This window comes from Lethenteron reissneri, chromosome 18 (genome assembly GCF_015708825.2).
Source record: "Lethenteron reissneri isolate LAM-NWPU_2019-01 chromosome 18, ASM1570882v1, whole genome shotgun sequence".
NCBI lineage: Eukaryota > Metazoa > Chordata > Hyperoartia > Petromyzontiformes > Petromyzontidae > Lethenteron > Lethenteron reissneri.
Genome location: NC_083796.1, coordinates 4,633,494 through 4,921,851, shown reverse-complemented (window position 1 = coordinate 4,921,851; position 288,358 = coordinate 4,633,494). Strand labels below are relative to the sequence as shown.

Here is a 288,358-nt window from a genome sequence, read left to right as displayed (position 1 = left end):
TCTCTTCATGCTTTTTGGTGTACGTTTAATCCTTTGGTCCATTTACATTGTCAGTGTCCATGCTTCTGATCCATATGTCGTAGCAGGTACTGATTGAGAAGTTTTTATTTATTGAGGCACGTTGGTAAGTTGCTTTTCCTTATTACGTTGAGTCAGAGTGGTAGGAGGAACACAACTGGAAAACACATTAGGGTATGTATGCCCATGGACTGGGATCAAATTAATGAAATAAAATGGGAACGAGAACAGGTTGGAGTGCTCTTGAAAAATGGAAGGGTCATAAACGATTTAGAATACCGTGTGAGTGTATCGAAGTGCACACGCATAATCACACTAAATGTGCGTCAGGTTGGCAGCTCTGCAGGTGGACCATGAGGGATGGTGTTCTTCCCCATGGCAGGTATGGGGGTGTTGATTACACAGGAACTTCCTGATATGGTGTTGAGTTTGGTCACATGACCAGGAAGTTACGATTTAACATTCTCTAAGCCACGAGGCAGGGTGTCAGCCATTTCACAGAGTACAAAATAGAGGCACAAATAGCGTCTCAATGAAGACAAGTGCATCCGTTCATTGTGGGACTTTAAGAAGCATTATCTGTAAATTTGTTTATAATACTGGGAATGCTGTTATGTTAGGATTTTCGTTATAATGCTGTTAAATTGTTGATAAATGAGGCGTAGATAACAACGAAGCCTGCCACTTGCATTATTGTGAATGTTACTTCTAATTGAATAAGTCGATTCAGACTTGTACCCATGTAAGAAGTATCTCATCCGCAGTTCAGTGTTATGTGCAGTGCTGTACATTTAGGCTGCAGTATGGTAATTACACGATGTGACCTTATTTATCACAGTAGCTTATTCTCTTGTGTAGCTATTCAGTGCTAATGTAGGTGACTGGTCCATCCAGGACCTATTGTTGAGTTTCATGTTATCTAAGACAATGTTATGATGATGTAGTGTTCATTCATTGTATTGATATTCCAAGTATTAACAGATGCTGTATTTTGTACTGTATTATTCCATCAGATTTATCTCGTTCAATTCATTAAATACGTCGGAGTCGGATGTTCACCCTGGCTCTGAAAGTTTATTGAATGCGAGGTTAACTACTCAGATAGTGGTGCAACGCAGTGCACAGCGAGGCCGAGAGAGATGGCGATGGCTTGGGGAGGCCTTCATCAAGCAGTGGATAAACCACAACATATATGAAATGCAATTAAATACTTTACCTTCTTGGTTCTTTCGGTAAAGTCACGTAGAAGGGAAGTAATAAAATAATAAAAATAAAACATAATAAAACAACAATTACTTCCCTTCTACGTGACTTTACCGAAAGAACCAAGAAGATGAATCCATGCAGTCACGAAAGCTTTAAATCGAAATAAATACTTTACAATAAGCCGTAACTATTGTTGCGAACTTGTAAACATTGGAGACAGAAACGACTATATTTGGCCTTTTAAATGAAGAAAATACAGTTCCTTTGATAACGTAAACACCGAGTTGGTTAAGGTTGCTGCCACCTGTGAAGTACAAAAAAAACTATTTCATTGAAAGAAGAATAACTACTCGTGCTGGAAGTTAGGAGAGCTCAGTTGCCTTGAGTGGCGTATTCTTACACAAACAGGGACATTGTATTAGCCCAATCTGACTGACAGATTTCCCAGGACAGCGACCTCAACCAGGATGATCCTTGGGGGTGGGACCCAGGACAGGTGGCCCTCCCAGAAGTTGATCCCTTTAACTGTGAGCAAACCGCGAACGGCCTTAAACACCTTATTAAGCAAAACCAATAATGCCAGGGCGCACACACATACACTACCTGGTAATTAAATTTGTGCCCAGTATGATCGTACAAGGCCAGGCCATAAAACAACAAACGACAACACACACATATATGGGCTGCCGGACTCGAGGTGCATCTTAAACCATCTCGGTTGGCACGGAAAAACACACAAAACGCAACGTTAGTCGAGCGTACGATGCAAAGTATTTTCTTTTTTTGCGATAGATAAAACAAAGCGACAACTCAACATAAAGTCCCTTTAAGCACAAAACACACACACACACAAAAAAACAAAATGGTGGTAACACAGGACCGGGGATTGTTGAGCACTCAAGCATTTTACATGGACCATTCATCACCTCCTTGAACCCTGAGGCCCACATAAATCCCGGGCAATCAACGGTGACCATCCGCCTGGTGAACCCACACACTAGGTATGTTGACCAACCATCCCCCTGCGCTTTATAGTTCCGTGCCATCCATCAGCAACACCCGATGCACTGCGCTGAAACCAAACTCTGCCTCCTCCTCCTGCCTCAACGCAGCAGGTAATTAATGATTTACCAATCACTAATGCGTTGAGGCTCTCGGTTGGCAGGCATGCTTCAGATCGCGGTGCGTCGGCGTATTAACGTGGCGGGGAGAGTTTAAAAAAAAAAGAGACATCAAATTAATATTCACAATCGCAGTATCAAGATCAAGCTCTCCCCCGCATCCCACCTCCGAGGAACAAATAAAACCCAGAACATATCGTGCTAAGAAAAATATATCATAATATACCAGAACTACGTGTGAATGTATCGTCTTGAGTGGTGCATTATTACAGGACTGATAACAAAGAACAGCACGCGTTTTTAATGTCCTGGAAAAACGTACAGATTTCAAAGGACAGCTACTTGAATAAGAGGGAAACCCAGTACAGGTGGCAAACCCTACCTGTCCTATCATGCAAATAAGAATTTGGCACATTACCAGGAGATAAATACACGTCGATTTGTTGTCTTGCATGGTGTATAATTATTGCGCAGATTGCACAAAACCGAGAGATTGAAAAGTCCTGGGGTGATTTACCAGGACTGCTACCTCATTTTTGTGCTTATGAATGGCCATTACCCAAAAGTAGCCTACTATATATTTTGTTTCCTTTTATGTCAGTGTTGTTGACAAAAGTGTTGAGGATGTTACGCTATCTGTGCTCGCGGGCCACTATCCTGGCGAAACCAGGACAGGTGGCAATCCTACTCTCTACAAACATTTAAACCCTCTGGCAAAACTACTTTTTTTTACCATCTGCCCATAAATACTAAGCGAGTTTCGAAAAATTATTGATCGTGCCACAGTAGCACTGCCGCCCGATCCCTGCATGCATTAAATATGCTCACGATCTGATGTCTCTTGCTGCTTCAATCTAAAGATCGGGCCTAGAGGGCATTTCCGAGTGTCTCGGCGATTTGATACACATGTCACAGTACTCGGCCAGCTAACTCTGATAGTCCAAGTGCAGGGAGAGAAGGCAGACCAGTGATCAGCGAAAGCAGTGTCCTCGGCATGAAAGAAGGAGTTTACGTGCGCAGAAGTTTAATGGTTTAATCTCAATGACCGATGGCCAATTAAAAAAAACCCAAAAGAACTGTACAAAAATAACTGGACTGTATACCCCAATCGTAGTTCTAAGAGTGCATTTAAATGAACCGCCCTCGTGGTCAATTGACGTGATCTGCACTGTAGAAATCTGGGTTTAAAAAACTAATTGATTTGCCATTGAGAGAAGTTCGAACATCCCCTTAGTGGCAATGTTGACCTGGCTAAGAAGTGTTGCTTAATCTGGGAACTGCTAAATACAAGTGGATTATTGTGTTTGTTGCATCTGTGTGTTTGTCAACAATGAAGGAAGATCTCAACAACTAAAACACACGTAAACATTTGCACAACAATTGCAAGGATAAAAGTTAAAATACGGCAGTTATACTGATTAAAAGTCATCACATTACAGCAACGCTACAGATTACTTAATAAGTGTGTTGTTAAAACCAGTCCTTCCGTTTCCTTTAAGTGGAAATAATTTTACATTTAATCAAATCTCTCCTGTATATATATTCAAATGTGTTGCGTGACTTTCTATGTTTCCAAATCTGAATTTCTCTATAACAGCATCAGTAGTGACCATCACGAATAGCGTATCCTCCCAATCATTATTGTCAAATATACTGTCGCTTATTCTTCCTTAAAACATATTCAATATTTATAAAAGACATTGCTCTGTCGATATACATCGGCAGTGTACATGTTTATTCTGTTCAGAAATAGCATACGTTTTTTGGAAGGATGTACACATTTTCTCCATCATATTGACTTTTCAAATCCGGTAACTTTTAGTTAAATGATGGGCACTTATTTCGACGAAAAAAACCTTTCAATAAAAACCCAGTAAGGGGCCATCCATTGAGTAGGTACTGCAAAAATCCGTCGAAACTTGACCCCTCCCTGTCCCTGTACGCACGCGTACTTTTTACCCCCCCACCTCTCCACCTGCTTACGTACGCCTGACGCCCCCCCCCCCCGAATCCTATAGAACGGCCGATATTTAATCCACGCAGAAACGATCAAGTATTAATAATATTAACATGTTTAAGCAAACAGATAGTCCACCGCCGGACTGTCTAACTCATTTGAAGGCCAATGTAGACAAATTATTATCGAGGCTTCAACCCCCCCCCCCCCCCACCGTTTCTTATGCGTACGTACATTGTCAGTAGACCCCCAATACGCAAGCATACGCATTTGGGTTAGCCCCCCCTCTCCCCTCCATGCGTACATACTAAATGGATGGCCCCTAAGATAATGAGACAAAACTGTTCATGTGTTTAAAAATAAATTCCAAAACGGTGTATTTCTTTATGAGGGTTGCCACTTCTGAGGTACAAAAAACAGGACCCATCACGGGAAGGTGAGAATACCTCACAATACCAGAAGAGGGGAGAACGACATGTAAATGCCATTGTCTTCGGTAATGTGTTATTACAGGGCTACTCGTGTCTTGGGAAGACTTGCAGATTATTTAGGACGGCTCCCTCACAAAGAGGATTATCCTGGGAATACCAGGAAACCCTACAAAGTACTTTGATATAATTTTTTTGAAGCGAAGAGTTGAAACGGTTGTCTTCTTCCTATTTTATACCTCTGATTTTATTTCATTTTAAACCTGTGCGATGCTGTGGACCCCCACCCAGTGAGTTCATCTTAACTTTGGGGCCCAGGAAGAGCATTGCGTTACTCAAACCCTTCGGGGAGCGAGCACTCGGCGGGCCAGCTTCAATTCGTGAGGCCTGGGCACAAGGCAAGGGTCTAATCTAGATGCAGGGAGGCCTGGTTAAATAATTAAGTGCCTATCCAAGAAAATCCCATGACACCCAGGTGCACACGAGCCATGGATGATCTACCTTGCGATCAATTCTTGCCAATAATCACCTTTCATGGCAAGGGCTTGCTTTTGGCCCCAGAGAATACCTCCGATGGGGCGAGCCAGTGGGGCTACTCAACCGGGTGACGTCAACACGCCACTTAGCCAGTCCTCTGTGCTCCACATTCGGCCCATCACTCGTGTTGGTGTTATGCAATTAGGGACAATACAATAGAATACAGCAGACATTTATTTAAATTTAAGTGGGATGACAGAAGAGATATGCGTGTCGGGACATGACAAATGTCAACAAAATAGTGATCGAGTGTGATTAGAGAATAAAGATTCAGACAAGATACAAAAGATGAGAGATTGATTTGCTTTTTAAGTTATATAACTGGTTAAATGTCGATTTAAAGCTTTCGTGACTGCAGGGATTCATCTTCTTGGTTCTTTCGGTAAAGTCACGTAGAAGGGAAATAATAAAATAATAAAAATAAAACATAAGAAAATAATTCTCACGACGTTTCGGCCACAACGCAATCAGCCGTCCTCTGTCTTTCCGACAGACCTGTTCTTCACCTGAGGGACGGCTGCTTGCGTTGTGGCCGAAACGTCGTGAGAATTATTTTATTATGTTGTATTTTTATTCTTTTATTATTTCCCTTCTACTTGACTTTATCGAAAGAACCAAGAAGATATATAACTGGTGTTTGTTATAAACTCAATTTCAGCTAATTTTAGATGAAACCACATTTTTTTGTATGAATCCGGAACTACTTGAGCTATTTAGGGCCGTACACTTTTGCTTAGTTTGCTTAAGCCTGGCGCTGCCACTGTTCACCACATTTAAAAACGACACTGTGCAATATCCTATAATTATTAAAACGAGAAGCATACATCACTTCAGATTCATTAATTGTCACCGGCCAAATGTATCGCTGTGCATTACCCATGGATATTTAAACCCCTGTGCCTGTGAAAATTGCTGGTGAAAATATTAGGATATAATATTTACCCGTAGCCCATAGCCACAGAAAGTGGCTGGCTTTACTCAGATTTGTTTGAAATTGCAAACCATGCACCCATTGTGAATATAAACGTTGAATTTAAATCATAACATTAGTGTAGCACCCTGGTGGCTGAACATAATGTATCTCAATAATAACCTGTCATGTTCTATTGAAAGTCATTAGAAGCTGAATATTTTATTCCAATCTGCATATCAATGAGCATACTCTACCTCATTATTGCTCGGAAATAAGGTTATTTATATTCAGTGTTTGACTTCAATTTAAAGACTGCAAACCCCTGCAGAGTTACTGTTTTAACTGTGCAACCTTAAAACCCCAACACAACAAACTTAAATAGTCCTGCATACAATTTCATTTCGAAATGATGCACATGAAGCCCAAGAACTGGCACATATTCTAATGTTTAAAATTTGCATTTTATTATGAACGCACACACCAACTCCGCAGAACTGTATTCTCCGATTGGTGTGTGCGCGCATGTGTGCAAAGTTGTGCCTTTAAGTGTGTTTAACAGGGGAAAAGCAACACTTTTCAGACCGGTTCGAATTATAATTATCCACAGAGCGCCTTGTCTACGCTGGGAAATGATGTCAGCGACGTAACTTAATTTGCGCCGTGCATCTGTGTGGAGAATATTGGGATCTGGTCGTTTGGTTTCACCCTTTCACCTACAAATCCCCTGAATACAAGGGGGGGGGGGGGGATAAATTGTGACAAGCTAGGTCAAGTGTAATTGTACTTCGCGAAGCCCTTGTGTTCCTCGCCATGAGGACATAGCCCATACACCTTGGGTAATTATCGTGCCAAAACAGCTTCCTAATTTCCTTTGTAGAAATTACCGAGGAGCAATTGTGCAGATGGTGGAATGGTCTTGGCACGCGCCCAGGTGTCTCACTTTCAAAGCATTTTCCAGCTTGGCAACGACTCCTGGAGGGGAGAGCCATTTTAGCTACCCAGTAAGAGGGCTTGTAAATAGATGGTGAGTTATCGTGTGTTATGTCACAGGGCGTAAACGCGAAACTGCAGCACTCTCCAAGTTGCGTGATCATTATATTGCAGTCCTTTATTTGCAAACAGAATACTGTGATGACGATGACATTGAAGATGATGACACCGACGATTGATTTATTCCTGCTTGTGGACAATAAATAGAGGAGGATAACTGATGGTGATGATGAATGATTGGCGATGATGGATGTTGATGGTGAAAAATGACGGTGGGTGATTGATTATGGGACAGATGATGGATAATTATACAGACCAAGTTGATGATGTTTAATACACACAATTGCATCACAACGCTGCTCCCACATCAATTCACAGTAATAACCTATTCTTGATTTCAGAACATATTCATGAAATTTCTAATATTATGTTTTATCTATTATACTGAACAGCATTCATACTGACATCAATTACGCATAAGCGGACATGATTATTTATCTATATTTCAACACAACACAGTATGTATTTTAAAGCCAGGCAAATATGTGGGCTTTTAAGAGGAATACATACGATTTGCCCAAAAATTCTGGTTATTTATTGGTGGAAATATGAATTTAAAGTGCGATTGTGGAAGACATGGTTTGTGTCGTTTCTTACTGCAAAAGCCTTCATCGTTGTTGAAGGATCTTCAAATACAATGCAATCCCCACATATCGATGAGCATGCATATCACACAGCATAAAACATTTGTGCAAACAATAACAATAAACACGGCAATCAATTTCGAATAAAGGGATGAGTGTATTCTTTTTTAATGACACAATATTTATCATCAACAGACAATATCTATCAACTGCTGGATGAAGGCCTCCACCTATTATCACCATTCCTCGTGGCATTGTAATGCCACAATCCATCTCACTGAGATAATCTTGTTGCTCCATCTACTCAGTGGTATCCCTTCTCAAGCATGTTTCCTTCTTTGGCTTCCTTTCCATCATCAGGCTCGTCGATTGGCCATTATCTAGCGATGTGTCTTGCCTAGGCCCACTTCGTTTTGCTGTCAATTTAATGGCTCTCCAATTTGCAATTATTATTTTACCCATGTGGTCCTTTCTTATTTCTATCAATTTTAATTTGAAGCAATGTATCTCTCAAGAACAATGATGGAGTAGCATTCAATGGATTAATGGACCTCATGTTAGAAGGACATCCACTTCGGAGTTAGGAGCAATGACGTCAGCTCGTGTGCAGGGTGCGACGTGGCTTGTTACATCACAGACTCCTGAGAGATGGTGGCACGTGGTGGGGGGGGGGGTCTTCATCCAGCAGCTGATTGACCATGGCTGATGATGATGACCAAAATAGAATAATCAGCCTTTGGCTATCATTGCTTTCACTCGTAATATATTAGCGCAAAGACCGATAACAACAGACCACTCACCAGACATGCTGCGCGTGCAAACGGACAGTTAGGAAGTGTGGCGAGGCCTCTGATTTGCAGGCCTCAAAGAGGATTTGGTTAGGGTCAGACAATGAAATTGATTGCAGGAGAAATTCAAACGTAAAAAGCGGGAAACGAGGGTTGACTGTAGGGGAGACGGTTGACAACCGGTTGGAGAAGGAGGACGGGGATTGGCTGAGGGAAATGGGGTGAGCGAACATTCGAGAAAGGAGGCTAGTGGAGATATTAAAGGGGATAAGCACAAGGGGAAGAGACGGTTGGAAAGAAGACGAAGTCCGGACCTGATGAATGGTGTTCGTGTCGACAATAAAGGCTATTAGTAAAGCAAGAACGTGTGTCGGTCGTCGTATGTTTATGTGCCGCTCGTGTTCGAATCACAACTATGAAAGCAGTAATCAACTGCGCTAATATTTTACTAAGGCAATAATGGCGGAGGCTTTCATCCAGCAGTGGATTGACCATGGTTGATGAAGATGGCAATAATGACAATGATTTTCGCCCTCTTGAAACTCCTATAAGGATGCAAAAACAATAATTTAAATAAATATAGCATTCTGAGACTTTAAAACAATAAAAAAAATTGCATTATTATTTGTTATGCATTATTACCTCATTAAGGCTCCTCATAAATATTTAAATTGCAGAGGATAATCCTAAGCAATCCTACTTTCATGTATGCTTAATTATAACCATTTTTTTTGGTCAAATCTGTTTCAAACACTTACATGCAACGTGCATTTTGCCAAATAATATATGACCTGGTACCTCACAAGCCATGTAAATGCCCCAATAGGTTGAATAACTATTCATGAACTAAACAAATGTGCATGGGCAGAGCAGACCGCATTTAAAAGTAGCGTAAACAGATTTGACCAAGTAAAAAAAAAATACTCCCAGAGCATGTTTATATTTAAGATAATGGAATGGTCTATGTACATCTGCCGTGCATGCATCATTGCTAAAAGTAACCTAATTTTAACAATCAGTTTATCAGCTACTCCAGCAAGCAGACATTTTGGTTAAATGCAATTAGAGGTCAGTACTCTTTCCTATGGCACAATCCTGGCTGTGTTAAAACCAGCGTTGGATTATAAACGATAAAAAGGTCAGAAGAGTGGCATGGAAGTCAGAGGAACATTGGTTCGAACCTGTGAAGACACTTGTGATCAACCGGAATTCTGAAGTATAGCGAGTTAAGAGTCTCAGCTAATTTAATGATGATTTTCCAGCCTTTTTCGATTTAAAGCTTTCGTGACTGCAGGGATTCATCTTCTTGGTTCTTTCGGTAAAGTATGTTCTCCACCTGAGGACGGCTGCTTGCGTTGTGGCCGAAACGTCGTGAGAATTATTTTATTATGTTTTATTTTTATTATTTTATTATACGTGACTTTACCGAAAGAACCAAGAAGATTTCCAGCCTTTAATACAATCTACCGATGGCCGAATGAAGGCCTCGACATGCTGTGTCAACCATGGAGGGTTGATTGACCATACTTCACCAGGGCAGTCAGTGCAGATTAGTAATTAGTGAAGGCACTGATGTTAGCCATGGCAAGGAGAATTTAACTTCGGGATAGGGGTTCAAAGCGTAATCTGGTAACGACTGTGTCAGCCAGGTCCATTTAATTTGGGAATGCAAAATTAGTTGATTGACATGTGATACAGCTCTTCGGTGGGGCATGTGCGAAAGTGCACTGACCCTAGAGCAGGTGAGAGGTTATTTGAGGGGCATCAGACGAAGTGGGTCTTTATCTAACACAAGGTGATACACTACTTTGCTAGATTCCTAAAATGATACATCTTTGTCTTATGACATGCCACTGATAGCAGAATTGGAATAAAATCGGAGAAAAAACTAAATCAAGAAATTAAACACAGAGGTGGTTAGTCGTGCTTTTTTTTTTACCATTACACTCTTGCTAAATGTTGTTATTTAAAATAAAGTATGCACTTTTAGTTTTATTTATGGAGCATTTTAATTTAAGATCAAATAATGTAATTACTAAACACATATTTCGAATGCCGCATACACAGTGACGGGAGCGTCTGGTAAGGGATTCTCGCTATTTTCTTGTTTACTTAACTAAAATCCTTAAAGTTCTTTGAAATGTTATGCGGCGTGTTATTTCATGCTGTGCATGAAAGCCAGACCCTAGTGATATCACAGCCCACCAGATCTGTCTCAGTCTTTAAACACTGCTCAGGAGAATGAAAGCTGAGCCAGGCAAGGTCTGAGCTGCAGGATTGAAGGCCAGGTCTGATTGTACAGCCATGCACACCGAGCGAAAAAAACCCTGTCTTCTGCGTCAGCCGCAATTGGGGGTGGCAGGGTCTGCCTACACCAGGGCATACAGTGTGATAAATATTGCTTGGAGGGACTGGGGATTGTGTATCGATTTTTTTCTGTACAAATCATCAGAACTTCCAGCTTTAAAACAACCGATAGTGCTTTACTTTTGACTCATCACCTTCACGTGCCCTTCTTGCTAGGGTCCCAAAGCTCGCTAACACGCATGGGACCAGATAATTTTTGCGTGTGATACTTTAGACTGCGACCGTTTTTTTTTTGTAATTTCTATGATTATGGGCTGAGAATGATTACAATTGACCTCCTTCTTGAGCATGAAACACAAAGGAAATGATGTATTGTGCTTTTACAGGTTGGAAATATAGGGATATTTCTGTAAGTTAGTCATTTATGTTTGACATTCTAATGGGATATAAAGATTAGTCAATGTCACTGACAATGGAACTTCTCTATGAGCAATGATTGTTGATGGGTGATCAATGACCTAGAAGAATGAAAGCCCTTTCAGAATATATGTCTAGTTGATATGTATTGTGTGTAAAAAATGATGCATAAGCAAATATGGTCACTAAACAAACAGCCATGCGTGTACTGAGAATATGCAGTTCAACCTCTGCCATTTTATATAAATCTCTCGCTGTATTCCATTTGCATTCATGTGGACATGATGTGCCAAGCTACACTGCACTGTGTAATCTCCAATGCTGATTCAACACAATATGTACATGTTAATGGCCTTATGAAAGCTCATCGGTTGAAATTTGTATATGCTGAAATGTGCATTTCCTGTCATTTTTTAAAATTCCCCACCACTTTATCACGCTTTAAAATATATATATACCGGGTTCCACCGCTGGCAATACTAGTTAACCAATAATGTGGTATGCTGGGGACTCATCTGGAAAAATCGCTTCTAAGTGTCGTTACCACGTGGAACCATGGGTTAGGGGAGAACCACGTTGACGATTTTAACACCGGAGCTATTTAACGCACACCACTTGCAAAGAAGGCGATTACAGCGCATAATCAATACTTTAAATATAGAGCACGAGCATATCCATACTTCACCACCAGCGCTCGTGACACTAATCGTGGCACATGACACCTACGATGATGACTTTCACCGCATACCGTACTGCGCTCCAGCTACAAGGATCCGTGTCCCTCAGCAGCATTTCTCTTGCTTGTGGGGGTAATGATTTGCTGTCTGCGACGGCGGTGCCTAAAGGGATGGTTCATCCCTTAGCTCCAGCGCCCTTGATCCAGGAAGAGAGCCTCTGCGTGCTTGCGTTTCCTGCGTGTGCGCGCACGGCTGGGAGACCCATCCAATTTACCATTTATCACACATCGTCTACCCCCCTTCCAACCTTCCAATTATCACCTCCGCCCTGAAGCCGCACTAACGCGACACGCCCAGCGCATTATTAAGCACGGGGCAATGGAAACCGAGGGAAGCATCTCCCAACACGCATGGCATGAGCGAAACTCGTTTCAGCACTTGCCAAAAAATGTGACAGTTAAAGTTATAATGTGCCAACAGTGTGCAATGTAATAGAAGTCAAATGAACAACAGAATATGCTGGGTTTCGCCATAGGTACTGTCGGTCTATGATGATATCATAACGAGTTTTTTTAGGCTATTATTTAAATTAATGGGGGCAGAAGAGTGGGGCAGTGGTTTGCATACTGTGCTATGAACCTGGTTCGATTCCCACGGCTGAAATTAGCGATGAGTGATATTGGAACTGCCCATCACCATCCTGAACTGATGAGCATGGTGATGTATGGTCAAACAACTTAATTCACTCACATGGTGTCAGAAGACCTTCATCATCCAGATATGTATTGACGACGTGCTATAAAGTTATTGTCATTGTTTTTGCACTCATGGATAACAGTGAATCATCCAAATTGCTGATATTTTTTTTATACATTAGTAAAAACCTGTACAATGGGCAGACTGGGAATGAATATCGAAGTGGTGTATTAGCTCTTCCTGGGACAGCTCCAACAGTCTAAATTCCTGATACTTCTTATTAAACTAAAACAAAATTAAATTTAGACTTAAAACTTTCGTGACTGCAGGAATTCATATTATTTGGTTCTTTCGGTAAAGTCACGTAGATAGAAAAATAATAATAAAAATAAAGCTGAATACAAATAATAAAATAAAAAACAAAAAAATACTAATGTAGACTGTAGTCTGGTTCTTAATCGGAGTGAGTGTACTGACATTCTATAAAAATACTGTTTTTAATCACCCAGGAATGTCTGTCCTTAACGCTCGTGACGTCACTTAACACGACCAGCCCCCCTCATTAATATTCATTAGCAGATGCGTCCTCACAATGGACACCCCCCCACCCCTCATTAATAATCATGAACAGCTGACGTCACTCCGTATTGGCTACCCCCTCCCCGTCATTAATAATCGTTAACAGTCTGACGTCAGAAAGGTGGAGCGGAAACTGAAATTTGCTTGCACTTCGCCACTATTATAAAGTAATCTACGCGTCACCTTATGTAACGTGCCAAAAACGGCTGTGTTTGTCTCCCGCACGCCACGTCACTCCACATGAGGCCCCCATCCCCTCGTAAATATCCACGTGCCGCTGCATTTCATTACTAACGCTGAGGAAGTTGGAGCGACTGTGGCTGCTTTTGTAATGCCAATTCCCCCATCTTTATAGAGAGTTAAGCGTGAAATTAATTCAACGCTGCATCGCACTGCATTTCCTGCCTTAATTTCCTTCTTCGCCACGTCTAACAAAAGGTAGGTGAACTTTACGCTTCCAAATTAGGCTGAAATATAATAATTAGCCAAGAATGTCTGTGTGTCCCGCGTGTGACGTCACTCCACGTCGGCCAGCCCCCCTCATTAATAATCATGAGCGGGTGACGTCACTCCACATGGACCCCCCCCCCCATCATTAATAATCATGAGCAGGTGACGTCACTTATCTAACAGCCCCCTCTCATTAATAATCATGAGGTGACGTCTTCCAAATGTACACCCCCACCATTAATATTAATTAGCAGGTGACGTCACTCCCCCCTCCTCGGCGTCAACTCACAACCCTCACTACAAAGGCAGAACCCTCACGTCACGTGATCTCCGTAACGCTGTTGAGACATAGAAGTAAAAAGGACGTCATGATGAACAAGGGATTATAACCTTGACTTAAAGCTTTCGTGACTGCAGGAAATCATATTCTTTGAGTCTTACGGGAAAGTCACATAGATAGGTTCAAAGAAAATAATATTTTTTTTTAAATACGACGTTTCGATCACAACACAAGTGAACGTCATCAGGAGAAAGCAAGCTTTCTCCCCCTTTTTTCCGCCTGATGACGATCGCTTGTGTTGTGATCGAAACGTCGTAGTTTTTTGTTATTTTGTGGTTATTTTCTTTGAACCTATCTACGTGATTTTACCAAAAGACCCAAAGAATAAGCGATTATAACCTTTAAATGAAATAAGTCTGTGTCACCGCGGCCTTACTAATTGCACACGAATTGATGCAATTAATATCACGTCGCGGTCTGCTTTTCGCTTGCAAGTTTCAGAAATACACCCGTCGTCCTTGGACGGGCAAAAGGCTAGTTATATTATAATTATAGACTGCCAGTTCACTTTTTTAGATTATTTTTATTCACTTTATTTTTTTCTATCTCCTTGACTTTACCGAAAGAACTATAGAATAGAACTATATATAGAAATGACATTAGCAGTTGTGCACAGACACAAACAGCAACAACAATTCAACACGTTCGTCAATTAACACTGTTCTAAAAGTAAAAAGTAAAAAAGAAAGCCGTGAAATTTCAGGCAATGCCCCATCTTCATAGCACAAATAAATATCTGTCTGCTATGAAGAGAGGTCTTTGGCAAAAAAAAAATTACCTGTTATATATGTGTTTCGTTCAGAGGCAGTGTTATTAACAAATGTATAGCGTTTATTGTTATTCGATTGTGTACATTTGACAAAGACTGTCACCGGATGTAAGATGAACTCTGTGGAATCATCCACAAGGCCATCATCATGTTCAGTTGTCATAACCTGAATCAGAGGTTGTTTTATGAATAGAAAATACAATTGCATGTACGAAAAATAAATGTCAAATCGTTGTTACATAGCTACATGGGGGAAATAGAAAGTTGTGAAACAATAGAGTAATGAGAGCAATGGTACAATGTGAAAGGTGGTTATGACTAAGGTAAGCCAATGGTTAAATATAATTAGGCATACAGAAAATGACGCATTGTTCTGTTGAGTTAACACCACATGTATTTAATGCGTATATTACGCACAGCACAGAATTATACGATGCAAAATGCAGCATTATGCCATACACCTGTGTGCCACTGGCAGGAGAAGCTGTATAAGATAGCATTATTTTTAAAAGTAAACAGGAGAGCATTAGTGGGCAAATTGTTTTAGGTAGACACTAGAAGTGGCACTCTTGAGCCGAGTTCAAGCATCAGCCCTGCATTTCTGCTGATAAATTAAATAAGTGGACATCGAGCCCTCGGAAGCCAGAAGAGCTTAAGCCAGACTTAAAGGACATTAACGTGAGGAATAATGTTTTTTGGCAGTCAGCACTCCTCATTTGATCTGCTAAAGTGCACCAAGCAATTACCGTGGGTTCTTTATTACTCCGAGTGAAAAAACATTTGTTCTACCTAATCCCTATGACTACATCTGCCGCCCAGTGGAATAGGGATAGAAGATTGACGAGGGAACTCAGGCACCATCTGGCTACGAAATTACAGTTTTCAAAAAAACCCAGAAGAGGCTGCCTTTGCCTACACTGCAACAAACCGGAGGATTGAGGCTCGGTAGCACAATGAAACTTGTTTTCATTAAATTATAACCCGTGCCACAATATGCACGATGAAATAGCATTCAAAGATTGCCAATCTCCTCTCATTCTATAAAATAGGCCATTATCCGCATACATCGTGAGGTGTTCAGTCGCACCTCACCAAATGCGACGAAATATTATTTATCCTTTACAAATGTATTGCCATTACTACTTTTAGGAGTCGTTTTCTGGTATTTAAAAGAAATCTACGTGGAAAACTCTGTCTGTTGATTGTCCATGAAATATAACATATGGAATATTCCACGTGCCTAATTTTTTTAGTTTACTTATTGAAGCAATAATTTTGTAAAGGTTACAGTGTTTACTCTGATCACAGTAAATGCAAAGATAAAAAGGGCCTTATCAAAAAAGGGATAAAGCAGAACATTAAGATCACGAGATAATTTATTCACTTTTAAATGGTCACCAAGGTGTTATTGACATGGTGAAAATCCAATAATGATCCATCTGCCACCTACTCACAAAAGGTAATGACAAACACATTACATCAACCAATCATCCACATTTACAAAATCAACGCCACAATTTTAAACGGTATTCCAAACAGATGGGTACAAATGTGTAAATATTTATTCTTATTTTTGAATACTGAAAAACAAAAAAAAGAAACGCTGTTGTCAAGCTAAAACAATTTAATTATTGGTTAACCTTTATTGCTGAGCAGAAGGGTCAAAGGTCAAAGCCCGGGAGACAGTGGCTGGTGGAAGGAAGAGCATGGAGGGGGCTGGGAGTGGAAAGAATGCGCGGCTAAAACGCAGTGACCTCGTTTGTGTCCATGGGGCTTTTGTACAAAATAAAATACTTTTAGGAAAGCCACTTACAGTTATGCAATGTGACGTGTTTTTTCATCACATCTTCATTATTTAATTAAGTATGGTGTTTGTTGTCATTACGAGGCTGTGTTATCAGGGGTGGCCAAACATCCCGAATATACGAGCCGCATACCAACATCTTTACGTGGCCAAGAGCCACAAGACACGCACACATGCACGACTTTACACGTGCATTCCATTGGGCCCTCAGAGCCCATCCACGTAAAAAAAAAATTACAATTCAAATAATTTCACGAGAAATTAAGTGTTCTTGCAGAGTATGCTGATACAGTATACATATCTGCATCCTGAGTAATGGAGAACTGATATATTCTGGTTCTGGGTGCCCCTGGCTGCTCCCGCTTCTGCACACATGCAATGTTTCCTGTTTCAAACGGATTTTTGTTGAAAAGTTAGAAATTATCTGCGTCTCTATTGAACTATATTTGAACTGCCTGGGAGAAATGTTTGCTTAAGTGTGTTGGTTTAACCATGTGACAACTCAAGACACCAGGATAGTCTCATTTGCCAGAGTGACGCAGTTGTTTCCAAGGTAAAGCGGTGCAGCTTCGTTTACCTTGATGATAATTTAAAATATTAACAAACATGTAGCTTATTACATGAGAACTGAATCATCTATTCCCAAATTCCATCCAATATTAATACCGATTTGCTAGCCAAACGCACGATATAAGATCTCAGCATTGTCTGTGGCAGTGCCAAGTGCTTAGCCAAGATACATTTGGTGCCCAATTAATGTTTTAAAAATTGAACTGCTGATCAAATACAAGGCACATGCCAGAAGATGAATGCACTCGAGCACAAGATTCCCCTCCTGTCCTGCATTGCTTTAACCACAGTGCAATATGGCAGAGCCGTGCAGACACACTACAAAGAAGATTACACGTATGTCATGGAGTTAGTGCATTAAATATCAAATTCCGTGTGATCTTTAATTGGTCCTTAAGCCCCGTCATCTGCTGTTTAAGGTGCTCGCTCGTCCTCTCATACGTTCTCCTTTACGTTCATTCGATTTCTTTTTTAAACGAAGCTTCTGCTGCTCTTGATCGTTGCCGCTACTGTGGTGGGGCAGTGAGTCCAAGTGCCGGGTTCGACACATGTTCGTCATTTGCATCTCCCTCTGTGATGTCGGTGTTCTGGGTTCTTGAATAATTCTATTTTTTTCAAATGGAGCTTTTTCTTTCGACTCCCACATAAAGGGGCACCAGAGCCCTCGTGCTGCTGGCAAACGCGCTGTGTGCAGCTTTCGACGTCGGAGTTTCCATCGCAGCAGGCGACCACCAACGGCTGGCAAGCCGACAAGACCTTCCCCAGGCAACTCTGTGTCAGCTGGAAGATTTCACCCTGCTTCCACAATGATTTTTGCTGCGGTTTGTACGCTCGAGAGAGTTTAATGGGCACCGCTGCAGAGTGCGCCTTAAAGCCGCCTTTGTTTAAAGGCTAGTGCACCGCTTATTTATTGGCAAATCCTGGAACTGAGAATATTTATCCTCAGCCACTGCCAAGTATTGGCTCACGGGTGTTAAAAGTAACGCAGGGCTTTGTAAATCTTGAAACACTAATAAATGGATTTCACAAGGCGCAAACCATGGGTTAATTGTGCAGCTGTTGTTTTAGATTGGCCATGACAAGAAATCTATGGCACAGGACAGCTTGTTATGTAGCATGGGCTTTCTGACCTTCACTGTACAGTATGGCATGAATCAATGTCACACACACTCTGCGCCGAAACTACCACCAACCATTTTACTACTATATAAAGCTATCAGAAAGAATAATATTGATTTTAGAATAAAGCGAGTACTATGTATTCGTTATATTAATTCGATCATAAAAAAGAATGACTGGAGTATATTTATTTCATTTCAAAACAGCTGTAAATGTCCGTTTGGCATAAATCTGCGTATATTTGTAGAATCGTGCATATAACTGAATGTGCCTATGAAAAGTATCGTGTGCGTCGAGTACAAATAAATCACAATCTCATTATCTATAATGACTTAGATCGGTGAATGAGATGTCCAGCTGTGGTTCTGGTTGTTGAAAACATATAAATAACGGCACGTGTACTTTATAGAGTACAGCACTGCAATTACAAAACGCGAGTGGATTTTATGTATGTACAGAGCACGTCTAGTAAACGTAGTGACGGCCGATGCAACAACTACGCTCAACATTTATTATGCTCAATAGGAAAAACTGCAGCGCAGGGCACAGGCACTTTCTTCCCCCGGGTTCATGAAACCCTTTGTTTCATTCTGAGCACTATCGCAACGTTTAATTAATTTTGTCACTTGGCTAGCTCCGTATTTTATTTTTTCTATAAACCTGGAAAGGTTTTAATCAAGACATTTTCAAACTCGTTCACACATCGCAAGTCGCACTTTGGTTCTCACCGATGCACAATTGCGCCACAGCAATGCTAATTAACTACCTGTACTGAACGTGCTACATCCAAGGGAAAACAAATATGACTTTAGGTCCATACAATTAAAAGGCTGTGGCATAAAAAAAAAACGTGTAGAATGTAATGGCATCTAAAAATAAAAGAACGTCAAAGGTGCTTAGGTCTCCGATGTGTTCTATGGGTTACAGTACATTGTGTTTTTCAGAAGGATGTTTGCTGCATGTGCTTGGAGCTTATTCGGGAACTGAGCTGAGTTCCTGAAAAAGCTGCCAGTGTGTGGAGCAGAACGTCGGACATTGTACCAAAAAACACGCGGTACAACCAGAAAACGCATCACAGCTACACAGCACAATCACAAGAACCTACGAGTTAGTTAAAAAATGTATTCGTATCTTTTATGTTTTTTTTTTTTTACCAGATAAGGCCCATTGGGCTATATCGCTCTTTTTCAGAAACGACCTGGCCACAAACGATAACTCAACTAAGTGGCTTACCATCGTGTGGAAATTGATAGCAGCCAAATACTCTGAACGCACGTTGATTCTATATGTGGAGGGAAAACCCGGAGGACCCGGAGAAAAATCCACGCGACCACGGGAGAACCTGCAAACTCCAAATATACAGCAGGCGTCAGGGTCATAATCGAACCCACGACTTCCTGTATACCAGGCGAGGCAATTAACATCTCGCCACATTAGTCGCTGCTATTGTAGATATATTTTTCAAAGCGAGTGCTGCTATTGCATCGAACCCACGACTTCCTGTATACCAGGCGAGGCAATTAACATCTCGCCACATTAGTCGCTGCTATTGTAGATATATTTTTCAAAGCGAGTGCTGCTATTGCATCGATGGTTTTCATTAGTGGGTCTTTCCTCAACAGATTTTGTTTTCATATACAATATATAAAAATATATAAGAACTGTCCAGCAAAATATGACATTCACCTTTAAAAAAACTTCTATAATCGCAAAGCGCGTGATGTAAAATGTGAACCCGAGGTATTTGCGGGTGTCATACATTCATTTTCACAACAATAAAAAAAAAACTCAACACATACTTCAAGGGACAATTGCATGAAACGTTGGCTATTATATATTTACTATTCATAAGGTAGTGTTATTGATGAACGTGTTGGTTGTGTTTTGTTATTTGTGCTTTTGCACCAATGCCAACACGGCAGCATCACCACGTAATTTGCTACGCTACTTTAGGACGTGCCCAATGCATATACCCTTTTCAATCATTCATCGAATAAACAAAAGATGGGAAAACTAATTTGGAGCAATGTTTCGTCATGAAATTTAAAACATACATTTTACTCCACTTCTTTGTCAGAGATGGCTGAAAGGTGGCCCCAATTATTTTGCCAACTGTTTTCCTCCTAGAATCCAGCGCCATACAACGAAGTCAACACATGATCAAGCATCACACCATATGCACACTCGCAGTAAACCCAATAGGCCAGGTACCGTGCATCTCCCCTAAAGTTTGCTTAACGTGGAAATAATTGGTTGGAATATTTGCATTCGTATTAAAAATATATCTGAACATCGATTGACAATAATCCAGAATTGCAGTCCCCCCCACGTGTTATGTCGGGGGAAATGCAAATTTTAAAATGTGTGTTACGTGGTTTTGCAAAACACCGTCACATTGCCTATTATGTGGTGTAAATGTTGCCAACACATTTGCTTTTATTACAAAAATCTTCAGTAATTTTCATAGCACATAACAGAAGAATTTGGAAGCAAAATCACATGTGAGATGTTGGAAACACATCTGGGACTCACTCAAATCTTGATGCAATGCACATCGCTAACGCCACGGCGAACACTTGACCTGACCATAAGATACGATCTTCACACTAACCAGTATGTGTAAAGTTTTATCGACTTAGCTGAAACTGCTTTCCAATTATCATTATTTAATCATGGACGATAGCTTTATGGACTGCCTGTATTGTACGAGAAGATTTTAAAATGTCTATGAACATGATATTTTAGGGAAAGAGGAGCTCATTGAGATTAATTACAGCCCAAGGTTTCTAGCTAATTTCCCCAAAGTCTAAATCGAGGGTCTTACACTGGGCAAATAAATTAAAACTAAATTTGCTTCTTCGATCTCGAAAGAGCTACCAACCACAGCATGTGTTTAATAGTTGTATTCGCTTAATCAATGAACAAGCACACACAAACACAAAACTGCCCCCAATTGGCATCCACACATAAATGGCTAATGGTCTTCATGGTAAAATATAGTGTATTTCCAAGCAGGAACTTGTCAGCTTTGTAATGAACACTGCCTTAATTTGCAACTGGTTTCAGTACGAATGGGCCAATAGTGTGAGATCTGCCAGCACTTTGCGCTGCTTGTGGCCGACACCTAAGGCTGAAGTCAGAATTACAAAAGAACACAAGGTCATTCTGCGATACAGGTCGTCCTCAAGGTAGGGTGGAATTGAAATTATTTTTTTTGAAAATTATGAACTAATACTTGTGACTTTACCGAAAGAACCAAGAAGATGAATCCCTGCAGTCACGAAAGCTTTAAATCGAAACTTGTACTGTAGTTTCGTATGAGTAATTGAAATTAGCCAAACCAGATATTGCCCCAATAGCGTTCGCATAACGTGAATGAAAAAAGTCTGTCACAATTTCCTTTGCACCTCGGGGCATACTTTGCCGTAGCTCTTCAAACACAAGACCTATCACACAGCAGCGTACACACTACACATCTGACCTGCAGTCAAGTGTGGATGGCAGATCTGGAAAATGTGATGTTCTGGCCCTGTGTAGGACTGGATATTGAGAATATGGCAACACTTGAATCATGAACAGCATTTTGTTTAATATGTAACATCATTTTTATAATTTCTTTGTTGTTTTGCTTATTATCTTTGCAGTTGCATCACATACACAATGCATCATATATATTGAATTAAACACGGCTGCATTTCGTCACGGAATATCTTCTCGGGCCCTACAGCACCCCCCAAGCCCCCAATCCCTCAGACCCCCTGGGTAGAGGAGGTCAGTATTCTTCAGAAGCTCAGCTCCGGCTGATTGTAAGCCCTGTCCTGGCATCATTCAGACATGGTCGAATCTTCTTTGTGTGGCACATTAGGAATGGATCACTCTTTTAAGTATGTCCTTGTGCAGCAAGGGAAGTAAAGTGTGGTTCTGTGAAAGTCCTGATATGCTGTGCAGTGCATCAATGCATGTGTGTACAGCAGCATGTGATGACTGAGTCGGGGCCTGTAGGTGGCTGGCAGGGTTAATGAATAACCGCACGTGTAAACCAGCCACATGGTTAATGGCGTCTCGGAAGAAGTGCTGTTGTAACACGTGCTGTTGCATTTTACAGGTAAAGGACCCAACGTTAAATGTGCTTGCCCTCGATTTGGAGCACCTGCCCACGTCCTTCATATCGAGTGTGCAACATTTGGCACCGCACGCAGCCAGCCGTGCTAATCGGAGGTACGCGGAAGGGACTACAAACTAAAGACATAAGGCATTTTTAAATAAATTATTTTCAATCTTTATTTAAAAGTGTAGCGCTCCAGTGGTTTCTTAATATTGGAAGGAAAAGGGTTCCAGACGGTCGCAGAAGCACACATGAAAGCACGCAATGCAGTGACCGTCTTTGTTTAATGGTTAGCCAAAAGCCGCTGCGAGGATGACCGGGAGTGTCCGTGACGGTGAATGCCCCTTGACGAAAAGAAGATCAGTCCACTATGGGAACCTCATTTGCCAGTAAAAATATGATAATTGTTTTTTTACCCTTCTATCTGGCAACAAAACTGACACCTTTTTACAAGGAGTCATGTTTGCATAGACCACAATACCTGCAGTCATAATGCAAACAAAAAGCATAACTCTGATAATGTGCACTGTCCTTGAAGTTGATTGGTCCACACCCGAGACAGCTTTCCTTAGAGCCTAGTCTCACATGGGTTGGAGCCAGATGACGCCAAAAGGCACACTTGGTGAAAAGACCCCAATGCCCTCACACTCTTTCCATCCCCTCCAAATGGTGAAATGCAAAACTCCTGCTCAATTAGTAAGTGTTGCAGAGTCAATCCCTCCAACGTGTGTGCACCTCACGCTCACTCCAGGGGGGGTGGGGGGTGGAAAGAAACGCCGGTGCATTTCACAACCTATGCTGCACATCAGTGCCCTGCTGTGTATGCCCCCCCTGCCGCGGTGGCATGTGTCATGAATCTGCTTAACCGCCCTCTCACGAGGCCACAACAATTCCAGCGGTAAACTGCATTGTCACTGCTTCAGTGACTGTACGCAGGTAGGAAAAAAAAAGTAAATGTTGGAAAAAAAATAAAACGCATTTAAACCGAACAGCCGGAGGAGGGGAATTGATATAACAGGCGAATGCTATTGCCGCACATTTTCCGGCGGTTAATTTACGCGGGCTTTATTTTCTCATAAACATATGATGAAAGGGGTAAATGTCATGGGGAAAATATTAAATGAATGACATTGTATGCTCAATAGCATTGTAAATGAAGGACTTTTATTTATTTTAGAGACTGTTAAGCTATTGTTTAAAATATGCACGTTTTTATTCATGGCATACATATAGTAACATGACCATAAGAGATGGCGATGGTTTGGGGAAGCCTTCATCCAGCAGTGGATAAAGCATGGCTGATGACAGTACATACTTTGGAAACATAAATAAAAGATGCTCAAAAAAATTACAAAAGTGCAGTTTATTGTCTGGACAATTATCCAGACCAATATATTCCACGTAAAAAATAAATCGCGAAACTATTTACATTTTTCTTCTTGGTTCTTTCGGTAAAGTCACGTAGAAGGGAAGTAATAAAATAATAAAAATAAAACATAATAAAATAATTCTCACGACGTTTCGGCCACAACGCAAGCAGCCGTCTTCAGGTGGAGAACAGGTCTGTCAAGTAGACAGAGTCTGAATAAAAACTATTTACATTTGTTTTATAGATAAATACATAAATAACTAAAGAAATGCACAATGTACAGGATTAAATATAAATACAGACTAAAATCTATCTTAACATTCAATAATGTGAGACTTCCACATGCAAAACAGAATTTGAGTTTATATCTTGTATGGTAATTGATTTATCAATATTATTTGGATATACGTACTATATTTGTAAGTGTATCATCACCGCCATCATATTACATCTCTAAGCCCATAATTACAAAGCTATTCACTCTGACCTTAGTCTCCCTCCAGGGTTATTGCCCAAAGACTGATTGATTCCTCAAATATCCGTGGACTAAACCTCACAGGAAGCAGTTCGTGGGGATGCCCCCACCAACAGAATAGCAAATAGTGACCTATGGTCAACCTGAATCAGTGAGTCATGTCATAAGTCAGCAGTGAGAGGTGGATGTTACGTGACAAATGAGGCCTTGTCATATTGCAAACAGCGATATTTTAGGCCATTGCCTCGGAAAGTATTTTACAGTTTAAAAGATCGGAGCATTTAAATGCCGGTTTAATTTCATTCCACATATCTGTGTATGTTTACAGAACAGCCACAATAAGAGGAGTGACATATGGCATGCCAACTCCTGACGGCAAGTGGGAAAGAACATAAATTCCGTTTTAAATGTCATCGTAATTATACCATGCCACGAGCGGTCAGGGACAGGGATTATAAATTGAGTGGCATGTTTGTGTCTGCGGATACTTAATTGTGTGTGTGTGTGCATTTATACGTGTTTGAACATATGTAAATTATTTGTGGCACACACACGTATGTATGATAGCCATATACGAGGCAATGTCCCAAACAGGGCTGGCCTCGGTTGAATTCAGTGTGGAGCTCGCAAGTTCTAGGCAGACTTGGCCAGTGCCCGTGAGTGTGTAAAGCATTCTTTAACTGCCAGGCAAGGCTGCTCTAGTTACGCATTGAAGCCCACACAGAGAAACCACGTGTCCAGGCAATATTTACTCGGCCATATAAAGGAAGCCAAGCACATGATCTCACCCTAAAGAGCTACTTGATCGACGAGGCACTGAATGACCAAAAAAAAGCCGGAATCGCTGCTGGCTATGGTTGGCAATAACGAAACAGGTGAAAATGAAGCTACATATTTGCCAAACATCTATGGAAAATATATATGTCAGCAGTAAATCAAAGAGATAGGTTAGGATACGAAGATAAAGGAAAATAACAGGGGTCGCTGATGCCGCAGTTAAAGCTAAATAAATCAACTTAAAATGGGCAGGTCACATCATACGATCATACGAGAGATGAGAGACAAAATTTATTATTGAAATACCAAATAAAAAAAAGGCAAGAGAAGCGACAGAAGAAGGCAGAAGAGATGGCAGTGAGTGTACTTCACAGAGTTTGAAGGCCATGGCTCGATAGGAATCACTAAGGAAAGGGGGGCCACGATGGCGAGATGTTAACTACCTTGCCTGGTATACAGGAAGTCGTGGGTTCGATCCCGACCCTGCCTCCTGCATATTTGGAGGTTGCATGTTCTCCCGGTAGATTTTGCTCCGGGTATTCCGGCTTCTGATAAAGGCGATATAACTCAGTGGGGCCTTACCTGATAAAATGAAGTTATGTAGGTAGTTTAGTCTTGGCAGAAGTCGTCTTGGCGACCACCCTCCAAGAGCAATGAGAAGTAAAATGTGTTGCGTGCAGAGCTTGAGCGTGACAAGCGATAGCAGCTGGGAGCAGTGGTTGTGATTAGGCAACATTGTTCCACTCAGGCAGCTCCAATTTTACTTCACATCCTCCATGTGGGAACGATAAGTTCATACATTGCCTATTAATCAGTTCAGCATTTTCCGGCTTATAAGAACAATAGCAGGACAATTGCAAGGCATATATCAAATATTTTTTTGGTGCTTAAATAGAGCTTATATGGACATCACCGCAAACCAAAACAATGATTTGCAGCGAACAATGAGCGTCTTGCGTGCCTCTATTAAACTTGGGTGAGATGAATGCTGGCCTGCACATGTGTTGTAAACGCAAACGTGTGTCAGTAAAGTTAGAACTTTCAAGAGAAATTCAAACAATTGGGGAAAATGTGACTGGCACAAATATAGATTGCTTGTTTCCAAACTGTGCTGGTGTGGAGCATAAACCTCAACAAATGTCGATAACATTGCCATACAATATATTATGCATATACTAGGTGACGTTTCAGGCAACGGCTCATCTTCATCTCTCTGCTGTGAAGAGGGTGTTAAGTTTCGACTTAAAGCTTTCGTGACTGCAGGGATTCATCTTCTTGGTTCTTTCGGTAAAGTCACGTAGAAGGGAAGTAATTAAATAATAAAAATAAAACATAATAAAATTTCGATTGAAAGCTTTCGTGACTGCAGGGATTCATCTTCTTGGTTCTTTCGGTAAAGTCACGTAGAAGGGAAGTAATAAAATAATAAAAATAAAACATAATAAAATTATTCTCACGACGTTTCGGCCACAACGCAAGTAGCCGTCCTGTCGCCTCGACAGACCTGGTTTTCACCTGAGGACGGCTACTTGCGTTGTGGACGAAACGTCGTGAGAATAATTTTATTGTTTTATTTTTATTATTTTATTACTTCCCTTCTACGTGACTTTACCGAAAAAACCAAGAAGAGGGTGTTATGTGTTTTGTTATTTGCACTTATTCGCCACCGTCAGTGCAGTATCACAACATTTTGTTAATGTGCAGCTGAAGCAAGTATTGCTGCAAGTTTGCTTTCTCCACACAAATGATCAGAATTAATTATAAGTTGGCAGACTATAATCGAAAAAGTTTAATTAAAAAAGCATATACTTTCAACATTTTTTGAGCTCCACTATTACTGACTCTGTGCTCTAGTCTTTTCAATGTAGTAATTACCAGAGGTGTGGACTCGAGTCATGTGACTTGGACTCGAGTCAGACTCGAGTCATGAATTTGATGACTTGAGACTCGACTTGGACTTGCATAACAATGACTTTGTCCCACCTCTGAGGTGTGGACTCGAGTCATGTGACTTGGACTCGAGTCAGACTCGAGTCATGAATTTGATGACTTGAGACTCGACTTGGACTTGCATAACAATGACTTTGTCCCACCTCTGAGGTGTGGACTCGAGTCATGTGACTTGGACTCGAGTCAGACTCGAGTCATGAATTTGATGACTTGAGACTCGACTTGGACTTGCATAACAATGACTTTGTCCCACCTCTGAGGTGTGGACTCGAGTCATGTGACTTGGACTCGAGTCAGACTCGAGTCATGAATTTGATGACTTGAGACTCGACTTGGACTTGCATAACAATGACTTTGTCCCACCTCTGAGGTGTGGACTCGAGTCATGTGACTTGGACTCGAGTCAGACTCGAGTCATGAATTTGATGACTTGAGACTCGACTTGGACTTGCATAACAATGACTTTGTCCCACCTCTGAGGTGTGGACTCGAGTCATGTGACTTGGACTCGAGTCAGACTCGAGTCATGAATTTGATGACTTCAGACTCGACTTGGACTTGCATAACAATGACTTTGTCCCACCTCTGAGGTGTGGACTCGAGTCATGTGACTTGGACTCGAGTCAGACTCGAGTCATGAATTTGATGACTTGAGACTCGACTTGGACTTGCATAACAATGACTTTGTCCCACCTGGTATTCTCATAATGACATTCATTTAATGTTAGACGAGTAATGCAGTCTAGACAGAATGAGGACATTCAAACTTTATAACAAAAAAATCCCCCCACTACACAATGTGTTAAACTCCATACGAGGTCCTGCGAATTAGAGAATTCAATCACTGGGGGAAAAAAAAATCACATTTCATGTTATAATTTAATGTTTTAAGTCCAGCATAAATTTACATATCATTTCCATATAAATGTCTCGAAGAAAATAAGCTAGAACTGCATAGTCCATACCATTTTATTATTTTCATTTGAGCATTGCATTAAATATTGCTTCACAAAGCCGACTAAAACTAGTTGTTTTGAGTTCATGTGGCTGGATGTATGTATGTTGAACATCTTTCTCAGCGTACGGAGCCAGCCGTGCTAATTGGAAGTGTGGAGGCCGGTTGATAGACACCATGTACACATTTATTTTATTACCATTGAGAAGCAATTGAGATATACACCTCCTTTGGAGAGACCTGGCATTTAGCCCTGCAGTTTCTTACTCACGCCACTGCTAATAGGGAAGGGCGGACACTGTTGGGTATTTGGCCTACTCTTCCGTCCTGACCGAAACGTCTTGGAAAAAGGTGGGAGCATTCACACGTTACCTCATCACATGTGACCGGCCAGTCGGCGAACTGTAGCGCACACCCATTTATATTGCTGGGATAAAAAAAAACACTTTTACGATTCTTTCCAACCGCCACGTCGGGAAATCAAACCAGCGACTACTCGATTACCACTGTAAGTCGAGCGGTGCTAAGCACACATTACACACCAAGTGCTTGCCACAAATGAACCACAATACATTGCTGACAGTCGTCAAGGAGCAGAAACCATCACGCTCGCAGCGGCATTTGGCTAGCCGTCGCGCGCCTTCAGGTGCGCTTCTGCAGCCGTCTGGAACGCTCTCGTTGTCCTTCCCCCGCACCTCCGATTAGCATGGTTGTCTACGTACGGTGCGAAAGAAGTTCAACATACATACATATACACATCAAGGCAGCATGCCATTACAATATACAATGCACAGTAGAGATATATCATCTGGATAAATCATAATAAAATCATCAATGGGCCTCTAATATATTATGCAACAATGTATTACTTGAATAATAGGGATTAAATTATTCATTTTTTAAATCAATTTTATGCTTGAGATGGATGCATTGATTTGTTTTATTAATAATTAATTCATAGTTCCCAATTGGTATGTGTTGTTTGTAACTGGTTCGTGTACGTGCTTGTCCATTGTACACACAACACAATGGCAACAATCGATTTGTGAATTGAATTGCGACCCCAAATCATGACAGGGCATTGAATCGCGTGTGCATGCCACGTGTCTCTGTGTGTGGTGGAGCGATAGTGTCAGCTCATTGCGCGACGAGCTCAGCGACCCAAGTTCGATTCCCGCTCACGACCAACATCGTTGTCGAATATCTAAACCAGTCCTGAGCCTCCACTAGGTCGACTCGGCGTTAAATAAGTACCTGGTGCATTGCTTAACCATCAGCCATGGGGAGGCAAAGGTGGCTGTGCGTGGTTGTTGGCCACCCACCCCCTCGTGCGCTTTACCAGCCTACAAAGGTCTTCTTGGTTCTTTCGGTAAAGTCACGTAGAAGGAAAATAATAAAATAATAAAAATAAAACATAATAAAATAATTCTCACGACGTTGTGGCCGAAACGTCGTGAGAATTATTTTATTATGTTTTATTTTTATTATTTTATTATTTTCCTTCTACGTGACTTTACCGAAAGAACCAATAAGATGAATCCCTGCAGTCACGAAAGCTTTAAATCGAAATTTAGCCTACAAAGGTGTTCGCTAGTAGCAGTTGCCCAAATTGCCAATCAGATACCATTCAATCAATAAATCAATTGCTATGTGAACCTGGTCTTGGTTGGAGTTAGATATCCATCTTGCAAGAGAGGATTTGTCACGCAAAAAAGCCTCACACGACAAATATACTCTGTACAGAAATAAAACGAGCACATTCCAACCCTTGCATATTACTGTTGGAAGAGTTGCCATAGCTCTCTGTATCATGAATCCCCAAAACATTCACATTAATTGCCAATAAATAATTCAACGCATGCAGTAACTTGACAGCGAAGCAAAAGTAATTTGACAAGTTTTCCATTTTGTGTTGAAATGAGCCCCATTGCTTAAGTGGATGAATGATCAATAACATCTGGCAATATAGTAGCATTTGTTTAACAAGTCTGACTGCTGATGAAACCCAGAAGGTAAAAGCCAATCCAGATTTTTCCCGCTTAAGCAAATGTTATTGTAAAAAAATATATACCTTGTCAGAAATTCCCATCGGCTCATGGTCTGAACATATGTATTTGTATGCACTGATAGCTTCTTGGATATTTATTTATAAGGCAGGCCTGATTAATAAAGGGAAGACACAATGCCATTCAAACCAAATGCTTTTCTCAAAGACAGAGGAAGAAAATCATAACTGTGATAAACAGAATGTTGCTGATGGATTCAATGTAAGCCAGAATGGGAAACTGCATCTAACTTTGCAGGATGATTGAGAATGAGTATCTGAGGATGTGGAGCGATTCAATCAGTTTCATCCAGCAGTGGATTGACCAAAGCTGATGATGACAGCAAAGTATATTTTAATTATATCCGTAGAGGAAACCCACTTTTATTAATGTCATTGAGGAGGTTTTTCAATATGGATAATAGGTTTTTCGATTAGGAAGATTGTCGTTGGCAGTGATCCCTCAATTCGAGGATAATCCTTACCAGGGTTTACAGATGGGTTCTGAGAAGACTCAAGAGTCCGAGCCTGGAACCACAAAACCGCCCGCAGAAGTTGCAAATGTTGACTCGTGGGATCAGTTACTTGCGGGTAAGGAGAGTTCATTCCTTCTCCTTCATTCTCTCTCTCATTTCAGCTTGAAGGGCAGATAACTTCTCCTCGAAGCAGCCCACTGCCTGATGGAAGATGTGGGGCCTTTGAGGTTGGTTGATGGCTCGCTGCTCCATTCCTGCGATCTCCACGTCAGTGTTCTTGAGATACACTCTCAGTATGTCTTTTCAGTATTCCCTCTGACCACCACGGGATCTCTGACCGTCTGAAGATGATGTTCGTGATGACCAGGCCATGTTGCTCAGAAGGAGGATGCTGTTGTGGTTGGCATTTCCTCTTTATTACCTGATAGCGACGTTTCAGAGATGTAACTAGCACCCGACTCCAGATTTCAAATCTCCAAGGAGAATGATATTGACTTAAAGCTTTCGTGACTGCAGGAATTCATATTCTTGGGTCTTTTGGTAAAGTCACGTAGATAGGTTCAAAGAAAATAACAAAAAATAACAAAAAACTACAACGTTTCGATCGCAACACAAGCGGTCATCATTAGGAAAAGGGGGGTTAGGTTCCAAGGCAAACTGTTTATATGGGGTTTGAAATGGGCGTAGCCCAAATGTCAGCAGCCAATGATAATGTAAGTGGTGTGCAGCCTAACCCAACAGTGGTTGGTTTTCCACCAATCAAAGGGCTGCCAGGTAAAAATGAGCATGTTAATGAGAGATTAGCATGTTAATGGGAGATCGCAGAGCCGTAACGCATGGGTCAGCACACAAAGTGGCTGTGCTTGTGTGAACCCTGTGAAAGCGCATCCACTCTACGTCCGTCCTTGTGGAAGAGGTACGTAGATGACACATATGTCATCTGGCCACTTGGCCGACCAGCTGTGAACCAATTCCTTAACTAGATCAATTCCATACACCCAGCCATCAAATTCACCATTGAGGTGGAAAAGGGTGGCAAGTTACCATTCTTGGATGTTTAAATCGAAAAGAGACCAGATGGCTCAATGGGACACAGTCTACAGGAAAGCCACCCATACGGATGCCTACCTAAAACCTGACTCCCGCCACCATCCATCCCAGAAGAATTCCCTCATTAAAACTCTAAACCATAGAGCTCGATGTATGTCTGACCCACATCACCTATCCAGTGAACTGGAACACGTACACCAAGCCCTCAAGATGAATGGATATTCAGACTACACAATCCGTAAGGCTATCACCCCAACCTTTGGGAAAGAACCATCTGAGGACCCAATCAAAACCATCACCTTGTCATACATAGCAGGGGTCACCAAAATAATGAGCAAACAGAAGATCCAGGTTCGATTTAACACAGTACATAAAATTCGTGATCTGATCCCATCTGTGAAGGATGTGATCCCTGACATGCAATACCCCGGCGTCTACAAACTAAGCTGTGTCTGCGGTAGTAGTTACATTGGGGAAACTAAGCGACATGTCTCAGACCGTGTTTGTGAACATAAGGCAGATCTGAAACACGGTAGGACCAATACTTCGGCCGTGGCTGATCATTGTTTTAATGCGGTGGGCTCACACGAAGTAGATTTCTCCAAGACGAGGTATTTTGCAAGCCCACTGGCTAACAACAAAGATTCGTCATGAAGCCATCCAGATATATAGACACAGACACAATTTCAACCGAGAAGATGGGTACAAACTGAGCAATCATTGGAAGGACGTTATCAACCAGTTTAAGTCACAATTGGCTATGATTTTCCCATCGTACCACCTTCCGATGTTAGTTGTGCTTTACGCCCATTTCAAACTTGCGCTTTCGCAGGGTTCACACCAGCACAGCCACTTTGCGTGCCGACCCGTGCGTTGCGGCTCTGCGATCTGCCATTAACATGCTAATCTCTCATTAACATGCTAATCTGCACCTGGCAGCCCTTTGATTGGTGGAAAACCAACCACCGTCGGGTTGGGCTGCACACCACTTAAATTGTCATTGGTTGCTGACATTTGGGCTACGCCCATTTCAAACCCCTTATAAACAGTTTGCCTTGGAAGCTCACCCCCCTTTTCCTGACGATGACCGCTTTGTGTTGCGATCAAAACGTCGTAGTTTTTTGTTATGTTTTGTTATTTTCTTTGAACCTATCTACGTGACTTTACCGAAAGACTCAAGAACATGAGAATGATATTGTCCCCCTTGGGAACGCTGGCCATGACTCGGTCAAGATCTGAGGAGAATTCCTCCTTGATAATTCTTCCTCGGTGCATGCGGTGGCGACAGCAGCAGGCTGATTGTGGATGAGCTTGAGACCAAGGGTCATGAGATGTTCATTGATTCCTACAAGAAGCTCTGTAAGCTGACTGATGAGAGCTTGTTCAACTTTGCAAAGCCGACACCATGGATTCGTCTAAGGCAGCTAGAGAGACATTACATTATTTAAATGGTTTTACTGCAAAAGAAAATCAGTTTCAAGGTTAGGTAACTATCTTTCTCATTAGGTTAATTAAATTAGCAATATTCATGAAACATTTAAGCACACTTTTCATCTTTCTCAGTATGTAAATTATCTTTACAATATTTACGACAAATCTAAGCACACTTTTCAAGAATGCACATAATAATTGAATTCGCATAATAAACAACAAATACAATGCATATGTTATTCATTAGAACCAACATTAGTGTGCTGGTAGTAGTGGTGGTGATGCGGTCTTTCGCACACTGCTTTATGAACCCGGCAACCTGCGTTCAATTTCCAGCCACAGCTAACATCAGTGGCAACTGATATTTGAACTGATCCGGGGTCCATCTTCACAAACGTGCATTCACCAGCATGGAGGAGTATGATCAAACATCCCCCATGACTGGCCATAGCGTGGTGAGGCCTTCAACTAGCAATAGAATTATATGCGTCTGTGGTCACACAAAGTAAAAGCATGTTATAATAGAGGTTTTTGGGTTAGATCGCGTAAATATATAAATGTGTCGTTAAAACCTGCCACCACCCGATACAGCCAACTAGTAAGGGTTGTCACGTAAACAGAACATGCCAATTCGTCACTAGTACAGCACTAGTGTGTAGTGTATAGTGTATTATACAAGTGTATAGTGTAGTGTATAGTAGTGTATAGTGTAGTATACTAGTACAGCACTAACCGGTGTGTTGGAGAGCCAAGCCACAACATTTACAAACTGAGTACGACGTTTTGCCAGTAATTACAACTAGCTTCATCAGGCGACAGCCAGATTTGTGGAGAAGTCTTACTGTTTCGTTCCTTAACGACACATTTATATATTTACGCGATCTAACCCAAAAACCTCTATTATGGATATTGGTCGCGAAAGCCTACGTGTTAAACTAAAATAATGTTCTTCAATATACGTGCTTATTCAGACGATTTGTTGAATTATCAATCTTTATTCATGCACAGTATTATATAATTTTAACTTGCTGTATATCTCTTCTCCACATTCGTTTAGGTGTTTATGATTGTGCAGATATATTGGGCTCGCTCCACACGTATGAATATTGAACGTCTTTTACACCGTGCATAGGCAACCGCGCTTAATCGGAGGTATAGTATATATACTATGCATTAAGTGCACTATATATACAATACTTTTTTCATTCCATTCTGTTCGTGCTGCACTGACAGTCTGGGAATGTGGAAGATGATGGAAATAGTGCATACCCCAGCTAATAGAACGGCATGCTTAGACTCCGTCTCTCACTGGCGGTAATGCAATTTGTCAAGTGTAATTTTTTTTGTTGCAGATTTTCTTCTTGCTAATCTGCAGTCCGTGTTCTGCATTATATCATTCTGCCTTCCTCATTTCCTCGGCTGTGACAGGTTGTGTAATCCCCCAGGAATTGCACTGAAAATGCAGGGAGCAAGGCCAGAAAGCAATCAAAGGGCACAGCTCTCTCTCTCTCTGTATCCACGCAGCATTTGCCCCGAGCATAAAACCTGCCACTTGAAAATAATAAAAATTGGACATTCAGAGGTGGCCTTAGATAGAAAAGCTCATTGGACACCCTGTCCACATGTGTGTTAACTGGTGCTCTACTCCTGCAGTAGCTTCAAACCCCACAAATGTGTTTTGTTTACAACAGCTTGCGTATTTAAATATATATATACACAATATATGGTCTATGATTACGAGCCTAGCACGATGAACAAATTATAAAATATCGAAATCATCATCGGCCTAGTTAAATCACTGCTGGACATGGGGGCTTCCCAGAGCCCGCCGTTATCTGCAGCAACAACAACAATAATACAACAATAATAATGATGCTGCACCTACACACGAGCCGATTGCATCGCTCCATCTCCCGCGTTGGGCGAGGCCCTTCGCGGACACAATCATTGCCGCAGCGTCACGCTGAGAAATCCCCTCTCGGTACGCGATCGCCGAAACTAAAAGCGAATGTTGTTGTTGTTGTTTTTGTGTTGTCGCGTGTCAATGTTAATGTGCTGCGGGGCGGATGATATTTTGTTTCATTTCAAAGATCGTTTGTCGGCCAGGCTTCATCCAGCACAAAGCCTCCCCGGCACTCCGCTCCACTCGCCGTGTTGTCACGAAGAACGCGAAGTTCACGCGGACACATCACACGCTCCACCCGCCCTTCGACGGTTCTATTTTGTGTCAAGAGGCCGTTTTTTTCTCTCTCTCTCTCGCTAGCTGTGTTGTAGTACTGCAGCCCGTGCAACACTCAAATGGGACTGTTATTGGTATAAGAATGTATCGTCGGGGGCGGGGAAGGGGGTAAAGGTCAGGGTGCAGCCCTGCAATTGCTTGCTCATGCCACGGCTAGTGGAAGCACCTTAACTAGAGGGGGCTTTGGAGAGCCCTCCTAGAGGGTGTTCTGGCCGACTCACAATCGTCTGTGGATAACAGATGTTTGTTGTCCTCCTGCCGCACCTCTGATTAGCACGGCTGGCTACGTACGGTGCGAAAGAAGTTCATGCAGGAAGCCGAACTACAAATCAGTTTGGGGGAAAACCGAAAATAATCACAATATAATAGGACGAATAGGCAGCATGGATAATAGGGTTTTTTTGCATCCCCAATGGCTTTCATGGATGACAGGAGTTGCGAGTAATCGGGCCACGGACACAAGGAGTTCAGTATTAAAAAGCAGGTACAACAGAAATAAAATAGTACACTTAACAAATATCAAATATCACAAATGTGATATCAGTTAAATCACTTTACACAGAAGGCAACATGAACATAAATCAATGCATGAGAATATTAGAGACTAAAACGAAGGTAGAAATAAACAAGCATTTACATTCAGACTCTGCAAAAGGAGCGGTGATTCCGGTTTAACGCGACGAACCTATTGTTGTCAAATGCACAAGAGACGCAACAATGTTTCTGGTGACCATCATCGGGTTTATCGACAACTGTCGGCCATTCTCAGTCGACTGCATGATCGCTGTGATGTTTATGCCTGAACAGAGGGGACGAGGCGATGACAAACCATCGAACAAAGACGGCCACTGCATCGTGCACTTTTAGATGCGCTTCTGCTGCCGTCTGGAGCGTTCTTCCTTCCAATATTAGGAAGCCACTGGAGCTGTGGACTTTGAAATCTAGATTGAAACTCATTTCTTTAGAACTGATTGTTGTGTTTACTTTTCTATCCTTTCCCCGCGCCTCCGATCAGCACAGTTGGCTACATACGGTGCGAAAGAAGTTCAACGTACAGACAGACACATACATACGTGGTGACATTGGCCGCGTCACGCACGGTGAACCTCGCCCTTGACCACAACCCGTTCCACGCAACTGCCGCTTGCCATGCGCGACTGAGTTCAGTTGCCCCACGTCCCCATTAATTATATGTCTGTTCTCTATTCCCATTCCAGCACTAGTTCTGTGCATTGGTTATCATTCATTCAAATGGTGCATCTTGGCCAAGTACCCCCAGGCCCCCCACCCCCATCGCCTCCTCTCCGTAGCTGTAATTTGTGCTCGCTGTTTGATTCATGTCATCTCTCCGTATTGCTCGGAGCAATTCCAAAGCAGGCGTCGTCGAATGATCCTTCATGTGGCTTTGAGCTTTTGCTCCATTTTCTTTGTCAGTGACAATATTTCCAGTCCGGAACATTAAGGCGGTTGAGATATACGCGGACCTTTTTCCGCGCACGTATTTCACGCGAGCGAGACCGTAACTGTCAGGCAATGCGATGCCGCAGCAGAGATTGCCGCATTGGACTAAAAAAAATTGAATTGGCAACAACGCGTTGCCAATTAATGTCAATGCGGTGCATTCCACGTCCAATTTCTGAAATGGCTTTACATCTCCGTGGTTTCATTAATTATTTTGTCGCGTCGCAGCCCTGCGATGGGTTGCCACGAGCACACCGCACCGCTAATTTACAGTCTTTATTCATTAAAAAAATGTGAATCCGCCGCTAAAATTGTCCAGGTGAACAATCACGCTCGCAAAAAAAACCCATCGCTGTCAGTCAGCCTGATTAGTCGTGTCAACTCCTTCTTCGGGAATAACTGCACATTGGACAAACCGTAGTCAGTCAAGTTGCCTTTTACCACTAGACAGGTCCCCATGCACACTTGCCACTTCATACACGGCCGGGTGATGTTGGTCTGGCATACCCTATCATTACCAACTTTGTACAACTGCCCTCTGGCATCTACAGACAACACATGAATACTTTTAAGGAAAATCTTCCTATTCCCCAAGCATTTAATGAGGTCTACAGCAATATTCACACAGCTTGTGGTGTGTTATCATTCCTATACACATTCAGATGCTGCTGGTTACAAACAAAAGTCTAAATGTGTCGCCTCAGACATGAAAGGCTTTTCCTAACAGTTTCCTGTAAACGTTCCTATGGTTTTTTTTTTACTTATAATTTTCAGACGATGTTAGTTTTTTTTGTTTTGTCACGATGGGTTTTCTCCTCTCTTACAGATTTGATAACACTTCCACACTCGGGTTGCAGATCACACAGCCTGGTGTGCTACAATCTTCATCACTTCGTTTTCGGTTCCTGTCCAGTGCACCGACCGCCTTTGGAAAGAATTCAAAGAGTTAAATAACACTGCCTTAAAAGGAAATGTATGTATGTATGTTGCACTTATTTCTCACCGTACATAGCCAACCGTGCTAATCGGACTTGTCTGGCAATGGAACTTCTTCATAGTATGCAATTTATAAGCGACGAAGAAGGGCCGTGGCCTAAAATGTTGCCTACTATATATATGTTTTTCTTTTATGGTGGTGTTATTGAATTCGTTGAGTTTGTTGTTGTTGTTAACGGTGATTGTTCTCCACCGCCAACGCAGCACCATCACCAAGTAAATTTGCCCTTTCAAAAAGTTAATGGTGACCCCAATGGAGTGATGTGTTTATCTCTCTTGCACTTTGCACTCCTATAGTGTTTGTTGTGGTAACGTTTTTACCTGCCCCTGCTGGACATTTGAACCTTATGGCGGTACCCCGGGGGATCACAGTACCCCGGCTCTCGCACAATGTCCGTGATGCAGTCACTTTAGTCTGCTGATGGTCGGCGATGCGGCAATCGACTCATCTCGACGAGCTGTACACGATGCACCACCACGGTGCGTACGAGCATTCAGGGTTTCAGCACAATCGTCCTCGCTGAGTTTCGACATCACGGAGTGGCACTGATTTCGAATTGATTGGGTACCCCAGTCGCAGAGTTAAGTCCACCCCTGGGAAAAATAGTGTCCCAGAAATAAAATATCTAATTGCCTCGGCCAGTTTTGATTATTTGTTACCCCAGGATCATCTGTAAAAAAGAGCATTATAGCTCATCGTATTCCTCCAGTATAAATATATATTCTGATTCTGACACGCATCAAATGACCAAACTCACCCCCCAGTCACCTGACTCAGGGAGGTCAATCAGAGAACCAATGACATCCCTTGGATTATTTAACAGGAATTTAAAACGACGGCAGACACTTCTTCTGCATATGGGCACCAATCCTAGGCGGCAGGTAAAAAAAATATTCTGAAATCCATTACGCGACTACGACTATGTCGGTTGTCAGCCTTCCCATGTCTCTTTGAGTTCACTGCCCGTTGTTCCGCGTGATGTCCCACATCTCAACTCCATGTGCTGGGGAGCTTCAGAATCTGAATTCCGTTCAGTTCGAAACTACATTCGGAGATGCTCTATATAACATTCATGACATATGCATTCACATCGTGCCTATAATAATGCATTATGTTTAATTCATACACAATGAATGCAATAGTTTTATTTAGGCAAATTATTTGAATGTACGTACTATGTTGCACCGTGCATAGGCAACCGTGCTAATCAGAGGTGCGGGGAAAGGACGACAAACTCAACACAAAAGGCAATTCTAAAGAACGAGTTTCCATTTTAGATTTGAAAGTGCATCGCTCCATTGGCTTCCTAGTAAGTGAAGAAAATGAAAACAAGGAGGTCAGATAAAACAGGAGAAATTAGTTTGGTACAAAAAGTACTTCGCCTATTATTGAAGGAAATGTCAGAGACCACTAATGTTTCAGCTACTTACGGGAGATGTTTGAATACTCAACCAGGTCACAATGTTCCAGATTGTCCTGTTCCTTATTTATGCGTCTTCTATTGCCAATGGAGCATGATGGATGCTGAAAATCAGGGAGCATCGTCGCTGCTTTTTTTATTATCAGACTTTGAATGCTCAAAAACATCGAATTGATGTGAACTCAAGAACGCATTTTGAAAATTTACGGGGGACAATCCGCCATCATATGTAACAGCAAATGAGGTGGGCTGCAGAATTTAGTCCTGGCATGAAGACGTTTGACAATGACCCCCGGGTCAGGACGACCTGCGAACACGGTGAACGAGGAAAAGATCAAGGACGCGGAAGACCGCCGTCTTACTCGTGCACATGTTGGCTGCCACGTTGGAGCATCGGTGTTGGATCCGTGGAAACTTATCTTTCACGAGCATTTGGGAATAAAAGTGGTGCTTGCACGCTGATAACCAGAAAACTGAAACGTGTACGTATGTTGAACTTCTTTCGCACCATACGTAGCCAACCGTGCTAATTGGAGGTGCGGGGGGAAGGACAACAAACTGACCACAACAACTAAGCACATCTTGACATTCTTAATGAATAGCCTTCAAAAGGCCTCTGCCAATTGCTCTGTAGTCTCATGGCAGCATATTCTTCTCGTTCCCAATGGCTACCTCTTGAGAGGGTCTTCTCCAGCCTCCGAGTAGTTCGTTGGGCTCTGGGCGCAGGGCGAATGCAACATCAAGAGGGAGCGTCTGATACATTATTGTGCCAATTCTGACCCCATGAAGGCAGACTGAGACAGCTTCAGGAGGTGTTTTTTGTTTGTTTGTTTGTTAAGTGGTGACAAGTCCCTTGATTGAGAATTCTGATGCCGAGTCGATAACGGCAGTCGCGGAAACATTCAACGACTCCAGCATCCCAGGAAATTCAAGCGAGAGCGACCACTGCACGCAAGGTGATGCTCACCATTTCCTGCGATGCCCAAGCTGTGTGTGTGTGCTGCATATCGACTCCGCGCCGAGGGAGGGGGTAATCGCGAGATCAATATCTCACACAGGACTTTGTCTGTCACTGGAAGAGCCACTCGAAGAAATGGGCAGGAGAAATGATGAGAACTACGCCCTTTCTTCCTCCCGCACGTCCCAGCGAAACGCCCGCAAGCGTTGCAAAGGCTGATGCTGATAAGGGATTCCGCCTGGAGGAGGATAAACTTCGACACCCTGCCAGTTTAGCACGTGGTAGGCTTTCGCGACCAATATTATTCATACTATAGGTTTTTGGGTCAGATCGCGTTATTTATAAATGTGTCGTAAGCCCCCACCACCCAACACGGCCAAACAGTAGAAAAATGCGTCACGTTTTAAAGAAGGACAAAATAATTCACTTCTTTAGCCCACCGGAGTGCTGAAGAGAGAATCAACAGCATTTAAAAATTTTAGTGCGACGTTTCGCTGATAATTACAATCAGCTTCATCGGGCAACAATGGATGAAGCTGATTGTAATTATCAGCGAAACGTCGTACTCAAATTTTAAAATGCTGTTGATTCTCTCTTCAGCACTCCGGTGGGCTAAAGAAGTGAATTATTTTGTCCTTTGAAAAACGTGACGCATTTTCTACTGTTTGGCCGTGTCGGGTGGTGGAGGGTTACGACACATTTATAAATAACGCGATCTGACCCAAAAACCTATACCCTGCCAGTTCTCCACACCTAGCAACCAGTGAGCTGTTTCCAACACTGAAGGCAGTGGCGAATGCAAGGGTGGGGGCGATATTGCCCAACACCCCCCCCCCCCTCCGTCTTCCTCCCACCCTATGATGGTGATGAGCTGAAAAAATCCGTGCAAGGGAATTTGAATGATCTGGAAGAAAATGTCTTTCTCGAGATAATCTAAAAGCTTCAGGAACAATGTGAACGGTGCATTGTTAAAGGGGGGGGGGGGGGGTGGTGTGACTACGTTGACAAGTAATGTGGTTCTTATTGGTGTGGGTACTTTTATACATATGGAGTTCAGAACATTTTGAACCAACCTTGTCGCAGGGATGAGACACACGGTTGCAAACGCGACGGCGCAAGATGGTAATAAAAATAGACGGGAAAAAAACTAGATGTCAAATAGAAATGAGACTGCAAACTCGGCAAATGAGGCACAGACGGGACAGATGAGACAGCACCAATGAAAATGCACGTGGGACAGTAACAAAAACAACTTACATTTACAATGCGCCCATAAATATAACAAAGATATCTGAGCACAGAAAGATATGACGAAACGGGGGGGGGGGGCGGGGAGGGGGTTTGCTATCAGTACAAATGATAGTAAAGTACAGGACATATAGTACGCATTAGATAGGCAATGCATATGACAGTGCAGACAAGAAAGTGCATAGCGCAGGACAGACGATGCATATACGACAAGCAGTACAGATCAAACGGAGAGTGCAAGCGAGATGTGCGCCGCGGAAGCAACAGACAGAATGGGGTAATGCGCATGAATAAGACTAAAGGAATTGAATTACAGGTCATCAACATGTGCGGGTGGGAAGTGAGTCGGAAGGTATACACGTACACTGGGGTATACAGGGAGGGGGGGAGGGGTCCACACGTTTTGACAGCAGGACGTGACAATAATGTCACACCGACCTGTGTTATGCCTATTGTGAAAGAGCGTATTTATGCACTTATTTAGTAGAACAAATGCGTTGCCGTTATGGGTTCCTATATCGAAAAGCGAAATTATAATGTACAATCTGCGTGTACTGCGTGTACATTATAATTTCGCTTTTCGATACAATCTGCGTGTACTTTCAATTGCCCATTCCATTGACTCATGCGAGTCATAATGGTTGGCGCACTGGACTTGCGATGCAGAGGTGGCCAGTTCAATCTCCCGGCAATGAATTTGATTCCATGTTGGCGGACACACCTTAAGTGAGACATTTATATGTTTTTCGCAGGGCATTTTATGGCGTTCGATACTGCCGTGGTTTAATGATTAGCGCGCTGGAATTGCAATCCAGAGGTCGCCGGTTCGTTCTCCTGGTGCAGCAATTGAAACAATGGGCACATTCTGTATTTTTTAATTCCCCTACCTCTTGTCTACTCATCTGTATACATGGGTACGACTACAGATGCTCGGCAGACTGCGTGTGCTGGGGTAAAGTGTGCGTGGGTATTCCCACCCTCTTCCCAGATATCTGTTCGGAGTGGAAGAGCTGAACAAGATTCCTTCTGAGAAGCCATCTCGAGCTTCATCAACAGTGATGTGAGCAGGTAATTTCAGGGCTGAACCTGAACCTCTAATACACGAAGTGCCAAAAATGTGACTTGTGCATACGGAAATGCAGAATGTATACGTCTAAGCATCATAGGTTGTACTATATGAAGAAGCCAGTAGCAATGGTTTAGCGTGAGCAGAAAGTCGTATAAAGTAATGGTGTGAACCCCATTTTTTTAAACTACCTTTCAAGGTACAAGGGTCTTCAGCCATAGCTAAAGCACTATAAATGCAGTGAAAATGTCAGTCAAAGAAAAAAAATGCCACTCTATAATGACGTGTGGAATTAATATTAGACTATATGGAAGGAAAAAAAGCCGAGAAAATTATAATTCTGCAAAACGTTTGACGGGCAATCACAAAACTGTAACTTTTTTTGCCAAACAAAACAGGTATTGTACAATTTTGGTGGAGTGTTGTAAAGCTCTTAGCATTCAGGTCAGCATTGTAGGCCTAAATGGCTTTCCTTTGTGCCTGTGACAAGTTGAGAAACAGTATGAAATGCTTAATCCCGTCGAAGATTGTATTTCGTGACAAAAGTAGCATTCACGCGTGGACAAAATTCGTAATTTCTGCAAACACAAAGTTTATTTTGTGTTCCGTGAAGGTCTGCCAGAAAAGAACGCTTTCGTTTCTGGCCCGGCTGATGCTAATAATGTACAGTTGAGTTTTAATGTTTGTCACATGGGACTAATTTACGCGAATAAATTCAGAACATTGAAAATCACACGTACCCCACAAAAAACGGGCACGCCATTGTTTACCGAGTCAACAAAGCCACTCCCCTACAGATGTCGCGATAGGGATTTAAAAGCGGCTTAAACACAAAACAATTCGCTCCGCGATTTACATAATTTGCACGCAAGCGATATATTTTTCTTTGAATGCTAAGTTGACAGCCAATTCATTAATTTATTTGTTTTAAGAGGCATATAATGGTTCAATCGATCCAAGGATGTATATTATTGCATGTGATACGTTTGCGACCCGCGTTTCTCTCACACTGCATGGATCATCGATTGCGCATGTGAGAACAAATTGTTGGTTAAGTTTGAACACCATGTGCAAATTGTATGCAAATTATACAATTAGACCAATTGGGCGATGGAAAAAAACTCCCAAATGAGCCAGAACAAATTAAGAAACAGCAATACAAAAGGGACAGTGGAAATTAAACACGAAAAAAACATTTTATTCTCGAATTCTCTTGAATCATGAGAATTCATCGAACAGCTGGCAAGGCTTGTGGCAGGGCCTTCATGATCGTTCCAGGCACAATTTGCCCGACTTTATTTTAAAAACCCCAACTTGAATAAGACGGTGATGGCCTACTCACCGATAACATATCTTGGATTAGGGTGGAGTAGGGAATCTTTCAGCGACTGTGTAAATATTTTTATTCTGTTGTACGGGGTCACCGGAAAATGTAGGTGTGGCCACCAAATATGTTAGCGGACACACCTTAAGTGAGACATTTATATGTTTTTGGCAGGGCGTTATATGAAGTTGGATGTTGTGGTGTAATGATTAGCGCATTAGACTTGCAATCCAGAGGCCACCGGCTCGTTCTCCTGGTGCAGCAATTGAAACAATGGGCACATTTTTTAAATGCTCCCTGCCTCTGTCCACCCAGAAATGTAAATGGTTACATCAGTTAGTCCATCGACAGGTCGGATGTCGTGGGTTAAAGTTCGTGTTGCTTCCACATTTTTCAAGACAAAATATCATCTAGAGGGGCTCTCTAGAGCTTCCTCGAGAGGAGCCCCTTCCGCCATCAGTGGCATCAGCAAGCAATTGTAGAGCTGCACCTTTACCTTTCAATTTTATGTTCCAAAAACCACATTGAATGGATTGGTAAGCATATAAAAATGCAAGACACCAAGCACATTACTAGCCAACGTGCAACCCATGACATAATCATTCCCTCCTCATCCAACTCTCACATGCAGCCAACAGACTTCACGAAAAACAAAAACACAACACGCCTAACACTGAAATCAAACATGGGATTTAGTGAAAGGGGAATTCTCAGAACTTAGACAACTAAGAATCCTTGCAAATGGTCTTGTTTAGATTACAAACCCCTGATGCAATATGTAGAAAAGAAATGTGCAAGTAATAACAGTGCCTTGTCTGTTTGGTTTAGGAATGTATTATTTAATTATATATATATGTTGCCGAACCTAATTATGCGTAGATCTTTAAATTAGCGGATGTTAAAAAATACAAAAAATAAAGTTTGACTCTGTCAATTTTTTTACAACTTGTTTTCGCTCAAGACATTACATGCAAATTTGGGTGAGTTTTGTTGTCTTGGAAAACGTTACACAGCAAACTTCCAAGGAGCTTGAATCTTTCTGGATAAACACGAATGGAGCTGCTGGCAAACGACCAGTCTGGGACTGCGGGGGAAAATAAGCAATTTAACGAGGCTGTACTTTCCTTCCCAGAATGTGTATTTAATTAAAGACTGGAAAGTATAAAATGCAAATCAAGGTTGGACACGTTTGATTAAAAACATGTGCAACAAATTAAAGGCTCTGTTTTAAATCAATGTTTTTCTTCCACCAACATGTTTGTTTTTTTGCGGTAAAAAAAACATTTTGAAGGGGGCTGTGCAAATTTGGACATGAAAAAAAAACAGTGCGTTATGTTTAACGTTTTTATATCTCTACATATATGCATCAGTGGCTTTGAAATATTCTTTGTCTTTTTCTATTGTAACCAAAGATTGACCGAGAACAGTTACAAAGATGAGCAGATGATGTATTTAATTTGATTTATGTCTGTGAATATCAGACATCGTCAAAGTAATACCTCATTATTATTTTCATGAATAGCATCTTCTTGAACTGATACCTAATTCTGAACATTAATTCGTTCAAAAATGTATTCACAATTGCCTATTTCTCAACATAGCATAATGTCCTATGCTCTAACGTGCACTAACGTGGAACCAGGACCGCGGTAACAGGACTCATCACCATCACGTGACTGTTTACGAACGGTGTCCTGCACAAACAGCACCATTGGTGGCGAGATGTTAGCCACCTAGCCTGGTATGGAGGAAGTCGTGGGCTCGATCCAGACCCTGACGCCTGCTGTATATTTGGAATTTGCATGTTCTCCCTGAGGTTGTGTGGATTTGTCTCCGGGTCCTCCGGTTTTCCGCTCACATTGGGAATCAGCATGCGTTTAGAGTATTTGGCTGCAAACAATTCCCACATAAGCCACTTCGTTGAGCTATTGTTTGTGGCCAAGTCGCTTCTGGAAAAGAGCTATTTCGCTCAGTGGGCTTCATCTGGTCAAATAAAAATCGTCTACAGTTTAGTATCATGGTCCAACGTTGTCCGTATAGGATACCCTTCACAGGGCCAAACATATGAACATGTTATGGTGCCAGATCTGAGTCAGTGGGCTTCATCTGGTCAAATAAAAATCGTCTACAGTTTAGTATCATGGTCCAACGTTGTCCGTATAGGATACCCTTCACAGGGCCAAACATATGAACATGTTATGGTGCCAGATCTGAGTCAGTGGGCTTCATCTGGTCAAATAAAAATCGTCTACAGTTTAGTATCATGGTCCAACGTTGCCCGTATAGGATACCCTTCACAGGGCCAAACATATGAACATGTTATGGTGCCAGATCTGAGTTGTACAAGCATGGGCAGCACAGTCAGCCCAAACTGTGCAATGCCCTCTAATGTTCTCAGGCTCGTGTGTGCTCCGGAATTGACATGTTGGAGCAGCCGTGTAGCATGGGGGGGGAGGGTTTAGAGTAGAGCGGCTGTCTGTGTATGTTGAACTTCTTTCGCACCGTACGTATCCAACCGTACTAATCGGAGGTGCAGGGGAAGGACAACAAACTAAATACAAAAATCAGTTCTGAAGAAATTAGTTTCAATCGATATGATTTAAAAGTGCATAGGGCCAGTGGCTTCCTAATACCGAAAAGAGAGCGCGCTCCAGACGGCCGCAGAAGTGCATCTGAAAGCGCGCGATGCGGTGACCGTCGAGGATGACCGGAGTAGCGCGTGATGGTTTATGCACCTTGACGAGATAAGCAAGGTACTGTGATCCATCTGTGGCCACCACTTTGTGTGCAATGAGTGCGCCCTTATAATGTATTGGTTCGGCAAACCCGAAGCCAAAGCAGTGAAGCGAGCACTACAGCCTCCCTTGGCTGAAGGCACAAACCCTACCCCCTCCCCACTTACAAATTCTTATATCAAGTCAAAACATGTTGGTTCAGCCTTTCCTCAGACACACGGGGCGCGAGAGCCATGGCAGAATGCATAATAGTAAAAAAAAACAGATTGTGTCGTTACTCATTCTGTTTAGCTTTTAACATTTGTTTAAAGTTTGTTTTAATATAGACTTCGTCATGCCGGCCACCTCCATCCCCCTCATTTGTGTGTGCGCCCCCCCCCCACCCGGCCCCCTTGACACGTTGGTTGGAGGAGGTCTTCCTACCATCTGATAAATGTCAATGACATTCTTACACGTCTACGATTGAACGTGTAACATGTTGTACCAGCTGAAGAAAAAAAAGTTACCCGCAAAAAAAAAGGGATAGTCGCCACTGCTTGCTTTGGGTAACCTTCCTTTCGCAAGGTCTACCCAAAGTGACCGGAGAAACCCCGCACGTACGTACGAGAGGAGAATAGTCAAACTATTGTAACGTAATTGTTGCATTAATCGACTTGCTGTACTTGCCGCACGTAACAACTACCGTGTTGTCCCTGCGTGGTTGGTGTTCCATACGCCTGATCTTTGCACGATCCACCAACGCCACCACACCACACTCTGCACCCTCGCCACACCATGCCCTTGACCCTCATAGAGCAACAGGGCTCGTTCAGGCCACGTGACCCCGGCGTTGATGTGAGTGCAGTGAAATGGATCTGCTCTGCCCCCATCTGCAAACGTAATCTCTTGAAACCCTCCGTTATCGCACGCCGCCGTGCTCCTTACGTGGCAAATGCTACTTTTTTTAGCGTTGACGCAACCGTCCTGGAATTATTTGAGAACAAATGTTCTCCTGGCGAGACGGGCAGCTGCACGTGACATCGTAACATGGGCACAGTTTGCGTTCACCGCTAATTTAAATGTCACTTGTGACGTCAGTGTAATTGGTCGCATCTGCTTAAGATGGGTTTGTGTTGGTAGCACTAAGTAAAAGTGGGCGGAAAGGCGTAAATTGCGCCCATGAGCAATTTTATATTCAATTTGGTTGTGCTAATGAGCCCGGTATGTTGACGTTAGTAACGGCACATTAACCGTGACGTTAACAAGGCTAGGGAGGCAGATATACCAAGGCAGGTTATTGAAATGCACTCTTATCTCGGCAAATGCCTCGTGATAAGAATCAAAGATCACGTGTCCTGTGACCGGCAAACGAAAAGAATACGCTGTGCAAGACGCGGAGTGAGCGAGTTCACGAGAAACAGGAGTAGCGCGCAGTTGTTCTTTGACTTCACAACGCCGACATTCACCCCACAACTGAAGACACTTACACTATTAGCACTTGTGCATTCACACAAATGGGCCATTATGAAGTTATAGTTTATACACCGTGCATCCTTCTGGGCTTTTAAGCAATTCTAGAGACAATTAGGCTTCAAGATAATGTTCTGCTAATTCATTAGGGTCGAGATAGTTTCATTATGAGGTGCTTTATACTCAACGTCGAAACACGATTGCGGATTTTGCTGTGCAATAGCCAGCTATTTTTAGGAAACTGGTTCTTTATTTCCCTGTCGTAAATATAAAGCGATTTTTTTTTCTATTGTGTGAATCCTATTATTAAAACAATATATAATAATAATCATTGTGATCTTTGGTTACCAAATTGCCTGAAATACACCTGGTCCTGCAGCTTTTCAGAAGCAAAGCGGTGTTGAGAATGGATCATGCATAGCAGGTTGTTATAGGCTCCAGAGCCACGTGGTGGACAACAGAGGGCAGTGTGGCAAAACGGATTGTTGTACTGCACTGACATGCTCCCCGCCTTCACAAAGCCACACTGACCTGCCGCATGTGACGTATGGTCAACAACTCGCAATGCGGCAGGCCCTCATCCGGCAGCGGACTGACAAACGGGCTGCACACGTTACACATAAACGTGGTACTAATTATGCAAATGCGGGCAGGCAATTAGCATCCGAAATCTATACCTGCCTTTTGTGCCGTACCAGCCAAAGCAACTACCTCATCACAACAGCACTTCGCTCAACAAAGCAACAGCAGTCGTGAGCTTTTGCGTGGGAAATGTAATGGCGCAATGTGGGAGAAACTGCATACAAGGTGGTAGAGCAACTGCACCCGGTTTTGTGATTACATTTGTGCACACATGGTTCTGGATTAATTCCGCACAATGCTGCCCTTTACTGAATCAACGACCAATTTGCATGTCCAATGAGACGGCCCGATGTAAAATTCGGCGTTCGAACACTGCGATGCTTAGCATGGGGTAAATTAGCAATTGCAATGGAGTGTTCGTCTTCATATATTATGCTGATAGAACTTGAAAACCACGGGCCATCGGCTGAGTCAAAACATTGTTGTGAAACCACGCTTCTAGTAGGAGGGCAATACAACAATTGCATGAAACAGCTATATAATTGCATCGATTATATATATAAAAAAATGACATTTATTTACGATTTGTAAAAATATATATATGTTCCAGCATTCCATTTTTTTTGTAAAAAGAATACAACAGTTATGGATGAAAAGTAACTTACAAGATGAAAAGACATCAAGAACACGGTTATTTTTTTATTACGCAGTACAGTATGTTCTTTTTCATCCATGCAACATCAAGATTCAATGTGTAATACTGTATGCATACAAAAATATAATAATAATAATCTCAGAGTCAAGTATTACAGATTCTGACGGATGCCAAGGCCGAATGTTGGTTTAAAAATGTCAGGCGAGCTTTAGCGTGAGGAATGATTGCGCACGGCGCAGCTGACAGGAGTAGAGCCGTTCTGACAAGAAGCTGCCTCAGAGAGGAGAATCAGTGCTGCGTCTGATCTCATGTCAGTGCGCAGAGGCGTGCAGCTTTGCGGCTACAAAGAATTTTAACAAGAATGCACCATTGGCTCCAGTCGTGTGTTTTTTTTTTATCCTTCAAGATATTGCTTCGGGCATGGTGGTCTGAAAGTCAAGCCGTACACGTGAGAAAGAAAAAAAACTGGTGCGGTAACATAATTAAAAGCATATCATCCAAAAGCATTTAATTTAATGTCACGTGTTCCAAAAGGCTTTTAATGTTCGGTGCCATAAAGTGTGTGCGCTGTATTATTAATACAACTATCAAAGCTTCGTAGGGACCTGTTTACAAGGATTGTGACACCATATGAATATATGTGTACGGTATTTATATACACGTTTTTTTACGTGCATATTTAGAGGGCTCAATTCTGCTTATCATCACTGACAAATGTTATATGGAAAATAATAAATCGTGCCACGAACAGCAATGATGAATGTCACATACAACAGACTTCTGTTTTTATCATGAATTTTAGAAAGTGCAAAACATCATGAATGTCAATGTAAGGAGGAAGAAAATAGTTTTAAAAAATCTGGATCTGTAATAACAGCTCCATCTAACATAAGATTCCCCACCTTAGCTCCGGGCTTAAAGCTGCTGATGCCGAACTTGAAGAATAAATGTAGGCAGCAATTTAGCAGAGAGCAAGAGAATAGTGCAATGCGTTTGGGGAGGAATGTAAAGATTGCTTTAATATTGCAATTCTATTTTTTCCACATCTACACAACCGCACACAAAACCACTGTAATAGCTTTATACTGGCATCTACTAAAACCATGCATGATTCATTTCACACGCAAATGTGTGCCTTGTTAAATAGATTAAATATGTAATCAATATCTAAAGCACTATATTGTGATATTTAATAGCCTTTGCAGAGAAATCATTACCGCTTTTGACATTGAGCTTGTGACAAGACCTGCTTTTTCAGGGGGAAAAATAATAATTGGATTGTATAAAATACAGTGTCTCCTACAGGCCAATGCCCTTCCTACATTAGTGCTGAATGCATACAGAAGCGAGCTGCCGTATAATTTCCATATATCAAGGATAAATAATTTGCATATAAAACAAGCCACAATTTAGTTTTCAGGCTACATCTTTACAGGCAGGAGATAAGAGGGTTGAATTAAAACACAAAGGGATATCATGCCTCTGAAAACATGATATGGTAAATTTGAAAAACGCACACTCACAACCATTCCCAGTTGTGTTAATTCTGAACGATATATGTGATATTGTGGCTTGCGAAACGATCACTAGTATTTTCCTCAGAGGAATTGGATTCAAGTTAAAATTCACGTGGCGTGACTACACAGAGCATTTGTAGAAGAGGGAAATTTATATTTGACAATGTGTTTTACTTGGTGATGTTTTTTTCTGGTTGAAAAGGCACACAACACAAAATATTGCAAGTAATGTACTTACATTATAGCACCCACATTGAAAAAGAGAATCACTCATATTCCAGTATAGTCACGTTATTATGTAAACAGCTTTGATAAATATTCGGCTGAATTCTGGATAAAATGTCCAATCACTCAGCTCCCTGCTATTTTTTTTCTCATGAAATTATAATACACATTTCCCTAAGCGCACTGAATTATCTGAAGGATAATGTTAGAGTAAGATCAACTTTGCAGCAAAAATCCCCAGGGGAGATACAGTGTGGCAATCATCCTTGCCATTCACTTGTCCTTTTCATAAAGGTCAAACACTTGGGAGCTGCATGGTGATGGATACATTGAAAGATAAAAATGTTACTGATAATCCATCTGGCTTTGTAAAGAAGGCTGTTTGAACAGATTTTTTCACAAGCTACAGGCATCAAGAATTGCATTATTTGTATCTTTATAAAACCAGTCACATTGTGATTTCACCCTCACTATCAATTCCACTGCGTTGTTTCCGATTGGTTTATATTTTTTTCCCGTTGAAGAAAATAAGTCACACACGTTTACGTCTTTCACCAAACTTGTTCTGCACTTTCAACGGCAGAGATGTTTTACATTTGGTTCTCCCTTTGATGGATAAACATGCGCAAACACAGCGACGGCTGCACACATCTGCAGATGTAAGTTTCGGGGAGACATGCCAGGCCAAAAAACATTCTCAAGCCCAGACTTACAAAAACAATGGGTTGTCTCATTCCTATTTTCGGCATTGCGTGCCGGTCAACAATTGGGCAGGTGTCACAGCCCTCTAGCCTCTTGGGATACTCTTTAAAAAGCCACAAGGCTCTCAGGGTGTTATTTTATCAATAACTGCGGCTTATACCTGCAATCTGAAGAGATCATCATTTTATCATGGATAACGACGTACAATCAAGGAGGCTCCTAAATAATAAAGACATTGAGATCACAATTCCTGAAGTCCTAATGCTGTGAAGTACATGTTGTAGGGATTGCATGCCAGTGAGCTCTCCCAGTACCAATGCAATTCTAAAGCAAATCACTCACAGAAAGCAGTGTTCCTTCACGGGTATTGCCACTGCGTATGTACAATAACAGCCTCCATCAAACACAGGAGTCAGCAAGAAGTTGAACAGCAGTGCATTTTTGTAGCGCATCGCCTTGCTCTATGAACGGCTTTGCAGCTTGGAATAAATTCGGTGAGATACCACAGTTTTGTGTGTTCTGCTTCTTTCACGAGTATAACTTGTGAGCACCAGCTATCAATGCACATTTTAGAGTTTGCAGATGTGGCATCCTTGCAGAAGCTTCCGTTTCAAATGCAACACAAACAGCGAGATAGAAATCACGAATAATTTCACAAGCAAAGGAACAAAACCATTTTCAAAATATCATTTGCCAAGCCATTTAAATGCAAAATGTTACGCTTTCTCCTCACCCATCTGCCAAATGAATTTGAATGTAAGTAATATGGTAATGATGGGGTCTGCAACAAGACTGGGACACATTTCCCAGACAATCTCGTGTTTCGGCCATGTAAATGAGGCATCCCACACAATGGCCGTGTCAGTCAGTTATCGGTATTGTTCTAAACCCCCGCCCCCCTCCCTCAGGCAGGCACTTTGAAAATTCTAGATTTGAAGCTTTCGTGACTGCAAGGATTCATACTCTTGGGATTTTTTAGGTAAAGTCACGTAGGTAAAAATAAATAATAAATAATAAAATAATACAATTCTAGAAATAATAATAGAAATAAAAGTATAAATCTATTATTATTTCAATTATTTTTGTTATTTTTGTTATTTTTTATTTTTTCCTACGTGACTTACCGAAAAAAACCTAAGAGCACTTTGAAAATTCTTTAGCGCAATAAACAGGACAATGTCACCTTTTGGAGATGATGTTACAGGGTTTTTCAGATGTCTTGTGACCCCCAATTAATTGCCCACGAACATTTTTGTTTTTCATTTGCACATTAATTTATGTTTTAAATAAACTCTCACTTAATTTTGTTTCAAGTTTCAGAGAACCAAATGGAGGGTCACGGGATATCTGGACCACAGTTGCAGCTAAAGGGATTGAATAAAAACACGTGACACCAACTTCATCTTGCCACTCGAATAGTCGAAAAGTGCCCAGCGAAATAGTTGATAGCAATGGAATTAACAAAAAATAAGTATGAAATGTATTTTAATGAAGGAGTTTTCTTTTGAGGGGGTTGGGTGGTGGTGTCGTTCAGGGGTTTTTTGTTCATTGAAAATTACCGCAACCTGTCCCAGACAATGTTATCCACTTACGCTAATGCCTGCTGGTATGCAATGATTACACCCTTTTCATGTCCTCCCTTTGAAGCCAAGAGAAACAGTCTCAAATTCTCATCCACAGGCAGAGAGGCACAGCGACGCAGGTGTGCTCGCCTCTGAATCGACTTAAGATCAAGTCTGAAGCAGAATAGTGTCACGTTACATCGCCCTGGCAGTCAACAATGGAGATGGTTTCAGAAAAAAGAAAAAAAAACAGGGAAACAAGGGGCACCGCGTGTGCAGGTGCAGGATGGGTGGTTGCGGGAAGCAACTGGGCAGGTTTCTTCGTTTTCCAGTGACAGAAGTTGGCACTGTAATACGTTTACACATTTTTCGCTCCTGCCATGAACGACAACAGTGTCGGAGGGACAAGACACGCATACGCACCCACTTCGCAGTGGTGATGCGCGCACAGATCATTCGTGGCTTACACGCTGTACAAGTTGCAACTCTGTGAACGTATTATGAAACGAGACGCCTTGTAAGACAAGACAATGTCGAAGTGAATAGTTTTGAAAGGTTACAGCCCTGCGATTGCTTGTTCGTGCCACTGCTGGTGGAATGGCCTCCACTGAGAAGCAGTTCAAGAGCCTAACTCTAACAGGATAGTTGGTCTACTCTTCCACGCTGATCAGACACCCTGGGAGTATGTGAGAGTGTCTGCATTTTACAGCACCACACGTAACTTGCAGATCGACTAACTGTGGTGTATACATTTTTACTAAAACTTAAAACTAACAATTGTTATTTTATCAGGTAAGGCCTAATTGAGCGAAATTGCTCTTTTTCAGAAGTGACCTGGCCAAAAATGATAGCTCAACAAAGTGGCTTTTCTCGTGTAAATGTATCGCAGCCGAATACTCTAAAACGCACGTTTCTAAATGTCGAGGGATTCACCGGAGGACCGGGAGAAAAATATACGTGACCACGGGGAGAGAGACACGCAAATTCCAAATACACAGGCATCAGGGTTGGGATCGAACCCGCGACCTCCTGCATACCAGAAGAGGTCGTTAACATTTCGTCACCGTGGCACCCTGTTGGACGGAAGAGAGGTGCTGGGGAGAGAATTTAAGAAACCTGCACATTGTTACAACTGCCGTTCCTGGAGATCATAATTTGGAAAGAAAAATCATATAGCAGTCGGTAACATGCACGCTGATTCAGAATTAAACAGCTCAACTGGAAGCGGGGGGTTCTGAGATTTTAATAAACGTTATTTTTGGTTGATTCAATTCCCTACTTGGGCACTTTTCTGTGCGGAGTTTGTATTCTTCCCCTGTTCTGCGTGGGTTTCTTAAACATGTTTAAACATATAATGCAAATGTTATCGGTCAAAACATCCCAATGCTGAAAAATAACCTGAAAATTTCTCAACAGAATTACAAATAGCAACATCACCCCCTACTGTGAAAACTTGTCAGGATCCTCTGGAAAAAAGCGGCTTGAGACCCAGGCGTTCCAAGGTAAATAAGAATAGTAATACTAATAATGATGAAAGGTGACTCTAACAGAAGCAGGCAGCAAGGATAAAACTACATTTTTTTCGTTGTTCCCAGAACAAAATGATAAATCGTTCCATAAAAAATATAGCATTAAAAGAGGTCATACATGAAGTAAAACTATCAATATTCCTGGTGGGACGTTGAATTATGGGACAATTCATCACAAAATTAGAAAATTAGGAAATGTTGATGCATCTTTCATGGAAACTTGTCCCAAAATGACCCCCCCCCTCCCCTCGTTGCCTAATCCCAGCGTACAGATGGACAACCACCTTGATTAATGTCGACTTGTTAGACCAGATAAGCAAGCTGCGTTTTTTCTCATATTGTGAGTGGACTGACTGCACCCTGGGGGTTATGTGGCCTAGGTGCGCTTAGATCTATTGCACACCACGCCACGCGCTAACCTTTCGTAATAATTTACCAACAGTTACGCCCCGCGGCAGGACTGCCCATAACGTGGCCACGCATGGCATGAAATAATCAACTTAAAATATATCCATTACACCACCACGACAATTAGAATACATTAAGAGGTGGTGGGCGGGGGGGGAATGTGAATTATTACATTTTTTAGACTTTTTTGTTACAACATTTTCAGAAGATACGTGACAGAAATGAATCCCGTTCATGTGGACCCTTTGTCCAAATACTGCACCGATCTGTCTCTCTTTTCGACCGAGTGTCCACATGAGGAATTCAGCAGTCACTTTCACAAGGGTAGCAACGTTAGACTTTGAGTGTTCTTTCGTGAGCATTGCTTCACTGTACACGTAATCATCATAATCAGCCATGATCTGTCCACTGCTGGATGAAGGCTTCCCAATTGTAGGCACGTGACTTTGCTTTGCAAAACGGCCAATTTTTGTAAGGGGAGATTTATTTATTGCATGCACTGTTAGTATTACAATAATATTTAATATCAGGTGAATTTCGATTTAAAGCTTCCGTGACTGCAGAGATTCATCTTCTTGGTTCTTTCGGTAAAGTCACGTAGAAGGGAAGTAATAAAATAATAAAAATTAAACATAATTAACTAATTCTCACGACGTTTCGGCCACAACGCAAGCAGCCGTCCTCAGGTGAAGACCAGGTCTGTCGGGGAGACAGCGTCTGAATGCTGCTTGCGTTGTGGCCGAAACGTCGTGAGAATTATTTTATTATGTTTTATTTTTATTATTTTATTACTTCCCTTCTACGTGACTTTACCGAAAGAACCAAGAAGATCAGGTGAATTGTGGGACAAAGGTTGGCTCACTGCATTAAGAACCCAGACATCTATGTTTGACTCCCGGCTATGGCCAGAATCAGTGAAGTGTGATATCTGAACCGGTCCTTGTTTGTACCCCCCCCCCCATAACAACCTTCACCAACTTGTACAGACCAGTGTGGTGAAGTATGGTCAAACCACCCCCCCCCCCCCGCATGACTGCAAAGCACGGGGAGACCTTGAACCAACAGTGGATTTACAAACGGCTGCAAATAATGACTGTTTTACATCAGTGTACATGACTTAATATTGCCCATCAAATACAGTTAATGAAATATGTGAAAATATTTTAAACAGGGGGAATTTTTTTTATTACGAATTAGGCTAGAAAAATGCATTGCAGAGGAGATTAAGATAAATCCCAAAACAGTTTGTTGGCATTGTGAACAGTAAACAAAGCTAAGTAAGCATGGGAGATCCCTACGATTAGTGTTAATGATAAACAAGTGATCTTCACTAAGACCTCTTTAGTGGTTTGTTTCCTTCAGTGCTCACGTGGAGAACCATGGTTTTATTTCCTCCGGGAGCTATTCCCATTCTGGATTTGGTCCTGCAGTGCATTAGTGCTTGCCGGCGTGCCTGGTGACAGTCGTATTCATCATTATGTTTTACGACAAATCAAGGGACCCACTAATGCTACGTAGCTACACTCACACACACTTTAAATTTAGGCCAGCCATGCACACGTAAGTATACGAGCTTCCGAGCGACGAAGCTGTGCTGTAATGGTTAGCACCCTGGACTCGCAATCCAGAGGTCAAAAGTTCGGTTCGGTCTACCGGCAACGGAAGATGATAAATGGGCAAGTTTCTTAAATACCCACACCTCTGTCTACCCAGCAATACAAACGGGTTCACCACAGTCAGTCGACTGGCAGGTCATGTGCGGTGGGGAGAAATGTGAATACTCCCACCTCCTTCAAGATGTTTGACAGAGTCGGCCAAACACCCCCTCGTCTGCCTGCAGTGGCACAAGCAAGCCATTACAGGGCTGAAACTTTAACTTTTCACCCTTTTAACGAATAACATGGGGCATTAATGCACACATCCAGAATGGAGTTAAGCCAAGTCAAAAGTTCGGATGTCCTCGTAGTTTTGATACCAAACACACTACATTTGCCTTAAGACTGATTCAAAACAACTTATTTCCCTGGTATGTGGTGAATTTAAAAACACATGTTAAGTTCAGACAAAAGAGGATAATTTTTGTGATACTTTTTTTTAAACAGCGTGCCTGCGACACAGTTAATCAATGACCAATTACTAAACAAATATGTTTTGAGAGGAATAAGTTTAAGTATGTCCTTTTGGCACAGTATACATTTCGCACGAGGTAAAAATGAGCTCACAATTATCTTTCTGCGAGAAGGTCTGAAAGTCACTTGGCAATTACGGACCAGCTCCCATTATTGCAGCGGTGTGCGCGGCCGCTGAGTATCTTGAGTGATGTTATTCAGGATCGCTGGAGAAAAGGTCGAAGGTTACACAAAAATGTAGCGCTGTGTCAAACAGGGGAGAGTCAATCTCTGACAATGTGATTGACGTTTTTACACAAATTATCATGATGGTAAATCACAGATTTATATTAGAAGACTGGCAGGGCTAATATATTCCATCTTTTATAAAGTTTCTAGCGAATAACTGAAAAAAATGCAATAGATTAGACATTGTGTGCAAGTACTCTAGGTTTGAAAAAAGAAAAATGAAGAAGTGACAAATTGTCGATGTTAGCTTTGTATTAATTATAACTGCATATGAAATGACATCCCTCACCAGTCAATGCTTGTCGATACAAATGATTCTGTAAGTATGGAAGATATCTTAACAACATGTTCCAGATAGCTCATAACTTCAAGGAGAACTTATCAGCAGGACAGGTTAAGCAGATGAAATGGAACGTGCACCTAATGAAGGTGTCTTTAGAAAAAAATGACAAATGGCACTTACTATTGATGGATGTAAAAATTACTTATAATTGCATGGGTGTGTATATATAAGTGAAATATCATTTCCTGTGTAACATCATCTCATGCTTTCCAGTTTTACTTCCAATTTGGCCAAAAACATGTTCCGGAAACTGTCACGTGTCAAGAGACTGCGCGGTGTATAAATGTCAGCACTGTAATGCTTTAATATGACCGCTTACACTAAACATACAGGACATAAAGGATGGGCAATTGCCTAAAACATTGCCTTATTTCGTATATATTTTCTTTTAAGGCATTGTTTTTGACACATTTGTTGAAGTTTTATGATACATGTATGAGGTGCATTTAATTAAAATATATAGAAATAGCATTTTAAATAATCCTAAACACCTGACATGGCTATTTTGAAGCTTTGCCTTCATATGTTAATGCTGCTGGAAATGTTTTCAATTGTTTACCCAGGAAAGTGTCACTGGGTCTCACCTTTCTTTTTCAAAAGGGTCATTCATTTGTGGATGAGGGAGTAAACCAGATTACGTGGAGAAAACCCATTCACACAAGTGGAAAATAAACAAATGCAAACACCAATGCTGCTAGGCTACCAAATGTCATAAACTAAACTACTACGCTAAACTATTTTGTATTATTTGACCAGGTAAGGCCCATTTAGCTTATATAGCTCTTTTTCAGAAACGACCTGGCCACAAATGAATGCTCAACGAAGTGGATTATCACGTGGAAATGTATAGCGGCCAAATACTCTAAGTGCATGTTTCTAAATGTGGAGGGAAAAACCGAAGGACCCGGAGAAAAATCCACGCGACCACGGGGAGAACATGAAAAACTCCAAATATAAAACAGGCATCCAGGTTTGGATCAAACCCACAACCTTTTGTCTACCTGGCGAGGTAGTTAACATCTGACCATCACGGTACCCATCCAGCCACACCATGTGGCCCGTGCTACTGATGGAGCTGAGAAAATTATAAGGAAGCCCCGTGTGGAAGATTGTAAATCAACAAGAACGTTGATTTATACATGTTTTGTGCTGTGTTGAGAGACACAATCTTGTCTGTTTCTTTGCTGATGTGTTGCCTATATAGTATTATTCCTCTCCTGCGTGGATACCTGGGTGAAATGATAGCTGACTTTTGTATAGAGATGCACCTACTACAAAAATATCAATTTGGCACTAATACCGATGGCAGGCGATGAGGATGGAATGTAGATTGGGTGACCGGGTAACTCTTTTTCCAAGCAGACAATGCCTACTTAAGGTGACACTAAAATGTGATTTGATCACAAACAACTCAGAGATGAAGTGACGACTTTATAATTCTTAATGGATTCGTAATGGATGTAGTGGCAGCATAACTATGTGCTCACTTTGCCGAGTCTTAATTTCCTGATTCGGCTAAAATCAGTTGTGAGTGATGTCTGAACCAGTCCTGCACTGGCAAGTGTGTGGTGAAGTATGGTCAAACAGCCCCCATGACCGACACAGTATGACAAATCATCTGTAAATTTGCTTGTTCGTTCGTTTCTCAATCCACGAGTCCTGGTGAGGGTCACGGCGGCTGCGTGTTGAGTAGGCTGGTTCAGACCTCCCTTTGCCTGGCGACGGATGCCAGCTCTTCCTGTGGAATTCCCAGGCGTTGTTCCCAGGCCAGCCGAGGAACATCGTCTTGCCAGCGTGTCCTGGGCCGGCCCCGGGGTCTTCGCCCAGTGGGACGTGCTGCCCGGTAGAGTTCCAGGGGAAGTCTGTCTATCAGTTTCCCGAACCACCTCAACTGGCTCCTTTCGATGCGGAGGAGCAGCGGTTCGACTGAGAGGCCCTCCCGCATTACCGAGCTCCTCACCCGATCAGGGAGAGTGAGCCCGGCAACCCTGCGGAGAAACCTCATTTCTGCCCCTTGTACCCCATTCCCAAGGACCAGTCCGTCCAAGACCATCCCTCTCCCGGTAAATTAATAGATACATATACATGTAATGGAATCCAGGTGTACTCGATTAAATGTTTATAATGTGGCCAGAGGGTAGCAAATTAACAGCATAAGCTTTTTACCAGTCACAAGTGATGACACACGCTGGAATTCTACCGTTTAAGTTATCATTCTAATTGCTTGCACCTAGAGGAACTGCCTGTTTTAGCGATGATAAGAAATTCTGAGTTTACGGTTGGCTAGACGTTGTCAAAATACAAGTCTTGGAAATCCGGGGCAATTGATCTGCAAGGCGAGGAACGGCACGGTGGGTGAAATTACCTTTTTCTTGTTCTTGAAACGCTTCATGTTCCCGTGCTCTCAACGACCACTGTGCAGTTGTAATGTGAGCCAACTGTACACAGCTGTGCCCCATAATTCACACATAATTGCCCTGCCCCATAGCTCGCAAAAAAAAACACAGATGAGGATTTTTTCAAGTGGCGTTATATACCCCCCTCCCCCGCCGACTCAACTCTTTCAAATGAGAATGTGACGGGCATGAAAAAACAGAGGTTGACTAAGAGGTTAATGAAGCAAATTGGGTTATTTCGATCCAATTATCCCATTTCCTTTTTCGCAGCCATGGGGCGGGGACAGGCGGCTTGGAAAACAAGACGTCGGTTTGTCTGCTTGTGCCCATGCCTGCTACTGGACATCTGTGACGAACGCAGCCGTATAGCTCATCGGATCCCTCCAGCATAAATAAATCGGCTGATTCTGATTTATGTTCCATACGCTGTTAATGGAAAATCAATTGTGTTGTGGAAATGCGTGAAATCTGTAATGCTTTGCAAAATCACGTGTGTGTCCTCGGCAAATGCCGCATTTAATTAGTGATAATGAAGTTTTTTGAAATATAATAGTTATAAAACAAATTGAAAAACGCACACACATTTAGTGAAATAGAAAATAAAATCTTTGTTCGATCGCAAACTCGCAACAAGATAACGTGGCACCACAGTGCACAACAACGTCGCATGCAATGTCATCGTCCAGGAGAGGCTGTCACGTGACACGTGATTTCATTGCCTTGGCTGATAAGGCTCATCAATTTAACGCTGTTGGGTTTATTTTATTATTGAGTACGTCCTGAACAGCTACACAATTTGTTTTTACTTACATTTGATTCTCTTCATGAGAGTTAGTGTGACCACCCCTGCCCCCCTGCCGTGACAGACAGATGTGCAGAACTAATCCGTGAACGCTTAGTGAGATAGCATGAACAAGGAACAAAAAAGAACATCACAAAAAAAGAATATCACTTTACAAACACTCCACCAACCCACACTGAGCAGTGGTGTGAAGTGGGAATCAACAAGCCCCACGACTGAGAGAGTGCGGTGAGGCAGTGATCTCTTCATCCAGACAAAGGGATGTACATTTTTTGTTGTATATGTATGCAGAACTTCTTTCACACCATATGTAGCCAACCGTGCTAATTGGAGGTGCGGGGGAAGAACAACAAGCTAAGCACAAAAAGCAGTTCTCAAGAAATTAGTTTTCGATCTATATTTCAAAGTGCATAGCTCCAGTGGCTTCCTAATATCGGAAGGAAGAGCGTTCCAGACGGCCGCAGAACCGCATCCGAAAGCGTGCGATGTAGTGACAGTCTTTGTTCGATGGCTATCCAAAAGCTGCTGTTTAGGAGGACCGGAGTTCGCATGATGGTTTATACTCATAGACGAGATCAGCAAGGTATTGTGGCTCATTTGTGGCAAGCACTTTGTGTGTGTAATGGGTGCGACCTTATCGTGTATCCGTTCGGCAACCAGAAGCCAAAGCAGCTTGGCGAACACTGGACGGACATGGTTGGATCATGCAGTGCCCGTCACGAAAGGTGTCAAAGAATGTTGTACACGCAGCAACTTCGTAATGGTATTGCCAGATGGCCCGTAGAGTAGTGAGTTGCAATAATCGAGCCTTGTCGATTCTATGCTACACGCCATCACACGTGCGGTAAGAATGTTCTCAAATGCCAATCAGTACTGAAATGAAACTGGATTCGTGAATAGATTATCTCAACAATTACTGCACAATAATCCAAAAAAATTACCTTGTTAAAATAGATAATCTTATTAGTTACCGGAAGTTCCAACTAATTAGCCTGGATGAGCATCCAGTCTTTGCACATCATACAAAACCAAATTGTACTGCATATAAACGTACAAAGGAACAATATGTCTACTGCTGCAAGAATTTCTGTCGCTGCATTGCGGCTAATTGCCATATGTGGCATTCAAAATCAGCCTCGATTCCATGCAGTCAACATCCATTTTTGCAACAAAAAAATAAATGGATGAAAGGCATGTCCTGTACAGCTCCTTCACACGAGCGTGTGCCGCGGGTCACGGCGTGCGTGTCTCTCCACCTATGGATCCATCTGCACGCGTGTCATGAATAGCATAATGCCTATTCAATCGGATTGGCTGCGTAATGCTGCGTGGAAGCTGCCTGACTTATCTCTTCACACAAAGCTTTGGATCTTCTCTGCAGCAGTCGTGACTGTGGGTTTTTTGTCTCCCCCCCCCCCCCCCCCCCACTAGGCTTATGAAATGGAGCCTCCGTTATGAGAACCACCTCCGCTTTGCTTGAAGCAATCAGCCCGACCTGTCCATGAACAATCCATGTGCCATTCTTAGGTGGTGGGACTTTGTGAGGTGCCGCTCACATTTTGGAAAGATCTTTGTTTTGTTATCTATAATTGGGCTCGTAAGTGTCCATCTGTGCATGTGTCATAGCATTGTTTAGATTTTTCAAATAATAAGTGATCGACGTAAGAATAGCTCACTATATTGTACAATTCTCTCACACAAATGATGGTAAAAAAATGTGAGTGTCATGATTATAAGAATTAAATGTACTATAACTTAAGTGATGTAACATTTTGGCTGGTGGTCAGTTGGCTGAATATTATGTAAGTGTTTTTTATTTATATGGCTTAAACAATTACAGCATTAGTCAACTTTTACATGACACATTTCAAAGCAATAATACTGTGTAACAATGTTTTTGTTCCTGGGTAGTAAGTGTTATTTCCGAATTGCTTATGCCTCAAAAGTACAGAAAATGCTATTATTCCCCATAAACTTTGCTTTTGTGACCAGGACAGTGATATTTAAAAATGTACCTATTTTTCAGAACATTCCAGATAGATTCAGTGCTGCGTAAGCTTGGAGTAACTTCTAGAACACTCTAGAACTTTCCAGTAATATAAATAATAGTATAAATACAGGGGCCTTAAGCCCACCAGTTCAGTTTAGTTCCAGCTGCCTAAGTGGATACATATCTGCATTTTTCTGAGATGACATCAAGAGGCTGCAATCATCCAGCAGACACATTTTGCTATGTCTGCGGCCAATTTATCACAACAAGGGCAAAAAAGTACTCCGTGGAAGCATCTGCTCAGATGTGTGAGGCCTACAAGGCATATTTCGGCAAGCCTGTTGGGGATCAAGACAAACACTGGGCACCTCATTTCACCTGCGAGCAATGCAAAACAACTCTGGAAGGTAAGATGTAAAATTGTTGCTCGGAATTTTATGTTATAAAATTTGTTAAAATTTTTTAAATTGTAAAAGTTTTGAATGTTAATATGTTTTACAACTTTCAATGTTATTGAAAAAATATATCATATATGAAAAATGTTGCGGGAATCTCTTACACATTAGTCATGGGTCAAATAAATGTATTTTTGTAGGATGGTACGGAGGGGAAAAGAGAGCTATGAAGTTCGCTATCCCAATAATTTGGTGGGAACCCACTGACCACTAAAGTAACTGCTACTTCTGCACGGCGGACCCTTACAAACGTCGGATTGGCAAGAATGCACCTGCTATCACGTATCCGGACCTTCCTTCATCCATCGCCCCGGTGCCACACTGCAATGAGTTCCCCGTACCCACTCCTCCGGAGAGAGAGCAGCCATCTTTAGAAGAGAGCAGCAAGTCAGAGAGCGAGGAAGACGTTGTAGATCCAGATGACAATTTCAGAGGTGGAGCTGAGGAGAGAAACCCATACTACCCCATCCAAAAAGACCTCAACGACTTGATCAGAGATATTGGTCTCACCAAGTCCAATGCCGAGCTTTTGACGTCTAGGCTCAAGCAGTGGAACTTGTTGGATGAAAGTGTGCAAATCGCAGATCAGAGGAAACGTCACCAACCTTTTTGCAGCTTCTTCACCCGTCAAGATGGGCTCTTGCTTCTGCCACAATGTGACCAGTCTGTTTGAGGCAATCGGAATCGCCTGTAACCAGAATGAGTGACGCCTTTTCATTGACAGCTCATCCAGGAGCCTCAAAGCCGTGCTGCTCCATAATGGTAACAAGTACCCGTCTCTTCCCCTGGCTCACTCGTTGCACCTCAAAAAGGATTACAACAGCATCTAGACCTTGCTGGACGCCTTGAAGTATGATGAGTATGGCTGGGAGGTCATCGGAGACTTCAAAATGGTGGCATTCGTGATGGGTCTCCAAGGCGGTTTTACCAAGTTTCCATGCTATCTTTGCCTTTGGGACAGCAGGGACACCATGGCGCACTACCACAGGCGGGACTGACCACAGCGGACCAAGTTCTCTGTGTGGAGGAACAACGTCAAGTGGGAGCCACTGGTGGACCCGGAAGCTGCTGATGCCACCACAGCACATCAAATTGGGCCTTATGAAACAATTTGTCAGAGCTGCAGATAAGGAATCGGCAGCCTTCAAGTACCTTCAAGACTTCTTCCCTAAGCTGTCTGAAGCAAAAGTCAAAGCCGGTGTCTTCGCCAGACCACAGATGAAGAATATCATGGAGTGCAATTAATCCCCCAAGAAGCTAGTAAGGATAAAGCGGCTTGGAACAGCTTTGTCACAGTGGTTCGTGGCTTCCTGGACAATCACAAGGTCGAAAACTACGTGGAACTGGTTGAGACTCTGGTGAAGAAGTACGGCACAATGGGCTGTAGGATGTCCCTCATAGTCCATATCCTTGATGCTCATCTTGATTAATTCAAGGAGAACATGGGAGCGTACTTGGAGGAGCAAGGCGAGCGCTTCCACCAGGATATACTGGAGTTTGAACACCGCTACCAAGGACAGTATAACGAGAACATGATGGGAGACTACATTTGGGGGCTGATTCGTGAAAGTGATTTACAGCATAATTGTAAATCTCGAAAAACTACTCACATCTAAATCTTTTGAAGTCATTTTTGTATTACTTTAGTATAAATACATGTTAATTTTGATTAAAATGTTGTTTTTTGCTTCATTTGAACGAAAAGACACAAATTAGCCCGTTTTCTCATTGAAAATAGGTACATTTTAAAATATTACTGTCCTGGTCACAAAAGCAAAGTTTGTGGGGAATAATAGCCATTTTATATATGTGTTAGGTATCAGCAATTACGAAATAACACTTACTACCCAGGAACAAAAATTGTGTTACATCGTGTAATCTTTGCATCTATCCATCATCAGGCAAAATGACTTTCTTTACAGTAAACTATGATCATTTTTTTACCATCAGACACTCAGATTTTCATTACCAGCTGGACATTTTACAAGATCATTCAGCAAGATGTAACAAGTAGAACGAAATGATTGCCAGCTGTTTACAGGTGTTACGCACAACAACGGAGGCTTTATTGATTGCTTCATTGCTGCTTGCCTGCCTCCGACTACACAGTCTGCAGATAAACAGCTCTGAAGCAGGTATTAGACTCTCATTCTGCAAACCCTGCAAGATTAAAAGGTCATCAGTTCCCACGACACCATATTACAGTGGATTAGGTGACGAGGGAGATGGAAAAGTTCCCCAGTGTACTTGAAAATAAGGACCTGTTCGGTTAGGAAAACAAGAATGATGTTAAACGGATTTCTTTTTGACGTGCTAAGATGAATTTCGCCACGTGTCTTAACATTTCAGACGAATAGGGGTTTCCTATCAACGGAATTTAATGTTGCCGCAGCTTTTGCGGCGTGGCTGTGTTAGCACAGTTAACAAGACGAACATCATACAAAGTCACGGCCGTGTGTCATCACCCTGATGAGAAAAATATGTCAACACTACTGAGTTACAATCTTAGTCAAAACTTAATTACAGGTAGCCTGCATACCATAATACAACAAAGATATCATCATCAGCAGCAATGATCTATCTGCTGCTGGATTAAAGCGTCCCCGTGCGGTCGCCATCTCACTGCCTTGCAATTCGACATTGCACGTGGCACCTGCACACGGGCCGTCATCACCGCTGCTGCGTTTCCACGGTGGACACATTCTACTCCTGGACGTGTCCTCTCCGTCGCTGCCATTTTGTTTCCACCAGTGGTCATCAAACCCCTCCGAGAAACGCGTCCTGCAAAAGTCCGCCTACTTGCTGAACAGTCAATATGTTGTCCCTAAGGGGCCGTCCATAAATGACGTCACGCGATTTTGAACGATTTTTTTACCCCGCCGCCCCCCTTTGTCACACGACGTCACAAAAAGTCAGACCTCCCCCCCTCAATATGACGTCACAAAGCTCTGCCCCCCATCCCCCCCAAAAAAGAAAACATGCTTCAAATCGCTTTAAGCTATTGTCATTGTAGTGCGTATTTAATGTGGCGCTGCACTCTGATGTTGTAGGACAGGGGTCGGGAACCTTTTTGACTGGGAGAGCCATAAAAGCCAAATATTTCTAAATATATTTCATTGAGAGCTATATAGTATTTTTAACGTATAATAAATTAAATATGTCTTACTTTTAATGCGACTTCTGGTCACGGGACCCGTGACCCGAGACATTTTATCTTGAAAACTAATTTCTGTTTACTTTAAAATGACACAGTATTATTAAGCAATATCACAAGTATTTTAAAATCAGTTCCAAACTGATTTTTTTTTATTATTATTTTTTTCAACTCAAAATTGTCTGGGAGCCATATGCCGTCACCGGAAGAGCCATAGGTTCCCGACCGCTGTTGTAGGAGAAAACATTTATTAAAACGTCTATGTAATTAAGTAGAACGTGTTGTCTATATTATTTGAAGTTGCGCATTTTTACGTGACGTAATATTTCTCAAACACCCCCCCCCCTCGTCACACATCGTCACAAATATCTGACCCCCCCCCCCAGGTGCGTGACGTCATTTATGGACGGCCCCTAACTTGTGTATGCTCTCTGATCTACGTGTACCTCTGTCTGTCCATCAGTGTAATTCCGACATGTACCATCTCTCCGTGATTCTCTTCAGCTTTTGTTAAATGTTCTAAGTCCGTGTCAATGTTTGTTTTATAACAAGCAGCCCAACCTGTTCTCATTTACATTTTATTTCATCGTTTTCATCCTGGTTCACTGTCAATAACTGCCTCGGTACGCATACTCTGACAGTGTTTTCACAACAGCTACAGCCGTCCGTGTATTGAGACGATGCTAATTTGACAGCTGTTTGTTGTTCAGATGCATGGGTTACGCGTGTCTATATTCAACGCAACCTGTACCAGCTGCCATGCTAGGATCATATGTGTGGCATCTCTTAATGAGTTTGGGACCCACATGGAAATGTTTGAAGTTTTTCTTTGGGAACTCAGCAGGTCTGGAGTGTTCGCATAAAGTTGCAGACGCAAAAAACACGACTTTTTGGGAGATAGAAGACGTTGTCCCAAGACCTTTCTACACTGCACAAAGCATGCCCCCCCCCCCCGCCCAATAAATTAGTATCCGAGGTGACACCAATCCACTTCACTCTTGACATTACAGCTTTGTCATCAACCGTGGGAATATGACACCGCCACGATGACGCTAAACCTATGAACATTTATCGGACAGCTTTCCGACTGCGCGACACGCGCGGGCTCTTTCCATCGCGTCCTTTGGTGTCGCCTCGCGTCCTTCACCGCGCCACCCGCTGGAGATAAGTCGGCTGCAGATTGCCGGAGTGACGCTCAACTAAGCAGTGTCGTGTGTAACCATGGTCAGAAAGGAAATGCATCACAATGGGGAGATTACACGAAAAAAAAATAATGATGCAATTTATAACGCGCGCAAATTTGCGGACGTAACGGCCTACTGATCATTTGTTTTACTCACCATATGTCCGTGGGGGGTGTGGGGGGGGGGGTGTGCCATTGCATAATCGTTAGTAAAGCATAGGTCACTGGGTCAATCTCCTGGAATAGCAGTTGACAAAATGGGCAACGTTATTAAATCCCGCCCACCTCTGTCCATCCAACAGTATAAATGGTAGACCACAGTTAGTCGACCAACAGGGCGTGCGTGGTGGGGTAGAGTGTGGGTATTCCGACCTCTTCCAAGGGTAGGTCAAGTGCCCTCTAAAGGGCCTCTCCAGAGCTTCATCTCGTGGAAGTCCTTCTGCCAGCACGGAGCGTGAGCATTTAAATGCAGGGCTGCACCTTTACCTTTTAGACTGACGGGAGCGGTGGTGCGGTAGTCAGCACACTGCGCTATTTCCCTGCTGATCTTATTTATATTTTGAGTCACAAATAACATTGAACAGGTCTTGGTTCACCCTTTCACCAACCTACACTGACCAGCATGGTGAAGTATGGTCAAACAACCCCCATGGAAATAAATAAATAAACAACGGCCAAAATGCAACCATGCATTCAATAACATCTGAACACTCTGTTATATGTCCTTGATAAGACCACACTCGGGCACATATCATTTGGCTTTTAACAAGGCATCCACTTCTCTTAGGAGCGGGGCACACAAAATAGCAATTTCACTGAGCTACGCAGAGTCTCACTGCACATAAAATGAGAGACAAAGAATCAAACGAATGTGCCATTTGTGCTGGCTCTCCACCAGGCTTGGCATATTCAGAAGTAAACACTGTCTGCACCTGCTAGACATTGAATCAGATGTAATATTTGAGGCACATCATTAATCATTTCCGGCTCATTCGAATGCAAAGCTGCAGGGTTTTATAAATGCACGTAGCAATCATTTTCACGGGCACTAATGAGTCAATTTTATTTTCTCATACAAATTTAAATAAACTGCAGTATTACAGTCTGACTTTAAGTGAATTTGAAGTTTTTTTTTTTTACAAGATCGGCTCTTAATTTTTCAAGAAAAAAAAACAATTACACAGCCAGCTATCAAACACGATCCCCGAAGGCCACGGAGGCTGGATTTACGTACTGCACACACAAAAACCTACATTGTAGTCTTGGAAATTTCCATAAATTACACAAAGCATTTTGAACATTGGCCAATACTAACTTCTGCAATTATTAAATCTTAGCAAATAGAGTTGAGCTTGTTTTTCCGTGCAAGCAAGCATGCGCACTCCCGCATACATAAGTTTCATTTATTGCACATGTGAAATAATCAAACGATAGCATCTATACGGTGCGAAATAAGTTCACCCCACATCTATATGGTTCCGAAATGTGTTGGAGAGGATCGATGGAGTGGCAGCCGAAGGAAGAAACACAGCCGAAAGGACACCCACCATTGAGATGGCACCATTATATCTTTTTTTGCCACGGTGGCGAGATGTTAATTACCTCGCCTGGTATATAGGAGGCCGTGGTTTCGATCTTGACCTGGATACCTGCTGTATATTTGGAGTTTGCTTGTTCTCCCCATGGTCATGTGGATTTTTTCCCCGGGTCCTGCGGTTTTTCCCTCCACATATAGCATCTACGTGCGTTCAGAGTATTTGGCTGCTATAAATTTCCACATGATAAGCCACTTCGTTGAGCTAACATATGCGGCCAGGTCGCTTCTGAAAAAGAGCTATATAGCTCAGTATGTACGTTGAACTTCTTTCACACCACATGTAGCCAACCGTGCTAATTGGAAGTGCGGGGGAAGGACAACAAGCTAAACACAAAAAGCAGTTCTCAATAAATGAGTTATTAATCTATATTTAAAAGTACATCGCTCCAGTGGCTTCCAAATATCGGAAGGAAGAGCATTCCAGACGGTCGCAGAAGCGCATCTGATAGCAATGGATGCGGTGACCGTCTTTGTTCAATGGCTAGCCAAAAGTCACTGCGAGGATGACTGGAGTTCGCGTGACGGTTTATGCTCCTTGACGAGATCATAAAGGTGTTGTGGTTCATTTGTAACAAGCACTTTGTGTGTAATGAGCGCGACGTTACAATGTATTCGTTCGACAACTGTAAGCCAATGCAGCTCAGCGAGCACTGGACGGACATGGTCGGATCTTGCAGTACCCATCCCGACGTGTGCCAAAGAATGTTGTGCACGGTGCAGCTTGGTAATGTTTTTGCCAGACGTCCCGTAGAATCTACTCATGTGCAGGAGATGGATGAATTGTTGCATTGCAAGACCATGAGAGACGGGGACGCCTTGAGGAGACCTTCATCCAGCAGTGGACAGATCATGGCTGATGATGACGTTCAGAAACATACAATGTTAGGGAAATCTTGATGTGATAAAGTACGACTTGTTTGTCATTATCTCACACAACCATAGTCTGAATTAGTGCTAAGAAAAAAATGTTGGCAGCATTTCTTTTTCAGATAGGAATACTAAGCAATGAAAAAGTACATTGCAAATACGATGTTCTTTCATTGCTGAAATGTTGTTCCAAGGCAAAATAAATTACAATGGAACAACGTAAGTTTAATTATACAATTGGAATAAACAACGTGATGCCGTGTAATGCAATACTCGACGACACTATAACAATTTGGTAAATATGAGAATAAAAATAACAATAATTTATACTGAACACACAAACAATTATGACTTTCAGTGTGTGTTTTATATATACTGTAGGGTCTCAACAAAAGGTCACAGTGATGCCCTGCTGGTGTGAATAGATTATTGTGCAAGCGAGTAGTGACCACACTATTGCTAAATAATATCAAAATAAGTCAGCACACATTTACTGCACTCGGCATCACTGTGTGATTACATTGTCATATTTTAGAGTCACAAATAAATACGTTTATTTTTCCCGTGCATAATGTTTACATCTCATTAGTATCGTTATCATTTACTCTGTCTCGTTAGTAGTGCAATTCGCCATATTATCTTAAATGCAACATCCGTGTGTACAGTTTCATAAATTGTAAAAAAAAACATATACTGTAGTTTTATGCACACGATTCGGTGTATACATTGTGAAGATAACAATTAATTTAAATATATCAATTGGTAGATGCCAAATATAAAATGCATGAATATATAAATTGCATAAACCCAGTAATTATTCCCTGGTTTTCCTTTTTCACTTTCCAGAAATAACAATAATAACTCGTTTTAACAATATCAAACAAGCCCCTGAAAATCTGTCATCAAATATATACGCATTGTGTGGAAGGTATACAGAACACACTGCAACTGCTTTGCAGGGGTAATGTCACAACAGAGAGCCACCAATGAGAACTCGGTTTTCTCATGTCCACACAGCACAGATAAGACTCCTGAACGAGGCGGCGTCCGGATGGATGTGGCAGTACAAGGGGCCCCAGCCACACGGTGTCAGGAAACAGATGTGACGGGTCAGCCGTGCAGTAATGGCCCCAATAATACCGGGAAACGGCAACCCATCTGCTTGCCTAAAAGTGCGAAGAGGACAAACTGCTTCCGAGCTGTACCAGAAAAGCCCCACAATGCATTTCAAACGGATAAATATTACCATCAATTGTGCAGGAATGGTACATTTAATAATTTTTAAAAATATAGAATGCCCTTTATTTACCCTCACTGAGTCTCAGGACTCTTTTTCAAAATGGTTCTGCAGCATTGGGGCGTTTGGTCAATAGCATCAATGCATAATTTGGCTCAGCGTGTTCAGGTTATTTTACAAGGGAGATCTGTGGAGCATGATCACAGCAACAACAAAGCAAAGACAAACACATCAATATTGCAAAGAATGAGTACATGGTCCTTAAGGAATGTGGCACAACTAACAAACGAGATGTTTAATGGTTGCAAAAGAAATACATGTGACTCAGAAACAGTGCAATATGAAAAAAGTTACGTAGATGTGCACGTTTGCTCTATATTTGAGTGTAACAGTGACATCACCACACGCAATTCTAAAAATACTGCAAACATGTGGAAGCAAGAGGTGCCAGAAAAGTTAAGTACATGTGCAAGTAACCTCTGAGGTTTTGGTTTAAAAGGGAAGTAAAAAGGGTGAGTGAAGGGTGGGAACCAAGCCGTAGTTTAGCGGAAAGGGTATTCCAGAAACATGGAGCAGCAACGCGGACATGCTCTTTACCAAACAACGTTTTAGCAAATGGGACTTTAAGTACGAATAAGGAGGCATTTCTGAGGCTACGGGAGGAAGTTAGAGGAACTAAATGGGCCTTTAAGTAATTCGTGGATTTGTATAAGAGGAACCTTCGGATGAAGACAGCCCAGTGATGGCCTCTGTGAGAGGAAACCGGAGAACCCAGAGTAACCCCACACATATGAGGAGGTGGCAATCAACACTCCCATCTCCTGGCCAACTGGCAGTTTTTAACACGTAGCTGGCGAGCAGAAGTATTCTTGAAAACATTGCATGTGTGAGCCAGAATGCTTTGCCAAATAAATGTGACACATCGCTGCTAGATGCACTTCAAAAGCAACGTTTTTCCATCACCAAAGCGATTTTAATATGTGGTGTTTAATTAGTTTGCATTGTATAGCAAATGTGGGCCAGTTGCTGCTTGTCTTCTGGCACAATTTTACAACCACACTAGCTGTACTACCCGGCTTCGCCCGGGACTTGTATCCACCACGGCCGGCCGCCTTTGTCTCCCCAGTGGCGATGTTAATATGCTACAGCAGTTACTCGTTTGAGGCAGAGTCGACCTAGGGGAGGTTCAAATAATCGTCACCGGTGGTGGCCGTGAGCGGGAATCGAACTGGGTTCGCCGGGTTGGTAGCGCAGCGTAGCGTTAAGCACTACACCCACCGCTCCTCACACACCACACACGCACAGACACACACACAGACACACACGCAGACACACACAGACAGACACACACACACACAGACAGCACGCTAACCACTACACTACCGCTCCCCACACACCACACACGCACACACACAGACACACACACAGACACACACACACAGACACACACACAGACACAGACAGCACGCTAACCACTACACTACCGTTCCCCCTACACAACACACGCGCGCGCGTCCATAGGTACACATACACGCGCTTGCTGCAGACACACACATACACACACATACATACACACAAACACACATACATACACACAAACACATAAACAATACACACACATACATGCAGACACACAGACAGACACATAACACACATACAAAAGACAAAGATAAAGATCCCCCATATAGCCTTAACAGACTGTAGGGGCAAGTGCTGTTAGCGAGCACCTATGAAGGCCGGAACGGTACACAAGGGGGTGGGTGGCCAGCACCACGCCCGACCGCCTTTGTCTCCCTAGTGGCGATGTTTACACACCGCACCAGGTACTCATTTAAGGCTGAGTCGACCTAGGGGAGGCCCAGGACCGGTTCAGATAATCGTCACTGGTGTTAGCCGTGAGCGGGAATCGAACCCGGGTCGCCAGGTTCATAGCGCAGCGCGCTAACCGCTACACTACCGCTCCCCACATACATACACACACATACATACACACAATACATACAGACACACAGACATACACATAAACACATACACACATACACATGACCCGGCTTCGCCCGGGACTTGGATCCACGATGCCCGGCCGCCTTTGTCTCCCCAGTGACGATGTTCACACACGACAGCAGTTACGCGTTTGAGGCTGAGTCGACGTAGGGGAGGCCCAGGTCCGTTTCAAATAATCGTCAGCGGTGGTGGGCGTGAGTTGGAATCGAACTGGGGTCGCTCAACCAGCTTAATGACTATTTGTACAAAGAACATATAAAGAATCGATTATAATAACCAGGCTACAGTCGACATTCTAGACTGCCAGTACACGCACTCAGCTTCATAAGCAGGCTAGAGTGTACATGATAGAGTGGCAGTACGCAACACACATACATACACACACATACATACACAGAAAGACACACACACATACATAGACACACACATACATACGCACAAACACATGCACACACGTACATACACACACACATACAGACACGAAGACATACACATAAAAACATAGAAAAAAAGCCACATACATACACACACACAAACACATACACACACATACATACACACATACATACAGACACACAGACATACACATAAACACATACACACATACACATGACCCGGCTTCGCCCGGGACTTGGATCCACGATGCCCGGCCGCCTTTGTCTCCCCAGTGACGATGTTCACACACGACAGCAGTTACGCGTTTGAGGCTGAGTCGACGTAGGGGAGGCCCAGGTCCGTTTCAAATAATCGTCAGCGGTGGTGGGCGTGAGTTGGAATCGAACTGGGGTCGCTCAACCAGCTTAATGACTATTTGTACAAAGAACATATAAAGAATCGATTATAATAACCAGGCTACAGTCGACATTCTAGACTGCCAGTACACGCAGTCAGCTTCATAAGCAGGCTAGAGTGTACATGATAGAGTGGCAGTACGCTCACCGAGCTTAATAAGCAGGCTACAGTGTACATGATAGACTGGCAGTACGCTGACCCAGCTTAATGACTATTTGTACAGTGAACATTTAAGTAATCGATTTGGGTTTAAAAGTAATATTAATTGCACACATTGTGGTAGGGGTGGAGTGAAGAGTAGGAAAAACTTTGATGAATTTACCTCAGAGTGGCGTGGTGGGTGTCGAGGCCTAGTAGCGTGCAGAGCCTGCGGCCTCGCCTAAATTGTCCACCCGGCAGAGGCAGGGTACGGGTGGCGTGCCTTCCCCCCCCCCCCCCCTCAGCGCTCCAACAATACTGTGTAATGGCAATTATTTAATTATTTACGGAGCTTATGAAAGCGGCGAAGGCGTGGCTAGCCTTTGGCAGGGGCAACCGCCGTCCAATGAAACTGCAGCCCTTGGCGAAGGCGTCGCTAGCCGTTGCCAGGTCCAATGAAAGCGGCGAAGGCGTCGCTAGCCGTTGCCAGGGGCAACCGGCGTCCAATGAAAGTGCGTATGGTCCGAAATCCACACACACACAGACAGACATGAAGATTTTATATATATAGATTCACACGGAGGACTGAGATTTCAAAGTATGCAATTAAATCAGCACTCCTTGATTGGATTTAAATTTATGCAACGCTACAACTTTTAAATGCTAATAAAAATATTCGCTCCACGAAGGCATCCAACTTTCATAACAGCAATGCAAATTAAATAAAAATTACATCTTAAAATGCAGCGAGTCAAAACATCTTGCTTTAGCGTTCTTGTTATGCGCGAGTTCTGGATTTGCGAATTGCCCGATGATGCTGGATGTAATTACCAGCGAAACGTCGTACTCAAAAAATTGTAAATGTTGTGGATTCACTTTTCAACACACCGGTGGGCTAAAGTAGTGAACTATTTGTCTTTTGTCAACGTGACACTTTTTACTGATTGGCCGTGTCGGGTGGTGGAGGGTTACAACACATTTATAAATAGCGCGATCTAACCCAAAAACGTTTATTATGACTAATTCCATATTCGCGACACACCGAACTCCACTATTCGCGAGTGTACACGCCAGACCACCGACACCGCGGAGATGTGTGCAGAATTTTACATTTGAAACTGTCTGCGAAGTGCAAGCACGCCTCCTCGGCTGCCCACTTAGTCCTTAGTTTCGCAGTAATCTCACTCTGAACTCGCTATTGTGCAGTTTTTTTCTCTCTCCCCTTTTATACGCACTTACAGTCGGCTCGTTTGCACATCTCGGTATAAACGAATCGCCTGCGAGGTCCATTAAAAAGAACGCGAATGCAATCAGGGAAAGTGGCTGGGTGCTCCCCCAGAGTGCTAAAATGATAACTATGCGGCGTTGTTGTCAAGCACCGGCATCTCCCGAGAAGTCGCCCTCCTGAAATCTTCACCACCACCACCACCACCTCAATCGTCGTCAAATCATCATAACCAAAGGTGTTACAAAAACCCATTTATCTTTATGATTGATTATTTATTATTTATGTATTGCACGCATAGTCCTGTTAACAGTACTACTCACCAGTACCTGGAACGTAACATAATTTTCCCCATTGGAACAAGGTTTCATCATTCGCGATTTATGCATTTGAGAGTGCTTTTCAAGAACGTAACTCTCGCGGATATAGAGGGTTTACTGTATGTATCTATTTTAAAAAAATGCACTACTAAATTTGTTGTTACCATCATCAGTAATCTATTTAAGGTTGTGTGAAAGCATTGCACTACAGCTGTAACAATGCATTAATGCATTGGTTAAGATTGAGTCGATGCTGTGAAAGTAATAAGATGTGTTTCGAAGCAGAAATGCATGCAATTAGTAAAATGTAACCCTTGAAGGCAATAGCGGCTGGTACCTTCAAGGCTCTCTTTAAAAAATAAAATCACGTGATTCTTCAATATGAATCACGACCTTGAATTGATACAATTCATCATCTCACTGGTGGAGTAGTAGGGATTTGATTAATAATTCTACCTCGATATTCTACAAGCTAAACCCTATGAGATCCAGCCATTTGTAAAAAACAAAATCATTTTGTAGCATTTAATACAGTACTGTATTTATAGGTGTGTGTATAGACATAGATTCCCCATTAAACCTGTCAGAAGCGAGCACCTGTCAAGGCCGGAAAGGCACACGTGGGGTGGGTGGCCAACAACACGCCAGGACGCCTTTTTATCCCCAGTGCCGTGGTATGTGTATCGATATATATCTTGATTTGAAGCTTTCGTGACTGCAGGAATCCATACTCTTTGGTTCTTTCGGTAAAGTCACGTAGGTAGACAAAATAATGGATCACAATGTTTCGATCGCAACACAAGTAACCGTCTTCAGGTGAAGACGGTTGCTTGATCTATTATTATTTTCTACCTAAGTGACTTACCGAAAGAACCAAAGAGTATCGATATATACACACACACACATCTACGACTGTGGGTCTAATGTTACGTGAAAGCAGTTCCGTGTGGATTTTTAAAAATAGGTGACTTCTGCAAGACTGTGTGAGCCTTTCATAACAGCTGCAGTCACCAACCCCTAAGCCTGTAGTACTTAGCACGAATACATTAACATCACCGGCTCCAGCAGTAAAAATGAATTTGTCGACTGCAGGTGACCTTTTATTGCTAACCTGATGAGAAAACCAGAGCCTCACCAACGTCACTTAAAAGAACACTGTCGCCATTACGACCTCTTTGATGTAATTGCATCAGCTTGAGATTTTGTAATGGAAATATCACAGTTGTCAAGTACTACTAAAATCTTTGTTGTTTAATGGCTCCTGTTGACTAATGACTGGATACAATGTGGATTTGTGTTTGCCTAAAATTCATTATCATCATGAGCTATGATGAATCCATTGCCATCTGTCATGGTCCTGCTATGCAAACAATCCATCTAGCAGTTGCATAGAGGCTGATTTCACCACTCCATCTCCGTGGTTTACACCCTCTTGGACTTGATCTCACCTTTAGCTGTTACTCTGTCGTTAGTCTCAACCACCGGCCATCATCCCTGATTTAGCCGCATTCTTATCAATCACAATTTACCCATTAATGTACTCAGATATTATGGTTATCATTTCACAAACAGCGAAAAATAATGTAGCAATCAATGTGAAGTGTACGTATCTTGAACTTCTGTCACCACCGTACGTAGCCGAACGTGCTAATATGGAGGTGTGGGGAAGCTCAACTAAACACAACAAGTGTCAAAAAATACAGTGTATTAGTACACACTGTGACAAATTCAATTTTATGTCAAGAGAGTCGCTATGCTCACAAATAAGTAGTATACCCCACGAACAGATTTAAGACGCAGCGGTGTTTACAGTGCTTTTCGCTAATGAATGCCTACCATCTGGATAACCAACATAATAAAGGATCCACTATCATTAAAGGCACAAAGTCATTTATTCCTAGATTGCCCGTTCTGAGAAACACACATACCCTACATCTTTCAACACTTTAACAATTGTTATACATGTAATGATCTTGGCATTTGTTTGCAAAGGAACACAAACCGCTATTATACATACCTCTGTTTATCAAGAGTCTCTCTCTGCTTGTGTGTCTGTCTGTGTGTATCCGTGTCTAAGTTTTGTCTATCTCTCAAATTTAGCAATCTTTAGAAGAACGTAATCAACCAGGTGGAGTGTTGACTGTTGTGTTGGCCGACTCTCTGTGTTGTATTGCATTATATTTACAAGTTTACTATGTTTGTTTTCTCATTCATTTGTACCTGATGATGAATGCTTGTGTTGCATCGAAACGTCGTATTCTATTACTATTTTATTTTACATGACTTTACCGAAAGAACCAAAGAGTAAACATACAATTATTTTACACAATTATATTTCGCTTCTCATTCACATAGAATAAAAATAATAATCACAACCAATTTTCAAATCCACTGCTGACTTAAGGCGTTCCTCACGCCATATTAGTCATGAGGCGTGTTTTACTATACTTCGCTACACTGGTCAGTACAGGTTCAGGTTCAGATATTACTCGCCACCGATTGTTCTCTGTGGCCGAGAGTCAAACTCGGGGTGACTGGGTTCATGGCATGGTGTGTGAAACCAATGAGCTCCCACTCCACCCTTCACATGGAACTCACGCACATGCCAGCTCAATCTATCCACAACAATCGTCGATGAGAATCTCATCAAGTTGGCTGTCATACAAAATAGTGTAAGAGTACAGATAGGCATAATTATGCCCATTGTCTACTATAATATCAGCTATAACACTGGTCAACACACTTTTTCTGGCATAAGGTATTCCAACGGTTTTAAGGTAATTTTGGGGTGCTGATTCCAAATCTGACATCAGTTTTCATCTATCACATCAGGTTTTTGAGATATAAAATATTGCATTTTCAATAAAAACTGCAGAATAAAAAATATTAAATAAATGTGGATATTTACATAACATGATTTTATAAACACACTATCCTAAAAATACAGCACCATATTTTAACACTAAAGCAGTCACTGACTCGAACAACTTGCAATCATAAGTGACAGAGTTAATTTCGGGTAAAATCAATGACAACGGGGTATGCCGATAGCATAAAAATGAGATGTGATAGAGCAAAAATTAGATTTGGAATCAGCACCCTGAAATTAGTCTAAAACAGCTGCAAAAGTCCAGGCCAGAAAAAAATGTTTTTTTTGTTGTTGACCAGTGTAATCTGTGACTCTCAAACCTCCTGGATGCCACGTGCATTAAACAAACGCAACATACATTTGCATGGGCGGCTTCACGCGGCACATTTGTAAAGGTAACTTGATACAAGGGGCAGAGTTATGAAATTGGACGCAGCTTAATGTTTGCCAAGGTTTACAGTTCATGTCGGATTTCATTTTCATGCCTGAAAAATTGAGGTGACTTTGAACGTGGATTGTCTAAGGAGACGAGTGGTTATAAAGCTTTCAAAGTCAGAAGCCATCGCCATCTCTACGTTTCACAAGTTTATACTGCATGAGGGATGGCAGTATTTTGACGAATGCCTACTATTCCGCATAACGATCAGCACAAGTTTTAGGAGTGATTTACTTGAAAGGATGTGTGTGTGTGTCCATGTATATAAAGTCCGGCAAAAACAACCCCCTACATCCTCGTTGGTGCCGGACGGCAACGCTATGGTGGGCAATGCCGTGGGGGGAGGACCAATTTAAATTGGCCATTCCCCTCAAAGCATTTGTAACCACCACAGCAGCCAAATGAGGGCTCTAGACAGGTGCGAGCGGCTTGCAACCCCTCCATCTTCAATTAATTACCACCAAAACATGACTGCATTTTTTAATTAATAAGCTTATGCAAGAGGCCCCGGGAGGACAGGAGTCTATGACGTCTCCTGGCCAAATTCCATTTGGCGGAGCCAGGAGACTGAATCCTTATCCTCGGGGCTCCTCCAGAAACAACAAAAAACCACTATGTGTGGCCACGTGCAATGTTTGAACACTCACTGTGGAGGAGAGGCTTCCAGTCCTCTGTCGGGAGCTGGATCGGTACCGCCTGGATCTCTGTGGTATTCAGGTGGTCCGGTGGATCGGCTGTGGCTCCTGCCATCATGAGGGGTGAACAGTTCTCTACTCGGGGCAGGAGACTGACAAACAACAGGGAGTGGCTCTTCTTCTTAGCAAAATAATGAATGGGGCGTGGGAGCATGGCAGTGAGGTGTGGGAAGCTGTAAGCCTCAGGCTACTTTGGGCTGGCCTTCCCATCAACCAGAGGTGAAGAGTGGTGGTCATGGTTACTTACGCGCCCACCAAAGCGAACATCCGTGGAGGTATGCAGGCAAGGCTGATGAGTCAGATGCCTTTTATGACCTCCTGTCACAGGTGCTAGCTAAAGTGGCCCCTCAAGGATAGAGTCATCTTGTTGGGTAACTTCAATGCCCGAGTTGGTCATGATGTTGGCACCTGGTCTGGAGTGACTGGAAGGCATGGGCCAGATCAGCTCAATAACAACGACAGGAGGCTGCTAGATTTTTGTGCAGCCCATGGGCTTGTAATTACCAACACACTATTTCGGCATCGGCACATCCACACAACATCATGGATGCATGCCGGGTCCAAGCAAGAACATCTGCTGGACTACATAGTGACGAAACAGCGGATGCGGGCCCATGTCCTTGACACCAGAACCTACCGTGAAGCTGATCTACTCACTGACCATCGACTTGTCATCTGCAAGATGTGCCTACACCCAGAACCCCATTCAAACCCATAGTAGCATGGTCTCAGCTAGCTGATGAAAGTTGCATTGCCTGCGGCTGGGGTTGGCATCGTCCCCCACTCCTCCTGATGTCGAGAGGAAATGGACGAGGTTTAAGATTGTGGCTCATGCAGATGCAATGGCTGCTTTAGGTACACGGTCCAGACCTCCCCAGAGATCCTGGCTGACAGAGGAGGCATTCAGCATCCCACATAGGAAAATGAGGTTCAGATATCCACGAGGCGCTGCAAGGATGGGTGGTGGTTTTGGGTTGCTAAGGAGATGGAGTCTGCCTCAATGGCCCAAGATCAAAAATCGCTGTTCAATTTTATTAAAAAAGTAGCCTGCAGCGCCACACCTATTACCATCATTAGGGAAAAGAGGGGTGATCCAATCTCCGACCCCCAGTAACAGGCTTGCAGATTTACTGAGCATCTCTGTGAGGTCCTGGGGAAGGGAAATCCCTCAGCCTGGAAAACAACATGGGACAAAGTGGGGATGACGCTGCCGAGGCTGCGGTGCCTCAAATATTGGAAGAAGTCATCCCCTGTGAGTGGCTGGCTGAGGTTCCATCTGTTGAGGAAGAACTGAAGGCGGTCCGGAGTCTGAGACCAGGAAAGGCACCGGGCAGAGATGATCTCCCAAGCGAATTCCTGAGGGAGGGTGGCGTTTGTGCACAGACTGCCCTACATGACATCATAACAACAGTTTGGACCACTGGACGGGTTCCGCAGGATTGGAAGGATGTCCTGGTGGTCCCCCTCTTTAAGAATGAGGGCCGCACAGACTGTAACAACTACAGGGGCATCTCACTCCTCAGTCTGTCGGGAAAGGTCCTGAGAGGCTTGCACAGATGCCATATTTTCTGTCCGTCTGCTACAGCAGAGGTGTAGGGAATTCCAACAAGACCTACATATCTGCTTTATTGACCTGGACAAGGCCTATGATACCATCAGTAGGCTTGAGCTTTGGGTTGCTCTTCGTGCTTTCGGAGTCCCTGACCCTCTGCTCACGATCATTAAGGACTTTCATGATGGTAAGTGGGCTCGGGTAAAACTATGTGGACGGGAGTCAGAGCCATTCCCTGTACACCAGAGGTGTGGACTCGAGTCATGTGACTTGGACTCGAGTCAGACTCGAGTCATGAATTTGATGACTTCAGACTCGACTTGGACTTGCATAACAATGACTTTGTCCCACCTCTGAGGTGTGGACTCGAGTCATGTGACTTGGACTCGAGTCAGACTCGAGTCATGAATTTGATGACTTCAGACTCGACTTGGACTTGCATAACAATGACTTTGTCCCACCTCTGCTGTACACCTTGGTGTGTGACAGGGATGTCCTCCGGCTCCCACATTATTTAACATCTATTTCGACCACGTAGTTTGTGAAGCCTTCAATAGCTGTACCAGAAGAATTTCCTTCTGGTACAGATACAATGGGAGGCTGATAGATGCCCGGGTGCGGTCAAGGGATGGCTCCCTATTGCTGAACCATGTTATGTATGCCAATGATCTGGACATTGCTGCTCACTTGGAGGAGGAGTTGGAGGTGCTGCTGCTGAACCTGGGGCTTTCCACTAAGAGGTGGGGCATTACCACCAGCCCCACCAAAACTAAGCACTTGCCTGGGTACTTTGTACCATCGGACATTCCTCCCCCACAACTCCCAATTGGTGATAGGGCAGTTGTGGAGAGAGTGGATAGTGTCCCATACTTGGGCAGTGTGCTCTCGACCAGCTCCGGTTTGACAGCAAGAGGTCTCACTCCGAATCAGTCAAGCGGCATTATCTTTTCATCGGTTGCATAACGCTGCGTGAAGCTATCTGGTCTGTCGCTCTGCACAAAGCTTCAGGTCTTCTCGGCCACAGTCATTCCCTCCCTTCTCTATGCTTGCGAAACGTGGATCTCCCTAATGGAACATCTTCACCGGTTAGAAATATTTAGGTTGGCCTGCCTACGATCCATCCTGGGTTTAACCAGGCTGGATTGTGTGAGGAGCTCACAAATCCTTGAAAGATCTGGACAAAGTCCCATCGGTGAGCTCCTCCAGCAGGCAAGGCTGCGTTGGTTGGGTCATGTAGACCGCATGCCCAGCCACCGCATGCCTAAACAGCTTTTGTTTGGCCGAATCGAGGGGGCTAAAATGGGCGTGGCACGGGCTAGAGAAAAGATGGAGTGATGTGGTACAGGAGGATGTGGAGCTGAGTGAATTTGCCGATGACTGGTACCAGTGGTGTCAAGATCGGCTTCTGTGGAGGAGGCTTGTGAAGGACGCTACTGGGCAGTTGGAGGCAGTCACCCTCCAACAACAACGGAGGGCGGAGGAGCAATGTGCACAACAACGAGCGGAGCACCAGGTGGCTAAAGCACAGCAAGTTGGCACAATAGGCGGCACAGGTGGTGCATCAGCCAGTAATCTCAGTCAGTCGACCCGTGGCACCTGGGTCTGCCCCGTGACCTCCTGCCAGCGGGCGTTTGACACTTCACGTGGCCTCAACGTGCGCATAGCCTGGCACAAGCGTCGTGGTGACATCACCGCCACTTAGTGGCGAATGCCGGTTGTTGTTTTTGTTATATACAGTATAAATATGTTACTTGTTCTGTCCTAGGCGAAGACCCCGGGCAGGCCCAGGACATGCTGGCAGGACGATGTCGCTCAGCTGGCCTGGGAATGCCTGGGAATTCCTCAGGAAGAGCAGGAGTCTGTCGCCAGGGAAGGGAGGTGTGGACCGCCACTACTCAACACGCAGCCGCCGCGACGCTCACCAGGACAAGCGGACTGAGAAACGAATGAACGACCGGTTGATCGAATGTTCTGTCCTGTATTCCAATTAATTATAGGACCTTGTACAATATTTACTACTATAATGAGTCAAGAATGTCTGTGAATCCCGCGCGTGATGTCACTCCACATCGGCCAGCCCCCCTCATTAATAATCATGAAGAGGTGACGTCTTCCAAAATGACCCCCCCCCATTTAACAATAATTAGCCGGGGACATCACTCTACATGGGGGGGCGAGGTGTCTCCTCCCCCTCCTCAGCGTCAACTTACAACCCTCACTACAAAGGCAGAACCCTCACGTCACGCGATCTCCGTAACGCTATTGAGACATAGAAGTAAAAAGGATGTCATTATGAACAAGGGATTATAACCTGTTATAAATGAAGTAAGTCTGTGTCACCGCAGCCTTACAAATTTCACACGAATTGATGCAATTAATATCACGTCACGGTCTGCTTTTCGCTTGCAAGTTTCAGATTTACTGAAATACAACCGTCCTTGGATGTAATAAATAAGTATTATATGGTGTTTCAAATATAATGACCCGATTTGAAATCGCTATATCTCTGCAACCACGAACTGCCCATGAATGAAACTCTTACCACTCGAAAGGGCGGGGCATAATCTTTCAAATGATTACTGTTCGATGCCTCTCCCAGCGCACAAACAGCCCCGAGCCTCAGTCATTCGCAAGATGGTGACCCCGCAACACACAATGGGCGTTTTGCGTTCTGCAGTTCAGCAAGACTGAATCCGTAATTGCGGTGCAGCGTGCGTTTCAACGCCGTTTTGGCATTGATCCGCCAATGTCAAAGAGCATTCGTCGTTGGTACCGAACATTTGAGGAAACAGGCTGTTTATGTAAGGGGAAGAGCACAGGGCGACCACGCACCTCAAAGGAAATCGTGAGAAGAGAGGCGTTTGGAATGAATTCAACTATCGTCTCGATGTTGTCCGTACAGCAGGTGGAGGGCACATACAGCATTTATAAAATGGTTAGTATAACTTGATAACGCATTAAACCGTTTGTAACTTTCTGTGTAATTGTAACATGTTGCCATCGTGAAATATACTGCTTTGAAATTGGGTCCATCTTTTTAAAAAAACCGTGTATTTCAATTCCTTTGTCAACCAGTGACTGGAATGAAGACCTATTCACACTGAATTAATGATGAAAGTTGTTTGATAATAATTGGAAGAGTGGAGGAGGGACCTTAGACCACTTCAGATATTACTCGTGACCGACGTTAGCTATTGATGAGAGTTTAACTCAGATCACAAGGTTCATAGCGTATTACTATAACCACTGCGCCACCACTCCCGCCAATACACGTGTTTCAAATCGATAACGGTAATACTCATAACAATATACAGCCCTTTGACAATCAACTCTTAAAAGAAGGCGTGTTTATGCCATGTTCATAATTGCGTTTATTTGACCATACTTCACGACGCTGATCCGTTCATCTTTCACTCGCCAATGGTGTTCGCTGTGGCCGTGATATCAGTCTCAAATTGCCAGGTTCATCTTGTGGTGCACTAACCACTGTGCCACCACTGCTCCCTCTAGCAAATCTATGCATATGCCTACGGTATTAATCGTATTTATTTTCTGGGCAGATTGGAGTCATCAAACACAAGACGTATGTTGCCGAGAGGAGGTGACAAAGCTACTCTTCAGTTTGCAAATACTGCTCCAGGTGTATCCACGGAATGACAGGAGAAATAATGAAAGAGCAAAGGTCCGCAACGAGGATTGAAGCAAGAGGAAAGCTGCAAGTCAACGAAGACAATGCACTGCACCAGTGATATAATAAAATACAACTCTAAGCGTCCCAGTTGGTATCAGTTTCACATTCACGCTCTCTGCAAAATAGATTAGCAATATAATCAAATATTGGGATAAGCTGGATAGACAGTAGCAATATACTCTGTTTACTGTTACACTGACTCCTCAATCGATGCTGTTATGCCTAGGAAACAATAAAGTTATTTATTCGCTTGCCGCTGACGTTAGCTGTGATTGGAAATCAGACGCCGATCGCCAGTCTCACAGTGCAGTGCACTTGCCACTGTGCACCTTTTGCGACATTTTAGTTTCCTTTTTTAAACGTACAAGGTATTTATATTAAATTCCTTAGGTTATTAAAAGAAAGGTGACCATCATAATCTCTGCAAGTTGAATGTGCCGCATGTCGTTATGTGACACCTTTTGAAGTGCACTCAGTTTTAAATTATGTTTTTGTGCCTACAGCGTCTGCGGGCGCTGACTTTGTGACAGCTCAAGGGAATGAAAGTATATGCCGGCAAGGTGTAGGTCACGGGATGCATGGGCAAGTCGAAGTCAGGGGCTGGAAAGAGGCAACAGCTGGGGTGTGTGTGTGTGTGTCACCTGTAATCAAGACAGGCAGTGGCTGTGCTTGCCCAGGCATTCACGCTGATAAACAGTGCTGGAATGCCTCAACAGATTACATATCGATTTCCTGCACAATTATCAAGTGAGACCAGAAAGTACACAATTGTTAGGAACAGTGGAATTTTCTTTCAAATGCATACCATACGTACTGCGAATAAAATACCCATCACGAATAAACAGAGAAACGCATCTCATTCAAAATGGCAAGGGCTAAGAGTATCCATCTACATTTTATATAATCAAAGGAAATTTATGGAAGTCATATAGCTTAAAATGAGTAGTGACTGATTACTTAATCTCATTATTATTTAAATTAATTTCATGAAAAATGTGCTAGAGTTTTCACTTTGGAAACATGCACCATTAATATTTCAAGAAAAAATGTAATCTGGTCAAAACATCTCAGCATAAGTAATGCTTCACTTTTTACGCTTAATAAAATTGTCTCCTCTGCAAAATGCAGCTGGGCTGCGCAAGATAAAATTAATTGCTCATATGCTCCACGAACCTCCTTAAACAAGGGCTTTTACACTGTGCATTTGAATAGATTTGGATTAACACTAGTAAAATGACAACAACAAAACAACAATACCATGCATTTGATGGTGATCTCTAGAGCAATTACCGCCGCATTGTATCAGTCCGGTATTTTTTTTTAAACACCAGACCAAATATATTGTACACGCAGCAAACACAAAGACGCTAACGCAGGTGTACGTTGCCAGTTTAAATACGAGCACAAAGGCACGGCTTTGTGTGTCTTCCACAGCAGCGGAATAACAAGCAGGGGCTCTCTGCATGCCGATTGCGCTTCATGTGACAGGCTGGGCTCAGGATTTGCAGCTCATTACCTCACATCAGGGCTGTGTACATTTATAATAAAGCCCCCGCACTTTGTGGGTCTATGCATTCACGTGCGATTGTGTGTGTGTGTGTTTGGTGCAGGCACTGAGACCCATTGTGCATGTAACACACCAGTTATTGGGCCGTGGGAAGAAAGTGCTCCTGCCACAATGGTATTTGCTTGTTGTCATTTCATAAAGGCAGTGCAGAATCAATGAAAAACACTTATAATTACTGCAAAGGGTATTACTTTTATAGTGTTTGTAGTATGTCGTACCGTATTAGATAATGATATTAAACGTAACCTTATACTTGATAAAAACAATAGTCTGAACATAACACATTGTTTTAACATCACATTTAGGGTCCTCTTGAAAATTAAGTACGAAACACTTAGGCTTTCCTGGGTAAATATACTATGTAGACATGTCTGATCGTATCAGATAATGCAACGATACAAAGAGTACACTTTGTTTTCACTCCAATATTAGTCCTTATAGATTCACATCGCAACGAGGGTAGCCTTTTTGAAAACTAAGAATGGTACAATAGTAAATAATGAGTCAGGACTTCCTTGGTAAAGCTATATCAACCCTCATATGTGCACCACACACACACACACAGATAAAATCCAAGGATTAAAAAGAGAGAGAGAGAGAAATACGCAACCAATTACGGTTCTGTATCACCCACTTTGTCGCACTCACAGCAGTGGTCAGGAGCAGATCTGTTCGAGGGCGGTTTAGCGCATGACGGGGGTAATGTCCGACATTATCCACGACGTGAATGGCGGCCCACAAAAACAGCGTGGGCCTTGGAAACCCAAGATTTTCATATTGTGGAACTTCTCCTCCCTTATGGTGATGACCTATGCCTTTACATATTGATTAACAATTCGAATGAATAATCTCCACGTGCTCGTACTGTAATTGCTGGCTTGTGTTTTCATTGTTTTTTGCCCGAGGTGTCTAATATTGTGCAAATTGGCTTAAATGTCTAAGACATGGCTGCTTTGGCTCACACATATTCTTACATTATATACAATTTGCACCATGAACAGAATTCAATTCACTGCTCGATGTTGTCTATTGCCACGTATTTAATTGTGAAGCAGACTGAAACATAACCTCTAGAATTGAATAGGTGACATTTCTAAAATAGTTAATTCCATTAAGCTCCCAGCATGAGCCAAATATAATGAACAATTTCATCTAAGAATGTTAAGACATTGACTTACCTTTGTTGCTCTGCAACTGAGCTATTCAATGGTGATGAACTCATTAAAAGTAGGACACTTACAAAATGTATACATCGCTGCACAATATCCAATGTAAATTGTTCCCTATAGGAATATCCGTGGTCTATAACTTGGAAACAGTTGAAAAACAATTGATAATACCAATTTTGTAATTATCTAGAAAAGGGTTCGCTCCCATATTGAAAGTAATAAACAGGAATTATTTGATTGCAAGAAGGATGTTGTCATCGGCAAAAATAAAAAAAAAATTTCCATCACATTGTAGGAACGCTGTGAGCACCGAGTTTGATCACGCAAAAATAAATAATCACAACAATTAAATACAGTCAGTTTTTCATTTGTTTACTTATATTGCAAAATACAAAAAAAATGTTGAAAGGTATCCACCTCATTGTAGTGACAGAGTAATTGTTTTCAACGAACTTGCTGCACACAGAGAACAGTCAATGGTAAAACAGAGGGTCATTTATTTCAATATGGTCCCATTATTCCCCGAGATCTAAGCCACAATTCAAGTCTGCTTTGATAACCACACACTTTGTCTCAAATCCAGGATTTCATCTTTATGCTGGAGTGTATCATGAAAGGCAATACCATTATTAACTGCATCTTTACCACAATAATTTTCTTTAATCAAATATGACAAAGTTCTTCAAATATTACCAAAAAAAATATGATTTTTGTTAAAAACATTATCCATCATTATGTAGTGAAAGAAATAAAAACATTTAAACAATATTTATAAATTGTGTCATGCATTATCTGAAAATGTAAAGATTTTTTTTCAAATTAAATATTATGATGATGAAAAATAATAACGCATTATTTAAGGAACGAAACAGGAGGATTTCTCCACAAATCTGGTTGTTGTCTGATGGAGCCAGTTTTAATTACTGGCAAAACGTCGTACTCATATTGTATATGTTGTGGCTTGGCTCTCCAACACACCGGTGTGCTGTACTAGTAATGAATTGGCATGCTCTATTTATGTGACAAACCTTACTAATTGGCTGTGTCGGGTGGTGGCGGGTTTAACGACACGTGTATATATTTACGCGATCTAACCCAAATAAAACTGTATTTCTGTTTACAAATGCACATACTTATCAACATCAGCTCAACCAACCAAGGAGAATCAATGACAAATTTTATTTCGAATGCATGTGCCTTAAAACATTGGAAGTCTTAGTATTATTTCATAAGTTATGAGTCTGGAAATATAAATGTTGATTTCTTGAAGAAAAGCCAAACAACATTTCAAAACCATTCACTTAATGCATCTTTTATGGCCTCGGAACCCCAGTGTATAAAGTATTCTGCAGTGCGATGTTAAATTTTAGATTTCCTTTGCATATGGGAAACATGTATTGAGTACCTATCTTGAAGCTCTCTGCACAGCTTGCCTCATTAAAATTCATAAGCAATTTTCCCCCAGAGATCAGTTCACACAGAACAGCTATAGAAAATACACTGTACTCAAGCCTTGTGTGTGTCAATGGGGAGGTCAGGCTTCAGGTTGACCTTTAAAATTGCCTCCATAAAATAATAAATATATAAACATAATTAAAGCGTTTCCAGCATCCATGCCAACAACACAGATTTAATATATGTAACCTAAATGTAGCAGCCAATTATTTTCATGCCCTTAATAATATATTCAGGAAGACCATTAATGCATTTTTTTTATTACCGAGAAATACGTACTGTATGTATTAGTTAGGTTACCTTTTCTCCTTTGATTTTCTATTACAATTGTGACGAGTCTAAATGTTGTGTTATGTTGTTACTAGCCATATATATTTATTCATTACGTAAAAAAAAAACTTGACCTTAAACGCAAAGGAAATGTCAAAACATACCATGGGAACATCTATAATTAATTTCCAGTCTCTTGCTGTGATGCCTTATTTCCAAAAGCTTTTACAAAAACCATTTTCCCTGTTGAAAGCTGTCACTGGAAAAATGGAAAATTAAATTGAGATGGTACATTAATGCATTATACAGCTAAAATAATGCCCATTATTGTTTTCTGTGTGCATTACTAAGTGTTGAATCATCTGCTTAGCATTTCAAACCACATTTAGTCCAATATTCTAGCTAACTCTGTATGTCAGCAATGTTTTATACTGCAGAATAGGCAAAGGGTTTTACATCTCCTGTCTTTTTGTATTTGCCAACTGTAAGTGCATTTAACCTATGCCGTACACCAAACGTGCGTTGTTCGCTGCATTAATAATGGAAGATTACAATAGCAACAGAGCAGTGATATCAACATTCTACAATACATGTAATCATTGCACGTCAGATAAAACATTTCAAAATGTATAATTAACACTGTGCTGTAAGCTTCAACCCTTATTCATCTTAATATCCTCAAGCCAGATAAGACAACATAACTTTGACAACGACGTTGTTAAAGTGTTCCACACTCTGAATAAAACACTATTACCGATTAAGAAACACATTGAAATATGGAACACAGGAAATGTTGGGGAGGGGAGGGGAGGAGGACACCATAATGTAGTTAGCGTTATTTAATATAAATAGGCTGCATTTTTAATCAGCCGTTTTGAAATACAAGCTCAACAAAAATTAATATTGTACTTTTTCACAAAAAGTTTCACCATCTACTCCAAATGTACGTGCATAAATGTAGTCGGCTGTATAAAGAGTGCGACACGCACAAACATTCAAGGCAATACAAGCATTTAATGAACTGCATATGCTACACACACACACCACAAATGTCAAGGCAGACAGCTCTCAGTATCAAAGCACACGGGGCGTGGTGGTCATTGACCGCTACTGCACGAAGATCGACTAGAAACACCTCCAGCACCGCCTACTGGAGGGCAGCGAGTACTGCATCTGCTGTAAGAGCTATATTATTTAACAATCCCTCGGAAATCTTCACAAATACGTGCACCCTGACCAATGTGGCGGAGTATTGTGCGGTCAAATAACCCCCTCAACCCGCAACTCAATCGTGGGGAGGTCCACATCCAGCAGTGGAGTGACACAATAACTGTGCATGAATAAATTGACATCTCACCGGACATTTAAACCGGTGGTTATTAACCTTTGCTGCATCATTGCACCCCTTTGGTTCTCAATCTTAATTTTTTTTATCATGTTAATACATATATCGGGTTTATTAAACAAAGTAGTTGTACTTATGTGTCCGTGCTTAATTTGCGTTTCGATTATTTGGCTTCTAAAAAAAATTGGCCACGTCTCGCACCCCCAGAAAGGGCATCTCGCACACCCAGAGAGTGCGTGCACCCCCCAGGTGAAGAACCACTGATTTAAAATATAGCTTTATTATTGAATGTTCGGCAAATAATCCCATTTTTAGTTTCACTTTGTGTATTTTAGTTTAATAAATGTGCACCTTAAATTGTATTTCTCAGATAATGTGGTTGTTGTTGTTTGACTTGCATCCCACTGGGATATTTGCACAGGGTTGGTGTATGGTGATTTTAATGCAATATTTTGCTGTCTTTACTTGGATTTTCTGTTTGCACATAGTCACTTTAAGATGTTTTCTTGTTCATGTTTTTGTTTTTTGTTTGTTGCGGTTGCACCCGATTCAAGAGCCAAATGGCTCACAGGGCTATACCTAATAAATGAACTTTGAACTTTGCCTCAAGAATGTAGGGCAGGTAAACAAAAGTAAATGAAATGATGATTGGGCCCAGAAATGCGTTGCTAAAAGTGGATTGTACTTTGTCCACACAGTAACAAATATTCTCACAATGCAATGTGCCAGCAACATTTTAAACTTTTTATATAAATGTGTTTATTTAAAAATAAATTTTAATTAGTTAAGGGGTTGTCTGTTACTCAATAGTTACTATGAGTTAACTATTCATATTTCAAGAAAAAAATAACTGATCAGTTTTTTTTTTATTTTCATTCTCACCATGCACAATCTAAAAATCTTATTAAATATATCTCTCCAATAATTATTAACGATCTGGCCTCTCGATTTATGTGGAATGAAAAAGAGTCACCTTCTCAAACGTCATCTATTCTAGATATTTCCTTTTTATGGCAGTGTTATTGATGAATGTGTTGAGTGTTTTTTGCTGTTATAAGCGGTTGTGCACCACTGCCAACGCACTATAACAAAATACTTTGTACTCGTACAAATGGTAATATTACTGGACATAAACTGTAGCTTTACCACGTGCATCAAAACTAGTTTTGTCATTGACCAAAAGGAATAAGGAACAACACTAAACAATTAATTTTGGGCAGTGTTTTTTCTACAATTTAAGTGCAAATTTGACAACAACAAAAAACCCGCTGGACTTAATAAAAGAGCATAATCATTGACAGCATCATGCCTGTTTTTTTCTATTGCGTTTGGCAGATGTATCCTGCATGAGCAATGAGCAAGCAATCAATTACGCCGTGTGCATCATCAACACTGCCCATCTGGTCATATTTTCACTGCGCAAACATTGGCTTTAATGCACAGTCTCTATGATTATTAGATCAACACTCCTAAAAACAACAACAATATCAAACAAAACACTTTGACCCAATGTATACATTCTTGTTGCTTCAACCCACCCCTCCCTCACAATCAGCCCTATTTATTTTTTATTGAATATTTCCAGTTGGGGACAATTACACATTAAACCTTCTACAAATGACTTTCAGCGATACACATGTCCACACATGTGTATCCAATGTCCACAAGTTAAATATGCACATATGCTCTTTCTTGAGAATAAATGTGACTTCTCCCCATGGGAAAATGGCTTAAATCCATTTCACTTCTGCAATATGCTTTTGACGTTTGATTATTACACTCAGTGGACCAGTGCCATGTGTTGTCCTTTGAACACACATGATCAGACTGCATGTCACAAAACGACACTACTTAAGCACGGGTGGATGGTACAGAACAACTTAATATCCTCACCAGGTTTTATTTATTTGTTTACAAGCGGAAGTTACTGCTGAGAATTATACACATCGTTACAACAATTATAATGATATTAGAATGATTAATATTATAATGATTAATTTACAGAATCGCCTGTTAAAGATTTAGTAAAATGGTCTTTGTCAGCATAGTAAAACTGTATGCCATTGCAAGCAAGGGGAAGTCTGCAATAATGCTGAGTGCCTACCACGACATTGTGATTGATACTGACAATGCTGACTGCAGTATAGAATGTTGATATTCCTGTCACTACATCACAACATTTTATTTTAATCGGTGCTTAATGTTACATATTTTCATCTCTCTCTCTCTGATAGCATTGCCTGATAACAGTAAAATATAACATCAACTTCATAAATCCACACTGATCAGCATGAATATAGTTAAACAACCTTCACAACCGACAGGAATGATGTGCGGAGGTCTTCATTTACCAGTGGACTATATTATGATTATAAATACACACCAATTTTAAAGCAAGTATATTGTTCTTTATTATACAGATAACATATTACTGGTAGGAACCCACTGGTTCCACCAGCCCACAGGGGATTATTGTGTCAGTCCGTCCGTCGTGCAGGGAGGGGCTGGGTTGGGACGGAGGGGCTGGGTGAGGAGGGGAGGGTGGGGAGGGTGGGGCTCGGTGGGGAGGGGAGGGTGGGGAGGGGCTGGGTGTGGAGGGTGGGGAGGGGCTGGGTGGGACTGGGTGGGGAGGGGCTGGTCACCCCGTGGTGCCCTTATAAAACTCAACGTTTAACCTACTCACGCCGGCTTGTGCCCGCCCTCACAGTCGGGCATATTTGCGGAATACACCACGCCGTCGTTGACCCTGGCCATTGACCGAGCAACCCAACGTTCCTACCAGCTCCCTCCGCAGGAATTTACTAGGGGTACGAGAGGTAGGGGGAGGTAATTGGCAAATACATTATTAAAGTCCCTAGTGCTGCAGTGTGAGAAAATATGCTTGTATCCTCAAAGCTACTCACTCTACGTCATGTGAATATTGATTTCCCACCCACGTAATACAACTAAAATGTATCCAAAAGCGATCTAGTATAACTCTCGCAAATTCAAGCATTTTATTACGCATGGTTTAAAAGAAACCGCAATACAATATTGACATAGTCCAGAATTTAATATCAGTTAGGATCCAGTAAGATTTTTTTGTACATATACAGCCGTGTGTCAATCATATGTTGAATTAGATCATTGACACACCGTGTGGGACGTACAGGTGATTTGGTCATACGCTGGTCAAGATAGTTTAGTGAAGGTGGAGAGAGCAGAAGTACAGAACAACAATGGATTTGTCATGCCCTCTGCTGCCCGCAATGTAAATGTAAACATATGGAATTATATACATATTGTATATAAATTTTAATACCATCTTGCTTACACAGTACTTAGAAAAGTAAATAATGCACAACAAATGTAAATAATGCTTAAAATAATATAATTATTGTCTTGGTGGATTAAGAGGTCTACAAGCTGAAACAATTCTAATAAATATCTCTGCTGTGTTTTCAGCTTGTACCACGTGTTGTTTGGCACGATATCCGACGCTTCGCTCCATGTGCTGGAAGCATCAATGCCTTAAAAAAAGGATTTCCTTTTCACAATACATTTTTACTTCTGTGATGAATATTGTGTGTTTTATGTATTTTGTGAAGTACAAAAATACAAAGTGCTATAAAGCCACATTGCCAATGATTAAGTGCCTGCATCGAATTTGCAGTTGCCTCACATTCTCTCTTTGCATAATGAGGATTGAGCACTGTGAGAAACGGCAATGAAACATTCTGCGCACCATCCAATAATTAGCAAAATGTGTTAAATGCTAATACATCATCCACTGAGATTTAGCAAGTCCACGCCTCTCAATTTCACTGTCGACACGTCTGCATAAGCCACTATTTATTAAATAAATAAAATGTTGTGCTCTACAAGGATTCAGCATCAAGCAGCAAAGATGCAAAAAAAATGTGCCAGAATACTTCCATTACAAAATTGTGAAAATGTCGTAGGTTACGCCAAACGGCGTCTGTTAGCGAGACAGTATTGTGATTCCATTACCAAACGTGAAGACCGGCAAGCGTGGGCTATTAGACGTGGCAATGGCTCAAATAAAATGTGGTCAAAAACAGCATAATACTCACATTTAGGAATATATAATACCATTATATGTATTTCCAGATGGTGTATCATATATTTAAACAATTATAAAGTGCCACATTCAGCTAGGTTGCACTTTATAATAGAGAAAGCCAACGAGCAAGAAGGTTGCTAGATAACAATTGCATTTTCAACCACTCCAATGGAATTTAATCTGGTACATCCCGTTCCGCAACAACTGTGGATGCTGATCACACACACTTGTTTGGTGTTACCTTGTTCCCAAGTGTCAAGCCCACGTTCACAACACTGGGAGGCACTGTAATGTCATGTATCGTACTGCCAGCTGTTGGCAGATATTATCAAACATATATTTTATGCTTGTTATTGTTCTCCAATAAGACAGCGGTAAATTAAAATATACTGAGAGTGATTGAAGTACTGGACAAGATAAGAGTACTATAGTTAAGTGAATGACTTTCACAATGGGCGATAACTTGCGTAAGAGCCCGATTTAGGCAGTAATTTTGACCGTAATTCTGCCACTTTTTATGTAATGACCGCTGTTTTTTGTAAAAAAAATCAGGATGGGATAAAATCACATTTTGCAATTGATGTCTGGCCAATTTTTATTTCTTACAAAACCACACTCGCCCAGCTACTTATCTTGGCACATTTGTGGGTAGGCTAAATGTGAGAGGTTAAATGAGGTTAAATAAATGTTTTAATGCCAATGATGACAACGATGACAATAAATTTCATTATAATGATATATTAATGCCTCTGCTGCTTCTAATGGTTATGACAATGATGATTGTTACGGCAGCCGTTATTGCTTCTTATGCTCATGATGACAATGACAAAGATTGATGATGATGCACGCACCCATTTAGGTCCGAATCGACTTGATAGAGGCTGCATAATTCTGAAAAATGTGAAAATAATCTACATGAATCAGATCCAGTCTCTTAACTCTAAGTGGCATTTTTTTTCAATCCCAAATTTATTGTGTTGATATAAGCTGTATGTGTTGGATGTAACTGCATACATTAATAATATGGACTGTTTACATGAAAATAAGATGTAAGGCCACACGAATATCATTTATTTCATCCAGCATTGGACTAAAACTAGATTATGATCAGAAGAATCCATTTTCTTTTTTAAAAACAAAAGTGCTCAGATATATAACATAACCAAAAATCTGTTTGAGGCAATCCTGGAATTTTGGAGAAAATAAGCTGCTTAGAACTTCTGCCAGAATTTGAACTCAACTAACATAACACCCTTTTAGCACCTGTTGTCATACACACAGTGTAATGTGAGCGTGATTCACATCTTGACAGTGTTTATGGATGTTTTCGGTAAGATTCATCAGCTAATAGCCAATTCTGTCAACAGTTACAACCAAAAGAACGAGGTAATTCACGTCGGCCCAGTAATTACCAGACGGTATTGTTTACAGCAACACACTCAAATGGGTGTATCTTAGGGTGATCTGGGGGCAGTTATGATGACAAAAGTTGGCACACTTGACACATTTCTATCCCGACGTCTATTTGTGAAAGAGACCCACCAGCTCAAATCTGCAAGAAAGTTGCACTGAGTAGTCACATCAGGGCGTAGGAGGGTGCAGACACGGCCCCCCGTTCCCTCTATACTTTCTTGACTTCCACTCGCTCTTCAATCTGTCTCTGTAGAAGAATGATTTTTCTTCTTTTTGGTTCTTTCGGTAAGATCACGTAGAAGGGAAACAATGAAATAATAAAACAAAATAAAATAATTCTCACGACGTTTCGGCCACAACGCTGTCTTTCCGACAGACCTGTTCTTCACCTGAGGTCGGATGCTTGCGTTTGGCCGAAACGTCGTGAGAATTATTTTATTATGTTTTATTTTTATTATTTTATTATTTCCCTTCTACGTGACTTTACTGAAAGAACCAAGAAGATGAATCCCTGCAGTCACGAAAGCTTTAAATCGAAAAAGAATGTTTTTTTTTTGTTATTTAGTATATGTTGTATTTAATGGGTTCATGTGAACCATGTGGCCGCCAGAGGTCACCACAGCCTCCAAAAATATACCCTTGAAGCCCTACGATGCCTGCTGCACCAAATCACGCGTGTGGTGGCTGGCCCTGATGTCATTACGTCGTTGGTGCATACCGTTAGAGCCGCGCCCCAAGTGTGATTGTAGGCCTCGGCAAGGTAAGGTAAATTACCTTTATTACCGGGTAATAGGGTAAAGGTAAAGGGTGAAGGTTTCGACATGCCAAGGGGTAAGGTAAAGAGTAGGGTAAAGGTAACTCAGAAGAATTACCCGGTAGGGTAAGGGAAGGGCGAATAATTACCCGGTAAATACAGTACCTGGCGCGGCATTCCTGCAAATGCCACGCCAGGTCATTGCCTCGTTGTCGGTGGACCACAATTCGACATTGGATCTCGTGGCGGTGACGATGGAGCACCTCGTCCGTCATTGCGATCACGGTGAAGCCGCCCTTAGAGCGATCGATGAGCCCTTGACTGCGACGGGGATGAAGGTCGAGCTGGTGCGGTACCACCACCTACTGGTTCAGGAACCCGCCATTGTGGCATCCTACTTGAATCCACAGCTGCCGAAAACGACAGACCAAGACGAGCTGGCTACACTGAAGGCCACAATCCGCTCTGTCCTGCAGCATCGCTACTCGGACGTGCTCGCGATCTCGCCGACGGCAGTTGCTGTCCATATGGAGGAGCGGTCGCTGTTCAGCACCCTGTTCAACAACGTCGGCAACTCCATAGACGACGGCGATGAAGTCGATCGTTTTCTGAGCATGGGCGTCACGACCGCCAGCGCCTTCATTGACGTAATGCAGTGGTGGTTTCTCCGCAAAGAGCTGCTCCCCGCCCACTACAAGATGGCCTGCGAATACTTGGGAGCGCCGGCGACGTCAACTCCCTGTGAACGTGCGAATAGCGGAGCCGGGCGGGAGTTTACATGCGTTCGCCAGTCGCTGTCAACGACGCTCTTCATGAAGTCCATGTGCTTGCGCTCATGGATCACAAGCCGGCTGCCTGAAGGTTCTGTCTAACTGGGCCGGAGCGGCGCAGGATCTTATTGCCTGTCGTCCGTCCAAGGATGATGGCAATGACGAACTTGATCAGGTTGTTGATGAGATCGCCATCGACCAAGACGACTGTGACGAGGAGGTTATGGAGGACGGTGTCGTCGACAGCATAAACGCCCGATTTGCGTGTATTCTATATGAATAAAGCGTCTTCTTGGTTCTTTCGGTAAAGTCACGTAGAATGGAAATAATAAAATAATAAAAATAAAACATAATAAAATAATTCTCACGACGTTTCGGCAACAACGCAAGCAGCCGTCCTCAGGTGAAGACCAGGTCTGTCGGGGAGACAGCGTCTGAATGAAACAGCACCAAGCTTGGAGCGTATATTTAATCTGGGTTAGAAGGCGGGGAAAAGGCGCCTTGACAAAATAATTTGCATATCAAGAGGAATTTAGCATATTTATGGGAAATGCAGGTATGTGATTAGTACTACTTATGCCCGTGCATTATGCAGGATTAGCAGCATCAAAGCGAGGGGATAGGGGAAATGCAGGTATGTGATTAGTACTACTTATGCCCGTGCATTATGCAGGATTAGCAGCATCAAAGCGAGGGGATATGGGAAATGCAGGTATGTGATTAGTACTACTTATGCCCGTGCATTATGCAGGATTAGCAGCATTAAAGCGAGGGGATATGGGAAATGCAGGTATGTGATTAGTACTACTTATGCCCGTGCATTATGCAGGATTAGCAGCATCAAAGGGAGAGGATATGGGAAATGCAGGTATGTGATTTGTACTACTTATGCCCGTGCATTATGCAGGATTAACGGCATCAAAAGGAGGGGATAGGGGTAGCATTAATAAAGGGAAGGATTGTTAATAGTATGTAGCTGCAGTAACTAAAACCACCACGTAAACAACTAAAGTATAAACTACATAGTATCATCAGTATACTAAATATACTCTACACTAAGCTGAGTTACTAACAGTAAGTAATACATTACAATTCTACGTCGTAAAAATAAAATATGCTTCCATCTAAACTTTATTCTCTTACATCACACGAGTCTACACCGTACTATATACTGCCATAGACAAACCCAACATTTAATTATATACTGTATTGCTATAAAACACACAAACTCCACTCAACATCCTGGCACCAGACAAACTCCACTCTACATCCTGGCACCAGACAAACTCCACTCTACATCCTGGCACCAGACAAACTCCACTCTACATCCTGGCACCAGACAAACTCCACACTACATCCTGGCACCAGACAAACTCCACTCTACATGCTGGAACCAGACAAACTCCACACTACATCCTGGCACCAGACAAACTCCACTCTACATCCTGGCATCAGACAAACTCCACTCTACATCCTGGCACCAGACAAACTCCACACTACATCCTGGCACCAGACAAACTCCACTTAACATCCTGGCACCAGACAAACTCTACACTACATCCTGGCACCAGACAAACTCCACTCTACATCCTGGCACCAGACAAACTCCACTCTACATTCTGACACCAGACAAACTCCACTCTACATCCTGGCACCAGACAAACTCCACTCTACATCCTGGCACCAGACAAACTCCACTCGACATCCTGGCACCAGACAAACTCCACTCTACATCCTGGCACCAGACAAACTCCACTCTACATCCTGGCACCAGACAAATTCCACACTACATCCTGGCACCAGACAAACTCCACTCTACATCCTGGCACCAGACAAACTTCACTCTACATCCTGGCACAGACAAACTCCACATACATCCCTGGCACCAGACAAACTCCACTCTACATCCTGGCACCAGACAAACTCCACTCTACATCCTGGCACCAGACAAACTCCACTCTACATCCTGGCACCAGACAAACTCCACTCTACATCCTGGCCACCAGACAAACTCCACTCTACATCCTGGCACCAGACAAACTCCACTCTACATCCTGGCACCAGACAAACTCCACTCTACATCCTGGCACCAGACAAACTCCACTCTACATCCTGGCACCAGACAAACTCCACTCTACATCCTGGCACCAGACAAACTCCACTCTACATCCTGGCACCAGACAAACTCCACACTAAATCCTGGCACCAGACAAACACCACTCTACATCCTGGCACCAGACAAACTCCACTCTACATCCTGGCACCAGACAAACTCCACTCTACATCCTGGCACCAGACAAACTCCACTCTACATCCTGGCACCAGACAAACTCCACTCTACATCCTGGCACCAGACAAACTCCACTCTACATCCTGGCACCAGACAAACTCCACTCTACATCCTGGCAACAGACAAACTCCACTCTACATCCTGGCACCAGACAAACTCCACTCTACATCCTGGCACCAGACAAACTCCACTCTACATCCTGGCACCAGACAAACTCCACTCTACATCCTGGCACCAGACAAACTCCACTCTACATCCTGGCACCAGACAAACTCCACTCTACATCCTGGCACCAGACAAACTCCACTCTACATCCTGGCACCAGACAAACTCCACTCTACATCCTGGCACCAGACAAACTCCACTCTACATCCTGGCAACAGACAACTCCACTCTACATCCTGGCACCAGACAAACTCCACTCTACATCCTGGCAACAGACAAACTCCACTCTACATCCTGGCACCAGACAAACTCCACTCTACATCCTGGCACCAGACAAACTCCACTCTACATCCTGGCACCAGACAAACTCCACTCTACATCCTGGCACCAGACAAACTCCACTCTACATCCTGGCACCAGACAAACTCCACTCTACATCCTGGCACCAGACAAACTCCACTCTACATCCTGGCACCAGACAAACTCCACTCTACATCCTGGCACCAGACAAACTCCACTCTACATCCTGGCACCAGACAAACTCCACTCTACATCCTGGCACCAGACAAACTCCATTCTACATCCTGGCACCAGACAAACTCCACTCTACATCCTGGCACCAGACAAACTCCACTCTACATCCTGGCACCAGACAAACTCAATTCTACATCCTGGCACCAGACAAACTCCACTCTACATCCTGGCACCAGACAAACCCCACACTAAATCCTGGCACCAGACAAACTCCACTCTACATCCTGGCACCAAACAAACTCCACTCTACATCCTGGCACCAAACAAACTCCACTGTACATCCTGGCACACGACAAACTCCACACTACATCCTTCACTATACAATTACGATACTATGTATTATTATTTTGTACATTGTATTAAGCACATGAATTTTATACTATCTGTTATTATACACTGTACCATATACAGCAGTGTGATATACATTAGGGTGGGTAGAATAATACATAGTGTAATATTACAATGTATAAGATGGTTTATAGCAATACAGTATATAATTTAATGTTGGGTTTGTCTAACGGTGTAGACTCGTGTGATGTAAGAGAATAAAGTTTAGATGGAAGCATGTTATATTTTTACGACGTCGAATTGTAATGTATTACTTACTGTTAGTAACTCAGCTTATTGTAGAGTATATTTAGTATACTGATGATACTATGTAGTTTATACTTCAGTTGTTTACGTGGTGGTTTTAGTTACTGCAGCTACATACTATTAACACTCCTTCCCTTTATTAATGCTACCCCTATCCCCTCCTTTTGATGCTGTTAATCCTGCATAATGCACGGGCATAAGTAGTACTAATCACATACCTGCATTTCCCATATCCCCTCCCTTTGATGCTGCTAATCCTGCATAATGCACGGGCATAAGTAGTACTAATCACATACCTGCATTTCCCATATCCCCTCCCTTTGATGCTGCTAATCCTGCATAATGCACGGGAATATGTAGTACTAATCACATACCTGCATTTCCCATATCCCCTCCCTTTGATGCTGCTAATCCTGCATAATGCACGGGCATAAGTAGTACTAATCACATACCTGCATTTCCCATATCCCCTCCCTTTGATGCTGCTAATCCTGCATAATGCACGGGCATAAGTAGTACTAATCACATACCTGCATTTCCCATATCCCCTCCCTTTGATGCTGCTAATCCTGCATAATGCACGGGCATAAGTAGTACTAATCACATACCTGCATTTCCCATATCCCCTCCCTTTGATGCCGCTAATCCTGCATAATGCACGGGCATAAGTAGTACTAATCACATACCTGCATTTCCCATAAATATGCTAAATTCCTCTTGATATGCAAATTATTTTGTCAAGGTGCCCTTTCCCCCCCTTCTAACCCAGATTACATATACGCTCCAAGCATGGTGCTGTTTCATTCAGACGCTGTCTCCCCGACAGACCTGGTCTTCATCTAAGGATGGCTGCTTGCGTTGTGGCCGAAACGTCGTGAGAATTATTTTATTATGTTTTATTATTATTATTTTATTATTTCCATTCTACGTGACTTTACCGAAAGAACCAAGAAGATGAATCCCTGCAGTCACGAAAGCTTTAAATCGAAAAATGAATAAAGCGCTCTAACTAGCATTTATCGTTAAAAAAAATTCCATGTTTTTTACCCCAGTAATTACCCTGTAATCGCGAAATTTGTATGAGATAAGGGTAAAAGGTAAGGTAAAGGTAGGCTCGTTCTTTTTTTACCTTTTACCTTACCTGCTAAAGGGTAAAAGGTAGGGTAGCGCGATTGTATTGTGGTAAGGTAAAAGGTAGGGTAAAGTTTCTCTTGTTTTTTTTACCGTTTAACTTTTACCTTACCTTGCCGAGGCCTATGTGATTGGCTGGCAAGGTAACTTACACAAGGGTGCTCACCCTTACGAACAGCTGTTTTTCGAGGATCTGAATTAACTGTTCTACAGCAACCGGTAAGCAAACGTATGAATGTCACAGTTTGGCGAGATGTTTAGATCGCGTTATTTATAAATGTGTCGTAACCCTCCACCACCCGACACGGCCAATCAGTAAAAAAGTGTCACGTTGACAAAAGACAAATAGTTCACTGCTTTAGCCCACCGGTGTGTTGAAGCCACAACATTTACAATTCAACACACCGGTGGGCTAAAGCAGTGAACTATTTGTCTTTTGTCAACGTGACACTTTTTTACTGATTGGCCGTGTCGGGTGGTGGAGGGTTACGACACATTTATAAATAACGCGATCTAAACCCAAAAACCTACGTGTTAAATTGGCGAGATGTGCCTACCATAAAAAAAATCCCCTGTAAAGTGGCACAATTTCGAATATTTTACCCACAATTACACATTTTTGTCATGTCAACTAAATAATTGTTTTGAGGAGTTTATGTCGACATTATCCATATGATGTGCTGGAATAGAGGCCAGTAGTTTTTGGGTCCAACTGCTACCTCCAATGTATATTTCACCCCTGATTCTGAGTTAATAACAATGGCTTTCCAAATAGCGTTTTGCTTTTGCTAACAAAAAATGTGTATTCAAAAAAACATTTGTGAATTCAAATGTACGCGATAAATACACCTTATTTTAAATCCTCAAAACTAGAAGATGTTTCCACGTACTTATGATTTTTCTTCCCCAAATAATGCCTTTATTATGGAGTTCATGCGATTTCTGACTATTGTTTTACCTAAATTAATGAATACTATTACGTGGTGCAGGACAATTACGGTACGTCTATGCTGTCCGCTTTTGCCAATCCACATTGACCAGTGTGATGAAATATGGTCAAATTACTCGCACGACCCATACAATGTGTACATGTAAAATGTATACTTTTATCATTTGCAAAAAACAATCATTCGCCTCGTAAAGGAGACGTTTTTAAAAGCTCGGTGATTGCATAATTTGTGGAGTTTGACACAAGGGGGCAGCAGTACAACACTTGTAAACCAACAAACGGGCCTGGGACATTAATGTATCTTTATTGAGACAAATTGAGTAAAAAAAAAGAGTAGATATGGAAGGCTGAAATTACACGTGGTGTGATATTTCGTCTTTAAAACATCAAAAGTAAATCAGGGGTCTTGCTCAACCCTCCCCTTCAACAGACATTCAGCAGCGTTGGTACATTGTGGGTGAAGTATTGTCAAGCGCCACCCTCTGACATGGCATGGGGACGGAATCATTGACATGCAGCTGTGCATTATTGACAGGGATGAAAATTGTTTAAATGTTTAACACGCAGTGCGTTGTCCTGTGGGTTTTAGCCATACGGACGAACATCACTGTTTGGGCAAAGAGGGCATTTATTGTCTTTGGTATGCAGTACCGCATTGGGCAACATAATCCTTGCTCGGAAGGCCAAATTTAAATCGGTTGCACCAATTGCACACGAAGAGTGGTGGACATTGTGCATACACGAAAATAAGTAAACGTTTTAAAATGTTTGAAGGATTCTTCTGAACAAGTGTTGAAATAATTGAACGTAAATTTTCATCCCACGTGAAGGCTTCCTCCCCACGCTGTGTCTGGTCGTGGAATTTGACTATGAAGAGGTGGCGAACACATTCCTGCGGAGGGAGCTGGGAGGAACGTTGGGTTGCTCGGTCAATGGCCAGGGTCAACGACGGCGTGGTGTATTCCGCAAATATGCCCGACTGTGAGGGCGGGCACAAGCCGGCGTGAGTAGGTTCAATGTTGAGTTTTATAAGGGCACCACGGCGTGACCAGCCCCTCCCCACCCAGCCCCACCCCTCCCACCCCCACCCAGCCCCTCCCCACCCAGCCCCTCCCCACCCTCCCCACCCAGCCCCACCCCACCCCTCCCCTCCCTCCCCACCCAGCCCCTCCCTCCCCTCTCCACCCTCCCCTCTCCACCCAGCCCCTCCCCACCCAGCCCCACCCTCCCTACCCAGCCCCTCCCTCCCCACCGCACCCTCCCCTCTCCACCCAGCCCCACCCCTCCCATTTATCACGACGGACGGACGGACACAATAATCTCCTGTGGGCTGGTGTAACCAGGAGGTTCCTACCAGTAAAATACCACCACAAAAGCTGCATCACTGGAGGATATCTTCTGGAAGATTGAAAATTGAACCCCGCACATCTACCTCTTCCGGAAGACGTCTTCTGGAGGATGACCCGACTGACGCGCATCTACCACTTCTGGAAGAAGTCTTCTGGAAGGTTTCTCCTGGAACACCGGAAGAGGTAGTTACATTTGAGCGTAGATTTTTTGTTTAAATACATTTATTTTCCGCTAATGACTCATAATAGCCTTATAGATACTATGCACAGTAAGTTTAATAACAAAAATATTTTTTTGGGGCTTATTTAAAAAAAAGTCGCCGGAAGTGCTCTGCGTGACCTCTGACGACACCAACGTGTCGTGCCAGCGCGCCAAATTTGCCGCTTGAAATAAGAGCGGCGAGTTCGTGCACCCGTCGGAGTCGTCTCCTCGCCGCCGCAAACCTCTCTCAGCAAGAAGCAAATAAAAATCGGAACATTTCACGAGACACGATTGTTTTAGTCTTCAAAAATGGTGCGAACCAAAGCGGACGGGGGTTTCAGAAAAGGTAAACGCAAAACGCAGTTGCTTTAAATGTGGCTGTGATGGGAGGAAGTTTCCCGATTATTTATTCAATCTATTTGACACAAACGTATAGCAGAATGTGTTTGAAGTCGTACAACGTTTTTGCATGCAACTTGGCAACTTTATTTCTGAGCTGTCAATAAAAAAAAGTGATGGATTTATAAGTATATATTTTATATTTGGTACTTGTTGGGCAGTCGTATATATAAAAACAAAAGTCGTGACATTCAAATAAGGTGGAAATTTGGAAGCGCGAAAAATGCATTGCTCGTATAGTTTGCGTTGCTCGTTATATGTAACATACGTAGTTGATTGCTTTCAGTATTGTTTATAATGGAGAGATTCACGAATCTTCGTTGTTTTATAGGAAGGGGGCTGCCAAAGTAGTGCGTGCTATCTCTGCAGTTTAAATGGTATAAGTACGATATTCTAAATATATAAATACGCACGATTTGCTTCTAACACGTTACGACATATACGAACGGAAAGATTGCAATTCAAGATAACCGTGAATTTTTGTATCTGGATCCACGTCACTTCAATAGAAAGTTGCCCGCAAGCTGAATTAACATTTACAGTATGATTGTCAGTATGCATATGTTTGGCGGGAAAAAAATGTGTATATATTTAAAAAATTCGTTAAACTTAATGATTACAAAATACTTTTTTTAATTCACTAATTTGGAAGTGGTCGTAGATGCCTTGGCGCCATTTTCTGTCCTGTGGCCCCGTGTCGTTATTAATAAACCCAACGACTTATGAATGCCCTCTTAATTGATATTACATTAAAGTCTGCTCTGAAGAAGGGGGGGTATAAACTAAAACTGTTCAAGGGTTGATAAATTTGGTGGATTTTCAAGACTTTGTATTTAAAAAAAGCAAGATTACAGAGCCCACGAGAACGAATTTTTCGTTTTCAGATCAGGTTGAAGATTAGGTACGCCATATAACCCACCGACTTGTGTAAAACCGATTAAATGTTTCAATTGCGGTGAATATAAAGGAACATGTCCAAACCCTATCCAGTATTTTAGGAAAGAAGAATTGCAGCACGTCTTAAATTTAATGTTTAAGGTAATGCCGAGGCATCCATAGTAAGTTAGGGACAATTAATTGAGTCGCCACTGAGAAGTTAGGGTTGTCTTGTGAATGACACCCACACGATGTTTTATTCCCATCGCGGGCTCAGAACTGAACAGGTGAGCACTACTCCATTCTGATATATCGAGACAATACATTTCAATAAAAAAGGAAATTAATTTAGAAATGCATGCACGTCCTGGAAATGTGGAATGGTTCGTCTTGAGGTGTCCTTACCATTCTCCTGATCCCTGTGAGTATTCTGTTAGTGATTGCAGCAAGAGCGCCACGGAAAAACTTCACAGCACCCCCAACCTCTCCTGGGTCAAGCAACGGATCACCGGGTAAGCCAGCTACCCGGAAGCATGCTGGAGGATGTTTTTTTTTAATGATTGATGTATTTTACCCCTGGAATTCCGAAAATGTATGTGGTTGATGTGCAGTGTCCAAACTACATTTTAGTTTTTTTTGTAGGAAATAAATATGGTGGTGGAAACTCCGTGTGCCCGAGACCTACACCAACGTGGCAGAAGGGAATTGGCGAATTCTTTGCGTCTCCAACCAAAGCCAGTAACAAAGAGAATCGTGTTCCCGATGGGTCCATCTCTGGAAAGAGTGGAGCAGGTTCCAGTAAGGCGAGCAGGTGAATTTTCTTGAATATTCATTTTGTAATTTTTTTGGTCAAATGTACTTTCAAAAACAATGTTAATTAACTAATGCTGTTTCTCTACCCTAGGTATTCAGAAGCTGGGCCTTCCAGCAGCAAGGGAGACTGCTCACTTGAAGATTCTGATGATTAATGACAATATTTTTTTTAATTAATGTGTGTGTATATATATAGTGGTATTTGTAAATAACCACACTTTTACAATATGCAATTCAGTTTGTTCACCTTTAACTGATGGAAGACCAATAAAGTACATTTTACAAAAACGTATTCTTTCTGCTTCTGGATGCTTGGTGAATTTGCCATTTAACTGAACACAAACAATTAAGAATGGATTGCTCAGCTTTTATTTGCATTTTCAAACAGTCCTAAACTGACATCTGGCTACTGCCAAGCTGACCTTTACACTTTAAATTGTACTTAATGGAAACAAAAGCAGAATCAGTAGATAAACACATTGCTGATTGCCAGACTGGTTCCTACAGCAAAGATGCATTCTTTAAATGCAGTTGCAATGGAATTTGTTGGTGAAAGAATGTGACACTTGTGCCCATGGGATGGTATGCAATACATTCTGAAGCAAAAAAATACGTTAAACCAGGCTTGAAGTTTAAGCTTTCCTACAGCTAGAAACTGAATTTAAGCAATTCCAAAGTATCAAATGTGTTTACACCAGTTAACAAATAACATGGCTTTGCTCTATTTTTCTACCAAGTGCAAATATTTAACTAAACATGGCCATAACGGTAAAGCTTTAAGCATCCCAAAAATTAACTGCAGTACAACATTGACAGATCGAAATAAGAAAGGCCAAATGGTGGATCCAGTGCAGGAACACCAGTGTTAAACTTACCAATGCATTTCAAATACTACCTGAAATTGTCTGTAGAATGCCACATCCTTAAGTGCCAACACATTCATGTATCACTAGCTCTGATACTGGTTGAGTCCGTATGTACTTTTTTATGACATGTCAACTTCTCCCGTGTTGTGAAGCTGATCACAAATAGCTAAATACTACTGCATTGGTCATGGTAATTCAGCTTGTGTAAAGGCCATTCCCACACATCTGCAGTCCCACTCGTTTTTGGAAAAATCAATGTACTGCAAACAAGCACGATTTGGTCAAATTGAAACAAAACATTTGTACTGTACAACCAAAAAAATATGGTTTTACAAAACAATGGGCTATAAACTTGGTTTATTAATGTTATGCATTTTACAAAAAAGGAATCAAGTAAGACCACAGATGGAAAGAATGTCTAATAAGCTCAAAACTGGGATTGGCTAGTTTTGAAGCCTCAGTTGAATGGGACATTTTGGCTTATATTACATTCAAAGCTGGTACAAAACTTACAACTTTCTATTTTATAACTTCCATAGGAGGCACTTTTGTATTTTATATTTGAATTTTTTTTTAAATATAAGTTGCCAATTACATGGAAAGTTTTAATTGTCATATACTTACACCCCACCCCCAAATCGTATTGAGGCTTAGATGTTAACTTTGAAATTGGGCCAATTATGATACAGAATATGCTAAATGTCCATTTAGACATTTAGATCTACAACATTCACCTATGTACACTGGTGAAATGAAATGTGAGACCTTAAATGCAAGATGACTAAATTTACAACATTTTACATGCAAAATAAGGGATACCAAAGGATATTTAAAATTGAATGCAGCTTACTAACTGCCTGCATGCTGAGTATACATATAGGCCACTTTTGTTATACCAAGGCAAGTAAATAAAATGGGTCATTTTGCAGTAAAACATGACCCACAACTTAAATCTTTTTTTTCTCGGTGTAATTCAAGACATTTCAATACAAAGGTGGCCTTTATGTTGTGGACAGTGATGTGGTGGTCTTGAGACTATCTTGCTTTACCTTTGGTAAACACATCAACAATTCTGGCTATCTTGGATCAATTGCTAAGATGAGCTGGGAGACAATGATATTTAAATGTGCATTTCAAAGTAAAGGTGGGTGTTATTGATACGATTACAATCTTGCTACTCAGCAATAATGTACAGAAGCCAGGAGGGCTGCAAACAAGGTCATTCAAGCATTGTATTGTGCAGGCAAGGACTTGACATTTTCTCAAAACAGGCAGTTTTTTTTAAATGAGTTATTGTTGCTTTTTTGCCAATATGTCGTGCTTGAATGTTCAATAAAACCAAATATGATCAAAATTGTGTGAATGTGCCTTAATGGGTTAATTAAATTTAGGTGGGAAACAGGCCAAAAGTCACGTACCCGACCCATTACACCACCTGACCAGGCCAACATAATTGGTTCCTGCTAGACCACCTTTCCAACTCGTGCTTTATATGGCCAGACATGCCTGCCAATGTGCTGCACACGCTGTGTCATACACTCAAATTGACCCATTTTTGGGGTATTGCAATATGCACTCATGTGAATAAGCCTAGCCCTATTTCTATGGTGCCAATGATGCCACTGTTGGACACAAACATCTGTCATTCTTTGGGTCTTTCGGGAAAGTCACATTGCATACAAATAAACAAAAAACTACAACGTTTCAATACAAGAGATCTTTTTTCCTCTTGATAACGATCGCTTGTGTTGTGATCGAAACGTCGTAGTTTCTTATTTGATTAATTTACATAACTACTGAAAGACCCAAAGAATATGAATTCCTGCAGTCATGAATGCTTTAAGTCACCTTTCTGTCATGTTAAGATTTTTATATTGTTGGTAGCAAGCATCTATACAAAAGGACTGCAAACGTCATTGGTTGATAAGGGTGCATTCAGTAGTGCAAATAGGGCCACACTATGCATTTTATGTCCATTTGTACCTTTACACGAAATCGTTGACTCAATGTTAGCAGGGAAACAATCCACATTCAGATACAAGATACTCTACTCCATACCTGGCTTTAAACTGTTAAATACTGTACAGAAATTATCTTACAAAAAAAACCGGCAACTAATAAGCTTTAAGCAACTAAGACAATGGGTATCCCCATTTTAATTGGTTAGGGTGCACTCCGCACACCGTCACACATCTTAGCCATGGCGTAGTTTGATAAGAAAGATGAGGGGGTCAATTATTGACATAACCAGAAACAGACATGTCGTCCTCTGGTACTGTCACAAATCCTCGTGGGTCACATTATGCACTTTCCTCCAGCTGAATGAAACTTGTTCATCTGAGAAAACAACCGACAGCTATGCGAGAAAAAAGTTCTTGCTCCTGTCAAATTTTATGAAAAGAACATTTTGGCATCAACTCCAGCAGAACTGCTCCACTTTCAGTTGGCCTAGCACATACTTATCGTAGACCATTCTTCTTTTAAGAAGTAACGCAAGAGTATGCGCAGCCTTTTGCCCACAAAGCCTCGACTCTCGCTTTAGCCAACATTGAAGGCAATATTAAAAACCAGGTGTCAGGAGCTTGGAAGGCAAGGCAAAGGCTCCTTCAATCTGGTGCTGGATCTAACTGAAGTCCAAGCAGTTGCTGGTAGTTGATGGTCTCCCCGAGTCATTTGTGTCGCTGGGTGGGCTTCCTCTTCCGCCTTTTGAAGAAGCAACAGCACCTGAAGACAAACACCAACCATTAACTCATACTATTTTAAAATCCTTTATATTAAGTTCGCTTGCTTGCTTAGGACCGTGCAAATCTTTCGGTCGTTTTTTAACCCACTTCCCGTGATCCAATCGAGCTGACATTTTTCACACAGATTCGTTGTGCGAGACAATTAATGTTTGTGAAACATTTTTTTCCAAAATTTTACACTTCTTAGGACAAAAATATTATATTTAATTACCAATTGCTTAATGTTGCAATGCAATCATCTGACACATAGGTGGCAGCCATCTCAAGCCAGAGGACGAGAGGACTCTAGCCGCCAAGCATATAAAGGATTTATAGTGAAAAACTTTGTTTTTACTGGTTATACTTATTATGGTTCAAAGATACAGGGGATAAAAAAATGTGAACCAAGGATTTTGGCTAAAGTCTACATGAAGTGTTCATTCGACTTCAAGAGCCTCAAGAAAACTGCTTATGGAGTTATATTTTACTTCCAGACCTGTCATTTCATAACTTTGAAGACGGAGCTGTAGAAAATGTATGGAGTACTAGTTCATAAAACCTGACATCACCAGGCAAAAGTTTTGAATAAATATAATAATTAATCTGATTGAAAATGTTTTTTTATGTATCTACTGTCAGACACCAACTACTCCAAAAATTTGTATTTTTGCACAAAAACTTTATTCAACTTCTTATATTTAAAGATGTAGCCATCGGAAATCGTTAAATTTAAAGGTTCAGTTATTTTTTTATTAGAAAGAACAAAAATTATTTAACTTAATACACTAGGAGGGGAAGCTCCTGTCTTTTACCTTTTTCGAATCATTCAGATTCGAACATAAAATGACAATTTTTTTATTCAAAACCGTTTGAATCCGAAATATCTCAAAATTTTTTTAAAAAATAGAACAATGGTTCTCACTTTGATTATATTTGCTGTTTAAAGTGCTATCAAACGAAAAAAAACACTTTCTTATATTTTGAATGATTTCTGAATGACACACAAAGATTTGGGGGCCTAAAATGAAAAAAATCTATGATTTTCAAATTGTTCCTATTGTTTATGTCCTAAAAGCTACCTATGTACCAAATGTCAGCTTTCTACCTTGTCTGGAAGTACCCTAGAGGTTTTTTAGACACAGCTTAAGGTCTTTCTTGAAAAGATGAAAAGCAATTTGTTTTGTCCCGTAGCAATGCCTAAACAATAAGGGATAAGTATTGCCACTTTTGAAAAAAATACCAGATTGGCAACATTTTTCTGCAATTACTCTCATAAAGTGAATGTAGAGTGAACATATTTATTTAAACACACAGCATACTGTTGTATTGTTTCAGCCTTTGCTTATTTAACTACAATTTTATATCCACTATTCTCTGGTAACCAAATCGATGCTACTCGCCATCCACGAGGATTACAGATTACAGTGGACATTTCAACTTCTGCACACACACTTCATAAATGTATCAGATCTTAAAAATGTGACTGCCTAATCTATTTGGATATGAATTCAAGAGGTTAAAGTGCATTCGAGGAGTAAACATACTAGTAAAATTACCTATTTTAATACTCATACAAAACATTGCTCAGAAGATTCTAAGTCACAAACAGCAGCTGTTTTTGTTTCTTAACTTGTCCCGTCTATTTAAAAAGGTGCACTGCAGAATAACTGCCCTACATTATCAGTCGTTGCCAAATTCTGTAAATGATGCCAAATGGTAGTACGGACTTATGTAAATCCATGTTCATGGGCCATGTAGAGCTTTTTAAAGTGATTTTTCCCCTAGAATTCCCACAAGGCAAATTCAAGTTTTGGAGTCTGCATTATTAAGTTCCCAATGAAGCTTTTTAAAGTAAATTATGACCTACTGAGCCCATGGCCAACACAAACCCATTTGTTGGAAACTGCACGAGATGGCCGACGTTTATTTTAGAAACAAAAACAGGCACGCATTCAGCAGTTACTGTCTGCATGTGTTGCAGCAGGTCTGGAACCACTCACATGTTGAACAATTTCTGGCAGCTACGGATGACAGCAGGAGAGTAAACACAAGAGAAAGGAAAACAAAGGTCAGTTAGAATTGAACCAACAGCACAGCAAGTGAGTAAGAAACATCGCTTCACGTGGAAGAGCAACAAAATTGTGCACGTAAGCAATGGAAATTGTAAAAATATGCCTACAAACAGTAACGAAAGGTGAGAAAGGCACGTTTTCGGCAAGAATGATTGCTAAACTTAAGTTTTTTAAGTGCTCATACCGCACTATTTCAAACTTAGAATGTACGACTGTAATAAAGACTGTTCTGTATGCAAAACTTCAAACTTCCGGTAGAAACTGTCAACTGGAAAAAAGTTCATAATCTGGAAAGGTATTTCGTTTTTCACTCGGACGTACTTCGTCTCTTCCATAACTTCCACCTCTGCAGGAGCAGTAATTGGTGCATTTGAGTGTCCTGCTGTCGGGTCATCTGGATTCAGTTCCCCATTGGTTGAGCCCACCACCTGCAGGTATAATGCACATTCAGCAGAACATATTTACACAAAACACTGTTAATTTGAGGAGTTCGACAAACACTCAATCTTCAAGGTGAGTTTGAACTAAGAAACAATGCATTTCATAAAGGCGAATTCACAAAACAAATCGGCACTACTTCACCAATTTTAAACCACAGCTTCTGTACTAATTCACCAGTTTTTAGACTGTCATAAAACAGTTCTAGCTCATCAACCAATTGAGCCACCTAATACTCATACAACTGACATTTAGGTGATACAGATGACGGCACCAAATATTTTTGGAAGACGAAACAAATTAACAAGCTATGCTGACCATTAATCCAAAAAAGGTTTCCAAAAGACACTTTTCCCCTCGAACAAAATGGCAATAGATGTTCTTACAACTAATTGGCGATTTAAATAACCTAAAATATTTACCATCCCTCGATATTTATTTAAGTGTCAAATTGCCATGAAATCACATATTACGCAGGGAAAAGAATCTCAATGAAAGCACTTTTGGATTGAGCGTAAGCATAAACAAAATAAAGGTCTCACCAGTGGAAATGTGAGTTCGTAAAAGTTAAAATTTGCGTCATCAAGTAACATTCAAATAATAGTCAAGTGAAGTACAGAACAAAAAAACTGCCAATTAATTTGCATGTACCGGAATTGGGTAACTACAAGATCGCAATTTGTATAAAGAAACATCAATATTCAGTAAAAATATAAATCGCTATGCCTCAACAAGTAACATCTCCAAAAACAAATGTCTTAAGATTTGTTTTGTTTTTGTTTATAACCGATATAAGACTTGGATAATAATGCCACGTGGTGCTTGCTTCACCGATTAGTTTGGCACACGCTGGGACAGGGGAGCTGCGGGCCTGCAGTTGCATGGATGACAAAGCTGGGAGAGAGGGAGGAGGGGGGTTGGGTGAGGAAGCAGGTACCTGAGCCATGCCGGGAAATCTGTCACCTCCTGGCGGTGCAACCACGTGGAAGGTGCTCGATTGCCTGTGGGGCTGCACTTCCCATGCCCCCCTGCGGTCTGACGGCTTTAGCGGCAGGGTTCAGGGCAGAAGGCCCATTAGTAAGGGGTCGTTAGTACAGATAAGCAGTGGTTATAAAGCAGTGGTTAAATTTAGTTGTGCAAGGGGTTTGATTGTATAAATAAAATAAGATGATTTAAAAGCAGCTTTTTTTTTTAGGTCAAACTCAAATTTACATTGCAAACAGGAGATGGCATTTCAATACGTTACTCTACAACAAACCACACGCAAATTCCATGCTAAATACTTAGCTGAAGAGTTACCGAGGCGTGGATATTGTAGAGAAAACCTTGTTCGTTATAGCAAGGAATTACAATGCAGTGGTTTGCCCTACTGTACCTGGTGTCTGGCTAGCTGCAGAGTCCGGTCTCTGTGTGGCTCCCTGCTGACCGGCAGAAGGGCTGTTTCAGAATGCACAGATCCAATAGGCGTGGGCTGCGAAAAACAAGAACGGTATTAGTTGATAAAGATATCTATGGGACCTTTTTGCCAGTATCAAAATGATGAGCGTATTATCAGCGCATGTTTGTTTGCATGTTTTGCCACTAGTATGTGTGTGGTTAATGCAGATTTGATTCCTTGCAATATGTATTTATTTGGTGTTTGAACATCTTTAGACCTGTTTTAATCTCAACAAGGGTAAAGCCCATTATTTTGTTGTTCACCAAGTTGATAAAGATGTTCAATTGACAGCAAGTGAAAAATTAAATACGGCAGTTTAAAAAATATATCCTGAGTTATACTCACTATCTGCCTTCCCGTCCAGTCAAACTCGTAGTCAAATGAGTAGCCTTTGCGTTCAAACAGGTCCATGAACAGATTCCTCATGTATTCATAATCCGGTCTTTCAAAGAAGTCCAGTCTTCTCACATAGCGCAAATATGTTGCCATTTCCTCTGAAATAACAAAGTTCGATACATAAAGTGAAAACAGATAAATGATTAATTTGCGAAGACCACCACAAAACCTTTTTTTATTTTACTTTACATTATTTATACATGTATTCTTTAAAGCCACATTTCATGATGTAATATATACACATTTGCATATGACACCATTTTCCACATTTTGCATACCTGGGAAGTTTTCGCATAAAACCTCAATGGGAGTGGCTCTCTTTGTGTCGCCTATTTTTTGATACCTTTCCTTCAGGGTATCAGCCTTTGAACAAAACCACAGACAAGGGGGGGGGGGGGGGAAAGAGGCATCAAGGGAAAGCAATACTTTCGAGCACGCTCATGGACAAAAATCAAGCAACAGTAACAACCACGTGTCCAAACAGGCACAGTGGACCAAAGAGATACAATTGAAATGGAAAGATGACACACATTCTTCTGGCACAAATAGAGATCATGTACAATTAACAATAGCAGCACACACGCAACTATTCCTCCTATAGAGCCCTTTAGTTTACTTTTGAGGTGGCAGTGTATATTTCACCAATGTTTATCAAATACATTTCCCAACAAATTCATTTTTTCTACTTGTGCGCACTCTATTGGTTCCTTTTGACACATGTTTGCAGTTAATATTAAGTCCCACCATGTGGTACTGGGCTTGTGTAAAATATGCACTGGATCCTGAGAACACTATGCAGAAACGACATCGCAGCACATGGCACAGCAAAAACGTAATTGCCCAAACGCATCGGGTGACGGCAAAGCCCAAAGCATGAAACACAACATCAAGAGATCTCCTTTGCCAGTACCAAAATATGAGAATATATTTTCCCCTTTTTTCTGGCAACAAAACAGCTGTTAAGATGTTAAAACACCAAACTGAAACCTTTTACAAGGAATTATGTCTGCATTAACCACAATGCCTGTGGTCAGAATGCAAACAAAAACACTGATAATATATGCATTGTCTTTGAAACTAATTTGTCAACATCAGAGACAGCTTTCTTTTGAGCTGAGTCTCAAATGGTGTTCGACCAGAGGACGCCTTTTGGCGCCATTTCCACCTGATGATGATCGCTTGTGTTGCGTTCGTAACGTCGTGACTTATTTTAATTACATTTTATTTATTTTAATTTTATTTTATTTCTACATACGTTGACTTTACCTAAAAAAACAATGAGCAGAGTATTATCAGAGTATGTTTTGGCGCCTTTTGGCATCCTCTGGTCTAACACCGTTTGAGACTTGGCTCAAAAGAAAGCTGTCTCTGGTGTGGACCAATCAGTTTCAAAGACAATGCATATATTAGTGTTTTTTGTTTGCATTCTGACCACAAGCATTGTGGTTAATGCAGACATGATTCCTTGTAAAAGGTTTCAGTTTGGTGTTTAAACATCTTAACACCTGTTTTGTTGCCAGAAAAAAGAAGAAAACCTATTCTCATGAAACACTAGTGACGTGGATAGCAAATACATTTTTTTATAATTAACGCGCTCGGTCGTTGTATCATTCATTGCCTTTTGGCCGAGCAACAGAAAGCAGCCCAAATACATACCTTGAGACCCTGCCATGGCAAACTTCCTCGCAGAAAGTACATGAACATGTGACCAAGTGCTTCGAGGTCATCTCTTCGGCTTTGCTCTGTCACGAGCACAAGTGCATCATTGTTTTGTTTTACATTACTGTATTACTAGCTTTAATATCTAAGGTAAATACATACATTCGGGTACATTTCGTTTGAATGCATAATTTAATTCACGTGAAATGTGGCAATGCAAGACAATATTGTATGAATCAATGTTGATAGCTATGTGTAAATATTTTCAAATATTTACTCTTTGTTTCTTTCGGTAAAGTCACGTATTTTATTTTATACCTACGCGTCTTTACCGAAAGAACCAAAGAGTATGGATTCCTGCAGTCACGAAAGCTTCAAATAAAGTTTGCAAATGTTAACACAATCACAATTTTAAGCAAGCGATGATTGATGGAATTGTTTAAAAATTACTGATGAATACCATTAGCCTTACATATTTTACAGTAGATATATCCACACGTTAATAATAACCTACCTTTGCCCAAATGTGTGTTGATGCTCATGTACCGGGCGGTACCGGTTAGGCTCTTGTGTTCACGGTATGGGATGTGTTTCTTGGTCTCAGGGTCAATATACTCCTTGGCCAAGCCAAAGTCAATAATGTGGATGATGTGTTGCTTATTCGTGCTCTGGCGCCCAATCAAAAAATTCTCCGGCTTCACATCTCGATAGATTAGGTTCCGGGAGTGCACGTACTCCATTCTTGTCAGCTGTCACACAGCACAGAACGGATAAATCAACATCAGCCATGATCTACGAGAGTGCTGGAAGAAGCCCCCCCCCGCCCCCCCCCAAAATTTCACCATATCTCAGCGTCTTGAAATGAAACTTTGCATCTAGCACCTGTGCAGGAACTGATATCATCACTAAATCTCTGGGGTGAACATCGTCTCAAGAGTGTCTCACTTTGGGTGTTACTCCATCGTTAGTCTCGAGCACCTAACATCATCCCTTCTCGCCATGACGTGCCCTGCGGAAGCCCACTAAATTTTTAATAATTAACATTACGTCTACCTGATTCATGCGTTCATCTTTCTGTCAGTGCAAGTCCGAGCATGAATCTCTCTCCCCGCTTTTTGGTTGCATTTGTATTTGTGAATGACCATGTTTCTTGTCTTTGCCACAGCAGATATGTACCGATTACACTATGTAACACAATTTTTGTTCCTGTGTAGTGTTATTTCGTTCTTGCTTATGCCTAAAAAGTATTATTATTTATCCCCACAAACTTTGCTTTTGTGAACAGGACAGTGATATTTTGAAATTATCCTATTTTCAATGAGAAAATGGGTGAATGTGTCTTTTCGTTCATAAAGGCAGAAAAAAGCAACATGAATTAAAATATACATGTAATTTATACCAAAATAATAAAAAAATTACTACAAAAAATTTAAGAAGTGAGTAGTTTTTCGAGATTTACGATTATACTGTGAATCACATTCACGAATCAGCCCCCAAATGTAGTCTCCCATTATGTTCTCGTTATACTGTCCTTGGTAGCGACGTTCAAAGTCCAGTATATCCTGGAGGAAGCACTCGCCTTGTTCCTCAGAGTACGTTCCAATGCTCTCCTTGAATTTATCAAGATGAGCATCAAAGATATGGACTTTGAGGGACATCCTACAGCCCATTGTGCTGTAGTTCTTCACCAGAGTTTCAATCAGCTCCACGTAGTTTGACCTCGTGATTGCCCAGGAAGCCACGAACCACTGCGACAAAGCTGTTACAAGCCGCTTTCTCCTTGCTAGTGAGCCTAATTGGGAATTCATTGCACTCCAGGATCTTCTTTATCTGTGGTCCGACGAAGACACCGGCTTTGACCTTTGCCTCAGACAGCTTAGGGAAGAAGTCTTGAAGGTACTTGAAGGCTGCCCACTACTTTTCTACAGCTCTGACAAATTGTTTCATAAGGCCCAATTTGATGTGCAGTGGTGGCATCAGCACCTTCCGGGGGTCCACCAGTGGCTCCCACTTGACGTTGTTCCTCCCCACAGAGAACTCGGTCCGCTGTGGCCAGTCCCGCCTGTGGTAGTGCACCTTGGTGTCTAAATCTTTTGTAGTCATTTTTCTATTACGTTAGTATGTTAATTTTATATTTTTTATTCATATGTTATTTTTTAATGACTTTATGTGAACGACAAGACACAAATGTGCCTGTTTTCTCATTGAAAATAGGTAAATTTCTAAATATCACTGTCCTGGTCACAAAGGCAATGTTTGTGGGGAATCATAGCCATTTTCTATACTTTTTAGGCATAAGCAATTACGAAATAACACTCACTACCCAGGAAAAAAAAAAAAAATTGTTACACAGTTATAAACTGTCTTTTTTCACAGTGGCATGTTGCTTTTCATTGTCAAAGTTCCCTTTTGAATGAGCAAGCTGCTGTTGTCCGCTACTTTATTTCAGTTTGATCCCAGTCCTCTTTTAATCACTGCCCTAGGTATCTTCAGTTGTCTTAGTGAATTTGCACCACATGGCTTTTGTTTTGCTCATATTAATCTTGAGCACAACTTATCATTATTTATCTTGAGCCTTCTTTATTAAGCTTTTCTCTAATTTTTAGTTGGTTCTTATGAATCAAAACAAAAAATCTGAAATGGTTATTAATTCCTGCACTTATGTTTAGCCCTTTACTTCTCGAATCCAATTTTCAGAAATCATCTTCTAATGCCAATTGGATTACTTTGGTAAAATAATGTTTGCTGTCCGATTCACTTTATAATATACATTGTTACTTCAGTACACAATGTCAGTTACATTAAAACGTTTTTTTATCATTCATTATTAACGTTTGTATCGAGGCCTTGGCTTGTGAGACTTTTTTTTTACACAAATGCCTTTTCATAGGCTACAAAGGCTAGGCATAACGGTATATGATATTTTATATTCATTCGTCATTTCCACTACTACGAGCTTCAGGCAACCCACAGATGAAACAAGTCACGTTCATTATGATGCAGAAGACAATAATCGCACTGCAAGCAGCAACTATTTGAAACATGCACTTTTTTGCAAGAAAAATCCACCGTTAAATATGATAGAAATTTTCTGCAAAGTGAAAAGGTTATGTCTCACAGAAGTGACGACCATGACTGAACACAAATAATTTAACCCAAAGACAAAGCATTTTTAACAAATCACATTTAGATCCAAAAATAGTTCTTCAGAATTAAGCTGAATTTTATAATTGGCACTTCAATTGTGCTCATGAATAAGTAAAATGAAAAAAAACACACATACATAATTTATAACAAATGATTGAGCAAAAAATAAAACGTTCATAAACACAGTAAAAGCAAGACATTTCCACAAACATAAATATTAATTAACAAAGAAAGCTTCTCGGTCTCTGTTAAACAAAAAAATGTTTAAATCTCATTTTACATAGCACATACTGACTCAGATTATGTCTCTCAGACATTCCAATTGTTGTTTAGGTAAGAATTTCCTTGGGGGTTTAGCGCTCACCACTCCTGCAGTGGAAGAGAATTCTGATAAATATTTAACCATAGAAGCTTTTCCTGAATATGTCAATCAATGAGGCAGAGGACAGACTTTGCTAAATACTAAGTTAGCATTGACTCGAACATGTGTGCATGCCCAAAGAAAAAATACACTTTACACTTGTTATGATTAAATCAGTATGAAATCATACTATATTAGAAACAATTATTACTGCATAGATTCTTAGTTGGCACGAGACCAGGTGAATATGGTGTGGTGAAATCACCACCCAGATTTGTGTGATGATGTCCACCCACATCCCACAGCAGTGAGCCCTATTTGTGTGTGCTGATGTCACGACGCCTCTCCCCCACCCACCAGACCGGCCTGCATCTAGCACAAATGTGCAGGATAGGCTAAACTACAGTATATAAGAAAATCAGTTTGCTGGCTGGATTCCTGTCTGCCTGGCACCCAAGTGCACGTGTGCAGTGGTGACATCACCATGCACATCTGTGTGATGACATCACCCGCATCCCACAGGTTTGTGCCAGGTTTGTGCAAGCTGATGTCACGCCACCCCTTCCCCTGCATATCCCGTGCAAATGCATAGAGGAGAGAGATCGAGGTGGGAAGTGATGATGGAGGGAGATAGAAGTTAGGAAGAAGAGTGGGAAGAGAGTGAAAGGGCATGAATAGGAGAGAAAAGAGAGCAAAACGGACAGAGGAGAGCGAACACAAAACACAAGCAGTGGGAGGGAGGATTAGAGAGAGGCAAGAGATTTGAGATGGGAAAGGGAGAGGTGGGAACAGGGAGAGGGTGAGAGGTGGAAAAAACAAGGAGAGATGGGGGGAGGGAAGTGGGTGAGATAGAGTGGAGGGAGGAGAGGAACAGATGAAGAAAGAGATAGAAGAGAGGACAGAGGAATAGAGAAACAAATAGAAACAAGAAAAAGTGAGAAATCGAGATAAAATGGGATATATAACACTGAGAAGGTAAGAAAAGGGTAGAGAGGCATGACTCGATATACGATTAAACATTTTGCTGGTTGGGAGCCATGGATGGACACGTCCATCCAAATGACGTGCGGATTGCTAGTTTATCTAAAGATTGTACAAAGTAATTGTTACAACTCAAGCCCATTATGTAAGGCACATGTTTAGGTGTAGACTCATGTCATATTTCTCTAGCGCATCCTATGATTATTATTTCAAAAACAGATTAAGAGTGCATGACAGTAATTAATTTAGCCTCATTTGTTAACATTTACTCAACTTGCCCATACAGAAACATTCAAGCCATAAACGATGCAAACGATACTGGTGACCACGGCTTGCATTCAAGTTTGCACAGAACGTCCATGTACTTCCAAAAGATATGCAATGTGCAACGACAAAAAAACAAATGTGTGCAATTATGTCACATCCTGTTTGCGCAAGTGTTTCACGGCTGCAAGTAAAGTATTTTTTTCCTAAAGAACTACACCACTGCCATTATAGGGATGGAAAACGTTCGCTTATATCTACCCAACAACTGCTGAACAACCACACAATTCAGATACTCTAATGTGATACGAGCAGCCATATTACATTCGTAATGCAGAACTGCAGCTGACTTTACACTCAGGTGGTCTACTCAAATTAAATCGACAAAAGCCCAGGAGAATGGGCCACTTCCAAGTGAGGCAGCACATAAAAGTCCATACTAATTCCAAAAAGATAACAAATTAATATTCCTAGGGAATACAACTGGCAGTTGAGGGCATAGGTGAATGATTTAAGATTAAACAAGCGGAACTTAATGCAAATTAACAGTACAGTGTTGGTGATAAAAATACACCGCAAACCTACGAGGTTAAAGAAAAATTGAAACCCTGATTGTGACTGTGATGAGAGTTCGACAAGTAGTGAACTCACCAGTTGTATGGCGATCATGAGCACTGTTTTTAGGGTGAAGGTTCGATTACAGAGGTCAAAGAGATCCTCAAGGCTGGGTCCCAGCAGCTCCAGCACCATGGCATTGTACTTGCCACAGGGCCCAAAGTAGTACACCTGTGGAACACCCTCTGAAGAACCAGAGTATACATGGACACATTTGGTTTATTTACAATGGCACAGGGTCAACGGTTGCAGAATACATGTGAATTTATTTTAAAAAAATGCTAAACACTTCATATAAATATTTGGGAGTTCTTAAACAAACAATGCATTCAGTATAACCAATCATGTTGTAATTATGACTTGGCTGATGAACACAAGTTGTGATATTCCCAGTCAATGATTGGAAAAATTCCTTCTTATATAAAAGTAAGAAAAACACAAATTCAGTTTCTTGTTACCTTACCACATCCTTTTTTTTCACATAACCAGGCAAACACGATTATCACACAACATTGCTGAACACGCCCATTAAACACACACTGATAAATGATATGCAAGCAGTAAACTATGGAGCCAACATGTTAATTACACAATTGATTTCCCTTACAAAAGACATCATCATTACGAGCGCTATCTCAGATGATGCTGACGATAAAGCAAGCCAATATAATCCGACTCATTATGAGAGGGCCAGGACAGAGCACCATCTCATGCAGCTAGAATTTAATGGATTTAGCCACACAATGCTCAAATCCATATTTATCTTATGTAATTATTATATCAGATATTAAATGAACATTCTGCATTGAGAAACACCGTTACGCATTCAGAAGGTCTAATGATACAACTTTCATGAGCTTATGGAAAATAAGCACTGCAAAAGTACAGCTTATGTAACGTTATCATGCCCAAAGTTTATCAACCCAATTCACAAATGATGAAGACAAACCATGACAACCAATGACGCAAATGAGCAACCATGAAAGTAAATACCTTTGCCGACAATATCAACAAAGAATCACTTCAAAGGATTATGAATGTAAGACAGCAAACATGACCTAGCTGAGCAAAGCACACCCAATTGCCTTTAAGTCCACAATTAAACGTGGCCTGGAGACACTGAAAACCACATGCCAAGCAAACACCACCACTTCACTCACCAGTAACTTAAGTAAAGACAAAAATAACTCTTGAAATCATTACTCAATGTCATTACGAGAAAAATTAAGTTAAGGAAACTACAAAGGGCAATCAGTCACATTTGACAAAAAATAAAACTACATAAAATGCCACACAATTGAAAAATCAAGAAAACCTCAAGTAAATGCGATATATATGAAAGACATTAAAGAAATGTGCTTTCAAATTGGAGCGATGCTGTGCTGGCATGCAGTGTCAAAAGCTCTGTCCTTGTGGATTCGGCCAAGCGTAATGCAGGACACCTGGTCTATGCACTCGGTATGGTGCATTTAACACGTGCAAATCCACAATGGTAATAGAACCGACAAAATGGGCAAGCCAGTAGCCCTTCGATTCGACAACCGATTGTCACACATCTACAGAGACATGATAAAGTTGTGTTGAGTGGGATCCATATACAGCAAACAAACTGGGAGATGTGGAACGCAGTGCACCAAAAATTATCCAGATTTCAATATAAAGGGTTGTTAAAAGGGTGGGTTAAGTGTAACAAAGTTTTACAGCCAGGCACATATGCAAACCTTGGTATGTTTGGGTACTACGCAGTAAAACAATTAACAATTGACGTCAATTTCAAGCAAAATAAAAAAAGAACCGGCACAAACAATGAACGAGAAAGAAGATGACTGCGGGACATTAACCTACTTGTAAGGGAACTCGACTCATTCGAGATGCAAAAGTGCAAGATGGAATTTTTTTTTAATCCGAACTCGAAACCAGAAAGGCTACTTTGGGAAATGTCACTGTACAATGTTGCTCGTGCAGTTGATACTAAAGATAAACCTCAAAACTCCACCGTGCATGCCTCCCCACAGCCCAAAATTATTCCGCTTTCAAATATAAAATTAGACGACCACGAAATGACATGCATGCATTGATTTGTAAACACGGAGGACTGGGTGTAAGGAGACCCCCACTGGTTGGCATATAGCCCCCCTCCACCCACCATCATTAAAACGAATAAAAACTTATAAATGGTTACACGCACGAACTTAGTCACAATGAAAATTTCTTAACGATGAAAGAGAATGTATCCTTTATGTGGTGAACGCATATTACACGTCTGTCGACCATTTTACAAATGCGTATTGTGTACACCGTAGCATTAAAATGATACGATATAGACTTGCGAGTAGTAAATCAAACCAGTTTAGCAGAACACTTGTGTGTACAGTAAAACCCATCAGAAGGTCAATCTGGCATAATACCCCAATAGTTAAGCAACAGCAGGTTTCCCTAGTAAGTGTTAGCCTGCACATGAAAACAAAGCTTCTCTGTGTGGGACCACTATCAGACATCACCCAAACACAGTATTGATTTCATTGCTAAAAAAACAGGATATAAAAGTTGTATTTACAAAGTACTGTAGAGGTTCATTTCTTGTTTTTCTACCAATAAACTTCTGAGTTTCTAAATCACCCCCTCTCGTATTATATTCGTAACAAGAGCAATATTGACATATCGAGATTAACTACTCAAGCCATATTAAGCGCTCGGGTGACTTTTTTCATCATACACATTAAAAGCAAGAGCAAGCTTAGCCTTAGGATTAGCAGTTGAGAATCATTAATAATACGATAGTTAAAGCCACAGGCTGGATGGAACTAACAATAAACACATCAGTGAACAATCTTGAGCTTATCTCTGACCACATTTCCAGTAAAGCATATTTCACAATCACATACTACAAAAGGTAAAATTGGCACATGACCAAAATTCCAGTAGTGGGATATTCTCCGGACATATGAACCTGTATAAGCAAACACTGCATATACATAATTAGGCGTCTAAACTTTCTCCAAATAATATGGAAAAACTCCTCTTCATTCCGTGCATTTTAAACCTATCAAACATGCTGTGATTTTAAATACTATGGTGACACAAAAGCATTTTGGAAATATATTATGCATAATAAAGATTTCTTGGGTTATATCGCATAAATATAAATGTCGTTAAACCCACAATCACCCAGGTTTAACGACACATTTATATTTATGCGATATAAACAAACAAAAAACTTTATTATGCATATTTGTCGTGAAAGCCGACGTGTTCAATTGGAAAAATGTTTCAGAAGTAGAAAAACTGTACATTCTGACAAGATAGTATTTTCCTATAAGTGAAAAGTCTTGTTTTTGAACAGACCACTGTCACTGACCTACTTGCCAAAATACTGCACTGCATTAAAAACGGGAGAAAAACATTATTCCATGTTCACAAGGAAGTTAGACACTCGTTATCCTGCACACAATATTATTTAACCAGCTGAGGAAACAAGGATTATGTAATACTGTTGAGTAGAACAATTCTCAAAATACATTGCTCGCATTTAATATTTCCCAAGATTCACTGAACAAGTTTTGAATGCTCTGTGACATGAGAGTTAGTGCTACTAATGTAAAATGACATTTGGCCTTTGGAAGATATCCTTTCATTTTAAATTCTAAAATTAAACAATTCAACCAAAGACAATATTTCATAAAAGTTTGTAATGTAAGAAAGACATTCCTTTTCATCTTATGGGGGGCCTTTAATGTATTACCATTGTACAAATGTAGTCCAACTACACCCTCTATCCACGTCATATTAAATGTAGCCATCATTAAATGTCACGGCAGTGCTGTCACCATACTCAAGCAGTCCGCAAGCAGTTAGTGCAGTGTCCCTCCTTAATAATACTCTGCGTACAGTTTGCTGACTTCGCTGTATAAATATTGTAATGTGACTGAACACGCAGAACCCTGGATATCCAGATTAGTGTGTGCTGTACATCTGTCAGCAAATGTATGCCACTGTTGTTTTTCATCCAATTAGTACAGATGTCACACAAAACGTGCAACAGTCATGCATGTAAACAAGACATTACATACACCTAAATTACTTATCTAAGCCCTTGAAACACATGTGATTTTTTATTTAATTTTCACAGTATCCATGAGCCACTTTAAGAAACACAAAATAACAACACTGTAAACCAATAAATATTCATAATACCAAATGACTGAGTGGATGTTGACTCGGGCAAATGGATGTCTCGCCTATGCACAAAAATTAAAGCTCACCTGCATTTCCAAGTTGTTTGTAAAATCTATATTCCAAATGTAGCTGTGGTGCTCGTGACTTCATTGGTTCCTGCAGACAACATTCACTTTAACTACACACAATTTCTATGAACAATTATTTGTTTTCATATTAGCTATTATATACATAATTGTACCATTGCATTAGACTATGCAGTTTCATGTTAGCATCAGAAATTAAATATTACGTGATGAAGCAATTTATATCTTTAATAGCACATGAAAAAAACATTCTGTCAACGTACCAGTTTTATCGCCACATATTCATTTGTGTAAAGATTCTTTCCTGTAAAACAGACAATTACACGTGTTGACATTTACTCAGCAAAAGCTCAACATAATCACACACCACTACAAAATTAAAGGCGTTCACTTCTCCACACTTTTAGTGTCAAGGCAACAACACGTTCTGTTGTTTTTTTTACGTCACAGTTCTGCATCTGAACAAACCGAGCACCCTTGATCTCGAGGCACACTTACCTAGCCGGAGCTCGCCAAAGTTTCCACAGCCAATCTTCTTGCCAACCCTGAAGTTGGGGCCCACCATTAGCACGCCCGAGCCAGCCGAGCCCGATGACCTGGAGCCGTGCGATGATCGCCCGACCCCGGCGCTCCCCCGTGGAGTCCTCTTGCTCTCCTCCATCAGTCAGATTGGGCTCCCTGGCCTCCCTCTTGCCAGCCCTGCCACCGTCACTGGTTGTCCGACTGGTGCAGGCGATGACGACGACCCTCGGTGTGGACGTCGGCGATCAGCACACTCAACGTCAGCCCGAGACAAGCTTGCAGCAGCTAGCTTTTCACGGAGTCGATCACAGCTGCCTCCTCCTGGAAGTCTGTGCAGGGTGTTGCCAAAATGGGCCACCTGCTGTGTGAAGCAGACGTTAGAGCCCTGATGACATATTTTGTTACGGTTGCTGAGCACAGGCCCAAAGGCCCATTATGCCAAGAAGCCAGTGATACACAGCACACTTTAAGGTGTAATACATTTATTGAATTAAGCATGACAGAGCTTGATAGTGGGAGGGAATTGCTAAGTAGAGTAGTATGAGGATTGACTCGAAAGTATTTGGTCCTGCAGCATGGTGGCCAACCACAGTATGGATGAGATGAAACAAAATAACTTACAATAGGATGTAATTGTACTGGTGTGATAGCCGCGTCTCAAATTAAGGAAGCATTTTCAGAGGTGCATCAGTCGAAATTTACCGCGAAACCTTTTTACTGTTCTGGAGTTTCGTGGTATGTTATCTCCCGAGTTTTCATTGACTGCACTAAAAACCTGTTTGCCATATGTACTATCAAGTATAATCCTATATGTTAGCTGTAGCGACTAGAACGGATTGCTATGCATTTATATTTTTACCCAAATCTCCCTTTAAAAAGACTGCCGTCTCAAACCGACTTAAGGTCTTCAATTGCCATTTCTATATTGCTACAACAGCTCTCACACGTCACCACCAAATCCCAGCAGATTCTTACCTTCTAGAAATAAAGGACATTTAATTGAATGAATGGTGGGCTCCTAGGCTCGGCACACCGACTCTTCAGAAAGACGACTCACGGCTGCGTCGCATCACCGGCCCCAGACGCTGTTCAACAGCCAGCCGTCATAGGAACCTGTCAAACGGCGCGAACACACACAGACACACAACCAAATACAATCAAAATGCGGACTTCACATAGAACACATTTCGTGTGACACAAAAGGCTGCATAACATACGCGATGCCCCCGAATCGATTATTTGAGGGGACGTATTTAGAGCTCAAGATGCCAACAGGGCCATTCTTCGAGGACAAAGAAGCATTAATATTTAAGGTTGGAATGGTTGTTTTTTTCTGCATTACTCCATCGCGTTGCTTCATTAACTCAGCAAAGCGACAAACGACGCTTCAGTCCGGTAACAAAGAGCTGGGGATTTAACAAAAACACAATGCACACACACGCACAGCTAGAGACACACAGACATACATTACCGCGGGGCCTAGTCGAAACTCGGGAAGCCTACGGTCTCGCCTGACTTGCCCGCCGCTACAAACACACCTCCCCCCAGCCGAGCGGCGAGGCCGAGCGGCGAAGCGAGCGGCCTGGCTGCATCAAAGAAGACGGCGCGTCATCGCGCGAAAGCAATGCGGATTTTCGTCGTTCGGAAATTTTTTGTTATAGATATGCGAGCCGTAGAAGCGGCTATGACGAATTGTTGTGTTCTTTAAATTTTTGGCCTTTTATTGTCTTATTCCTCTGCCTCCTCTCTCGCTGCGGACAAGCCCGGGCGAGTAGCCTCTCTGCCACACTGCGCATGCGCCGAGCCGGGATGTACCACTCGCGTCAAGGGTTTCCGATTTCCGATTATGAGAAGTTATTGATTAAGCCACCGATTATCGGTTCGAATAGTTTGCCGCTCGACTCTGCGTGGCATGATGGTGCCACTCTTTGGTTCTTTCGGTAAAGTCACGTATAAAGAGAAAATAAAAAAATCTAATAATAGCATACGACGTTTCCGTGACTTTACCGAAAGAACCAAAGAGTAATTCCTGTAGTCACGAAAGCTCCAATTAAATGATGGTGCCAATCTGGGGGATGCATCTTTATCAGAACCTGCATTTAGACCGGAGGAGGAATCCGATGAGCTATGAAGCTCTTTTTCACAGATGTCCAGTATGGGCGGGTCAGCAAGTTACAACAGCAAACAATACAAATAACGATAGGAGTGCAAAATAGAGAAAATGGTCAGAAAGTAGGTAGAATATTAAATTGTTGAAATGCATACTTGATTACACTATGTAACACGATTTTTTTTCCTGGGTAGTAAGTGTTATTTTCTAATTGCTTATGCCTTAAAAGTATAAAATATGACTATTATTCCCCACAAACTTTGCTTTTGTGACCAGGACTTTATGTGAAGGAATGACACAAATGCATACGTTTTCTAATTGAAAATAGGTAAATTTCAAAATATCACTGTCCTGGTCACAAAAGCAAAGTTTGTGGGGAATAATAGCCATTTTCTTTACTTTGAGGCACTACCCAGGAACAAAAATAATATATACTTGATTACACTATGTAACACGATTTTTTTTCCTGGGTAGTTAGTGTTATTTTCTAATTGCTTATGCCTTAAAAGTATAAAATATGACTATTATTCCCCACAAACTTTGCTTTTGTGACCAGGACTTTATGTGAAGGAATGACACAAATGCACACGTTTTCTAATTGAAAATAGGTAAATTTATATATAATTTATATATATATATTTTTGTTACACTGTTATTACTCCATCAATCATCAGTTCGATTATTCGACTTCATCTTTGGCGTGGCGGGGAGTTTGAACAGGCATTCTGCTGGGAGGGACATTATTTGTCTCTCTGAAGCAGATGGCAGCAGTGAACTTTGATGAATTTACTGATGAGTCCTAGTGAAAGCGAAACTGGTCGACATTTGTGTCTTTGTTTCATTGCTACCCAATTGGGATGGCCACATTTTTTTTCAAATTTAGTTGGTGGTCTAAATGAGAAAATGGTCACATCAGTTATTTGAGCTGGTGGGCTTGACAAGGCTGAGAGTTGTTGGAAATTAAATGCACGTTTTTGTGTGTTTTTAAATCCTGGCGTTTGAACAGCGATTATATATTCATGTCAATTGCATGTAGGTATTAGCGGTTATATAGAATACCGACGTATTTTCGGTTCTACTTCATGTTGTTTAGTATGATGTTCGAAACATTGCAATCACTGCCAACACAATGCAATATAGCTTGGAGGTTAATGATCATCAACCATGTTCAATCCACTGCCGTCATTTCTGGCGATCCAGAAATGTAACAACTGTCCACCCAGTATTTGTGTAACGTCACACTGCGGGTGAGATCCAGAGTTGAAATTGGGCCACATTTTACTGGGAAACATTTATCTGCAAAGCCCGAAGGCTGATGGATCAAAATATCCCTTTATTTTCAGATTCAATATTATACTGTAAAACGACATGTATTTGCACTATTGTCCTTTTGCTGACTTGAGATTACCCTTTCGTGAATACTGTACTGTAGTTGCAGATCTTCTCGATGAATAACGTAAACAATTTGCATGTACACAGGAATACAAAGACAAAGGTGTCCCGTACAACGTTTAACAGGCTTGGGGCAAGTGCTGTTGTGTGTCCTACATCACCTTTGTCTCCCCAGTGCTGATGGTTAACACACCAGACCAGGTACTCATTTAAGGCCGAGTCGACATAGGGGACGCACTGGACTAGTTCAGATATCACTCACCACCAAGGTTGTTATATTCATTGTTACATACACATCAAGGCTATGTTACTAACAGAAGCTTAGGAAAAGCAATGGTGAACAGATATGCAGCACAGCAATGGATTGAATCAGTCTGTGCAGAGCTTTGAGTGCTAATCCCTCGTATATATGGATTTCTATTGGTACTCCGGTTTCCTATATCATGTCACTTTAATGGAATTGGCCTAATATAGTAATGTAGCAGGACCCTCCTGATAAATAATGTTGTGCATCAATGACGCTCTCCTCTATAAAATCCATGGCAGTATTATATGTACCTTACAGTACTGTATATACAGCAGAAATCCGTTCTGCATCTCCACATACAATGACATGTGTTAGTCAATGATGCTGCCTATTGGCTTTCCAACCAATAATATCAAGCAGGATTTAAGCAAGCAAATCTCTAGACTGATTTCAACCTTCTGGATGTCATCATCAGTGATGTTTATTCAACAAATGTTGCCGGACAATACGAGTCTGGAAAGCCAAAACTGCATAGGCTAATGGACTAAACATTGTTTATTATGTGGAGACACAGTGGAGTTCAGCTTGTAGATGTTAGTCTAAAAGAAGTACACTGGTGGTGTGATGTCAAAATCAGCAATGGGACAACAAAGCAACCACTCCAGCCACTTGTACTTTTCTGGCTTGTCATGTTCACTTCCCTGCCTGGTATGAAGGAGGTCGTGGGTTTGAACCCGACCTTGACACCTGTACATTTGTAATTTGCATGTCTCTCTCTCTCCCCGTGGTCACGTGGATTTTTCTTTGGGTCCTCCGGTTTTTCCCTCAACATTGAGAAACATGTATTTAGAGTATTTGGTTGCATACATTTCCAAATGATAAGCCACTTCGCTGAGCTATTATTTGTGGCCATGTCGCTTCTCAATAAGCTATATTGTTCAGTGGGCCTTACGTGGAAAAAAAGAAAATTGTTTAGTTTTAAACAAATGCTGATCCATAATTGGATTACCAAATGTTATTTGCAATGCTACTTTGGGCCATATATAGTAAACCACTATTCTTTGCTCCTTCAATGGAGTAATAGCAAAACTACATGAACTCTCTTTCCTGAAGCCCTAATGCGACTGTTAGACCTCAACATTGGCATTCACCTCCTGAACATTCAGTATTGCCAGACGCAATAAAAGAATTGGCAAGCGTTCCCCGTATTCACAATGGTAAACTTACGCAGACAATTAATGGGCCTCCCTTCACATATCTGTCCTCTGCACGTACAAAAAGGTCAAAGTATGTTTTTTGGCACAATCCCATTAGCCACAGGGCCTTCTCGACGTGCATATCAGCAAGCATTTGTTCAAAACAATAAATTCTGTATCGGTCTCGACACCTAATTTGTCGTCAGGTCGCTTCCGAAAAATGAGATAAAAGTTCAGTGGGCTTTAGCTAGTAAGATAAACAAAAGTAAGTTTAGTTTCAATTTGGAGTTTTTTTTTAAGTGACGTTTACCTTTGCTATAATATGCACTGCAGTCTATTGTGTGTTGTATCACATTCGTTGTTGTAACGTCCTAACCCGCCCTTACTGGACGTCTGCGAATCAAATAACTTCACAGCTCATCTGACTCCTCCCGTATTAAATAAATATTCAGATTCTGATTCAGTGTCTCATCAGTGACGAACCTCAACAGCACCATTGGAACCTCATTTGCCAGAAGAAAAAATATGATAATTGTATTTTTTACCCTTTTATCTGGCAACAAAACTGACCCTTTTTTTACAAGGAGTTCATGTTTGCATAGACCACAATACCTGCAGTCGTAATGCAAACAAAAAACATAACTCTGATAATGTATGCCCTGTCCTTGAAGTTGATTGGTCCACACCCGAGACAGCTCTCCTTAGAGCCTAGTCTCACATGGTGTTGGACCAGATGACGCCAAAAGGCGCACAACTCAAACACAATGCACCATCAGAGTATGCGAGCTCGGGGTAAGCATTTACACCATTGGAACCTCATTTGCCAGAAGAAAAAATATAATAGTTTTTTTACCCTTTTATCTGGCAACAAACCTGACACTTTTTTTTACAAGGAGTCATGTTTGCATAGACCACAATACCTGCAGTCGTTATGCAAAAAAACATAACTCTGATCATGTATGCCCTGTCCTTGAAGTTGATTGGTCCACACCCGAGACAGCTTTCCTTAGAGCCTAGTCTCACATGGTGTTGGACCAGATGACGCCAAAAAGGCGCACAACTCAAAGACAATGCACCATCAGAGTATGAGAGCTCGGGGTAAGCATTTACACCATTGGAACCTCATTTGCCAGCAAAAAAAATATGATAATTGTTTTTTACCCTTTTATCTGGCAACAAAACTGACACCTTTTTTTACAAGGAGTCATGTTTGCATAGACCACAATACCTGCAGTCGTTATGCAAAAAAAACATAACTCTGATAATGTATGCCCTGTCCTTGAAGTTGATTGGTCCACACCCGAGACAGCTTTCCTTAGAGCCTCGTCTCACATGGTGTTGGACCAGATGACACCAAAAGGCGCACAAACTCAAAGACAATGCACCATCAGAGTATGAGAGCTCGGGGTAAGCATTTACACCATTGGAACCTCATTTGCCAGCAAAAAAATATGATAATTGTTTTTTTTACCCTTTGATCTGACAACAAAACTGACACCTCAACAGCTTCACCACTCTCCCCCCCCCATCCCCCGGTCCTCTGTCAGCTCCCCTCCAACCCCCCCGCGAGTTGGGCGCGAGTTGGTAGAGTCCGGGGCTCGACTTCCGCTTCCTGGTTTGAACGCTGCGCGCCACCACTGGCGGGAAGGCCTCCTCCGCAATCTCAAGCAGTGGCAGTCCGCTACCTTTTGCTGCCTTTTGAGTCTTTTTTTTACCTCCTTTCTACTTAGTCTTCAACTCCTGCCGTGCACCTCTTCGCCACAACTATTCGCTCTCATGCGTAGTCGCCTCTGAATTCGCCTCGAGTCGTGTGTTCTGCTGCTGATGCCGTTCACTCATTCGATCTCACGCCGTCGCTGCTTCAATCTTCACGCGTATTGACGCTTTACTTCTCACTCACGTGTCTATTGCTTCACTTTACTCATTCACCCCCCCCTACACCATCCCCCCCTTTTTATATTTCCACCACTTAGCTGTGAATGCTGTTAATTATCTTTATTATTTTAGCCCATCGCTGCTTTTTTTAAAAATCCAAATAGTTTTTTTCCTTTCTCCTCATTCTGCCTCGATCTCTTCACACTCGATTTCCTCACTCCGTCCTCTTCATTGCCTCCACCTTAGACAACCGATTGTCACGGTTGGCTGCGTACGGTGTGAAAGAAGTTCAACACACGCATACATACGTACATACATACACCTCTCAACTCCACTTTTATGTTGACAGGTCTCAAGCGACATGAGCTCCTCCAGACCTGACCAGCTGCTCATCGTCCTGTCCATCTTGGAAGGTGGATGATGTCCTCGTGTGTGTGTGTTTAGTGACGCTCCCTGTCCTCTCTTCTCCATGCCGCACCTCCGATTAGCGCGGTTGGCTACGTACGGTGCGAAAGAAGTTAAACGTGCATTCTTAGTTGAACATTCAGTTCAACTGTTACGTGTAAATTGTATACAATGTAATGTTACATGCTGAACTTACATTTTAAATGTTATGTGAACGGATATACGAATACTGTTTTGGTCCGTATGCTGGTTTAATTGTTTAAAGATATTGAACGCATACTGTACATAGTGTTTTGTTAAATGCTTTTGAAAAATCTTATTCTGTGTGTGACGTTAATTGTAATGGTGATGAAACGTTTAAAAAGTACCTTTTGTTTTTTCGGTAAAGTCACGTATGTAAAAATTGTAATTAAATGAAAACGTGACTTTACCGAAAAAAACAAAGAGTATGAATTCTTGCAGTCACGAAAGCTTCAAATCTAGAGTTTAAAAAGTAGTCTTTGAAAGTTTGTTTATACAGTACACGGACTTTGATGTGCGGTGCTTATTTAAGCCCAGGGCTCCCTGGAATAAGATACATAACTTTTGGTATCATTGGGCTCTTACCTGCTAATAAATATAGCTCATCAAATTGACACAATAAGTGTAAAATTACGATGTTATAGAGTTGAGTGTATCTATAAAACACAAATATATAACGGTTTCCTTTAAATGACGATGCTTTTTAAGAGACCGGTTACAGTATTTAGTTGAGCAATGCGGTCTTAATGCATAACGTTCTTATTTAAAGCCATGAATAGCGACCACGGTACCAACCACAAAGTATAAATGGTTGTATTGTATACGGGACGATTTTACACGTACAGTACAGTGTAACACGTAGGCTTTCGCGAAAAATATCATCCATAATAGAGGTTTTTGGGTTAGATCGCGTAAATATATAAATGTGTCGTTAAGGAACGAAACGGTAAGACTTCTCCACAAATCTGGCTGTCGCCTGATGAAGCTAGTTGTAATTACTGGCGAAACGTCGTCCTCAGTTTGTAAATGTTGTGGCTTGGCTCTCCAACACACCGGTTAGTGCTGTACTAGTGACGAATTGGCATGTTCTGTTTACGTGACAAACCTTACTAATTGGCTGTGTCGGGTGGTGGCGGGTTTAACGACACATTTATATTTACGCGATATTACCCCGAGAAAACCCCGAATTATTGATGATATTCGTTGCGAAAACCAAATACATAACCCTTCACCAGCATGCTCTCACCGGCGTGAAGTATGGATGAAATACGTGGGGAGCCCTTCGTTCAGTGGTGGATTGAAAAAGTCCAGAACAATGCATTGCATATGCTGTAGAGTGCTGTAAATAACAATAGTGACCAACCTATACAGTCTACACGATAACTACGATTTGGAAACTTTAAAAAGTGACCCACAGAGAAACCGTATACAAGCACAGCTATGTTCTCATGCCACACATAAATACAGATATGTTTTAGTTCATCCGCCTACTGATATCACAGAACAATTTGACTTGGCATAATTTGTTCAAGGAAGGAAACTGAATTTGTTTTAAGCAAATACATGCAATGCTTATTGATGCTGAATCGGATCTCAATGAGTGATGCACGTCTGCTGTGTACTGTATATATAACTTATACTGGTTGGAAGCTCCTGGTGGTTACACCAGCCCACAGAGGATTATTGTGTCCGTCCGTCGTGCTGGGTGGGGAGGGGCTGGGTGGGGAGGGTGGGGAGGGGCTGGGTGGGGAGGGGCTGGGTGGGGAGGGTCTGGGTGGGGAGGGTGGGGAGGGGCTGGGTGGGGAGGGGCTGGGTGGGGGGTGGGAGGGGTGGGGCTGGGTGGGGAGGGGCTGGTCACCCCGTGGTGCCCTTATAAAACTCAACGTTTAACCTACTCACGCCGGCTTGTGCCCGCCCTCACAGTTGGGCATATTTGCGGAATACACCACACCGCCGTTGACCCTGGCCATTGACCGAGCAACCCAACGTTCCTACCAGCTCCCTCCGCAGGAATGTGTTTTCGCACCATACAGTAGCCAACCGTGCTGGGCCCTCTACCATAACCCACCGTTGCTCTTCTCCCTGCCTCTGCCCTGCCCATGCCCTTCTTCTCTTCCCTGCCCTGCCCCATCCAAGGGCGCCGTTTTCCCAAGCGTCTGCGGCACCAGCTCGTGGTGGAGGCCAGGTTCGATGGCGAGAGCCTCTTCACAGACCCCGTTGAGCACTTAGAGCAGCCCGAGTTTGCCACCGAGCTCGCCTGGGAGCTGGACCGCAAGTCGCTGCACCAACACAGGTACAGAGAGCACCTCCAAACACCTCGCCTTTTGTCCCACCATCATGTTGTATGTTTTATTATTAAATTAGTACGTTTTAGAATAATAATATAACTCAATACAACCCTTGAGCTTCCTCTAAGGTTGTCCTTTGGCTATTAACCTACTGTGGCGAGATGTTAACTGACTCTTATACGGGAGGTCGTGGGGGTGATCCCGACTCTAAAATAATAATAGAATACGACGTTTCGATTGCAACACAAGCAATCATCATCAGGTAAGAATGAATGAGAAAACAAACATAGTAAACTTAAAAACATAATGCAATACAACACAGAAAGTCGGCTAACACAACAGTCAACACCCTACCTGGTTGATTACGTTCTTCCAAAGATTGCTAAATTTGAGAGAGAGACCAAACACAGACACGGAGACACAGACATACACACAAGCAGATAGAGACACACACAGAGACGCACAAAGAGAGACACAACATAGACAGACAGAGACAATGCCTCTGTGTCGAGGCCTTAAATAGAGAGATGGGGGGGGGGGCAGAGAGAGAGGGGGGGTTGGGGTAGAGAACAAGGAGAGAGTTGTGTCTAATTCCTGCCCATAGCGGACGGAGGAGAGACAATGTACTTATAAACAAACAAGCACGGAGTTGTGTGGAATCCCAGACCAACTGTTGCATGTCCTCTAATCCGTGTGTTCCTCTTTCTGTGTCTCAATGTAATTCCAATTATGCATATCTCCATCACACCCTTTTCAGTTAGCACTCACTGCATGCATATGACGCTGTTTCGTTATAACGCTCTTTGTCCTGGAGTAAAATCCCTGTGCGGATCAATCCTTATATGGAAGAGAGCAGGTGCGGCATTTCCCTGTAGGGGCTTGTTTTAACCATGTGGTCTTGTGGGACCTGAATCGAGGTGTCAATTGTTTAGATTCTGCTCAAAGTCGATCCAACAGCCACGTTAGTGTATTGATTCATCGAGGGTTAATTACTGCATAAATGCATTGGCGATCGATGGATCCCATTTTTTTGTACTGTATATCTTCCCGCGGAACATGTGTTTTTAACAGACGGTGGTTAATCTTACACAAGCTCTGACTGAATGCACTCCTCAGTACATAACTTTTTGTATTTTTATGTCATCAATAAAATAAATAGTTTTTATTTATAAAATTCTTTCATACATATGTTGCAGTGCAGTTTACGACTGGCTCACGCCTAACAGTTGTTACGGGCTTATGCCTAACAAGGGACTCCACTAGCCTATAACTCCCTGGGGGTAGGGTACTGGGAAACCTACCATCCCGGCATGTCTCGGGCTCTTCCCACTGCACCGGCCGAGGGGTAAACCAACTTCGGCCGGCTGGGTTGAAGCAGCCACCCTTAGCCTCGTGTTAGCTTCTGTTACCCAACTTTCACTCTCCTTCCCGGCTCTCCCGACGACCCCGCTTACGTCACGGGACTCCTCTTAAATACCACCGTGGGACATGACGTCACCGTCCCCCAAGGTCCGCCTGACGTCACTCCCTGCGACGCCACTCCCTCGGAGGCGAGCGTGACGTGACGTCACCCACTACTCCTCTACACATATATCATGTGTACAGTATCATTATTATGGCTATTATTGATACCCCAATGAAGCCCTCATATATCGCTCATAGGTAAAATGTAGCTGTCGGGAACGCATTTCCATTGGAACCATGTTATAATGACCTCGTATAGCGCTGTTTCCTATATAGTACTCCGATTCCCAAGAATGCATCCTGAGCGCTATAGGTGGTATGCCTGTACATTGAGATTCTCTATTAATCTATACGTCACAGCTGTGCACCAATCCCATGTGACCCCCCACCCCACTCACCTCTCCGAGCCCTATAATCCCATGGGGATCTGCCTCCTCCAACAGACAGCTGGTTAAACCACATCACGGTGAACAAGGCTCACTAGTGTCTGAGTTCGGCCCAGGGCTAATCATGGCGAGCAGTTGCACAGCTTGCAATCCCACAACGGGGGGCTTCTGAAAGAGCTGGGCTGTATTCCTTGGTGTAGCTGAAATGATGGATGATTTGAGCCGAAGTTGCAGTGTAAACCAGTAAATGTAACAACTATTCCCAGGCTTGAGCAGTAGGGATAGTGGTTAGGATTAGTATTATAGGCAAGCGACTTGATGGTAGCATCGTTTTTTTTTAAATACCTACATCCATCACATTATACTCCAGCATCACTTCTTGCAATTACTCTTTTCCATAAGCTGCTGCCCACTTTCACCAGACTTCTCGTCTACGTGAAGGATGATCACACCTTGACGTTCCTGGAACTAGGCTTGCTTCAGAAAGAGGGTTATTCAATACTGTGATCATAGTCACCACGTTTATTTAAGTGGTTATTTTTACAAAGTATTTATGAGGGTTGGAAAAATACAAAGATTTATTGATTACGTGCTATTGTTTCTTAAGCCGATGTAGAGGTGATACGCGCTGGGATTAAGGATCGTATGCACAGTGCGGGATGATTGGCTGTGTAGGTGGTGACGCGCGCTGACGGTGGAGGATCAGGGGTCAGCGCGGGGTCGTGGGTTACGGGGTACCGATTGGCTGTGGGCGGGTGACGCGCTGAGAGGGAGTGATCAGGTGCCAGCGCAGTGTGATTGGTGGAGTAATGTTAACACGCGCTGGGGAAAGCGGATCGTAGAGAGAGTGCGTCGTGATTGGTTCATTAAGGAACGACGCTCACGTCGACGCCGCATCAGCTCCGTCTCTTGTGAGCAGGGGCTATAAAAGGGGATGCACACAGGCGTAAGGGCAGTGTGTAACCAGCGAAGAATGAAGACGGGGATGAAGACCTAGAGCCCTGCGGTACCTAGCCCCGCTGTCCTAAGGGGACCGGGACTCTGTGTAACCCAGAGGCGAGTGTAGTGTGTGTAGCCATAGGTCTACACGAGCCGAATGTACTGTGTGTAGCCAGGGCATAGGGCTTACACGAGTCGAGTGTATTGTGTAGCCAGAGGCATAGGGCTTACACGAGTCGAGTATATTGTGTGTAGCCAGAGGCATAGGGTCTACACGAGTCAAGTGTATCGGGTGTAGCCAGAGGCCTAGAGCTTACACGAGATTAGTGGAGTGTGTCGTCGGAAGAAGGAAGACCACACGTTGTATTGTGATACCTAAAGGATTTAATAAAAGTGTGTTACCCGTCAAGAAGTTCCTGCCGTCAATTCCAATACTTCAACTGGTGTCAGAAGGGAAACGGTCCTCCGAGCATGGATACAAGGAGGAACCGTCGGACCCACGGGATTGACCACGAGGACAACCTCGACGACGCGGGCCAGCGGCCATCAGGGGGTGAGGAAGAGGAGCTGCCCACGGGGCAGGATCCACCGACGGCGCCGGACGAGCGACGGGGGACTGACACCGTGCTTCGCGAGGCACACTCCCGTCTGGCGGAGCTGCTGCTCGCCGCCGCGTCCATCTTGGCGGAGATCAGCTCGTCGGGAGGAGCGGGGACGGCGGCCGACGTGCTACAGGGTCGCCCTGCAGATTCCCGCCAAAACGATTTGGCGATTCCCGCCATTTCATCCGCTCCAACTTTTGGCGGGAACGGCCATCACCACGTGGCAGCGGTTCTCCATGCGCGGCCGCTGACGTCACCAACGCGCGCGGCGGACCGCCATCACACACCCGCCACTGGGGCCGCCATCTTACACACCGACGGGGGGGCAGAGAGGAAGCACGAGGAGGAGGACGACTTTATCTTTCAGCAGCGCCTTCCCACGTTGTCAGCATTCAAGGCGGAAGGCGGGGATTGGAGCCAATTTCAGCGCAGATTTTTGGCGCATCAAGAGATGTCCGCCTGGTCCGACGCTACGGCACTGCGGGCACTGCCTGCCATGCTGGACGACAACGCGCTCGCGGCCTTCACATCCGCACGCAGGTCGGACCGCTCCACGTTCAAGGATGCGCTGGCTCTCATGGCAAAAGTCTACGGTCCTCCCTCGGCGTGCCGCCATCATTTCTACGCAAGACGGAAGGCGGACACGGAGACCGTGCTCGCCTACCGCACGGCGTTGCTCGCTCTCGCTGACGCCGCGTTCCCTCGTATGGACGAGGAGGGCCAAGATGCGATGGTTTTGGAGCAGCTGCTCAAGTTGGCGCAGGACCTGGGGGTCCCCATCAACACGGCCGACGAGACCGATATTTCTTCATTACGGGTCGCCACGAGCATGCAAGCGCACGAGGTCCTTCAACGAAAGCAGGGGGTCGTCTGCAACGCTGCCGTGGCCTCAACTCCGGGTCCGGTTGACACCGTGCCCCAAGTCGTCAGCCCACGAGAGGACGCGTTCATCGCGGGACGAGCGGGGGACTGGAGGTCGGGGGGTCGTTCGCCTCTGCGAGCGGCCCGCAAGCTGGAGCAACCGAGATCTCCGACTACGGTCATCACCTGCTATAACTGCGGCCTTCGTGGCCACGTGGCCTCCGGTTGCCGCGCCCCACGTCAGCGCGCCATGGGACCTCGGCTGGACGACGACCAAGGCCCCAAGTCATCACTGCAAACCCCGGCAAGTCGCGGCACCTCACATGCTTGGCCCGCATACTCGACACGTATGGGTCGTCGCGTTGCGACGAGGGAGAGCCGAGTAGAGTTCGGGGATTCGGTTCGGAGAGGGGGGTTCGGCCGGGACCGGGGAGACATTAAATGGTCGGAATTGGGGCACAGAATAGTGGCTGCCTCAGCGGGTTCATCCGTCGTTACCGGATCGATTGATGGGGTCGAGGTCAGGGTGTTAGTGGACACGGGGGCATCGGCGACTATTATTTCGGATCTCATTTATAATATTCTCCCGGTACAATGTCGTCCGCTTCTTCCGGTGGATGTGCCATTTTACGCCGCTAACGGGGGATCGTTGGGCATTATCGGTCAGATTAGGGCGTCCATTTGCATTGGTGATATCAAATTGTCGGGACCCGTTTTCGTTTCATCTTCCCTGGCGGTTCCTTGCCTATTGGGCACTGATTTTTTGGCGAAAATGCCCATCAAAATTCTCATTGATCAGCGTTGCATTGAACTACCATCGGGTCGCCGTATTTCATTTTTGACGAGCCCTAATGTAATTCGGACGGCGTGCGCTACCATTCAGGCGTTAGCAACACAGACCGTGCACGTGCCCCCGGGTTCACAAATGTTGATTCCCCTCCGGTTACGGAAGCCATGGGGGAAGGAGGCCTCGGAACAGGCCATGCTTTTGGGTCCTTCTAATAGGGCTGTTGGAGGTCTCGATTTATCGGTGGCTCACACTTTGGTTGGGGCAGACAGGGATCCGTTTGTCATGGTTTTAAACGCTGGGGCGCGGCCGGCCGTCATTCAGCAGGGCACCGTGCTGGCTCACGCGGCACGGGTCCCTGCGGAGGAGAGGCTGGTTGCGCAGGCTGATCCGAGCCCCACGAATAGCGTACCATCAAAGGAGGACCTAGATTGGATTGATATGCTGTGCGCGGACTCTGACGATTTGTCAGCGGTACAGTTGGGTGCGTTGCGCGGGTTGCTGATTGAATTTTCGGATGTCTTCAGTAAACATAAGTATGATATCGGATGCACGGACCTGCTACGCCACCACATTGAAACGGGCGATGCGGCACCGGTCAGGCAAAATCCCTTCCGACTGAGTCCTGCTGAGAAGGAACATGTTCAGTCGGCAGTTAACGATATGCTGGAAGCCGACATTATTTCGCCTTCTTCCAGTCTTTGGGGAGCACCCATTGTGCTCGTTAAAAAGCGGGACGGGTCCCTGCGATTTTGCGTCGATTTCCGCCGCCTGAATAAGATCTCGGTGGCCGACGCGTATCCGCTCCCCAGGATGGACGAGTCTCTCGACGCATTGTCCGGTGCGCGATACTTTTCGACTCTTGATTTATTGTCCGGATTTTGGCAGTTGCCACTCGACGAGGAGTCTAAGCCTAAGACTGCATTCCGGACTCCAGGGGGCCTGTTTCAGTTTAACCGGTTACCCATGGGACTTCACTCCTCTCCTGCGACGTTTCAGCGTCTTATGGAATTGGTTTTGTCGGGCTTGCAGTGGGAGACGTGCCTCATTTACCTTGACGATGTCATTGTTTTCGGTAAAACGTTCGAAGAACACCTCCAGCGATTGAGAGGGGTGTTCTTGCGAATGCGATCGGCTAAATTAAAGTTTAAACCGGCCAAATGCCATCTTTTTCGTAAATCCGTGAGGTACTTGGGTCACATTGTCGACTCTTCGGGGATTTCTACCGATCCTGCGAAGACGGACTGTGTCAGTTCGTGGCCGACGCCCACGTCAGTGTCAGACGTGCGCAGTTTCATCGGTTTTGCTTCGTATTATCGCCGATTCGTTGAGCACTTCGCCACCATTGCAAAGCCCTTGCACGCTTTAACGGCAAAAGGAGTGAAGTTCCGGTGGGGACCGGAGGAGGAGGCTGCATTCTGCTCCCTCCGGGACGCCTTGGTAAGGGCCCCACCCCTGCGCTATCCGGACTTTGAGAGTCCCTTCTTGCTAGACACGGATGCTAGCAACACGGGCATTGGGGGAGTGCTGTCCCAAGTCGTTGGAGGGGTCGAACGGGTGGTCGCCTATGGTAGCAGGGTGTTGTCGCCGGCAGAGCAGCGCTACTGCGTCACCCGTCGTGAACTACTTGCCATTGTTTTTTTTGTACAACAATTCAGGCCATATCTCTATGGTCGTCATTTCACGGTCCGGACGGACCATGCGGCGCTCCAGTATTCATTACGGGTTGCCCAGCCCTCGGGCCAATTGTCGCGGTGGTTGGAAGTCCTCCAGGACTATCAGTTCACGACTACGTACCGTAAAGGGTTGCGACACACGAATGCCGATGCCCTGTCGCGGTTGTTGCCTTGTCACAAATGTGCGTGCTTATCGGGATCGGCGCGCTGTAAACCTCCGGTTACGGAAGGTAGGGAGGCGTTGGTTGCGACCGCGAGCACACCAATTGGGGATGGTCCCGCTACCCCAGGGGGTCAGGACTCGCTGCTCTCACTGTCGTTGATTGAGTGGGGCCGTCTCCAAATGGCGGACAGCTCCCTGCTGGCATTGCGCCGAAAGACGGAGGGTTCCGAAGGTAGCCACGACCGAACTGGCTCCTACGAGCTTAAGCAGGGCCTGTTGATGAGATGGGACAGTTTGTCCCGGCGGCATGCGATTGTGGTGCCTTCTGCTGTGAGGGGGAAGGTTGTCTTGGCCGCACACGAACGCCTCTTGCATTTGGGAGTTAACAAAACGCTTGCCCTGCTTCAGCGTGACTATTATTGGCCGGGAATGGGGGGTGACGTGGTGAATATTCTGAAGGGTTGTGTTGAGTGCGCCAGACGGAAACCACCGCCCGTGGCAGCTAATCCACCGCTGCAATCTATTCAGGTCTCGCGCACTAACGAGCTCGTTGCACTCGATATTCTGGGGCCCTTTCCGGTCACGCCTAGGGGTAATAAGTACCTGTTGGTGGGGGTCGAATATTTTACCCGGTGGCCTATGGCGTGGCCACTCGCCAACCAGTCGGCGGCGGCTGTGACGGACGCCTTTGTCCAGGGCTACGTCCTGGACAAGGGGGCTCCCGAACGCTTGCTGACTGACCAAGGGAAAAATTTTTCGAGTAAATTACTGCAGGAGGTGTGCGACCTGTTGGGTACCAAAAAGGTGCGTACCTCCCCGTACCACCCGCAGACGGACGGGATGGTGGAGAGGCTTAACAGGACATTGACCTCTATGCTGTGCCAGCAGGTGTGTGAGTCGCATGTTGATTGGGACCTGCAGGTCCCTGGGGTCCTCGCCGCGTATAGAATGGCCCCCCATGCAGCTACGGGGTTTTCCCCGTTTTTTCTAATGTACGGTCGGGAAGCCGACCCGCCCATGGAAACGCAGCTGGGTCTGCCCGCACCACGAACTAATTCTAAATTGGCTGAGCATATTAAATTTAATATTCATAAACTGACAGAGGCAAGGGAGGCCGCACGGCTTAATTCGCGGGCTCGCCAAATTGCGAACGAGCGGTTGCGGGCACGGAAGGTGTCCGTGCACAATTGGGAACCAGGTGACAAGGCCTGGCTGCATTGCCCTCAGGCACCTTTGGCCACGTCGCCTAAATTGTTGAAGCCGTGGCGGGGACCCGTGGAGGTCGTGCGGGTTGCACGCCCCCAGTGCGTTCAGATAAAATGGGGGAAACGCCGTTGGTACGTCCACCCCTCCCGACTGAAACCGTTCTCGCCTCCGTATGGCCTCCCCTTGTGTCGTGAGGGCCGAGCATGTGACGTGACCGACGACCCTGAGGGGGAATTGTCCTTGCCTGCTCCTCACATGTCTCCGCCTGATCCGCTCCCAGGTGTCTCGGAACTGACTGCTGCCGACCACCGGCGGCCGGATCTTCACGGCGGGGCCGGTCCTTCCAGGCCCGATCCGTGCCGTCTAGAGCTGCCGGAGACACCGGACGGTCGCCAACGTCCCGTTCCATACGACGGACCGGCCAGACGGACTCGCGCTAGGTCGCGCTACTTTGTGTAACCTACCACGTGCGGAGTCGAGGCAGCCGGAGCGCCTCGGCACTGCGTGGGTCACAGTGACACTTGGCGCGTTCGTTTTACGGTGTTCGCTTTTATTGTGTTGTTCGTCGGGCTGTATATTGCTTCGTATTTAAGGTTGTGTTATGTTGTTGTTGTTGTGTTACGGGGCACACTGGGATGTGGAGTTCTTTATTACTGCGTTGCGTTATGTTGTGTTGTAGGTTAACAGCCGGGCCGGCTGCAAGCTATGTGGGAGGGGGTGATGTAGAGGTGATACGCGCTGGGATTAAGGATCGTATGCACAGTGCGGGATGATTGGCTGTGTAGGTGGTGACGCGCGCTGACGGTGGAGGATCAGGGGTCAGCGCGGGGTCGTGGGTTACGGGGTACCGATTGGCTGTGGGCGGGTGACGCGCTGAGAGGGAGTGATCAGGTGCCAGCGCAGTGTGATTGGTGGAGTAATGTTAACACGCGCTGGGGAAAGCGGATCGTAGAGAGAGTGCGTCGTGATTGGTTCATTAAGGAACGACGCTCACGTCGACGCCGCATCAGCTCCGTCTCTTGTGAGCAGGGGCTATAAAAGGGGATGCACACAGGCGTAAGGGCAGTGTGTAACCAGCGAAGAATGAAGACGGGGATGAAGACCTAGAGCCCTGCGGTACCTAGCCCCGCTGTCCTAAGGGGACCGGGACTCTGTGTAACCCAGAGGCGAGTGTAGTGTGTGTAGCCATAGGTCTACACGAGCCGAATGTACTGTGTGTAGCCAGGGCATAGGGCTTACACGAGTCGAGTGTATTGTGTAGCCAGAGGCATAGGGCTTACACGAGTCGAGTATATTGTGTGTAGCCAGAGGCATAGGGTCTACACGAGTCAAGTGTATCGGGTGTAGCCAGAGGCCTAGAGCTTACACGAGATTAGTGGAGTGTGTCGTCGGAAGAAGGAAGACCACACGTTGTATTGTGATACCTAAAGGATTTAATAAAAGTGTGTTACCCGTCAAGAAGTTCCTGCCGTCAATTCCAATACTTCACCTGCAATACGTGCATAGAATTGCACAGAAATTGATTGTTATTCACATACGTAATATTTAACTGGTTCACGTGGCCCCTTAAGCCATTGGAGGTGATGCCATTCTCTGCATTGTAAAAAATATAATTTGATTCTTGAATTATAATTCATTTCATGACCCGGAATCACAACAATGTATGGAGTCGCCGAGAAATGGAGGGGATGAATCATTCCACCCTTACTAGTTATACCATTGAAATATAACTCGTGATGTCCTATTTATTTTTGAGTTGTACCACATGTTTGGCATTATATCCAACACTTCACCCCCCATGCTGGGAGCATCTCCATTTCATACTGGAGCGAAACGTCAGACATTAAGGACCGAAAAACATGCAGTCCTACCAGAGCTGCATAGCTACAACTGTGAAAACAAATGCAATCGATGTCAACATTTTTTTTCACTTCTATGAAATGTATGATTTAAGCTACTTTTCTGCTTGTCTTTTATTTGCGGAACAATGGCACATTTAATATCCTTTTTCCAGGCTGCAGAGGACTCCGATCAAGCTGCAGTGCTTCGCCGTGGATTCCCCATCTGCAAAGGAGCCAGTTGGCTACGTGGTCCTTGATCTTAGGTCCGTTCAAGAAAAGCCGACGGTAAGAGCCTTATTGTGTTGCAGTGGTTAGTGCGCTGCATTATGAATCCAACCACCTGAGTTCAATTCCAGGCCACGGCTAAAATTGGGAAGTGAGTAATATCTGAATGTGTCCTCAGGTCTCCCCCCTTCACCAACTTGTGCATGGTGAAGTATGGTCAACAAACCCCATGACTGACACAGAGTGGGGAGGCTTTCATCCAACAGTGGATTGACAAGCGACTGTAAATGATTATTTTTACAGAATTATAGTTTGGATTTGCATGAGAAGAACAATGTCCAGGTTTTAATCTGTGGCAAGTAAAAGGCTACTATAAACTGTTTATACATTACTGAAGGAATTGTAAAAGTAATTGACAGACCTCATGCGCAACATTTATGTAAATACTTTAGGCAATATAGGATCTCAGAAATCTTGAGTGAATTGAAGTTTGTGCCATGCAACAATCAAAGCTACATTTGCCTGTGACCAAATTACCCTGCAATGCACCTGATCTTGTCAGATTTCAAAAGCGAAACACGGTTAAGCCTGTTTATTACTTGGATTTGGAGACTAGCTGGAAAAGTCAGGAGTTGCAGGCTGAAGCTATGAGGTGTGCAATATATGCAGGTACAGCAGTTAATTATTGAGTCTCTCTGTTGAACTTTGAGTGTTACCGTCTCATATGCGATGGGGTTTCCTCCAGATATTCTACTTTCCTCCCATGTGCCAAATATTCACAAATGAAATTTGCCAAACATCACATTGCAGGACCTTCTTGAAAGAGTCTTGACAGTTCTTGGATAAATGAAGGGTATTACCATTACTTTAACATTTTTGAATCACTATAGTATAATTTATAATTGTTCAAGGTGTTTTTTTACATTACTTTTTTAGCACAATCTTCCAGAAAAACTGCTATTAATTACATTTTTTTGTCATTTTTGTTGTAGGTATGGGCTACCAATTTATCTTTTCATGCCAAAGCCAAGAACAGAATATCATGCATTGTTCATTCTGTCTTTTACAGGGACTCTTTATTAGTCTGACATCTGGTGCCGCTGTCCATGATTTCTTTTTTTATTTAGAGGAAATAATTTACTTGTAAAGCATTTCCATTTAATATAGAGGCAAACAAGTGAATTGCTGTAAACAATTTTAATCACTTCCATTATCATCATCAACCATAGTTAATTCACTGTCAGATGAAGGCCTCTCCAAGCTGCCATTGTTTTTCATGATGTAGCGATGTAAAAATCCACCTTTCCATCTCTTCAGTGGGTGTACTTTCATACACATTCCATTCCTTGGCTACCACATCTTTCACTATTGACCATTGCTATTTTCCCTTTCAGCCATGATGTGTCCTGTCCAAACCCTACTTATTAGCAGTATGAATTGTCTTTAACCTGCGCCAAGTTCTCTAATCCATGCATTCCTCCTCCCGTCTCTCATTGTAATTCCCAGCATGCATCTGTCCATGTATTTTGTGCACTTTTCAATTTTACCTTCCATTGCTCTTTGCTAAATGATCACGTTTCTTGAAAACGTATGTCATAGTGGTTAGAATGTGCTGGCAGTTAATATTTATTTAAATATTTTTAGCCACCCAAGTGGTACCCACTATTGAGCAGCAAGTATGCCAAGACACGTCCAGAGCTCCGGATTGGGGTGCTGCTGGAAAACGACTCGAAAGCACAGCCAGACGCATTCCGGGCCAGAGACGCTCCACCGAGAGACGGTATGTGAACTGTATTAGCAGTGTGCATACCGACAATTCCCGCCCTTCATGCTTTGCCACCGTGGGCTGCCCTTTTTGCCCATCGTCATGTAGGTGAAGTATTTCACATGGTGATTTTTTTTCAGTAAAGTCACGTAGATAGAAAATAATAATAAAATTAATTGAATTAAAAAAAAGAAAAACACTAATGTAGACTGTAGCCTGGTTCTTAATCGGAGTGAGTACTGGAAATCTATAATGTAGACTGTAGCCTGGTTATTAAGTTTGGTGAGTGTACTGGTAGTCTATAATGTTGACTGTAGCCTGGTTCTTAACCTCGGTGAGCACTACTGGCAGTCTATAATGTAGAATGTAGCCTGGTTCTTAACCTGAGTGAGCATACTGGCAGTCTATAATGTAGACTTATCATTGGTTCTTTCAGTAATAAAAAAAACAGGTAGTGCTGTGGCAAAATGTCAATTAAAACGAGATAGTCTTGGATTGAACCCTGGCAGGCCTGCATCACATCATGTTGGCTTTTACAGAGCTTTCCAGGAGCATCTGCTGAAGGAAATGCCATTGTCATGTTTTTTTAATGTTCACTAAGTTAAGGAATACATTCAGGTTATATATAACAATTCATATTACATTTGTAGTGACTGGAATATCACTGTGTGGTGCCGGGCTTGCAAGGCCATGGCGGGATGTCTACTGTTGTGTGTACATCCTGGACACGGGTGTAGTACCAGCCCTAGTGGGGACTTGGGTGAGCGCTGGTTAAGCGCGGGGGCACCACGCACAGCGTGCGGTGCGGGCTCCCATTGAGAGAGCGAGAGAGTGTCGGCCAGCTAGGGTTACGTTGGGGGCATGATACTCTGGCTGACCTGGGGACATGTGACCGGATGATACTGGAGGGGGGCCACCGGTGGAGGGGGTCAACGGGTGGTCACATGGTCCGGGAAGAACTCTTGAAAGCCTTCGGGCAAGGGGTCGAGAGAGATCGAGAAGGTGGGCGGGGCGAGAGGCGGAGCCAGCCCCAGCCCGGCCCGATATAAGGGGGGCCCTGTGAGGGGCTCGGGGTTCTTACTGTTGGAGAGGCAGGAGATCCACGTCAAGCTTGAAGAAGCCTCCAGCCACACGGTCCGGGACCCAGCTTGTGGTCTGGACCAGGATAGCGGAACCTGTGTCTAGTTCCGCTGTAGCGTGGTTAGTTGGGTGGTCACCACCTGAGAGTATGTTGTGTTAATAGCCTGGAGTATGTTGTGCAAATAGTTTAATAAAGCGTGTTGCTCCCTAAGACAACATCTGCGACTCAGTTGGACTCACTACATATTTCTTAATTTTACATGCTTGAATATACCTGTGTGTAAAATATTGTGAGTTGTCTTTTTTTTTTCTTCCATTTAACGGTATTTAACAATTAATGCTAAGATACATTTTCGTAAAAATTTTCTCTGCGCCTTATTTTCCTTTCAACGTGCAATGCTCTTCTGTGTCTTTCCTCTACTTCTTTCAATGGAATCTGACAATGAAGCTCTGAAATCACCTATATCTATAACTAAGCTAATGCTTCTTTCTGGTAAGAAACCTTTTTCTCTGTTTGTGTTTGCATATTCCTTGCTATGTTGCATATTTCTCAGAACATAAACATGAAAGCCGGACGATAGGTCCTTATCTACAGTTCTAGATTTGAAGCTATCTACATGTTTGACCAAAATTCAATCTTCTCGCTATTGATGTGAACCTTTCAGCAAAACCAAAAAATTACTTTTCCTCGTCTTTATTGCATGAAGCTTTAACTTAATGTTATAAGTTAATCACAATTTAGCAACTTAATGTGTGACATTAGCTCTCCATTTACTTTGTGGTGTGCAGCACGCATTCCCAAACGCCAAGGCTCTGACGGCCGTGCTGGATGAGGAGGAAGGCTTCTACTGGATAGGTCCATCCCGCCAGGCCACTGATGTCTACGTGGTGTCAGTCACCATTGCATTTGCAGCTCATTTAGAACAGGTATGTTTTATTCACAGGGAATTGGTTAGTTAGTCCATTAAGGTTTGGAGCCAGTTGGCCTGTATTGGGCAAATCTTTTGCCCACTTTTCCACCCAGGCAACTGGAGATCACAGACTAAGGTTTTCTAACCTAACGATAAAACTAACACATATGTAAGAATCACCGTTAAGAGACAAACAACTTATATACTATGAAAAATTATGAAAATAACAAAAATACGTAAACTATCCTGCAATGAATCTTGGTCATACATGTGTCGGTTGCACATGTAACTTCATGTTTTCAAGAAGACACAACACATGAACAAATTACATTTATAAATCTATGTCCTACGCTGTAGGACACTGTCACAGGGTAACAGTTGGCATGCTCAACCTCCAACCTCCCTGAGGTCGCCGGTTCCTTCTCCTGGTGCAGCAGTTGAAACAAATGGGCAAGTTAGTGAAATCACTCCCACTTCTGCTCACCCATTTCTACATGGATACGTCAACATTAGTCAATTGGCAGATTACGTGTCGTTGAGCAATGCGTGTGTACTCCCACCCTCTCCAAAACATATGACAAGCGCGAAAGAGTAGGCCAAAATACTCTCTATAATGCCCTTTGCGCCAGGAAAATGGCATGAGCAAGTACTGGCAGGGCTGTACCTGTACCCTTATGCCTAGGCTGTGTGTGTCCTGGACTATCCAACACGAGTTTGAAACTTCATCAATAAGAAACGAGATGTTTATCTTGGTCAAGTAAGTATTTTTGGCAGCCCAGTGACAGAAATACACATCAATATGTAATGCAGTGGCAACACAAGAACACGATGGTCTAGCACCTCGCTGTTATTTAAAATATGTTTTGCTCATGAATAAAACTTCTAACTTATGGTGGACAGCTCAATACATACAGCTTAGGTTATCTATTAAATAAAAGTTAAATGGGTTTCATCTTCCTTTAGCAGGGATTTTAAACACTGTACTAACAAAACCTCCGAAATGGAGTCTGAACACGCTGCAGTTTTTGGCTTTACTTTCAGGAGAAAACCACCATATGCTGATAGTCCGAACAATAAATAAATATTTACGACCTCAGATCTTAAAGAAAGAAAAAGCAGCTGCGTTCTTATTTCTTTCTCGCACGGAGAGATAATCTCATTTGGATCTCACCTTGATAAATAATAGACTTTGAATTGGCTCAGGTGGTAAGCTCTAAAGTGCTAGGCTTGCGGCACCTGCTCTGTAATCATGTGCGTTCAACCCCCGTGCAGCTGGTGCCGAGCAGTGTGCGGCTCCCGGAGGGCAAGCCTGAGTTCTACTTCTACTACACCCTGCTGGGCAACAGTGTTGCCAACGACCCCTTCGCTGACCTCCTGAACCCCAACTTCTCGCCGGAGCGAGCCTCCCTTAAAATCCGGAGCACGGTTGATGTTTTGCAGCGCTACTTTTCCTTGCAGCCTCCAATACAGGTGAATAAGCACATAGGAACAACAACCAACCCCTCACAATTCAGAACTTTGCAGCGTTGTATGTGTAACATTTTGCAACATATCAGTATGAGTGATTGATACGACTTTCTAAACATTCTCTTTTAAAACGGTGTGCTAAACCTTGACATTGACATTCAAGTTGTGTGCATTAATCTATGGTATTGCCATAAGATTTCGGTTACTTTAATATATTTTTGATCCTGATTACAAGCGTGCTTTTGTATCCATTGTTCACGGATTTCTATCTTGACTCTGGCATGTGGCTCATACATTGTGCCTCCAGTACATGTACGCTATTTATATCAAGAGTTATGACTCAGGGATGCTGCCATGGTTATCATGGTTAGCACGCTGGATTTGCAATCCAGACGTAGCTAGGTCGATCTCTTGGTGCGGCAGCTAAAGCAATGGGCAAGTTTCTTAAATCCCCACTCCCCTTCGATCCACCCAGGAGTATAAATGGGTATACCACACATTCATAATTCATATTTGTCTCACTTAAAAATCTATTATGAATCATGATGTTGGCTGCAAAAACCTCTGTTATGTTCGAGCTGCCGGTTGTGTGTGGTGGGGTAATGTGTGGGTACTTGTGGTTACTGCCACGTCTTCTAAGACTACTCGCCGGAGAGGCTCTGTCCCCCTAATGGAGTCTTTCTGTCAGCAGAGCAAGCAATTTCAGGGCTGCACCTCTATCTATGCAATGGCCCCACACGTGCTTCTCACCGGGGAGGTTTTTTTTTCCCCCCAACACGAAATGTTGTATTTTGTGCTTGTGCAGATTCACCTCTGTTGTGGGGAGCAATCCCTAGGCAGCACGGAGGTGTCACTGGAAGGATTAGCACGCAGAGAGGTGGACATGAGACCTGTGACGGTGGAGGGGGTGTTCGCCCTGGTCCCTCCCAACAAAACTAAGCAGAAGATGCCACCACTCGCTTCCGACGAGGCTCCTTCCGTCGGCGTTTCAGTGACACTCCGGCGAGAGGGTGCTCCTTCTCGGGTACGTTAGAAATACAACAACAGTTGGCCAGGTGTTTCAAGAGGTCGGCAATGAGCCAACAAGCACCACAGGGATCCTCCATTTAAATCCAGCCTTTAGCCACCCATGATTAAATGGGTTTTTCGAGTGTAGTAAGTGGATCTCAGCTCATTCACCAATGACTACATAATAACCATCACATTAAATCAGGTTTAATTTAATGTTGAGTAATGTCTGGTCTGAGAATAAAAAATTGGTTTTCCTGCCATGGAATGAATATCTGTATAGCAGGGCATGTGGCAAAGTGTCCCCAGGTGTGGATAAAAGTCAGTTAAAGATATCTCAGAAGTAGTCTTCTGATGTTTGCTTCTGTTCGCTGCTCTTTCACAAGCTATGTCCTGCTTTGCAAAACTTCTGAATGATACTGTGAATCTTACCATGATACTGATTGCATAATTGGAATAACAAAATCTGTTATGTTCATTATCATTATGGAAAGCAGAAACAAACAGAGTTGACACTACAAATGGGAGTAAAAACGATACGAAAACAAATAATCTCTTTAAACAGAATCATGTCCCCAAATCCTGAGAGTCACTTTATTGCACGGGGGATGAATCATTGCATGCCTAGTTGGAAAGTAGAGTGCACTGTTAGCACGTGTGTGAAAGCGTGCAGAGAGTACATTCACTGTGAACCTAAAACGGCATCATTGTGCACACTTCAGGAGGCGAGTCCAGAGAATGCAACATCTAAAAAACGGCTTCCAAGCAAAGAGCCCACAAAGCCAGCCTCCCATCTGGAAGTGAGCAAGCAAGCATCTATAGGGGTGCCGCCCTCCCCACCCACCAAACAATCAGCCTCAAGCCAGCCCAAAGCACACGGCTCATCCCCTCCGCCAAGTTCTTTCAACTCTCCTGAGTGTTCAGGCCATGGAGGCCAAGCCTCCAGGCCACAGCAGCCCCGGTCTGACCATGCTACCAATGGGAAGCCCTCAGGCCAGCCGAGCCAGGCCTCGGGGCCTCCGGTGGGGCCGGCGGGCCTCGCTGACAGTCGTGGGAACAGCACAGGAAACGAGGGCGAGAGCCTGGAGGATGATGGCAAAGGAAGAGGTCGCACTTCAGGAGGTGAGTGCCGAATGAGCAACTGCAATTATGCCAGTCAAATTGTGACAACTCCCGCAGTGGATGAAACTGACAAAAATGAGGGTCGTGTTTCGACTCAATGTGTGTTTACTTTATGAAGCAAGGAGGTTTGTTATCTGTGTCTTATGTGAAGGAATGCAGGTTTGAAATGCTTTTTTAACATCTTCGCAAGTGTTTTGTGGACTAAACATTTTAATTGTTTGACGGATGTGACTACCTCTGTATTGATTTTTTACTGAATCTAAGCATGAATTTTCTTCAATAAAACATTAAAACGTGGGGTTAAATTTTTTATATAATCGGATGCCATATTTGACATGTCCACTGTTGAAAAACTGGTCGTGACTACTGCCATACTCTATTACCCCACTTTTATGCCTAACATAACTATTTTACGTTTATCTTCTCTATTGGAACCCCCCCCCCCAAAAAATCATGTTTATCTTTTAAATCACATTTGTTTAATTTCGGCAATGTAAACAATCGCAGAATTAGCTTCCGCGTGAAAATTTTTGCATTTCTTTTCTGAAGAGAGTACGAGGGCAAGCGAGCTGGCCTTGTCAGAACGTGTTAGGGTGGATGTCGGCACGACGTTCCACCCAGCGTGCATTGTTCGTACGATCGGATCGCTCCCGGGTCTGATGTCAGGTCTGATGGGATCTCTTGCAGCCCGGGCCTCCAATTATCCCAGTTTTTCAACCTCTGAGGCGTGACTGCTGGCTCATGAGTCCTGTTAGAGCGAATTGTAAACAAATGAAAGAATACTGCAAACATGTTTCGCACTACAGGAGTGATCGTTTTGTTTTCATATGCCACTTTTCACAACATTTACCAGACAAAACTTTCATAGTTGTATGTACAATAATTGCTTACTCTCTCCGTGAGTTGTAACAACCAATCACCGTTAAACCATTTGTGAAATTAAATAGTTTGTATCAGTATGGGGACATATTTGTTCATGAATTATGTAAAGTTCCATCTGTATAATTTTATTGTCATAGTACAATGGTTTTATCGTGTGTGTATTGTTTCTCGCACGTTCGTACAATATGAGTACAATTTTGGTCACTCCATTAACTTGGGGTAAAGTTAGCGCATTATCTTAAAAAATGCAAATTATAAATAAATTTAATCTCACGCACGAATCTGCATGTAACATGATTAAAAAAATGTATACATCAATTACCAACATCAATCCACTGCTGAATGAAGGCTTTCCTTCATAAAGCAGTTGTCACCATTTCTTACGGCTGCCACAATGCAACAATCCATCCAGCTCCTTCGCATGATCCGATTTTATCACTCCGTCTCCACGATGGACGCCCTCTCTGGGCTACTGATGCATGGTTGCGTGCCTAATAATTACATCCATAAAATATTCCACGACACACGTGCAAAGTGTGATGGGTCTGATGCGCAGGCCCTATTTTTTTTTACACAGCAGGGCCCAAGGAAGCTGCTCCGGTGTCCAGCGCCGCTACTGGAAGTGAGTCGGGCCTGACGTCCGGCTCACGCGTAGCCATCCCTGCCACTGCCCACCACATGTGCTTCTCTCTGGACTTGCGCAGCATCCGAGACCTGGCGCTGGACTCTGCTATCAGCTGCTTACTGCGGTCAGAATAGTAATACTAATAATGACATGTTATTTTGCCCTGCTTTGACGATCCACTGATTGGGTGAAGGTCTCCTCCGTGCCGTGTCGGCGATCATGGGGGTTGTTTGTTTGCTGGTTTGTCCGTGTTGGTGAAGGTTGGGTTGCAGAACATGTTTAACATTCTTACAATAACGGTCATAATAATGTCTGTTTAAACCTATATCTTGGTCCTTTTACGTATTAGTAATGTTTCTGTTACTCAATTTATAATTATGCTGTGATCAGTATGAAAATAATCACCTTGAGTCGATTTAAACTGCATGGTTTTTAGAAGTGTTCATTGATTAATGTTTGTGCAATATTTTCGATCCCTCATATGATACAGTTGTATTTTCTATTTGAGTCATTGCTATACTTTGTTTTTCTTTTCTTATTTCGGTGACCCGGGCCAATTTTGGAAATCACACTGTCTAGGTCTCTCAAGTTCTCACTTAGGTGGAAGAGTTAGAAATAAAATTTGCCCTTCAGTCTGTCAGTCCAGTGACAGAACTTAACCAATTTTGACATAGAGGATCAAGCAATGGCTTATTAAGAAACCAGCGACAGCTGTTGGTGATGAGCCGTTTACCACCTATGACCTTTGCCATAGGTCAAAAATGTGACCAACATTTTTACCGTGCTAACCTAATAAGTGGGGCACCGCCTGGTGGAAGAAATGGTTCGTTGCACCCCGTGTCAAAAGTTACCTTGCAGGTCAAAAATGAAGCTCAACAGGGATTCAGTTGGCTGTTACTCTGCAGTTTTTATAACAATAGTAGTTTTGAAAAAAAATCAAACCCCTCAATGGAACAGGCTGGTTACAGGCTTGTAGCATAAAAACATCATCACCAAATAGTCGGTTATTTAAAGCATTTCAGAATGGGGCATATTATTGGAGAAATGTGGACTGCAAGCATTTGTAAAACTCCAAAAGCAGCTCATCTGCAAAGTGGCCTGGAGGTGACAATACAGGAAGTGAACCTCTGAACGTATCTGAGTGGACTTTTATCACCTTGTATGCATGGATCTCTCGGTATTCCGGTTTTCTTCCACATGCACACTGATTATACACTGTGTAACAAACTTTTTTTTTGGTCCTGGATAGTAAGTGTTATTTCCTAATTGCTTATGCCTCAAAAGTACAGAAAATAGCTATTCCCCACAAACTTTGCTTTTGTGACCAAGACAGTGAGTGATATTTTGAAATGTACCTATTTTCAATGAGAAAACGTGTGCATTTGTGTCTTTCCTTCACATAAAGTGCTGGTCACAAAAGCAAAGTTTGTGAGGAATAATAGCCATTTTCTATACTTTTTAGGCATAAGCAATTAAAAATAACACTTAGTACCCAGAAACAAAAAATTGTGTTACATAGTGAATTATTAACAATGAATTAACTAAATATACATATTAATTTTTTTTTTAACCGATTGATGGTTTCTGAGATAAATTACATTACTATTACTACATCCCTTAATTAATACTTCATTAATGGCAATAAATTGTTAACTTGTGAGTACATTAAGTAAAGTGTGTCCTGACCATCATCTTCATTGTGTATGTAACAGCTGTTGTGGCAACGCTCCATATTGGTAAGTTGATTTTGGAATCAATGTCTGATTCTCGTGTTTCCACCACCATGCGCGCGTGGCTTCCCTGGTTCCACAGGTACTCGTACCCGTTCTTTGGCAGCGCTGCGCCCATCATGACGAATCCTCCGGTGGAAGTTCGGAAGCACATGGAAGTGTTCCTGCCACAGTCCTACTGCATGTTTGAGTTTGCCACCCTACCCCAACAGCTGGAGGACACATTCTACAGGCAAGCCACGACGCGTGCTGATGCCGGAATTTGCATTTCTCTCGGTGTAACAGGGATGCTGCCGAGGTGAAACGGCTATCACACTGGACTCGAAGTGGTCGTTGCTTCGATCTCCTGGCACCGCAGTTAACACATGTTTCTAGAATCCCCCCCCCTCCTCTGTCCACCCAGCGATATAAATGGGTCCACCGTGGCTGATAAAAAAGACCGGTGTGGTAAAGTGTTAGTATTTTCACCACTTTCAAGACATCTGGCCAGCATGGAAGGGCAAACCAAAATATCCTCCAGGGTGGCTTCTGGAGCTGTTTATTGTAGAGGCCTTCTGCCAGCAGTGGCCTAAGCCGTTCATTTGAGAGGCTGCATCTTTACCTTTTACCCTTGGCAATGTGGCATTGCCGGTTACTACAACACGTTTCGTCACGCTGATTTTACCATTGTGCTTAAACGTGCACAGATGGAAATTTTACTGTGTGCATTAGTGATGGATGTTATGGCTTGTAAAGTTGCAGGAAAGGTAATAAAACATTCCTCCGCCTTTGAATTTGGTACACCAAGGTTTCCTTTAAAGCCTGCTTTCACACTTCATTAACACATGTGAGAGCCAGTCCTTACTTGTTTGCTGTGTACTGAACCCACCTGGTTATGTAACACAATAACCTCCATTAGATGGTGTTCGTTAGGGTGGTGTGACTTTATTGGATGGTAGCAAGCATTGGCGGTCAAGTATTGATGGGCCTCCAAATTTTTTTGCTTCTTTTGCCTTGGCTCCATATCCACTCCAAAGTACATTTTGTCCAGTGATGCGAGTGTTATCTTCAGGCCAATGGAACAAATGAGACGGAAGAAGCAACACTCTTATGAGACAGACATTACAAACGATACGAGATAATCGATTCTCAAATGGAATTCCAGCACCGAATTGTGACAATTCACAAAATCACGAACCAAGCACCGGCCGGTGGATCGTAACGTGCCAACGCACGGTCGCCCGTGCCTCTGCCCCGCCGCCGCAGGGTGCCGTTGGTGGTGGAGTTGTGGCACCGCGACCGGCTCACCAAGGACAGCCTTCTGGGCGTGGCGCGCCTCCCGTTGTCCCACGTGCTCACGACGGAACGTGCACGATTCCTGGCGCCCGACGGCGGCCAGTGCTGGAGGCAGGCGTACGGCGACCGCGCGCCCGTGCTCGCCACGCACGGGTGGGTAAGGCGAAGGAGCTGCTTTTAAACCAACGCTAAAAGCACGGGGGAAATAGCCCACAATAACTCGGGCGCGGACACTTGGGAAGTTGTGGGTAGTTGTTGGTTATCGCTTAGATTGGAGATCATTGTGACCCATCATGTGCTGATGCTAACATACGTCTATGAGAGTGAATGAGCTCGCTTTAGTTAACAGATGCCTATGCAGTGGAGCAGCCGCACGTTTGAAGTTGGGGTTGGGCTACGAGCAAATGGTTCTCCCTGAGCTTATTGGTTAGATTACAGATTGGTATCCATGAAGTTGGCCCCACCCGCTTCGACACGGATAGGGGAGTTCTATTGCCTTAAGGTTATATTAAAGCTCCGCATATACTGACTATTGAGCCTAATGTTTCATCATTGCCATTGATGTCACCTTGCTGAAGGGAGAAAAATGCTGACGAAAAAAATACCATGATTTTTTTCAATGTTTATGGCTGTTTCTTTTCCATATCGAAATATGTTGGGGGTGTCCGGACAACGAGAATAGAGAAATTACACTTATCTCGCCTTTGTAAAGGTTAGAAATTCAAAAACTGTTAACTCTGCACATTTCCCTTCAGATCGAGTGAAAAAATCGCAGAGTTAAATTACACGATGACTCTCGAAGACCGCGGAACTGTGAAGACCCAGCAGGTCTTAATCTCAGAGCACTCGCAGGTAACCACATTGGTGTGACATCGTGGGGTGCAGTGCAATCAATGTCCTATAGAGGGTGGTATTTTATTGCCAGAGATTACACCAGTGGTTCCCAACCTTTCTGGCCCTATGGACCATTGTTATCATCTCCTAAAAAATCAAACTGCAGATCTCCACGCAGTAAAACATTGTGTTTTGTAAAAAAAAAGAAATCATAGTGTCTGCAACAATTTGGTGGACCACTTCCTATGGCCTTGTGTATGTATGTTGGACTTCTGCTTTAACTGTAGGCTCTGAATATACCTGTCTGGTTGCATATAATGTATCAAATGGAGCTTATTTGGACTTAAAAAGGTGCACTTGGCATTAACACAGCATATAAAGACTGTTTTTGTATCCTGGAATGAAATAGTTTGAATCCTTTCGATTTTAAATTGAATAAACAATGCATATTCCTATAAAAGTAAATATAAAGCCTAGTAATTTTTAATCCTGTAAAGATTTTTTTTAAACATTGTATGAATTAATGAACTTAACTATGCTGCCATGGTGTAATGTATAACACACGGCATTCACAACCCAAAAGTTGTTGGTTCGATCCCTGGACGTGGAACTTTAAATAATGGTGCAATTTTATAAAAATTTCCCCACCTCTGACCACCCAGCATTATTAATCGGTCCGCTACAGTTCGACGATCGGCAGATCGGTGGGGTAAAATGTGGGCACTCCCACCTCTTCTGAAAGGTTTTGCCAGTGTGGAAGAGTAGGCCAAAAAAAACTTTCTCAAAGGACTGCCTGGAGCTTCCTTTATTGGAGGATCTTCTGCCAGCAGTTGCACTGAGCAAGCTTTTGCACGGCTGTTCCTTTACCTTCCCCAGGAGGAGCGGATTCCTCTCAGGGAGGCTGCACGTACCCGGCCCGAGCCGGCCCCCGCCGTGGCGGTGGTCAAGGAGCCCAGGCAGAGCCAGGAGTACCAGGCGGCTCTCGAGCTGGAGATGTGGAAGGAGACGCAGGAGGACTTATTTGAAAACCAGGTACCTAACCCAGCATATATATCCAGCACATCGTACACATTTTTGCTACCATCATAATTTACTGTTCGTGTCGTCCCTCCCTTGCGGCACATCTTGACGCACCAGAGCAAAGGATTCTTGCAGATAATAGCTCGGTTAGGTTTCGAAATTTCGCATATCTACACAATCCACTCGAGAGCTTTGGATCGCAAGCGTGCGTCACCCTGCCCGACTTATAATAGTGCTATCGAGCTTTTGGAATTAACGTTCTTCACAGTTGCTGATTATGCACTGTTTTTAATGGCAAAACCTGGGTGTGCTGTGATTATCTGATGATTGATCACTGCACATAGGTCTGCATGTGATTGCGCAGCAATGCAATGTGGGCATGGAAAATTTTTTTAAAAATGTTAATCAAGTGCAGCAGCCAATGACTTAACCATTAATGAAATACATGGTACAGCACTGGTGGTTTTCATTATATAACAGAAATCTAAAATGTAATCATTGCAGGGTTTTTCTGACACTGAATAAGTGTTTACCTGCGAATGTAGCCTTGTTAAAAATCAGAAACTGCCCTGTTTTTCTGTGTTGATTCGTAACCTCAGCGCCTCTTAAATGAGCATTATTCTCTATAAATACAAACCAGACTTTAAGGCAGGTCCCAGGAATGCCATGCGTCTCAATTAGAAATGTCAATAGCTGTGAGCCGTGAAGTACAAATGCTTCTTGCTTACTAAGGCACGTCGGTACGACAGCCATATCTAACTTCAGTTGAGGAACTTCATTTTCAAAATGTATTGTCAAAAAATTGAGTTCATTTTTTGTTAAACATTTTGTATGCAAATTGAACCACGTGACAAGTGCTCTCACATTAGTAGGTGTTGTTTTGCTTGTGACAGACGCAATGAATTGCAGTTGCATCTTCGGCGGCGTGCGATTACCGATCGTTGTTTGTTAACAGCTGAAACAGAAGGAGCTCGTGCACATGCAGGCCTTGGCGGAGGAGTGGAAGAGAAGAGACAAAGAGAGGGAAGCCTTGGTCAAGAAGAAAGTACGTGAATCCCACTGTGTGTGTTTGTTTTTGCGGTTGTGCATTGTAGCTCTCCTGTGTGTGTTTTTGGGGTTTTGTGCCCGTGTGTTGTGCACCATGTTGGCTAACGTTTCGCTCCACGTGCTGAAGAGGCTCCCCGGCACGTGGGGCGAAACATGGGACATCTCGCATGAGGTCGCAATGGGGTACCCGATACCCGTACCCTACCCGATACCCGGCTACCCGTACCCGGCCGGGTATGGGTACGGGTACCCGTTTGCGACCCTGGTGCGGCCGGGTACGGGTAGGCCGTGAGTCACTGGTGAGTAACCGTTTGTCACTCATTTCCCAACGTCTTGTCTCTTCTCACAATTCAAGTTCCTAGAATCAACCCACCCGCGCCTGCAACATGGATTCATCCCAGAGGTCGCAATCGGGTACCCGTACCCTACCCGATACCCGGCCGGGTACGGGTAGCCGGGTATCGGGTAGGTTACGGGTACGGGTACCCGTTTGCGACCCTGGTGCGGCCGGGTACGGGTACGGGTAAGGAATCAAAACCCGTTTGCGACCTCTGCATCTCGCCGAACAACACGTGGTGCGACCCCAAAATGCATCGGGGAGCTATAGGTGAATCCCATTTTGGTTGTAAAGATAATTATTTAGAAATATATATAAAAAATAAAGTGATTACACGTGTGTGAGTCACTTTCAATGAAAATGAACATCTAAGACGAATAAGCACTTCTAGTAAATGTGCCTCGGATAGTTCAACGCTTAAGCAATTGTGTATTGGTCATAAATCAAGCTAGTTACATCATTGGTGTTTTCCAATTGTACTGTATGCAAGTGAAACTTGGGTGATCAATTAACTGTCGTACTGCAGAAGACAGTTGCGTAACCCTTGGACTGCGAGAAGAACCCGTGAAAGTTGACTATCAGAGAGTGCTGGAAAAGCTAAGAGATGTAGCTAGGTGTGATGGAGAAAACGAGGAGACTGTTTGTGTTTTGTCAAGTGGAAGACAAAGGGAATAAAGGATTGGTCCTAGGTTCAGTCGGTCGGTTTAATGGTCAGGTGACCGGTCTGTAATGGGGGCTCTGGACAATAAAAGATGGACTGACTCATTTCTGAAAGGGTCTAAAGACAATAGACCGGTCTCTGATGACATCCTGACACAATGATAGACAGAGCAGTCTTTGGATCGTGTTGTAAATGTAACACCGCCTGAAAGTTTACCAGTGGTAAACAAAATGCCAAAATCGCACAGAGTGGGGTAGCTTCATCATTGGGGTGAGGGGTGCTCGGTAATGAACAGAATGACTGACAGATAATTGTGTTGACAGGTTGCAGAGTATTCCATTCTTGAAGAAAAACTGCGGACGACGCTGTGCGACCTCGAGAGGCGGGAGAAAGAGCTCGTTGCAGGGGAACACGAGGTGAATGCCACAGATGTGCAATCCACAGTAGATAAAACCAGCCCTTGGTTGCACCCCTTACACACACAGCTGCTGAACATAACCTCGTGGATTTTTTTTTTTTTACAAACTGCTAAAATGCTATCTGTTTTCTGCATTAATATTGTGTTAAATGCACCTGATTTAATAAAACTTCGAAAGGTAAGCAGGCTTGAATTCTTAGTCCGTGGATGGGAGACTAACTAGGAATTCCAAGTGACAGTAGAACAGCAATGTTTTCTGTAAACTGGGATTTATCTGCCTTTATCTTGGCACTCCAGTTAACTTGCGTAACACTCGCGAAGATAATTGGTCAAGCATCCCAACAATGCAGGACTCTCCTGAAAAAAGTCCTGAGACACACAGAGACTTTCCTCGGTGAAGGGCATCATCAGCATCGCCTGTCAGGGCTACAAAAAGTCAATAAAAGTGGCCAGGGCGGATTTCTGTTCGGAACGCCGCGAGGCCACGGAAGTGCCGTATGAATGAGCAAGCGATCCTCGCTCTCTGCGCCGAGTGAGTGAGCGATTGAGCGATCCTCGCTCACCCCTTTGTGCCGCGCTCTGCAGCTCCGGCAGCTGCAGCGGGAGCTGGAGGGGGAGCGGCAGCGTGCGCAGTTGGAGGCGGCGGACCGCGTGCGCCGTGCGCACGAGGACTGCAGTCACCAGATCGAGCTGGAGCGGCTCAAGTTGGCGCAGATGGAGGAGGCGCGCGGCCACTCACTCACGCAGGTGAGCGTGCCCTCGTGTTCATCTGAAACTTAGATTGAAAACTAATTTCTTTAGAAAGAAGTTCAACATGCATACATACAGCGACCTCGCCTGGTAGACAGGAGGCTGCGTGGGTTTGATCCCGGCCCTGACGCCTGTTGTATATTTGGAGATTGTGTACCTCTCTTTCCGTGGTCGCAGAGATTTTTCTCCAGGTCTTCCGATGTTTCCCTCCACATGTAGAAACATTCGTTTAGAGTATTTGGCTGCAATAAATTTCCACAAGATGAGCCACTTGGTTGAGCTCATCATTTGTGGCCAAGTCGCTTCTGAAAAAAAGCTATATAGCTCAGTGGGCCTTACCTGGTAAAATAAAAATTGTTTATTCTTTTTTTCAATGCATTCACGCGGGTGAGCTCGCCTGATGTCCTTATGCAGTTGCACTCGTGCATACGCACGTGCCTGCATAAACGCATTTACTTAGTTTCGCTCACCCACTTGCGTGCGCAGGTAAACTGGCCTATGCACTCACGCTGATGCGCTCAATTACGTACCACGTGAGCCCGCCCACACTGTCATGCAGTTGCACTTACCTGCGTCCACGTGCCAATGTGCTCAACTATCCCCACATACACATGTGCGCACTCAGGTGTACATGCTCGCTGGTTCGCGCACACCAGTCTGCGCTGTTGCTGCTTGTTCCACAAGCCTAGGTGTTTCCGCATTCTTTGCAGTCACTGAAGTTGTTCCCTTGGCTGTGCAGCTGCTGTTAGATTGCTCAAATTAGTTTCTTACTCGTTGAAAATCTAATTCTCTCCGTATGTGTAAAAAATGTATATACCACAGTCAGGTGGGTCCAGGTCATGTGTGGTGGGTTGAAGTGTGGGTATTCACATATTTTTCAAGACTTCTAGCCAGCGTGGAAGAGTAGGCAAAATACCCTCTACAGAGGGTCCCTCTTGAGCTCCATCTCGTGGAATCCCTACCACCAGCAGTGGCTTGAGCAAGCAGTTTTAGCAGCTGCATCTTTACCTTTTTGGGGTACTTTTTTTTTTGAGACCATAAACTCACTCCACTTGAAAATGCAATTTAATCATGGGTGGCTGCCCAGATTTGGACACCCGATCTCAGCAGCACTGTCTCAGTGGTCTGACATATTAGTCTCCTGAGCTACCCGGTCAGCCACCTCACTTGCTGCAAAACTCTGCTTGGCTCACGAGAAACAAAGAGCATTGCAATGTCAAATTAAAGCATCGAAAAATCAACAGTGTAAAATTCAGAGAAGGTTTTAAGTTACATCGACACAATTACCACACGAATGTAACGTACAGTCACTTTTAATGCTGTGCCTTCGTCCTTAATCCATTCTAATGTACGATTTAAATCAAAAGGATTTAGTACAAATTCATAAGCTTTACACAGCTGCACGGAAAATATCATAAATTGATGTCAATGCTGGGATTGGTATAGGGTTCAGAAAATGGAATTTGCTTTTGCCATGGGCATGGATCTTTAAGTGAATGCAAACTCCACATTATTCGGCACAATAATCAATGCAATGTTTTATGGAAAGACTAATTGGTTGGCACAGCATCAATCGATAATGAAACATATCTAGCACATTTTTTAACATAAAAATTTGCATTTGCCGGGAAGTCGTGGCATTGTTATCATGACAAGATCGAGAACAATATTGAAAATAATTTCCCATAAAAAATATGCATATGATTAATTTAAAAAATTTCAGTGCCTGATCTCTTGCAACAAATACATTCTTCTTGGCATTATTAACACTCATGTGGGGTCTACTGTCTTCCTCGTACTTTTTATCCACTTATTTGTGTTCTGGGCCATCTCCAAGTCCACTACACAGTCCTTCGCACGCTGGTTACCAATTGGACCACCTCTTAATGCCTGTCCGACCCCACCCCGGTGGTTTCCTGTTCATCACCTTCTGATGTGATTCGCAACGAATTAAATGGTCACAGTTTAAAATTCCACCCAAACTCAATCGCAAACACGCCTCGTACTCATAGCTCTCCCATGTGTTTTCGGGTTCTCCCGCGTGCTGTTCGGCGTAATGTCTGACATTTGGCTGCATGCGCTGGAAACGTCGGACATCGTGCCAAACAACACGCATTGCGACAGGGGAACCCGCTGGAGAGTCATGCAACGCAACGGAGAAAACCCCCCCAATAGTTCACTAAACACTTGCAGCCTCACTTTCCGTTCAACCGCTTGCGCAGCACCTGACTTCCTCGCTGCGTGCATGCGAGCGCAGCTGCGAGAGGCTGAGCAAAGGCATAAGGCGCTGGAGCGAGAGTTCCAGCAGTACCGCGAGCAGCAAAACGTCAAGCCAGAAGTCCGTCTTCAGTCCGAGATCAACCTGCTCAACCTGGAGAAGGTAAGAGAGTGACCAGAGGCGACGGGTGAAAATATTTATTCAACGGGGTGGCTTTGAAATGTTTTTTAAAGATATTTTTTAAATATTTTTTTTTGTACAATATTTGTTTTGGAAAATGTTATTCTGAAAAATAAAGTGTGCAACGTTGCCACTGGTAGAGCACGTTTCTGCTCCCAAGAGCACGGGTTCACTGATTGTATCAGTCCGCCACGTGATCTGCTCGTGGTGATCTTGCCCTCTGTTGTTTTTTGGACTTTAATTGTCTAAACGTATATGAATTTGCTCATGTTCACCGATTGCGTCAGTCTACAACGTGCGCTGCTAGTGGTGACCTTGCCTTTAGAGATTTGACAGCGTATGTTGGTTTAAGTGTTAGCCCGAGCCACCTGTGGGAGGGGCACACCTTGGCGCTTTTTTCTATCATGAGATTTAACCCCCATCAGTGCCGAAGTCGCAATTCTAGTGCCACGTGCAAATGTCTTCATACTCAACAAACACTCAGGTTTAGTGTGTTTGGTTGTCGATGTTTCCAAAATGCCATCGCTCGGCTAATCGCCATGTTTTTCCTGCACAGGTTGAGCTGGAACGTAAGCTGGATTCAGCCCTCAAGTCCAAGCTTCATTACAAACAGCAATGGGGTCGTGCGCTGAAGGAACTGGCCAGGATTAAGCAGGTACAGATGCTCCATCCGACATTGCACAGTCTTATTTTTCATTCAAAGCCATTCATCTTTTACCCACTGTACTCCACCTCAGCCACACGCCTTGGCAAAATGTTTCAATCGTCCAAATAGGCAACTGCGTTGGATGTGCTCACAAATAAATAAGTAAATGCACACGAAGAATTTGTGTATTTCTTGAAGTGCCAAATGAATCAAGGATTTGTCTCGCTTACCGGTAATTGACGTGGCAGCACAGATGGCCTTAATGAGCAGCCAAATACACCAGTTATAAAAAAAACGGAACATCTTTGTTTACGGCTGGAATGGTAAACCCATCCAGATCAGGAGCCACTCAGCGCTGAGGTTCGTCGTGTGTGGGATATCCTCCTCCGCAAGCGCGCACTAACCCTAACCCCACTCGCTGTGTGTTCCTGTCCACATTCCCATTCTCCCTTGTACAAATCTATCACATCAGGTGCCATCAGAACCCAACAGCAGCCGACCTAGACGTGACATCTTACAGCTGTTGGCAGCACTCGACTGTTACAATATTGCTTTGTGGCTCAGTCATTCGGTGATCACTATGACTAAACTAATTATTTGGGTGATGCTGCGTTGGCAGTGGGTGCAAATGCACAAATAACAAAAGACACATTTGTCAGTAACGCTGCATTACAAGGAAAATAAAAACATGTAATAGGCGACTAAACGAGTGAAACTACATGGTTCAGTAGACCGTTGAACAAAAACGTTACAGTAAAACAAAGGTTAATAATTGCACTTACCATTAGCATATTGTACATATATCCTTACATTGCATAAGGATTAATTATGGTTAAATTAACGACAGCGAGAAACCTAGCCTTTTTTCTGGTGTGTGGCATTATGCGTTATTAAACACAGCTTGTTTATAATTTGGAATGCTCCCAACACATACGATATGCACAATAGGCCTGGATGCTGTCCATAGAGCACATATGTTGTGGGAGATCAGTTGGGGGTTGTGGATGCTGTGGCTGGTTTCCAACAACGGTCGGGTTAGGGAGGGTCACAGTTTCCCCTATCTGGACACAGGGTCGCATGCAGATGACCCTCAGAGCTGAAGCTTTCACCTTTTGTGGTTGATGTACATAGTTCCGCTTATGAATTCCTAAAACGATTAGCAAGGCAGAATGGCTGTTGGCCCCCTTTATATATATACAAAAATGTGTGCTTAAGTACTCAGAATGTCCTACCTCTCCATCAGACTGATGGTGATTTGAACTCAAATAATTAATTGACAGTACCATGGTCATATGCACATTGCACTGCCAAGCGTTTGTGAGCTATCCTAATAGTAAATGCCACCACTTCTGGTCACCTGACCCACATCACAACTAAATAGTGTGTTTGCCTCAACAGTGTTGTTCATATTTTCTATATACAGCCCTTTTTTTTCTCTTTGTTGTAATTTTCACCCAATTGTATACCGATTGTGCCATCGGCGTCATGTCACGAGACAAAGCATCCATTCGGATCTCTCGCAGAGTCGTGCAATCCCAATAACACAAGCACATCCCTAGCATGCATACGCGCACTTTGTTCTGGACGAACATCGGGGCTGCCACGTTCAAGCTTTTTATTCTCACATTAGAATTTAAAACGTGAGTGCGTCCCACTCAAATCTGTTTAGTCTAATAGCATGATGTTTACACAGGGTATTATAACAATGATATAGTGACGCGTGCTTGCCAGTGCAGAACATTTCACGTTCTCTGGGACCAATGACCTTCTGAACGTGTCTTCTTTGCAACAAAAAAAAAATTGGGTCTGTTGTTCATCCCAGCTGGTTTTGCCGTGGCCGTTGCCAAATTCGAAACGTTTTTCTGTCGGGGAAGAAATATGTTGGCTCGCTCACGTTTACATTTTTTTGCAAACTCGCAGACTAACAGTGCTAACAGATCACGGAGGAGGGACGATTGAGGCTGTAAATTTCCTCGGCTTTATTACTGACAACGCAGGGCACTTGGTCAGATGCCACCAAAATGCATGGGGATATGAACCACATGGTTTTAAAATCGCATACACCACATTCCATTTTCTCGAATTTTTTAGAGACCCTGATATAAAGTAAAAACTCAACGTCTTCATTACATCGTCATATTTTACGTCTCGTCCTTGATTTAACTTCCTCGACAGTTGTTTTTGGCCAGACTTGTTTAAATTATCGTGCTTCCCCCCCCCCACCCTTTTGTTATTCATAAACACTGTTTCATGTATAGATTATGTAAGTATTAAACTAATTCCAGCATAACGGAATCTTATAAGCAGACTTAAATTTCCGTTGCTCGCTGTCTAAAACATCAAAGTTCAATGGCAGTTCCTAAAACATGGCTGTTTGGATGGCAGCGATGGCGATGTAAATTTCGTCTCGCATCTCTTTTTAGCGCATTTTAAATAAACGAAAGCTCGCACTCCGGCAGCGCCGCCCGCCCCTGTAATTCAGCTTACGTGTGCATGCACATGCTGAGCGTTGCAGAGGTCACGATCGAGGAAGCAGCGTGCACACAGATTAAACCCAGGAGGCTTTCTCCTTTTTTATGTTAACACCACTGCCTGACCATCTCAAAACCTCTAAAACAATCGTTTGTCTCACCTATCCATTATCCTTGCCCAGGACGGCCTCGGGGAACCAAGCCAAGGCCTGACGGCAGGGCTGAGTGATCGGCGCGTGTTGCCGCAGCCCTCTTTGATAGTCGCCCTGAAATTTAATTCTGTTATTTTTTTGCATGTAATTAAATACATGATGTGTGCGAGTGGATTTTACATGTTTGCTTAAATGAAGAAGAAAAAAAAATAGGAAATGTTAAAGTTTAAAATTATAATTTCTTCATCCATGTTATGTGCTGAACATGCTCCTATTCTTTCACTTGTGAATACGTCTCGGGAACATGCATTCATGTATTCAGTGGAGCAGGCAAGTAGCTATCACTTCTAGATTTGAAGCTTTCGTGACTGCAATGATTCATATTCTTAGGTTTTTTCGGTAAAGTCACGTAGGTAAAAACATTAAAAAGTAAAATAAAATAAAAATCACGACGTTTCGGAGGCAACACAAGCTTCCGTTTTCAGGTGGTACCGTCACAGCCACGACAGCTGTATCAAGTAAATGAGAGATTGCAGGAGCTACCACTCCGTTTATATAATGGTTGGAGAAGGTGGTGGGGCAAGGGCCGCATACTTTTTATTAATATGGTAAGGTGAGGCTTAAGACGAAGAATAGACTATCACTTGTACACGTATTTCCCGCAGAGGTCTTCTTAATCAATCCCAATCACACTGTAATGGAAAAGTGTCATCACTTTTTTTGCCCTATCAAAGTGCATTTGTTTTATAAACCAAAAGTATATCATGAACGATTGTATACGATAGACTGCAAGCACAGTTTCAAGTAATGAATGACTCCGCGCACATGCAGACACGATCATTGGGACAAGCACTGTTAGCAAAGTCCTATAAATGGTGATGTGGCACTTTGAATGGGTGGGTGGACCAGCACCATGCCCAGCCAGCCGGCGTAAGCGCTCCAGTGCAGTTAAAAATATAATTCCTATTATTCATCGTGGAATGAACTGCGCAGCCCATTCGGCTTCAAACGATTCAACCCCTCAATTCAATCCTCTTCAGATTTCGATGCATCGTTATGATTCCAAAACGTGATCTGATTAAAGATTAAATCCTATTTTTGCCTCATTTTACCAGTTTTGTTTACAACATTAGCCAAATGTACCTTCAGCATATTATTTTCATGAATTGTAAATGATCGATCTTGCTTCCACGATTATATGCGTGTTTTACGATTGTATGAATCATTTGTGATCAATGCATTGTTACAGAGGTAGTGTAACGATGCAAGTACCGTTAGTGAGTGCCTATTAAGGCCGGCAGGGCACACGAGGGTATGGGTGGCCAACACCATGCCTGGCCGTCTTTGTTGTTACCCCAGTGCTGATGTGTTTACACACTGCACCAGGTTCTCATTTAAGGCTGAGTTGCCTTAGGAGGCCCAGGACAGGTTCAGATATTCTCCACTGTTATTGGTTGTAAGTGGGAATTGAACTCGGGTCGCCGGATTCGTAGAGCAGTGCAGCGCTAGTAAACACTCACCCTTGCATCTGCTACTCAGCTCTGGACACCTGCTGGTGTGTTCCTTGTACCCGTCGCCCTAGAGGGAGCAGGAGAATGCTCTGGCGAGGCTACACAAGCAGCAGACGGAGCTGGAGCACATGAGACTGCGGTACCTGGCGGCCGAGGAGAAGGAGGTAGTGAGGGCCGACCGCCAAGAGCTGGAAGGCATCAAGAATGACCTCAACAGGTGAGCTCTTCCCTTTATTTCCTCCGGAGGATTACGTGTCCACTGAGCATAGATCACTACCTATGTACCCAGGTCGCTGTGATCAAACCATCATACCACTGCAAACGTACTTAGACTGGTACTCGCGCACAATGCATCTGCCCTGGACACCCGGTGGTATAGAGTTCTCAAGAGCCTTCCATCTACTCTGATCCCCCCCACCACCACCCCTCTTCACCTCACATCAATGGGCTTCTTAAGACCTAGCTCGGGAAATATAAAACAAATAAGCAGACGGTATGCCTCGCTTGCATAAATTATCGGCTCAAATTTTCCACCCTCTATACAGTTGTAAATGTTTTCATTGCGAAACCTTCGCTGTAGTTTTCAATATTTTCAACGAGCTATCGCTTCAATGACTGCACGGCAAATTTGTAATCGCTTCAATTTCCCTGGGTGGCTCTGTAACGCTACATGCTCTGCCTTTTTACCCTCCTTCCTGCTGAAACTACCGTGTAGCTCACAGTGTCTGGCCATGTGCTTTCTTGTCCGGAGACTAATTGGCCACCGAGACCCGCTGTCCAGTGTCTGCTTTAATCAGGTTTGATGCGTGGGTCTCGTTTCGGGATGGATTGCCAGCAGACTACAAGTGAGAATTCGCAGGCAGAGTCCGCAGTGCGTCGGATCCCCGGGACGGATAATAAAATAGTTTTGTAGAGCAAGTTTGGCAGCTTTGGCAGAGCTTGGTAATGGGGCATGACTAAAAAAGAGAAATTGGCACCTTCCCGTTGTAACCTGTTAAGCCAACTTTCAAGGGAATGCTCGTGTTGCTAAAACCATTATTCAATAAAGGCAGTCCTGTTCCTGTGCTCGCTAGACATTCCTCCTGGGACTTGCAGACAGCCGCATACATTCTGAACTACGTCCTTAGACGTGTAAAAGGGCAGCTAAAATTTGCGAATGCATACAAAGAATGCGTGCATGAGAAGTGGTAGGGAGGAGAGAGGGGGGTTTGCGCCTCACCCCCTGAATTGCGTACGGCAATTTGTTCTCGAACTTTGTTCGGTCCTCGCCTACGAACTTCCTTTGTGAGGCGGCGCTGCCTTTTCACACTGCGTCCTCAGTCAGCTGTTTGTTTTCACGCTTCTTCTAAGTCACCACGTAAATCATGACTTTCTCAACCCAGAAAAGCCAAGCCTATCAGTGGGTCATGACCCGCGGTGCGGGGAATGGCTGCGTTAATGATTTTGGCGCAGAGCTGAAGTCATTGAGCTCAAACGTTGCCTATATTTAACTCGAGACCATAACTCTTACGTGTAGATACAGTACGTACACGTGGGGCGGCTAGTATATTTTCTGAAAAACGGAAGTTAAAAGAATGCAAAGCCTCTATTTTAATACGATATCGCATGACATCAATACAATTTTCTAATAGGTGCATAAATCTCAGGCTTCAAAATAACATTAACGTTTGATGGTCAACATTTTTTGTAAAATGCTAATATCAGTCTTGTAAATGTTGACATCTGGTATATATGCAATGGTGATATATGTACATACAATGTAGTTTTCTTATGTTAATAATATATAAATGTGGTAGAGGAGGTCAAATTCTCTCATTAGGGCCTCTCTCAAGCTCCCTCAAGTGGAGGCCCCTTCTACCAGCAGCAGTGGCTTAGACAAGCAATTGCAGGGCTGCATCTTTATCTTTCACCTGCTATTTCACAAAAAACAGAGTCGCGTACAAACCTTGTGTGACTTGGGCTTGACATTTACTGCGCTCACATCTGCCCGCAGACTAAAACTTCAGGAGCAGCAGAAGGAGCCTGGACCGAAGCCAGCTCAGCTGCTGCTCGACACCGCTGCCGCCGGTGCTGCCCCGCGTGCAGCCATCGGGGGGCACGGGAGCGACGGCGCCGCCGAGGAGAGCCACGACGCGCACCTCACGCGCCTCATTGAGGAGAGGGACACGCTGCTCCGCACGGGCGTCTACACGCACGACGACCGCATCATCGTGGAGCTCGACCGGCAGATCCGAGATGCCATCTCGCGGCACAACGGCAACGTCGGCCACGCGGGCCCCACGGGCCCCACGGGCCACATCGGCCACACTTGAGGCGGCCACGGCAGCGGCGGCGGCAGCAGCAGCAGCAGCGTCTTTCTCACTGTGGAGAGGGGAGCAAGCCGTGTAATAAGTGGGATTGGCTCTGAATTCCCGCGGCAGACTTACCCCCGGGATGAGCCAGGAGTGGGCTGGTGACCACGCGGCTTTCCTTCTTTGCTGCACTCTTGTAAACTTGTCACCTGACCTGACAGCGGAACCAGTCGTGACGTTACGGAATTGACACAGGAGAAAGTCATCGGTGTCTCTCACTTTGGACAACTTCAGGGTCTTGTTTTTGTTTTAAAAAAAAAAACAGTTAAAATTACAAACATAATAGATCTTAGAACTGGGATCGCGTAACCTAACCCAAGCGTGCGTTAAGCCTTGTTAATTTTTTTTTATTTTGATCGCTTCCCTCCGGCCGTAGAGGGGGGGTGGGGAGAGGGTGGGAGTGGGGTAGAGCAGGAGTTGCCGTTCCCATGAAGCGTTGGGATAAGCCTGGCACGGCTTGAGTCCGCAATAAAACAGCCGTGCAAACGTGGCATTACACAGGCAAGAGACCTCCCTTCCACGGCTGCCACGTGCGAGGGGGCACATCTGAGGACCAAATCTGAGACCACTAACCCTCAATTGATAATTAAATTCAACACATTGTTTTACGTGGATAAAGCGTGTGTTGTGTAGCTATGCAGTTATTTACAGATCAATTTAAAGTTTTCATTTGGCGATATCTCCAGGTTGTTGAAAAAAAAACTTCCAGGAGGTGTGATTTCTATCTACCACAATCAGAGAGGTTTGTGTGTGATGTTGGTACATGGTCATGTCTATGCCCTGCAAGAGCTTTTATCACAAACACATGCCATTAATCTAACGGCTGAGTTCCACTTTGCATTACATTATTAGTTTTGCATTATGCGTCTCAATCAACACAAACAACTGGGAGTTAAACACTAAAATGTTGTCATTTTAAACATTCATGGATTTAAAGTGTGCGAATTGTAAAGTGATGTTTTCCCGAGTGTGTTTGATTTGATCTCGAGTTGTTCGGTTGTTTTTTACTTCTTGAGTTGTAAATTTTAAAGTATTTTTCAATAAACTTAAATGTTTAGTTTTAATTGTATTACAGAGCAACTCTGTTACAACCTTGATTGTATAACCCAGGGGTCGGCAACCTACGGCTCCGGAGCCGCATGCGGCTCTTTACGGGCTGCTTCTTGACGATATGTACGTATGTACAGTATGTACTCAGATGCATTGCGGCTCTTGAAATACTGAATTTTGTACCGAATTGGAAAGAAATGGCTCTTCTTGTTATTTTGGTTGCCGACCCCTGGTATAACCTATTGCATTTCATAGGTGAGCATGACCATTTTACAATGCTGCTTTCCTTACAAGATGCCTGCCCGTGGTGTAATGGTTCGCACACCTGGGCTTGCTGCTGTCCAAGTTCGATTTTCTGGCGCAACATTTATGAAGAAATTGGCAAGTTTCTTAAATCCCCCCTTCCCTCTGTCCACTGAGCTTGTTGTAAGTGGTACACCACAGTTAGTCAATGGGCAGGTCAAGTGTTGTGGTAGGTTAAAGTGTGGGTACGTCCAGTTCCAAGAAGTCTTGACTATCGTGTGAAAAGTCTGCCAACAATATCCTCGAGAGAGGCTCATGGGAGCTCCCTCTAATGGAGGCTCTTCCGCCAGCAGTGGTGTGAGCCGGAAATTGCAGGACTGTACCCATGACCTTGTTTACTTTTCCAGAAATGTTTTACAAAATAAATGATACTTGGCCATTTTTTTTGTCAACAATAACTAACGAGCCTTTTCGAATATCCTAAACGCTGCCCACAAGTACTTAGAAAAAAAAATCTACTTTTAGAAAACATTTTGGTGAAGTCCAGGCATTTCACTTTTCTTCAAGACGTCCTATCCGCCGAGCATTTGCTATCGCTGGGTGAGGGAATCCGACATCGATAAAAGCCGGTGAGCGCTCGTCCATGTTTCCAGCGTTCGTAGGCTCGGTGTGCCCTGTGGGGCTGCTGCTCATGGCTGCTGGAAGAGCTGATAGATGGCCTGGCAGTGCTGTGGGCTGAAGAAACATTGATAGATTTAAGAGCCACCCAAAGATGCCTTAAAGACGATCGCATAAATCCATGAAGGAAATGCCGAGCCAGTCCAGGGCGGTTTATCTTGCGCCCTCGTACTATTTTCACTCAGAAATTTCAGCCTCGATAAATATTGTCCTGTTTAGAAATTACGACCTGAATAAATTTTGACTCTTAACCTGCAAATGCAGCACGGTATATGTATGTTCCTAACATGGAAAACTTTTACTTTCTGAAGAATTGTGTTAAATTTAAATGTGGGGATACTCATGTGATCATGCTTTAGTAGACTACACAATGCAAATCCCACTCATTAACAATTAACTGATGGACCAATACATTTACAAACATTCTTAGAATTTATTTGTGGATTGTCACTATAAGTGCAGCTTTTGAACTCACATTTGGTTCAATAAGTGCGATTTTTACAATTATCCCTCTGAGAAGCTTATACAAAGCATTTGAATGTATATTTTTTAATTACAATTATTTGTGTTTTCAAGAAAATGGTGTTCGGGAGTAATTTAGGTGGGAACGAGTTTAAAGTTGGCGAAATGTGAAAGTTCATTTGTTTCTATTTCCTCCTGCTGTTTCATTTTATGATTTCTATAACACAAGGGGGAATGCATCCCAGCGGAGCTTTCGTTAGGGCCATTTTGATTAAGTGTCTGCCAAAATGCATTTGCTCTGTTGACATAATTTTACCTTTCAGTTTCCCCAATTTAAAATTATTACGATAAATATGTTTGCCTTTGCTGATTTATACTTGAACTTTTTTTTTTAAAGTAAAGTCTGCTGCCCAAAAAGATAAATAAATCATACGCAATAGAAAGAATAATAATTGCCAAAACTCAGCCTGACAGTTGCTAACAAGCCGACAGGAACCGAGGCAGAAGTGGCAGCCCATCTTTTGCGCGCTCCACTTTCACCGGGAATGATGTTGCGTCTTCTCTGCATTGGCGCCGGGCCCTGTTTTCACACCGTGCTGATAAGTGTGCAACCGTTTTAATCTCCGTGTCAAAACGCTCCGAGGGTGGTAGAAATGTAACGTAAAAAGCGTGGCGTAAGAACGGGCGCGTTGACACGGCAGATGGAGTGATATGGCACGTTTGTCCGCGGGGGGTTTCCGTTTTATGGAATTTGCAGCGAACGTGTGAGCACTGCGCTTTTCTCCACCACATTTTCCACTTCAGAACTATTATACTTACCCAGAATGTATCTTCCCCCACTAGCGGGAATAAATAAGTAGTTAATGGTGCGGCTTGGAAACGGTGGCATTCTGCCGAGACAACAAATGTTGTACCTAAATTTTCCCTGCGTGACAACAAAGATACGGTTTCAAATTAATCCCATTTATAAGGAAATTCTGTTTTCAAAAGGAGTGCATTTCCTTGCACACCCAATCAGTCTTTTGTTTCACTGAAACACAACTCTCCGCACGCTGACGCACACCAACGTGCTCAATGAACTCCCGGTGTCTCTTGATTATGAAATTGCGGCAAAGCAAGGTTTGCATTTCCTGCAACATTACATTCCGGAGTTGGCCCATTGTGCAGCAGCGTGATGGGTACATTTCGCTGGAGTCACCTAATACAATGTACACCCAACAAGACTTTTCAGGGTGAAGCTACACTTCACAAATATACCTGTACCACAGTGCAATGACAAAGACCTCCCGCATGGCCTTCGCAGATGTGTGGAGCAAGTGTTGTTAGCAAGCACCTAAGAGGGCAGGAACAGCGCTTGATGGGCTGGAATGGCTATAAAACCACGACTGACCACCTTTGTCTTCCCAATGTTGAGGATTAGGCGACGCATTGCGGCATGAGTTCATGTAAAGCAGAATTTACCTAGAGGAGGCCTGGGATCCGTTCAGATATTTTCGCCACTGATGTTGGTTGTGGCCCGGAATCTCACTCGCGTCAAAAATTTCCACTGCTGGGGTCAAAGCCTTCTTGTTTGACACCGTTTGTCTCTGGTCTTGTAAGTACAGCCCAGCTGCTCACGCACCACGCATCTCCACCGAGCTCCCTTCGAACTGGGCAATTGGCCAAACGGGATTAACAAATGAAATGAACTCAAAAACGAAACGCAAACTCCTGTGAGTCCACTGCTGGATGAAGACACCCTACGCCGTGTCGGTCATGAGGGCTCTTTGACCATCCTTCACTACACTGGTCAGTGCATGTGAATGAGAGCTCGATAGCTCATTGGATTCCTCCAGTATATAATCAGATTCGGATGTTGGTAAAAAGATGAAGGGTGGTAGGGGGGAGGGTAAGGAGTGCCGGACTGCTTTGGTCAGCATTTGCCGCTGATGTTAACCACCACGGCCAGGATTAAAATGGAGGTAACCGAGTTCAGAGCAAGCAGTATTGAGAGCTACTAAAAAATAAAACAAGGTCTCCCGTCCAATTCAAATTTGTAAAAAAAAAATAGGTATAAAAAATGCGTTACAGGACTAAAAACGCGCGTGCACAGTTCGCAGATTTTCTCGCCCTGCGTTCGTACGCCCTGTGACAATGACAGTCGCCAATGACCCGTTCGACGGCCGCTCCTCTTTTCCCCAAAGTTGCGAGTGCCGCCGTTTGATAACGCATTGGGCTTGCTCTGCCCAGAGGCTGGCACGGCAGGTGTGATGGCTTTAGTCACGCGAGTCCGCGTGCACGTGTTACCGCGCTGTGACAGAGCCAGACTTAAATGGCCGTAGCAAGAGTCTAGACTCCATAAAACTACATCCTTCCTGCCACCTTTTTTTTTTCTTCTGCCCATGTCAGGGCAGTCCGTGAGCTAACGGTGCTCATTCATCAAGCAGGGCTTAGCAAGACTGGGTGGTGGGGGGGGAAATGTGTTCCTAAGTAAGGTTATATACTGCAGCGGGCGTATAGATCTACGAAGCTGTTCCTAATCTGGTTGATTGATTCTTTCCACTAGCCAGATATGGTAATAATATGCAATCAGCAAGTGGTTTACACGCAATTTTTCTCCATGCCAAGATTGTTTTACAGGGCTTCTGTAACAGTGTCCTGTAAAAGTCGGCTGGATTTGCTTTTTGTGTTTTACTTTTTTTGATGTACAACTTCATATGATACACTTTAATCAGCGGGGAAAAACTATATTCTGCAGTTGAAGGCCGCTTTCCGGGATTTGTAAAACACTGGGAGAAATGTGGTCCATATTAGCCCTTGAATGATTTTGGCCTTAAACCCAATTACAAAAAATAATGGTATTTTAACAAAGATAACTTTCATAAGGGTTCTTTATTTTCCTAGTTTTAGTCATGATAATTATGCCCATTATGTAATACAGTAATACATCTTGAATTGCTGAATGTTAATAAATACACACTGAGCCTCAGTGTTAGAGGGTACTGTCGGAGCCGAAGAAATCACTAAATAATCTGAACTGCATTCAAAGATTTAATTCGTAGCAGCAACCCACAGAGATACATTACCTGCTGCGTATAGTTTTTTTGGTTGGTGTATGAACGGTTGTGCCTCTATGCTCCTGTGCCCGACAATGCACTGCAGTTCACGCACGCGCTAATGTAACGTTGCAGTTTTTAAACGTCTACAAGGAGAGATTTTGTGGGCGTTCGGATGCCGATTCCGGTACAAAATACCCCACGGAGCAGCGCGACCCCCGGCCCAGCATTTGGGAGAATTTTGTTTAAAATTGGCTCAGTTTTGTTAAAGTTGCTTTGTCGGTCCCAATTATCAACTCACTCTCCCCCCCCCCCCCCGAATGTCCTTCCTTTATTTTTTGGGCACACACACACACACAGACGCGTCGAGCAACACTCCGACACTGCTCTGTGCCAAGCAACAACATTTTTAGATGTTTCTCAGCCCGACCGTCGAGCGCGCACATTTATCTTCCGCCAAAATATTTAATCGCCCTAAGAATGGGCCCGTCTGGTTAGGAAATGTGGTAACAGAAGAAGAAAAGCAGCATTATTTAGCTCGCAAAAATGTGCCAAGATTGCTGGCAGGAAGGAGAGAAAATGTTATATACGGACATAACTTGAGATTAGGGCAGGGTTAGTTACTGTAAATTACGATTTTGTGTACTTTTTTTTGTCCGCCCATTTGGTCGAAAGTCTGTTGAGAATTTTTCTGAGTGCGACGTCGTTTCGCTACTTCGTATTTCTGTTACTCTCGAGTGTTTTCCTTTGCTTCGGCCCGACCGTGTTGTGTTTTTTTTGCGATCAAAGCGCTGGCCCGAGGAATCATTCGTCACGTAAAGGGCGTTCAATCAACGCACCTCCACGTTCAATAAGAAACACATGGGAAGAGTTTCTGTTTGTTTGCCTGAATGCCCAAAAAATAACTCTCCTCGATGATAAATGCCTTCTGCGAGGAATTACTGCTCCAATTAATCACTTGTAAACCAACAGGCATAATATTTTTCTTCATTTAGATTTTGCGCGAGAAATCAAACATTTATGTACAAAAATATTATGGAAACGCAAAACGGTTTAAGGGCACACTTTGTGTGTGTGTGTGTGCAGATATACATACATACGTGGGCGCAAACTAAAATGTACTTGACAATTTTAAAAAGAACGCTGCGTCTAAAGCAAACATCACATATTATTTACATTACTCATCGCTTTCTTAAGCAGCATTTTCTGTAAAAAAAAAAATTCATGAGCAGGGTCAAATGCTGCACTGTCAATATAAAAACACAACCCCACATCGAACGCACGCCGATCTGCATCACTCGTGTTCACAGGCGAGTGCACTTTGAGTCGGCATGTCTTCTTTGCAAAAGAGATCCGATTAAATAAGAATAAAGGTAATTTTCTCAATTTGCTGTCTGTTACCTGGGATTCCTTAGTCAGGACAAGTGTAATTAATTTACTTACAATACACATACCTGTGTTTTGTTTCCCCATGGAAGTACGCGCATATGTAATATAGCGCGCGCACTGAAGCAGAGGTCACGTACCACTGATTTACACTGGAAAGTTTTTTTTTTTTTGCAACGTTTCTCGGGAGAGCTGTAAAATGTGGAAGGTTTTGAGAAGTAAGAAAAGGGCTGGTGATTCCGTCTGATCGTTATCTTAACCGTTCACGAGCCCGCATACAACCGCCGTTTGTACAATACAAATTTATTCACAACACTAGTTTGTACAGCTTAGCAAACGCATTTTTGCATTTTGAAGTAAGGTAAAGTGTGAGCAGAAATAACGGGTACAGACATTCTCTGTTGGGTTCTGTACAGGTACACTGGTTTTGGCTACAACTTTTCTCTTTGGCAAAACTGACACCATTTTGTGCTTCCGCTTTTGCATTTAATACAGCAGTAAAATTAACACACGCGAAAAAAAACATCGTCTAAGTTCTTGACACAGAAGTGTTCATCAAACAAGAAAATAAAATCACTATAAATACCGTCGTATATATATATATTAATTCAGTCCTGGATGAAGCTATAAATGGCGTGAACGCGGGGTTAAAAGGTGTGGGTGTTTTATGTGATCGAGCCACTCACAGAGTTAAGTTAAGGTTGCATGCAATCTGCTACACTGCTAGGGGCAATGATTAAACTGTCACGTAGAACACCCGGGCAACTCCAGTGATTCAATCAGCTCAGCCCAATCGTCCCATTGACAAAGTCTTTCCCACCCCAGTGACAAATAAATAAATAATGTCCTCCGTGTCGACGAGGATCGATCCCACGGCTCGCCGGAGCGTTTGTCTCGGCCCTGCCTCGCTCTCTTCATTTTTTCCTCTTCCTCCCGCCCCCCCCAACCAACCACCACCACCACCCCCACCCCCAACCCTCTCGTCTCCTCTCCCGTTCTCCTTGTGCTTAGTTCGATGGCACTGATTGAAAAGTGTTGGCGATGAGGATCTTTGGTTGTCCGCCGTAAGTGCCGGCGACGTTTTAATCAGGGCGTTTAATTCCTGCCCGGTGGGCGGGGGTGGGGGGGGTGGCCTCCCCCCCCCCTCCCCTCCCGTCAGTCAATCCACCTCGATCGATTCTCCGCAGTCGGCCGGGGCCTTGCATTCGTTGGGCGTGCGCTGGTGGCGGCTCAGCTGCGTTGCCTGCGTGAAGCTCTGCTCGCATCGCTCGCACCTGCCACGGGGAGGGGGGGGATGAGAACGGCCGTTTCTTAATTCATCATCATCGTCGTTATTATTGTTGTTGTTGTTGTTATTCATGCTATGCTTGTGTACCCAGGAATGTCTCACTTGAGTCTCATGCCTCTCTTTTTCTGGGAGGGGGCCTGTTTCAGTAGGTGGGAGGGGGTGTTGGAGGGGAAGCGATTGTTGCTGTGCACAATCCCAATTGAGTATTGTTTCAAATTTGGCAAAATTGGACCATGACGCCGGAACATCATGGCCTCTTGTTGTGAATGACATCTCGGGATATTTGACATCCGATGCGAAGCAGACGGCTTCAACCACGAACCTTGGCAACATGCAGCAAACGGGCTCCCGCTCGGTCATGTCACTGCCCCATTAAAAAAAAGAGAGTAAAAAAATGGCGCAATTCACACGTGGTTGGTGAAAAATAGCGAGAGGAATTGTCCCACACATTCTCAAATATGGAACAAAAAACCGACGAGTGCGTCAAGAAGCGCGGGGAGATGAATGCGCGCGTGGAATTGCACCGGGAGGCAGAAGGGGAAGTGTGTGGATTGGAGAAGACACGAACGTTACAGACATCATATTGCACGTTCAGTGAAGTAAAGAGTGCCTTGGGGCAGGACACGTCGCTCTAAGGGATGATGGCCGGTGGTCAAGACGACTCTCGGAGTGGTAGCCAAAAGAGAGAATAATAAAATAGGCTCGTGCACACGGCTCCCCGAGGGCTTGCGGCATCGTAGGACAGCGAAAAGATGGCTATGGCTTTGAGAAGCCTTTACCCATCAGGGAGTCAATCATGGATGATAACGATGGTCGTATACGCACGCAGAGCTCTGCTCAAACTCATTCGCATCGATGGCAACTGTTTAGACACTTTAAACAGGTTTTAAGTCGCCACCTGTGTTTGCGAGGTTTATCCATATACAGCATCGGGTGGTCGCGGTGTATCGCTGTTGGCTTTGAGCAGGTGGTGTTGTGTCACAGAGAAGGCTTTGGGGTTTAGGTTATCTGCCTACGCGTAAGCCTATAAAATGTGGATGCTATTCTTGCTTGTCTGGAAGTCTTGCCATGGGTTTTTAGTTGAAGACAGACACCGCAGATCGCGATCACTCCTCGATCTGTTGTTTACCATTGCAGGGGTGTAAATTGTGCCCTTTAAAGCCTTTCCACAGAAATTATATCCGACAACATATTGCCTCGCATAATAAGTTGGCTCTTACAGTGACACCGAGTCTAGACAAGCAGAGAGAATAAACTCGCGTCACATTTTATATCGTTTATTAATAAGTAACGCCATTACTAATGTACAGCAGTTTGCAATCCACCGCTAGACGTGTCCATCACGGGGATTACGTGACTATACTTCACGCTGGGCAGTGCAGCTTGGCGAAGGGGGTGTGGGGGGTGTGGCAATATGAATGTTAAAGCCACATTGGCATATGCAGCGGTGTGTAAAATACATTATTTTGCTACGTGATTTGCTTTATAATTTTCTAAAAACAACGAAAACTAAACTGTTGTATTTAACCAGGTAAGGTCCACAGAGCTATACATCTCTTTTTTCAGAAGCGACCTGGCCACAAATGATAGCTCAACGAAGTGGCTTATCACGTGGACATTTATAGCAGCAAAATACTCCAAACGCACGTTTCTAAATGTGCGAGGAAAAACCGGAGGACCAAGGGAAAAATCCACGCGACCACGGGGAGAGAGAGAGAGAACATTCAAACTCCAAATGTACGGTTCCTAGTGGAGGCGTGCACGGTGGCATCGTGGTTAGCGTGCTACGTTTTGAACCTGGCCACCGAAATTCGACTCCCGGAAAACGGCCCAAATTAGTGGGCGAGGGATATTAGAACCCGGTCCCAGCCTCCGCCCTCCCCTTCATCAAGCCGCACTGATCAGCGTGGTGAAGTATGGTCAAAGCGCCCCGCGACTTTCACTGCGCGGGGGGGCGGGGAGCGGGGAGCGGGGGGGGTAATGAACGGAGGACGCCTGGAATTTATTTTATTTCCTTTATCAATTCCTATTAGTGCCGTGCCACCCTGGGTTAGGGTCACTGTCAGATCACTCACGGGTCCATCAAAGCCTCTTTGGCCGAGGCACGATTTCTCACGGGACGCGTGACCTGCGGGGGGGTGGGTTGCGATTAGTGTCTGGGAGCCGCATCAAAATCATCTCTCCCAAGATCAAACCGTGAGGGTACCCCCCCCCCCCCCCCCCCGCCCGCTCCCTCGCACGGATCTTCTCTCACGGCTTTCACATCAGTCGTCAGCGTCACGAGGGCGACGCGCCGCCTTTGATGGTTCGCGACCTGCCCGGTCGCGCGTGTGTCGTGAATTTTATTCGAATGCACGTTCATGCACTCGGGGGGAAGAGAGCCGTTGGTCAAAATCCATTGTAAATCCAACGCGCGTGAGTGTTGTACGTGTTTGTCTCTCATCACGATTATTGCCGAACACAGGCCGAAAAGGCGCAGGAAACGCCAAGCAACCAACAGCGCTATTGAAGTTACAATAGGCATTAAAGATAAAGAGTCATACACATGTATTGACTTGAGCTAGGTTATTACAAGAGACTGGGAATAGAGACAATTGGGAAGTGTGACGGTGCGAGGAAAGACGCAGTGAGAGGAGCGTCGTGGCCTCCGGCGTGGTGGTTGAAGGTGAAGCAGTCAGTCTGGCAACACCGAGCTCTCAGCATGGGTGGACGAATCAACGAGTGAAGTTCATGGAAACAGTAACCATAGCAGTAGCTATAGAAGAGTGACCGCAAACACTAAAACATCAAGTCGCCGGGATATATTCAACAACGATGCACCATTTCAATGGCAATTCACCGGGCGGTGCGTGCTGCGTAAACTTTCGTGCCACCACACAGGGTTAGCTACTACTGGGAGGGAGCGGCGGGGGGGGTCCCGTTGATTAGACTGCAGCAGGGCATGGGGACGGTTGAGAGATGTGACAACGTAAGGCGCTCTGAGTTGCGGAGGTATTCAAGCGAGCACCCTCTGAATGCAATGAATTCCTCATCCTTCTCGTTCCACCCGCGTCGTTCACCGTGGGTGAGCGAGCGAGCGAGTGAGCCAGCGCGCGTGCAACTCACTTGAAGGGCTTCTCGCCCGTGTGCGTGCGGATGTGGTTGTTGAGTGTGGTGGCTCCAGCGAAAGGCGCGTCCCGCAGTAGCCGCATTTGAACGGACGGTCACTCGAGTGGGTGACCACGTGATTCCGCAGCTCCGAGGGCTGGGAGAAGGACTGGGCGCAGTGGCCACACTGGTAGGGCCTGCGGGGGGAGAGGGGCGGCAGAGGGTCAGAGACTCACCGCCACACAGACTCACACCGACACACACTCGCATAGACTTGCACAGACTCACACAAAGACTCATCATTATACAGACTCACACCGATACACACTCACACCGACACTCACAACGACACAGACTCACACAGACACACAGGCACAGCCGACACCAGACTCACAAGAATACAGACTTATCCCGACAGACTCAGAACAGCACAGTCTCACAATACACACTCATAACAAAACACTCACCTCAACACAGACTCACTCCAATACACAACCTTATCCCAACACACTCGCCCAAACACACTCAGCCCAACACACTCACCCCAATACACTCACTTGTTGTACTTGATAAGTTCAAGTCAATGGATTAAACACTCTTCAAATTCCCCATACATACATTCATGACGTGAAATAGTCCATAATCATTCTCCAGTATCTGTCCAATTCTGGATGAAGACCTCTCAAAGCCGTTGCTATCTCTCATAGTTTCAACGATGTCACCATCCACATAGCATCCTGCACGCAAGCTGATTTCATTGGTCCATCTCTGCGATGGATGTCTTCTCAGGCACGTTTCCTCCTTTGACTGCCTATCTGCCATGAGTCTTAACCGCAGGCGATTCTCCGTTCAAGCAACGCGTCCTGCCCATGCCCAATAACTTTACTTTGAAGTGCTGCAATTGTACGTTTATACACTCCGAACTGGTGCCGTTTTTGTCACGTTTTTTCTGACAGCTTTAGTGTCACATTCAATGGCAGGGGAGAATTACGTTGTAAACAGATTCGGGGGATTGAATGTTTTTTAAGAGTTTGGCATAACACTTGAAGCAGTTGAGGACTTTCGGCAGACCCTGCCGAATCAGCAAAACAAACCATCCTCAGGGTCCTCAGTTTTGCAGCGCCTAAGTATGAAAATGTTAGTTTTGAGATGATTCTGTTGGTAAGAATACACAGTGATTTTTGTGCTATTTTATTTATTTTTATTAATTTTGATGTTTTACCTACGTGACTTTACCGAAAAAACCTAAGAATATGAATAAGAATACATTCGTGCCAAACTGCAGTTTTCTAGTCCTTGCGGAACACCATTCGAATTTACGGCAATTTTTAATTGAAATAAAATTCAAAAAAATGGCACACGGCATATGTCAGTTGACTACCGAAAGGCGTAATTATGTGAACGTTTACTAAATCCAACGTTTCAGATGTTTAATAATAACCAGCAGTTTCCGAAAAAATATTAAAGTGTTGGTAGGCCATTAGACAAAGCAGACAACTTGTTAAAGGTTGTGACATGAAAAGGATTTGCTAAAAATAAAAATGTTATGAATACAAAGTTTATTTTAATACGGTACGGTAATACATGAGCTTGGATTTAAATGCAAAACCTTACACACACACGTACACAATACGCAAACGTTTACCACTGCAACGAGGCTATGTTTAGTGTAACTGACTAGATTCACATATATGTATGTGTGGACATCTACACATATATTGCATTATAAACGTGCAAATAACCCGTCTTAAATTTTAAATATTAATTTCACGTAACAAAATTATGCCGATCTAAAACAGTGCATTCCAATATTAAGAGTGGTGCAGGTAAAGTACTACGTGTTTCTAAAATGACCTCTGTGGTCAAGCGTAAGGGAGACAAACATTCAGCGACAGAAAGAAGAACTCGTGGATTAGAGAACGCACAAGAGTTTGAGAGGAAGTTCAAACTGTTAAGAAGAAAAGTGGCAGTGGGCAGGACGCGTCGCAAGAATGATGACGGAGTGGCGGTCAAGGATGGAACGTAACACGTCCAAGAGGATGTACACTGTGGAGATGGAGCAATGAAATCAGTTTGCGTGGAGCATGTGCTTGGTGGATTATTACAGCGCAGGACCGCGATGGATGCGGCACTGTTTGGAGAGGCCTTCATCCGGCAGTGGACTGGTCATGGCTGATGACGTTAATGCAACAGATACAAACGAATAACTTTCCTTAGCAATGGGCACTAGCTTAACTCTACTTCCAATCTACATCACAGTGAGGGTTTCACCACGTACATCGTCAAGCTTGTTACATTTATTCAGTATAAGAAATGCATTTTGTACGTGCAATGGGATGATCGAATATAATTTTTGCCGCAGTATCAGCAAGTATAAAAAACGTGGAGTGCACTGTGTGCTGTAGCCGGCGATCTGAGTTCTATTCCCAACCATGGCCCACATCAGTGGCGAGTGATGTCTGAACTGATCCTGCGCCCCCCCTCACATCACCAATCCGCACTGACCAATGTGGAAAATTATGGTCAAACAAACTCCCATAACCAACACGGCATGGGGCATCCTTCAGCCAGCGGTGGATTGGCAAAGGACTGTCAATTATTCATCATTATTATTACTATTAAATGTATACCTACGTAGCATTAGAGACCTGCGATTGTTGTACAACGTGTATAAATGTCGCTGTTACGTTCATGAAAGTAATCACGTGGCAAACGTACAAAGTCGAAATTGCACCGTCCCGATGCTGTGTCCAGCATGAACACGTATTTTCCTTAACGCTCTCTTAGGATGTGAAAACCCACGCAAATATTCTTGGTTCTTTCGGTAAAGTCACGTAGAAGGGAAATAAAATAAAAAAATAAAACATAATAAAATACAATTCTCGCGACGTTTCGGCCACAAAGCAAGTAGCCGTCCTCAGGTGAAGAACAGGTCTGTTGGAAAGACAGTCTGTTGGAAAGACAGACAGACCTGTTCTTCACCTGAGGACGGCTGCTTGCTTGCTTTGTGGCCGAAACGTCGTGAGAATTGTATTTTATTATGTTTAAATTTTTATGATGTTTTATTTTATTATTATTATTATTATTTAATTTCCTTCTACGTGACTTTACCGAAAGAACCAAGAAGATGAATCCCTGCAGTCACGAAAGCTTTAAATCGAAACCCACGCAAAGGTGTTTTTTTTTTTGTGTGTGTTCAAAGCGCGCTGAGATTACGCAGAAACCTGTTGTGTGGGTGGCCGTGTTATCAGTTTCTAAAAAAAAAATCCAGTGCACAAAACTCCGAGCTGTCAGCTACCGCCCTGGGAGTCGTGTGCTTGACGCCATATGGCCTGATGCGAGAGCTCTGATGCGAGAGCTCTGATGCGAGCGCGCTGATGCGAGAGCCCCATTCTCTGTTTTCATCTCTTGGTCTGGCGATAACGGGAAGGCCTCGCCAGCTCCACCACCACCACCACCACCGTCCGTCCCCCTGACTCTTTGTCAATGCAATTGACTCAGGGCGGTGACACGGGCCAAACACCCAAATGGATTTTTTTTGTCTTTCATGTGACCATTTGTAGGTTAGGCTTTTTTTCGGACCTGCCAGAATGACACCATCGATTTCTGCGATCCATTGTAACAATAAACGCGCTGCAGGAATCAAGGTGTGATAACGACAGCTTGAAACAATGCGCCAAAGCAGTCTAAAAAGTAGCGCCTTGTATCCACTGTGCTTTATAACTAATGGCACATGTTCGCATTATAAAGCGTCAAATACCAAGATCCCCCATCTAACCTTTAACACGCTGTTACGGCAAGCGGTGTTAGCACAAAACGGTGGTGTGGCTCGCATCGTGCCCAGCCACCTTTGTCTCCCCAGTGCTAATGTTCATACAGCAAATCAGGTGCTCATTTAAGGCTGAGTCGGCCTAGAAAACAGTTCAGTTATTCTCCACTGATATCACCCGTGGCGGGGAATCGAAATCGGGTCGCTGGTTTCGTAGCACAGCGCGCGAACCACTCACTAGCGCTCCCCACACCAAAATGTCAACGCGCGTTGTCACATGCAGCAAAAGTAAAGGGCAAGTGCGTGTTAATGTGTAAATGCGCGTGCGTGCTCGTGCTGGTGCGCGCTCACACTGTTCAGTGGAACAGTCTGATTTGGGCATTGTCACCTGCTCTTAGGAGTGCCATCAGCCATCCTGGCACTAACGCACCTGTCCGGGTTCTGCGAACACACGTGCATCTGCAGCAGGATTCGCTGCGTGAAGGTCTTGAAGCATTGGCCACACTTCCACAGGTGCCAATCACTGAACTCCCCACCCAGCTGGCTGGTGGACGTGGGACTCGCCAGCACCTTGTGACCTCCGACCCCACCGCCCCCTGCGCCACCGCCGATCCCACCCAAGCCCATGCCGGAGCCGGGGCTGCTGCCCACGCCGCTGGCGCTGCCGTTGCAGCCGTAGCTGTAGGCCGCCCCGGGCCTGTCGCCCTGCGGGTACGACCTCCCGGCGGCCGGCAGGGCCTGGCTCGGCCAGTGCACGGCGGGGGGCGGAAGCTTGCCCGCCTTGCCGAAGGGCGACAGGGCCTCGTGCCGCGACATGGCTTCCGCGGCAGACAGGGGCACGTTTGCTGCAAGAGAAGATTCGATCACAATCAGAATCTCTTATTTATCCCGGAGGAATCTGATGAGCTGTGAAGCTCTTTTTCACAGATGTCCAGAAAACTAAACTATTTTTATTTTAATAGGTAAGGCCCACTGAGCTGCATCCCTCTTTTTTAGAAGCGACCTGGCCACAAATGATAGCTCAACGAAGTTGCTTATCACATGGAAATTTATAGCAGCCGGAGGACCCGGAGAAAACTCCAAACGACCATGGGGAAAACATGTAAACTCCAAATATGCAGCAGGCGTCAGGATCGGAATGGAACCCACGACCTCCAGGCGAGGTAGCTACCATCTCGCCACGCCAGCGAGATGTAGGGGCGGGTCAGCAAGTTAGAAGTTTGTTACGTAAGAGAAGGTGAGATGACTCTTTCTGCTCTGGTCAAATCGCACCGAATGATGAGCCAAAGCTTGCGGTAGATGTCGGATAATAAGCGGGGTTCAGCGTGGGTGAGCACTTGGATGGGAGACTGCCAGTGGAATACACCACAGGCGTGGAGGGCGTGGGCTACAGAGTGGCCAGGAAATGGCAGTGCACCTGTAAATGTAGACATCTGTGTGGCGCTCTGCGTGTTACTGCCTGTGGTTTTCTCCCACAAGCCACACACTCATTATTGGCCAAACATCCCAATACAGGAGCCTCTTGAAACTTTTGCTTACGTTTTGAAATGTAAGACTCTATTTCATGAAAAGTAAATAGGGAATGGCACGGTGATTCTGCAGCTGCGAAACGCCACGTTACGAGAATCGAAAAGGGACTGCACTTAAACTCGAGAAGCCAGTTTAAATCGTGGCTGGCTGGCCAGATTTGAACCCATGATCTCATCACCATTGCCATCTAAGTTTGTCATCGTTCCGCCGCATCTCCCGATTCGTGCGGTTGGCTACGTACGTGCGCGAAAGAAGTTCAACATACATACACACGCACGCAAGAGAACTCGCAAACACCAATGAGAGATCCCTTAATCCGCGTCGCGTGTCGCCACGGATTTTCCCGGCGAGCGCCGGGGTATCCACGGCCGCTGGTGGTAGAGGGGGGGGGCGAGGGCCCCGTACCGGTGTCGTCCTGCGCGACGTGCTGCAGAGGGATCCCCAGGAAAGAGGCGTACGACTCGTCGTACCACACCAGCAGCTCCGAGCCCCGAGGGATGTCGGCGCATGCTCGGTAAAATATGCACGACCTGTACAGGGTCGTGGGGGAAGAATGGTGGAGGGGGGGGGGTGAAGCGCTTGAGGCTCAGGGCATGATGAACGAGCCCGTCGCGAAGCGGCCCCTGCCGTTTGTTTTGTGTTCGCGAGCGAGCGAGAGAGAAAGCAACGCATAGTTCGCCACAACGGGATCGGTGGGGACAAGTGAGGGGGGGGGGGGGGGGCTGCCTCCCTCCCGGTTTGGCTGAACCTGACTTCGTCAAACGCCGGCCGCATCTTCTCGCGCCCACGCGCGCACACAATTAAACCACCTCCTTGAAGGTGACCTTTAACTTCGTGGCATCGGTGGCAGAAAACTTTGAGCAGGAATCTCGCTCCATCGTGGTTTGTCCCCCGCCATGGACAAACGCCCTCCCCCGCCCCTGCTAAGCTCGATCGGCTGATTAATTTCGAGTCGGTTGAATTTCTGTTTCGAGTTTTTTTCAGTGTTTTTTTTTTTTACGAAACTCGCAAACGTGATACATTTTTTTTAACAGCAAGCGTGAGCCAGCGTTACCGGGAGAAATTCATTGATAATGCATTACGCTCTAAGTGAAAACGGATAAACGCCGAGGAGATAGAAACTGCGGGGGAATGGCACGCGCATTAGCGAGACATCGATCGCCGTGCGGCTCTCGATCGCCGTGCCTGCGAGATGCTCTTGTTGCGCCGTTAGGGAAATTATGATCGGCAAAGAAACAAGCTCGTGAAGCTGTAGGTCACGGGAGATGCGCAAGTCATGGCCAGTTTTTCTAAAAGAAAGATATGACTTCAAGAGAATTATGCGAGGACGTCACCGCACGCAGTCCTGCGACACACTGTTTTCTCGCGTAAATGCGACAGCTCGGAGGAGAGCCGTTATCGCACGTGATGATTTATAGAACGTCATGAATTATCCAGATGGTCATTTTATACGCATCTCCCAAACCAGACATACATAAACATAAAATTATACGCACATAATGTGAGTGCAAATAGTTTACATTGGACGCACATACTTGTCTGTATAAAATAATATATTTTTAAATACACCCATTGTTAACATACGGCGAGGTGTAAGTACAATAAACACTCCAATGCTTTGCACGTTGATAAATTACCACATGCCACGTTACATGTGAGAACGTTCAGTTCAGAGTGAAATGTTTGGCTGTTTCAGTTGTACGTGGCGCCCTAGCAGTCTCTTTTGTATCACGCCCAGTGCTGGATTCAGCTAGTGCGGGGCCTGTAGCATAAGTTATAAAGGGGCCCTAAATAAATAAAAAACACACAAATATTAAAACACAAATTTTTACTTGCATAGTAAAGTAATTGTATTGTTATCATTTTCTGTACAGCCAGATAATACGACAAATCGCTAACCTTAAACACCCAGTCGTTCATAAAAGTTGAAGGCAGTATAGTACTATAGTAATAGAGCAAGTGCAGAATCGCTGAACCGGAATTGATAGCTTGAAAGCATTTAGCGCGGGGCCCTTGAAAGTGCGGGGCCCGCAGCATATGCAGCTACTTGTGCTACTTGGATAATCCGGCACTGATCACACACACACATCTGAACCCGGCCGTCTGAGTTTTAAACTCAGCCACAGCAAACGTCAGCGGAGAATTATATCTGAACCACGGGGGGCACGTGCCATTCCCGTGGATGATTCTTTCATAATGTCTGCCACAAGTGAACAGGAGATGTCAGCGGTTATCGAAGCGAGTTATGAACCCGACGAGCTGAGTTTGATTTCCGACCACGAGCTAACGTCTGTGGCGAGCGATATATCTGAACCGGTCCTGGGCCTCCCCTTTCACCAACCCAGAGAGGCCAGCGTGGGTAGCATAGGATCAAACAACACCTGACAATTAAAAGACATGAGAAGCCCTTGCTTCCAGTAGGGAATTCACAAAGCGCTATATACATAATAATAATTAAAATGTATTCCTCTATATGCCAGGCCAAGTCTCTTCTTAAGTGAGGTATATCTGCTGCTGTAACCCATAATACGCTAATCTTGCAAATGTGGTCAGCGTGACCTCGTTGGCGTGGCCTCCATAAATCATCGGTAGCACTAATAGAATTTAACAACGCGGCTTTGACCATTACAGAAATTGATGACGATGCATCACAAACGATTCCTGGAAGAAAAAAAATGCGCGTGTTTTTTTGGTTTGTTAATTAACATCTTCATGGTATTGAATGTCAAATTAGAATGTTGGCATTGACACTTGTAACTGACCGCTCCGATTGTGCACTTTGTTTGTTTGTTTCTTCTGACCAAACTAGATTAGCGTAGAAAATAGTGAAAAGCCGAACCTTATCTCAGAATGAATGGAGGGGGGGGGGGGCATTGAATGGTCTGTATTTAAAACAAGGGCGATGCTGTGTTCTCCAGATTACAAGATGATGTGGAGAGTAATACACACCCCGGACTTATACAAAGCGTCCAAAAAGTTCTACAAATCTTTTGACAAACGAACACGTACACTTTACCGGATTACATGACACACCCCAAATGATGCATTATAATACAGGGCGGGGGGGAGGTGCGTCTTATGATCTGGAGGATTCGTTAAATGCAATTGCAAATTAAATTGAATGGCGATTAATTAACAAGAAGATCAAGGGCAGTCTAGAAGAATAAGTAGGTCTCTCCTGTGCCAAGAGGTCTAATGAGGGTATTACATAATTGAAATCAGAAATGGGCAGCATAATGAAGCTTGGATTGCAGCTCAGCAAGGCTCCTGATTGTGAGATCATGAATTCAAAAGCTGGCCGTGGTCCATACTCTTTGGTTCTTTCGGTAAAGTCACGAAGGTGAGAAAAAAATGAAAATAACTAAATTAAATCATGAGTGTCCACTTCAGCAAATTATTTCTTGCTGTGACTGTCCTACCTGATGACGGAGGCTTGTGTTGCTTCCGAAACGTCGTGATTTAATTTAGTTATTTTCATTTGTATTTAATTTTTATTATTATTATTTTCACCTACGTGACTTTACCTACGTGACTTTACCGAAAGAACCTTGCAGTCACGAAAACTTCAAATCTAGAATTAACTGGCCATGGTCAACTCAGCCCATTATCATCACCGCACCAGGATCAGTAAAACCAGCAATGATTAGTGAAGGGGCCACCACTTAATGGTAAAAGCAACATTGGTTGTCCTGTGGACACTGGTCCCTTGCCATGGGAATGTGTAATTTTCACCACCAGCTCACATGTACGACATGATATGAGCACTTCTCAATGTCAATTTGAGATTTTCATACACGGATGCCGACGCTTCCTCGGTATTTTTTTTTATCTGGGCTCCATTACTCATTAAATGTTTTCCCGGTTGCTGCGAGGCTGAAGTAGGTCACACGTGACTATTAGACATAGCCATAGCGACTACTGGGTTAGTTTTCTCAGTATTGCCCTTTTGTTGAGGCAGCTGATAGCTGCAGAAAGCTGTGAGTCTTCCCAGGACTTTAAAAGTTGTGGAATAATAATGAATCACTCAAGGCAATGCTTTGACATGCACTTCTCCCCCTCTTCCAGTATTATGAGATATTCTGCTTCTCGTGATATGTCCTGTGTTTTTACGATGACATGCTGGTGGATAGGCGTGCTGCAGCTGCTCTGCGCGTGATGTGCCGAAATATTTCACGGGTCACAAATCTGGACAGACCTGGCTGAAATTAATCCCCGGGTTGTAAGCGTAGGAAAAGAGCAACGAGGAAGTTCGAGATCAAGTTGAGGAGGAGAGAAACATAGCAGCAAACAATTCCGAAAAGATAAAAGAAGTGGAACTGGGCTCATCCTCAGGGTGAGAGTCTGGTAACGGAAGGAAGATCTGCAAGAAAAATGTTGGAAATGTGCGATGAGAAGGTACTGTGGCTTTAAGGGATGCTTTTAAAACGACTATTTACAAGACATTGAGAAAGAAGCCAAGATGCAGAAGGCTGCTGCTTGATGACTTGAACAAAGGAGGGGAGCAAATACGGCGAAACAAACTAGAAGAAAACTCACGATCAGACAGGGTGGAGGGATTCATTGTTAGTTTTTGCGTCAGACCGACGTGTATGTGTGTCGTGCACCCTCCTCCACCCGACACAGCAGCCGAACAATTAAAGCCGTCAGGCGAGCAAAACGTGCCAAAAACGAACGCCTCCGCGCTAAACCTGGGCTCAAGAAAACTCGAGCCCAGGCCCCCTGTCGTTTGGCAGAGGACTAAGGGAAGGTGAACGTGGACCCTGCGGGCAGCGACGCAACAGCGGCGGTCGAGGCTGCGTACTTGTGTTGCAGGACGGAGAGGTTCTGCTCGGCACGGTGGCGCGCACAGCGGATGTAGCGCATCCAGCTGCTCCGTCCGGGCTCGCTGCCATCCAGGAAGTGCAGCAGGCACCCGTCGCTGTCGTACACCTGCACGCGTCGCACGCCAGAATTTCCAGTCAAACGGATCGTTCATCACTCATCACCCCCCACCGATATCCGACGATCTGTTCCGCATGTCGGGAGCGGGACGTCGCATGCACGCGCACGCTGTGCCCGCGGCTCAGATCGTTCGTGAAGCCGCACGCAGGCCACTGTGTGTGTCGGTCGTGTAACGATACACTGATTCAGCAAAGTGTAATCCCACACGCATGACACACGCGTCGAATTGCACGTGTACTTTTTTTTAAACAAAGTATGACTCGTGTTCAAACTTTAAGCGCACGATTTAAATAAGCGCGTGGAAATTCCAGTCCTAATGAAGTGAACACAAACACCGTTTGGATGGCTAGAAAGAGGATTGAGAAAGTTCGAGGGCAGATTCGGGGGAAGAGAGAATGCAGATCGAAATGATCCAAAAGAGGCACCACAAAGCTTGCGAGAGCTCGATGAAAGCAGAATCCATACGGGTGAGCGATGTTGGAACAGAGGCCAAGAGCCAGGAAGAGAAAGATGCTACTTCATGGCTTGAAACAAAAAAGTGGGGGGAGGGGGGGGCGGGGGGCTACAGTGAAATAAAGAAGAGGCCTCAAGATCGGACAGGATGGAGGAAGTCAAGGATGGAGGGAGTCAAGGATGGAGGGAGTCAAAGAGCAGACATTGTGCATATGACTCGAGAAAGACGACTGGACACAACTCTACAAAAACGAGAGGCAGAAAGAGCGTGGAACAATGAAAGCGCGACTGTTGAAAACGAAACACACATCGAGTGATTCGGTAATCGAATCACAACTCTCAATCATGGCAATTCATTGCGGAGGTCAACTGCCGCACACTGATGGTAAGTGCCGTATGCACACATCAGGCAAGTTTGTGAACGTGACGTCACAAGTATAAACAGACCCACATTCATTCACTTATTTTAAATAAAACTAGCAGCCGGCACATCCTTTGGACGTGGGCGTCCGTTCGTCTCTGCGGTCAGCCAGCAAAACTTTGTTTTAACAGAATAGCGAGGGTGCTCGTCGTTGAACGAGGGTCTTCCCCCACCCCCAACACCGCACCTCCCCTCCCAGGCCCCCCCCCCCGCCTCATCCAACACGCACCGCCACCTGCACCCTCCTCCTCATGCACCCCTTTTCACACCCACCCACCACGGCCCCCCAACGCACCACCCACCCGCGCTATCCCTCGGCGTGCCCCCCCCCCCCCCCCCACCATGCACCACCTGCCCTCGGCGTGTTGACCTCTAGCCGATCAGAGCCCGCCCCGTGCGGCTCATGGCCAGCCAGCCGGCCAGCCAGCTAAACTTGGTTTGTAATCTAACATGATACCTCCTCGCATAAACGCACTTATTCTACGCGATCGGCCGATTCAAGCACGGCGTCTACATCACGAGGCTGCGTAAAATCGAGGAAGAAGGAGGAGGAGAAGGAGGAGAAGGAGGAGAAAAAGCAATTCCCGTGGCCGGGTCAGCGCGTTTCGCTTGCGCTGCAGGACGTCGGCAGCGGGACGGCCACCGTGCGCGCGTCGGTGCGCACTAATTTGCAGAGCGGGGCAGATGGGGCCGGGAGGGCAGGACAGGGGGAGAAGGGGGACAAAGGTCGCGAGGGTCGAGGTCTGCTAAGTAACGGGACGCTCTCCCCTCCTCCGCCCGGGCCGAGGTCCCATTGCGAACGGGGGGCAGCGCGGGACCTGATTAGGGCTGGAAAACTGCAGGCACCTCATCCATCACCTTTTTGTTTGGGGGGTGGTGGGGGGTGGTGGTGGTAGTTGGCTCGCCTTAATCAGGGCCAGTGCGCCTGACTGGGGCGGGGCAACTCCCGGCACGCGCGGGTTAATGCCACAGACAGCACGGTGAAGCGGCGGTCACAGCCGCATAATCCCCGAGTCAGCGCCCATCATCACCGCGCGGACCCTCATTGCGGAAAATGCATGCGTTACATAACAGAGACGAAAGACAAAGATAACCTCCCCCCCTCCGCCCGCCCGCCCGCCCCACACCGTATAACCCTGCACAGGCTGCTGGGGAAGATGCTCTGAGCGAGCAGATGTGAAGGCCGAAACACCATTTCAAGTTCTCATTTCGAGCTGAGTTGAACTATAGGTGGACTGAGAACGGGTTCGGATCTTGGCGACTGGTATTTGCCGTGAAGCGAACGCGGTTCGCCGAGTTCGGAGTCCAGTGCACTAACTACAACGTTTCCACTCCCCCACAATATTACACGTGTGTTAGATGACAACACAGACACACACACGTGCACTTACACAGTAACACACGATTGCATGTACAGGGTAGAGGCCTGAATGCCCCAAGAGGCAGACTCTTTAGAGAACGACATCATCATACGTTATTAAAAAATAAGCAGAAATATACACGAAGACGATTGCTTGTGTTGCGATCGAAACGTCGTGATATTGTTATTATTTTGCTATTTTTTCTATCTACGTGGCTTTACCGAAAGACCCAAAGACTAGAAACAGATATAAACAAAAACAAACCCGCCATACAAACACACCAGAGCCATACCGGGCAAGCAACTTGCACAGCTGCCATGTATCTCTGCGCTCAGACGCGACAAAAAAAAAAACCGCTCTTATCCCCAGGCTCCTCGCACATTCGCTGAAGGGGTTTGCGTCATCGAAAGCGACGTGGCCTCAAGTCCGCGCAGTTTTTTCTGCAGTGATGGCACCCCCCCCCCCTTCCTCCTCGGCTATATTTTGCGCCCGTCAAAACTCGCCAACTCGGCGTCGTATCTGAGACTCGTGCCACTCAAGCCGGAGCGACTTCTCCTGCGCAGCTGGCAGAGTCAGCCACCCGTGCCGGTTTATCGATCTCACACCTCGGGCGGTGGCGTTTTCCCACGGAGGAGGTCACGGGCTGAGAGGCAACGCTGCACGGTCCAGCGTGCCACACGCGCTGAAGCACTCGAGTTCTGATGACACACACCACCACATCTATCTCCACGTTGCCTCGGGCTCTATCTGACGCCGGGCACTCTACCCGCCCGGGACCTTGATTTGCTCACTCGCGAGCACACTTCCCCACTTTGTTAATCGAGTGGCCGACGTCACGTCACTTTGCGAGCGAGGGGCCAACTTCACCAAAATAGCCTTGGGCTCACGGCCTCGTGATGACGTGGGACAGAGGTGCAAAGCGGGTCGAGCAGTGGTCGTGTCTGGGACATCGCGCGCACCGCCACCGCCGCGATCATCGCGACGGCCCATTGAACGCGCCGGCACGTGCGCAAGCGACGGGCGTCGGCGATGACGATGAGGCTCTATTTGATTTGACTTTTCTTCTTGGTTCTTTCGGTAAAGTCACGTAGAAGGGAAATAATAAAATTATAAAAATAGAACATAATAAAATACAATTCTCACGAGGTTTCGGCCACAACGCAAGCAGCCGTCCTCAGGTGAAGAACAGGTCATTCAGATGCTGTCTTTCCGACAGACCTGTTCTTCGCCTGAGGACGGCTGCTTGCATTGTGGCCGAAACGTCGTGAGAATTATTTTATTATGTTTTATTTTTATTATTGTATTATTTTCATTCTACGTGACTTTACCGAAAGAACCAAGAAGATGAATCCCTGCAGTCACGAAAGCTTTAAATCGAAATAAAATAAAACTTAATAAAATACAATTCTCACGACGTTTCGGCCACAACGCAAGCAGCCGTCCTCAGGTGAAGAACAGGTCATTCAGACGCTGTCTTTCCGACAGACCTGTTCTTCGCCTGAGGACGGCTGCTTGAATTGTGGCCGAAACGTCGTGAGAATTGTATTTTATTGCTTTATTTATTTTATTTTATTATTTCCCTTCTACGTGACTTTACCGAAAGAACCAATAAGATGAATCCCTGCAGCCACGAAAGCTTTAAATCGAAATTTGATTTCACTTTTTTTACTTTCACAAAATAATTAATGTAAAGACTTTGCAGTTTTTTCCTGGATTTTTCTAGTTTGTGCATAGTCACTCTAAGATGTTTTCTTGTTCATGTTTTTGTTTTTTGTTTGTTGTGGCTGCACCTCGATTCAAGAGCCGAACGGCTCACATGGCTATACCAAATAAATGAAAGTGAAACTGAAAACTGAAATAGGCTGATCAAATACAACACACGTGACCCGAGCTGCGTTTAGCAGCCCAATGCACGTGATTTAACACACGTTGCATGATACAGCTGCTATACACAACACACATTATCCGTTAACATTACCCTATTATGATCTATGGGGGGCCAGTGGATCCAATAAAACTCCTCTTATCCGCGGCTCCACAGCTGCAATTATTAGCCAATTATCCGTGATTATTTAGCTTCCCTGCTCATTACGGCAGATAAGAGGGAGTTCTCCTGGAATAAAGTAATTCAAGCGACAGAGCCACGAGCAGAGGCAGAGGGCACGCATCCGCATGACGCTCATCCCTGCTGGAGGATGAAGGTCCAGAGAGCGAGCGAGAGAGCGAGCGAGAGAGCGAGCACACCCCCCCCCCCACCTCTCTCGCACGTGCACACAACGCACCAGGTCACGGGGGGGTTTGATTTATTGCCTCGACCGGACCTGGATCTGAACACAGTGCAGGGCATTGCCTCCTCCAAAAAGGTAACGCTAATTAAGCGATAGAGGGGTAATAATGGTTGACAGCGCTCACAAACACTTCATATCTGTGCCCCGTGGCCACCATCCATCATGCGCGGGGGTAGGGGGGGGATGAGGGCGTGGGGTGGGGGGGGGCAAGGGGGTGGGGGGCTATCGTGCGATGCCCCAAGAACTATTTCAGTCTCGGCCCTGGAGAAGGGCCCACGACATTGGAGTGGACGGCGAGGAGCCGCGCGCGTGCGTGGCAGTCCCCGCCGCGTGGCACTCTCCACGACTCGGCCGTGTCGTGAAACGTTGGGGAAAGTGGACACGCTGGGGCGGGTTTTTTTTGGGGGGGGGTGGGGTTTCGATAAAGATGCGCAGCGTTCAACCAGTGTCGAATTATCCCAGTAGCAAAAGTAGCTAAATGTGTAGTAGCTACTACATGTGTAGTAGCTACTACATATGTAGTAAAGGTGAGCAGCGTTCAACCAGTATCGAATTAACCCAGTAGCAAAAGTAGCTAAATCTGTAGTAGCTACTACATGTGTAGTAGCTACTACATATGTACTACATGTGTAGTAGCTACATATGTAGTAGCTACTGCATGTGTAGTACCTACGGGCCCCGCACTTTCAAGGGCCCCGCGCTAAATGCTTTTAAGCTATCAATTCCGGTTCAGTGATTCTGTACTTGCTCTCTTACTATAGTACTATACTGCCATATTATTTGGGTCTTTAGGTAAAGTCACGTAGATAGGTTCAAATTAATAAAATAAAATAAGCAAAAAAACTACGACGTTTCGATCGTATGATGACCTCTTGTGTTGCGATCGAAACGTCGTAGTTTTTTGTTTATTATTTTATTTTTATTATTTTGAACCTATCTACGTGACTTTACCGAAAGATCCATAGACTATGAATTCCTGCAGTCACGAAAACTTTAAGTCAAGATTCATTATACCGCCTTCAACTTTTAGAACGACTGGGTGTTTAAGGTTAGCGATATGTCGCATTATCTGGATTTATAGCAAATGAAAAAATACAACTACTTTACTATGCAAGTAAACAGTTTGTGTTTTAATATTTACGTGTGTTTTTTTATTATTATTTAGGGCCCCTTCATAACATATGAACTTGATACAGCTATCGTGCTGTGACGGTTCCACCTGAAGACGGAAGCTTGTGTTGCCTCCGAAACGTCGTGAATTTTTATTTTACTTTTATTAATTTTTTATTTTTTACCTACGTGACTTTACCGAAAAAAGATACGAGTATGAATCCTTGCAATCACGAAAGCTTCAAATCTAGAATTAATATGCTACACGAGCTTAATCCGGCACTGTGTTCAATGTGTGATGCGTGCGTATGGTTACGTTCTTTTGTTGTTGTTTCAATAACGAGGTGGGGCTTAGTGGAGTCAATTCAGTTCAACGTGGCACCGGGTAGGTGCGCAGCTGCTCTGCATTCGCAGCTATCGATGTACACAAGTCGACGAGTGTTTAAGGGACTCCTCCACTGAACACTTGGGAGCTTTGGAACATGGCAGGTGGGGTGGGTGGATGTATGAAAGCGAACTACCCCCCTTCTGTACAGGTCAGGCAAGCTATATGCCCATAGTTTTACTGTGCACCTTTTAATGGGATATGGTCATGTACAGATACAATTATTTGTAATGATTAAAATGTATTCTTAGAAATCGCAATCAACTACACTTTACAGTTTACTAAAATTATAAGCTAAATATCTAAGTGATCCATTTCGTCTGGTGCAGTGGCCTACAGCTGTGTAGTACAAACAACAGGACGAACATGAGAAACAATACAAACAAATCGTGAGCCCCGTGTCGTGACGATCAATTGAATCCCTGCGGGCGGTGAATCATTGCACGCTTGTCAGATGGCTCAGGAGATGAGAGGGCGGCTCGCAATCGGAAGCTTGCGAGTTCAAAACCTGGACTCAACCCATGATCCCTGCCGGGTCAATAAAATAGGAGGGTGGCTAGATGTTGACTACCTCGCCTGATATACAGGAGGACGTGGGTTAAATCCCGACCCGGACGCCTGTATACGTGGAGTTTGTATATTTTCCTCACAGTCGCGTAGATTTTTTCCGGGTCGTCCAGTTTATCCCTCCGCATTTAGAATCAACGTGCGTTTAGAGTATTTGCCTGATATAAATGTCCACGTGATAAGCCACTTCGTGTAGCTATCATTTGAGGCCAGGTCACTTCTGAAAAAGAGCTATATAGCACAGTGAGCTTTACTTGGTAAAAAAAAATAGTTTACTTTTTTCGATGTTAGTACAACTTTGTGGGGAAGTCAACAATGGTTGCCCTATGGCTGGACCTGCTTATGTGAATGGAAATGTTGAATTTTCACCACTGGCTCATTTGAGCAAGAAATCACTTTGACTTGATGTGGGCCCTCTGGCCACTCGGATCTCCAGCTTAAATATCATTCCCAGCCACGGACACACCTGATGTGGAGTCAGCAATAAGAGTCGTAGTTGCCTCGAAACATGTTATGATATCTGCTGTTCAAAACAACAACTTCCCAGTCATCATCAAGTCCACGTTGTTGTATAAAAAAAGGCACTCGCTTAAATAATGAACTAATTTAGTGAGGAGTGGCATCTGAAATGATACTGGTCCCTCCACTTTAACCAAAAGACATTGACCAGGGTGGTGAAGTATGGTCACACAACCCCCATGACCAACACGGCGTGAGGGAAGGCCTTCATCCATCAGCGGATTGACAAATGATTATACCTCTTTTAAAAACTGATTAATGAAATGGTCAATTCAAAAAGCTAAGAATATTCGGATACTTAACTTGTAAGTGGGTTTATTTAAAATTACGCAGCTGTGACTTAAGTGAACGTGATAAGCGATAAAGTGGCTTTGCGAAATAATTATTTAAGTGAGCTCCACACTTAATTTGTTACCACAAAATTATCGCCTCCTTAAAACAGTCCAGATTTTTTCCTCTCAAATGACACATCGCTAAAATATCCAACATTTTACATTTCGCATTAAACTCTGGTTTGATTAAAATGCGACTGCTCCATATTAGTTAAAAGTAAACAAAATTCATCTCCCTTGAATCCATACAAAGCAGCACATAGGTGCACCACAAATAGCTCTTTTAAGACGTTATTTACAAACATTAGTATTCCCAAGACCATTGGCTATGCGAGCACTCTAGAGGCATTGACTCTGCATTCAGAAGTGTAGCAAAATCCAATTTTCCACTCAATTGACTTTCAAACTTGTGGTGAAAAGCCCATTTGACCAAACGTGGCAAAATACAAATGAGGCTTTTGGCACACGCGAGAAAAAAAATCACCACCACTTTTTAAAGTCGAGAGAGAGAGAGAGTGAGAAAAACTCTGTTTTTGGGAACGTATACATAAATTGATGGACTTTTTTTTCTTAAACTGACACCACTCATTTAACACGTTGAGCTCAATAAATTGCGTGTTGTTTTAAATCGACGATATATTTTCTCGTGACTTGCACCGAAATTCGCCCAACGTGGTGCATATAAACAGATGCACAGCGCAATCAGCATCCCAGAAATAATAATAGGGGTAATAATTTTTCTTTCTTAAAGGAACCCGAGCAGTGATTATCAGTCACTCAGTGTTTACATTGGGCCTGCCCAATGTTTAGCCTTCACTTTTAGCTGCACGAGGGCTCACGTGGGGCTGCGAGAGTGGACGCCACAAGTTACCATTCAGGAAACCGCTTCCCCTGATGTTTTATTAAAAGCATTAACTTGAGACCAACTACAACCGAGCAAAAAAAAAAACGGCGAGGCTTAAGAAAACATGTCTAAGATATAATGCACAGCTGGGTAAAATGAGTTCCTTTTCTTCATAACTTTGTTTTTTTTGTGTGTGTGTCACTGCAGGGTGTCTGGTGTATTAATTGCATTGCCTCGTATCCAGCCGAGTATAACAAACCATGCAATTGTACCACTCGGCAGAATAGTTTATTGCCCTAAGAAATGGTATAACTCAGTTAGGAATTGTTGTGGTCCATAACAGCATTTGCTTTATTTTTGTTGCTCACGTAAGTTTTATGGGGTTGTTTATTCTCCCATTAAAATATGTTTTTTTTGCAATTAAGAGTACATCCGTTCTTTTTACAATTCTTAAAATGATATTTTCAATTGAGATATGTCCATTCAATCTAAACGATAAAAGTAGGTGCGGAGCACACACACACACACAAAATGACTCCATACGTCTAAAGTACCTTGCAAGAGTCCTGTGGAAACGGCTGTCCAATACCGCCACGTCAGTGGTTGACAGTGGCACGGGCAGCTCACTACCGTATTTGCACAGGCTTCTCAGAAATCGGTCCACTGCGAGAACACCTCTATGAAATGCCACCACAGGGGAAAACAGATTAGAATGGTGGTTTAGCAAAAGGCGAAGCAATTTGCTCCATTGCACGCGCAGTCCCAACGCTGTGGGGGGAACTCGCGCGGGCCCCGCTTGCTTCCTGCAGCAGCGAGGGAAGGCAAATTAAGTGTGGCCTGCAGAGGCTCAGCTGACGGATTTGTCCGTGACAGCCGAACGTCGCTCACGGCCGGCCGACCGAGCAATGAACTGACTCACTATTCTTAGGTTTTTTCGGTAAAGTCACGTAGGTAAAACATCAAAATTAATAAAAATTAAATAAAATAAAGATCACGACGTTTCGGAGGCAACACAAGTCTCCGTCATCAGGTGGGACCGTCACAGCCAGATGGTCCCACCTGATGACGGAGACTTGTGTTGCCTCTGAAACGTCGTGATTTTTCTTTTCTTTTTTATTTTACTTTAATTAATTTCAAATTTTTACCTACGTGACTTTACCGAAAAAACCTATGAATATGAATCCTTGCAGTCACGAAAGCTTCAAATCTAGAACTGACTCACTCGTCGACTAATTCAGCAACGAACCATACGACTGGCCGATTAACGAAATAACTGACCGACCAAGAAACCAATTAAGTGACTGACCAACTGACCAATTAGGTGACTGACCGATCGACCAATTTACCAACCAACTGACTAAATTTCGATTTAAAGCTTCCGTGACTGCAGGGCTCATCATCTTGGTTCTTTCGGTAAAGTCATTATTTTATTATTTCTCTTCTACGTGACTTTACCGAAAGAACCAAGACGATGAACCAACTGACTGTTTAAACGATCGACTGGCTGACCGTCTGACTGACCACTCGGCCCGACCCACCGGCTGACCGATCAACCAACCGACCCGATCAACCGACCAATTAACTGAGCAACTATCCGACGGACGAGCAAATTAACAAACCAACGAACGCACCGACTGACCGACCGACCCACCGGTTGACCGATCAACCAACCAACCCGATCAACCGACCAATTAACCGAGCAACTATCCGACGGACGAGCAAATTAACAAACCAACGAACGCACCGACTGACCGACCGACCGACCCACTGGCTGACCGATCAACCAACCGACCCGATCAACCGACCAATTAACTGAGCAACTATCCGACGGACGAGCAAATTAACAAACCAACGAACGCACCGACTGACGACCGACCGACCGTCTGACTGACCAATCGCCCGGTGGGCTTGACGCCCTCCTCAATGCGGGTGAACGCGAGGCCCGGGACCGCCCGCCCGACGGGAGAACCCTGCAGTCGGTCTGCGCTAACTCACGCCACTTCCACGTGGCTAATTTTTGTTCCACCTAATGAATTAACGGATTAATTGCCCCCAACGGCGCGAGCGCATTCTGACTCAGTCCCGGGCGCAGCGTTGGAGGCACTCAACACAGGATACAATTGTTGGCGTGAGTCAAATAAATGGTTATTAGCCCTGTAAGGTTGTAATGTACACCGGTGCGTTACTGCAGACGAAGCTGTGTGGGGAACTATTTTGTAAATGTCAAAGTTTCTTTTTTTTCCAATATATATAAAAGCTAAGGTTTAAAAAAAATTTGTGTTCCCTTCAATTAATAATTAAACAAATTACCATCCAGTAAAAACTGCAGTTTCATTAAGTCAAGGTCTCCCTCACAGTCATTTGCCAGTAAGTTGGTGTATTTTAGTTTTCAGTTAAAAGTCCAAGAAGTAAACATGTTCTGCCCGTGCGTACAATACTCTATTTATTTAAAAAGCAATTATTGAATTTATTTTTTTAAATACTTCTGAAAATTGTCGCATTTGTTCAACACCGTGTGGTCTTTATTTAAACAGAGGTGGGAGCGGATTGTGGAATGAAAGGCTTTTTTTTACTAATTTCACACGTCTTGCACAAATACATTCCAATTATTATTTTCTAACAACTGTTTCTCTGTTTGTCTTAGTCCATATTTCTCCGAATTAAAATGCTAAGGGTCCATTCTGTTATATAAAATAAGTGTTTCATATCGCATAAGATAGCTTTCTGTAAAATTTACAGTTCATAACTGAAAGGAGAAGGAAAGAATAAGAACATTAATTTAAGTTCTTTATCAGAATTAAACATTAAGCCAACAAATTACATGTCAAACATTTTCTTAATCATAACACTGTTGAAATATTTCGTGATATACATATGTTTTTTTAAATAATAATTTTAATGGCAGGGGTTATGGTCACGCAGCAGTTTCCTCACTACGCTATGGATCTAGAAACCTGAGTTCAATTCTAAACTAAACTATTTGAACTTTTTATTTAATTTTACCAGCTATGGCCCACTGAGCTTTATAGCTCTTTTTTAGAAGCGACCTGGCCTCAAATGATATGACAACGAAGTGGCTGATCACGTGGAAATGTACAGCAGCCAAACACTCGAAACGCATGTTGATTCTAATTTTGGAGAGGAAAACCGGAGGACCCAGATAAAGATCCACGTAACCACGGGGAGAGAGAGAACATGCAAACTCCAAATATACAGCAGGCGTCCGGGTCGAGATTGAACCCACGAACTCCTGTATAACAGGCGAGGTAGTTAACATCTCGCCTGTTAGCCACGGCTAACATCAGCCTTGAGGTAGCCTTGTGCCTCACAGCAAAGATCCATGGGTTTCATTTCCAACTCGGGCTCATTCCTGTGTGCAGTTTGTATGTTCTCCCTTCTTCTTGGTTCTTTCGGTAAAGTCACGTAGAATGGAAATAATAAAATAATAAAATAAAACATTATTATGTTATTTTAGATTATTGTATTATTATAGTATTTTATTTTATTATATTATTTTATTATGTTTTATTATTATTTTATTATTTCCATTCTACATGACTTTACCGAAAAAACCAAGAAGATGAATCCCTGCAGTCACGAAAGCTTTGAATCGAAAATGTTCTCCCTTGTTTCACACGGGTTGCCTCCAGGTGCTCCGGTCTACTCCCATCAGATACAAAAAAACAAAGTAACCGGTATTGGTCAAACATCCCAACGGTGAACATTTTACCTGCATATCACTCAATTTAGATTACACACAGCAAGGCCCTTCTGAAAAAGAGTTGAGACTCAGTGGGGATTTCCTGGGTAAAACAAGCTGAATAATAATAATAGCTGTGCTCGAAATCTGAACCACATTTGGATGCTATGCGCCCTGCTTTTGGTAACTCATACTGACCAGCAAGGTGAAGTATGGTCAAAAACCTCCACCCCCATACCGAGACGATGTGGGGAGGACTTCACTAAGGGAAATAATTTATTACATCGTTTGAAAAGTATTTGGCAAATGATTAATTAATGTGAAATTTTAAAAAAATCCATATCAGCAAAGCACGAATTGCAGTGGATTTTAAATCAGGAGCATATAGCGTTACAATGATGTCAGTGATACGTTTCCCAAAAGGCTTCCACTATGACATCACGAACTTTCGTGTGAGGGCAATATAACTCAGAGAAAATGTAACACGGTACTTTAACGTTGTGCAATATATTCAACATATTGTTTTATATATACAGCCGTGACATTAAAACTGCAATTATTGCTGGTCAGGATAAATCCTCACGCTACATCGACAATGTAGCGAACCATCGTTCCTCTTGTTTTTGTGCGGCGCAATTCTGGCATTGAATCGGTCAATGTCATTGTGAATACGGCGCAAGAGAAGAAGACGGAAAAAGTCCTCTTAACGTGCACACTTATCCATATTCCATTACGCAGTGATTAACTTAAAAGCCGGTTTCAGTAGCGGCAATCAGTACCTACGGCATGAGCAGGACAGCTGCTTTTAGTTGTGCGAAGGGGCCTTTTTTGTGTGTGTGTGTGTGCCATGATTGGGAGTTAATTCTACTCCACAACAACAGTTACCCCGACGTAGCGCACACTGGCAAGGGGACGAAACCACTTAACGTATCAGCTTTGATAGCTCTGGACAATTTATGGCAATTACTGCAATTTTCTCGTGCGTCGTTCTGTCTTTGACTGAAATAAACCGGGGCCCACCGCCGGAAATCTTTAACATATGTTGATTGCTACTGGAAATCAATCACTGACGGGGCCAAACTTAAATGCGTCCAATACAGTACACACAACTACAATAAACACACGCTGTAATGAATTTTGTTTCCATTTAAACAAAGTGGGTTATTTTAAGGCAATTGCGCGTAAAAAAAAAAAACTCGTAATGATTGCCGTTTAAGGATTCGCAAACACAGATCGCCTCTGAAAAAAAATAATCCCAAGCCATTCACGAATGGAGTGCGCGCGGCAGCTTGTCAGCAGGATAAATGTTATTGTCTGGATTTTTTAATATTTCACTCCTTTCTGACAAAAATAAACAAATGAGAACTTCAGCGTGTAAGTTTATTTGTAATATTTTTTTGGGGCAGAAGGGGGGGGGGGATATGCCGGTAGATACTACACGAATAAAAAAAATAAACGAGCCTATTTTTTTTTCCCTTGCGCGGTGCCGCAACGTGACATTTTACACCATTTCATTGCGGCGAATTTTAACCATTTTTTTGTTGTTGCCGTAAAGAATGGTTAAAGCAACAGAGCTCTCATCCAGCCGTGATTATGATGTTGAACTTGGACCAATTTCCACGCGTGCGCTCTCTCTCTCTCTCTCCCCCTCTCTTCTTTCTCGTCTCCGCCACCCTCGCTGCTTAGCGCGACGCATCAACGGGGACGCAGCGAGAAGGGGTCCCTCCCCTACCGCGCGTGCGTGCGTACGCGAGATAGATTTTTGTGTGCGTGTGTGTGTTGAAGCAGGCAATAGGGCACTGTGAGAGGCCTCTGAGGGCTTTAGTGAATTTCTTTTTTTTAAACATCCTGCAATTATTACACCAAAGGTGGCAGCCCAGTGACTGCTTGAGCTGACCCTTGCATGTTTCACTAAACAGACGGTTGAAACTCTATCCTCTGGTTACAGCATCGAGGCTGTTTTTATTCCGTGACAAGTTTCAGCACTTGTTATTTTGGCGTCAGAGGAATTAATGGCATCAAGAGGAATTGCAGTTGCTTTTTTTCCCCTCCCTTCTCCTCCCCCTCCTCCTTCTCGCCTTTTTAATGCACGCCTAATATACAGCTCTCGAAGAGGGTCCCCGCTGGACGTAAATTTGAGCATTTTAAGTGCCGTGCGTTTCCCCTGCCAGGTTCCTGCAGTCTGCTTGAGGTTGTGCCAGTTAACGGGCCGTCTCACCCCTCCGTTGTGCGATTTCTCACCATTGTTTTCATAGCGCGGCAAATCACGCTATTGTTGCCGACCGCCGCCGCGGATTGCGTCTGTGTTTTATTCCGTGGCCATGAACACATGAATAAAGTACCGTGCAGCTCGTACCGCACTAAACAGGATCTATTATTATGGTTTCATTTAAATGCCCGCATGATGGAGCGCAGAAACAATGTAATGCAATATTCTTTTCTTTTTTTCACGCGCACATTCAAGCGTGTGAATTATTTGTCGTAGAAAAAACTCCCCAATAATCATCAACATTTGTGCACTTTAATGGGACTCAGTCTTGTCTTCATCTTCCCTGTTCCCTCCAGGCACACATGAGGCACCTGGGGGAGGGGGGGCTGGGTGGACGGCAATCTCCAGGGAGTCCAGGCCCGGCCCAGGTCTCCCCCGTCTCCTGCCGTGGCTGACTTAACTAATCACGCTGGCAATGACTGTTTAGACACCTCCGGCCTGAACTTAAAAAAAAAATCGCCCTTCCCAGCACCCAACCTACACGACCCTCCCCTCCGCACGCTCCACGCAGCCCCAGTGACTCTCGCTCGCTCGCTCACTCACGCAAGTCGCACACGGTCACCCGTTCCGTTCCCACCGATCCCACCATCCCTCCCTCCCGCCCGCCCGCCCGCTCGCGCACCGCTCACCACCCTTCAACCCAAACGCCCGAGCGGTAACCCACACTGTAAACTAGCCGCGGTGGTCCGCCGCCAAAAGTTACGTGGATCCCCGCCGCCCGCAGACGAGCTCCAAATTCGGGGAGGGGGTGGTGGTGGTGGGCGGGGGGGGGGGAGGGCTCGCGCTGTTTTCGTTTGCGCCCCATCCATCACCGGTGTCGGTCTATCCATAAGCGAGACGACTTGCAGAGCCGCGGGGCTGGGGAGGGCAGTCCCGCTCGCGAGCGTGCCAAGCTCTGCGCCGTCTCGGTCAAGCCCCCATCCCGCGAGCCCTCTCCTCCGCGGCTCACAGCCCCATGCTGCTGCTGCTGCTGGAGCCGAGCAAAGCCCCCTTTCATTTGCTTTTGGTTTGCGATCATTTATCCGGGACATGCGTGGCACGCGTAAAACACTTCGACCTGCGCCCAATATGAGGTGCAGACAAATGTTTAATGCGCGGTTATATTTCGGCCGCCCGCACGCAACATTGGTAGAAGTGCCCACGTTTGCTAACTTACTGAATTTCACCACAATTAGAGGTCCACTAAAATGGAGTAATGTCATTGATGGGTGCCCCAAGCTGCTGATTGATAGTGCAGGCATAGCGAGCTGGGGAAATTGGTCAGTTAAGTGAAACCTTTGTTGGTTGAGTTTAGATTTTTAATAGCGGATCGCCCGTATACATTTTTTTAATTCACACAAAAAAAAACTTTTTTACCTTGACGCGGGTGCCAGACAAGCGTGGAATCTATGCCAAATGTGAGTTGGGTCTTTATAGGAGTTAAGTGTGGAGAGTTTTCCGCATGGCAAGTGGTCTGAATAGCCACGGGGGGTAGAGCGATTACACCAGAGGTTTCCACGCGTGCAAAAGCCTAAATATCGCGTTGGAAACAGGCATCGCATTTCAGCAGCGTCGGTATTTTCATTCGATCCCGTCAAATCGTATCCCATTAATAATATTTTTACTGCACAAATGTAGAGTACACCGTGGCTCACTGCTGCTCAGTGGGGCCGTGGCACAAGTTGCTGTCATTACCATCGTTTTCCAGTGAGAGATGGATGCGCTGCGCTGCCATAAAGAAATTAAAAATCCCTTCACTGTTGCCCACGTCTCTGTGACTCTGCTGCAGTGAAGCTCTCGCGTGTGTTTTCGGTTTGCACCGCGTGTTCTGTTCGGCGTGATGACCAACGTTGAAATCCATGTTGCTGGGAGCTTCTTCAATTCCCGAAGAGAGCTAAACAATATCTCTTATTTACCCCTCCCCACCCCCACAAAACATTAATCAACTAGTCTAAAGTCTATTTTTCAGGATGGTCCTACATTGAGATCATTGTACACGAGTAAAAGACTTGAAGAGCAACCAGAGCATTGTCTGATCATGTGACGGAACCCACATTTAAAAAAAAAGTATTTTGCCAATTCCCTCCACTACATCCAACAGCTCGTAACATAGAAATCGCTCAGGCTGTCTAACTCAACGTGCATTTCGATAACGTGAGACACAGCGGCCCCTGTCGTGGTGGAGCTGACCAGGGGGGGGTAGGGTGAGGGGTTACCACGTGGGAGTCAGAGTGGGAGGAGGAGGTTGCAATCGCCCCAACTCCTCTTATTCAAACAAACAAGAGCCGAGTGAGATAAAGCCTTTGAGCTCTGCCTAATGCCGAGTTGACCAAACCTCTGTGTCAGGGTGGCTGGAGCACATCCTTCACGTCAGTTATTCCTTTTTAAAAAACGTTCCTACTCCCACACCGAATTTAGGATAATTGCCCTTCAATTACTCAAATTGAAGCAACAATGTATTTTGGGGAGTTGTGGCGCAGTTGTTTATGAGCTGCGCTATGAACCTGGGTGAGCCAAGTTTCATTCCCATCCATCAGCGGCAAGTTGTGTTTGAGATACAGCTGCAGGATAGGAGCTCTACGCATCCCAATTGCAACGTACTGTCATTGTGTCCGACAATGTAATCACAGCTAGCTAAGATGGTATTTGGGGACACATTTGCCCCTCCTGTTAATGATGGAGGTCCATAATCAACGTTTTGGGGTTAGATCGCGTTATTTATAAATGTGTCGTAACCCTCCACCACCCGACACGGCCAATCAGCAAAAAAGTGTCACGTTGACAAAAGACAAAAAGTTCACTACTTTAGCCCACCGGTGTGTTGAAGCGTGAAACCACAACATTTACAAATGTAGTGACCCATTTGTCTTTTGTCAACGTGACACGTTTTTGCTGATTGGCCGTGTCGGGTGGTGGAGGGTTACGACACATTTATAAATAACGCGATCTAACCCAAAAACGTTGATTATGAATAATATTGGTCGCGAAAGCCGACGTGTTAAAATGATGGAAGTGTCCAAAGCAGAGGCGCAGTTGTTACCACACCGCGCCATGAGCCTGGGTGCCTGAGTTTTATTCCCAGCCAGTGGCTAAACATCAGTGGTGGGTGAGTGATACCTGAACCGGTCCTAGGTCTCCCACCAATTTCACCAACTCACCTTACCAGCGTGGTGACGTATGGTAAAAAGCAATCCCCATGGCGTGGGGTGACTCTCGGCCATTAGTGGACTAACAAACTACTGATAACTATTGTGAAATTAGTGATGGAGACATTTGGAGCATTTTTGCCATTCTATCTCCCGAACATGAATAGGATGCAAAAAAAATCACTCTCGTGAGTTGTTGAGATCTTGTTGCTGTGGTTGTAACCAGCAAAGTAGAATTTAGAGATTTAATCGATTACTCTACCGACGATCAGTGCAGTCACTCGATGAATCGCATAATGCTAAACTACTTTGGGGAGGGAGGGGGGGAAGAGAGCCTCAACGTGTTCCCACGTGTGGTTCGGTGATGTTATTAACATCATCAGCCGTGTGACATTGAGCATTGCTGGAAGGGGGCGGGGGGGGGGGGTCCTGCCTTCAGCAGGTAAAATGTTGGGGGGGGGGGGGACACCATTTTTAAAGGGGCCAGGGTATTCGACCACAGCAAAAAAGTCATTCATAGTTGTTTAGCCGATTATAAACTCAATCGACGAATTGTCTCAGCTTGAGTAAAACGTACATTATTCATCCCGTCTGACCAGATGCCACAGTCGCCGAGGGCCTCGCGAAGGGGTTAGAGACACAACACTATCCATGACGCTGAACGCGAACTCGCTCTAATGCAAGGCCAGCGTGAAACGAAAAACATTTCAAAATTACCGTTTAAATTGGCCTCGAAAAAAACACCCAACAGGACTTAATTGTGGCTTTTAAGCAACGTGAGTAATGACTGAATTAACTTTTATTGCCCGCGAGAATGTAAACATTGCGTCTGGACCGTACGAATATATTTCGTTTGTTTGATTGAAAGAAAAATAGAACCCGGTTATACATTCCCATCAAATAAAGCGGTTATTGTCGGCGCAATTAAGCGTACGGGGCAATGCGGCGACTCAGAGAGACAGAGATCTCCACGGCATTTTCGTTTTTTTTGTATCCTGGGTAATCGTAAACCGCTCCACGGCCCCCGCGCAGCGATGAAATATACTGAGGGCGAAGGCGATTTACAGATGTGGCTGTGCATTCATCATTGTCTCCGGCATCACATGGATTTTAACTGACGTTTTAAGTGTGTGTTTTCTCTTCGGCTCTGCTGGCCGAATGGTGCAGTCGTGGTCAGAGAGGTTTGTGGGGGGTGGGTGTAGGGATGGCGGGGGTGGGTGATGGTCTGAGGATGTGAGCTATTATGTATAATTTATTGATAGAGTTTTAATTTCAGCAGAAGCCTCTGCAGCCGCGCGTAATCACGACATGAAACGGGACACCGACAACTGCTTGCCCCCCCCCCCCCAAAAAAAAAACTGCGACACGGGCCGACACGCTTAATGACACGCGGGGTAACTGCGGTTCCCCAACCTCTCTTTTGTTTCGCTCCCTTCCCGCGGCCGCTATTCCGCGGGTACTTGCTGAACAACGCTTCGCGAACAGGAAAACAAAGTAATCGGTGACGTTTCAGGCAATTAACCTGTTTTGTTCCATTAGCGGTGAGATACAAAAATAAGGGCCATTGCTCAAATGCGTCGCCTGTTTGTAAATTTGAGAGGTTTTCTTCTTAATGTCCGAGTCACAATGTTATTGACGAATCCGTCAGGAGGTTGTTTTTTTTTTGCGATCGTGCACCAATGCCCAATATGTGTCAAACAATAAAATAAAATAAATTCTTCACAGGAAATGTACTGTAGCTGTGTTACTTTGTTAATACGAGGTTTTAAAATAAATACGTAAAAATCACCAGGTTAAAGAAAGGCCACCTGCACACGCACCACTTACGCGCGGGGTTTGCACTGCGCGTAAATATTCCACGCGTCGAATGTTGGGTGCGCAAAAAAAACGAACAGGCCAGGAATCTTTTGGGTTGGAAACGTCTGGGTGTGTAAATTACACATTATATATACACACACATAGCGCTCACTGTATGAAATACATTTTGGAAAAGTGTATCAATTTCAGTAGATAAATATACACACGTAGACATGAATCTACACCTACAGAGAGAATTGATTTCGTTTTATACTCTTGGAGGGAAATGGTTTTAAAGTTATTTTTTTTTACAAAAAAATATGTTGAGCATTAGATTCGCTTGTGAATTTCAAGTTTAGTGCCAAACCTTCCAATGGTTCTCTATCTCTCTCCGGCCGTTGATTATAAAATAGCCTCACCACAAGCAAAACCCTTCACACAACTGCCGACAATCACACTCTTGGAATATAATTTTAATCGCTTGAAAGTAGTCGGACTCATGAAATAAATAAAATAAGGGCCGAGTTGGCAGCTGTGCGAAACGACAGATCCATACATATTCCAGGAGACTTGTAATCGGCACTGGCCTTGTATTAGAACAAAAAATATAGGAATTATGAATGTCACATCTATCAGGGGAAAGCATCAATGAGTCTCAGGAGACCTTTTTTTTTAAGTCCTGCCTTGGGACGTTATGGTCAAGGTGTACTTAAGGAATGAGTGTTTCTGCGCGTTGGAGGAAACCGGGATGACAACAATTCACCTCTCTCCGGAGTCGACCGAACTTGGGACAGCGATTACGATGAATACATACAGAACTGGACGTGATTTTTTTCGTAGTGGTTTAATATAGCGGCCTCTAGTGGCTGGTGACTGTCACTTGAACGCATTACAAACAACGAAAAAACGCACTCATAAAAAAATATCGATTATTACGCGAACGATTCAATGATTATTTCGATTTTTTTAAAACAGAAACCCATCGATTAATCGATGACGCACGATCGTCACGCAGACAAGACAAAGACCCTGATGGCGCGGGCGATGTTAGCGAGCAGCTATGAAGGCCGCCACGGGGGAGATGGGTGGCCAGCACCACACCCGACCACCTTTATCTCCCTCGTTCAGATGTTTATACACCGCTCCATTTAACGTTGAGTCAATCTACAAAGATCCCCCGTGTAGCCTTTAACAGACTGTTGGGGCAAACGCTGTTCGCGATCACCTACGAAGGCCGGCACGGCACACGAGGGGGTGGGTGGGTGGCCAACACCACGCCCGGCCGCCTTTATCTCTCCAATGGTGTTGTATATTTTTTTACACACTGCCCCAGGTATTAATTTAAGGTTGAGTCAACCTAGGGGTAGGAGGCCCATGACCGGTTCAGACAATCGTCACTGCTGTTTGGCCTTGAGCAGCGTAGCGCAAACCGCTGATGCAGAGCGAGCCGTGGCGAGGAAGGTCGTGGGCTCGGCCGTCCGTTACCTCCCAAAGGTGGCGAGTGTTGCGGACCGCTCCCGCACGCAGCCTCTCCACGGGCACTCGCGCTCCGTCGTAGGGACCCAGCCAGGTGCCCGCGGGCAGCCGCTGAGCAGCGCAGAGGCCGAGGCCGGCGCCGGGCAGGCCGCTGCTGCACAGGCAGAGCTCGCGGGGCAGCGAGGCGCGCACGGACGCCGGCGGCTCGGGGCGCAGGGACGACGCGGCCGATGCCGGCGGTGCGCTCGTGCCGACCAAGCGGCGGAGCGAGTGGAGGGGGCCGTGCATGGGGCACTCGCCGCTGCGGTTGTCGGCGCACATGTCGCAACCTGTGCGCGGTGGGGCAAAGGTGAGGGTGTGCATTAAGAGGAGTGGGGACGATGGCGAGCAGTCGGGGGGGGGGGGGTAGGGGAGCGGTAGTGTAGTGGTTAGCGCGCTGCGCGACAAACTCGAGTTCGATTCCCGCTCACGGACAACAAGCACCAGTGGCTATTATCCTGAGCTGGTCCCTGGGTCTCCTCCCCCCTAGGTCGACCTGGGAAACATCGTCACTTAGGAAGATAAAGGCGGCCGGGCGTGGTGCTTGCCGCCCCACCCCCTCGTGTGCCGTTCCGGCCTTCACAGGTGCTGCTCGCTAACATCGCTTGCCCCCTACAGCCTGTCTGAGGCTATACGGGGGGGGGGGCGGTCTGTGACATTGGTGAGAGGAGTGATGAGCGAACAGTGGTCATCATTTCCATCCCCCAACTTGCGCTGCTGTACCGCCATCGTCACCATCATCACCATCTCTACAGTAACCATCACAGCCGCCACCACCATCACCATCATCATCCCCGACTGCCCTGGGGCGGTGACACGGCAAGAGTTTGCAAGAGGATTCGTGGTTCGAATCTCTAGGCCTCCCTGGTCATAACTGCGAGTGCTAATTACCATCACGATATCCGCCGTCTGCTTCACAGTGGACCTGTGCAGGACTGAGCTCCGGAAAATGTTTCGCCGCTGCGAGGCTACGCTGTGCTGTACTGTACTTCTATGCTTCCACGTATGTGTGTGTCCCCCCCCCCCCCCCCCAGCCTTCACCTCGTTGTGGTGAATAAATAAATACCCCAGTCCACACGGCCTGGGGAGACGTTCATCCAGCAGTGGATTGACAAAGGGCTGCAACGTTTACAATCTAAACGCGGTCTACCCGAGGGAGCAGGTCAACTGCTACTCGCCGCCACCGGCGTTAGCCGCAGATGCGAATAGACCTCAGGTCACCGTGTTCATAGCGCAGCGCGCTAACTGCTGCGCCACCGCTCAATTTGATCTCAAACGTAAGTCTGCCTTTAACATATTTTGTTGTTGTTAATAGGCTTATCGCTTTTACTTGTAAGGGATTTTAAATCGGACATAATGTAACGCTTTACCGCGTGCTACGAGGAAGGACCGTTCCCCAAAACGTCGCCAGTTACATGTTGAGGCCAGGCGGCAGAGGTCGCAACCGGGTACCCGATACCCGTACCCTACCCGATACCCGGCTACCCGTACCCAGCCGGGTACGGTCACGGGTAGCCGTTTGCGACCCTGGTGCGGCCGGGTACGGGTAGGTTGTGAGTCACTGGTGAGTAACTGTCACTCATTTCGGGTAGGGTACGGGTAGGGAACGGGTACCCATTTGCAACCCTGGTGCGGCCGGGTACGGGTAAGGAACCAAAACCCGTTTGCGACCTCTGCCAGGCGGGTTGTCGACGAGCGTGCGTCGAGATTGTTTCCTTGTTGCACATTGCTCATTCGAGAATCACGTTTGTTAACGCGCACGACGTGAACTTTAAAAGGGCATTCGGAGAGGGCCGCCTCTGGCCTCCACCCACGTGTCACGCTGTCCGCCTCGGTGCCCCGACAGCCGCGTGTTTACATTTCGCGCTGCCAGCCCCAGCGCAAAGACATTCCCCGTCTCCCTGCCATGCATTGCACGCACACACGCGCACGCACGCACACGCACGCGCACACACACACGCGCGCACGCACGCACGCACACGCACGCACACACACGCACACACGCACGCACACACACGCGCACGCACACACGCACACGCGCGCACACGCACACACGCACACACACACACGCGCACACACACGCACACACGCACACACACGCACGCACACACACGCGCACACACACGCGCACGCACACACGCACACACACACACGCGCGCACACGCACACACGCACACACACGCACACACGCACACACACGCACACACGCACGCGTACACGCACACACGCACACACACGCACGCACACACACACACACGCACGCACACACGCACACACACGCACACACACGCGCACACACACACGCACACACGCACACACACGCGCACACGCACACGCACGCTTGAGCATTTTACTTGCAGGCTTATCTCTATGTCCGAGCGTCCTATATTTAGCCACACGACGGCCCATTGAGACAAATTGCCTCTTTGGTGTGTGAGACCTGTGCAATAATTCTGGTTTAGGCAAAAGGACAGCTATTTTACTTTTGTTTTAGGATCTACAGTACTGTATATATATGTATGTGTGTTTGCTATGACTTTCCGGGTACATTTAAATTGTAAAAAAAATGTTCCCTGTGACACTGACCAGGGAACCTCGACCCTAAACGCATCCACTCCTCTCCCTCTTCCTCTTGCGAGCGGCCAAGGTTGTTATAAACGACTTAGCGAACATAAGGCGCTGTAACACCATGACAGTTGTTCCAAATCCGTGTCGGTCATTGGGGTTGATTGACCGTACTTCACCAAGCCGGTCATCAGTGTAGCTTGTTTGACTGGTCGACTTAACACTCGCCACTGATGTTAGCCGATGATGGTTTATGCTCCTTTTCGCCAAAGAGCAGCGGCTTTTGGCTAACCATCAAACAAAGACGCTCGCCGCATCGCGCGCTTTCGGATGCGCTTCTGCGGCCGTCTGGAACGCTCTTCCTTCTGATATTCGGAAGCGGCTGGAGCTATGCGCTTTTAAATCGTCGAGATTGAAAACTCATTTCTTTAGAACTGCTTTTTGCACGGTTGGCTACGTGGGGCGCGAAAGAAGTTCAACATACATACTGCGGCCCCGAATTCAACTTGTGATTTCCTCTTCATAGCACATTGCGGCAAACCGATGCTCCATAGTTCTATAGACTACACACTGGCAAATGTACGTCATACAAAACAAAGACACCCTAAAACCATATAGACCCTTGGGGGCGAGTGACTGAGCGATCGCCTATGAAAGCCGGCACTGCGCACGAGACGGTGACGTTCACCACGCCCGGCCGCCTTTGTCTCCCCAGCGGTGATGTTTTACCCACAGTGCCGGATGCTTATTTAAGGAGGCCCGGGACAGGTTCAGATATCTGCCACTGTCATTGTTCGTACGGGGGATTCCACCTCGGGCCACCGGTGTTGGTCGCGCACTGCGGCGATCACCGCCGCATTACCACTGCACGCGCGTACTGTGTGGTAAGGGGCCATCCATCGAGTAGGAACGCAAAAATATGTCAAAACTTGACCCCTACCCCCCTCCCTGAACGCACGCGGACTTTTTACCCCCCCCACCTGCGTACGTACGCTTGACACGCACCCCCCCCCTCCCCACCGAATCCTATAGAACGGCCGATATTTAATCCACGCAGAAACGATCAAGGATGAATCATACTCACGTGTTTCAGCAAACAGACTGCGTTAAAGAATCAAGTCGCTTACCTTGGCCACTTATGTTGCTGAGCTGCGTGCTAGCTGCAGTCAGGGGGGCACGGTGGCACACAAGTGACACCTCTCCCACAGTCCCACTTCTCCCGGTAGTATTTGTTGTTTGACAGCTGAAGAAACTGAACTGTGGCTCATTTGAAGGCCAATGTAGACAAATTATTATCGAAGCTTTACCACCCTCTCCCCCCCCCCCCCCCGTGTCCTATGCTTACTTACATTGTCAGTAGACCCCCATACGCAAGCGAACGCATTTGCGTTAACCACCCCCCTCCCCCCTCCATGCGTCCGTACTAAATGGACGGCCCCTAATTACTACTGCCACGTGCACTCCGCACGTGGAAACCAACTCGCGTCTTCCCCCTTCCGGGATGAGGAGCCGCGCGTGGCGCTGCCATCAACGCCGTCCCCAGACCCACACCACGATGCGCGTGCGTGTTTATTTGTTTGTTTTACAATGAACCCTCTAAAAAAACAACAACGCCAAAGCGTGCCCCCGCGTTGTTTATAAAACAAACACGCGCTCGTAAGAGAGCAAATCCCACCAGAAATTAGACCGTCATTAAAAAGCAATTCTGGTTCCACTTGTCCAGACCGGGTCACTTGTTTGGCTCGCTCCGTGGCAGATGCCGAGTAAAAATCTTCCCTGCAACGGGGATTCTACCCCCCACCCCCCGTCTCTTGACCCGTGGTTGTAGTCACAGCGGGGTTACACATCACGCTGTATACGCGTGCCCGCTTTGTCAACGACATCGCTGGACGAGGGGGTAAGGCCCCCCCCCCACCCACCCACGCTGTTGTCGTTCATGAGAGGGGGTGGTGGGAGGAGGGGGAAGTTTGACCATACTTCACCACGCTGGTTGGCGAATAGCGGTATCTGGTTACTGTGTCCACAAATCACTCGCCGCTGATGTGTCGCTGGTTAGGATGGGGAGTTGAACTCAGGGCCATGGTTCACGTTTAAGTAGTGCATGTCGCAAATCCACTGCGCCGCTGATTGACAGTAGCACATTGCATGGTGTGTTAACTGTTGCATCAGTGCCATTATGCTAAACACTATCGCACTTACGATAACGTTAAGAAGCTGATCGATGTGTTATAAGCGCCAACACTTATACGCATGTTCCGCATTTGGTAAGTAACTTATCTCTCTTGATTCGGAACCCTCGCCATGTGCACCGCACATTCCGTGATTAAAAACTCACCACTTGATTTATAATACTGCCATCCAGCATATAATCAGCACTCATTATCTATCCACTGCTAGATGAAGGTATTCGTGATGTGTCGCCACCATGCTTCTTAGGTATATAAACAGGATGCCATTTTTGACAATGGGCCCTCCTTGAGTGACAGGCGAATGGTCCTTATGCACTGAAGAAGAGTGCTTGCCCGAAACATCACCGACAATAATTTGTGCAAGAAGGAAGTGCATCATAAGGCGTTTTTTCTTTCTTGGGCTATATCGCCTAAATATAAATGCGTCGTTAAACCCGCCACCACCCAACACAGCTAATTAGTAAGGGTTATGACGTAAACAAAACGTGACATTTAGTTACTACTTCAGCACAATCGGAGTGCTGGACAGTCAAACCCACAACATTTACAATTCGAGTACGACGTTCCGCTGGTGATTACACCCAGCCTCATCAAGCGATTAGCCAGAATTCTGCAGAAGTCCTCCTGTTTTGCCGTCTTAAGGCAGCGCAGTTATGTATGACGAATGCGGCAGATGTTGCAATTTAAACGTCTACACCACCGCCGAGGCAATGCCTCCTGGTATCGTTTCGTGTATAACCATGGCCTCCGATGTTGGTGACGACGGAGGGGTGTAATGGAGTAGGCGGACAACGAGTTCAACAGAGGGTGGGAGAGACGGTGTGGTGACGGGACACACGCGCTCGCAAGCTTCGCCACAGCGCCATCTAAACAGGCATCCGTGTCCCTATAGCCAATACCCACCCACCCCCAGTAAGATCTTGTAGTCTAGCAGGATTTGTTTATAAAGGCCGACTCTGCTGATGAGACCCAGAAGGTCGAAACCGGTCCAAGAGCTTGCCAAAACAAATGTCAATCTAACAAGGTTGACTTTATATATAAAAAATAAGAATAGGGTTTTCCCCTTTTCTGGCATATAAAACAGGCGTCAAGATGTCCGAGCATAAAATAGAAACCGTTTGCAAGGGATCAAGTCCGCATTGACCACACGGACTTGTGGTGAACGTGCAATCAAACATGCTCCAATAATAATAATAATCATAAGGTTGACTTTGCCGGTGAGACCCAGAAGGTCAAATCCGCTCCAGAATGTGCTTGTTGAAACACGTGCTTTTGTTGTTGTTGTTTGGTAACTGTAACAGTTTTGGTCTGCGAAAGCGCAATAGACTGACGGACTAAAAACAACTGTCACGTGTTCTTGTTTTTTTTCGGTAAAGTCACGGAGAAGGGAAACCGACGTCACGTGTGTTCGTGTCGGTACGCACGCGCGTGCGTTGCGGTGCTCCGCGTGCACGCGCGTGCTCGCCACCTTCTAACAAAGAGACGCCAAGTAGCCCGTCAGGTGGACGACACCCTGGGCTGGTTTGTGTTGCGCGCCACGCCGAGCCTCGCACAATCTATCAAAGTCAGTTAAACCGAAAGGATTTTTTTCTCTTCCCCCCTCCTCCTCCTCCTCTCTCCTTTGCGCTCCGTGAAGTTTGCTGAGCCCGCGGGGCTGATTGATGGCTTAGACGCACCTCTAAGCCTCGCCCCTTGACAAAGAACAAGCTTCGGCCAACACGGCGCGACACCCGAGATCCGAAACGCGTGTTTTTCTCACCACGCGACACGACTCGAGCGCCCGGACGCATCAATCAGTGCTCAATGCAGATCGCACGCCTCATTCTATGCAAATGCAGATGGTACCTCTACCCCCCCCCCCCCCCCACACTCATACTCACCCATACTACACTCCAACCCCCACACTCATCCTCACCCATAATACACCCCAACCCCCCCACTCATCCACACCCATACTACACCTCAACCCCCCACTCACACCCACCCCTAACCCCCACTCATCCCAACCCTACACCCCAACCCCACACTCATCCCCACCCTACACCCCAACCCCCCACTCATCCCCACCCATACTACACCCCAACCCCCCCACTCATCCCAACCCATACTACACCTCAACCCCCCACTCACCCCCACCCCAACCCCCCACTCATCCCCACCCTACACCCCAACCCCCCACTCATCCCCACCCATACTACACCCCAACCCCCCCACTCATCCCCACCCATACTACACCTCAACCCTCCACTCACACCCACCCCTAACCCCCACTCATCCCAACCCTACACCCCAACCCCACACTCATACCCACCATACACCCCAACCCCCACCCATACTACAGCCCAATCCCCCACTCACCCCACCCATACTACAGCCCAATCCCCCACTCACCCCCACCCATACTACAGCCCAATCCCCCACTCACCCCACCCATACTACAGCCCAATCCCCCACTCACCCCCACCAATACTACAGCCCAATCCCCCACTCACCCCGACCAATACCACAGCCCAATCCCCCACTCACCCCCACCAATACTACAGCCCAATCCCCCACTCACCCCCACCCATACTACAGCCCAATCCCCCACTCACCCACACCCATACTACAGCCCAATCCCCCACTCACCCCCACCAATACTACAGCCCAATCCCCCACTCACCCCCACCCATACTACAGCCCAATCCCCCACTCACCCCCACCCATACTACAGCCCAATCCCCCACTCACCCCGACCAATTACCTACAGCCCAATCCCCCACTCACCCCCACCCAATACTACAGCCCAATCCCCCACTCACCCCCACCAATACTACAGCCCAATCCCCACTCACCCCCACCCATACTACAGCCCAATCCCCCACTCACCCCACCCATACTACAGCCCAATCCCCCACTCACCCCGACACATACCACAGCCCAATCCCCCACTCACCCCCACCCCATACTACAGCCCAATCCCCCACTCACCCCACCAATACTACAGCCCAATCCCCCACTCACCCCCACCCATACTACAGCCCAATCCCCCACTCACCCACACCCATACTACAGCCCAATCCCCCACTCCCCCCCACCAATACTACAGCCCAATCCCCCACTCACCCCCACCAATACTACAGCCCAATCCCCCACTCACCCCCACCCATACTACAGCCCAATCCCCCACTCACCCCACCCATACTACAGCCCAATCCCCCACTCACCCCACCCAATACTACAGCCCAATCCCCCACTCACCCCCACCCATACTACAGCCCAATCCCCCACTCACCCACACCCATACTACAGCCCAATCCCCCACTCACCCCCACCCATACTACAGCCCAATCTCCCACTCACCCCACTCATACTACAGCCCAATCCCCCACTCACCCACACCCATACTACAGCCCAATCCCCCACTCACCCCACTCATACTACAGCCCAATCCCCCACTAACTCACACCCATACTACAGCCCAATCCCCCACTCACCCCCACCCATACTACAGCCCAATCCCCCACTCACCCCACTCATATTACAGCCCAATCCCCCACTCACCCCCACCCATACTACAGCCCAATCCCCCACTCACCCCACCCATACTACAGCCCAATCCCCCACTCACCCCCACCCATACTACAGCCCAATCCCCCACTCACCCACACCCATACTACAGCCCAATCCCCCACTCACCCACACCCATACTACAGCCCAATCCCACACTCACCCCACTAATACTACAGCCCAATCCCCCACTCACCCCCACCCATACTACAGCCCAATCCCCCACTCACCCCACTCATACTACAGCCCAATCCCCCACTCACCCCCACCCATACTACAGCTCAATCCCCCACTCACCCCACCCATACTACAGCCCAATCCCCCACTCACCCCCACCAATACTACAGCCCAATCCCCCACTCACCCCCACCCATACTACAGCCCAATCCCCCACTCACCCACACCCATACTACAGCCCAATCCCCCACTCACCCACACCCATACTACAGCCCAATCCCCCACTCACCCCCACCAATACTACAGCCCAATCCCCACTCACCCCCACCCATACTACAGCCCAATCCCCCACTCACCCCACTCATACTACAGCCCAATCCCCCACTACTCACACCCATACTACAGCCCAATCCCCCACTCACCCCCACCCATACTACAGCCCAATCCCCCACTCACCCCACCCATACTACAGCCCAATCCCCCACTCACCCCACCCATACTACAGCCCAATCCCCCACTCACCCACACCCATACTACAGCCCAATCCCCCACTCACCCCACTCATACTACAGCCCAATCCCCCACTCACCCCCACCCATACTACAGCCCAATCCCCCACTCACCCCCACCCATACTACAGCCCAATCCCCCACTCACCCCCACCCATACTACAGCCCAATCCCCCACTCACCCCACCCATACTACAGCCCAATCCCCCACTCACCCCCACCCATACTACAGCCCAATCCCCCACTCACCCCCACCAATACTACAGCCCAATCCCCCACTCACCCCCACCCATACTACAGCCCAATCCCCCACTCACCCACACCCATACTACAGCCCAATCCCCCACTCACCCACACCCATACTACAGCCCAATCCCCCACTCACCCCCACCAATACTACAGCCCAATCCCCCACTCACCCCCACCCATACTACAGCCCAATCCCCCACTCACCCCACTCATACTACAGCCCAATCCCCCACTAACTCACACCCATACTACAGCCCAATCCCCCACTCACCCCCACCCATACTACAGCCCAATCCCCCACTCACCCACACCCATACTACAGCCCAATCCCCCACTCACCCACACCCATACTACAGCCCAATCCCCCACTCACCCACACCCATACTACAGCCCAATCCCCCACTCACCCCCACCAATACTACAGCCCAATCCCCCACTCACCCCACTCATACTACAGCCCAATCCCCCACTCACCCCCACCAATACTACAGCCCAATCCCCCACTCACCCCCACCCATACTACAGCCCAATCCCCCACTCACCCCCACCCATACTACAGCCCAATCCCCCACTCACCCCACTCATACTACAGCCCAATCCCCCACTCACCCCCACCAATACTACAGCCCAATCCCCCACTAACTCACACCCATACTACAGCCCAATCCCCCACTAACTCACACCCATACTACAGCCCAATCCCCCACTAACTCACACCCATACTACAGCCCAATCCCCCACTAACTCACACCCATACTACAGCCCAATCCCCCACTAACTCACACCCATACTACAGCCCAATCCCCCACTCACCCCCACCCATACTACAGCCCAATCCCCCACTAACTCACACCCATACTACAGCCCAATCCCCCACTCACCCCCACCCATACTACAGCCCAATCCCCCACTCACCCACACCCATACTACAGCCCAATCCCCCACTAACTCACACCCATACTACACCTCAATCCGGCTCCTTCACCCGGCTCACCACCAAAAACAAAGATTCCCCGTGTAGCCTTAACAGAATGTTGGGACAAGTGCTGTTCGCGAGCACTTATGAAGGCCCGATTGGCACATGAGGGAGTGGGTGGCCAGCACCACGCTCGGCCGCCTTTGTCTCCCTAGATACTCATTTAACGCCGAGTCGACCTAGGAGAGGCCCAGTACCAGTTCAGAAAATCGTCACTGTAGGTGGCCGTGAACGGCAATAGAACGCGAGTCACCAGGTTCGTAGCGCAGCGCGCCAACGACTGCTACTCCACCCCGCACCTCCAATTAGCACAGGTTGGCTACGTACCGTGCCAAAGAAGTTTCGCCATCCACACGCATCAAGACCACCGCCGTGCTGCGCAGTTCACTTCGCATCCCTTCTCACCTACTCCTCCGCCGCATCTCCCAATGCCACGTGCAATCATAACGCCACTGCACTGCTATTCAGCAGCAAACTCGTTTCACCTGCAAACACGCGCCGTCTCGCGCTCAACGCACACGCGCTCTGAAGCCACCGAGCTTAATGTGTTCACAATGAATGCCCAGTCCTCCGGAAATCCACTGCTGGACGAAAACCTCCGCTCTCACCCATACTACAGCCCAACTCCCCCCACTCACCCCCACCCATACTACACCCCAACCCCACCACTCATCCAAACACGGGCGTTGTTGTGTGTTTGTTTGACCGCTCTTCGCCACGCTGGTTCAGCACCCGGATCGGTTGAAGGGAGTTGGGAGAACGACTGCCGGTGTCGCGTCGCGCTCCGATACAGAACGGCGAGACGACGGATGCTCGTCCGACACGGGGCCGGGACGTCGACTCAAGTGGCAGGGTTCATTTGGTGCGCTAACCACTCCGTCACTACTCTACCCCCCCCCCCCAAACAACAGACATATACATTCAAACAAATACAGAAAGAAAAAAAACACTCGCAGATAAAAGACACACGTCACGTGTATAAATCATGCACATGCTGCTCGAGCCACGCCCGGCCGCCTTTGTCTCCCCGGTGACGATGATTACACGCGGCACCGAGCTTACTCGTCGTAACGCTGAGTCGACCTAGAGGAAGGGAGGGAGGCCCAGGACCCCTTCTGTGAAATTCGTCAGCGACGCGTGGCCGTGAGCGACGATCGGAGTCAGATCGCCGCTGCAAGTTCGTCGTCGTGCACAGCGCTCACCGCACTCACTTCACCGCTCCCCAAACAAACAAACAAACACGCAACTCGCGGCCTCATCTTTTACGCCTGGAGAATGGACGAGGAAATTATCTCAACCGGAGCCCAAGCGAGTAACACGATCCCGTGCCGCGTGCACGGTTCCCGCACGCAAACGGGTGGTGGAGCGGGGGGGGTGTAGATTACAGTGGATTTAAAGAGGGGTTTACATCGTGTACAGGAAACGCCGGGGAGGCTAATAAAGACGCAACCGCCTCCCCCCCCCCCCCTCCCTATTAAAGTGATTTCGCTGTTGAAAGAGAAGCGAGAAGAGTCAGGGGCTGAATTTCTCACTCGGTGGTTTCCGGAACGCCGCTTATGAGAAAGAGGTAATCGGCGTAAGACGCTTAACTACTACGACTACTACACTGCCATGCACGCCTATCTGGCGCTACGGTGACGAGATGTTAGCTACCTCGCCTGGTATACAGGAGATCGTGGGTTCGAACCCCGTCTCTGACGCCTGCTGTATATTTGGAGTTTGCGTGTTCTCCACGTGCTCGCGTGGATTCTTCTCCGGGTCCTCCGGTTTTTCCTTCCACATTTAGAACAAATGACTTAATATTTGGCTGCTATACATTTTCACGTGATAAGCCACTTCGTTTAGCTATCATGTGTGGCCAGGTCGCTTCTGAAAAAAGCTATATAGCTCAGTGGGCCATACCGAGTAACATTAAAATTGTTACAAAGTGAAATCTATAATAATACATTACGCCTGTGTTTTGTTACCCTATGTTTATGTATCAATATCAACAGGTTTAAAGGATAGCACTGTATAATGCGAGATGGATGTGGTGTAATGATTACAAGAACAGTGTTTCCGCAGTGTTCCGGTTGGAATGATTAAGCGCTTGGGTATAGAATGAAACATGGGTTGTGCGTAGAGACACAGACGAAAAAAAAATCTAAACAATAACTTGGACGAATACGAGGAAGCTCCCAGAACGTGGAGAGCGAAACGAAAGATACGCGGTTCAACACGAGTATGTCAGAGCCAAAACTTGGATGGATGGAAGATTCGTGCGTATGTGTGCTGTTTTTTCAGCTTTGCGTTGGATGACCATCACGCCGTAATAAACACACGCCTTTTTACGCCTCCTCGCAAATTCAAAGATTGCCTATAGATGCTAAAAGCCTCGAGGTCAAAAGGAAAGAAAACGTTTTTGGAGTAGAGGGGGTGGTGGTGGTGGTGGGAAGGAATAGGGCGGGGGTGGGGGGAGGTGAAAGATTGATGGCCTGAGTTAGTCGAGTTATTAAAAACAGAGCGCTGGACATAAAGCAAGTTTGACATCTAACTCAAGGCAGAGCGCTTTGAAGTGGAGCGTGGTTTCGAAAAATGCGCGAATGCGCTGCGTTGTGTTCGCTTGCCCGTGACTCGGCCATTCCCCGTGACTCTCACAGTACGGGCAACACATCACACTGTGGCCTTCACAACACCTGTGGTCGAAGCAGAACTTTGGCGCGGACTACGCAGATTTGTCAAACTCCCGATTTGTGTGAACGTCGCAAGCAATCTTTTGCATGGGCTGCGGGCTGGCCAGGAAATTTCGGTATACCAAGTAGATTATAGAATCCATCTGTGTGGAGTTTTGATGTTAACGTGATAGAGGTTGGTTTTGTTATATCCGAGTAATCAGATCTACTCCACCTAAACACTCATTCATGGAATTGACCAAACACCCCAATGCACGACCTTCTTCAAAATAAGTCTTGAGACTCAGCGAAGCTTTCCTGGCAAGGAAGACGCCATTATATGTCATCATTGTTATTATCGGATCGAGCGGTAACACAGTGCATTTCGCGAGTGCTCAGCCAAGTGAAGTATGCTTAATCAACCCCTTTGGAACGATTCGGGTTGGGGAGGCATTCATCAAGCAGTGGAATGACAAAGCGCTGTAAATTTGTATTGCAATGTGCACTTTACTCGGGGTCTACAAAGTTGTCTATCACCAAAAAAAAAACTGTTGATAATCCACTGTGATAACAATTTGCATTTTGCAATTAACTTTTAAAAACAAACCTAAGAAGTTATTGCACAACCAATTCGGCCGACATGTAGCCAATGCAGTGCGGAGGAAGCAAACGAAACATTAACGCAACACCTCCAATACTGCAGCGCAAGTGTGAGCGGTGTGTTGGACAATGGGAACCCTCCTTCCCTCCTCCTCCTCCTCCGCTGGGGAACTTCACGCCACGTTCACCCCGGGGCCACGCCGATGCCTCCCCTCGCCGCGTCTCGAGAATCACGTGGAAGCGATTATTGCTCTTGGAGCGGCCGCAAGCTCCGGGCTAAATTGTGCCCGGCTACGCGCACGGGAAACGCGCGATATTACGCATCATAGGCGCGCCGGTGCCTCAACTATTTCCCCAATTAAACTTTAAGTGCACCCTCCCCCACCTTACTCCCCCTGTTGTTAATACGATTGTTGTGATTGTTGTGCGTTTCTCCACATGCATACGTTGGCCGATATCTTAATTTAGTCATCAAGACGGCTGTTTCTAATCAATGTCTCGGTTCATCCGGCGCGTGCCGCTATTATGTTGTTTAATAAGAGGAATGATTGCATCAATACCGCCTACGACCCCCCCCCCCACCGCCCGCCCCTCCCGCCGTGCCTCGTTCACGCACGAGTGCGCGTAAATTGAAAACACGATCGGGGCATTGGGTGAAAAGTTGTACGCTTATCTGCTATGGAGAAGGACCATTGCCCAAAACGTCGCCTCTCGTATCATTATCTTTTATTTGTTGTTGTTGCGACGCATTTATTGCAGAAAAGGGGAAGTAAAAGTCACCATCTCGCGATGAACCGATGAATATCGACTGACTGTGCTCACGATGCGTTTTTCTGAGATGCGTGTGTGCGGTGCGGAATGGAGGCCAGCAATGGAGGCCGCTCGCTACATTCATCACAACCTATTGTAAATAAATAAAAATTATATCCATCGCTTTTGCAGCAAACGAAACCTGGCAGACACCGAAACTCCGCGACGCGTCGAATATTTACGGGAGAGAATTGTTACGCCTCGATTTAAAATAAAAATAAAAAAATGCACCGCTCGCGACGCGCGGGTCGTGTTTGACGAATTGTATCGGCGGCCGTGAAAACGCGACCGCAAATCCTCCTCCAACGTCCCGGAGTTACGTCGCGAGGGTCGTTGCTCGTCACGCACAAAGCGCACGCCACAAATGAACCACAGTGCCCCTTGCCGATCGCACCAACCCCGGTCATCCTCACAAGCGGCGGACTTCGGTTGGACATCAAAGGCGGCGGTCGTCAGCGCGTCATCATCGCGCGGCGCTTTCAGAATGCCCTTCTCTGCGGCCGTCTGGAACGCTCTTCCTTCCGATATTAGGAAGCCACTGGAGCTATGCACTTTCAAATCTAGATCGAAAGCTCATTTATGTAGAACTGCTTTTTGTGTTTAGTTCGTTGTCCTCCCCCCCCCCCGCACTTCCGATTAATGCAGTTGGCTACGTACGGTGCAAAAGAAGTTCAACATATATTACATTACGTCACAATGAAAATACAGAGTCTCGTCAATCCACGACTACGCACGCCGTGTAGGGCATGCGGGTTTGACCATACTTCCCCACTCTGGTAAGTATGGGGTTGCTGAAACGGCGGAGGGGACGGGGTGGTTTCCCCTGAGCCCGGTTCCGATATCACTCGTCCACTCATCTTAGCCGTGGCCTGAAATCGAACTCAGATGGTCAGCTTCGTTTATGGATAGCGCATTGCACTATCCACTCAGCGGCCACGCTAGACACACGACTTACTCACGCAGCTTGCGTGTTTGAAATATTTTAAGGGTTGCACCCTTGTAACTGTCTATTCTTATTTGTGGTACATCCATACATCGATCAATGAGCTAAGATATGTGAAGAATAGTTGAGATAGCGTGCGTGCGTTACGCAACGTTTTCAGTTTAACGTTTGAAAAAAAAATCACTGCTCCGGCACGGCACTGCTGGTAATTGTGCACATTCAGTAATTGTACACGTTCAGTAATTGTACGCATTCAGTAAAGTAATAAAGCACTTCTGTGTAGGCAGAGCCGTCCCTAAGGTACGACAAATCGGGGCGACCGCCCCGGGCCCCGCGTTTTTTTTTGGGGGGGGGGGGACGCGCTCTTCGACGTCACGGTGTCAAATGCAATACCTCCGGTTTAGTTTGAATGCGTCGGGGGGGCCCATGCGGTTGGGTTGGTCCCGGGCCCCACACCCCCTATGGACGGCCCTACGTGTAGGTTTTCGCGTGTGTTGCTGTATGGCTATCCGAATGTGGTTTCGAGGGGGTCTTCTGCATGTTGTCCGACGCTTCGCTCTGACGTGCTGAGTACTTCTGCGGAAATTCCGCTCGTGAAATGCAGATCCCAAGCCGCGTGCAGCGAAACGAGCGGGCATCGTGCCGAAGAACACGCGGTGTATAACAGCAAAAAAAAAAACAATCTGGGAGTAGCGTGCGATATATTTCCTGCGTGCAACCCGATGTTTATTTTATTCTTCACCGTGTTTGCCTATTCAGCCACATAAACGATGGGCTGAGCGCGTCGTGCACCGCAGTCGCGTTCAGATGACTTTGACAATAAACGGGGTCCTGTGCTCGGAACATCTTCGGCTTATACCGAACATCGCGCGGAAGTAAATAGTGTGGTGGTGGTGGTGGGGATGCTGCGCTTGCAGTTGTGCACACGTGCACGCATGCATGTACAATATGCAACGTTTCGGGTACTGACCCTGCCATCGTAGCGCAGCGCGCGATGACAAAGGGTGTGTTCTGTGAAGGTCTATTGCCCGAAACGTCGCCAACTATTTGCCTTGTACCTTTTGAGGCCACGCATTGTTATTGAGACAATGTGTTACGTATCGCGTAGGGTTGCGCAATCGACTTCCTCAAAAGCAACTTCATATCACGTATACACATCGGTGCATGTGTACATACATGTGTACATACATGTGTACATACATGTGTACATACATGTCACCTGGGTATTGATGATATTGGCCCAAAAGTGAGGACAGATAGGGTTATTTCGTTTTTTTAACACTGGCATTTTTATTCTTAAAGTTAATATTTGATCTATTATCATTATTACTATATTTTTCTTCTTTTTCAGATGACATTTACAAATGGAAAGAACATTTATTGAAGACGAACGATTTCAATTAATATTTACACATGCTAAAGAAGGCAGCTGTGATCTTAAAAAAAAGTCCTATATGAATTTAGATAATTAATGCATGTATAGTTAGTTTGAACAATTGTTAAAATAAATTAAATAACCATATGTTACTTGTTAAAATAAATAAGAATGAATATTGTGACCCTATGTGTCCGGAGTTTTGGGCCACATTGTATATGTCCGACTAAATTGTGTTGTGCCGATAATTTTTTTTGACTTATTTAGAATACGTTTTCCTAATTAAATAACATTACATTTATGCAGGAATATTAGACTTAAACCCACGGTAATATGCGCAAGAGTGCATCGGTACTTTTGATATCCTGTTATTGAAACTGGACGAATCGTTTCTTGTACGAGGTGTTGCAATTGGTCATATTTTTCCGGAAAGTTAACAACAACAATAACAGCTATTTGGCTGCGTGAAGGTGGAACGCACAATCCTCCAACTGATGCTTATGGCGGTACCCCGGTATACCAAATAATAAAAACTGGACGAGGCAATTAAATATTTTATTTCTGGGACACTATTTTTTTCCCAGGGGTGTACTTAATTCCGCGACTGGGGTACCAATCAATCCTAAATCGGTGGTGCCACACTCCGCGATGTCGAAACGCAGCGAGGACGATTGCGCTGAAACCCTGAACGCTCGCGGTACGCAGCGTAGTGGTGCATCGTGTACAGCTCGTCGAGATGAGTCGATGGCCGCATCGCCGACCATCAGCAGACTAAACATGACTGCATCACGGACATCATGCGAGAGCCGGGGTACTCATGAGGTTCAACCGTCAGTTAATCATTCTCATTCAAAGAAAGGCAATTGCTCGAGACGTCAACCTGTACAACTGATTGTATGCTATGAAGACCTATTTTGGCAGCGGAAGTTGACACGGTGTAGTGTACGATGGCCGTGTGCGTCACTGCGAACGCAGTCCACCCCCATTGTTTTAGTTTTCATTAATTGCAAATAATGGGGCATTCGTGTCTCCACGAAGGGTCTCATTCAATTCAAACAAACCGATAGCCACGCACATTCGTCCAGTCATCACGCACAAAACAAAGACCACCCCCCCCCCCGTCTGGCCTTAAAACAGACTGTTGGGGCACGTGCTCGTAGCGAGCACCTATGAAAGACGGCACGGCACACGAGGGGGTGGGTGGCCAACACACCACGCCCGGCCGCCTTTGTCTCCCGAGTGGCGATGTTTACACACCACACCAGGTACGTATTTGAGGCCGAGTCGACGTACGGGTGGCCCATGACCGATTCAAATAATCGTCACTGGTGTTGGCTGTGAGCGGGAATTGAACTTGGGTTGCCAGGTTCGTCGCGCAGCGCGCGAACCGCTACACTACCGCTCCCCAAAGATATACACACATACAGATGTGTGTATATATACACACACTCGGTATATATACTGAGTGTGTGTATATATACACACTCACATAATACGCCATACACACGCGGCGGAAAGAGCGAACTGTTGCTATGAATCTTGATTTGAATCTTGATTTGAAGCTTTCGTGACTGCAGGAATCCATACTATTTGGTTCTTTCGGTAAAGTCACGTGGGTAGAAAAATAATAGATCACGACGTTTCGATCGCAACACAAGCAATCGTCATCAGGTGGGACAACCACAGCAAGAAAAAAAAAACTACTATGAACTCGACCACCCGAGTTCGATTTCCAGCCGCGTCTACAATTATAATCAGCGGCTAGTGATATCATCAGAACCGTTACTGCGTTTCCGCCTCCATCACCCCCCACTGACCAGCGTGGTGAAGTATGGTCAACAGCTCCCCCTTGACCGGCGTAACCTGCGGGGGAGTAGGGGTATTTTGTGATGTTATTGGTGCTTGATCCACTGTGGCATTGAGAATGGCTGCGATGCGTACTGACACACGCGAACGCGCTGGCAGATGAGGCGCACGTGCGATCACGATGCTCGGAGCGGGTACGATGCGTTCCGTAGCCTTAGCAGCGGCTTATTTATTTGTTTGGAAGACGCTCATCTATATACACACACACTTGTTGTGTATTTTATTTCTCTCCCTCTTTAATGGTGAAAACGATCGATTTTATTTCCCGGGGCAGGATCGAGTTAAGGCAAGACAGCTTGCGTTTTGCCCAGGAAAACTGCTGGCGGGACGCGGGATTCACGGAGCCGAACGGCGAGACGACGCTCACCCCCCCCTCCTCCCCTTGATGGATCGCCGCTCTCGACGCATCGATCCGACCCCTGGCGCAGTCGAAGCGGCGAGCGCGCTCAGAAAACTGCCCGCAATTAATTGAGCCGTGTTCCCTTCATCGATCATTTCGGCTGGCAGCTATCGATGGAGATTAGTGCTGATAGACCATTTTATCACTTTAAATAAACATTCAGCCTCTGCGACGCCGTGACCGCGCGTGCAGTGGGCGGCCGAACGAGACTCTTAGCCGAGTGCCGGAGGGGGGGGGGGGGTCGGGGGGGGAATTTGTGACGTTACTGGTTCGTAAGAATTTGCTAATAGATGTCAACGGCCGCTTACAAAATACGACGACAAAATATCGGGGAGCCTCCAGAATGATTGGACCGTAAGTGATGGGATTTGTCTCCGTGCCACGTGGCCTAAGAGACACACGCGTAATGAATACGCGTTATCCCGTTACAAAGTACAGCATTGCTCTATTCGTGTACGGGTCTAATGTGTATGGGTCTATATGCGATTATGCGTGCCTATGATGTATAGTTTTAAATATGTTTATGTTGTATTTATTGCTGTATATAGCTTTATCCTGTATAATATGGTCGTATGATGTATGCAGTGCAGAGGTCTATGCTGTCCGTATCAGTGTCGGCATTGCACAGATCTATGTTGTATAAAAGGAATGTTTTAAATAAACTCTATGATCACTCAAGAACAGTGTTCCTGTGGCAGGGGGCGCGTAAAGTTGAAAACGGTGGGGGCGGATATGTGGGAGAGCGGTGGCGCAGTGGTTAGCACTGCACTGGCCTACGAACCCGGCGACGCGAGTTTGAATCCCGCTCACGTCCAAGATCAGTGACGAATATTTGAACTCGTCGTGAACCTCCCCGAGGTCTACTCAGCCTTAAGTGGACACTTGGTGTAATGCGTAAGACATCACCACTGGGGAGACAAAGGCGGTCGGGCGTGGTGCTGGCCACCCACCCACTCATGCGCCATGCCGGCCTTTATAGGTGCTCGCTAACAGCACTTGCCCCAACATTCTGTTTAAGGCTATACGGGGGATCTTTGGAGAAAGCGTACTTACCGTTTGACAAAGATCCCCCGTGTAGCCTTAACAGACTGTTGGGGCAAGTGCTGTTAGCGAGCACCTGTGAAGGCCGGCACGGCACACGAGGGGGTGGGTGGCCAACACTACGCCCGACCGCCTTTGTCTCCCCAGTGGCGATGATTTTACACACCGCACCGGGTACTCATTTGAGGCTGAGTCGACCTAGGGGATGCCCACGACCGGTGAAGATAATCGTCACCGGTGTTGTCCGTGAGCGGGAATCGCACTCGGGTCGCCTGGTTCGTAGCGCAGCGCGCTTACTTTTAACCTTACCGCTTCACCACATATACACTGTGTATATATGTGTGCATTCACGTAACAAAAAGCAACGCTCGATAAGCAGACGTTAAGAATTGGCATGCGCGCCACTCGTATTAGGTTCAGTGCTCCGTGCCCTGCAGCAGATTGAATCGCTATGGGCCCGCGCTTGACTTGGCGCTGTCATAAGCGGTTGTTCGTACTTTACGCAGCAGCTAACATCTTTCGCCCACCCCCCCCCCCGCCGCACTTTTCCGCTAATTATAATTGTAAAAAAGAAACTACACTTAACTTGTCTGTTGAACGACAGAGCCGTTAGTCTTGCAGACCGGCCTCATTAGAAGATGATTAATGTCCGCGGGAAGCTATTATAATCTTGGAAAGTCAACCCCCACCGCCGCAAAAAAAATAATAAGTTTGCGTTGTAATTTGATTCCCTGCATATTACAAAAAAAAATCATCAGGTGAATATCCTGAGCTTTGACTGCCGTAAGATGACGCCAACAATGGGAATTTAGAGCGGTAAAGAGTTTTGCGGCTTACACAACACAGCCCATAAATGTAATTAGACACAACAATAAACTCATTTGGAGAACACACATATATGTAGGCTGACGGTAAACAGTATAACCTCTTGCTAGTAAGTTTTGTTCATTCATAAACTGTACACGTGCGGTGTGTGTGCATTGTACGAGGCATGTTTTCCGTGTATATGGAATTATTCACAACTGTTAATAATGCGCTACAAGTTTAGAACATTTAGTTTAACCGTGTATATATTTAAAATGTCATTATTGTTGTCATTTAAATTAGCGACATTTCGGCCATTTGCCCGTCTTAATCGCACGTAAACTTCACCGAATATTTTTTTAATATTTCCTTTGGAAGTTGACGTGTTGTTGAGTTCTGTTTAGTAAACGGTGCCAGCGCACCAAATTCCATCGTATCACCAGATAATTTGTTCACTTAAATTAAACTCACTATTAAACCATTCTGTTTAATACTTAATGTATAAAAACAAACGTGTCGGATTTTTTACCCTCTCTCTCTTTCTCTGTTCCAAAATTTAAAATGTAACCTATGTATTACGCAAATTCTTTACGGGAAAAAAATAAATATATACTTAAATTTGAACAAAATTAGAGGCGAGTTGTAACGCTTATACACATGCGCAAAATTCCGACAAAATACTTTTAAACAATCATCCCGGAATGTGTGGAAATTTACGTATTCATTGTTAATTAAGACCTGCACTGTGCCACATCTGTACCGCCACCGGATACCCATGAAATTGAGCCTGGTAGCTCATTGGGCCCTTCCTGCCGAAATAAATAAAATGTATCATCTGTCAATCACAATTCCTTAAATTATTGTTCATTCCTTTTTGACGGACAAATATGGAAATATATGTGCATGTAGATGTATTTTTGGGGGCCAGACTACACACGCCTAAGCTACGGATGCCGTGTACCGGCCCCAAGTTACCGTGAGAGTTCAATTGGGAATTGGGTTGATGCGCGATATTCACGTCAATTTAAAACGACGCAGTCGAGTGACAATTCTGTTTCTAGGCACAGGAATGCGGTAAGGATTCGTGCCAACCAGGGGCTTAACATTTATTTCACTCGATATTTTCCGGAACGCTGCTAAGGCTGCGCTTGAAATAAGATATTATCGACGTAAGGCACGACCACTACAACTACAAAGTACGCATATCCGTGGCAATTCTCTATTATCGCACCGTATATTTTAATAATACTAAGAACATATTTATAGCAATTATACGACAAATTAAGACGAGATGCAGGGGTGTGGAGTGTTGAAATTATTCCCCGCAACAGCCGTTGGGGACAATTCCGGCTCTATAATTAAGCTCGGATGTAAACACGGTATATGAATACAAGCGGTGCAATATTTCATTGGATTATGCGCATTTAAGACTAACCTTTTAATGCCAATTTTCCAATTTACAGAAACGATCGTGTCAAATGTAACGTACACGACGCGTATAGCAGAGTCGTGTGAAGCACATTTCAACTTTTCAATTTAGTTTATTACCATTTTCCGTGTAAATATTGTCCGTACTCTGCTGTTTTTGAGCACAGCATTTGGTCAGCGAATGCTTCCTTATCTGCATGAATAATAGGCATGATTAAGTATCATTAATAATAAGTATTATTCATAGTTATTAATGTTATTATCCCAAAGGCCCCGTTGCTCTGGTGCGTCCATATGTACTGTTGCATCGAAGGCGAAGTATGAAACATACATTATGAAGGTGATGACTAAATCTGGATTAACAATAACAATAAATGCACATGTACTCCGGTTTCACAGTTGACGTTATATTAACATCCAACACAAAACAATCACTCCACTCTCGATCAGAAGGAGGTAAGTCCTTTCAACGCCCCCACCCCCACGCTACGTCTCTCCGCGTGTACCAATTTCCCCCACCCATTCAAATACTAATGAACTCGCTCTGCGCTGTACGCGCCCGATGATTGTTAAACACGTCCCACGTGACGCGCTAAGAAATTAACGCCGTCTGCGTCACGTGCGGACCACGTGAACACGCACACGCGTAGAACACGTGAACATGCACACGCGTGGAACACGTGAACACGCACACGCGTGCACCACGTGAACACGCACACGCGTGGAACACGTGTACAGACACACGCTGAGATCACAATCTTAATTTTAATAGGCTCCATTAACGCAGATGGCGTTAATTGCTCCAGTCTAAATAGAGATTCTGATGCTGTGGCGCAGTGCGCTAAAACAGGACGCTAGCACTCCACGAAAAAATAATTGTCTTTCATTCACGTAATGAAATGCATATATATGTACACGTACATACCACAAAGCTAAAGTTACAACTCGAGTTAAGCAAGCGCAGCGCGGTGATCATCAGTTGGAGACCTTCTCGAATATTCGCGTGGAAATTCCAAGCGACTATCCATAGGGCAACCGGCGTTGACTTTGCAAAGTGGCACGGAATTGTTGTGAGTGATTTGAAGGACCAAGTGTTGCCGAGACCGGGACTGGAACTTCAACCCTCAAACCTTCTCATTGCGAGACGCATTACGCACACTGTGTACACACAGTTAGCTGTCCAGACACACAAGGCACAGATCCCCCTATAACCTTAGCAGACTTTTTGGGCAAATGCTGCTATTGAGCATCTATGAAGGTCGACACGGCACGCGAGGTGGTGGGTGGCCAGCACCACGCCCGGCCGCCTTTGTCTCCCGAAAAGCGAAGTTTACACATCACACCAGGTACTCATTTGAGGCTGAGTAGACCTAGGGGAGGCCCAGAAGCGGTTCACATAATTGTCACTGGTGTTGTCCGTAAGCGGAAATCGACGCTGAGTCGCCGGATTTGTAGAACAATGCGCTAACCACTGGGCCACCGCTCCCCACGTCCAGAAACACCCCCCCCCCACACACACACGCTTACAAAGGCAAATATCCCCTGTATAGCCTTAACAGACTTTGGGGGCAAGTGCTGTTAGCGAGCACCTATGAAGGCCGTCATCTTACACGAGGGGGTAGTGTGGTAAGCACCCGCGTCCCACACCGAATTAAGTAACGCACTCATTTAAGCCTGAGTTGACCTAGAGGAGTCCCAGGACCGTTTCTGATACTCATCACCGATGTTGGCTGGACAAGTTCTGATTGCGCGTAAAAAAAACATCGTGGCCATGAATCGAACTCAAGCGTCCGCGTGCGTCGTGCACTGCTGGGACCCACAGAGCCACCGTTCACCACCACCACGTTGACGTTGCGTGGCCACGCAAACAAGGTCTGTTACACAACGTGCTCTTCAACAGACTGTTGGGGCAAGTGCTGTTAGCGAGCACCTATTAAGGCCGGCACCGCGCGCGAGGGTGTGGGTGAATCAATGTAGGGGAGGCCCAGCATTGGGTTCAGATCATCGTAACCCGTGTTGACTGTGAGTGGGAATCGAACTCTTGTCGCCGGGGTTTCGTAGCGCAAAACAAACCACTGCACTACCGCTCCCCCTACCCACACATTCAAACACTTGCATACATAAACACATCTGTACACGCGCACAGACACACATATATACTGCACATACATAATACACATGTACACACCAAAAAACGCATAAAGTAGATATATTCACATGCGTGCATACCAAGATTCCCCCTGTTGTTACAGCCGACATAAACCGCTGGGGCAAATGTCGTTTGCAAGTGCGCGTCTGTGACGGCCGGAGCGGTATACGTGGGAGTGGTGCGATTAGCGGCGCAGCTGTTTACACACAGCACTGGGTACAGGTTTTATGGTCGAGTCGACCTAGGGGAATATCCAGGACAGGTTCAGATGTCCCTCGCCCACTGATGTTACCCGTTGCAGGGAATCGGACCGGCGGGGTGAGGAGCGTAGTGCACTAACCACTGCACTCCCCATCAGTGACAAAGTTCCTCCTGTTGTGATATCGACTGTTGGGACGAGCGCGGTAAGGGTTGGTGTGACCAGAACCACGCCCGGCCGCCTTTGTATCCCCAGTGATGATGTTTACACCTCTCACCAGGTGCAAATATTGACTATATATAACCTTTAACAAACTTTTGGAGCGAGTGCTGTTAGCCAGCACCTATTGAAACCGACACGGAACTCGGGCGGGGTGGGTGGCCAGTACCACGCCCGGCCGCCTTTGTCTTCCCAGTGCTGATGTCTACACACCACACCGAGTACTCATTTGAGGCTGAGTCGACCTCGGGAAGACCCACGACCGGTTCAGATAATCGTCAACGGTGTTGGCCGTGAGCTGGGAATCGAACTCGGGTCGCCGGGTTTCTAAGCGCGGTTCGCTAACCGCTGCGCCACCGCTCCCCGTCACGCACACAGACGCAGCAGACGACACAGACAGGCGCGCCGTGCATCGCTCCGCGCTCTCAGCATTTGCTCTCTCACGGTTGCTGGTGTCGTCGCCGTGGTTATTCACGGGGATGATCTCCATGCGCTGCTGCCCGTACAGGTAGTAGTCTAGCTCCTCCGCCGTGAACGGGCTGCTGGCCTGCACGAAGGCCCTCTCGAAGGGCCCCGCAGTCCGCACGCTCGGTGGGCCCTCATTGTGGCCGGCGCACGCTGGCCCCGACCCGGCCATGTCAAACAGCACCTGCTGGCCGCCACGCATCGGCACGACGGCTGCTGCTGCTGCGGCGGCGGCGGAGCCGGGCATGCACGACTGCAGGGTCGGCTTGCAAGCTTGCAACTGGAGCTGCAGCAGAGTGGGCCCTGCTGCCGCAGCTGCGGCCGCCGCTGCCGCTGCTGCTGCTGCCACCTTTGCCTCCTGCGTGGCCTCGCTGCCGCCCATGGCCAGAGGGCCGGGCTCGGATAAGTCTGGGAGGTGGAGGTCGAGAGAGGCGCGGGGTGGTCCCGGGTCCTGCGCCGCCGGGAGGCCGTGTGGAAGCAGCTGCTGCTGCCAGTGACGAACGTAGGCGGCGTCCACCTTGAGGAAGGCCGAGGGGTAGCTGGCCGTGGGCTTCATGATGTCCTGCGCGCCTTGCAGGGACCCGTCGGCCGCCGGGAAGGGCCAGATCTCCTGGCGGATGGCGCTGCCGGCACAGAACGAGTGCGGTGGCGGGTTAGAGTACACGCGTTCATGTGTGTGCGCGTCTGATTATAGGCACACTCATTTACGCAGAGCAAACAAGTGTGGACGAGAGTACGCGTGTGTCTGCGCGTACACGTGGTATTGTACACTCGCACGCGTCGCAAAAAGTGGGAGCAAGAGCACACGCAGGCAAGTACACATGTGCGGACAATCTTAGTACGCGTGTGTGATTACGCACGCACGCACAGATCTACATTAAACACTGTCGGGGCAAGTGTTGTTAGCGAGCACCTATTGAGTACGGCACGGTGCACGAGGGACTGGTGTGGTCAGCACTACCCCTGGCCGCCTTTGTCTCCCCGGTGCTGATATTAGTACACCGCACGGGGTATTAATTTTTGGACCGAATGGACGTGAAAAAAATCATGCTCGAAGTAAGTTGTGATTCTCGAAGTAAGCTGTGATTCCCAGACGGCGCTGATGTTGGCCGGAGCTGGATATCGAACTTCAACCGCCGGAGTTCGGGGCATAAAACACCCACCGTGGGGCCACTAATCCCCACAAGCCCCCCCCCCCATGACCTTAACAGACTGTTGGGGCAAGTGCTGTTAGTGAGCATATATGAAGGCCGGCACGGCACACGAGATGATGGGTGGCCAACACCACGCCCGGTCGCCTTTGTCTTCAATAGTGGCGATGCTTTACACATCGCACCAGGTACTAATTTGAGGCTGAGTCGACCTAGGGGAGGCCCAGGACCAGTTCAGATAACCGTCGCAAAAGACAACGACAAACACGCACGTGGCTGATATTTTGTTTAACGAGACTTTAGCTATGGTGTGCATCAGGCGAATCCTGTGACAGCATCTACTTTCATTAATAGAGTTTGGTCTTTGGGAAATGGGCGAGAAAGATGGTGAATGAGACGAGAAGGGACAATTTACTCGGATATAAATTGTGCACTTATCATCTGTTAAGCATGAGTTCGGACACGACACCAGCTGAACACGTGCAATGTGTTGTGAGTCCTCAAATGTACTCTTAAAGTGAGTCCGTGCATCCGTATGAAGTGTATCGCTTTGCTCTATGTATAAAGTGCAGCACGCTTGTTCATAAACATTACACATTACGCACGACAACCGTATTCATGCAAACACACACGGGTACGCATTCGTAGATGTGTACATATAATTTATGTTTTATAAAAAAAAACATTTCCGAGATTATTGGTCAACAGACTACATTACAACTCAGTCGGAGGTGCTCGTAAATCCCAAAACAAAATTACGCGTCAGCAAAAGAGAACCAAACTTCAACTTAGTGCGAATTCGCGACAATTTTACGCTCATGACAAAAAAAAAACCCACGTGACGATTTTACCATGAGGAGGAAAGTTTCGCCCGAGCTTCAAACACTGCGCTGGTTTTGACGCTCGCTATCCAGCCTCGCAGACGGTGCATGTCCCTCGCAAAACGCACAGAGCCCCCACAAGCATAGGTCACCCAAACGGGGTTTTCTCAACTTTACCACAGATTCCTCTGTAACAAACGGACCGTCTTCACAACGTAACATACACAATCGCTCTGTTACACTCGACTGTACCAATTGCTTGCGCTATGCGAGTTTACAGAAAAATGCGTAAATTTCCAAAGCGTCCCCAAAGAACTCGCGGCGCCGTTAAAACCCGCCAGTCAGAACCGTCGCGCGCGACCACATTGAGCGACTTTGACTTTCACCCGCGCTCTCGCAACACATACCTCAGCTCCATGCAGCCTCTCTGTGCCATGTTGGTCGCGCAAGACATCTCAGAACCCTCCGGCGCGCTTCACGGATCGAGCAGGGCAAGTCGAGCCAGGGGTGGCCGCATGACCGGAGCGGTCACGGCTGCGGTGTCGGAGCGCGCTTGGTGCCCCCCGTACGAAACAAACACGAGGCGACACCGTGCGGAGTTTGTTCAAAGCAGGAATCGGTGGAACAATTGAGCAGTGGCACCTCGGCTGTGGATAATGGGGCGTGAGGTGTATGAGCCACGGGCGAGGCGAGCGGCGGGCCGAATCTGGTGGGCACGCGCGCTTCGCGAGACGCCTGGCGCTCTCTCCAGCTCCACTCGCGCAGAACGCACTCCGCTAACTCATCTCCTCTCCACTCCGAACCCTCCCCACCACGACCACCACGACCACCACCAGCAGCAGCAGCAGCTCCGGGCCCTCCCCCGCCTCTCGCTCTCGCGAATCGAACCCCCGCCTCCCTCCCGAGTGCCCCCGCCCCGCTGATCTTTAAAAAAAAATCTCTCCCTTCTTCCCTGCTGCTGTTGTGTTCCGCCGTCTTGAACACGTTGTGCTGGTGGTGGTGGGGGTACGCCAGCAGGGCAATTCAGTGTGGGGAGGGGTGGAGGGATGTGTAGCCCCTGAGCGCGTCTCTCCTCGTCTACATCTCGCACAGAACCCGGCACTCGCTCGCCGCCAGCCAGCCCGAGCCGTGCGAGCAGCAGCCCCGTGCGGCGCCGCTCCACGGGGCTGCATCCACAGCAGCGGCCACGCGGCCACGCCGTGAGAATCGCCCGTCGCGTCTCGCGCACGCACTCTCGTGTTGTCGTCGAGTGGGTAGAGAGAGCGAGAGGGTGGGGGGGTGGTGGTGTGTGTTGGTCGGCATTGTTTACGTGTTCATGTCGAGGTTGTGTAAGCGAGCCAGTGGACGATTTCAGGAGTTGCCACATCGCAACCGTGAATATCTGAAATGATGCGATCGAAGCGCACGATGATCCGTGGAGGAGCAGCACCATCCATACAGTCACTGGATGATACCAAATACAGGCAGGGCCCTCTTTGATAGTGCGCGTATAGAGACGCGGTATACACGTGGATCTAGTCGAAAGTAGCATTTGTTATTGGGGGGGAGCGGTGGCGCAGTGGTTAGCGCATTGCGCTATTAACGGGGTGGGCTGAGTTCGACTTCTGGCCACGGTTGGCTAACATGAGTGGGAAGTGACATCTGTCATTGGGGGAGAGTGCCGCCTTCAACAGTCCGCAGTGACCAGCGTGGTGAAGTATGGTCAAACAATCCCCATGACCGAAAGGCGTGGAGGGGAGGGGGGTTATCAAGCAGTAGCGTGATAAGTGCGACCAGTCTCGTGTGTCAAGTTTAGGAGACATTGGCTGGATCGTGTTTTAGCCACCTTGGTGCAACTCTATTTGTGGTGCCTGTAAGATTGATGGGTGGGGTGATGTACCTACACGTGGATGGTGGGGGGGCACGCGTGTTCTCACCACGCGTTCTTACACGCGTTCTCACCACGTGTTCTCACCACGCGTTCTCACCACGCGTTCTCACCACGTGTTCTCACCACGTGTTCTCACCACGTGTTCTCACCACGTGTTCTCACCACGCGTTCTCACCACGTGTTCTCACCACGTGTTCTCACCACGTGTTCTCACTAAGTGTTCTCACCACGTGTTCTCACCAAGTGTTCTCACCACGTGTTCTCACCACGTGTTCTCACCACGTGTTCTCACCACGCGTTCTCACCACGTGTTCTCACCACGTGTTCTCACCAAGTGTTCTCACCACGTGTTCTCACCACGTGTTCTCACCACGTGTTCTCACCAAGTGTTCTCACCACGTGTTCTCACCACGCGTTCTCACCACGTGTTCTCACCACGTGTTCTCACCAAGTGTTCTCACCACGTGTTCTCACCACGTGTTCTCACCACGTGTTCTCACCACGCGTTCTTACACGCGTTCTCACTAAGTGTTCTCACCAAGTGTTCTCACCACGTGTTCTCACCACGTGTTCTCACCACGCGTTCTCACCACGTGTTCTCACCACGTGTTCTCACCACGTGTTCTCACCAAGTGTTCTCACTAAGTGTTCTCACCAAGTGTTCTCACCACGTGATCTCACCACGCGTTCTCACCACGTGTTCTCACCACGTGTTCTCACTAAGTGTTCTCACCGAGTGTTCTCACCAAAGTGAGTGGCAGCCTGCATCGTTCTACGTGCGCTGCTTGTTGTGTTTCGTGTTGCTGTAATTTCCCCCGCACCTCCGATTAGCACGGTTGGCTACGTACGGTGTGAAAGAAGTTCAACGGACAGTACTTACATACGTACTCTCTGGTTCGTTGATCAAAGTTACGTAGATTAAAAAAACACGACATTGCGACCAGTGAAGACGTACGCTTGTGTTGCGACCGAAACGTCGTGTTTTCTTTTATTCTATTTTCCTATCTCCGCGACTTTACCGAAAGAACCAGAGAGTTTAGATTCCTACTTACATACGGTTGATATGGCACCAGTGTCACTAAATACTAATTAGTCAGGCACGTGTTAACCCGCGACCCCACGTGATGCGACGTCGCCTTGCCCCAGTCGTCCGTGCCGTTGACTGCCTACCCCTGTTGAAGTTCAGGAGTAAATCACATTTAACGTTTTCCTCTGCCCATGACTGACACTGCGTGATTCCACTTCGCGTTGTTTTGCATTGCGACCCAAACACTGTCACGAAGGCTCATAGACTCACAGTGAGAGACCTCCCCCCCCCCACACACCTACCTACCTTACGGTCGACTGCCCGTAGAAGAAACGGGCCCCGTGGTGTGTGTACCGCGTCTGTTGATGCAGTTGCATTTAGACGCGAGATGAATCCACGTTGCATTGTATTTGCGTTCTCACCGAAATCCTCAGCAATGGCACGAGCGACGGCGCATTCTCATTGAACCCGGGCAGTTTATGGAATCGCGCGCCGCGTTCGTGAGCCACCGAACTTAACGTTTCACTTCCTCGATGAAAAGGGAGGATGGACTCACGCGTGGCTGGTCGCGGCTGTGCCGTACAGCTCGCTCGTGTGGTCTCGGCTTGGGCCGTGCGCTGTCCGGCAACATTTCCGATGCGTTCATCCCTGAAGACGCTCCAAGCACGTGGAGCGAAACGTCGGACATCACGCATCTTCAGGGCGGTGACACGCCACCAGCGGTAGCGAGTTCGCCGCTTGTCGAAGAGGTTCACGGCTCGATTCCACCGGCCGCCCTGATTAACACTGCGGTGTGTTTAAACCGTACAATTACTTACGCGTTGTGAAAAAGAATAAGAACAGGTTTTACCCTGTCTGGCAATCAAATAGGTGTTAAGACGTCCAAACACCAAATAGCAACCTTGTTGGAAGGAATCAAGTCTGCATTAACCACACGTACTTGTGGTGAGCATGCAAGCAACACCATTCTCTGATAAATAATATACGTATTGTCTGATTGGCCTACGCCAGAGATAGCAGCCTTCTTCAGGGCCCGGCCTCGCCAGTGTCAGAGCAGAGAACGATGCCACAAGGCGAACACCGTTGTCTGTTACACAGCAAACCTTGACGGCTCCCGTGAAGTCATTCGCAAGAGGAAGCCATTATGGACCGGCGTCATGGTGCAACGGTTGTTTTCGTTTACACATGTGAAGATTACTCAGTTTAACACGCAGCCTTTCGCGACCAATAGCATCAATAATACAGGGTTTGTTTGGGTTAGATCGCGTAAATTTAAATGTGTCGTTAAACCCGCCACCATCCGACACAGCCAATTAGTAAGGTTTTAACAAGTTGCCATGTTCTATTGAGCTGCCAAACTTTACTAATTGGCTGTGTCGAGTGGTGGCGGGTTTAACGACACATTTATATTTACGCGATCTAAACCCAAGCAAACCCTGTATTATGGATGAAGATTACTCAATTGGAATATAAGTGATAATCATCGCCCCCCCGCCCCCACTGCAAACATTTGGCAGGACCCTGCTGAAAAGAGGGTCGTGGGACTCTCAGTGAGGCGTCCTTGGGCAAAAACACGTGACCATCGCGCCGAACAGGCACGCGGCACCGTTCGAAAACGCGTTCGAGAGCTCAAACTGCATTGCTTTTTTCTAAGATGAACATGCACACCCACCGCTCTGGCCTCGCTTATGTGCTGTGAAGAAAGGCCATTGCACGAAACGTCGCCTATTATTATATTTTTAAGGCAGTGTTATTGACGGATATGTTACGAGTTATTTTTTTATTTTGCAAGTTCCAGAATCACTTAGACCACTGATTGTCCAATTTGACTTTAGAGTGTGCTGCACGTTCCATTAAATAACTAAACGTACATATTGTAGTATACAGGCGTTTGTCAATCCACTGCTGAATGAAGACCTGCCGATGTCGTGGGGGTTATTTGACCATACTTCACCGCACTGGTCAGTGAGCGTTGCTGAAGGGGTTAATGAGGTTCCACTCTCGGTCCAGGTATCCCTCGCCACTGCTGTCAGCCTTAACGGGGAACTGAACTCAGGTCGTCGGGGTTCACAGCTCAGTGCACGGATCACTGCGCCACCGCTCCTTCATATATTCGGATCTTTTTATGTAAATAGAATCAATGTGAGCTATCTTTAACTGATGCCAAAAAATCGTGCCATACAAAGGTACACGTGAATGAAAGGCGTCTGATAGTTCGCAGTGGATTGACCATGGCTGCTGCTGCTGCTGCTGATGATGATGATGATGATGATAAAACGCACACACACACACATACACACGCACACACGCGCACACCTTACTACCCAGAGCCGCCGCACACCTGCGTTTAGCGGACCGGCGGGTCGCGCATTGAAAACCACTCGACCGCAAAAGGCCAAAACTCTCCCATCGGGCCGCGTGCTGCGGAATTAAGCGACACGGACGGTGCCGCTTAGGGAAGGCGCACTGCACGGAGGTGATATTAATGCCCTCATACGCCTCATATTATATATCCTAAAGTGCACGTCGCGTTTACTTAGCGCCGGCATGAGACGAATATTGACGTCGAGCTCCAGAAAGAATGTCCGTCAACCACGTGTGCCCTCGTGCATCATCGTCAGCAACAAGCAGCAGCAGCAGCAACGTCTTCAGCCAAGCGTGACACATCCACCGCGAGATGAAGGTCTCCCCAAAGCAGTCACCATATCTCGCGATCCACACAGCATCGGCGCGCTATTGCTCATTTTATCGCAACAGCACCCTACTTGAATCCTATGCGTGCTATATGAAGAAGGGCGATTTGCCCAAAACGTCGCCTATTGTGTTGTCCTTTTAAGGCCACAGTGTTATGAACGCATGTTGTTGAGTTTACATTTTTTTAACTCCTTCTGCGTAAATTGCAACGTTTGTGATTATGTGTTTTTTTTTAGGTTGTACCACGGTGTTGTCCGGCATGACGTCCGACGTTTTAGTAATAGAAGAAGCCCCCCCACCCAGGGCGTTGAGCAATACGTTGGACAAATCGTGCTAAACAACACGTGCGTGTGTGTGTATTTGTTCGGGGAGCGGTAGTGTAGTCGTTAGCGTGCTGCGCTACGAACCCGGCGACCTGAGTTTGATTTCCGGTCGCAGCCAACACCACGTGACGATTATATGAACCGGTCCTGAGCCTCTCCTAGGTCGACTCAGCCTCAAATGAGTACCTGGTGCGGTGTTTAAACATTGCCGCTAGGAAGACAAAGGCGGCCGGGCGTGGTGTTGGCCATCAACCCCCTTGTGTGCCGTGCTGGCCTTCATAGGTGCTCGCAAACAGCAGTTGCCCCAAACATTCCGTCAAGGCTATACGGGGGATCTTTGTCTGCAACGCGACATGCAACTTAATAGGCTTAGCAGTTACCCGGTGAGCTATTAAATACATTGATAAACACCACCCCCTCCCCTAACACGGGCGACTATGAGATTTAAATATGATCCGTAAACCGTAGTTGGGCACGTAACATTGCACATTGGCGCTGTCCATACAAAGTATTACGTGCAGTGATTGCTCGCCACATGAACGCGCAGTGGACGACGTATGATTCATAACAAAGTGGATAAGAGCAGCGTAGCGGGCATATTGCATCTCTCACAAAGGGACTCACTAATTGGGCGATATCGACCCCGCTAAAAGGTAAAAACTACAGCAGCGGGCCGTGTGCTTTGGTTGGGTCAACTTTCTGACCAGGCAATTCATCACTTTGCCTAAGATTGATTAAAGGGAACTAAAATAACACAAAATCTGATCAGTCGATATGTAATGCCGCCAACTAAGGGCAGCGGATCGATACAACAGGGCCACTTAGGACAAAAAAAATAATCGTATTATTCTTTGAAACAAGCGAATTGAGATGGGAAAAGATGATTTGGTATTTTGTGCGGCATGTGCCGCGTGCCTTGTAGTGCATTAATGGTGGTGGTGGTGGTGGTGGCGAAAGTGGGGAGGTGGCCACGGCACCACCGTGGGAGGTCAAAGGGTGTTGATAATTGGGGATGGGGCCTGCAGACTCCGAGCCTGAGCAGCTCGTGCCAGCCTCTTAATTGCCTCACTCCTCAAATTGTCACCTCTGCTAATGAGCGATGCGCGTCGTGCCGCACTACAGCCAGCGGCACACACATTAAGAGCTTTGGAGACATGTCTGAATGACGCCGTGCGCGCGCGCGCGTGTGCGCGTGCATTTCACTTTCATTTGTTCTGCTATGATGCAGCTCGTTGTGCAAAAGATCGCACGCGGACTCGCTGCTGCTGATGCGTCCTGGCGGGAGGTCTCCAGCCTCTATTCTCGGATAATCTCGGCACCTTCACTCCCGTGAACACTTTGGGATGTTGCTTGTGTGTTTCACGGCAGGCACGCTATGCATGCATCCGCTCAGCATATCAATTGCCGTTGTCAACTAAATGAGATCACTTTTTAAAATACAATTATTAATTATTATTATTATTTTTGTTATCGTTTCCTTGAAGCATTTATGGACGTAATTTTTTCAACCTGTCATTCTCGCTTCTTGGCAATAATGATTTTTTTTTTTTTTTTGCACGGAACGTCGCTCGCGTGACTTACAAACAAATCATTAGTGCCCCCCTCTCTCCCTCTCGCTTATGTGCTCACGTGCACATGAAATGTCAGCAGGGGAGCGGTGGCGCAGCAGTTAGCGCTACGCCGCGCTACGAACCCGGCGACCCAGGTTCAATTCTCGCTCACGGCCGACACCCACCGGTGACGATTATCTGAAACGGTCCTGGGCCTCGCCTAGGTCGACTCAGCCTTCAAATGAGTACCTGGTGCGGTGTGTAAACATTGCCACTGGTGAGACAAAGGCGACCGCGCGTAGTTTCTGACCACGGCCTTCATTGGTCCTACTCGCTAACAGCACTTGCCCCAACAGTCTATTTAGGCCATACGGGTGATCTTTGTCTGGGGGAACGCTGTCCAGTGATGACTTCTTGTTCGTAGTCGTCGTCTGAATGGAGTTGTTTTTGTTTACTCATTCACAGCTCTTTCTCCAATCCACCGCTGGATGGAGGCCTCTCCTGCACGCCCTGTTGTTCCATGGAGGTTGCTTGGGCATACTTCACCACGCTGGCGCGGTGTGTGTCAACATCGCCACTCTGGAGACAAGGGCAGCCGGGCGTGGTGCCGGCCAAACCAACCCCCTCGTGTGCAGCACCGGCCTGAGTCGGTGCTCGCTAACGCTGGGCCGAAACTGAATTACTCTGGACAAAAGTGAACGTATTAAGGCTATGCGTATATACAACTCATGTATTTAGATCTCATGTATGTATAACTCATGTATTTAGAATCATGTATGTAGAACTCTTGTATATATAACTTATGTATGTACAACTCATGTATGTAGAACTCATGTATGTAGAACACATGTATGTATAACTCATGTATGTAGATCTCATGTATGTAAAACACATGTATGTGTAACACGTGTATGTAGAACTCATGTATGTATAACTCATGTATGTAGATCTCATGTGTATAAATCTCAAATATGGAGAGCGACTTCCACGACACGTAGTATAGAGGGTACTTCTTTATTACTCACACTGGGCACAACACAGGCCAACACTGGTTCTTTCTGACACTGAGTACGGCTCTAGGCAATAACACCTCCACTGGCTACACGGACAGCCGATCACTCAGCGTGGTCCCCTCGTCCTCACTCGGCCACGCCGCTGGCTGGCGGCGTGACGACGACGGCGATGGAAATCACGCAGGAGATCTTCCACGTGGCCGGACGACGAAGAGAGATGTCGGTGAGCAGTGACGCACCCAGGACCCCACCCATGAGCCCCGGACCCCGGGTCCACTTCCCCTTATATCCCCCCAGGCGTGGCTAGGCCCCGCCTCCGGCCACGCCCTCTCATGGAACCTTCGAGCAGGTTCCCAGAGCATCTCGGCTAACCCCCCACCAGTTACCTTTGCCCCAGATACCGCTCCTTCTCTGATTGGTTGTTATTTATGTGCCCGTACCCGTGAATCCCTTCCCAGGCCAGCAGCTGTCACCCTGTCATGCCAGCAGGTGTCACCCTGTCATTACACATGTATGTATGTGAGACCGAGCGATGACATCATCAGGTACTATTGGATGGAGTGTTCACAATGCAGGATTGTGACGGGTGGCGACGACTTGTGAGGGAAGGGGGGGGGGCAGCGGGGATGGGAGCTTCATCTAGCAGTGGATTGACCATGGTTGCTGGTAATGATAATTTGTGTTCAGTATGTCGTTTAGGAACAAAAATATATGTTGCGCGATTTGATGTCCTGTATGTATGTTGAACTTCGTTCGCGCCGTACGTAGCCTTAAACGTGCAAATCGGAGGTGTGTACTGTGTGTAGCGTGAAATGTACTGCATCTCTTGATGCTAAATGTATTGCGAGTTTATGTGACGTTATGTTCAGCGCAACACCTGAGTTACGACAAGGCAGAGCAGGTCAATGACGCCGCGTGAAACCATTTAACTGATTTTATCTGAGCAGGTGATTCGATGCGTGTATTTACTTGAAATATAACGCCATAGGTCTTTACCTTATCACGGTAAAACTGCAATTTAACAGATGCAATACGAGACGTTCCAACAAAGAAATGCTTGGACATGGAAATATTAATTTCACTTAAAACAATGCTCATTTTTCTACTTGGCTCTTTCGGTAAAGTCACGTAGAAGGGAAGCAATATTGTTTTATATTTTTATTATTTTATTGTTTCCCTTATACGTGACTTTACCGAAAGAACCAAGAATATGAATCCCTGCAGTCACGAAAGCTTTACATCAAAATACAATGCTCATTGTGATGACACCATTATGACAGCGGCATTATGCAATCGATGGTTAATTTACAACATTATTTATTATACACGGGGGAGCGGTGGTGCAGTGGTTGGCGCACTGCACTCTCAACCCAGCCCCGACAAACGTCACGGGGAGTGATATATGAACCAGTGCCGGATTATCCTCGTAGCAAAAGTAGCATATGATACGGGCACTTTCAAGGGACCCGCGCTAAATGCTTTCAAGCTATCAATTCCGGTTCAGTGATTCTGCACTTGCTCTATTACTATAGTACTATACTGCCTTCAACTTGAATAAACGACTGGGTGTTTAAGGTTAGCGATTTGTCGTATTATCTGGCTGTATCGAAAATGAAAAAAATACAATTACTTTACTATGCAAGTAAAAAAAATTGTGTTTTAATATTTACTTTTATATTTATTTAGGACCCCTTTATAACGTATGCCACAGGCCCCGCACGAGCTTAATTCGGCACTGATATGAACCCGTTCTGAGCGCCACACCTCCAATCACTCAGGTGGTGAAGTATGGTCAAACTATGCCCACGAACGAAACGGCGTGGGGAAGCCTTCATCCAGCAGTGGATTTACAAAAGCTGTTGCTTGTGATGATGATGATGATGACGGAGATGATATATAGCAGAATAACCAGGCTCTGTGTGTGTGTTCTTGTGTTTGCTGTCACTTAAGGGGCAAAGCAGCAACAATAATAAAAACACGAACTTGACTTTTGTACGCCGCGCGCGAGCTAACGCGCCTGAATGGCCGAGGGAAAGTCACTCGGAATTCACGTCGCTCTATTCGAAAACAAATCTCTAAAACTGCCATAAATCTTCAGGCTGACTCCAATTGTGCCGCTTAAATTAGGGCTGACGTCTCCGGTCGCGTTTTTCTCCCGTGATTAATAGCCGTTCGCATTACACACACACATACAAATGTAGACGAGCTTTGAAAAAAAAAATCAATGTCTTTACCTCCCGGATTCATCATCTCTCTCTCTCTCCGTGGGGCAACGCGTTTAGCGTAGGCGTCCCTTCCTCCTCCTCCTCGTCCCTATGCTGGGTGACATTTTGCCTCCGTCCCGCCAAGCAATTAAAACGTTTTCTCTCCGCCTTTTAATTAATTAATGGCCTCCTCTGGCCGCGACGCGCTGACAGAAGGCCAATAACGCGCACTCGCCGAGGGGCTTGAGTGTGTGTCACGCAATTCTTGCATCTCTTTATGGACATCAATAAGGCGTAGGGCCTCGGCGCCGCGTGGTCGTCCCTAATTAATCTACGAGGACTTGGTGGGCCGCTCTTAGAGCTGCCTCCGATTGTCAATATGTCAAGGGATATTTATGAGCCACCCGATGCCGTTGTCGACACGAACCAAAAAACGGTGCCCTCGGATATTGAAGCCGCGGCGCCGATATGACCTCGCCAGGACACGTGAGTGCGCGAACCGCGCTCGCAGCACTTGCCCCAAAAGTATGGTGAGCCTATAACGGGGGAACTTTGTCTTTGTACCGCGCCGGTGACACCACAGTGGAGGGGGGCGGGGGTGCACTTGCCCCAAAAGTATGGTGAGCCTATAACGGGGAAACTTTGTCTTTGTACCGCGCCGGTGACACCACAGTGGAGGGGGGAGGGCACGTGCGGGGACATCTGCCAGTCATCTCGGTCAGTCAACCCATGGCACCTGGGTCTGTCCCGTAACCTTCTGCCAGCAGCGAACCTTCGTCACTTCATGTGGCCTCAAGGTGCACCTAGTCTGGTACAAGCCGCCACTGAGTGACGTCACCGCCACTTAGTGACGAACGGCAGTTGTTGTTGTTGTCGTGTTTGTACTTTGTTGTGTGCAAGCGAGGAGCCGAAATGTTGCGTAAGCCCTTGCTAAGCGTAGGGAATCATACAGGTGAGCGTTTAACAATCGTGATTAATAGCCTCAGCTACGAGGCACTTGCGAGTCCGTGTAATGATTGCAACGACAAAGATCTCTAAGACTTTTTTAATGGGGCAAGTGCTGTTACAGTCCTTTGTCGTTTCACTGCTGGATGAGGGCCTCCCCACTGGTGAGGTGTGCGAAGGATCGGTTCAGATGTCAATGCTCGCTCACGATAGATCCCTATACACCCCCCCCCCCTCGTCAAGGATGACCTATAGCATAAGACAAAGATCCCCCGTCTAGGCTTAACAGAGTTTTGGGGCAAGTGCTGTTAGCAAACACTGATGCAGGCCAGCAAGGCACACGAGAGGGTGGGTGGCCAGCACCACGCCCGGCTGCCTTTGTCTCCCCAGTGGCGATGTTTGCACACCGCACCAGGTACTCATTCGAGGCTGAGTCAACCTAGAGGAAGATCTAGGACCGGTTCAGACAATCGTCACTGGTATTGGGCGTGAACTGGAATCGAACTCGGGTCGCCGGGTTCGTAGTACAGCGAGCTAACCATTGCACTACCGCTCCCTACAATAATATCGACACATCTTCATCATAAACATATTTACTGTACTGCATCTCAACAACAAAAATACACTGCGACTTACAGAACAATGTGTTATTATTCTTAGTTAATAAATTAAGTAACGTGATATTTAATAGATTTCTGCAACAGTTTTGCAATGTTAATATATTGTTTACAAATGCGTTGAATATGCAAAATGTAATAAATAACCATGTTGTTGTACACGGTTTACAACATTGACTCTTACGCCTCCAACGTGTATGCCAAGACAGTACACAAGATGCGTTGTGTACTGCTCTGATGGAGTCTTGTTCACGACAAGTCAAAGATCACGCGACTTCCTGTCCAAATGAGCATGGAGGTAGTAACCAGATAATCCCTGCGTAAGCTGTGGAAATTCCACGTTCCTATGACAGGGCAAAGTATATAAAAAATTATATCCTGGATATATATAGAAATATCGCCCAACTTCACCGATAAAAACATTTACGCGTATGCATGAACTCTATAACACTTTCCATTATTCGTTCGTCCTCAGAAGTAATACCGTAGTTTAAGAACGTAGAGAAGTATATTCTTAGGTTTTTTTCAGTAAAGTCACGTAGGTAAAAAAATTTAAATTTAAATTAATAAAAGTAAAATTAAAATAAAATACAAATCACGACGTTTCGGAGGCAACACAAGCCTCCGTCGTGATTTTAATTTTATTTTAATTTAACTTTTATGAATTTTTATTTTTTACCTACGTGACTTTACCGAAAAAACCTAAGAATATGAATCCTTGCAGTCACGAAAGCTTCAAATCTAGAGCGTAGAGAAGAGCAGGGCAAAAATACCCTCTAAGTCAGCGGTCCCCAACCTTATTGGCACCAGGGACCGGTTTCGTGGAAGACAATTTTTTCACGGACCGGGGTGGGGGTGGGGTTCATCATTGGGTCTTTCCCCCTTTTCAAAAAAGCTCTCCAGCCACATTTGTTTTTTACTCATGTTGGCTAGGGGTTAGCAGCTTGTGGGCTTACCAACACTGTGACTGAGACAAGTGCGCAGTGCGGGAAAGAGGCGCGGAGGAAAGTGGTCAATAAAACAATGGGGCGGGCCACGTGCGGACTCACCGCTCTCACCTCCTGCTGCTGTGCGGCCCGGTTCCTAACAGGCCACGGACCGGTAGCGGTCCACGGCCCGGGGGCTGGGGGACCCCTGCTCTAAAGGAACTCTCCAGAACTCCCTCGAGTGGAGGATCTTCTGCCGGCAGCGGCGTGAGAAAGCAACTGCAGGGCTGCACCTTTATCTTTTTGACATGGTTCTGCGGCCCAGGTGTTCCTTAGCTCAGTCGAGAAGCCTTTCAACCCTCGCCGATCTCCCTGCGCGTTGAACGACCCCTTCACCAGTGCAGAGGCATCCTCTCGTTTTGCACCATTGCACCGAGCAGCGCTCACCCGGGGCCGGAGTTGGCTACCTGAGGCTCAGAATTCGCACGCCGCTTCTTTAAGGACTGCTTTGTGACTTTGTCTTTCTTTATTATGATTATTCAGGACCGCCACCGTCTCGTATTCACACGGCATCGCGGCTCTTGAAATATTGAGGGGGTTTTTTGTTACCTAATTTCCAAAAAAGCCCAAGGCTCTTCTTGTTATTCTAGTTACCGATCCCCTGCTGGTGTTAAATTAGGAATACTTTTCGATGTGAAGAAATTGCTCGTTGCAGATGAAGCTATTTTGGTGAAATACGCAAAAGCTGCAAACATAAATACGTGTTAACTATTCGTATGATCACCATTGGAACCTTCTTTGTCAGTAGCAAAATATGATAATTGTTTTTTTACCCTTTTATCTGGCAACACAACTGACACATTTTTTTACGAGGAGTCATGTTTGCATTGACCACAATACCTGCGGTCGGAATGCAAACAAAAAACACACAACTCTGATAATGTATGCACTGTCCTTGAAATTGATTGGTCCACACCCGAGAGAGCTTTTCTTAGAGCCTAGTCTCACATGGTGTTGGACCAGATGACGCCAAAAGGCGCCTTTTGGCGTCGTCTGGTCCAACACCATGTGAGGCTATTCGTATGATGTTCACAATTATACCGCGGGATAGTGTTCAGAGTGCAAGGGGCGTCGGGATGCAAGCACATTGCAATGGACTGTGAACACTACTTCTTAGCACGGCCTAACTATTGTTGTGATATGGTCGCGTGACCCTCACGATCCAAGTAGGGGATTGACCAAGGGGCCCATTCTCTCTTTTTCCTTCACCCCCCCCCCCTCATCAGCTGTCCTCCTCCGCGCTTCTCTCTTTCCCCGCAATCGCAGTCCCGCAAAAGATTCCAGGGCGCGCAAGATCCTCGCTTACGTTGTCGATCCATCGTTGTTGTTGTTGCTTTCTGTTTACACGGATCGGTCTCCAAAGGGCCCAAACGTGCACATCGTTGCGTCGAGTCGGCCGCGTAAAATGCAGCTCCGATTGTAGAATTTCACCCACCGATGTCCATCCGTTGCAGTGCCCCCCCCCGCCGCGCCTAAGACGAGGCGTCACTTGCTGCACACGCTTGAAGCGGAAAAAGAACGCGCAGCCGTGTATAGCTCCAGGTTATCTCTCTCTCTGTCCCCCTCTTTCTCTCTTTTTTGAAGATCAGAGGAAAAAAGAAGATGCTCGGTTTAGTCGGCACTTTACTTCGTTCATCATTTAATTTTTTTGGCATTGCTTTGCTTTATGTGCTCCCCCCATCCCCCTTTTTAAATGACAGATTTCACGTTTTCTGTGCTGCTTTCTTCGTAGACACAAACATCAACACGCAGAAGCACGCTTTGCTCCTCCTCCTTACTCCGTCCCTATCTTTCTACCCCCTCTCTCTACCCCCCTCTCTCTCTCTCTGTCCCCCCTCTCTCTACCCCCTCTCTCTCTACCCCCTCTCTCTACCCCCCTCTCTCTCTATACCCCCCCTCTCTCTCTCTGTCCCCCCTCTCTCTACCCCCTCTCTCTACCCCCTCTCTCTCTATCCCCCTCTCTCTCTCTCTCTGTCCCCCTCTCTCTACCCCCCTCTCTCTCTATACCCCCTCTCTCTCTCTCTCTGTCCCCCCTCTCTCTACCCCATCTCTCTACCTCCACTCTCTACCCCCCCCTCTCTCTTTACCCCCTCTCTCTTTACCCCCTCGTTCTCTACCCCCTCTCTCTACCTCCACTCTCTACCCCCCCCCTCTCTCTACCCCCTCTCTCTACCTCCCTCCCTCTCTCTGTCCCCCCCCTCTCTCTACCCCTCTCTCTCTACCCCCTCTCTCTCCACCCCCCCTCTCTCTACCCCTCTCTCTCTCTACCCCTCTCTATACCCCCCCCCCCTCTCTCTCTACCCCCTCTCCCCCCCCTTTCTTTACCCCCTCTCTATACCCCCCCTCTCTCTCTACTCCCCCTCTCTCTCCACCCCCTCTCTCTCTCTACCCCTTCTCTCCACTCCCTCTCTCTCTCTACCCCCCCTCTCTATCCGCGCGCGTAAAGAGTTTCGAGACGCGATTTGAGAATGCTCCTAATCGCTATGCCCCGGCGGAAGCGTGACATTTAAGTGTCGTCGCGGGCACGAAGCGACGCCTGTAATTACCTGCGACAGCGGGGCAAGACGTATGGGTCCCGCGAGGAACATCGCAGCGACGGCTGGCGGGACAGCTATGGATGCAAAGGGCACCGTTAACATAAGATGAGCACAATGAGCCTAGCGATCACCGGCCTGAAGCCGCTCGGGAGGAGCGCTCACACGCGCTTAACATGCCACTCCCCACTCCCAAAATAACAACAACAACAACCATCGCCTCCCCTCTCTATTGATTCCGTCCTTGCCGTAAGCAAAACGTAAGTCAGGTTGTCTTCAAACGGCGAGTGCGGCTTTTGGCTAAACGTTGAAACAAAGACGGTAGCCACCGCACCGCACGCTCTGAGGTTGCGCTGCTGCGGCCGTCTGGAACGCTCTTGCTTCAGAGGTGAAGAAGCCACTGGAGTTGTGCACTTTTAAATCATCGTATAGATTGGCAAACTCATTTCTTTAGAACTGCTTTTTGTGTTTAGTTTCGTGTCCTTCTCCCGCACCTCCGATTAGCACGGTTGGTTACGTACGGTGCGAAAGAAGTTCAACATGCGTACATACACATTAATTATTTGGCGCAGCCGCTGCGTTTGCAGTGGTGCATCAGCACAAATAACAACAACAACAACAAATATCAACACGTTCCGTGCCAATAACACTGCCCTGTGCCATGCATGTGCTATGAAGGAGGGCCATTGCCCAAGACTTCGTCTATTTCTACCTTTCCTTCAATGGCCACAGTTAAATTGACGAATGTATTGAGGCGTTTTTATTGCATTACTCTCCAGGAGGAAGGGGGGGGGGTGTACCACGTGTTGTTCTGCGAGACAATATTCGATGTTTTGCGCCGCAATTTCTGGAGCTTCGACTGAGTTCGTGAAGACGCTCCCAGCACGCGGAAGGGAAACGTCCGACAGCGAGCCCAGCGACGTGTGCACATGTACGTCTGTTGAACTTCTTTCGCGCCGTACGTACAACCCCAAACCGCACGGGAGAGCCGTGCAGTGCAACTGGCGAAAACCTTCGCAGCTGTAGAAAGCACGTTTCGTTGTTGGCTGCGTGGGTTAGCGAGTGTTGCAGTGATTTTGCGGTGCGCTTTATAATGCGATGGGTAATTAATTAACCTGGCCGTTTTTGTCACGTGAATGCAGTAATTAGTATTAGTCTAATACTGGTGTGCCTCTTCACACTACTCTTATACCGCTCCGCACTCCGTTTTGCCCTTGATGTACCCTACAGAACCCATCTATGCGAACTTCATTGAAACTATAATCAGCCCCCCCCCCCCCCTTGTTCTACGCAGGGGACGGCATTTGGGCTATCTTCATCCTCAAAGTGTTACAAACTAAGCACTGCTAAATATCTTCTGGATAATGTAATCGGCAGGTAAATTCCTGTATCCCATAGAACCTCCTCCTCTCTGTGCCTGCTCAAAGCCCCCCCCCCCCACCCCGCCCCCCGTAATATGAGAACCAACCTCGTTTTAAATTATTTCTGCGTGGTGGCCCCTAATTTCTGGAATAACCGAGCGAGAATGTTTGGGATAAAAAAGAAAACCTCACCACCTTCGTGCGACTTTAAATCACTTTTGAACCTTTGATTTCCTTTCACATGCACGTGAAATTGATCGCTCTGCTTTGTAGACTTATAAATGTTTTTTTTTTTACAATCCTACCTACCTCAGTGCTGTTTTACGCCCACGACTTTTAGCATGTGATGCGTTTTACTAGCCTTGTACTTTTTTGTGCTCGTTGTAGCATGTTGATGCACGACGTTGCCATTCAGAATTTGACAATGTATGGTTGTTTTTGAGATTGTGTTTTGCTCTTTATATTTTTTTTATGTAATCAGGCCCCCGTTTAAAATGAACATTTATTGCCTAACGGGTTTTACCTGTGCCAGAAATAAACAAACATGAAGTGGCATCTAGCTTATCCAAATAAATGAACAGAATTAAACATATTTTAGAAATACCAATTCAATTATAGAAATGTGTACCATTCTTTATATATATAGAATGCTGTGATGTTACAACGATAATGTTAAATGTATTACAATTAAATTATTGCATTATTTTATCTGACGCACATGCAATTGTAGACATTTATAATAATTCCTGTGACCCAATAGCTTCAAGGCGTATTCATGATTGATAGAATTCTGATTGACTTCTAAAGGTCAGTCTTGCAAAATCAAAGTATAAATGTAGACATTAACAAGACATTTGATGAATAAAAGTGGTGATTTTTAAATGTTATATCATTTTAAAACTCTGATTAATAACAAGCCATATAATTACATTTCTATTCAGCATAGGAAACACTCCGAAAAATATAGGTTCCGGTGAATTCGAATTGCATTGTTTCATTGGAAGTAGCTACAATTGCGATGTAAATTAACCAACATTTTTAGATAGCCCTTGCAGAAACGTTTGTTACGATAATGTCCTTTATTTACCCAGGAAAGCCTCACCGAGTCTGACGACTCTTTGTCAGGCAGATGCTATAATGAATTGGGATGTTTGGCAAATACCGTTGATTACTGTTGGGACTTCACGTGGGAAGAACCAGAGATTAGATTACCAGGATTTATTTAATAAACCATGAATGTGCTTGCCTTCTCCTGGACACCTCGCAGCCCAAGCCAACAATAGGCAGTGTTCCCAGGCAGCCTCTCGTTCCAGTGGTAGAAACAGGCCCAGCATCACCTTACCTTCGGAGTTCTGTCGACATCAGGCGCATGTCAGAGGGAGATTTTGTCGTCGGCGTCATTCACAAGCAAAGCATCATATATTCTGTTTCACGTCATCAGTGGTGGCTATATCGGTGTCAAGAATTCGTCACATACCCGCGTGTCCACGCCACATGCCGACGGAATGGCCCACACGAGAGTGAATCCCAGAAAACCCCCCTCGGAGGGTATCTGGCCGATTATTCTACTCTGACCAGATATTTTTTTGTAGAGGTGAGAGCTACCCACGACCTGGGGGGGGGGGGGGGGGTGGGGGGGTATGAGTTAACTGCTGTGGCGAGAGATCGAATTGAAACCGGCGATCGCCCGATTGTTAGCTCGGTGGCGTTACTAACCATTAAAACAACGACAGCACTGCACCCTTCCTTTTTTTTGTAGATACATTATCATGTGAAAGATGGCCTTCAGCGTAAACAGCAGCCCTGCCTGCATCGTGCCGGGCCCCTCACCCACCGGAGGCCAGATCTATCCTCATTACCCTTGTGGCACGGCCCTTGTGGAGCCCATCACGCCCCGGCCGTCGCTACCAAATGTCACGCGTGTCCGTGGAATGGAAGCCTCCCCCAGTAAATAGGAGGACAAATCGGTTACAGCGGTTTAGCACGCCACCACATTATTAATGTGCTTGGCAACAATTATTTCTCCGATCCAGGTCACTGGCCAGAAAATGGAGGCTTGGCTGGTGCCTGCCTGTGCGTGCCTTTTGCCCGCAGGATGCAAACCTCGGTGATAGATCTTACACGCGTGCTTTTTTGTTTATTTAACGGAAAAGCTAATACTATTACGCGTGCTTATTTTGTGATGTTCATTGTATAGTTTCGCGTTGAAACTTGGATCAATTTCGTACATCGGACATTTCGCCAGTATTGGTGCAAACAAGCCTGACTGCTGATGAAACGCTAAATGTCGAAACCCGTCCAGAAGGCCGTGCGGCTGGTGCTTCGTGATTATTTTGTGCACAAGATTATGCTTCTATATAAATGTTGTATCCGCAAAGCGTGCCTATATATTTCTCATGCCAGCACATGTGTGCATGTAAGCAAGTGAAATCGAGTAAAATATTTAGGTGAAATGCTACAGAGGGAATTGCATTTTACGTATAATTTATACACAAAAACGTGCACCCCTTTGCCAATCCACCACACTGATCTGTGCGGGGCAGTGAAGGCTGAACGTACCGGGAGCCTAGAAGTACAACACAACACCATGGTTTTGCTGTTCTGCCACCTTGTTGTGTCAAATGGTCACATATCCAGGCTCGTTCTTGCCTCACTTTGCATCATCTGGTGACCTGGGATGCGATTAGTGGTAATAGATAATACTGGCGCCAAGTGGTGCCTGAACCTGGTCTGGGCCTCCCCTACATCGACTCAGTCCTAAATGAGTACTGCGTGTAGACATCACACTTGGCAGACTCAGGCAGGCAGGTCGGTATGGTACTGGCCACAACGCCGGCTCATGTGCCATGGCAATCTTCATAGGTCCTCGCTCACATCACTTGCCCCAACAGTCTGAATGATGGTGTTATCTTTTTGCGTGTGAAAATATGTACCGTGTGTTTGTGTGTTTTTAAACATACAACTAAGTGAAGTATTCCGACAGGTTACGAACTTAATCAGATTTTTAAAAAATATAAAAGTTTCGGCCCTAAAAAGGACACGAGTACATTAAAGGTTTGCTCAAATGAGTCTTCATAATTAATAACAATACTAATGGTGTAGGTTTTTAGAGAGTACAAATACCAAGGCATTTCAAGGTGCCGCTCATAGCGCAGGGTACTAATTTCATGAGAAACATGCGTGTAGAGTAGTTGGCTGCTATGAATTTCCACATGATAAGCTACTTCTTTGAGCTCTCAATTAGGGGCAGGTCACTTCTGAAAAAGAGCTTATTAGCTCAGTGAGCCTGACCTGGTCAAATAAAACAGAAGTTCGTTCATGGCTTTGAAATCGTAGCACAATTATACACAGATTTGCACAAACGTGGAAGAGTAGACTACATTACCCACTTGAGGAGCAGTCCAGAGGCCCTTTCTGCCGGCAGTGGGGTGAGCGAGCAAACGCACCTTTGCTACCTTTGCTACCTTTGCTACCTTTATCTCACACTGGCCAATCCCACAAAAGGCGTGCGCGTTGCTGGCATGAGCTGCTGCTGCTTTTCTGCTCACGACTCGCCACCGCTAAGTCCGCCATCCACAATACGGTCTCTCTCTCTCTCTCTCCCGGGTGGGGTCTGTACCAGCGCCGGCTCACGCCAACCAGCTGTCCACCATCTCATTTTCTCCCTTCAGCTGTGAAAATCATTATCTCATTAAACCCACGTACGCCGTCAGTGCCCCTGCTGGCGTGAGCTGCCAGCTCTTTCGTGGCCCCGTGTCACGGGGGGCGGTTGGAGGTGGTGGTGGTGGTGGGTGGGGGGAGCAAGCAGAGAGTCACTGCGCTTCCCTCTTTACCACCGATTCTTCAGGGCAAGTTTCTTTGTTCGGCGCTGGCACTTGACAAGAAGTCACGCTTGGGTTCTGTGTGCACCGCTGCATTGCTCCGTGCGATAGAGCGTGTCAGTAGCAAACGTACACGTCTTAAGCCTCCGCGCGTTCTATGCGCAGCGCGGCGTTGTATTGATTAATTAAAAACTAAACTAAATAATGTTTATTATTTTACCAGGTAAGGCCCACCGAACTATACAGCGCTTCTTTAGAAGCGACCTGGCCACAAATGATAACTTAACGAAGTAGATTATCACGTGGGAAATTTATAGCGGCCAAATAAACGCAAGTTTCTGCATGTGAAGGGGAAAACCGGAGGAGCCGGAGAAGAATCCACGCGACCACGGGGAGAGAGACACGCACGCTCCGAATTTGCTGCCCTTTGTCGATCCACTGCTGGATGACGACCTGCCACCCTGTTGGTAGCGTTGGTGTTGTTTGACCAGGCTATCCCACGGCCGGTGAGTGTGGATTGGTGGAGGAGCTGGGTGGAGAAGGGATAGCAAGGACCTTGGTTCATATATCAGTTGCCACTGATGTAAGCCGTGCCTGGGAATCAGATCGAGAATCAGATCGAGAATCAGGTCGTGGGGATCAGAGAGCAGTAAACTCACCACTGTGCTACCACTCGTCCCCAACACAGCATTAGATATATATTTTTTTAAAAGATGCTGAACAATTGTTAAACTTATTCACGATGTTTTAAAAAGCAGGACGCTCAGTATTTGTGTGAATTGATGAAAAATCGTAGATTTAACATCGACCCATCATTAATGTAGTTAAAGCATGCTATATAGCGCAATTAATTAAACTAAATACTTTCAAACTAATTTAGTGTATAATGTGCCATTCTAAAAATTAATTGAACGTTCTTTATTTATGCATACGGTATTAATAAAATGGCTTTTCTTAATCTTAATGTCTGGTGCTAAGTGATCCATTACATTTGATGGATGTCTGCGCACAAAAATGCATTGAATCCTTTGCAAACTTTGCAACGCAGAAAAATGCTCTTTTCTTAGAAAAACTGCACACACACATTCACAAACTCTCTCAAGCTTCGCCACCCTTATTTGGCCACGAGCCTCGTGACATTTCTTAAACGGGTCAGAACATTTCTCAGCGGCGCACAATGCTGACCGCCGTCATAACGCAGAGCCGTCCAGACGAGGGCTAAGTTCCACGTAGAGTCGAGCGAACGTCAGTTTTGGAGCCCCCTTTGCCACGGCGCCAAAACAAACCTCCCACCCCCCCACCCGTTTCCCGGTCCGACAACCACGACTACCCCTTGTGTCCGCAGAGTAAAGCACATTTTGATGTGACAGATGCCCCCGTCTGCGCTAAATCAGCTCTGGCAGAGGAGTCGTTACGTCCAGACAAGATGATACGTCCTGCACGGCCAAGGGGTGCATCCAAACGTCTGCCGAGATGCGCCGGGAGTCTGATTTGTGCCTCGTCAGGGACCTCGAGCTGTGGCTACCACCGCCCATGATTTGGTGCGATACACTTTCTGCTGACACTATTCTGTTTTATCCACAATTTGTCTCTTTAACAAGCACCGGGCCTCCTTGGTCATTTTAGGCACTCCTGATTTTTTTTTTTTATCAGTGGTCCCCCTGGCATAAGCAGCCTTTTTGGATTCGGGCCGTTTGCTTAGCGTGTATTCAATTACGATGCGTGAGTGATAATGGTGCAACGTTCGCACTCGGGCCTCGCTCTGTAATGCCTCATTTCCGGGAGGCCGCTTGGCATTTTCCTAGCTGAGTACGTTTGTTAGTCATAAAGTGAAATATTTTTCTCGCATTTTTATTTTCACTGATTAAAAAAAAAAACTTCTGAAGAGCAAACATTTTAATTAAACATGAGCTAAATTGAAATGCACATCTTAAATGCTAGTTGAGAAAATTGAGAGTGGGTTTGGGCAGGGCATCTCGCGAGAAGGAATGATGGCCGGTGGTCAAGAATTGTGATGGAGTGGAAGCCAAGGAATAGAACGCGCGCGTCCGATAGGACATCAATTCGTGTGCGGTGGTGGGGTGGATTGTTACGTTTCAGAACCATGAGAGATGCCGACAGCTTGGACAGGATTTCATCCAGCAGTGGATTGATCATGGCTGATGAAAAAGGTTACCCAAAAATCTCCAGCGCACCCTTTAGCTTACATGTTCCATCGCAGCTGAATGTTATGATCACGGAAAAACAAACATTATTGGCTGCAAATGTTGCCTTGTGAATGGGTGAAATATTTAGCAGCTCCATACTGCATATATCATTGTCATGGTAGTTATTGGCAATAACAGACATGAGCGAAAAGTTAGGGACATGAATTTGTATTACATTAATAATACGGTGATGATGCAGGAGTATATACACACACAAGAGGGTTCACAACTTTTGATGTTTGTATTTTGCAAGTGTCACATTGATTTACACATTAATTTGACTTTACAACATAGCCACTCTTTCTACTACTGCCATGCAATACAGAAATGTGTCTAATATATGTACTCACACAAACCAACACTAAGCCTATTCTTAGGTTTTTTCGGTAAAGTCACGTAGGTAAAAAATTAAAATTAATAAAAGTTAAATAAAAATAAAATAAAAATCACGACGTTTCGGATGCAACACAAGCTTCCGTCTTCAGGTGGAACCGTTACAGCACGATAGCTGTATCAGCTATCGTGCTCCGAAACGTCGTGATTTTTATTTTATTTTTATTTTACTTTTATTAATTTTAATTTTTTACCTACGTGACTTTACCGAAAAAACCTAAGAATATGAATCCTTGCAGTCACGAAAGCTTCAAATCTAGAATCAACACTAAGCCTAACAATTCCTTTAACGCAATTTAAACGATTCATCATAACTTTAAATGACTGGGTAACCTCTTTATTTTTCGAGAAGGCATGGCTTTCCCAAACGATTACAACACAAAAACATCCAGTTGTGTCACACACTGTGCAGGCACAAGGCCCCAATTCAACCGGAGGTGTCCGGGGCTGACCTCCAAAAAATATCCTCCCACCCACTCTGGTCAGCTATTCATGTGGGGGGGAGGGGGGGGCGGTAGAGAACAGGGTCCGGGAGCTTGGAAAGTGGGGGGGGGGGCCCAGAAAACATTTGATGACAAATTAGGCCCAGCGCAGACATAAACGCCATTCCGGTGTGCCGGTAACAAATTAGGTGCAAAAAAAAAAAACGTGCGCGCGAACATTTCCACGTGAAGCCGCAAATGCCAGGAGCGAAGTAAGCTGCGGACCGGCCGTAAACACAACGCCCATCGCGCAGCGCCACGCATTTCTAGATTCCATAACTTCCTCTGGCCATTAATTAAATCGGCGACAATAGCTGCTGCGCTGCCCTATTTGCTCGATATTCGCCTTCATTTGTCTCGCCCCTCGTTTTCACGAGAGAGCACGGTGCGAGTGAGCGAGCGAGAGAGAGCGAGAGAGTAGCTAGCGAGAGAGGGGGCCGGTGCTCACTTGGGCGGAAAGGCGTCCTCCTCCCCCCCCCCCCCCCCCCCAGTCTCGTCTCCCACTGAAACTAATTACGGGGTCCGGCGGGCCGAGCTGGAGGCAGCCGAGCCGAGCCGCGCTGATCCGGGGGGACACGGCCGCCGCACGCGGGGTTAACGGGAGACCCATTCCTGCGCAATCGACGCCACCGCCGCTTCCTTCAGGAATCCCCGCGCCATCATCCACCGCCCGCCCGCCGGCACCGCGAGGCATTAACCCGACACCAAGCGACGGCAAATGCGCAGCTCAGAGGGGTTGTCCAAATAAACTTAAACTAAAGTTTTTCAATTTTTTTTTTATTTGACCAGGTTTGGCCCACTGAGCTATTGCAGCTCTTCTTCAGAAGCGACCTGGCCATCACAAATGATGGCTCAACGAAAGTGGACAGTTACAGCAGCCAAATACTCCACAACGCATGTTTCTGAACATGAAGGGGAAAAAAACCACCGGTGGGCCGCCGGAAGAAAATCCACGCGACCACAGGGAGAGAAACATGCAAACTACTAAAATATACAGGCGTCAGGGTCGGGATCAAACCCACGGCACCCTTCCTACCAGGCGAGGGAGTTCACATCTCGCCATCGCGGCCCTCGGCATGGGCTAACTTCGCAGTCGGCAAAGTGCAGCGCCCCAAATATCTCAAGCCCACCCCCCCCGCCCCCCCCAGTGATGGCGCTCTGTATGCGCCAACGAAGAAAACACTTTGGGCCCAAAGTAGTTCAAGGGGTTGGCCAGTGGTGACGCTCGGTATAGGGGCCGTCCATAAATGACGTCACGCACCTAGGGGAGGGGGGTCAGACATTTGTGACGATGTGTGACGATGGGGGGGGGGGGGTTGAGAAATGTGACGTCACATCAAAATGCGCAACTTTACATAAATATAGACAACACGTTCTACTTAATTAAATAGACTTTTTAATAAATGTTTTCTCCTACAACATCAGAGTGCAGCGCCACATTAAATACGCACTACAATGACAATAATTTAAAGCAATATGAAGCATGTTTTATATTTGGGGGGGGGGGGGCAGAGCTTTGTGACACCATATTTGAGGGAAGGGGGTCTGACTTTTTGTGACGCCGTGTGACGAGAGGGGGGGGAAGGTCAAAAATCGTCCAAAATTGCGTGACGTCATTTATGGACGGCCCCATACGCGAACTAAGCAAATCTGAAAGCGCAGGACCCATCTCGTGGGGTCCACTGTGGCGAAACTTGCTTTACGCCAACGAAGCAAAAAGCGTAGAGCCCAAAGCAGCGCAATGGGTTCCCCGGATTTGCGAGAAAGAAAAATGCATTGCAGTAATCAGCTCAAATTCGCAAACAAACAAAGTCAATAATCTTGAATGACGAGGTTACAAATCAGCTTATTGCGGTTAGTCTATTCGCTTAATATTTTACGTGACACAGCCAACGTTACAAACAGAGCACACACAAACGTTGAATGCTCAACAGAATGAGTTAAAGACACGGTCTGCTTCTTCCCCCAGTGCATTCTGGTCTCGCCCTCTCCCTCTGCGATGCTACAGGGCGAGTTGGAGGGGGCTGACCCCCTCGCCCCCCCCCCCCTCCTAAATAAATTTCGCTAAAGCGTTGCCCCCCCCCCCTCCTAAATTGTTCCAGTCAAGTCGAAAGTGGACAAAACAGAAACGATCAGGGCAAAGAAAGTGATAGGTGTCACAGCTTTTCTTCATACACGCTGTGCGGGGGGGGGGGGGCAGTGCGCATGACAGATGCGTGCACATCGAGTCGTGACTTGTTCTGTTGAGCCTTCAGCTCGTGCTCAGTTTGTTCAACACGAACTTTGTCGTGCCCCCACACACACTGTCTCCCCCCCCCCTTTAAACAAGGTCACGCTGCACGGTTTGCGTTGCCACCCCACTCACTGCGAATTGTCTCGTGGTAAAAACTTTGGCGAGAGGAGCGGTTTTTGTTGTTGTCGTTATCCGCTTCCTTCCACGTCACGCTCTCATACCTGTCAAGCCATTACCAGTGCCCTACCTTACTACGGACAAATTCAGAACTTATTGGTCACCCCGTGACCTTATACATCTCATGTTCATCCTACAAAGTCTCGCCACAAGGGAGAAACACAAACAAATAGAAATGTTTTGCCCGTATTGAAACGGCTGTACCCCGTATGGATCTGAAAACTGAATCTCCCTGTCCAAGATTACGGGGTAAACCGTGATGGGTTGACACGGTATGCTCACTCGCGCGGCTTCTTCGTGGCAAATGAAACGAGGGCGTCTTTCAGTTGGGTGTCCACACGTTGTAATGTGCTCAACTTAACCAACATTTAAAAAAGTCGGTGTGCCAAGATGTGCACTGGCACGAGGGAGATCGCGCAGTCTGTTTGTGTGTTTATACAGATTGCTGTGGGGTTTGTTGTTGTTGTTGCTGCATCTGTTTACGTTCGTTGCATGTTTGGGCCATCTGGCCAGGATTTGAACGATGAGGCCCATTTCTCCGGTTCGCCTTGAACGCCGCTCATTAAAGCAAAGGGGTGTCGCACGCGAGTGAAATTAGCGGCGCTTAGGCGGACAGGGGAAATAAACAACGTTTCCACCGACGTCGGAGTTGGTGGTTGGTGTTGGAGTTGGTGGTTGGTGTTGGTGGTTGGTGGTTGGTGGTGGAGTTGGTGGTTAAAGTTGGTGGTTGGTGGTTGGTGTTGGAGTTGGTGGTTGGTGATGGTGTTGGTGGTTGGTGTTGTTGGTTGGTGTTGGTATTGGTGGTTGGTGATGGTGTTGGTGGTTGGTGTTGTTGGTTGGTATTGGTATTGGTGATGGTGTTGGTGGTTGGTGTTGTTGGTTGGTGTTGGTATTGGTGGTTGGTGTTGGTGGTTGGTGGTTGGAGTTGGTGGTTGGTGGTTGGTGATGGTGTTGGTGGTTGGTGTTGGTGGTTGGTGGTTGGTGATGGTGTTGTTGGTTGGTGTTGGTATTGGTGGTTGGTGTTGGTGGTTGGTGGTTGGAGTTGGTGGTTGGTGATGGTGTTGGTGGTTGGTGTTGGTGGTTGGTGGTTGGTGATGGTGTTGTTGGTTGGTGTTGGTATTGGTGGTTGGTGTTGGTGGTTGGTGGTTGGAGTTGGTGGTTGGTGGTTGGTGATGGTGTTGGTGGTTGGTGTTGGTGGTTGGTGGTTGGTGTTATTGGTTGGTGTTGGTATTGGTGGTTGGAGTTGGTGGTTGGTGGTTGGTGTTGGAGTTGGTGGTTGGTGGTTGGAGTTGATGGTTGGTGGTTGGTGTTGATGGTTGGTAGTTGCTGTTGGAGTTGGTGGTTGGTGTTGGTGGTTCGTGGTTGGAGTTGGTGGTTGGTATTGGTGGTTGGTGGTTGGAGTTGGTGGTTGATGGTTGGAGTTGGTGGTTGGTGTTGGTGGTTGGAGTTGGTGGTTGGAGTTGGTGGTTGGTGGTTGGTGTTGGAGTTGGTGGTTGGAGTTGGTGGTTGGTGGTTGCTGTTAGAGTTGGTGGTTGGAGTTGGTGGTTGGTGTTGGTGGTTGGAGTTGGTGGTAGGTGGTTGCTGTTGGTGGTTGCTGTTGGAGTTGGTGGTTGATGGTGGTGGTTGCTGTTAGGGTTGGTGGTTGGAGTTGGTGGTTGCTGTTGGAGTTGGTGGTTGGAGTTGATGGTTGGTGGTGGTGGTTGGAGTTGGTGGTTGGTGGTTGCTGTTAGAGTTGGTGGTTGGAGTTGGTGGTTGGTGTTGGTGGTTGGAGTTGGTGGTAGGTGGTTGCTGTTGGTGGTTGCTGTTGGAGTTGGTGGTTGGTGGTGGTGGTTGGTGGTTGCTGTTAGGGTTGGTGGTTGGAGTTGGTGGTTGCTGTTGGAGTTGGTGGTTGGAGTTGGTGGTTGGTGGTGGTGGTTGGAGTTGGTGGTTGGAGTTGGTGGTTGCTGTTGGAGTTGGTGGTTGGAGTTGGTGGTTGGTGGTTGCTGTTAGAGTTGGTGGTTGGAGTTGGTGGTTGGAGTTGGTGGTTGGAGTTGGTGGTTGGTGGTTGTTGGTGGTTGGTGGTTGCTGTTAGAGTTGGTGATTGGAGTTGGTGGTTGGTGGTGGTGGTTGGAGTTGGTGGTTGGAGTTGGTGGTTGCTGTTGGAGTTGGTGGTTGCTGTTGGAGTTGGTGGTTGGAGTTGGTGGTTGGTGGTGGTGGTTGATGACAGTTCCGTTTTGTTGAACGCGCCGCTCCTTGCGCCACGTCACATGACGTCACACCCAGTGACGTGCAGCGCACGAGGGATTACAAATAATATCATACTGGTAGGAACCTCCTGGTTACACCAGCCCACAGGGGATTATTGTGTCCGTCGTGCAGGGAGGGGCTGCGTGGGGAGGGAGGGGCTGGGTGGGGAGGGGAGGGTGGGGAGGGGCTGGGTGGGGAGGGTGGGGCTGGGTGGGGAGGGTGGGGCTGGGTGGGGGGGTGGGAGGGGTGGTGCTGGGTGGGGAGGGGCTGGTCACCCCGTGGTGCCCTTATAAAACTCAACGTTTAACCTACTCACGCCGGCTTGTGCCCGCCCTCACAGTCGGGCATATTTGCGGAATACACCACGCCGCCGTTGACCCTGGCCATTGACCGAGCAACCCAACGTTCCTACCAGCTCCCTCCGCAGGAATGCGTTTAAATAATCCTCCCACGCGGGGGGGGGGGGGGGGGTCAAAATTCATAACATTTTTATAAATTTCGCTAAAGCGTTGCTGCTGATGGTGGCGGCTTTATTGCAGCTTTTTAAAATGACATCACATGATTGCGCAACTGCATGAATGACAATTAATTTCAGCTGTGTGCAATATGTGTGACAATATGCAAACGGTGCACGGGCGCAACATTGCTACAGCAGGCAACAGTTAACGCACATCAATCTTAATTGGTTTGTGTTTCATTTACACCGTCGCACTATTAATATAGCAATTTGCACATATCGTCATTATTATTGAAACGTTGCCGCCTTTCTCTACGTTGTGAGAGAAGAGTTCATGCATGTCTAATGTTAAATAAATGTACACATTATGGTCCAATTAAAATTCTTAAATGATCACCGCTCTTCAGTGCAGAGCATTTTGCTTGGAAATTGGCACCAAATTGGTGACAGTGCAACACGTGGCAGGCTCAATTTTGTGCGTAACGAAAAAAAAAGTGAAGTGGGAAAACGCGTGGCCGACTTCTGCTGAGCTTCGCTCGGGGGGGAGGGGAAAAACTGAGTTGAAGTTTATGCTAATGAGCTCATTGTGACGTCACAGAGTCACTTGAAAAGCGTTGCTCAAAGAACGCCCTCCAAGCCGCGACTTTTACACGCAGGGAACCGGACAGCAGGTCAGAGATATGTCTTGACTTATCGCTAGATCGACAATTACATAAACAGGACTGTATTTTTTTTTTTTATTCACATTCTAAAAAAATATATATACACGCACAATTAAGAATAGGACTTGAAATATATATTTGTTACTTAAAGATCTTATCAGTGATTCTCAGACGGTCTGAGACTTACTGTACACGCAAATAATGTACAATACAAGTAAATACTTTTACCAACAAAATGTTGTTTTGTCAATACGGTAAACGATAAAAAACCGACTTGTACAAGCAGCGAACAATATCAATGCCGGTGCGTTTTAAATGTTAAACACAAGCAAACGCTAGCAACATGCAAAAAAAATCGATAAAACAATTAAGTTTGTCCAAATGCTATCCCATTAAAACAAATCCAGCGCTGGCCAGCGACAGTGAAATAAAAGTCATGTCTGACATAAGTGAAGCGCTTCTGCTAATTAGATAACCCTATTGTTTTTTGACTCCCAAGTTTTTCAAGGCTAACTGATAAAAAAAAAAGTTGCTGCCAGTGGTCGACGGTCGACAGATCCTGCCTCTGAGGGAGCTGATGAAAATCGATATCCTCTGCTCGCCATCTGCCACGGAGATTGATCGCCCAGGAAGGCTTGATGATGTATCACTAACTTACAGGGAAAAACTCTGACATTTGCAACGTTGCCAACACCTCGGTCCAGATCAATCGCAAGGAATTTGAATTTCAGAGGTGACCAGTTCCTTAAATGCTGGCGAGCAGAGGCATTAAATTATCTGCATTTAAATTGAAAAGGGCTGCCCTGTCACCTTGCCTGATCCCAGGGCTGAAATTAGACCGAGGCAGTAAAACAGCATTGACAGAGTTTAGCTGACACTGGGTAGAGTTTGACAACTGAGAATAGGATATTTGACTATTTTTCTTCAAACATCCTTAGGGTTTTTGTTTTCTTATGCTATTCATATACTTAGAGATAATTGAAGATCAAAATGTAGTGTCAGTTTTACAATAGTGTTTCAATTGGTCACATCCTGTTTAGTAGAAACAAATTTAACAGCATTCGGTTTTCGAATGCAGAGGTAGCAGAATTTTAATTGGGTGCATCAGCCGTACACATCTCTGTACATGTTTATCCATAACATATGACACTGTGGCGAGATATTAACTCCCTCTCCTGGTATACAGGAGGTCGTGGTTTCGATTCCGACCCTAACGCCTGCTGGATATTTGAAGTTTGCGTGTCCATCTCCCCGTGGTAGCGTGGTTTTTCCCCTCCACATTTATAAACATGCGTTTACAGTATTTGGCTGCTATACATTTCCACGTGTTAAGCCAGTTCGTTGTGCAATCATCTGTCATGGCCAGGTCGCTTCTTCAAAAGATCTGTTTAGCTCAGTGGGCCTTACTTGATACAATAATTAAAATACATATATTGAAGCTAATTTATGGTTGCCGTATTTGTTGGAATTTTTTCTTCGGACAAAGCCTACAAACATGGGATAAATCACAGCAAGTTATTTTTTTGTGATACCAGAACTTCACGTACCAGGCTGTGAGTCCTGTGCAACCCAAAGCGAATTGTGGCATTGCTGCCTGCTGGCAAAAATAAATCCACGGAGAGGCAAGCTGACATTCTTCACGCGGGGGGGGGGGGGGTTGTTCATGTGGGATCATAGTAGGAGCAAGAACAACAACAGCAGCAGCAACGAAAAAAGTGTGGGAGAAGAGGGAGGCCTCGAGCATGGGGGAAGAGGAGGAGAGAAGCGCATGTGAGGGAGCACGAACTTTCAGCCATCTGACAACAAAGCTGCATGAGGTTTAGCGATAATAAGGGGAGCTGTCAAAACACGCGGACCTTCACGCCTGCGCGCTCGCGCAGTGAGCGCGAGACCAAGAGGGCCTGCGCTGATACGGCCTCCTGCCTGTCTTGCGTTGGGCGCAAGTGCGGCACCCGCCCAGCCTCCCGATGATGGCAGATGACTGATGCTTTCAGCGGTTCTCAAGGGTAGAAAGTGACTTTACACCGCGCAGAAATTGGAAGTTTTCAACGGCACAATCGAGACGAAGATCGTTTGTTTTCGCAATCGTAAATAAGGGTTGCGCGTTTCAATCCGAAAGGATGCGCTTCTTCAACTCTTCCAGTTGTATGAATGGGCACGTCAAATTATTTGGTTCTTTCGGTAAAGTCACGTAGATAAAAAAATGTAAGTGAAAAATTTTTTGTAAAAATTAAATAATTTTTTTAAACGTATAAATTAAAAAATATAAATAAAAACCACGAAGTTTCCATCGCAACACAAGTGGTCGTCATCAGGCTCGTCAACGTTAGTTGATCTCGGGAGGTTGCGTGCGGGGTGGGGTAAAAATGTGGGTACTTCCACTTTTCCAAGAAGTCTGGCCAGCGTGAAAGACTTTGCCAACAATACCCTCTGGAGCTTCTTGTGGTCAGCTGGTGGAGGCCCTTCCAGCACCAGTGGCAATAAGCAAGTACGTTGCAGGGCTGCACTTTTACAATTTACTCATCCTTCGATGTTCATATTCTTTGGGTCTTTCGGTAAAGCCACGTAGATAGAAAAAAAAATATCACGACGTTTCGATCGCAACACGAGCAATCGTCATTAGGTGAAAACATTGATTGGATGTTCACTCACATGTGCTATTGCAGCTGTTAGAATTATGTCATCCCTATTTATAGATTGGCACAAGGGATGTAATGACGTTTTTTTCTGGACAAAAATAGGAAAATTTAGTTCAGATCGAAAATTTTACAGACTCCGAATTCATCTTTTGTTTCAGTTTGATCCCAAAACATTATTCGAAGTGATGTCACGTGGCATCGGGTTATGCCACTATTGTTAGCAAGAACCCAATAAAATCCCAGCAAACAAGCTGTGTAAACAAAGATGAGCACGACCTGTAATGCCGGGCAAGTGCTGTTTATTGTTGCAATGCATCATGCGTCGGAAATTCGAAAACAGAAAATCATTAAGAAAAAAATGCTACGTGAAATAATGTACATTACCCAAAACTCCGAAACAGATCCACAAATGTCCTTCCAAATCCAAGCATCTGAAATTCTAAATATTGTCATCACAAACCCATACCGAATTGGCCCATAAGCATTGGTTTCCGTCCACAAAAACTCGAGTGATTGGGGGATGGAGAGGGAGCTGTGCAAGCCGCAACGCTTCCAGGAGTGTGGCGAAAAGAAAAAAAACCCCACCAAGCGAACGCATTGAGAGGCGAAGGCAGTGATTAATAAACTAAACCAAGTCAATCTTCTCCTCGTTGAAAAATGTCACACTGGATTTAGCTTCGAGCTTCAGGTCAATGTCCCGTTGTAAAAGGTAATTAAGACCAACCGGATTCTTGGCACGTGGCCGTAGCGGTAATATCTCCACGCGTTTTGGACGCGGTCACGGGCGCTTCAGGGTGGCAGCCGACGGCGAAATCGACGCATCGCGCACGGCACGCCCGGGGCGCAGCGATCCTTCCCCGACCGGCGGAAACCCTCGGCGTCTTTGTGGAATTATCCACCCCCCCACCCCACCCTGTCCATTGCGTGCGCTGTTTGTTAAAGTCACACCCACGTTAGACCACCACCGATGGCTGGGGCTGCAATCGTGATTGCCGGTGGTTTGTACACACTGGCCACTGACACCTGGCATATATCCTGATGGCTGATGTTTTGTCGGCGATGACTTCCTCTCTCACCTCGTAGTTTGCAAGGCCTTGCTTGATGCAAGTGGCGCAGGCCGTGTTTCGGATTGCTCATGGCGGACATTAAGTCGTATCCGTTGGTTGTATTAGTTCGAGAGGCAGTCTCCTTCGCCGTGGGTTTCCTGGAGCGCAGCGACGTCGATGTGGCTAGTGCATCACACTCTGCACGTGAGAGGCCTTCCACGTTTCGCTGATGCAGGTCCCACTTGTCTTTCGGCCCTTCAAAAGACGGTTTTTCGGATGGGATTTACACGTACTGGAAATATATAAACGATTTTAAAAAAGGCCGAAGTGATGGTATACTAGTCGTGCGATGAGACACTTGGGGTCGCGTGAAGTCTACCATCTCCCACCCATGACACCAGTTTCCTCAGTTTGATTCCAAGCCACGGCTAACATCAGTGGCGAGAGATATCTGAACTGGTCCTACCCCCACCCTTCCCTCCCTGCATCGACCAGAATGGTGAAATATGGGTAATCAAGTCCCATGAACGACACGGTGTGGGGAGGCCTTCATTCATTCGTGGATTTACAAAGGGCTGTAAATTAGTATTAGTACCAATTACTCTCCAGCCCTATTACTGCTGTTAGAATATTGCTTTCTGCTCTATCACCGGTACACCAATAGGGGGATTTTATACACCAGGCCTAATTATAATAGCTCATTGTGACATTTAAAAAAAAATATATACAGTATATGGATGTAATAAGTGCATTGTTTAAGACAGATTCTCTAAGTGTACGATACATGCAATCGGATTGCGCGTAAAAAAATCATCTATGTTTATTTCCCATTTGTATGCGTTGTATGTGATGCGTTAATGTCACCATTGCAGCCACTAGTGGCCGCTACGTTCACCCATGATGTAAAACAATACATGTATAGCTGATGCTTGAATCAAACTGCACTCCTGAATCTCAACAATTCATCAAATCGACAGGGAGGCATATGCACACACAAATTGGTGTATTAATAATGCACCGGACGGCATTAAAATAACGCTTACAACGGCATTACCTAAAAGCCAAATTTTTTAAAAAAAAAATGTTTACTGCTAATTGGTGTCACTCATGGTTCCAACGGCAATTCACTATAGACACGCTTGAGCCTAATGTTGACGAGCAGCCTAATCCAAAGATTTGGTTTGCGGTGGATAAAATGTAGCCGGCATGAAGAGAGGATATTGACAGGGCGTGTACTGTTCGATACCGTGGACCTCGGCTCTGCTAACAGCCCAACAATTACCAGGCTCGCACTGATGGTATCATTTTTCTACATTAAACGGTGTTAACCCTCGAGAGAGCAGACTGGGCTAACAGCAATTAATCAACTGGAATTAGGTTCTTAAGAGTCCTCTGCATCACTGGGCAAGTGCATCCTTCAATTCCAAAGTTTCAAGCCAAGAGACTCTTTCCGTGCAAGCATCGTCACCATTTCGTGTTTTATTAACGCAACCGAACCCAAAATGACGTATGGCTCCTAAGAAAAAAATCCGCTTTGCGCTTTGTGTAACGTGGAGTATTTTGCATAACAAGGATATGCGTGTGTGTGCCGATGAAAACAAATATTATGCCGAGCGAAACACAATTCGTTGGTCTTCTTCCTCTTTCGTACGGCTGATGTAGATGCGGAGCATCATCTGCGATCTCGCATTCAAGGCGGTCAAGCCGGACAACGGCGTCAGGAACAGCGGAGTGCATCGCTGTGACGTCTCCGTCGTATTTGTGGATCGGGCCATTGCGTCGTTATACGTTGTGCGTCTGTTCTGGATGACCACAGTCGCACACTGGAGAGAGTTTAGCATTGGCATTTGTGCATCAGGTATCCGCATCTGCCATGGTGTTTGTGGGATGCGGTCATTGAGATATTTACCCAAGTCGATGTTGATCGGTATAGATACTGGCCACCAGACGTGTATCCAGACCCTTATGCTAATCTACTGTTGGATTAGAACCTTCCTTTATTCTCAGTTATGTGGAGCATGGACGTAAGGCAAAATAATGGATTTTGCGAAACTGCCCTCTTCCGCTCCACCACATTGTGGCCGCCCATCCAGGCACTACCTCGGGTCATTCGTGCTCAGCTTCTGAGATCTGACGAGATCTGGAGCATGTGGAATGTATAAGGAGTCCACAATCTAATTTTGGGTGACCACCTCAGTGATAACTCCTCTGTTGATCGCTGCTGCGGTTTCAGAACTTTCAAGTGTGAACTCTGGACAGGCTGCCAGCAGTCAATGCTGAAATGTTACCGGCCTCCCCCCGCACCTCTGATTAACACAGTTGGTTACGAAGTTCAACATACACACACATACATACAAATGTAGCGGAGTTTTTTTTCTTCCCCCCCACCCAAAGAAAGAGGGTCCCAAAAACGTTAGTCCAAGAAAGGGCACTTTTACTCTGCATTGCCCACCATCAACCCACACCGGTCCACATCAATCCCCCACCCCGCCACCGCCGCCACATCCATGTCATTTAACCCCCTAAGCTCGCCCCGTCCCCTTAATAACGTCGGTGGCCATCTCCATTGATCTCGCAAGGTGGCTGAAATTTCCTCCGGTGACGAATGGGTGCCTCGCTCCAAACGATGAACCTCCATCGCCAGGAGAGCCCTACGGCTCCCAGGAGCAACACATTTGTCCGAGCGCTCTAACTCACTTGACTAACGACCGGAGCGGCAGGCCGTGTGAGCCTCGCCGACACGAGCACGCCAGCGATGGCAAGCCGCTCTGCAGACGAACTACATTTATCGACCACCGGCGCAACGGCCTCGTATAATCACGAAAACGTGCGATTAACAGCGGCGGTGTTGGGCCCGGCGCTGTTGATCTCACCCGTAGCAATTCGGCGGAGTCCAGAATTGTCCGCACAGCTGATGTCCGTTTATAGTTCACAACCTTGCCGCCGTTCATTTGTTGTTCTCATGCAGTTGCGGACTATGTTGATACGAACGTTACTTCCGTTTGTTAACAGATTGCCACATGCGAGCTGCTGGAGAGAATGGTACCTGTCCATGCATGCTTATACGTTGATTGACACACAGATGCCTGTTTGTACAGGCCATAAAATCCTTTGCATCTTTCAACCAAAGAAAGTGATTTTACACCTGATAATCACCCAAAATTAATTTAAGTTGCTAAAAATGTTGTATTGCCGTACATAAAAAAATGCGGTGTTCAGTACTTTTTTTAAAAGAGGAAACCCTTAAACATTTACAAGGACTGCGAGCACCATAGATCACTCTTTATTTCACTGACTTACCCACCTTACACATTAAATTATAGCCGTGTTGCTTTCATTGTGCATAATAATATCCACGAGCTTATGAATTCTTCCTTCTCGATGTCAGTAATAAATAATAGAGAAGGCAGCAGTAAAGGTAAATTAGTACTCGGACATCAAGCATTGTTGATAAACCTGAAATTATCCGTAAGATGTATGTCTGAGAATATTTATTTCGCGGTCAATAACTCTTTGCGCAAACTAATTATCTGCTTGAATAGTGCCGGACGCTACTCATTTTCCTGCAGAACATTGATGTGCTGTCTTCTGTCGATCCAAAGCTTTGTTAATTTTCAATTAACATCCGATGCCGCACGGCAGGATTAACCAGTCTTGAGCTAAAAAATAGAATTGCAAAGCCTTCAGACGGTTGAAGTCAGCCCTTACCAAGGTCCTGGCCGTGTTGAAAAATAAATCACTGAGTGAAACGTCGTTAGAACAGGAACGACAGCACCGAGATCACGATTATTACAGATGTTCCTCATTCGTAAACACGAATGTATCATCGTAATAATACACCCGTTATAGAAAAGTTTTTTAAAATTTCTATATACCAACTACGAATCCATTGACATTCACTGTCCACGAAACACGGCTGCTCGAGCGAGGCCCATTTGTAAGCAGGGCAGGACTTTAACTGGCATTTGCAAGTGTGACATCCTACACGGCCAGAAACTCCACACACCCAGAGCTTAATTGCTCTGGGTGCCAAATCGAAACCTACTAAACCCGTAACAAATAGACTGTCACTCAAACGGCAGAGACAGGTATCTCGCGTCCTGCTTCTCGTAACCTGCTGTAATTGTAGAATACATTACGGAATACCTCGTTTCGCAGACGCCTCTAAATTCAACTCTTACAAACTACCACTCGGCACTTTTCTCAAACCCTATCTTTTTTCTTCTTTTTTCTGTTTTACGCGTGACCCAGTAACATACCGCACAATGTGTCCGTTCGGCTTTTATTGATCTTGCTTTAATATTTCCCCCCCCCGCCACCACCACCACCCCTCCTCGTTGTCAAGGTTCAACAGTCGGTACAAACACTGAGAAATCATGTCACATGTGACATGGATCATGGCGGGGTAGCTGTTATTAATTTACCTACACAGCACCCTGTCATGCCAAGATGTGTTAATCCTGTAATGGACAGTCGGGAGCCCACAGAATGTTTTCATTTTTCCTGTTTACATGCGGGAATCCCGTCGATATATGGATTGCTTGGCCCCTTGCAATCCGGCACGGGGCTGCTCCTCCACCGTAGGTCTTGTCTCGCACCATTTGTTTTATTCTGCTGAAGGATACTCACAAACTACATTCGGTCACGAAGCGCCACGGATTATCTGGCTAAAGCCCCGTGGCACATTTGAAATTAGCCGGCAGGAAGTTACAAGTTTTGTACAACGGAAAAACGCAAAATATTTAGAAGTCGCCCGTGTATATTAACACAAAAAAAACTTGAGATTTGAGAGTTTGATTAAAATCTTTTTATTTTTCATTGCCTCAACGCACTTACATTTTTTGTTACCTTTCACGCGTAATGTAACATTCTTCAAAACAGATTGGGAAGATGCTAATACGATGGGTCTAGTGTAAGCAGAACGGCGCACGCATTGAGCCGCCCGTTCGAGTGTTTCAAAACAAAGTCAGACAGTAGCTAAAAAGGGGTCGGGAAAAAAAGACACAGCAAAGAATTTCAGGCTACTCCACGCTTAAGGCTGAACTCTATCTAACCTCTCCCTCTTTCATACATCACTGGCCACATTTACTCCATCATTACTCTACGGCTGAATCAATAGGCAGCTAATGAATTGCCATAAATTGTACATTTTGCTGGCCTTCTGTTTGATAAACACAGATTTACAAACAAGACAAATGAATGCAGTAAATTAATGGCAAATTTGCTCCATGCGAGGACATCCGTCAACGATATTGCACAAGGGAAACGTACCATCTCTGAGGATGGCTGCAAGGGCTCCTGAGCCTTGCAAGGACTCTTTATTAAATGATAATTCATGCTCCGCCCGAACAAAATACTGCACCAGGAGCACACTATCAGCAAATGAAGTTTGTCACTTGTTTGCATCAATAAGTTTCAGCAACTTGTCACGGCCGGAGCTGAATGAGGGTCAGAAGAAAAGTGATCAAAGGCACGTGGAGTCATGATTCCAACACACCTACCAAGAGGCACTGCTTGTGTGTCACCGTAAGGGTCAAAGGTTAAATATGTTCATCACAGAACATTTTGGAAGCTCGTGGTTACAGCATGCACTATTTCACCCCATCGCATTGTCGATAAGGAATGTATCCGAACAGTGTAACACACACACGGTAGTGTACTGCATCACTCTGGTATGTTGCCATGGTGTAACAGTTCTCACACTGGACTTGCAATCTAAAGGTCGTCGGTTCGATCTCCCAATCTGTTAGCCCTGCAGTGTATGGAGTTCCACGGCGGTCAATCTGCATGTCGGCTGTGACGGGGTAAAGTGTGGGCATTATTTCAAGATGTTTGGCCAGTGTGGAACGAGTTGGCCAACGTTCCCTCTAGAGGGCCTCTCTTTGGCTCCCTCTAGTGGAGGACTTTCTCCCAGCAGTTGGCGCGAGTAAGAAATTGCAGGGCTGCGCCTTTATTCGTTCTCTCTTCCAATGACGATGATTGAATAGGATTCATACTCTTTGGTTTTTTCGGTAAAGTCACGTAGGTAAAAAATAATATAAATTAAATTAAAGCTAGTGGAGGACTTTCTCCCAGCAGTTGGGGTGAGTAAGACATTTTTACCTACGTGACTTTACCGAAAAAACCAGAGAGTATGAATCCTTGCAGTCACGAAAACTTCAAATCTAGAATTGAATAGGATATAAATTGGTATTAAACCGGTTTTTTTGTTATTGCCATATGTTATATATATAAAGAAAAGTTCATACATATATTTAAAATCATCTTGATATTGCTCTAAAGCTGACGTCATTTTAAATAAAGACCCAACCCCTGTCCCTTGTAGACAACCACTGACGCGCGTCTCGGCTGTCAAACACAACCTTAGGTCACTGGGAAAAAACATCTTTAAAATAATTGTGCTCAAGTAAAATCACCACAGTCATGATGTATTAAGAGGTGCAGCAGTCACATGACAGGCATGTCCCTGTAGTTCTATGGTGACATGCATAAGGGTCACTTAACGTAATTTTCTCATCAAAGAATATTCAGACTCCAGATTTGAAGTTTTCGTCACTGCAAGGATCCATACTCCTTGGTTCTTTCGGTAAAGTCACGTAGGTGAAAAAATAAATAAGAATAAAATAAATAATAAAACAGCAATAACTAAATTAAATCACGACGTTTCGGAAGCAACACAAGCTTCCGTCATCAGGTGGGACAACCACAGCAGTAATTTTGTTCTTTGCTGTGGCTGTCCCAAATGATGACATTGCTTCCGAAACGTCGTGATTTAATTTAGTTACTTCTATTTTAATCTTTATTTTTATTTTTTATTTTCACCTACGTGACTTTACCGAAATAACCGCAGAGTATGTAATATTCAGACTCATTTCAGACAGTGTAAAACTAACATACCCAGATATCAGCATCAACATCATCACCACCAGCCACGGTCTGTATGTATGTTGAACTCCTTTCGCACGGTATGTAGCCCACCGTTCTAATCGGAGGTGCGTAGCCAACCGTTCCGTGGTCTATCCACTGCTGGATGAGGGCCTCTTGCAGCCATCACCATCCCCAATGGTCTTGCGATACAACAGTTCATCTCCCTCGTGCGCGCCAGCTGATTTCTTCGCTCCATCTCCCCGGTGGACTTCCTCGAGGGTTTGACACAGCATCTGGACACAATGCAGTACACGGAAGCTCAGTTGTATCAACATTGCATTAGGTTTGCGCAACTGTTCAAAATCATTTTGATATCGGGAGCATTGGAATGTGGGCACACGCACGCAGGTGTGTGCATTGCAAATCAACGGATGTTGTAAATCGTGTGTGGAAGAGTCGAGTATAATTGCTGAGCTTTACTGAGTAATGCGCCCGCGGCGAAAGTGTAAACTTGGCTCTCGGCTCCTTGGAGTGTGTCTCATGGCCCAATAGCTTCTGACAGATGATGTGTGGCCACAGCAAGTGGGTTATTGATTGCATCCAAAATGAATGCCCTTATCCAGTACTAGCTTTTGACAGTCTGCCATCAACTTAAAAGAGAAAATACCAAAACAGGTCAGAAGAAGAAAAGATTTGTCTTTGTAAAAGACACATGGATGTCTAAGGTTTTTTTTTTTGTAATACACGAACCACACCGCTCTGCAGTTTTAACACAATTCTACCTTTGTACCTTTCGGTTCGCAGCTTTTACCCAGTCTGGGGGCTCAGCGGTAGAGCGGGCAGCTCGCAATCATAAGGCTGCGAGTTAGAATCCGGGCTAGGGAATGAGTCAGCCCATGAGCCCTATGGGAGTTGATAAAAAAAAATTGCACCACTTTGTGGATAAGTCAACAGAGTGGTTCTCCTATAGACAGACTAGCCCCTGCCACAGGATTGTGGAATTTCCACCACTGGCTCAGGGCTGTAAACAGGAGATGGGCACTGCCTCAATGCTCGATTGAGCAGGGAATCACTTTTGACTGTTCGGCTGGCTTTGAGGCTAAACTCATGGGTTAACACCCATCTATATATTATTTAAAAAGTAAATAACCCAGGTAAAGTGACAGTGTATAATTGTTTTATTGAAAATGCCCTTAAATTGCCTGAATTTACCTTTGAAGTTATATTTTGGTGCCCTCTTGTGTCGCAAAATGAAATCAGCGAATAAAAATAGCAAATAATTTTTACTCGATGGATTACAAACACAAACAAATCTTATTTTGATCGTACTTAAAGAATCCATGATAAAATAAATAATAAGTACGGTTTTTTTTTTTTTTGCAAACATTCTGAAGTGCAAAAAGTGTATTCTGCAATTTACACCGTTTTAATAGTGCTGCAAAGAATACTGCTATGTGAGTACTGTACATGTACAGCTAAACGAAACTATTTCAACTAAACCATTGTATTTTACCAGGTTCGTCTCACTGAGCTATTTCGCTTTTTCGCGACCAGGCCAGAAATGAAAGCTCAACGAAGTGGCTCATCATGTGGAAATGTATTTCAGTCAAATATTCTAAATGCATGTTTCTAAATGTGGAGTGAGAACGGGAGGACCTGGAGGAAATCCCGCGCGACCACGGGGAGAACATTCAAACTCCAAATATACAGAGGGGTCAGGGTTGGGATCGAACTATCAATTGTGGCCTGGTCGCTTCTGAACACGAGCCTGGTAAAAGAAAAAAAATTTGTTTAAAATAATTTCTAAGCCTTCTGAGGTGTATAATTTCAACGAAATTGGATGTTAACACGATCATCAACACTGAACTTTAAGTGACTTTCAACAGAGTAAAATATTAAAAAATGTGTGCTATTCGTGAGTCAGATTGAATGAGCTCTGATAGTTCAAAAACTAAACACTTCTTTTTGGATACTCAATTGTCAGTGGTTCACCAGCATGCATAGCAAAACACATTAATCAATAATTCTGCCCTAAAGGAGAGTACATATGCAATGGAGGCCGTTTCGTACAATGATCCTTCTTCATAGTAGAGATATAGAGTGGCGCTGTACACTATGGGGGCCCTGACAGCGTCCCCACCTTTTGTAATAAAATACAAAATCTTTTAATATGATTTTGTTTCAGTATGATTGTAAGTTATACTGCGTGGCTACTTGAGCTATGGGCTGGCAAGCAAATGCAGTGCAGCAACATCCACTGTTGAATTGTACATGTACATGGTGAACTGGACTTCCATGGTAAACTGGACCTCCATGGTAAACTGGACCTCCATGGTACACTGGACTTCCATGGTAAACTGGACCTCCATGGTAAACTGGACCTCCATGGTAAACTGGACTTCCATGGTAAACTGGACCTCCATGGTAAACTGGACTTCCATGGTAAACTGGACCTCCATGGTAAACTGGACTCCCATGGTAAAAAGCTCTGGAGCCGCTGGTTTTCCGATCCCTGAGGTATTGTGACGAACATCTTCAATGGTGGTAATTACATGGACAGTGAATACCATACATTTCCACGTCTTATACCACTCTCAGAAAAAAATTGCGAATGTCTCGGTTTACCCCACCACACTCCACGCAGCGTAGCTGCGGCCTAACACAGACGACTAACCCAGTCACACAATCGCCTTTATTATTTAAAAAGTGGGTTTCACCAGCTGAACATTTGTCTGCGAATAAACGGCACAAATGAGACATTCAAGGCTCGTGATTAAACGTTTGTGCGCTTGCTCACGTCTCAAGCCTGGTTCTAATTTGTGTTAAATCAAGGCTGACACCGTAAATACATCGCCCGATCTGGGTGGTCAGGCTGTAAAACCACCTCGACCGCAACGGGGACTCTCCAGTCCACTTTATGTTTCCGATTAAAACCCGTTCCGGTGGACAGAATTCACCATGCAAGCCTTGCCCCAGCGCCCCACCCTCTTGTCTTAAGAGAGAACAGACACATATATCATTTTTTGCGCACTAGTGTGTGTGTGTGTGGAGTGGGTGTGGAAAGGCAGAAGATGTTTTTAATCCTGTCTCCGTGCTCTGCGCTTGATTTAAATGTGGGAGGTTGGAAGAGGGCGGCAGATCACCCGATTGTGGAAGCGTCTGACCTCCTCCCCTAACCCATGACCCCTGGGGGCACAAATCCCAAGGTTTTATTGACACTTTATCTCTCCTTCCGGAAGAGTCTTCACAAAAATCTGAGGACGTGCAGGAAGCGTGCTTAGGTACCAGTTAGAAATGTAATCAATTGAGGAGACACGTCCAAATGCTTGAAGTCAATGATGCTACAAATTAGAGTTTGGGTCCAAGGAATCCACCGGACATGAATAAAAATTGTAATAAATGCAATTTATAACGTGCAAAATAATTATTGCGCGTAAATGACCACTTTAAAGCCAGGCTACAGAGGTGGGGTATTTAAGTCTCTATGAAAAGTCGGTGTACATTGAACGTTGTGAATGTGAAGCGGAATGGCATTCCAGATAGCAAGGGCTGCCACGGAGAAACGACGTCTGGCAGTGACGGTTGTGAATCATTCTGCAAAGAATGTTGCATTACTTTGTAACACCATGGTAGGACATTACATGTGTAGTGTGGTGGTTAGCCGCAGCAACTGTGGTGGACAGACAGTAGACACGCCGGTGGGGGCGTGCGCGGGGTGTAGGCAGAGGGGGGAACTAGGGTAAGGGTCATGGAGGACCCCATCTGGAGACCTCTGGAACCTGCTAGCGAGTTCGAGAAGGCAGGCGTGGTCAGGGCGGAGCCAGGCGGCGCTGGTAGCATAAAAGGAGCCAAGAGCTGGGGCTCAGGGCTGCCGGTTCTGGGAATGGACTCATCTCGTCGTTGCTGTCGTCTCGTCGCCATCGTCGCTAAACGTCTCCGCTAGATATTGCGCTACCAAAGATAGTAGTTGGCTATCTCAGTCAGCGCCGTCAGTGTTAGACGGCTAGTGTTCTGTACAGGCTAGGCTAAGCTATTGTGGAGAGTGTGTGGACGATGCCGTGAAAGTTGTTAAATATAGAAAGTGCCTCCTAGAAACTCTGTCTCTGAATCGTTGACACTACACATGTGTAGTGACATAGAATGGGTCACTAGAGTATGTAGCATGGGATGCTCGGAGAGAGGAGGATTATGGGTACAGCAGCCCGGTCTGCCAGTGAGACACAAGTGACAGAGTCAGGAACCTTCTGATGAGAGGGAGGATAAAGGGGAGGGTCCGACACTCAGTCGGGGCTGTCGTCTGGGAAAGGAACTCGTCGTGCTGCCGTCGTCCTCATCTTCACATCCGCGGCATCGCTGGTCAAGTAGCGTACGGACCGTGGGTAGATATCCCCTGTGACTATATGGAACGGGATAAAGGATGTGCCTCCAACTCTTAGTGTGTCCACATTGATGCACTACACAGGTAAAGGTGCAGTCAATTGCTTCCTCATGCCATTGCTAGCAGAAAGGCCTCCACTAACGGGAGTTCTAGAGAGCTCCTCTAGAGAGCATTTGGCCTACTCTTCCATGCTGGCCAGACCTCCGATGAGCACAATGTACGGTGCAAAAGAAGTTCAACAACGTACATACTTTAACCGACCACATACCACGTGCCAATTGACTTTGTTGTACCCATTTTCACTGCTGGGTGGACAGAGGTGGTAGGATTTAGGAAACTAGCACCATTGTGTCCACTGCCGTATCAGGAGATCGAACCCAGTGACCTCTGGATTGCAGTACAAGTGTGCTCACCATTACGCCACAGAAATATCCCTATACAGTCGTTAGGAGTCATTATAATCTAATTTCTTCTATTCCAATTCCCAATTCGTTCAGATCCTGACAAAACTCGACAGTGTCACCTGAACAACGGTGTGCTCCAAAAAGAACATCAATAGACACTTGTTAAAGACTGCTTGTTGAGCGTGGGTAAAACTAGCTGCTTTACCCAGAAAGCATAAACGTATTCTTATATTTTTCATCTTTTTTATACTGGTTAAAAGGTCCAACAGATGAAAGAAGCCGTTTTAGAATATTTGAATAAGATGGACAACTGTCGATGCTGGAATGCACCCAGATTCGTCAAATCTCAGAAGCTAAAAGCAGAGTTGAGCCTCGATAGAGATTAGACGGGTGTCCACGATGCATAACACAGGTGTTACAGGCTACTGGAGTGCCACGTGGGGAGCAAAGGGCCAAATAGTAAAATCCATTGTGGGATCTCCTTTGCCAGTACCAAAATATGATAATAGGGTTTTCCCCTTTTTCCCCCCTTTTTTCTGGCAACAATTGTTGCCAGAAAAATGGGGAAAACCCTATTATCATTAAAATCCATTGTTGTATTGGACTATGCTCCCAAGCCTCTACTGCTCACCTTCACCCACCAGCACTGACCCTAGGTGGTGAAATATGGTCAAATAACCCCCCACGACCCTCAGTGTGAGAAGTAGCGTTGACCTTAGGAGGTAGGCTGCTAGCATGGGCCCTGCACCACCACTTTGTCAACCCAAATGTCCACCAAAGTTCACTCTCCTTTACATTACAGCACTGTTATG

General features: G+C 45.1%; 4 protein-coding genes across 8 annotated transcripts; 2 read left to right on the top strand and 2 right to left on the bottom strand.

The window, feature by feature from the left end:
• The first annotated feature begins 105,326 nt into the window (after nt 1-105,326).
• On the top strand, nt 105,327-107,542 carry PCLAF (PCNA clamp associated factor). Its single transcript, XM_061553516.1, has 4 exons — nt 105,327-105,508; nt 106,875-106,949; nt 107,080-107,248; nt 107,342-107,542. The coding sequence occupies exons 1-4, from the start codon at nt 105,472-105,474 to the stop codon at nt 107,403-107,405; spliced, it is 345 nt and encodes a 114-aa protein (XP_061409500.1). The 5' UTR covers nt 105,327-105,471; the 3' UTR covers nt 107,406-107,542.
• Nucleotides 107,543-107,839: 297 nt separating this feature from the next.
• Nucleotides 107,840-128,769, bottom strand: CSNK1G3 (casein kinase 1 gamma 3). 5 transcript variants are annotated; one of them, XM_061553511.1, is made up of 15 exons: nt 128,466-128,769; nt 127,970-128,107; nt 126,971-127,355; nt 126,736-126,776; nt 126,473-126,542; nt 122,247-122,395; nt 117,357-117,591; nt 116,840-116,925; nt 115,462-115,546; nt 115,133-115,281; nt 114,725-114,820; nt 114,287-114,391; nt 113,233-113,339; nt 112,840-112,860; nt 107,840-110,840 (listed from the first exon to the last, which is right to left on the bottom strand). In XM_061553511.1, the coding sequence occupies exons 3-15, from the start codon at nt 127,131-127,133 to the stop codon at nt 110,786-110,788; spliced, it is 1,362 nt and encodes a 453-aa protein (XP_061409495.1). In that variant the 5' UTR covers nt 127,134-127,355; nt 127,970-128,107; nt 128,466-128,769; the 3' UTR covers nt 107,840-110,785. The 5 variants fall into 5 exon arrangements, with proteins under 5 accessions (XP_061409495.1, XP_061409496.1, XP_061409498.1 ...); XM_061553512.1 differs by having other exon boundaries at nt 126,971-127,352; XM_061553514.1 differs by lacking the exon at nt 114,287-114,391 and having other exon boundaries at nt 128,466-128,768.
• A 4,798-nt stretch (nt 128,770-133,567) lies between these two features.
• Nucleotides 133,568-174,203, top strand: CEP120 (centrosomal protein 120). Its single transcript, XM_061553517.1, has 21 exons — nt 133,568-134,227; nt 136,377-136,533; nt 146,627-146,738; nt 148,323-148,458; nt 149,972-150,022; nt 150,320-150,450; nt 151,707-151,904; nt 152,707-152,925; nt 153,632-154,031; nt 155,491-155,662; nt 157,351-157,500; nt 158,514-158,696; nt 159,299-159,395; nt 160,254-160,409; nt 161,353-161,442; nt 162,766-162,858; nt 163,446-163,607; nt 165,868-165,990; nt 166,565-166,663; nt 170,860-171,005; nt 172,782-174,203. The coding sequence occupies exons 1-21, from the start codon at nt 134,176-134,178 to the stop codon at nt 173,098-173,100; spliced, it is 3,246 nt and encodes a 1,081-aa protein (XP_061409501.1). The 5' UTR covers nt 133,568-134,175; the 3' UTR covers nt 173,101-174,203.
• A 5,066-nt stretch (nt 174,204-179,269) lies between these two features.
• On the bottom strand, nt 179,270-243,199 carry PRDM6 (PR/SET domain 6). Its single transcript, XM_061553510.1, is given in 9 exon segments — nt 179,270-181,267; nt 184,387-184,454; nt 184,457-184,565; nt 188,568-188,982; nt 190,073-190,197; nt 194,469-194,596; nt 215,265-215,584; nt 240,438-241,081; nt 242,838-243,199. Coding segments are annotated over 9 exon segments (1,971 nt in total). The 5' UTR covers nt 242,885-243,199; the 3' UTR covers nt 179,270-181,152.
• Between the last annotated feature and the right edge of the window lie 45,159 nt (nt 243,200-288,358).

Coding starts and splice junctions, on each gene's coding strand:
- PCLAF (XM_061553516.1), top strand. CDS start 105,472: ATGGTGCGAACCAAAGCGGACGGGGGTTTCAGAAAAG. Junction 105,509..106,874: donor GGACGGGGGTTTCAGAAAAG/GTAAACGCAAAA, acceptor GTATTCTGTTAG/TGATTGCAGCAAGAGCGCCA. Junction 106,950..107,079: donor GTCAAGCAACGGATCACCGG/GTAAGCCAGCTA, acceptor TTTTTTTTGTAG/GAAATAAATATGGTGGTGGA.
- CSNK1G3 (XM_061553511.1), bottom strand. CDS start 127,133: ATGGAGGAGAGCAAGAGGACTCCACGGGGGAGCGCCGGGGTCGGGCGA. Junction 122,396..126,472: donor CAAACAACTTGGAAATGCAG/GTGAGCTTTAAT, acceptor CTGGTTCTTCAG/AGGGTGTTCCACAGGTGTAC. Junction 114,821..115,132: donor ACTGGACGGGAAGGCAGATA/GTGAGTATAACT, acceptor TGTTTTTCGCAG/CCCACGCCTATTGGATCTGT.
- CEP120 (XM_061553517.1), top strand. CDS start 134,176: ATGAGCTCCTCCAGACCTGACCAGCTGCTCATCGTCCTGTCCATCTTG. Junction 152,926..153,631: donor GAGAGGGTGCTCCTTCTCGG/GTACGTTAGAAA, acceptor TGCACACTTCAG/GAGGCGAGTCCAGAGAATGC. Junction 154,032..155,490: donor AAGAGGTCGCACTTCAGGAG/GTGAGTGCCGAA, acceptor TTTTTTACACAG/CAGGGCCCAAGGAAGCTGCT.